The following is a 221,632-nucleotide window of genomic DNA, read 5'->3' on the forward strand; positions in this document are numbered from 1 at the left end:
TGGGGGGGGGTGAGATAAGGGGTAGGACCCCCCAGTTGACATGGAGACCCCCCCCACTAAAGGTAGGGACACCCCCAGGTGATAAGGACCCCCCAGGACCAGAGGATGGGGCCTCCTTTTATGTGACCCCCACCCCCAAATGATAGACCCCAAAGCGAATTGACCCCCCCCCCAAAGCAATGGGACCCCCCCCCCCAAAGCGATGGGACCCCCCCAAAGCAATGGGACCTCCCCAAAGTGATGGGGACCCCCCCCCTAAAAGCGATGGGACCCTCCCCCTAAAGCAATGGGACCCTCCTTTAAACGATGGGACCCCCCCCAAAGTGATGGGAATCCCCCCCTGAATCAATGGGACCCCCCCATCACTGCACCCATTTGAGGGTCCTTGTGGGGTCTGGATGTATCAGACCCCCCCATAGAGCTGTGATAACCCCCCCCCCATACCCCTCAGCCCCACAGCATCACCACCACCCCCATTGCCCCCCATTGCCCCCATTGCCCCCACCTGTGCTCCTCTGGGACTCACTCGGGGACGGCCATGTGAACCCCCATATCCTATTGGGGGGGGGGACACACAAAGCCATTGGTATGGGGGGGGGGGGTGCACAACACCATAAACCCCCCCCCCCCCCACAGCACCCCATAGGGATGGAGGCAATGGGAAACCCCATAAGGACAGCCCCAATGGGGGGATCCCAATGGGACACGTGACCATGGGGGAGACCCCCCCCCCCCCCAGGGGAAGCACATTGTGCCATAGCAACACTCAATTGATGCCCCCCCCCCACCCTATGGCCATAAGGGACCCTTTATCCACCCCCACCTCCCCCCCCCCCCTTAACTGATGTCACTGTGCCCCACAGCGTGGTTGGGGGGGGGGGGGGGGTCGTTGTGCCCCACAATGGGCCCTTTGTGGAGGGCGGGGGGTGGGGGGCACCGCGGGGACAGCGCTGTGGGGCGGAGCTGCCATGGCCCCAAATGGACCCGGGGGGGGGCAGCAGCAGCAGCAGCTCCCAGTGTGTCCCAGTATATCCCAGTGCATCCCACTATGTCCCAGTCTATCCCAGTATACCCCAGTGTATCCCAGTGCCTCCATCCCAGTCTATCCCAGTATATCCCAGTGCATCCCAGTATATCCCAGTGTATCCCAGTGCCTCTATCCCAGTGTATCCCAGGTCTATCCCAGGATATCCCAGTGCCTCCATCCCAGTCTATCCCAGTATATCCCAGTCTATCCCAGTGCATCCCAGTGCCTCCATCCCAGTCTATTCCAGTCTATCCCAGTGCCACCATCCCAGTGTATCCCAGTGTATCCCAGTACCTCCCTCCCAGTCTATCCCAGTCTATCCCAGTTCCCCACCTCTACACCAACACATCCCGTCCCGCTGCCCCCCCCCCCCCATCCCCCCGTTCGGGCCGCCCCGTCGGGGCCAACAGCGGCAGCTCCGGAGCGCGCAGCGATCGCGTGACCCCGACGGGGGGGGGGGGTTGGAGGTGGGGGGGGCGGCCACAGCTCCGGATGTCGGCGCCGCTTCCCCAACGCTCAGGAAGAGCTGGGGGGGGCGGGGAGGGGGGGGCGGATGGGGGGGGGGGGGGCCTTTCCAGGGCCATTGGGTAGAGTATATGGGGGGGGGGAGTGAGAAGGGGGGAGTATGGGGGGGGTGGGGGGGGTGAGGGGGGTCTGTCCCTATGGGGTGTGGGGACAGTGGGGCAGTTGTCTCTGAGACAACAAGGCGGAGGGGGGGGAAATGTGGGGCAAGGGGGGATATGTGGGGCTGGGGGGGCATATGTGTGGGGCTGGGGGGGGGAGATGTGGGGCTGGGGGGGGAGATGTGGGGGGCTGGGGGGGGGGGAATATGGGGGCCTGGGGAGGGAGATGTGGGGCTGGGGGGGGGATATGTGGGCTGGGGGGGGGTTGGGGAGGTGATGGAGGGACAGATGGGGATGGTCCCATTCGCAGCCCCCCCAAATCGCACCGTACCTTCCGCACACGGGGGAGGGTCCCTCCGGCGGCCGCCAAAGTCCGATAAACGTCGGCGGGATCCGAATCCGAACCGGGACCGGGACCAGGATCGGGATCCGGACCGCAGTTCTCCGGTGCCGCCCCATCATCGCCCTCCTTCGGCCGCCGCCGCCGCCGGAGGGTCATGGCCGGGCCGAGCCCCCCCGAGCGCCGCTATATGGACCCGAGGGAACCACGCCCCCTCCGGCCGTAACCACGCCCACCACATGCATAACCACACCCACCTCATGCATAACCACGCCCACCTCATGCATAACAGCGCCTTATTTCCATGTTAGAGGCGTCCCCCCTATTAGCATAACCACGCCCACCCTCCGGGCAAACCACACCCCCCATGGCCCAAACCCCGCCCCCTGTGGCGATAGTCACGCCCCCTCCGACCTAAACCACGCCCCCTGTTGATAGCCACGCCCCCACCGCGTTTGGACACGTCCTCCTTAGGGCATAACCACGCCCCCTCCAGTAAGCTCCGCCCCCTGGGTTTGCCCTGGGTTTGGGGTGGGGGGTGTTGGGGGGCACGGAGGGGGATGTGCAAGGAATAGGGGGGGTGTTGGGGGGCATGTGGGGCGCTGCTGGGGGGCTGTGGTGCTTCTCGGTATTGCTATCTGCACAATGGGGTCATGTGTGGGGCTGTGGGGTGCAGAGCCCCATAGGAGGGCACACGGCCCCATAGGAGGGCACACAGCCCCATAGGAGGGCACATGGCCCCATAGGAGGGCACGCAGCCCCATAGGTGGGCACACAGCCCCATAGGAGGGCACGCAGCCCCATAGGAGGGCATGTAGCCCCATAGGAGATCATATGGTCCCATAGGAAGGCATGCAGCCCCATAGGAGATCATATGTCCCCATAGGAGAGCACTCTGCCCCACCAAAGCACGGACCCCCACGGAGCCGCACAGCCCAGACAGCAGCTGCACTCGTGGGTTGAACCCAGGAGGAACCGGAGCCGATCTTCCCCTGATCGGCTCATCCTTGGCTCTCATTAAGGATCATTAACCCCACCATTAACCCCACCATTAACCCCATCATTAACCCCCCCCCCCCCCCCCCCCGTGGGGCAGCGAACAGCACCGGACCCATAAAAGAATCCACCGTTACTTTTAATCACGTACAGCAGAACCCCCCAACAGCTCCGGGTTGGGTCTATTTTCCTATTGACAAAACCCCAGAGGTTTCCTATCTCACACCGTATGTACAGTTGCATACTGAAGAGGTAAAGTGTCTCAGTGGCCATCGTACAGTCCGACCCCCCCCCCTCATCCCAAGCCCCCCCCCCCATATTAACCCCTTCCCCCCCCCCCTCCCCCCCCCAGCCCCTTTCTGAGCCCCCCATTGGCTGCCGGGCGGTGTGGGGATGCTACATGGCTGCCGGCCCCACGTGTTGGGGGGGGGGGAAGGGGTTGGGGGGGGAAAGGGGGTGGAGGGGGGGGGGGTTCAGTCCCCTATTTGGGCTGCGCTGGTCTCCCACCCCATGGAACAGAGGGGAGAGGGGCTGAAAGGGGGAGGGGGGGAATCAGTGCATGGAGGGGATGGAGTGGCCTTATAGAGCAGCCCTGACCCCGTCACTGTGAGCCTGACCCTATAGCCATGACCCTGACCCTATAACCATGACCCTGACCCTATAGCCATGACCCTACAACCCCGACCCTGACCCTATAACTCTGGCTGTGACCCCAACTTTGACCCTATAACCCTGACCCCAAACCAGACCCTACAACCCCAAACCAGACCCTACAACCCCAACCCAGAACCTGTAACCCCAACCGTGACCCTATAACCCCAACCCTGACCCCAAACCAGACCCTATAACCCCAACCCTGACCCTATAACTCTGGCTGTGACCCCAACTTTGACCCTATAACCCTGACCCCAAACCAGACCTCAAATCAGACCCTATAACCCCAACCCAGACCTGTAACCCCAACCGTGACCCTATAACCCCAACCCAGACCCCAAATCAGACCCTACAACCCCAACCCTGACCCTGTAACCCAACCCTATAACCCCCAAACCAGACCCTCTAATCCCAACCCTGACCCCAACCCAGACCCTATAACCCTGTGACCCCAACCTTGACCCTACAACCCCAACCCTGCCCCTATAACCCCATAACCCCAGCACGAGGCTCATCCTGCCCCCATCAGCCCAACACAGGCTTACAAAGTGGGGGGGGGGGGCTTTCCTACAGCCCCCTTACAGTAAGTTTAACTCCCCCCATCATCACATTAGAGCCCAATGACAGCAGTGGGGGGGGGGGGGGGGCACAAAGGACCCCCCCCTCAACACCCAGATCCACAACCAGGGGTCGGCTTTGGTCTCACTTTCCTATTAGCCCCCCCCCAGCCCCCCCTCTCTACCCCCTCCCCCCCCCCCCCCAAGGTGTGTTTTTAGGTGGGGGGGGGGGGCAGGTATTTGCAAGCCTCCCATGGTCGCTTTTGTTTCGTTTGGCTTAGAAAGAATCGACGTTCAATAGACAACAACAACAACGACAACAACAAACATCCCCCCCCCCCCCACCACAACCCCCCCCCCCGAGGGAAACAATTAAAAGGCCGCTAATTACTAATTAAAAACACCCCCCCCCCCCCCCCCCAACTCTCCATCAGCCGGTCCCAGTTATGGCTTCAGAGCTCCCCCCCCCCCCCCCATTGAAGGGGCTGCGACCCCACAATGCAGTCGGATGGACCCCCCCCCCCCAATTCGGCACTGAATGGAACATAACAGCCATGCAGCCCCCAACCCCAACCCCCCCACCCCACTGTACAACAGCCACCCCCAGGAGATGGGATCGATTGGGGGGGGGGGGGGATAAAATGATGGGTTGGGTTGGCAAAGCTGTGCCCTGCAAAGTGTGGGGGGGGGGGCACTAAAGGTGGGGGGGGGACACACCTCCAGATGGGGATGCAGCCCCTCATGGGCTGTGGGACCCCCCCCCCCATTAAAGGGGATCACCCAAAGGGGGGATGGGACCCCCTCAAGGGTATGGACCCCCCCCACTATGGGCTGTGGGACCCCCCCAGAGGGGTGTGAAACCCCCCAGTGAGGTGTGGGGACCCTCAGAGGTGCATAGGACCACCCCCAAGAGGGTATGGGACCCCTCCCAATGAGGTGTGGGACACCCATATGGGTACGGGACCCCCCCCCAGAGGGTGATGGGATCCTCACAACGGGGTGTGGGACCCCCCCTAGAAAGGTATAGGACCCCCACCAAGGAGTATGGGGACCCACTCCATGGGGTATGGAAACCCCCATAGGGTGTGAGACCACCCCTCATAATGGGCTGTGGGACACCCAAATAGGTATGGGACCCTCACCATGGGGTATGGGGACCCCCAGAAAGATGCAAGACCCCCCCATAGGGGTACAGGCCTCCCCCAGGAGGGTGTGAAACCCCCCCCAATAGGGTACAGCCCCCCCTGCTATGGGGTGTGGGACCCAAAAAGGGACTTGAGACCCCCCCCCAAGGGGTGTGGGACCCCCAACACGACCCCCTTCCCACCCCAAGCTCAGCTCCGTGGCATCTCTTTGCTACCAAAACCCCCCACCACCCCAAAAGCAAAAACCCACCCTAAAAAAGAAGAACCCCCCCCAAAAGCTGGGAGGGAAATCGGTTCCTAAAATAAAAAGGGGGGGGGGGAAGGAAAGGATTTGGGGGGGGGGGGGGGGGGGGTTGGCAGTGAGGCACCTGGTGGGATTTCCTATAGCCAGGGCCATGGAGGTGAAGGGGGATGAAGGGGGGGGGGGGTTTGGGGTGGGGGGTCCGGTGAGAAGCAGCACCAACCCTGGGGGAGGCCAAGGCTCACTATGATGGGGGAGGACCCCCCCACCCCCCCCAAATTGGTTTGCACATGCACAGAGCACGAGGACGCGGGCATGCAGCGCTGAGCACAACGGCAGCCGCTCGGATAGGGTTAGGATGAAGGATGGGGGGGGGGGTATGGGATGAGCGGGGGGCATAGGATGAGGGGGGGGTCGTATAGGATAAGGGGGGGTATAGGATGAGGGGGGGTATAGGATGAGGGGGGGGGTCGTATAGGATGAGGGGGGGTATAGGGTGAGGGGGGGGTCATATAGGATAAGGGGGGGGTCATATAGGATGAGGGGGGGTATAGGATGAGGGGGGGTGTCGTATAGGATGAGGGGGGGTCTTTTATCCAAGCTTCAGAAGGGCGATGCTCCGGTGGAGCAGCAGGGAGCACCATCGGGTTTGTGCACTGCTTTGTCTGCACGGCTGTGCCACGGTCCCCTGCAAACCTTCCCTGTCCCACGGCCGGCTCCGGGCCTCCAACACGGCCTCAACTTTACAAGGAATTTCCCAGCAGGAAACCAGGGCTGTGAGCTCAGCTGAGATCCCTCAATGTCCCTCTCAGCTCTTCAAGCCAGCAGGAGGTTCAAAGGTTTCTGATTTGTTTCATACCCGACAGGGGGGAGCACAGAGCGGCTCCGTCCCCCCATCCAGCAGCCTGCAGGGCTGGCTGGTAGCAGTCCATAGGGCAGAAACACGAGGTAGGCCTCCCGTCACACACCTGCTCTTTAGCATATGGCGGCTCCTTCCTGCTCGGAGCTTAGATCTTCACGTCTTCCTGCACGCTCAGCTGGGACAGGGTCTTCTTAATGCGCAGGGCAGTGAGACGAGCCGCTCCGTTGGCGTACCAACATTCCCTCATCATCTTACCCATCACCCGCAGCGCCTGGCGGGGACAAAAGGGACATCAGCCTTGATCTGAACAAGCTGGATCTCAATGGGAATGGAACTTAAAGGGATTTAAAGCTCACCTCGTAGCTCTGCCACCAGTTGGGGATGTTGGGTCGCAGCTTCTGATCGCAAACCACCTTCCGCATCTCCTCGATGGAAGGGTCGGAGGGCACCAGGTCGTAGTATGGCAGCTGGTACTCCTCGTGGATCCCTGATACGGGGGGAGGAGCGGGGTTAAAGGGGGATATATGGCATCCATGGCAGCACAAAGCGCAGCTGTGGGGCTGGGAGGTTACACACACATGAAGGATGTGGGGCTTATAGGAAACATTTGGGGTGACAGAGCTCAGCTGTCTGAATTGGTTCAGATCCTTCCATCACAACCTGGGCCAAAACTGCTGCTTTATGGGGGAACACCATCCAAACCCAGCCCAAACAACAGCCAGACGTTACCCAAGAGGTGAATCCACACCTTCCACTGCAGCCAGGGCTCAATTCTGATGGCTGTGCACACACTGAGATCCCCCCCCTCCATCTCCAACAGGGCTGGTTGGAGCCGAGCACAGCAAGCAGCCCTTACCTCCTGCATTGCACCTGCGGGCGATCTCCCAATAGACCAAGCCCAAGGCGTAGATATCAGCACACTTAAAGGAATCAAAGTGCTTCATGTTGATGGTTTCATCCAGCACCTCGGGAGCCATGTATCTGCACGAGACAAGGAGCAGAGTGTTCATTGCGGGCAGGGATGGAGGATGGGCCAATGATCCCCCAGCAGATGGAATGCAATGGAGTCAGGTTTAGGACACAAGACGTGGTTGGTGCTCCCCAAACCTTTTGGTTCCAAACCTTTTGGTTCCAACCCTTTGGTTCGGGGCGATGTCGATGGTGTCGGTGACGGAATCGTGGCGCACGGCGAGGCCCAGGTCGGCGATGGCGCACGTGCCGTTCTTCTTCACCAAGATGTTCTTGGATTTCAGGTCTCTGTGAGCGATCCCAGGCTTTCCTAAGGGAGCAAAACAAGACGTGGCAGGGCTTGAAGAAGGGCCGGGAGCTGCGCTGGCGAGGAGGCAGCACCAGATCTCATGGCATGAGCAACAACTCTTGGTGTCGCAACGTGTTTTCCTGTTTGGATCCGCTTCGGAGCCAGGGAAGAAGAGCTGAGGGCATGCAAAGGGCCCGCAAAGAGCCTGCAAAGGGCCTGCAAAGAGTCTGCAAAGGGCATGCAAAGGGCCTGCAAAGGGCATGCAAAGGGCCTGCAAAGGGCCTGCAAAGGGCCTGCAAAGGGCCTGCAAAGGGCATGCAAAGGGCATGCAAAGGGCCTGCAAAGGGCATGCAAAGGGACTGCAAAGGGACTGCAAAGGGACTGCAAAGGGACTGCAAAGGGACTGCAAAGGGCCTGCAAAGGGCCTGCTTGGGCTGCAGGGTGCAATGGCAATGGGAAGCCTGCAGAGGGATTACAGCTCCACGCTCCCAAGAGTGTAGATGTGAGGGGGGGGGGATCTGATCTGAATCCCAGGACCCAACAGAGGCCAACACAGCAGCCAAAGCCAGCAGCCCAACGCCCACCAACACCCAGCAGGTGGGTCACACTCCCCTCCAGCTCCTCTCCAAACCCAGCTCGTACCTTGAGTGCCCACAATCTCCATGTGCAGGTGGGCCAACCCGCTGGCAGCAGACAGAGCAAGCTTGATCATCCCCTCTATGGTCACCGTGTAGCGGTTCAGGTAGTCAAAGAGAGATCCGTGCTCGTGGTAATCGGAGACCAGCCACAGCTGCGTCCACGTCCCGTTGTCTGCAGAAGGAAAGAGGGACAGAACAGAACCTTCTGCATCCTTCTGGTACATAGAAACACTGCAGCTCAAGAGCCAACCCGGGGATGCTGACGGCTTCCTTTAGCACGTCGGAGCAGAAGGATGCAGCTCTCATCCCCATCGATGGGGGGGATTTTACCTTTGTTGTCTGCAGCGATGAAGCCCAGGATGTTCTCGTGGCGCAGCATAACAGTCTGGTAGATTTCTGCCTCCCTGAACCAGGAACGTTCCTCACGGGAGGAGAAGATCTTCACAGCAACGTCACCCCCGCGCCATCGGCCGCGCCAAACCTCCCCAAAGCGGCCTTTCCCAATGATCTCCTGCAGGACGATGGTCCGAGCCACGGTCCGCTGGACAAAAAGGGGCAAACCTGCAAAGGAAAGGGAGAACTGAAGGGATGCTGCAGTGAAAATTGGCTGTCAGCAGTCAGCGGGGTGTGATGGTGGCCCAGTTGACCAATGGTTGGCCAATGGGGGACCATGAGCCGGCAGCGTGCCCTGGCGGCCAGCAAGGCCACTGGTGACCTGGTTGACCAATGGTTGGCCAATGGTTGGCCATGAGCCAGCAGTGTGCCCTGGTGGCCAGCAAGGTCACTGGTGACCTGGTTGACCAACGGTTGGCCAATGGTTGACCATGAACCAACAGCGTGTCCTGGTGGCCAACAAGGCCACTGGTGACCTGGTTGACCAATGGTTGACCAGCGGTTCACCAACAGTTGACCAATATGTGACCATGAGCCAGCTGTGCCCTGGTGGCCTAGAAGGTCACTGGTGTCCCAACTGACCAATGGTTGGCCAGCAGAGGACTATGAGCCAGCAGGGTGTCCCAGTTGGCAAGGAAGGCCAATGGTGTCCCGGTTGAGCAACAGTTGACCATGAGCCAGCAGTGTGGCCCGGTGGCCAAGAAGGTCACTGGTGTCCCAGTTGGCCAATGGTTCACCCCCAATGGTTGACCAACATGTGACCATGAGCCAACTGTGTGTCCTGGTGGCCAAGAAGCCTCTGATGCCCTGTTTGACTAATGGCTGACCACGAGCCAGCAGCGTGTTCTGGTGGCCAAGAAGGCCCATGGTTGCCTGGGGGCAATGCTTAGAGTGGGGCCAGCAGGGCAGGGAGGTGTTCCTACCTCTGCTCTGCACTGGGAAGGCTCCATCTAGAGCACTGGCTGTTCCCCTGGGGGAGAGAACACCAAGAGGGGACCTGACCAACACTGCACAGAAACTCCCAAAGCCCAAAGAGGAACATTCCCAAACCATCAACCTTCACTTTTGATGCTGCTCGGCATCCTAAGCAGGATCCAAACCAGCCAACGGCAGCAGCTCCTGCACCTGGGTAGGAAGAGCCATTGGGCTGCTTGGAAAGCAGCTGCGTGTCGCTTTGAGGCAGCTTGCAAAGCAGCAGCAGTGAGGATAAATGGCGGTCAGGGATGTTCTGCTCCGTGGCAGATCAAAGGAAGAATGGAACCTGAAGGCTGACAGTGCTGCAAAGCAGTAAAACCCCAAAACTCCTCTTAGGAAAGAAGCCCTAACGCAGCTGCAAAACTCACCTGCTGACAGTGAGTGCACAAGAGATCCCCAAACAGTTTATATATAGCAGACGTGGTGCTGCAGGTTGGCTCCCTGCTCGGATCTCAGGTTGCTATACTCTGCCTCTGTGGATTACTCCCCCGTGCTGTAAAACTCCATTTCTTAACCTAAAGCCAGCAATAAAACACTTCTTCCCCCCACTGTTCCAGGGGATGAGATGACAACAGGCCCTGCAAACAGCTTTTGCTCCTCCTCCTGATAAAGCAGCACACGTGGGGCTGTGAGGCAACAACCTCCACGTCTGCAACCTGAGCCAGCACCCTCTGCAGCTCTACGTCCTCATTGGTCATTTGCAATCAGAGCTTCCCTTACCTGAACCTGAGCCAGAGGTGGAGAGATCGTAGACGAGATCTTGCAGCGTCTTGTCTTTGGACAGGCACATTTCACAAGAGGGATCCTCCATGTCCAGCCGCTGCCGGTTGTGATAGACGCGCTGGTGGTGATGAAACACGAAGACGACGATGATGACGACCACGAAGATGAGGAAGACGGGCCCAGCAATCACCGCCACCAGCTCCACCGGACCCCAGCTTGATGGGGGCTCGTTGTCCTTCAGGTGTCCTTGAGAGGGGAGCAAGAAGAAGCACAACACCATCATCATCATCATCATCATCATCATCATCATCCCTTTGCAAGCGTTCCCTGAGGAGCTCCTCGTGCTTTAATTCTCCTCTCGGAGCACAGACTTCTTGCTTGCTGCCCTGGGATGGCAGAGCGTGCAGCAAACAGCAGTGTTAACATAGGGACGGCTGCTGCCAGGCAGCCAAACTGCAGGGAGGACCCAGAAAGGAAAGCAGTGCTTTGGTTGTGGTGTTGGGGATGACAGCTCCTGCTGCTCTGCAGGGTGGGAGCCTCCTCTGGGCCAGCTCTGCTCCTCCAGGCTGTGCTGTGCTTTGCTTTGCTGTGCTGTGCTTTGCTGTGCTGTGCTGTGCTGTGCTTTGCTGTGCTTTGCTATGCTTTGCTGTGCTCTGCTGTGCTTTGCTTTGCTGTGCTGTGCTTTGCTGTGCATTGCTGTGCTCTGCTATGCTGTGCTGTGCTCTGCTGTGCTTTGCTTTGCTGTGCTGTGCTTTGCTGTGCTGTGCTTTGCTGTGCTTTGCTATGCATTGCTGTGCTGTGCTGTTCTTTGCTGTGCTTTGCTGTGCTTTGGCCACCTCCAATGGGGAGGAATATCAAGCAGCACTCAAGGAAGGGCTCATTTCTGCCCCCCCCCCCCTTTGTCCTGTACACCATGAGAGCAACTGCTCGCCTTGAGAGCAGACAGGGCTTCCCCCATTGCACCCAAAGGATCCCGCAGCCTTCATCAGACCCACGGCACAAGAGGCTGAAAGGCAGAGCTATGAGGAAGTTCTGTGCACTTCCGTGTCCTGAAAGCAGACAGTTCCCACACCCCCAGGCTGGGCAGGGCTGCTTCCTCAGCACCAGGCGGGCACCCTCTGCCCTGCTCTGCTCCCATCCCCGTGCCAAGCCGTGGAGATGTGCAGCCCCAAAGGGAGGAAAGCACGGCCAGCAGGATGGCAGAGGGAGCAGGGAGCACAGCCTGCTGCCCTCAGGCCACGCAGACAGCAAAGCAGAGCCCTGTTTAACTGCAGATGCTCAGATCTGCTGCTGCTCTTCCAGGAGCCTGCATGGAGATCAGGGCTGATAAGGAGAGGAGCGTCAGCATCATTGTGTGAAGGTGGTGGGGGGGGGCTGGGGGGAAAAACCCAACCACAAGCAAATAGGGAAGTTTCCCCCGGCCCAAAGCACCACCTCATCGTCTGCTGACATTTCCTCTGCCACAGCTCGAGCATCTGCACGTGTTAATTGCAAGCAGCTCCTTATTACCTCCACTTTACCCATCAAGGAGACGAGCCAAGAGCTCGAGTTTGCAAAGCAACCGAAAGGAAGCAATGAAGATGCTGCTGAGAAAGCCTTGATCCCAACCCCAAGCAGCCAGACCTCCCCTCCATTCACCCCCCCCTCACCGCTGGGAACCATCAGGTCGATCTTGTTGCAGAAGTCCGAGTAGCAGCAGTGTGTGTTGCGCAGATCCTCGGAGCTCAGGCAATAGAAGGGTTTCCCAGCAGGGATCAGTTTGGCTTCGGGGATGCAGGTCCTCACGTGGTGCTTCACCCCATCCAGGTTGAAGACAGACACCATGCAGGCGCCGTCCGTCTCGCAGGTGGAGTTGGCTTGCTTGCAATCGGAGCACAGACACGTCAGAGCTGCAAAACACAGCCAGAGCAAACCCTTAACAACAGCCAACAAGGGAGCAAACGTGCAAAGCAAAAACAACTTCCTTTCCCTTTATTTTCCCACTTGGGAGGCTCGTCTCCATGCTGGGAGGTTGCAGCTCTACCTGCTGGAGGAGCAGCTCCTGTTTGATGGTGCAAAGAGCACAGAGCAGAACCCAAATGCAATCACAGCTTTCCCAGCAGGGGCTGCCAGCCCTCCTTGCAGTCACCAACAGAGCTGACCCGACAGCCCTGCAAGGATGTTTGGCCCACAGCAACCCCCAGCTCAGCCCAAACCGGAGCTGCCAGCTGAGTCTGCTCCACCCAAACAGCCCAGGGGCTCCTTTAGGAACCAGCTTTGGGTCGTGCACATCCCTGCCTGCTCTCCATGAGCATCATTTGGGTGCAGAGCAGAGAAGCCCCAGGGTGGACCCCCACCTTTCCAGCCCCAGCTCTCATGCTGCCATAAACCTGCAAGCAAAGCCCCGTCCTTGCAAACAAAGGGCGAAGAGAACAATGTGCAGGAGAAAGGTGGGGCTGGATGAGTTGCAAGCTGGGTTTGCTTGGGCTCTCAGCACATCTCAGCCTCCCTGGAGGGAGCCTGCAATGTATACCAAGCCTACAACGTGGAGCAACCCTACGTGTGACCAACCCTACGTGTGACCAACCCTACGTGTGCCCACCCTACAGTGTGTGCCCACCCTATGTGTGCCCACCTGCTGCAGGAATGGGATGGTTTGGAGCCACAACAGCAGGGTTAATTCTTTACCCCCCCCCAAGCCCTACAGCTGTGCCCAAAGGATGCACGCAGAAGTCAGTGTGCAGAACCCTCGGTGGGTTTAATGAGCACCCAGCCATAGGGACAGCACTGAGAGCTGCTTTGCTCCTGGCTCTGGGGGGGGGGAAGCAAGCAGCTCCAGACCGACTTCATGGGCTGTTTGGGAGGAAGATGCCCATTATCCCTCATCTGAGCGGTAAATCGGCGAGGCTAATTGCATTAGGGCTCCATTCTGCCTGCACGTCGTGCTGCTCTTTGTTTCCCAGCTGCTGCTGCTGCTGTGAGCTGGGCTGCAACGCAGGGAAAAAGCCAGAGGGGCTGCTGGGTCTTCTATATGGAAACACAGAGAGCAAAGGGATGGAGCCTATATGGAAACACAGAGAGCAAAGGGATGGAGCCCAGGAATGGCCTGTGAGCATCGGAGCTGCTCAGCTTTGAAAGGGCTGCTTTGGAAGCAGGGGATGAGTTGAATGCAAGGAAATCAACCCCAGCTCGGAGCGCAGGAAGGGCAGCTCTGCACCCAGGGAACAAAGGTTGGCTCTCATGGAAGCATCATGAAACAAGACGGGGAGGGGAAGAGCAGCCGGGGCACATTCCTGCCTTCATGTCTGCTCCCAAGGAAACGGTGCCTCCCAGCAGCTCCTTCGTTGCTTTATCAAGAACTCGGGGCTTCAATTAAAGCTGCTCCAGGAACACGTCCCACCACGCAGCTTGCTTTTCAACTCAGCTTGCTTTTCAACTCCGTTTGGGCACGGCCAAACCCAGCCGTTCCCATCGCTCTCCTTTCCAAGGCAAGAAGATGTGGGCTGCAGCAGCTGCACTTCCAGATCTCAAAGGCAAATCAACCTCCTGGGTGCTCCATAAGCTCCATTTCCATAGCTGCCCCAACACCCCGCATCCTCCCAGCAGCTCCAGCAGAGGCATTGCTGCACCCTATGGCTTGCATTGGAACCAGCAGCTCCAGCAGAGGCATTGCTGCACCCTATGGCTTGCATTGGAACCAGCAGCTCCAGCAGAGCCATTGCTGCACCCTATGGCTTGCATTGGAACCAGCAGCTCCAGCAAAGCCATTGCTGCACCCTATGGCTTGCATTGGAACCAGCAGCTCCAGCAGAGCCATTGCTGCACCCATGGGATGGTTGGTTTGGGAAGGTCCTTAAAGGCCACGGAACCAGGGGATGGTTGGGTTGGGAAGGTCCTTAAAGGCCACAGAACCATGGCATGGTTGGGTTGGAAAGGTCCTTAAAGGCCATGGAATGATGGGATGGTTGGGTTGGGAAGGTCCTTAAAGCTCAGCGTTGCTCTCTGCAGACACATTGCTGCCATCTCAAATCCTTTTGCTGCCTCCCCATCCCTTCCCCTCTTCTGTTCCCTGCTGGAGCTTCTGCGATCGACTGACCCACTGCTGCTAAATGAACCAGAGTTAAAATTAGCCGGCAAACACTGCAGGGGAAGGGGAAAAAAAAAGCAAAGCAGCACTTGCACACGAGGAATCCAGAACCTAAAAATTCTATGGGGATATTTCAAGTTAGAAACAAGAGCCCCAACTGGCTGCAGTCCCCTGGGTCCCAATGTATCTCTATGGGTCTCTGTGTGTCTCTATAGGGTTTCTATGGGTCTCTATGGGTCGCTATGTATCTCTATGGGTCCCAATGTATCTCTATGGGTCTCTATGTGTCTCTATGAGTCTCTATGGGGTTTCTATGGGTCTCTATGTGTCGCTATGGGTCCCAATGTATTTCTATGGGTCTCTATGTGTCTCTATGTATCTCTATGGGTCTCTAGGGGGTTCCTCTGGGTCTCTATGTGTCCCAATGTATCTCTATGGGTCTCTATGGGGTTTCTATGGGTCTCTATGTGTCTCTATGGGTCCCAATGTATCTCTATGGGTCTCTATGTGTCTATGGGTCTCTATGGGGTTTCTATGGGTCTCCATGTGTCTCTATGGGTCTCTATGGGGTTTCTCTGGGTCTCTATGGGTCTCCATGGGGTCTCCATGGGTCTCAATGAAGTTTCTATGGGTCTCTATGGGTCCCAATGTATCTCTATGTGTCTCTATGTGTCTATCAGGTTGCCCAAGGCCCCATCCAACCTGGCCTTGCACACCTCCAAGGACAGACCATCCACAACGTCCCTGTGCAGCCCGTTCCAGGACCTCCCCACTCTCCTAGTCAAGAACTTCCCCATTAACACCCAACCTCAATCTCCCCTCCTTCCACTTGGCTCCGTTTCCCCTAATCCTGCTATTACCTTCCAAGAGCTTCCCTGCATCCACTGCAGCAACGCAAGAGGCGAGCTTGAAATGAATGTTAAATAAGGGAACTGACAGGAGCCTCATCATTACCAGGTTAATTAGAAGAAGCCTTGACATTTCTGCTGCTGTTGCTCTTCAGCTGTGAAAACAGACATATGGCTCCCAACCGCCTCGCCGTGTTCGGGTCTGACGCCTGCTTGGGTGCTCACATAGGGAGGAAAATGGTTCAGGAGGCACCAAAATGGTTCTGCTCCGTCCTGCAAGGACCACGCTGAGCATTGCTGGGCTCCATAGCCCATCACTGAGCACTGCTGGGCTCCATAGCCCATCACTGATGGCTTTTGGGGCTTCAAAGCCATGCTGGATGTGTTTTGGGGGGGGGGGGGTCTATAAAGCAGAACTGATGGGGGTCCATTGACATTTCTGGGGTCTATAGAGCAGAACTGATGGCTTTCAAGGGCTTCGAACCCAGCATCCATGTTTTTAGGATCTACACAGCAGAAGTGATGGGGGGGGGTCTACAGGCATTTAAGGGGGGTCTACAAGGCACTTCTGGGGGTCCACAACCTCTATCACCAACCAGGGGGGGCTTCACAGCTCCCTTTTGCAACGGCCCCATTTCCAGGCCCTGGGACCGGGTGGGTGCATGGGCTGCATGCATGCAATGGGAGCATCACTCAGCGTGCTCCAATCAAGTGCAAATCCTACCTAAGGATCCATCCCAAAGGAGCACGCTTGTTGCACGCTGCTTGCAAAGGGAAAGCAAAGGAGCTGCTGCTTGCAACAGCTGAAGCACTGCAAACAGGGGGCAGAACCAACACAGCATCTCTGCACCCCACAGCAGCCCCCAAAGGCCAACCCAGACATGGAGGAGGAAACAATAGGAAAGGCAGGGCTGGAAGGCACTATCCAATCCAATGGGATGGAAGGCAGTATCCAATCCAATGGGCCCTTCCCCATTCATTTTGCTACTCAGAAAGCCCATTTTCGGGATGCAGGTCCTGCAGAACTGGACTCCCCCATTTGATCCCATTTTGCTTCCCCCCCCCATCCCATAAAGCACCAACAAAGCCAGACGTGGTGCTGCATCCCTCTAACAGCAGGCAGCCTTGCACACACACACACGTGTGCACCTTCCCCTTGCAGCCATCTCGCATAGCAAACAACAAGTCCGGATCTGCCCTCATTGGGCTCTTCCCTCCCCCCCTGCAGCAAAGCTGGGCTCCTGTTGGGACACATCCCCGTGTTACACAAGCACCCAGCGACCCCCATTGCTGCAACAGGTGCCCTGCGTGCCAATGGGAGCCCTAAAACAGGGGGGGATTTGGGACCCCCCCCCCCCCATGGTCACAGCCCTATAGAGGGGAAGGGAGACCCCCCCCCCCCTTCTTACATTGCAGACCCACACAATGAGCCCCCATAAGTGTAGGGCCGCAGCACTGGGCTCCTCAACCCCCCCCAGTATCCACTCAGAGACCCCCGGCTCCCCCCTAAAATCACCTCCTGTCTCTTTAAGTTCACACGACCCCCCCCTTCCTTCCAACCCCCCCCCCCAGGACCCTCTGAGACCCCCCAGCTCCACTCAGAGCCCTCGAGCTGCTCCAAAAATCACCTGTGGCCTCTGTACACTTCCCCCCCCTCCCGACCCCCCCCCAGATCCACTCAGGCCCCCTTTAAACCCATTCAAGGCCACCCCAAACCCACTCAGGGTCCCTTTAAACCTATTCAGGGTCCCTTTAAACCCACTCAGGACCCCTTTAAACCCATCAAGGGCCCCCCCCAACCCATTCAGGCCCCCTTTAAACCCATTCAAGGCCCCCCCAAACCCACTCAGGGTCCCTTTAAACCCACTCAGATCCCCTTTAAACCCATTCAGGACCCCCCCCCCATCTCCCCCTCAATCCATTCATAGCCCCCCCCCCCCTCGAATCCCCTCAGGGCCCTTCAGGGCTGCCCTCCGAGCTCAGATCCACGCAGGGTCCCCTCAGGACCCCCGAACTCACCCCATCATCCCCCCCATCCCCCCCCAATTCTAACAACCCCCCCCCCCTCCCTTCAGTGCCGCCGGGCGGGGGCGGGGCGCCGCGCCGCCATGTTGTGGCCGGGCTGACGGGCCGGGCCTGAAGCCGCACTCACCGCGGGCCCCACCGGGAGCTCCGGCGATGAGGAGGGCGAGAAGCGGCAGAACGGCGGCGGTGGAAGCGGAGGAAGCGGAGGCGGAAGGCGGAGGCCGGCGGCGGGGGGCGGCCATGGCGAGCGCCGCGGCCTCGGAGCCCAACGGCGGCGGCGGCGCCTCGGGAGGGGCGGGAGGGGGCGGAGCTACGGAGGGGGCGGAGCCACGGGCGAGATGGGGCGTGGTCACAACCAGGAGGGGGCGTGGTTATTGGGAGGAGGGGGCGGGGTAAGTCTTAAAGGGGACGTACCGCGTCTGGGTGAGGGTTGTGTGTGTGTGTGTGTGTGTGTGTGTGCGTGCACGCGTGTGTGCTCGCAGGTGTATGTGTACGTGCATGTGTGTGTGCATACATGTGTATGTGTATGCGTGGGTTTATGTGTGTATGCATGTATGTGTGTGCATATGTGCATGTATGTAAACGTGTATGTGTGCATGGGTGTGCATGTGTGCATGGATCTACATGTGTGCATGGATGTGCATGTGTGCATGGATCTCCGTGTGTGTGTGTGCGTATGCGTGTGTTTGCATGTGTGCTTGCATGTGTGCATTGAGCAGTGCTCAAAGCCTGTGCTGGTGCAATGCATTGAGTACTGCACAGAACCTACGTGCATGCAATGCACTGAGCAATGCACAAAGCCTGCAGCAATGCAATGTGCAAAGTCTGCAGCAATGCAATGCACTGAGCAATGCAATGCACTGAGCAATGCACGAGGCATGCAGTAATGCAATGCACAAGGCCTGTGTCAATGCAATGCACTGAGCAACGCACAAGACATGCAGCAATGCAGTGCACTGAGAAATGCACAAAGCCTGCAGCAATGCAATGCACTGAGCAATGCAATGCACTGAGCAACGCACAAGACATGCAGCAATGCAGTGCACTGAGAAATGCACAAAGCTTGCAGCAATGCAATGCACTGAGCAATGCAATGCACTGAGCAACGCACAAGACATGCAGCAATGCAATGCACTTACCAATGCACAAAGCCTGCAGCAATGCCATGCACTGAGCAATGCAATAGGCATGCAGCAATGCAATGCATCAAGCAATGCAGTGCCTCACGGGGACCTTTGTAGCCACGAAATGCCACGACAGCGCTGTGCTTTATTAAATATATTACATTTGGCTCATTAAATAAGATGGGCTGCCCTACAACCCAAACGGGGGCTGTGGGTGCAAGGGATGCTGCGACCACAGCAGGAAAATGCTGCTCTGCTTTTGGTTTGCTTTTTGGTTTTTGCTTCTTTTTGCTTTTGCATCTCTCTCCCCCCCCTTCCCATCCCCTTCCTCCCCCCACTTTGGGGCTCACTGCTCCTCTTTGGGTTCGTGCAGGGATTGCTGCAGCTTCTGCAAGGATTTCTTGATGCGCAGAGCTGTGAGTCGTGCTGCTGGGTTCTGATACCAGCATTCCTTCATCAGCCCCGGCAAAGCACGCAGAGCCTGGGGGGCAAAGGGGGACAAAGGGGGGGGCTGAGGGGTATGAAGTGCATGGGGGTAAAGGGGGGACTGGGGGGGTCCTGGGGGGCAAAGGAGGATGGAGGGGGGGGTTCAGGGGGTACAAAGTGCCTGGGAGTAAAGGGGGGATGGAGGCCCTGGGGGCAAAGGGGGACAAGGGGGGGGCTGAGGGGTATGCAGTGCATGGGGGTAAAGGGGGGACTGGGGGGGTCCTGGGGGTACAAAGTGCCTGGGAGTAAAAGGGGGATGTGGGGGGGTCCTGGGGGGCAAAGATGGGACTGGGGGTCCAGGGGGCAAAGAGGAGATGGGGAGATCCTGGGGTGCAAAGAGTCCTGGGGGGCAACAAAGCACCTGGGGGCAAAAAGAGATGGGATGGGGGGTCCTAAGGTGCAAAGGGGGGGGGGGGGGTGAGGGGTCCTGGGGTTGTATGCAGAACCCCCAGCTGTAGGGTGTGAGCCTTTGGGGGGCACACTGTGCTGTCATGCCCTAAAGGGTTTGGGGCAGTTTTGGGGGGAGGGGGGTCCCTCCCAGTGCCACCCAGTGCCACCCAGTTTAGTGTCCTCATTGCCCCCAGGGGGGGTCCAAAGTCTCACCGGGTGTGAGAAGAGGCGGTTGGGCACCGTGGGGGTTCTCTGCTCGATGCAAACCACCTTCTTCATGTCCTCGAAGCTGGGATCGCTGGGCACCGCATCGAAGAAGGGCGGCCGATACTCCTCCACGATGCCTATGGGGTGTGGGACTCAGTGGGGTGGTTGGGGGGCACAAAGGCTCCAGCCCTATATGAGGGTGCGTGGGGTGCACAGCTATGGTGCTCTATGGGGCCTTCATGGGATGCTTTGGGGGCACAGGGGCTCTATTGTGCTATGGGAGCTCATTGGGGTGGTCTGAGGGGCACAAAGGCTCCAGTCCTATATGATGGTGCGTGGGGTGCACAGCTCTGATGCTCTATGGGGCCTCAATGGGATGGTTTCATGAACATGGATGGGCTCCAGCCCTATGCTGGGGTGCACTATGGGGTCTCATTGGGGTGGTTCTGGAGGGCAGAGACTCCAGCCCTATATTGGGGTGCACTATGGGACCTCAATGGGATGGTTCAGGGGTCTCCAGCACTGCCCTCAGCCCCTCTCCCACCCGACCCCGCCAGCCGGCCCCACTAATCCCTCTTAGTGCCTCCATCTGTCCCTACACATTGGGTTTAACCCCCTCCCTTGTGCTCCCCCACCCCACACACCCACAATGGGACTCAGGGGTCCCGTTGGCCCCCAGCTCCACCCCCACTCACCCAGGGACCCTATGGGGGGTTTAAACTGGGGGTGGTGGTGGTGATGGTCACCCCATGCACATGGGGTAATTCAGAGTAAATATTGAACCCAAAGGAGCCCCCGAGCGGTCAGTGGGATTAACCCAACCAGACTGTGCCAGGAGGAGGAGGGGGAGGAGATGGGGGGGGTCCTTCTGCTTCCAGCACCCATCAATTAATTAACAGCACTAATGGGCTTTGGGATGGGTTGGGATGAGGGGACCTCCGTGGGGACCCCACTGCCCTGCGAGGTCCCCTTGGAGCTCAGCCAGCCGCCCCCGTTGGATGCTGCTTGTTTGCTAATCAGCTCCCGAACAAACAAAGCACTGATTGAGCCTAATGGGCCCTTTAATCAGCCAGCCGGGTGCTGACACCAGATTACAGTGTTTATAATTTACAGCTAATCTGCAGGGCCAGGGGGAAAAAAAAGAGGGGGAAGAAAAAGAGAGGAGGAGCAGGAGGAGGAGTTGGAGGGCTGGAGGCTGCTGTGTGCTCACCATTGACGGCCGTGCGCCGGGTGATCTCCCACAGCACCAAGCCATAAGCCCAGATATCGGTCTTCTTGTAGGACTCGAAGCAGTCGGTGCGGATCTGCTCGCTCAGCACCTCCGGGGCCATGTAACGTTTGGTGCCAACGCGAGGGTTGTGGCCAATGTCCAGGTAGTCACTGCCCTGAGAGTGCATGACGGCCAGACCTGGGGGTGGAGGGATGGGGGGTTGGATGGGGGGGTGAGGGGTTGGGTGGTTGGAGGGATAAAGGGATGGATGGAGGGGTGGTGGGGTGGATAGAGGGTTGGTTGGATGGATGTAGGGTTGGATGGGTAGATGTAAGGTTGGAGGGTTGGATGGATGGAGGGATGGAGGGTTATATGGAGGGATGGAGGGAAAGTTGGATGGATGGATGTAGGGATGGATGGGGGGCCAGATGGATAGAGGGTTGTATGGAGGGATGGATGGAGGGTTGGTTGTAGGGTTGGGTAGATGGAGGGACGTGGGGTTGGGTGGAGGGTTGGTTGGATGAATGTAGGGTTGGTTGTAGGGTTGGATGGATGGAGAGATGAGGATTTGGATGGATGGAGAGTGGGATGGAGGAATGGATGGAGGGATGGAGGAACATCTGGATGGATGGATGGATGGATGGATGGATGGATGGATGGATGGATGGTTGGCACCATGTGGCCCAAAGGAGCTCAGTCTCACCCAGGTCAGCGATGCAGCACTGCCGGTTGCTTTTGACCAGGATGTTCCTGCTCTTCAGGTCACGGTGAGCGATAGCGGGTTTGCCCTGCGTGCCAAAGATCTCCACGTGGAGGTGGACGAGGCCGCAGATGATGGAGGCTGCCAACCCCAGGCAGGTCTCCACATCCAAGGTTGTCCTCTGCAGGTAGTCGTAGAGGGAGCCGTTCTCGTGGTAGTGGGTGATGAGCCACAGCTGGGTGCTGGAGTTCCTCGAGGTCATATCGGAGGCGATGAAGCCTGGATGGGGAGAGGAGTTGGGTGACGGAGCCATCGTGATGCCACCCCCGTCCCCCCATCTCCCCACTCACCCAGGATGTTGTCGTGCCGCAGCAGCACCGTGTTGTAGATCTCGGTCTCACGGAACCACGACTGCTCATCCCGGGACGAGAAGATCTTGACGGCCACGTTCTCCCCGTGCCACACACCTCGCCACACCTCGCCATAACGCCCTTTACCTGCCGTGACCACAGCACTGTGACGTGTGGACCCCCTCCAGACCCCAACCCTGACCCCATCCCAGCCCTATAGAATCACAGAGCTGGAGATCATCTGGTCCAACCTCACTTCAGTCCCAACCATCAGTCAGTTCCTGCTGTGGAACGGCAATAGGGCGATGGAGGACCCTTTGTTAGTGTGTTGGGTTGACCTTGGCCAACACAATCCCCACGCACCCACCCAACTGCTCTCTCCCAGTGGGACAGGGGAGAGCTCAGTGTCTCTATGGGGTTTGGGCAAATGGGGTTGGATCTCTGCTCTCCTCACCCACGCACTCCACGAGGGAGATCTGACGGGCCACCGTGCGCTGGACGAGGAAGGGCAGCCCTGACCCGCTGCCCGTGGTGCAGTCATCATTCAACAAATCCTATAGGACCGGGAGGGCAGCGGTGTGAGGTGGGTGGTCACCCCACACCCCCAGGACACCTTGGGGACCCCAGGGAGCTGCCCCACCTCCAGCGTGCTGTCTCCCACCATGGATGCCTTCAGCATCAAGTCCGTGTCCCCCAGGTCGCTGTGCTTGAAGAGGAGCAGCCTCTTGCGGCGATGCTGGGCCAGCTTCCAGAGGAAGAGGATGGTGAGAGCCACGAGGATGAGGAGCGTCAGCAGTGGGACGAAGATCAGCAGGAGGAGGTTGGAGAGGGAAGGGGACTGTCCCAGGGCTTCTTCTCCTGGTGGGGGGAAATGGTGGGTAGGGGGATGGGGGTGGGGTTGGTCCTAAGGAGGACTTGATGCTTGGGGTTGGACATGGAGGGGGTGGAGGTCTCGGTGCCTTGGTGTTTGGGTTTGGAAATGGGAACGGTGGGGTTTTAGTGCTTGGGGAGGGATATGGAAAGGGTGTGAGAAGGCAGAGATCCTGGTCCTTGGGGTTTGGAATGGGGAGGGTGGAGGTCCTGGTGCTTCACAGTGGACATGGGGAAGGTGGGCCGGCATTGGGGTCACCCACAGATGGCAGCTCTGCAGACACAACCCAAGGAGAGGCACTGGGGGGGGGGGGGGCACCCATCCCACATGGGAAAACACGACCCCAGGGATACCAAGCGAGGAGGGGGATGACCTGGAGACCCCATCCCCACATCCCCCATTGCTCCTCAAAGGGGACAACCCAGAGCCTCATACCTCTCAGATAGATCTCCAGCTCAGCGTTGCACATGCTGGCGTTGCAGCAGAGGGTGCCAAAGTGCTCCATCACGTAGGCCTTGCAGTTCTCCAGCAGGTGGTCTGAGAAGCAGCCCTTGATCTGGACGACCCCCCCTGCTTCCCTCCTCTTGCTGACGAAGCACACCTTGCCCGTGCAGGTGGGGGTGGCGCAGTGTGGCGCTTCGCATGTACATTGCAGCTCATCTGAAGGCACATGGAAATCAACTTTGTCACGGGGTTGGGGACGTCATCCATCCAGCGTTGGGATGCTGTTGGCTTTGGGGTCAATGCTGTCCATGCCAAAGACCACCAGGCCAACTCGAGAGCACAGGGTTGGGGACCGTTGTGCATTCAACATTGGGGTGCTGTTGGCTTTGGGGTCAATGCGACACATGCCAAAGACCTTCGGATCATACTGGGACCATCAGTAGACATTGGAGAGCACAGCAGGTTTGGGGAGATCATCCATCCAGCTCCAGCCTGCATTGGGATGCTGTTGGCTTTGGGGTCAACGTTATCCATTGCCAAAGACCCCCCAGACCAACTTGGGGTCAGCATTACCCATTGCCAAAGACCCCCCAGACCAACTTGGGGTCATTGGGAGACGCTGGAGGGGATCACAGTTTTGGGGAGATCATCCACCCATCCAGCACTGGGTTGGCTTTGGGGTCAATGATATCCATGCCAAAGATGGACCAACCAGGGACCGTGCCTCCGTCGCATGGAATGCAATGGAGCTGGGTGAACCCACCTGGCAGATCACAGCTGGGGTTGCATCTTGCCTATAGGGAATGTTGGACCTGAACTGTGGGATGTTGTTTTTGGGCTCATCCCTTTTACTGCTCTCCCTCCTCCCGAATTAGCTCTGCTTTTTTGGCACGGAACAAAACCCTCCTGGAAGCAGCGAGTTCAGAGCGAGGGCGGCCAGACAGACAGCAGCAGGGGGACAGACAGACGCCCACAGTCCCACTATGGCCCCATAATCGAGCCAAGCTTTGGGTAGGGAGGATGGGGGAGGGAGGGTGATCCCAGCCTGGATCCCTGGGATGGAGGATCAGCTCCATTTCTGCTGGGCAACGTTGGGTTTCTCAATGGCTGTTGGGGTTGTTCCCATTTCTTGGCTACTCACCGGCAGCGATGCCCAACGAGAGGCTCAGCAGCAGCAGCACGGCCCCACCACGGGCTGTGGGGGGCATTTTCCTGCAGGAAGGAAAGGGGATGATGGGCACGGGGTGGGGAGGAGGCAGCGGGGCATCCCTGGGGCACGGCTGTGCCTTGGGTTTGGGATGGGAGCAGTCCCATAGGGGGGGATGAGCTGCCCAGCAATGGAATCCAGCTCTGAAAGTCCAGGCTGTGGCCCTTCATGGGGTGAGGGATCACGCACCCAAAAGACCCCCCCCCACACCCCCCAGCTCCACTGCCGCCCCCCCAGCTCCGTTCCCATCAGTGCCAAGTTTTCCTTCTCCATTCCTTTCCATCCTTTTCCTCTCTTTCCACACCATTTCACACCCCCCCCCCCCAACACCCCATAGACCCCACAGCAAACCCAAAGTCAGATCTTTTCTCACGGCCCATCCATGCCCCCTTCCCTCCCTCCCCCCTCCCCTCCCCAAGGCTCCGTCTCCCCGCTGTTCCCAATATACATAAACACGCCAAAGCGGCGTTTCCTGCAATTGAAGGAACCCAACCCGCGGGGCCGGGACAGGAATCAAGATTGTTTAGATTCTGCCCTTGATGGGGAGAGGCGCTCACGCAAAGCCCCGCTCCAGCAGGGCCGGCCCTCCCCAAAATAGATCGCTTTGTCGGCTCCGGCCGAGAGGAAGCGCCGAGCCGAGCTCACCGCGGCCCATTGAGCCCTGCAGGAGCCGCTCTGCAAGCGCGGAGCCGGGGATAACGATGGGATAACGATGGGATAACGATGGAGCCTTTTGCATCGACGGGAGCTGCTGCTAACGCGGCTCACACACGCCGATAGTTGGGCCGGATTTGCACGCCTCCCCTTGCACACCTCCGGTTGTGCGCCCCTCCTTGCGCCCCTCTCCTTGCACGCGTCTCTTGCAGGTGACTTCTCGGCCGCCTCCAGTTGCACGCTTCTCACACACCTCCCCTTGCACAGACCCCTCCTTGCACACCTCCATCTCCTTACACACACTCCTTGCTCACGCCTCCTTGCACACCATCAACTGCAGCTCCTTACACACTTCCTTGCTTACGCCTCCTTGCACACCTCCAACTGCATGCACCTCCCTCCATGCCTCTCCATGCACAACCCCCCATGCACACCCACCCTTGCACAGACCCCTCCTTGCACACCTCCATCTCCTTACACACACTCCTTGCTCATGCCTCCTTGCACACCTCCAACTGCATGCACCTCCTTGCATGCTTCTCCATGCACAACCCCCCATGCACACCCCCCATGCACACCCACCCTTGCACACCCACCCTTGCACACACCCTCCCTTGCACACCCCCCCTTGCACGCAGCAGCAGCCCCCATTGCTGCCCCACGCTCCAGGCTCTGCCCTGCTCGTGCCCTCAGCCCTGATTTGCACACTCTGCTCCTCGTCCCCGTTGGAAACAGACCCAGAACCACAAACCCGTGCTCACTCCCACCCCAAAGGCATCTCCTGCCACCCCAACACGATCCCCAGTGCCATGGGGTGCAGCAGGAACCCCAATCCAGCTGAAAACCCATTGGGAAAAGCAGCTGAACCCCCCCCAGATCTGGAGCTGCTTTGGGTTCCCCCCGGTACTAAATGCAATGGAAGCTCTAAGGGAAGAAAATGGGGGTGTGGGGTGGGCAGGGGGCTGTAGGATGGCACTTAGTGGCCCCATAGACCCGCAGCATCCCAAAGTAAACCCCAAAGTCCCCAGCATTCATCCATAGGGAAGTAGGGTGAGCTGTGGGACCGCACCCGGTGGCCCCATAGACCCAACATGGGGCCACAGACCTGTCCCTATGTCCACCCCAAACCCCCCAGGGATACAGGGTGGGCTGCAGGGCTGCAGGACGGCACCCATAGACCCACAGCATCCCCATGGCCACCCCAAACCCCCCCAGCACTCACCTATAGGGATACAGGGTGGGCTGGGGGGGCTGCAGGATGGCACCCATAGACCCATAGCATCCCTATGTCCACCCCAAACCCCCCAGGGATACAGGGTGGGCTGGGGGGCTGCAGGGCGGCACCCATAGACCCACAGCATCCCCACGGCCACCCCAACCCCCCCCAGCACTCACCTACAGCATCTGGGGGGCAATTCCAGCTCCGGATCCCACGTCCCAACGTCGCTCTCAGCCGGGGACGTCAGCCACGTTACCCCACACCCCACAGATCCTCATAGGGTCACTATTGAAACCCCCCCCTCCACTAACCCCTACCACGGCTCAGCCCCACAGCGAGCGTTCTGTGCTCGGGATGTGGGAGAAGCCACCAAAAACTGTTCCTCCTCGCTGCCTCTTCCTGCCTGGCTCAGCTCCACCGCTCCCCGCTCATAAAGCATTTCCTATTGCTGAGCACACGGCCCCGCTCTGCCTCCCTTCCTCCCACAGCATCGGCCCCATCCTGCTCTGTGCCCTCGTCCCATTCCGGCCCTTTTCCAGCCCATTTTTTCCTCTGAATTATCCCAAATTTCCCAGCAGAATGGAGCCTTAAGGGGGGGGCGTTGTGGGGGTCTCGCACCCACCGCAAGCGCAGCTTTGGGGTCAGCAGGGTGAGGGATGCTGCTATCCCGGCATGTGGCCACCCGTCCCAATATATGGGGTTTGGGATGTGATGGAGGAGGAAAGGGGTTTTCCCATTGCCATCCCCTGAGCCCGCTGTGATGGAGATGGATGTGCAAAGTGTGGCCCCTATAAGGGATGCTGTGCCCCAACCTGGGGATAAAGAGACCCCACGTCCCACTGGGATGCTGGGATGTGGTCCTGTAAGGGATGCTGTGCCCCAAAGGGACCTATGGACACATCCCCTACATGCCACTGACCCCATCTGTCACCGGGATGCAGCCCCATAAGGGACCCACAGGCACACCCCCCATGTACCACCACCCCTTATGGCACTGGGACCGGCCCTATAAGGGTCACTGTGCCACCACCACTGCCTGTGTGCACCCCTGGGATGCGCCCATCGGGGCCATTCCCACACTGCAGGCAGAGGAAGCGTTCCTTGTTCCTTCCCCTTTCTCTGCCCCCAGGGTTGCAGTTTTGGTCACCAAAGATGGGGCCACATCCCCTCCCTTCTTCCCCCCCAACCCCCCCCCGGTGCCCTCCCCACATCACAGCCCCACTTCCAGACCCCACTGTACCCTCTAAGCAAAGAGCCCCATTCCCCATTAAACCACGAACCCAAACCGCACCACGAGCCCCAATTAACCACAGTATGGCCCCATATAACCACAGCACGACCCCAAACCCACATTGTAATCCCTCCCAGAGCCCCCCCTGCCCCCCCCCCGGTGACTCAGCTCCGCCGCAGCCCTTTGAGGTCCCTCTGTTATCGCACACATCTCCCAACAGAGGAAGTTTTGTTGTTTGACGGTGGCACGAAGCCGCCACCAAACCCACAACACCCCCGAGGGGGGGGGCAGAAAATCCCTCCCATGGGTCACTATGGGGTGGGGGGGGTTGGGATCTCCATAGGAGGGGTCTCGGGGTCCCTCTTCCCTGAGCTGTTGGGTTGCCCCATATGGGAGATGCTCGCTGGGGTTTGTTCATTAGATCCATGCTGTTAACATGGCAACCCCTTCTGCTTTAATAACAGTCACGTTCCATGGGATCGGGATCTACCCCCACCCCAAACCCCCCCCCTCAAAATCCCATCCCAGATCACAACCCCTCCATCAGGATCCCACCCAGCACCACGGGGCCGGCAGCACCAAACCAACAGCACAAAGGTGGGGGGCCACCCCAAACCCCCCAGCAGATGAGGGGTCAACACAGGGACCCCCCCACCCCCAATTCAGTGCCCCTTCTTCCCCTTTTTCCTCTTCTTTTCCTCTTCTGCCTCCTCGGCCGCTCGCTTCTCCTCCTTCAGCTCCTTGTACCTCCATTTGGGTGGCTGGAGCAGAGCCTTGTCTCGGGCGCGGGGTCTCCTCTCCCTCCCACATGCTGGTGGAGAGCTGGCTTTGCTCAGCTTGATCCTGGGCACGCGCTCCCCAGGGAAGATGCAGTTGGCACGGAGCAGCCGGGGCAGGAAGCCCAGGAGACGGTGCCGGCGTGGTGCCATCTCCGGCACCGCTCGGTCCAACGCAACTTGGCCATTGCCGACATGTTGGCCATGCCTTTCCAGTTGGCCGTGCCCTTCCAGTTGGCCGTGCCTTTCCAGTTGGCCATGCCCTTCCAGTTGGCCATGCCCTTCCAGTTGGCCATGCCCTTCCAGTTGGCCGTGCCCTCCCAGTTGGCCATTACACAACGCTGTCCCAGTGCCCGGCTCCTGGAGGATCTCTGCCACCGAGAGCCGCCTCTTGCCCACTTCGGGTGGGCTATCGGGGCAGATGGTTCTGCAAGCAGTGGTCACAAAGGGGCTGGCCAGGGAGGTGGTGATCCTCACCATGTGGTCCAACACGCCGTCCTCCTCCGGGTCGCGGGGGATGCGGAAGGTGAAGAGGGAACGGATCTTCTCCAACAGCCATTGGCTGCGGGATTTGGGGCTCAGGGCTTTGGCCACCAGCCCGGCCAACGCCGGCCACTCGGGGAGGTAATGGGTGCCAAACTGCTCGGCTCGGGGGCGCCGGAGGAGGGTCCGGATGCGGACGGTGGTCTCGAAGCGGCCGGTGAAGGCGGCCCAATCCCTGGCTGTCTTCCCTTTGATGGGGTCTACGGCATGCAGGTCGGCTCCTGCAGGGGGGAGGATGTGAGGAGAGTCACCGTGGTGTCACCAAAGCGTCAATGCGGCAACAGGAGGAGGATCCCACCCAGCCCTCAAACCACCATGGAGCTCATGGGATGGTTGGGTTGGAAGGGACCTTAAGGATCAAAGAACCATGACATGGTTGGGTTGGGAAGGTCCTTAAAGGCCACGGAACCATGTGATGCTTGCATTGGAAAGGTCCTTAAAGGCCACAGAACCACGGGATGGTTGTGTTTGGGTTGGAAAGACCCTTAGAGATGACAGAACCATGGAATCATACAATGGCTTGGATTGGAACCATCCTTAGCACCACAAAATGGGTTGGGTTCGGGGGTCCTTTCAGCCCCCCACCACATCAGCCTTCCCAGGGGCCCCATCCACAGCCCTGAGCACCCCAGAGATGGGGAACCTTCCCCCCTGAGTTGCTCCCCTTGCCCCCCACCTGCCAGCAGCAGCGCGGTGACGCAGTCATGCCGGCCCTGCACCGCCGCCTTCATCAGCGCCGTCAGCCCGCGGGCATCGCGCCGCTCCACGTCCAACGCCGGGAAGTAATTAAGGAGGTAATTAACGATGGTGATGTGCCCTTAGCAGCGGAGAAAAAGCCTTTCTTGTGGTTAATGAGGGACCCTCGTCGAGCCCTGCGTTGTTTTGCTATGACCCCAACCCAGATTGGGGGGCGGGAGGGGGGGGGTTGTGGTGCCCACCTGCCTGCGCCGCCATCATCAGCGCCGTGTTGCCCTCCTTGTCCTGCTGGTTGACGTCCATATAGGGGCAGTGCTGCAGGAGGGGCACGATGTCCACGAAGCCGTGGCAGCAGGCGACCATCAGCCCGTTCTGTTTTGGGGGGCAGCACCACGTTCAGGACCTCCAACCCTGAACCCCGAACCCAAAGGTGGGGGAGATTCTGCCCCATGGATCCGTGCAGCCCCACTGAATGGTGCCTGGGGGATCCCCCACGGCTCTGCCATCCCATCCTGCCCACTCCAGCATCCTTTGGGATCGGCCCATTCCCAGGGGTCTGTCCCCATTGACAGAACAGGGCAGGGAGGGGAATTTCCGTCCCACTGATCCATGTAACCCTACTGCATGGTGACCAGGAGACCCCAACCCCCCCCCCCATGGCTCTACCATCTCCTCCCTCCTATCCCCCCAAGTTCTGCCCCATGGCTTCATACAACCCTTGGAGACCCCAACTCCCCAATGGCTCTGCCATGTCCTCCCTCCTGCCCCACATGTTCTGCCCCACGGACCAAGGCAAACTATGGAGACCCCAACCCCAAATGGCCTTGCCATCTCATCCCTCTTGCCCTGTTCTGCCCTATGAGCCAGACCCCATATCTCTACCATCCCTTCCCTCCTACCCCCCCCCCCCCCCAATTCTCCTCCATAGACCCATGCCATCCCAGGAGACCCCAACCCCCCATTGCTCTGCCATGCCCTCCCTCCTGCCCCCCAAGTTCCACCCCATAGACCCATGCAGTCCTTGGAGACCCCAACCTCCCCCCCCTGAGCTCCAACATCCTCCAGGACCCCCCCGGGTCCCCCCACTCACCCTTCCATTGATATCCAGCTCTGTGGCCTCCCCCCTTCCCACCCCACACCGCAGCCGTTCCCGCAGCAGTTGGGCATCGTTGCGCACGCAGCACTGATAGAGACTCAGCTCCCCCGACCCCCCGACCCCAATTGGGGGCTCTGAGGGGGGGTAGATGGAATCGTCGGAGCAGACGCTGCTGCTGTCTGAGGGTTCTGACCCATCTTCATCCTCCTCATCCTCATAGTGCAGCTCGGGGTCGGAGGATGAAGAGCTCTCTGCTCCGCTGCGCTCATCGGTCATCGGGGCCAAGGGGGGATCCGGGGCTCAGTGCAGTCTGTATGGGCACAGAGTGTGGGGTTGGGGTTGGAGGGTCACAAACTGACCCCATTGTAGGGATCGGGTTGGGCATGAGATGGGCAGAGAGTGGGGCAACAACTCAACCCCATAGCAGCCCTGTGTGGGGCAGCAGTGGTCGGCTGCAAAGCTCCTTCTGGGGGGCAGCTATAGGGCAGCAAAGAGAGCTGCACTCACAGCAGCTATAGGGCAGCTATAGGGCAGCTATAGGGCAGCTATAGGGCAGCTATAGGGCAGCTATAGGGCAGCTATAGGGCAGCACTGCACCCATGGCAGCTATAGGGTGGACCAAGCTGCTCCCTGCACCCACAGCAGCCATAGGGCAGCAGACAGATCTGCACCCACAGTGCCCAAAGCACTTGATGGGGCCATGGGGCTGCACAGAGCAATCCTTTGCAGTCCCCTTTATCTCCCCCATCCCCCCCCAAAGCCCCCAATGGGGGCTCACAGCCTCACCTGGAGATGCTCACACCATCAGCTCCTCTTCCTGATGGGCTGCAGACCATTTTCCTGCTCCCATTGGGGACAAAACCCCCCTGTGTGGCTTTGGGGGCAGCGGGACCCTCCCCACGACCCCCAAGCCCCCCCCAAACCCCCCCCCTCCCCCCTCAAGGTGGGGTGTCCTGGATGGGCTTCAGCCTTTGCACACCCCCGGCTGTGATTGCCGTGCAGCTCAGCCTCCCTGGATCCTTTAATTCCACCTGTTGCCAAAAATGGCTCCGTCCATCCTGAGACGGATCAGGGCAGGATTGAATGGGCTGAGCTGCACGATCCGGGCCTGGGGGAGGGAGGATAAAGGGGGGGGGATAAGGGGGGGGTCACACCACAGTGCTGCTCCATAACACCCCCCCCCTCCCCCTCACATCCCTCCACGTGGATTTGCTGCTGGGTTCAACCTGGGGAGGCGATGCATTTCTGCCTTGTGGGTGGGGAAGCTAATTAAGGTGTGCTAATTAAGCTCTTGTAAGCCCTTCGGGTAGCCCACCACCCTCTGCAGCTGCAGAGCTCCAATCTGTGGGGCTTGCAAGAGCTGCAAGGGGTTTGAAGGAGCTGCAATGGGTTGCAAGAGCTGCAAGGGGTTGCAAGTGCTGCAAAGCATTACAAGAGCTGCAAGGGGTTGCAAGAGCTGCAAGGGGTTGAAGGAGCTGCAAAGCATTGCAAGAGCTGCAAGGTGTTGCAAGAGCTGCAATGGGTTGCAAGAGCTGCAAGGGGTTGCAAGTGCTGCAAAGCATTACAAGAGCTGCAAGAGATTGCAAGAGCTGCAAGGGGTTGAAGGAGCTGCAAAGCACTGCAAGAGCTGCAAGGTGTTGCAAGAGCTGCAATGGGTTAAGAGAGCTGCAAGGGGCTGCAAGAGCTGCAAGGGGTTGCAACTGTTGCAAAGCATTACAAGAGCTGCAAGAGATTGCAAGAGCTGCAAGGGGTTGCAACTGTTGCAAGGGATTGCAAGAGCTGCAAGGGGTTGCAAGGAGGCCATCCCTGGATGGGATCTGGGTGTTTTCATTGGGGGGGGGGGCTGAACTCTGCCCTCGTTCTCATGGAAAAAGGCAAAACGGCCCCAAATTGGAGCTCTGCTCCCATAGGCCGCCCTGCCTGCAGCTTCCTGCAAGGAGCAGAAGGATCCCAGCTGCTGAGCTCGTCCCCAACCCCACAGCAGGACCCAACTCTGGGCCCACAACGTCCCCATATATCCCTGCCAGGACCCAGAACCCCAGAACTCCCCTCGATTTCAGTGTCTCTGTGGTGTCCCCATTGTCCCTTCCAGGACCTGGACCCCCCCCAACCCCCCCTGAATTCCATGTCCCTAAAGAGCCCTTATGACCCTTCCAGGACCCGGACCCCAAACAATCCCCTATTGGGTTCTATGCTCCTCAAACGTCCCCACTATCCCTTCCAGGACCCCCCAAATCTCCCCTAAGTTCCTCATCCCCGAATTACCCCCATTGTCCCTTTCAGGACCCGGACCCCCCAACCCCGCAGTTTCCCCCCCCCCCCGGGCGCTGCTGGAGCCGATTGAGGCTTATGGGGTCAGCGGGGATCGCTGAGCCGGCCGTGTGAGGACGGGTGGGGGGGGGGGGGTGGGGAGGGGTTGGTGGGGGTGCGCGCATCCCCCCCCCCCCCACAATCCGGGGGCCGCGGGGGCGCGCGTGGATGCGTGCAGATCCTGCTGCTGCCACCAGGGGGCGCTGGAGAGAGAGAGAGGGATGGGAGGAGGGGATTGGGGGGGGGGGGTCTGAGGGTGTCACCGCGGTGGGACGGACACAGGTGTGATAACAGCACCCCCCCCCGGCTGATAACACCACCAAGGTGGGATAACGCCCCCCCCATGATACAGCATGGAGTAACATCCCCCCCAATGTGATAATATCCCCCCCCATGTGATAACATCCCTCCTCATGTGATAACATCCCCCCCCCCATGTGATAACATCCCCCCCCCATGTGATAACATCCCCCCATGTGATAACAACCCTCCTCATCGCCACTTCACAGTCCCATAGGGGACACCGTGGATCCTTGGGCCAGCATCACAAACCACAGACCCATAGGGACCCCATGGGGACATCACGGACCCATAGGGACACCATATAACCATGGGGATACCAGTGGTTACCACAGGGACACCAGTGACCCATAGGGACACCAGTGGCCCATAGAGACACCATGGACCCTTAGGGACACCACGGACCCATGGGGACACCACAGATCCATAGGGACACCATGGACCCTTAGGGACAGTGCAGACCCCCCCCGTACCAGCGCATCCCTCGCTCTCCCATTGAACCCGGGGACCTTAAATCACTGCTGACACCTGGGAGCAGCCGGGCAGGTTGGGGTTGGGGGGGGGGTGTTGGGATGGGGAGGGAGGTGATGGGATGGGGAGGGGTCTTTGGGACCGCTCTGATCTTTCACCCCTCGCTCCGGGTCCGGCCCGGTGGTCTCCTCCGGGTCACCCACCGGCATCTCCATCACAAAACGGGGCTCAATAACTCAGAGCGGATGGGGATGAGGAGGGCGGGGATGGAGAACCGGAGCCGCGGTCAGCGATGGGTCACGGCCGAGGGGGCGGCACTAAAGGAGGGGGGGGGGGTTGGGGGGGGGGGGGGGCGGTGGGGCCGGGGGTGTCACCTGGGGGTGTCCGACCCCCCCTCAGCCCCCCACCCCAATGTTTGTGGTCCCAGGGAGGATCTGGTCCGTCTGTGGGGCGGCATTGAGGGGATTGTGGGGTGGCACTGGGGGGCTATGGGGCACTGGAGGGGTTATGGGATGGTACGGGGGAGTTATGGGGCAGCACTGGGGGGGGGGTTATGTGGCACTGAGAGGTTATAGGGAGACACTGGAGGGAATATGGGGTGGCATTGAGGGGGTTACGGGGTGACACGGAGGGGGGTTATGGGACACTGGGGGGCTACGGAGTGGCAATGGGGGGGTTATGGGATGGCACGGGGGGGGGTTATGGGGCAGCATTGGGGTGCTTATGGGTTGGGACTGGGGGCTTATGGGGCACTGGGGGGTTATGGGGCAGCACTGGGTGGGTTATGGGGCGGCATTGGGGCATTGCAGGTCCCCCCGTCCCCATTGGCTGCTTCCAGGAGGTCGAACCTTTTTTGCACCGTTGCAGCGATGCAAACCCGCACGGAGCGCTGCCGGCTGGCTGCAAAACCCGCCCTGCAAAGCACGGAGCGGCGCTCAGGGGCTGCTCTGCATCCTGCAAAGGCAGCCCGGGGTTGCAAAGCGCGCTGCTCGCAAGGCTTTGCTGCACGTCGGGTTGCTGCACGGTTTTGCTGCACGTTGCACGGTTTCGCTGCGTGATTTGGCCCCGTTTTGCTGCACGGTTTTGCTGCACGTTGCAGCCTTGTGTTGCTGCACGCTTTTGCTGCACGCGTTGCATGCTTTTGCTGCACGATTTGCCCCCCCTTTTTGCTGCACACCGATTGCATCCAACACCTCCCCCCCCATCCCCTCCCCTCCCCCCCAAATCCTCCTTCATTCAGGGCTAGGAAATAACCCCCCCCCCCCCATCCCAACGCACGGAACGGAGCGGCGCTTCTGATTCAATTACAGCAGCGCGGATCAATTTCAACCCCCCACCCCCCCCTTCCCCTTTTTGCAATGAGGGGGGGGGCGTTGGGGGGGGGTCGTTGCACATCGCAGCCCATTAGACTTGCAGATCGCCGTGCTGCCGTCCCCATTCGGAGCAAGGATGAGGGGCTCTCCTTCCAACCCCCTCCCCAACTCCCCCCCCCCCCCTCCATCCCCCCCCATTGGTAGTAATTGCATTTCTGGGGCCGCAGATGGTGCCGGCTCCGGATCGGGGCTGTAAAGAAGATGGATGGCTGGTGGGGGGGGGGGGATCTGAGCACCCCTTCGTTGCCAGTGCTGTGCCTGGTGCCCCATTGACGCCATGGGGTGCCCCATAGGGGCTGTGGGGTCCAGATGGGTGCTGGGGGGCGGGGGGAGGCAGTGCTGGTGTCCCCCCACCCCATTCCCAGCTTTGATATCCCATTACTCCCCATTCATAGACCCCATTCCCAGCCCACGTTCCCTACTCCCAATCCATGTCCCCTAATCCCAGCCCATGATCCCTATTCCCAAACCATGATCCCTATCCCCAACCCAAGTCCCCTAATTCCAACCCACAATCCCAGCCCACATCCCCTATTCCCTGCCTACATCCCCTATTCCCAACCTACATCCCCTATTCCCAACCTACATCCCCTAATTCCAACCCACAATACCAGCCCACATTCCCTATTCCCAACCCAAGTTCCCTAACCTCACCCCACACCCCTTATTCCCACCCCATATCCCCTATTCCCACCTCACATCCCCTATTCCCACCCCACACCCCTTATTCTCACCCTACACCTCCTATTCCCACCCCACACCCCCTATTCCCACCCCACACCCCCTATTCCCACCCCACGCCCCCTATTCCCAGCCTTATTCCCATCCAATCCTTATTGCTTTATTCCTAACCCCCATTTCCAGCTCGGGATGCTCCCATCCCAACAGCAATGGGACCCAGCAAAGGGAAAGAGGATCCGGGGTGTCACCAACTGGGGTGTCACCAACTGGGGTGTCCCAGAGCCGTGGGGACGCCCCCATGAGCAGAGGATGGACCCACGGCAGCACTGAGTGGTGACACCTCCATCCCATAGATGATGGATGGGAGCAGCAGAGCAGCTGTGCCCACTATTGGAGGACATGCCGTGTCCCCCCCCCCCCCCCCCCAACCCCATTTGTCACCCTCCCCTCCACCTCCTGCCAGCAGCCCAAACCCGGAGCATCGTTAACTCTTTCCTTCGTTAACCCAATGGGTTCCCTACTGGGGACCCCTTCTGCTCCCCCCATGAGGAGTGATGGAGGATCCCAGCGCTCAGTGCTCACTCTATTATGGGGTTTCCCCTTTGCTTTGGGGTTGGATTGGGGATGGAGGATCCCAACCCCTTTGCACTGGGGTCAGATATGGGATGGAGGATCCCAGCACTCCCTGCTCACCCTATTATGGGGTTTTCCCTTTTCTTTGGGGTTGGATTGGGGATGGAAGACCCCAACCCCTTTGCACTGGGGTCAGATACGGGATGGAGGATCCCAGTGCTCCCTGCTCACCCTATTATGGGGTTTTCCCTTTGCTTTGAGGTTGGACTGAGGATGAAGGATCTCAACCCCTTTGCACTGGGGTCAGATACGGGATGGAGGATCCCAACCCCTTTGCATTAGGGTCAGATACGGGATGGAGGATCCCAGCGCTCCCTGCTCACCTTACAATGGTCTTTCCCCTTCTCTTTGGGGTTGGGTTGGGGATGGAAGAGCCGCGTTGCACTTCGGGGCGGTGTAACCCGACTCTGCCATTCCTGTCATGTTTTACATGGCCGGGCATGTGGTCAGATGCTGTTTGGCCAACCTTTGCTTTCCCCAAAGGAGGGAACGAAGGGGCCGCTGATGCCGCCGATTTATTGCGCCTCCGGAGAGCTCGGAAAAAGCAGATGCCTTTGGCTTAATCTGCCCCGTTGCCATGCAAACCCCCAACCCGCTTTGATGTCCCCCGTAAATGCTCCATGTGTTTCCAATAAACGGAGGGTTTATCGCTGGAGCTGTTAAAGGCAGAGCCGGGATGGGGGGGGAGGTCGTCCTTTGGATCTGGGGGGGCTGCTCAGGGTAACCCCTCTGCCCTTGTTCTGTTCCCTTCCCCATGGTGTCACTTCCCCATGGGGTCCCCTCTCTATGGTGCCCCCTCCCCATCAGGTCCCTTCCCCATGGGGGGTCACCTCTCTATGTGTATCCCCTCCCCATCAGGTCCCTTCCCCACAGTGTCCCCCCCCCATGGTGTCCTGTCCATATATGTGCCCACTCCCTATTATATCCCCTCCCCATGATGTCCCTTCCCCATGGGATCCCTTCCCCATGATGTCCCCCCCCCCCCATGGTGTCACCTCCATACATCTGCCCACTCCCCATGGTGTCCCCTCCCCACAGTGTCTCCTCCCTATGCGTATCCCCCCACCCCCCAGCCCCATAGTGTCCCTTCCCCATGGTGACCCCCCCCATGGGATCCCCTCCCCGTGGTGTCACCTCCCTGTGTGTGTCACCTCCCATTTGTGCCCCCACCCCATAACACCTCCTCCATGTGTGTACCCCCTCCCCAACAATGTCCCCTCCCCATGGTGACCCCCTCCTCACGCTGTCACCTCCCTGCATGCATCCTAAATGCTGTGCAGTGCTCTATGGGGACTGTGCCATGTCCCTTGGCTCTCTCTGTGCCCATTGGAGAGCAGACTTTGGGCTCTGGGTTAGGGGGTGTGATTCTCCCCCCCCATTCCCCATTGGTGTCAGCGGTGCCGCTGATATACGCCGTAGGAGGGGTCAGCAGAGCTGGTATTCTTTATTCTGACAGCACCATGAAAGTGTTATGTGGTCGCAACGCCCCCCCCTCCCCCCCCCCCCCAGCTCCACCCCCATCAGCCTTTATCAACCTGAAAGGACCCACGACCCTATTTATGACCCAACCCGAATGGTGTGATGCACGGGGACGGCCCACAGGGAGACCTGATTTATGGACGCGACACACAAAGCCGACCCGCGGGGATGTCCCCCTTTTTGGGTGCAATTTCTGCTTTTTGCCCATTCTTCACAGCCTGTGGTGGGACCGTGAAGATCATAGAACCATCAGGTGGGGTGTTTTTGGATGGACCTTAAAGATCATGGAACCATGGGATGGTTGGGTTGGAAAGGTCCTTAAAGATCATGGAGCCATGGCATGGTTGGGTTGGAAAGGTCCTTAAAGGTCAGAGGACTACAGAATGGATTGGGTTGGAAGGGTCCTTACAGATCACAGAGCCATGGAATGGGTTGGGCTGGAGAATCACGGGATGGTTGGGTTGGAAGGGTCCTTAAAGGCCATGCAGTTCCAACTCAACACATGGGTCTTCTATCTGCGTTTGCCCTTTTCCCACTGATGTAACAGCAGACCAAGAGCAGAGTGGGCCACACAAGCGCTGCTGTTCTGCCTTTCTCCCCCAGTGTTATTGCTGATGACATCTGAAGTCGGAATGCAAAACGCCTTTGCTCCCAGCCGTGACACGTCGCTGCTTGAAGCAGCCCAGCAGGGTTCTGCTTTCCCTGTGTAATTACTGCCAGACCCCGAGCCGTCCCCAAGCTCCCTGGGGATGCACGGAGCTTTCCCTGCAGAGGGGATGGGCTGAGTGAGCAATTCCCAGTGCAAAACTCGCTGAAGGAGCACAGCACGGAGGGTTTCTCCTCTGCTGGTGGAAGGTTTGCTCGCACGCTGCAGGGCTTTCTTCTATCTCAACCTATTTAATTCTTGTATGGAGGTCAGCCAGGGTGCAGGGTGCTGTAACCAGGGTGAGAAAAGCTCTTGACAAGAGCACCAGGGCTCTGCTTTGTGTCAAGTGCCAGCCCCGCACCTGCAGTGCTTCCCTTTGGTGTAGCGACAGCAGCGTGGCTGCAAGCATCCCTCCGTCCGTCTGATGCTTTGCTCATTCCCTTCCCCTTCCCTTTCCCTTTCCCTTTCTCTTTCCATTCCCCTTCTCCTTCTTCACCTTCCCATTCCCTTTCCCTTTCCCTTTCCCTTCTCCTTCCCCTTTCCATCCCCTTCCCTTCCCTTCCCTTCCCTTCCCTTCCCTTCCCTTCCCTTCCCTTCCCTTCCCTTCCCTTCCCTTCCCTTCCCTTCCCTTCCCTTCCCTTCCCTTCCCTTCCCTTCCCTTCCCTTCCCTTCCCTTCCCTTCCCTTCCCTTCCCTTCCCTTCCCTTCCCTTCCCTTCCCTTCCCTTCCCTTCTCTTCCCCTTCCCCTTTTCATCTCCTTCCCCTTCCCCTTCCACTTCTCATCTCCTTCCCCTTCCTCTTCCCCTTCCACTTCTCATCTCCTTTCCCATCCCCTTCCCCTTTCCCTTCCCTCCTTCCTCCCCTTCCCATTCCCTCCCCTTCCCATCCCATCCCCTTCCCCTTCCATTACGACACTGATGAACAAAAAGTACCAAACACGGACTTACACCCCTGTAGTCATTCACACTGTTGATGCTTTGCCCTCCATTCCACCACCACCGGCTCCGCTCCAAGTCCGCGCTACATCCAAAGAGTCTCAGAGTCTCCAGATTTGGTGCTTCACCAAAACTCAGTTATTTCCTGACTTCCGGGGTCCAGCAGCAGGACTGAAGTCCCGCTCTCCATCCAAAGTCCTGCAGAAAGTCAAGATCTTCCTCAATGGAGATGTTCAGAACGTCCGTAACGATGCATGCTCAGAGTTCATGTTTCATTGCGCTTTGATTTATCATCCCTTGAGTTAATTATTGACCTTAGCTTTGCCTCGGTCAATATTTACCTCCCCAGCTCAATAAATCTCGACGTTCACCTCAACAGAAGTCAATATCTGCTTAGTGTTTATCTATTCCCTCAGTTGCTAATTTTGCTGAAAGCTTTTATTTATTCTCGTAGCGCGTGCTGCCTCGGCACACAGCGCGGGGGATCAGTCCTTCCCTTGGACAAAGCCTTGGCTCCTCCACGGTGCAACAAACCACAGGTGACGTCGATGCAGAGAAGGTCCCATCCAGTTGGACAACTTTCGGGCATTGGGGTTTGGTGATGGGGCTGATGGCTTTGCTGGGATGATGGAAAACAGGCTGTCCTACCACAGCTGAGGAGCAAAGCACCATGATGGGACGTGTTGGGCAGTCATGGTGGGATGTGTTGGGCAGCCCCATAGTGGGACATGTTGGGCAGCCCCATGGTGGGACATGTTGGGCAGCCCCATAGAGAAACACGTTGGGCAGCCCCATGGTGGGACGTGTTGGGCAGCCCCATGGTGGGATATGTTGGGCAGCCCCATGGTGGGATGCGTTGGGCAGCCCCATGGTGGGACGTGTTTGGCAGCCCTATAGAGAGACACGTCAGGCAGCCCCATGGTGGGACATGTTGGGCACCCCCGTGGTGGGACACAATGTGCTCCCCTATGGTAAGACATAGACCCCTTCATCCCCACGAGGAGCAGCGTGGGACGACCTCCATCTCCACGCTCCTGCCTCGAACTTTTAATATTTTAATTGAGTGAATTGACCTGGACTCATCTATTGAACTCTGCCTGACCTCTTAAATAACAGGTCAAGGATTTAGCTTGGCGGCGCTGACCTCTTCCCTTATCTGCTAATACTGCTCCTCTCTCAATTAGCTGCCATCCCCCTGCCCTGGTGCTGGGACCACTTGGCTGGCGTCAGCGTGGCTTCATGCACACACGAGTGGCCCCGAAACGGAGCTCATTGGGGAGGTCCCATCCGCAGCCCCTTCCTTAGGGACAGACCTCTGCTAGGGGACGTGGGATGGGAGCCCCCCAAAGGATGCTCGGTCCTCTTTGGGATGGGGTGAAGTGATGCTGGGAGGGTCCCATTGCTGCTCCAGCATCACACAACGTGCTCTGGATGGGGTTTTTCCCCATTTCTCGGTGTGTTGTGGGGCATCAAGAGGAACGTTGTGGCATCAGAGTGACTGCTGAGCCAAAGCCAAGTGACCACTCTGAGACATCCAGGGACAACCAATGGACCCCTCCCCAAGAAATAACCCCCCATTGGATCCATTGGATCCATTGCAATTGCCACGGAGGGCAATTGCAGCTGCGAAAGTGATGCTTCGGTGTCACAACAGGAACAACACCCAGAGCAAAATCTGCACAGCAGCTGAAGCAACCCCTGCATGCACAGCTTTGATGCACGAAGAGCTTTGCACCTCCGTGAGCCTCCACGCAGCATCAGGACCCCCCCCATGACCCCATTGCCATGCAGCACCCACGTGCATCTGCTCGATGCTTTGCAGCAAGCGTTGGCTCAGCACGAGCTGGAAATGCACGCCGAGATTTGCAGCACCATAAAACTCCTCCTGCTCCAATTTTATCTCGGCGGAGCTCCGGCTCGTGGTTACCCAGCCCTGCTAAATTAGTGCTGGGCTCCGCATTCCAGAGTATAAATATCTGCCATTGTAGTGCTGAGGAATGCGAGAGCGTTGGAGGCTAAAATTAAAGAGCAGGGAAGGAGGCAGCTCGGGTTACCAGAAACAAGACTCCATTGTGCTCCCATTGGGGCTTGGCTTGGTGCAGGGGGCTCTTCGTGCTTAGGAACGGCCTGGGTTCAATGCAAGGGGCAAAAGGAGCTTTGATTGTAATTTTGGGTAGATTTAATGGCTATTTCTTGGTTGCTTTAATTGCAGTTTTTTTGGGTTACGGAGCTTGAAGCTGAGAGTTGCTCCCCACCCATTGCTTTGCAGCGGGGTATTTTCCAGGGGGGGGCTGTTCTGCATCCATGCCCACATTGGGTGCTCCTCTCCCTTTCCCTTCTGGTCCCCACCGGTGAGCAGAAAGCAATAAATCAAAGCATCAAACCCCAAACAGAAATGAGCTGGGATGTGCTGGAGCCATTGGCTGCCCCATATACACAACTGAGGGTCCGTGCTTCTTCCCATGGGGGGGGGGACACGATGCCCCAAAGCCCCTCCGATGCACTCTTTGCACAGAGGTATTTTCTGCCCCCTGGGAGAAGTGGGGCAGGAGAAATCTGTGCCATTTCCTTCTTTTGGTCCTGCAAAGGGGTGGCAAATGGGTCAGGGTTGGGTCATACAGAAACAAACCCCACCAGGAGAAGCTCTGTCCTTCCTGCTGCAGATGGAGACCAACAGGGTTAGGAAGGAGATTTGGGGTCACAGCAAGAATTGCAGCAGGAAAAAGAAGAAGTCAGGTTTGCTCATTGCTTGCTGCTTTCTCACTGCTTGCTGCTTTGCTCCCCGTCGTTTACATCGAGGTGAGATCTTTGCAAGGCTGAGCTCTGATTTCCGACCCAGCCAACCGAGGCACAGCGCGGTCCCCATTGCTCCTTCCATCCCCTCTCATGATCCCTTGTTCTGCCCCAGCAGCACCAAAAGAACTCAGTGCACTGAATAGGACTCACCGTTGTGCCCAGTTCCCAACTCCACGTGCCGCCGCCCCAAATCCAACCCCCATTTCCAACACTCCTTGTGCTGACGATGACCGCATCCCCGCGGCGGGGAGCTGAGGGCAGCTCTGCCTTTAAGCACATCCAGATGTGGGCAATGGAGCTGTGAAAGTCCTTCTGTGGCTGCAGAGGAGGCCATGGGGGGGGGGTCACAGAGCCCAGAGGCGTCGCTCAGGGGCAGATCCCATAAATCAAGGTGACAATTTGGGGACCTCTCCCATCCCCCATCCACAACCCTCCAAAAAGAATCACTGCGTGCTTTTGCTAAGCAGAAACCCCCCTCCTCCTGATGCTGCGTGTCCACAAAGCAGAGAATTGCTCGTTAGGGAAATGAACCCTCGTTAAGGACCCTCCTGTGCTCAGCCCCCATCGCAGGGAGCAGCCATGGGTGAGGATGCGGCAGCCGGGCGGGTCGTAAATCAGCACCTCTCTGTAATTTGATGGAACGTTAATAAATCAGACAAATGAAAATAGCTCGGTGCCTTGTAGGGCGTAAATCAGCCCCCAGCTCCTGCAATGGAGCTCTACAATCATTCGTAGATTGATGGTTCTCCTCCTCCTCCGTCAGTGGGTTGGGGACCTGGGAAGGTTTTTAATGACCTCTGTGATGTGATGCCCCCCTCCCCATTGGGGCAGGAGAGGCTCCGTGTGCCCAGAGGTGGGCAGGGAGGAGGGCATGGGGACCCCGCAGTGGGAGTGGGCAGATTTTCCTCTTTATATAGGGGAGAAGGTCCCTTGATTGTGGATGTGAGCTCAGAGGGATTGAGTCCTTCGTTGGGCTCTACTGTCACTTCTGCTGGTCCCGAGGTCTATGCTGCAGTATCACCAGTATCACCAGTATCACCAGCATCAACAGCATCACCAACATCAGCATCAACAGCATCACCAGTGTGACCACCATCATCATCATCACCACCACCACCATGACTAACACCACCATCATCACTGGCACCACCACCACTATCACCAGTACCACCAGTATCACCAGTATCACCAGTCCCACCAGCCCTGGTGGTGGCTCTGATTAAGGTCCCCTCATGTCACAAAGGCGTTTTTCCCATCTGAGCACCAAAACTCACACCCTGTCCTTCCTATGGGCACTGGCACCGTTCTCTGCCTGCAATGGGACCCGGCCTGTATCCAGACCCCATAACTTGTTTCACTGGCACAACCTGAATTCTCCGACTGCCTGCAAAGATGGGGTGGATGAGCAGCCCCCGCCCCACAGACAAACCCTGCTATTGGCATTTCAGCTTTACAAAGTCCCTGTCCCATTCCCTAGAGGGACAGAAACCCCATTCCCAAAGGGAACATAAGACCTCCCAATGGGGAACCTAAACCCTGACCCCACATGGGATCTAAGATCCATCCCCAGAGGGGACCTAAGCACTGTCCCCAAATGAGACATAAGCCCCATCCCCAAAGGGAATCAGCCCTGTCCCCTAATGTGGACGTAAATCCCATCCCCAAAGGGATTCATACATTCCCATGTATGCTCCGTCCCAAAGAGGACCAAAGCCCCAATCCCCCAACCCTACCGAGGGAGGGCATCCAACAACCAGAGCCTTTCCCCCCTCCCCAGAGCATCCCCTCTCTATGAACCATCACCCAACCAGCAGCAAACGCTGCCCATCACATGGCAGGAGCTGGGATTATCCCATCTTGTCACTTCAACCCTCACGCGACCCCAGGAATGTCCCCTCCCTGTGGGAGCACAGAAACCCCCCAGTGTTCCGAAGCAGGAGGTGTCAGCATCTATTTCTGCTGATGGTTTCTATCACTGATCAAACAGGGACGTAATTAAAGACTTTGGATGGGGAGCTCATTTTTTTAGGGAGTGATTAGTGAAAACAAACCGCCTGACCCCGCAGTTCCCATCCGGAGCTTCTGTGCTAATGAGGGGAGGTGGAGAAAGGCTGGAAATCAGGCATCCCACTTGATGAAGGGCAGTGCAACCCAAAGGGTGGCCAAACCCACTTGGTTGGTCACTACAGGTGATGTGGCACAGTGCACAGATGGGTGACATCACTGTGATCCCGTATGTCTTTGGGTACCGAAAAGTGTCAGCTCCCACTTTGCATCTCCCAGAGATCTCCTGTTGGGTTGGGAACCCAAAAGCATTGGCTCCACTCTTCATTGCCCAGCCATCCCATCTATGGTTGGGTACCCAAAAGCATTGGCTCCACTCTTCATTGCCCAGCAGTTCCATCTATGGTTGGGTACCCAAAAACATTGGCTCCACTCTTCATTGCCCAGCCATCCCATCTGTGGTTGGGTACCCAAAAGCATTGGCTCCCAACTGTTGTCACCCAGAGGTCCCATGTGTGGCTGGGTACCAAAAGATGTTGGCTCCCACTCTTCATCACCCAAAGGATCCATGTGTGGTTGGTTACCAAACAGCCATTGACTCCCACTTTATATCTCCCAAAGGTTCCATCTGTGGTTGGATACCAAAAACCCCCAACAGCTGCTGTGAGAGGGATGCCCACCCCCAACCTTCAGTGTTGGTGCTCACATCTGTGTGTAGGGGTAGGGGGGGGGGGGTTTAGCACAAAAATCCCTCCTGGTATTGGGGTCCCCTTTGCACCTTCACCTTCAGCACATCCACCACGCAGCCATCAATACTCTGAAATCAAGCAGAGTGGATCTGATCTGATGGGGGTTCTGACTTTATGGGGGATCTGCTGGATGGAGGCTCTGATCTGATGGGGGTTCTGACCTGATGTGGGATCTGATCTGATACGGGATCTGATCTGATGGGGTCGCTTCTTAAGGCATTTCCCCCCTATCCCCCATGAAAAGTCAATGGGAAGCATTGGTGCCCATATAAACCCCAATATGGGATGAGTGGGGGAAACCCTTTTGGGTCACCGAGCGGCTGCTGCAAGAAGCAGCTCCAGAACCTTTCCCTGCTGTGCTGAACCGGAGCTGGATGGGGGAAAAGAACAAGAAAAGAAGGATTTGTTGGGCAAGCAAAGGAGCGGAATGAAGAGGGTGGGAGGTGGGAGCAAAGAGGAGCAGCGAGCTGCCAGAGCTCGTTTCCTCTGCAGAATGGCAAAACCCCAATTAGTGCTTCATGCCGGCCCTCCTGCAGCTGCCCTGCAGGGTCCCAGCCCACATTGGTGCCCCGCTGCCTCCCCAGCCCTCTGTGCAAAGCGTTCTGCTCATCCCCCCGGGGGGAAAAAACAATCCCATTAATTGGTCGGGTTGGGGTTGTGCTTTGTCAGCCATATTCCCATGCATGGGTTGCAAATGGGAAAAAGAAATCGTTCCCGTGCGTGGTTTGCAAATGGGATGAGCAACATTCCCAGGGCGTGGGTTGCAAAACGGGGTAAGCAGTATTCCCGTGCATGGGTTGCAAATGGAGCAGGCAATGCTCCCATGCAAGAATTGCAAAAGGCATAAGCAATATTCCCTTGCACAGACTGCAAATAGAGCAGGCAGCGTTCCCAGGCATGGATTGCAGATGGAGCAGGCAATGCTCCCATGCAAGGATTGCAAAAGAGCTGAGCAATATTCCCTTGCACAGATTGCAAAAGGCATAAGCAACATTCCCAGGCATGGATTGCAAAAGGGGTGAGCAATATTCCCATGCATGGATTGCAAAAGGGCTGAGCAATATCCCCATGCACAGAATGCAAACAAATAGAACAGGCAATATTCCCATGCAGGGGCTGCAAATAGGATAAGCAATACCCCCATAATGCCAATGGGATAAGCAATACCCCCGTATGTGTATTGCAAACAGGATAAGCAATATCCCCATATTGCAAAGGGGCTGAGCAGCGTTGCAGTGCATGGATTGCAGCAGGACACAACAGAGCAGCTGCGTCCCCAATGGCTGCTGCTCCTGGGAGGAAAAATGAGCCCCGATCCCTGAGGGATTCAAGCTGGCCTTCATGCAGGGGGAATTAGGGCCGTAATGTGATTACATCAGGGAAGGTCCTGATCTGGTTCGATAACATGGAACAAGGGGCTGCAGCAGCGAATGAGAGGCGTCTGCTGTGTGTCCTCGCTGCAAAATGACCTAAAAAAGGTGGATTTTGGGGTCTGGAGGAGCTCTCCCATCAGCCCAGCCCTGCTGCTGTGGGGCAGCGCAATCCAGTGGGGTGGATAATGCCTTAATAAAGGGTTGTCTGCTCGACACCTCCTGCTGCCACAGCATCCTTGGGGGCAACTGTTTGGTTTGGGCCTGGTAAAGTAATAGGAGGAAAGTATGTCAGGTATTTGGGATTCCTCCCGGTGCAGATCAGCAGCTGAGCACCCAGCCCAGGGCTCCCTGTGATCCTTGGGGCAGGGATGGGGTGCTGGGGTATGGAGTGGGGGGCTGGAGGGCATGGGTGCTGGGATGGGGGGTGCTGGGGGTGTGAGCTGGAGGGTATGGGTGGTGGGTTGCTGGGTATGGGGTGTCAGGGTCTATGGGTGCTGGGTTGCTAGATATGGGGTATCAAGGTCTATGGGTGCTGAGTTGGTGGGTATGGGGTGTCAGGGTCTATGGGTGCTGGGGTTCTGGGATGTAGAGGGATGGGGTGTCAGGGTGCTGGGGTGCTTGGACATATGGTGTATGGGGTGTCAGGGTGGATGGGTGCTGGGATGCTGAGGGCAAGGGGTCAGGGGATGGCATTCTGGAGGATGTAGGTGCTGGGATGCAGGGGGTTGGGTGCTGGGATGATGGGGGGCTGGGGTGGGTGGGCTGCGGGATGTTGGGATGCAGAAGGTTGGGGTGCTGGGATGCAGGATGCTGCAGTTGATGGGCAGCAGGAAGTCGGGGTGCATAGAGTCTGGGATGATGGGCTGCAGGAGGTTGGGATACGTGGGGATGGGGGAGGTCGGGGTGCAGGGGCTCAGAGCGGCCGGTCTCCCCCTCCCCTCCCTCTCTCCCCTCTTTGTGTCTCCCCAACCCCACTCGTTCCCAAACCCTTCTCCTCATCCCCCTCCGCCCCCCGCCCCGCTCCATCCCCCCCCACCCCCACCCCCGCTGCGCCCGAGGGGCCGCTCCGCTCCGCCGCTCCGCTCCGCCCCACAGCGGTGCACGGGGGGCGGTCCGTGGGCGTCGTGGGGGCCGTCCCCATAGCCCCAACCCTCGGCCCCAGCACAGCCCCAGCGCCGGCCCCACAGCCCCCGCCGCCCGCGGGCCGCCCCGCATTGTCCGGGGGCAGCGGCAGGATGGGGGTCCACGCACGGCCGCCCCCCCCCGGGCTGCGTTAAGGCCCGTCGGTATGAGGAGGTGAGTAGGGGGTCCCCGGAGGGGGGGAAGGGGAGGGGGGGGGCACTGAGAGAGGGAGGGGCGGCTCCCGGCCACGCATCCCCGTGCTGGGAACCCTCCCCATCCAGGCCGGAATCTCGGAGGTTTTAGGGTGAAATGAGGCGATTTCGGCTCTTTTGGCACTTCCTTCCGGAAATCAACGGGTTTTTGGGGGTCAAATGAGGCGATTTCGGTTCTGCTGAGTGTAGAGCGATCCCAACCCTACCCTGGGCTCGGGCATCCTCCGAGCCGCGAGCTTTGCCCATTACCAACCCCGCCCCCCCCCCCTTCGAAAGGGATCGGGGGGGACGGGGGTCCCAGCTATCGGGGGGGAGAGGGGGGTCCCAGTTGTGCCCCCGGGGGGGGGTCCGGCCCCATTCCCGGAGCGGAGGGTGTTCCGGCCCCCGAACAATGCGCGATCACGAACGTCAAACAGCCCCGAAGCGCCGCGGTGCGCTCCGCAGTGGGGAACCGCTCCAGAAAGCGCTTCTATGGGGGGTGGGCTTTGGCCGGGGGAGGGGGTGGGAGGGGGGGATGTTTTGAGGTGCGCTAATTCCTCTCGGAGGACAAAAGGCATTTGGGGGGAAAAAGGCAGAAAGAGCGGAACGGAACGGCGATGGGGCGCTGCTGCTGTGGGGTTTATCGCTATGGGGTTCATCGCTGTGGGGTTCATCGCTGTGGGGTTTATTGCTGTGGGGTTTAATGCTGTGGGGTTTAATGCTGTGGGGTTTATCGCTCCCTCCATCGCGATGGTTCTGGGGGCTCCGTGCTCGTCGTCCCATCCCGGAGCACAAAATACGCGTGGCTGAGAAACGGAGCCGGCGTGTTTGTAGGGCACTGAGAGGGAGAAAAGAGCGCAGGGCTGAAATCGGAGCTGCGTGTGGGGATGGGAGCAGAGCGGAGGGCAGGACGGGGTGTGGGGCTGGAGTCGGTTGTGAATTGGGAACTGAATCTGGAACTGAATTCGGAGCTGAATTCGGAGCTGAATTCGGAGCTGAGTGTGGAACTGAATTCAGAAGTGAATGCAGAAGTGAATTTGGAGTTGAATTCAGAACCGAGTGTGGAACTGAATGTAGAAGCAAATCCAAAAGGGATCGTGGAACTGAGTGTGGAACTGAAGGCAGAACCAAACTCAGAACTGGGTTTGGAACCGAGCGCGGAACCGAATGTGGAGCGGAATTCAGAACTGGGCTTGGAACTGAGTGCAGAGGTGAAGGTGGGGCTGAACTCAGAACCCAGTTTGGAACTGAATTCAGTGTCGAACCAAGTCCAGGGCTGAGTGTGGAGCTGAGTGCAGAACCGATCCGATCAGAACCGAGCTGAGCTGTGGGGCTGGGGGTGATGCTGGGGGTGATGATGGGGTGATGCTGGGGGTGATGCTGGGGTGATGCTGGGGGTGATGATGGGGTGATGATGGGGGTGATGCTGGGGGTGATGATGGGGTGATGCTGGGGTGATGCTGGGGGTGATGATGGGGTGATGCTGGGGTGATGCTGGGGGTGATGATGGGGTGATGCTGGGGTGATGCTGGGGGTGGCAGCGCTGCCGTTGTTATCAAGCCCAACGTTTGGTTTCGGTCCCTGCAGCAGAACTGTGTTGACATTTCTCTCTTTGGGGGATAATGAATGGCACGAACTGCATTGTGCTCCTCGGATCTGAGGGAACGTAAACACGGCAGCCTGGATTCATCGGCGCTCCTCCAGCTCCATCGTTACGGCAGCTCTCTCCTTCAAAGTTTATTATGGGGTCGGAAACAGTGTCCCCGTTCATTCGTGGCGGGGTATTTTATGGCTGACAGCTGTGGGATCGTGACGCCGTTTATCCACGGAGGGGTTCTGAGGGCTCAGGGTGGGCTTTTGGCACAGAGAGGCAAGAGATTCCCCCCCCCCCCCCCCTTTGCCTTTTCCAAGCCCTTTTCTGCAGGGAAGGCTTTGGGCAGAGCCTTTGTTCTCCCACGGAGCCCCCGCCGCATTCTTCCCTTTTGCCATTATCATTTTGGTTAAACAGAAAGGCGAGTTGTGTACCATATGGATCATGTTAACAATTGCTTATCTGGAAGCGGTGTTTTCTCCTCCCTCCCTCCCTTCCCCCCCCCTTTCTCTCCCTCCCGACATCGGGGCTCAAACAGCATCCCCAGGGCCGCGCTCCCATAGCATAAAGGGGAGTTAATTCTTCAATTAAGGGAAAGCTCCAAAGTGGGACAAGGAAAATTCATTGCAGTGAGGGGAGCAGCAGGAATTTGTGGCCATGGGTGCATGCAGTGAGTGGCCAAAGCTCTACCTGTGTTGTTTGTGGATCATTAGAGCTGATGTGGAGATGCTTTCAGTGTTTGATTCAAATGGAGGGGCCACAATTCCACCCCAGGCTGCTCCCAGCTCCGTATCCTATCCCAGCATCCAATCCATTGGGTTTGGGGTCTGAAAGCGTGGAGTCTGCACCCCACATCCATCCATTGCTGTGGGGGTTCAGTGGCCGCACTGCTGGGTGCCCAGATCTTGTGCTGAGGGTTTAACCTTGTGCAGAGCAGCAGCTGCGGGGTCACCTCCTCCTCTGATGGCAAAGTAAACTGAGAGGGCTTGAGGAGCTCTGGCAGCACCGCAGCGTGGGATCCGCATCCATCATAAAGGGGTCCCTGTGCCAGGAGCGTGGATTTTTCTGCCAACAGCCCAACATGCTCCTTCCCTTCCCTTCCCTTCCCTTCCCTTCCCTTCCCTTCCCTTCCCTTCCCTTCCCTTCCCTTCCCTTCCCTTCCCTTCCCTTCCCTTCCCTTCCCTTCCCTTCCCTTCCCTTCCCTTCCCTTCCCTTCCCTTCCCTTCCCTTCCCTTCCCTTCCCTTCCCTTCCCTTCCCTTCCCTTCCCTTCCCTTCCCTTCCCTTCCCTTCCCTTCCTTCCTTCTTCCCTTCCTTCCCTCCTTCCTTCCCTCCTGTTCTGTCGTTCCCTTTTGCTGCTCAGGGATGGGAATGCCCCCACGGTGCCGGATTTACCGGAGGATTCCTACAGGGAATTTCTCGGAGCTGACGTTAATGCATCTGGAGAAGCGATGGTGACCTCTGCGCCACGCTGACCTTTTGCATTTATGCCATTGTAAACACTTTTCAGCTGTAGGTTTTGAGCTCTGGTGATTCCATGGCTCTGAGCGGAGCCTTTGTCATCCCTTGCCTTGGCCCAATGTGTGGCTTCGTGCGGCTTTCAGCTCTGCTGTCACCCCCAGGCTCCAAAACACTCATTGCCACCACTTGGGTTCGTACCACCGGGACCAAACCGGGCTTTGTCAGCATCAAATGGGAACATTCCCATTGCTGGATGGGAGAATTGCCATTGGAGGATGGGGAAATCCCCATTGGGGGCTGAGAGAGTTCCCGTTGGTGGGTGGGAAGATCCCTATTGGTGGATGGGAGAGTTCCCATTGGCGGATGGGGGAATCCCTATTGGTGGGTGGGAAGATCCCCCATTGGTGGTTGAAAGGATTCCCATTGATGGGTGATAAAATCCCCGTTGGTGGTTGAGAAAATCCCCATTGCTGGATGGGAAATTCTCATTGCCGGATGGGAGAATCCCCTTTGCTGGATGAGAAAATCCCCATTGCAAACTCCCTCTCCCAGCCCCGTGCCCTGTCATCAGCTGCAGTTAATGCTGGTTAAATTGTACAGATCACCAGCACCGCCGTTCCCGCAGCAGCGCATGCCTGGGGTCTCTTATCAGCAACCCCTGATCTTTATGGGGGCCCTCATAAACCCAGCCAAGGCCTTTCTGCCTCCAGCAGGGAGCGGGGCAGGGGTTGCATTGCGTGGCTTTCCTCCCTTCTCCTGAGTGCAGATGATGGGAAGGATGGGCAGATGCGTGTGATTACAGCGGTGCTCTCACTGCTTGTATTGCAGATGCACCCCTCACTCCATGCCCTGCTTGCCCCATTTTCAGTGCCATCTGCAGACAGCGACGTCTTCAGGCTGTTTTCCTTCCAAAGATCCACTTCGTTTTCTTCCCCAACCCCAAGGAAGTGAAAACGAACATTGAGACAATTTGCACTTTAACCCACACTGAATAAGGCTGAATTATAGCAGAATAAGTGCCCCTTCCTCCTGCCTTGACCAAACCCATCGGAGGAGGCCATCCCCCAACAAAGAATTTGCTGTGTAAATAGAGGAGAGGTGCAGCAGCACGGAGCTCATGGCCACAGGGACCCCACAGCCCATTCCCCATCCTTTTCCTGGTGGCTCTCAGCTGCTCGATGTCATTAATCTCCCTCCGCGTTCCCAAAGCGACGGCATCAGCTGTAGGCTGGCATTGTCTGCAGAAGTGAGGGGATGTTCCCAGCAGTGGGGTTGTACTCTGCTCCTTGTCCCATAGGGTCTGTGTGTGGCAATGCTGTTTGCCTAAGGAAGAATGTGTTTGGGGCAGGAGGGGATGGAACTGAATGGGCTTGGAGGTCCCTTCCAACCCATTGCATTGTTCCATGATCTCTAAGGTCCCTTCCAACCCAAACTGTGGTTCTGAGGTCTCTTCCAACTCAACCATTCAATGGTTCTGTGGTCCTTAAGGACCCTTCCAACCCATTGTATGGTTCCATGATCTTCAAGGTCCCTTCCAACACAACCATCCCATGGTTCTGCCACCTTAAAGGACCCTTTCAACCCAAACCATGGTTCTATGACCCCAATGTCCCTTCCGATCCATCCATTCTATAGTTCTGTCATCCTAAGAACCCTTCCAACCCAACCATTCTATGGTTCCGTGATCTTTAAGGTCCCTTCCAACCCAACCAATCTACGTTTCCATTCCAGCATGCCTTCACTATGGGGAGAGCTCACCAAGCCACCACCATTGTGTTCTACATCCCAATGCCTCCCAGAGGGGGGAAGTTATGTAATTAACAGCAGTGGCAGCAGAATGGTGTAATTAAATGGTGATGGGCTGCAATCCTGTGCCATTATACAGGTTTGGGAGGCACCGTGTCCCCAATGTCACTGGTGGGCTGGATATGTCACCGTGTGTCACCTATCCCACCCCTTCCCCATGACAGCTCTCAACTCCTGGGGGTCACCCCATTGGCCGTGCTCTCCAGGTATACACCACAGAAATAAGGCAGTTATGGATCTGACCTTGGGCTGTTCGCATCCTCGTGGCACAAAGTGATTACTTTTTAATGAGTGGCTGCTGAAAAGGGAGGAAAATGAATTATTTCTGCCTTAGGATTATCTCTCGGAGATGGGCCCGGTGCTGCACGATCAATGTGCACTTGGAGGCTGCACAGGGGCAGCACAGCTCAGGGCTGCTCCCCATTTCATCAATGCTTTCACTTTGTGAGTGGGGTGAAGCCTTTCCATGGTGTACCAGGACCTGAAGAAGCAACTTTTGGCCTTGTAGGTCTATGCTATGGGTCTGCCGTCCTCAGAATCTCCCTTTTTTAGAGGCAAATCTTGACTTGTTGGGGGTGAATTTCCAACTTTTTGGGGCCAACACTCAGAGTGGTGGGGGGTGGATTCCAAACTGGTTGGCATTTTACCTTCTGGCTTCGAGCAGCGCTGCACCATCCTGTCCTAAGCAGCAGAGATGTTCCAACCTGGCTGTAATAACTGCATGAGGAGTGCAGGAGGTGGGAGCTGCAGGGATGTGTGGGTCCCCAAAGCCAACATCCATCCATCCCTGCAAGCAGAGGGGAAGATGCAGCCTATAGGGCAACGCTGTCAGCAAAGAAAGAATCCCCAAAGAAGGGGGAACTGCTGGAAAATCCATTAGTGAATGGAGTGCAGGAGGGACTTTGGCTTTTCATGCTGCTGCTGTTGGGCGGCGTTGAAGAAAGAATCGGGGAGTCAAAAGGCTTGAGAAAACAAAAGGCACCGAGGGAGAGAGGCCTCCACACCACGCCGTGCCTTGGGGTGGGTGTGGGATGGGCTCTGCCTTCCCCCAGGGTGCACAGCAGGGATGGATTGGTGTAAAAGAAGTGGGAGATTTTTGCTCCATTTCCCCCCTCGGAGCGTGCAGCCCAGGGAGGGCAGCCAGGCAGAAAATCCAACCGCGTTGCTAAAGGTGCTGGTCAGGGCAGGGAAGGCTATCCAGAATTAGAGTTAATTAAGATTGATTCGTTCCGTGGAGGATAGGAGCTGGAGCGTTACAGCTACCGCTGCGCCAGGCTTCGCTGCACGCGGCAAATTATCTCCGTGCTGCAGCTTCCTCTGCAGCCCCCCCGGCCCTATGGCAGCACACAGAGCAGAGGGGGAGTAGGGGGGAATAAGGGGGGCTGCTGGTGTTGCTTTGCCCCCGAGGGAGGCTGCTGTTGGAGCTACAGCATGGAAAGCACCCGGATAAGGGAGGGCCGTGACTGGGGGTCTTCCAAGCCCCCACAGCATGCAGGGCTGTTTGTTGCTTGTGGGGTAATGAAATAGAGCTGTGATGATTTCTTCTTGCAAAGGGAAGAGAGCGGAACTGCTGCCAACCTTCTGGGGTTCATGCACGTGTCCTGCAGGTGGTTTGGGTGCACATCAAACCGCGGGTGCAACAGCAGGGCTTGTGCAGTGGGATGGGTTGGACGTGGGGATCTTGAAGGTCCTTTCCAAACAGGATCCCGTGGTTCTGTGGTTGTGGAGCAGCAGAGCAGAGGGTGGCACCAAGATGCCTTCAGTCCGTTCCCCTACATCTCCCTGTAGAGGTCCATGGGCAGAAGCAAAGCCCACACCTCGCTATGGAGTGGAGCACGGGGCTGTGTTGTGGCACGCTCCTTGTTGTGCAGATTGCATGCAAATCGGGTCCATTTCACCTCTTCTGGGACAGCCTCTGCTTGGGGAAATGGTTCTGCTGATCAGAAATGGACTTTGCTTTTCCTCCCCATTGGAATCCTCAGGAAATGGGATGGGTCCAATGCACTGCATCCAAGTCCGGCTCTGGAGAGCTCACATGGCATCAAGGGAAGAGATTTTGGTGGCAGCCTTTGGTCCTGGGAGCAGCAACTTGTGGGCCACATCCTGTGGGAAGGGAGCCCTTACCCAAAGTGGACAACAGTTACCTCAATGAAGCTTCTACCTGCTCCCTTCCTGCTGGGAGCTGCCCTTCAAGGTGGGCTCTTGCTTGGAGGTCGCAGCCAAAACCTCAACCCAGCCAACGTGCGACAGAACTGAGGGGGCAGGAGAGCATCCGCAGGGTGAGAAGTGATGGCAGAGGAAACATCAGGAAGAATCGGGGCTGAAGTGCCCCTATGGCAGAGTGGGGATGGATTCACACTGCAGCCCATCCCAGCAGCAAGCACCCCATGGGCCAGAACCGTGTGATGAAATGAGCCAGTAATTCCCACTTCCATTTAGATCCTTACTGCCCCTCCTTCTCCCATCCATCTTAAGATGCTGAAACACGGAGCATAAACACCTTAAACCCACCATTGGCACCAGAGACCCCCACCCATTGGCACCCATTATCACAGAGACCCCCACCCACATCCTGTGATCCTGGGGATTCCTCCAACCCCCAGCACTGCCCCTCCAGATGGAGGATGATGGTCAGCTGTTGCCGGGCCGAGCGGACATGTATTAATTTTTCATTCCCTGGACGGGTCCTGGAGCTGCACAGATGGGCTGTGGCCCATTGCCCTCTGCATTGCATCCTGATGTCCAGCTGCTCTGGGTGTGATATATGGTTGGGCAGGGCAAATGGCTGAGCCCCAAGCTCCCATGCGATTGCTGATCCTTGTTGGGTGGGGATGGGGCACATGGGGGCTGCCCACCCTCCTTTTACCACACCTGTGTTGGCTATTGCTGTGGTCACTGTTCAGTCCTTCTCTTTGTTGGAGGGCAGCTGCAAACGGGTTTGGGTTCGCCGTGCAACCCAAGCTGGTGCCTTGGTGGTCAGCTTCCTAAAGCTCCAAAGCTGTGCTGGAGGCCTGTGGTGTCCCCATGGGTCTGTGGTGTCCCTATGGGTCACTGGTGTCCCTATGGGCCCATGGTGTTTCTATGGATCCATGGTGTCCCTATGTGTCTGTGGTGTCCCTAAGGGTCTGTGGTGTCCCCATGGGTCCATGGTGTCCCTATGGATATGTGGATTCCCTGTGGGTCTGTGGTGTTCCTATGGGTCCGTGGCATCCCTACAGGTCACTGAGGCCCCTGTGGATCCATGGGGTTCCTATGGGAGGAGTGGGAGAGGGAAGTGTCTCCATGTCTCCACCACGAGCAGACAGAGCTCATGGCTGAGCCACACCACAGGGCTTTGGTGCTCCTCTCTCTGCTCTGACGAGAAGCAAAATAGCTGTGCAAGAAACACAGAAGATGGGAGCTGGAGGAGCATTGCCAAGGCCAACATCCATCCATCTCTGCAAGCTGAGGGGAGATGCGGCCTCTGGAATGCTGTGTTAGCAAAGCAAGAAGCCCCAAAGAAGGAACATCTGGAGGATCCATCAGTGAACAGAGTGCTGCAGAGACCTTGATTCTTCGTGTCACTCTGTGGCCCCAGATCCAGGGGGGTCCCTTCTGATTCCTGGAGGTGACCCGGCCAGAACATCACTGTGATCTATAGCAGCGCTGCAAAAACACTTCAGCACTCCACCACAGCCCCCAGCTCCAAGTGTGCCTGAGTCAGCCATAATTCTCCTTTATTGCCAGGGTTTGACTTGCCGTAACACCAACGGTGCTGCTGTGAGCCAGGGGTGAGCTGGGCCACGATGAGCTTTGCACTGCAGAAGCCAAAAAGATCATCAGGAAATGCCTCATTTACAAGAAACAACCCAACCCTCCCACCCCCCCCCAACCCTCCCATGCCCTGCAGAGCCCCGTGCTGCTCAGTCTCCAGTGAAGCACCTCACCTCCTGCAGTGGCAAAGCACTGAAGCGTGGCTGCAAAGCACTGAAGCACAATGCAAGACCTGGGGCAAACCCTATTGCAAGCAGCAAAGCTGTTGATGCAATAACTGCACCCGTGTTGTAAGGGCACGCAACAGGGCCTTGCCTGGATCGAGCTGAGGGTGCTGAGAGCAAAATCCTGCTGGGAAAAGCCATCTGTGTGATGTAAAGAGATCGGTGTGAGCAGTGCTTGTAAGACTATGGGAAACGTTAGGGGCTGGGCTGAGAGATGGGACCCCCAGCAGCTGAGTGTGCTTGCTCTGGGGCCAACGGAGGGATGATGGGGCTACGTGGAGTCCTGAAAAAGCAGAAATCCTCCCCCTTTAAAAGGGGCCCTCAGCAAGATGACAGCAATGCGAGCAAAATGAGTGGCTCATTGGATTGCTTCTGCTGCACGTGTTCCCTCCCTGCTCTGGTTGGCGGCTGCAAAGCAAAGGGGAAACTGAGGCACAGCCAGCATTTGCAGGGCTGCTCGCCTGGGTTTAAACGCCAACTTCGGGCACATCGTTGGCTCAGTGCTACACATGGAAACCTTCACCCTCTGCATCCATAAGAACCCCATCCCAAAGGAGAGAGCTGAATCTCTGCCACCATCAGCACCCGCCGCTGCGCACCCTTCACCCGCGTGGGTTTTGTTGCACAAGGAGCAGCAACGCGTGCACACACAGCCCTGCCATGCACACACACACACACACACACACACACATGAGTTTGATACCCACAGCAACACGAGGTCCCCCCAAGAGGGGTCGTTTTGAAGGGGGGGGGAGAGGGAAGTGCACCCCAACGCTGTGCCATCGGGACACCCCCGGCGTTGCGCCCTGGTTGCGCGCATGAAGAAGGGCCCCGAACAAAAGCCCACTTCAGAGTGGCTGCTGAATAGATTAACAAGATTTCCATAATTAGGGCGAGAGGGAACAATAGGATTCTCCCCTGCCCAGCCCCCCCCCCTACCCGCCTTTGTCTTGCGCTGTGGATAATGGGGCAGCAGCGAGGGTGGGAACCGGCCGTGCCATTTGGTCACTGGACAGTAATTTTCTCACACTGCCAAGGGGAGCATTGAAACATCTGTCCCCGCTCCGAGCGCTCATTCACGTCACATCGCGGCCCCCTGACAACTTCTCCCCCCCCCCCCCCACCTCCCCTCCTCCGGCTTTGCGACTCATTGCATGGCTTTGCTTTCCCTTTCCCAGCTTGTTTTTGCAGTTGGGTTTTGCAGCCCTATCCGCAAGCGCTGATGCACGGTGAGCATTTCGTGCCGCGTGGATCCGGGATGGAGCTGTAGGATCATGTAGGATCACATCCGAGCCGACCCCGGGGCTGCAAAGCAAATGCTGCATTTTCTTTAAGCGCGGATCTTTTAGGCTTTGGGTGCTGGCGTCCATCTATGCTAAAGGGAGAAAAGCAAGTTGCATTTCCCTGCTTGGCACTAACAACACTGAGCGGGCTCTGAGCATCCATAGGAAGCATTTTGAGGCCCAAACCTGCCTTTGTTTTTTTGGCAGCTTAGGAACCATTTGGATCCTGATCCAGAAAGCACATCCCTGTTTGGTGCCACAGCACTGAGCAAGGATGGAAACTCGGGGTCCTTCAGCTCCCCCCCCAGTGAAAATGCACCTCTGCATAACATCTCCCTCCTCAGCAAAGCCTCATTTCTCCCTTCCACAGCTCCTCAGTGCCCTCTGCTCCCCTCAGCCCTTACCACCCTATTCTACCTAAGCTGTGCTACTACAGCAGGAGCAAAGCTTTGCTGGGAAGCTCCCTCTTTGTGCTCAATGGAAAGGCCCTTTCCTGCAGGCCGGCTCTGGCGAGCGTTGATCTATCAGTAGCACTTTAATAATGGTGAGTAAATGCAGGGTGGGGGGGGATGGCGGATAAAGCCACGCAAAGCTGCCATTTAAATCCTCTTGTGGAAGTTTGATATCCAAAGTGGAAGTACAAATGCCATATAAGTCAATTAAAGCATTAAGTAATCTAATTGTGCCGCGGTCACAAAGTGGCTTAAAGGCTGAATGGGGCGCGAGAGCCCTCCTGCTCCCACTGCAGCTTTGTGTGGGTCTGGGAAGGCGGGGGGGAGCTGCTGGGGGGCTCAGCACTGCAGATAACAATGGGGCTGGGGGCTGCCCTGGCTCTTCTGCCTTTTCTTACCCTAGAGATGTCAGCAGGGATGTGCACCACCACGAGGGGTTGAGCAGAGGGGTGCAGGCTGAGGTGGGACAGTACTTCCATGTGTGTGCAGTGCAAGACCTCAACCCCACAGCTTTGGGAACTGGGGAGATGCACAGCTCCCAGCCAGGCTTTGTTCCCTGGGCAGGAGCGTGTGGGATTCATGGGGTTGCACAGGGCTGCTCCATTCCCCATTGCATCCTCCCCATTGCATTACTGCAGAGTTGTCTGTGCTTAATCCCAGCTCTCTCATTGCTAAGAATTCACCAAATGCTATTAAGGCGCCAGGAGCAATTAATACGGGTGCCCTGCACACAGCCAGGAGATGGACTCAGTGATCCTATGGGTCCCTTCCAGCCCAGGATATTCAACAATTCAGTGACAATACACCAAAACTACTCATATGTCTTTGCAATGCAATGCACAGCAATGACAGCAGAGCAGCAAAGCCCTAGGCTGCAGCAAGCGAGGACTTGCTCAAATACAACAGCCAGGGGCACAGAAACAAAGGAAAGCAGCTGCTTACCTTCAGAAGATCTCAAATCCACGGGGATCTCCAAAAAGATACACTCACTTCCACTGCCAGCCCTTAAATGAGGTCTGGGAAGGGGTGGATCTTGGCTCCAGCCCTTCCATCACTCAGGTACACTGCTTGCACCTGAGCTCCCCCATGATGCAAAAGGGGGGATTTTTGACTGTAAGTGTGTAATTTAGGACACAGAGGATGGAAGTAGATGATCCTGAAGGCCCTTTCCAATCCAAGCCTTTCTGTTACTCTGTAGTTCCACAGTTCTGTGTGATTGGGATTAGGTGCAACACGGCCCAGGTGAACAGGGTGGTTTGGTGTGTTCTGAGCAGTGCAGGAAGGCACTTGTCCCAGTTTTGGTGGTCTCACGCTGCTTAGATGTGGAACATGGGGATATGGTCTAGCGGAGATGGCTTGATGGGTTAGACTTTGATCACCCTGGAGGTCTTTGATACCCTTTAATGACACCACGATTCCTGTGACCCGTAGGTCTGTCGAAGATGCACTGGTCACCAGAGCATGCCCAGTCCCTGAACCAGTGGCCAGAGCAGCACCTCGACGTCTCCTCCACCACCTCCTCACCAGCCCACAAGTCCGACCTCTACCCCAGCACCCGACAGCGCTTCAACTACGCCTGGGCCAACGACGACATCTCAGCACTCACCGCCTCCAACCTCCTCAAGAGGTACGCCGAGAAGTACTCGGGGGTGTTGGATGCGCCCTACGAGCGCCCGGCGCTGAGCGGCTATGGGGACGGTGCCTTTGGGCCCATTAATGGGCAAAAAGGGGACGGTGAGCCCTGGCCTGTGCCTCACAGCTCCGACGGCGCCTACCCACTGACACCCATCCACGATGGCCTCCCCGGTGCCAAGGCCGTGGTGCCGCCCGCCGTGCCGGCCGGTAGCGCTCCTCTGGGGCTTGCTGGCTCCCCGGTGGTGTCGGCCAACCTCGCTGATCCCATCTATGCTGGGAATTCATGTGGAGGAGCAGCCGGCTCCGGCGGGCTGGGCTCATCTCAGGAGTACCCTGGGGGCTACGGCAGCACCTACTTGCCCTCTGGCTACTGCGGCCAGCCCAGCACAGCACTTGCCCCTCCGCACCCACCCACCCTGCACAGCTCTGGGCTCCTGCAGCCCACACACCCCTCATCCGCCCTGGTGCCGGGCTATGGTTCCTCTGGCCCCGTCTACAACTACACCTCAGGCAGCTACGCCACACAGCCGGGCTATGGGGCCATCCACCCGCCCCATCCCTCTGCCTCCTATCTGCCCTCAGGCATCGCAGCACCCACCCCATTGCCAGCCCCTGGGCCCAACACTCGCCCATCTGTAGTGCCAGCCTATGGCTACCAAGCCGCCGGGTTGGCTTCGTTGGCTGTGCCACCCTTGGGCACCGAGGCGACGGGCGCCTTGAAGAGGAAAGCTTTTGATATCTCAGGTGGGGAGGATGAAGCAGAGGGCAGATATCGGAAATACAGCTACGAGCAGCCAAAGTCCCCCTACCCCATGTCGGACAATGGTGAATGCCGAGGCAATGGCTTCCCCAGCGCCAGCAAGCGGCCAGCAGGCAGTGCTGAGGAGCACAGCAGTAAATATGGTGGGCAGGCGATGAAGAGCGTGGTCTCACCACCCTATGGAGCTGGGGAGGCCCCGCTGCGACCCACAGAGTCCTTTGAGAAATTCAGCCCTCCCCTTGCCAATGGGGAGCGGGTGGCCGAACCAGGACACCCCTTCCCATTGAGGCTGCCACCCAAAGCGCCTGTCTTCAGCAGCCAACCAGTGGAGGAGCAACCCAAAAACGTTGACCCACTGGTCTTGGAGTTGGTGAACACCAAGATTGTGGAGCATGGGCCGCCCGTGCAGTGGACGGACATCGCCGGGCAGGTCTCCATCAAAGCAGCCATTGAGGAGGAGCTGGTGTGGCCCATCCTGCGGCCCGGTGCCTACACTGGGGCGAGCAGGCTGCCCCGAACCATCCTTCTGTTTGGGCCACATGGCACTGGGAAGACCCTCCTGAGCCGCTGCATCTCTACCCAGCTGGGCTCCACGCTGCTGAAGCTCAGTGCCACTGCCCTGCTCACCACCTGGAAAGCCGAAGCCGAGAAGATCCTCCAGACCATTTTCTTTGTGGCCAAGTGCCGGCAGCCCTCGGTGGTGCTCATCACGGAGGTGGAATCCTTGCTGGTGGCCCAGGATGGTGGCCAGGCTGGAAACCTCAAGTCGCAGCTCCTTTCCTACCTGGACAACGTAGCTACCTCGGCCGAGCAGAACGTGGTCATCATAGGGACCACCTCAAGGCCCGGCAGCATGGATGAAGCTTCCCACCGGCGCTTTGCCAAGCGCTTCTACATCTCCCCACCAGACAGCATTGCTCGGCGGCAGATCCTCCACCATGCCTTGGCTCAGCAAAGCTCCTGCCTGAGCGAGAGGGAGATGGCATCCTTGGTACAGCACACTGAGAGCTTCTCGGGCAGCGAGCTGATCCAGCTCTGCCAGCACGCCGGGGCCACCACGCTGCATGGCTTGCCGGGCCAGATCCAACCCACCTCCTATAAGGACTTTGAGAAGGCCTTTTGCAAGGTCCGCCCCGCCACCTCACAGAAGGAGCTGGACTTGTTTGCTGAGTGGGATAAGATGTACGGGTCCAGGCACTGACCGGGAAGACCCGGCGACAACCAATGTACCTCTTTCTTAGGGTTTCTGATAGGACTGGGCTTTTTTGGTCCTTTGTTTTTCTGAAGCAGTCGCTCGTTGAACTCAGGATAACCTATTTATTGTTCACCCGCCTCTCCTTGCAGCCGTTTCCAGACCAGTGGTCGTAGAACCGTAGGATCATAGAACCATAAAATTGGTTGAGTTGGAAGAGAACCTGAAGGGTCATCCAGTGCAACTCCCATGCAGCGAGCATCCACAACCTGGTCATAGAACCATAGAATTGATTGAGTTGGAAGGGAACCTTAAGGGTCACCCACTCCAAGTCTTGTGCAAGGGACATCCAGATCTCAGCCATAGAACCAGAGAATAGTTGAGTTGGAAGGAACCCTCAAAGTTCATCCAGTGCAACTCCCATGCCATGAACACCCACATCTCCATCATAGAACCATGGAATTGGTTGAGTTGGAAGCAACCCCTAAGGGTCATCCAGCACAACCCCCATGTAATGAACATTCACATCTCAATCACAGAACCACAGAATCAGTTGAGTTGGGAGAGAACCTTAAGGCTCATCCACTCCAATCTTGTGCAGTGGACATCCGCAGCCCGATGGCATTGCTCAGATGCGATGAGCAGAGCTGAAAACAAGCCACAATTAAAGCTTTCTATGGATCCATGCACAAACCCCTGTCCCTGTGTGCAGAGGGTTTCCATCTTCTCACTTCTTCCCAAGCAAAACATTGACCACAGCCATGGAGGAAGCGGCGCAAGGAGGGGGAGGCGGGGGGATCACAGAACCCAGGGCTTTGGAGTGAAATGCTGTAGATTGTTTAATATGCTAGACTTCGTTTTTATTTTTGTAAGGTATGTAGGGGTGTTTTTTTGTTGTTGTTGCTGTTGTTGGTTGTGTTTTGTTGTTTGGTTTGGGTTTTTTTGTGTTTTTGTTTTTGTTTTCTTTTTTAACTACTCAGGAAATGAATTACCTCAGAGTTAAAGAAAAAAGAACAAAAAAAAAGGAAAAAAAAAAAAGAAAAAAAAAAGATTTTTTTTTCTTCCAAAACTCTTTTAATCTTCTCAAAAATAAGCAAAAAAAAAAAAAGAGATTTTAAGGTTTTGCAGAGGTTTTGCCTCGTGCGTTTGCTTCCCAAACAAACAAAAAAAGAGAGAGAAAAGAAAAAAAAAAGGGTGATAGAAATCGAAACCCCACGAAACCGGAGCAAAAACTTGAAGCTGTTACCAAGGTGAAAGTTGAATGTATTTCGGGTGCTTCTCACGTTTGCTGTGCCCTCCTTCTGGTGGCAGTCTGGCTTTGTTTCCCTTCCCGTCGCCCTCATGGCGTTGGGTGGAGGTCGTTGTAGGGCCTTGACTTTGGAGCTGTCCCCAGCACCACTTTTTGGCTCAGTCTTTCTCCCTTATTGGCACCCCACCTGGTTGGGTTGTCATGTTTTGCTTTTGTTTCGTTTCGTTTTTCTGCTTTTTTTAAAAAAAAAAGAAAAAGAAAAAAAGAACAGGAATAATAATTTTTATTATTATTATTATTATTATTTTTAGTGCTATGTACTGTGTTTGGGAGTCGGTCTCCCCCCGAATCTCAGGGTCTGCGCACGCAGAGCAGGAGAAGAGCATTGTGGGCATGGGGTGCTCCCACCCCCGCAGTGCTCAGGATGCCAAAGGAGCCAATTTTTGGGGGGGTTTTCCCCCAATTTTTCTCATTTTCCCATTGAAGTGTGCACGGGAGCGCGTGCACGAAGGGCATTAATGGGGACGCACCTCTGCCTCCTCCCCATCTCTTTCAAAAGGTGGTACTGGGTTCCTGAAGACTTGTTTTTTGTTGTTGTTGCTGTTAGTTTTGTTTTGTTTTGTTTTGTTTTGTTTTAATTATTATTATTAATTATCATTATTTGACTTTGTACACTCTCTGTAACCATTTCTACCTCATTTTGCAACGTATTGTACATGAAAATATTTAATTCATGTCTTATTGATGTCTGAAAATGAGAAATGCTTTTGAGCTGTAATGGTCTACCTCAAGAAATGCTGTATTTTAAAAAGAAAAGTATTACACAGTATTAAAGAGATTACACGAAACCTCTCCGGAAGAGCCCATGGTTTTGGCACCAGCTTTTGCCCAATCCTGTCATTTTCAGCCCCGAACTTGGGGGAGTATGAGTGGTTGGGAGTGCAGAGGGAGATAAGGGGACATTGTGGGGGACAGAGGGATATGGGGAGCACTGCAAGAGGGGAAAACATAACAGTGAAGGGCAGTGGGTGGGGGTCCAGATGTGCCCCATCCCTTGTTGGGGGTGGATTGGGGGGTCCAAGTGTGCCCTGTCCCATTCTTAGGAGAAAGATGGGGGCTGTTTTAGGGGCTGTTGGGAGACCAGATGAGCCTTGCCCCCATTACTGGGGCTATCTGGGGGGTTCAAGTGTGCCCCAATCACCTGCAAGGGGTGCTTTGGGAGAGTCCAGGATTGCCCCATCCCATTAATAGGGGACAGGTCGGGGGAGGGGACATGCCCCTTAATAGAGGCAATTGGAGCTTAGCTCTGCTCATCCCTTCCATAGGGGCAGTTTGGGTCCAGCTGTACCCATTTGTCATTTGAAGGGGGTCCAGGTGTTCCGTATCCCCCCATTAGAGGCATTTGGGGGGAGGGAGGGGGTGATCGTTGCAAATGCAAAGGTATGAGTGGAAAAAGTGATCTCGTTAAGGCTTTGTGAGAGCTGCAATCTTTAGGGAAATCTCTTCTAAGGGGCACCAGGGTCTCTGCCCCACTCTGGAGCGCAGCGGAGAGCGGAGCTGCAGCAACGGGATGGGAATGGCGTGAGCCGAAGGGAGGCGGCTGTTGGCCGGAGCTGCAATGCCACCTCGTGGTTAAGGCGGATGGACGGACGGACGGACAGACGTCCTGGAGGGACGGGAGGGTGGATGGACAGACGGATGGATGGATGAGATTTGAAAGGATGGATGGATGGATGGATGGATGGATGGATGGATGGATGGATGGATGGATGGATGAGAGATGAGTGAAGGGATGGATGGACACATGGATGGATGAGATTTGAGTCGATAGATGGATGGATGGGCAGACAGACAGACAGACGGATGGACAGACACTGCTAGAGGTGGTGAAGGTGCCCTGAGGCACTTTGCAGGCAGTGTGAGGTTCTTGGCCCAAGAACGCCCCAAGTTGGATCCATAACATCATTTGCATCCAACTTCTGGCTCCAGGCAGAACAGCCAAAAATCGAACTCAGTGTCTGAGAGCATTGACCAAATGGTTCTCAAACAGCTGTTTCTGATGCTGCTCTGTTGGGAACTGAGCTCCCATCCAGGCTGTTTCCGTGCTGAATTTGGGGGAGAGGTGGGTCTGGGGCTGAGCTGAGAGCAGGAGATGCTCAGCACTGGGAAGGAACTGAGGCACATCCCTGGAACTTGCCACTCTGTGATGTCAGTTGGGGACACAGCCATAGCAATGGGTGCTGGAGCCATGCTGGCACCTGTGGGGCTCGTCCTGCTCTTGGTGGCAGTGGGTGGACATTGTAAGGACACAGTGGCAGCCAACGTTGGCCGTCACACCATGGCCCGCATCGCTGCGCTGCTGTCCCCATCCGAGTGCCGCCAGCTTCAAGAGCAGCTGATGGGACCCAACAAGGACAAGAGGGGACCAGAGCAGAGCCCAGAGGACAGCATTCATCCCCGCATCCCACGCCACCGCCCTGGCTGCTCAGAGGCTCTACGGAGGTGGCTAGAAACGGAGGGAGAGGTGACATCGTGGGACCAACTGGTCCGCAGCCTCCGTCGGATCGGGCGCCCCGACATCGCCCGGGAGCTGGGGAAAAACCTGAACCAGGACCGAAGCCTGGAGCTGCGTAGGAATGTGGAGGAGTACGGCCGAAGCGTGCAGCACCTCACCTCCTCATTGCTGCTGCAGGGCGAGCAGCACGGCACGGCACGGAGCAGGAGGGGTGCAGGGGATCTGGGGGATCTGCACTTTGAGAGGCGGCCACCCCCTCCTTACACCCGCAGCCTCCTGGGCTGGGTGGGCCCTGTGATTTCAGGTATCCTCGGGGGGTTCATCGCCTCCGTCCTTGTTGCTGTGATCACTGCGTTCTCCTGCCACTGGGCTCTGGACTCGGCCACCTTCTGAAGTGGGGGCAGGACTGAACTGGAGCATCACCATCAGGTGCTGGTGGGAAAACGTACCAATAAATAGTTGTGGAGCAGAGCCAGAGGGCGGCCCTGTGTGTTGTCCTTGGCTTGGGTTGCCTTGAGCTTCCAAAGGTGGATGTCCAATGGGCATCCCCTGTGAGCTGTCACTGGCTGTTGGAATGTCCTTGGGTAGGGACGGAGCCAGGCTAAGCTCCCTTGGCCACATCACTGCTGAGTCCTTGGAGCTCTCCATTGGATGGGGTTAACAAGGCCTTGGTTGGGTCTCCAAGTCCCCAGTGTGGTTTCCCAGCCTCCAATAGGGTCACCGAAGCCTTGGTTGGGTTTCTGAATCGCCACAGGTTTCTCCAAGCCTTGGCTGGGTCTCTGACCCTCTGAGTGGGGGTCTCCAAGCACTGCATGGGTTCTCTGAGCACTTCTCTCCCTTCGCTTCCCCTCAGTGGGGATTCTCTGCCACAACCTTTGCCATGATGCTCTCAGGGTGACTGGGAAGGAGATGGGGAAATTGTTCCCTTCCCATGTGGGAAGTTCCCTGCAGTAATGAAAAGTCTTTCGCTCCGGATCCGATTCCACCATCTGCACTGCTGTCATTAGAACTGAAACCTCCACTTTGCATCAAGAAACAGACTGCACCGATCCACCCGAATGGAAAACGTTAGAGAAGAAAACAAAGGCCGAGTTGCACCGACATTGCCTTTAAAAGACGAGCGGAGCAGTTAAACCACAGAATGCTTTTCTAAATGAAATTGTATCTCCTTCCCTTCAGAGACTGCTGCTTCCTGGAGCAGCAGCACTGCGGGTTCCTGGCACAGCGCTGCTCCTCTCAGGGCTGCTCCTTCCAGGAAGGGAAGGTCAGAGCTGCGTGGCCGCCCTGCTGTTCCCGGATGCTGCTTTGCCATCTGCTGCGCTGCGGCATGTCGGCCACTGCCAGCCCCAAGCAAAGGGCAGCAGCAGCGTTAACTCTGGAGCGGAATGAGGGCTGTCTCTGTGGTGCTGCTCAGGGGAAGGGGAATAGCATTGCTTTTGGTGGTGAATGCTCTCTGTTAGTGTGAGGGGAACAGAACGACAGGGCACCCAGCAGAAGGAGTTAAAATCAGATGGACAGAGCTCTTTATTGCAAATTCCAAAGTAAAAAGATGTACAGTACAAAGGAACTCAATGTTCAGACACGGAGCGCCCGTCCCACTGCTCTCCCTGGAGGCATTCCTCTTCCCTCCCACCCCAGCCAGTTTCCATCCTCCTCCTTTTCTTTGTGTAAAACAGCAGAGAATAAAACCTGGAGGTGATGGGGGGAGAAACAGTGTTCAGACCGAACTGGGAGCAGAGTGAAGGCACCAACCTTAACCAAACAGAGACCTGCAAATATTAGATACTCCTATCTGATGAATAATTTGGACCAAAACTCCACTAGGAGCACTGATTATTACAAGGCCCTTTGCCTTGCAACAACTCCAGGTTACATCCTAACCCCAGGAGAAGCAAAGTACAGAGCTTGTGTGCATCTCAAACCTCATTCCCCTCAGGGGCCAGGCAGCGATGCCATGCAGCAGAACCTCAAGGGGATTCTACAACCCTATGGCCCTGTGCCATGCGTGGGTTCAGTCCTCGTTGCCCCTTCGTTACTGATGTGGGATCTGAGCTCCTGGAGCGGGCAGGGAGCAAAGAGGTGGTCCTTTAGGAAGTGCCCAATGGATGGGAGACGGGCAACCATCCTTGGTTGGGTGTCTCTTGCTCTGGAGGTGTTCAGCCACATTGATGCTGCACAACCAAGGGCAGGGAGTGCTGGGAACGTGGGCAGGTGATGCCCCGTGACCACCGAGCCCATCCCCAGGGATGACCCCTATGTGGCATAAGACAGAGCTCCCATCAGGAGAGGACAGACCTTTGTAACCCCATCATCTCACTGCGGTCATCGTGTTAACATGGAACCAAACCAAAGCAGACCTTGGAGGAAGGATGGAGAGAACAACCAGGCAAATAACTGGGACACCGAGACAACCCGACCTTGTACAGTGAAAAGGGTAACATTTATTTTATTGTCTTTTGGCTTATAGTAACGTAATCCTTAATCATGTTGGGTAAGATCATTATGAGCCACCATGCAATTTCTAATACACTAATCTTCACTATTGATCTTTTACAGCTTTAACAATTTTTTTTTTCTTTTTTTCTTTTTTTCTTTTTTTTTTTTTTTTGCGGCGGAAAATTAAATAATCCAAACTCGGGTGTGGCCTCTAACATCATGGTTTTATTTTAATTTCTCTTTTTCTTGTTGTTGTTCAACATCGGCTTCTATACCGTTAAAAAAAGGTGAACAGGAAAAGTGAGTAAGCAGCTTAGATTGGTATTTCCTTTTTTTGCCCTTCCCCTCTGCTCTTTTACACAGTAACGAATGAACCGAAAAGGGAGGACTTGGACACGGGGGGAGGGAAAAGAGCTACTTGCTGTAGTCTTGGTTTTTTGGCTACGTCCTTTCCATTGACAACAACACCCTCAGCTTTGTTCCCATAACCCTGAATCTGGAATATAAATCCCGTGTACTCCTTTGACTTCAGACACCGACATCCTTCATGCTTTTGGACCTAAGTTTCCCCTCTGCCCTTGGCTTCACCCAGTGAAGACATCCAGAAACGCAGATCCATTGGCTGCAGTGGCTGATGGCACCGTCTGCCCCAAGCAGGAAACGAAGAGGTTGAGAATGTACCAAAAAAACCCCAAACCATCCGTTCAGCCAAAGAACAGTGGAAGAAACCCTTCGTTCCTGTTCCCTTGCCACCAACAAACGCCACCACCGACCTCTCACATTTATTACGGATCTAATGCTTTAAAAAAATAAATATATACACAGAGTTTGGAGGGGTTTCCCTTCGAAGGAATTGAGTAGCTGAATGGGATTGCCAGCATGAACGCTAATAATGCACCAAGCTTCACCTGCAAGTCAATAGCCCAGCTTAAGAACAATTATGAAGTTTAGCCAAATCTTGCATAGAAGTGGTCGACTTATTGCACATTGGAACCCGAAAATATATACTTTTGCTGTTGCAAAGACCATTTGCAATAAAGCTTTTTTTGTTGTTTAAATCTATTTTTTTGGGGGGTGGGGTGGGGTGGGGTTTTTTGTTTTTTCTTTCTTTGGGGGACATTTCCTGGCTATCTAAAGTCTAAGGAAAACAGAAAGATATTAAAAAAATAAAAATAAACATGGACAATGGCATAAGCCAGAAGCCATTCTATTATTTTTGTAGATCTTTGTATTTACAAAAAGGCATGCTGATAAAATAAAATGGTATATTACAGTATTTATAATATTCTCTTAAAAAGTTCAACCACACTTTTTTCAGCTATTTTTTATTTATTTATTTTTCTCTTGTGCTGTTTACAACATAGCCTGTACATATGTATGTTTTCTCTGTTTTATTATACATCATATCCTAGGAGCAACTGGGGCAAAGAGCTGATGGGGTAGAAAAGGTTCCTCGCCGTGTTCCTGGGGCAGCAGAATGGCTCCACGGCCATCGCGGTGGGCACGGTGCTGGGCACCCTGCGTGGGCCATGAGATGATGCCCAACCTCTGTCCTCCTGCTACCGCCAGGTCCTGGTTCTCCCACTCTTTGGGGTCCCCCTTGGTTTGGCCCTCATCCATCACCGCCCTTCCTACCCTGGAAGAAAAGCCATCCTGGCCCTGAAGAATGAACCTCCACTGAGCGGTGGTTGGGTGCCGAGGACGCTGCGGTCATTAGGGAAAAGAAAAAGAAACGTTGGGACTTCTCCTCTGTGGCATTGGTTGCTGCTGCAGCGAGAAGACTAGGCAAGAGGTAGCTCTGATTCCTACCCACCCTGCAGGGCCGTTCGAGTTCACCACTCGATGGAAGTGGAAGAAATGGGAAGGAGGTGAAGGCACCTGGCGCCCGGCTCTCCCCCTGCACCCCCGGGCTGGTGCTTTCCCACTGACCATGGGCATGCGCTGCCTTTTGTTTGAAACAAAATGGGGAAAAAAAAAAACAACAACTAAACAATAAAGACAAATCCAGAACAACCAACCGACAACAGAATAATCACAAGAAAAACCCACTATGGCTACGGAAGCAAGAAAACCAAACTGTGCTGCGCCAACACGCAGTGCTGATGGAGGAGCAGAAGGGGTTGGGAGCTCCCAGCCATCCCCTCCACCCAACGGCCATGGCACAGCTGAGCGACATCCCCTTCCCCAGCCCTACTGGGGGGCTGCGTGCTGCCAGCTCCCCCCTATCTCAGCACTTATCCCTACATTATAAAACAAAACAAGTGTGTCTACGCTGCAGGATGGAGCCAGAGTCGTAATTAACGCTAACGACAGCTATTGCAGGATACAAATCAACGTGCTGACCGGTATTCGAGCCCTAGATTTTGGTTTTACAGTGACAAGAGTAGAACAAGCCATTCCCAGTTCCTAACGTCTCCCCCCTTAGACTGGGTCCAGAGCAGCATCGAGTTCTGTTACGGTGTGCAAAAAAGATGGCTGGATGGAAAAGAAAGACACGTTGTCAAACATACACACACGGATTTCATCTGCTTGTTTCATTTCTTTTTTTTGTTCGTCTGTTTGGTTTGTTTCCTACTGGCAGGTCTATGAAAGATGGCTGAAAACGGGTCAGTACCGGTGAAGGGCACAATTATTGTTAATCTCCCAATACAGTGTACGGTAAGTCAGTGGAGTGCCTCGAATTTATGGCTTAACACACTGCTGTGGACAGATTATTGAGTGTCTTGTGGTTTAATGGTTCCTCATGCATGGTTCCTGGTCACGGCATGCCATCATGCAAATCGTTTCTATGCATTGAACGAGCACTTTTATTTTTGGGGGGCTCAGCCTGAGCTGGTTCCAGGCTGAAGGTTCCCGATTACCCCATCTCCCAAACCAAGTAAAGCCCATGTAGAAAGTAGAATGCAGATAATAAATATCAAATAAACTTATGACAATTAATCAAATGGCATGGGCTAAATGGGTGGTTTGTTTCTGTTTTTTTTTTTTTTTTGTCATTTCGCTTGTTTTTGCTTTTTTTTTCCTTTTTTTTTTGTAATTTTTGCTTTGTTTCGCTGCTTAACTAAATGCAGATCTACTTTTGCATGAACAAAACCCCTTAACGTCGTGACTTCTGGGTTTTCTTTCAACAATAACCAACAAAATGGGAAAATAAAATCCATTTTTTTGGCTGCTTTGGAAAAATATATGAATCCCAGCAGCGGGTTTTATTTCTGTGTGTGTGTTTGTGTGTCTGTGTGTGTTTTATTTTGCTTGTTTGTCCTAAGTTGCATTGACTGATGTGGAACATGCAGTATCCACCTGCCCGAACAATAGAAAATCCATATTTTTTTCCTTTTTTTTTTTTTTAAATCCCCCCTGTTTTGATTTAAATGTTTGTTCACAGGGGTCCTTCAAACAGGCGGAAGGTCACTGCTTTAAGATGCAACGCTGTCACACAGGAAAGCAGACTATGTTTGGTATAAGATCTTCAGGTTAAGTGTCTCCACAGCTGTTCTGTATGGATATATTTCACCAAGTTTGTAAACAATCTTTATTATTTTATTTTCTTCTCCGCTTGCAAATATAGATATGTATATTTTTTCTCCTAGGTTTGTCCAATCCCAGCGTTCTGTCTGTCTCAACACTTGGATTCCCTGACCTCTTTTTGCCTTTTTGCCCTTTCCCTTCTTCCCTCCTCCGCCCGCTGCTGCTTCTCCTTCTCGGGTTTGGTGACGCTGTCGTAGGACGGCAGCGATGCGGTGGAGGGCGTCCCTTCCTTCTTCTCCCTGTTTGCTCCTCCGTTCTCCATTTTGGTGGGGAGGGGTCTTCGGCTGATGAACCCCCGCCTCGCCAACCGTGACCTGTAAGCCCTCTGCAACACCACGGCTGAGACCTCCTCCTGCTTGCGCCGCAGCGTGGTGGTGATGGGCTCGTAAGACACTTTGGAAGGGTTGGAAGCCACAAACCTTTCCTCCATCTGTTGTCTCAGTATATCCAGCTCTCCGCTGTCCCCCAGGACGCGTTTGGTGAAGGCAAACAGGATGTCTAAACAGTGGATCCTATCTCCACTTACCATAGGGAGGTCCATGGCGATGAGTTCGATGGTGTTGGGCTTTGGGACGCGCAGAGGATGTTCCAAAGCATCAGCAAAGTCTGCCAGCTTGCTGTACTCTATGAACTGCGTGGCGTCAGGGTCGAACTTCTCCCAGATCTCGTAAAAGGTCTCGAAGTCGTCCTCGCTCAGCGGGTCCGCGCTCTCCTCCGTTGCCACGCTGAAGTTCTCCAGGATGATGGCGATGTACATGTTGACCACAATCAGGAAGGAGATGATGATGTAGCTCACAAAGAAAAATATTCCCACCGAGGGGTTCCCGCAATCCCCCTTAAAGCCGCTCCCGGGATGCTCCTTGTCCAGGTCACAGTCTGGAGGCCGGTTTAGGATGGGCAGCAAGAGGCCATCCCAGCCGGCTGACGTCGTGATCTGGAACAAGCAGATCATGCTGTTGCCAAAGGTCTCAAAGTTGAACATGTCATCAATGCCAGCCTCGTGCTTGACATAGGCGAAGTTGGACATGCCGAAGATGGAGAAGATGAACATGACCAGGAACAGCAAGAGGCCAATGTTGAACAAGGCAGGCAAAGACATCATTAAGGCAAAAAGCAAGGTGCGGATCCCTTTGGCTCCTTTGATCAAACGCAGGATACGTCCAATACGAGCCAGGCGGATGACTCGGAAGAGAGTGGGGGACACAAAATACTTCTCGATGATTTCAGCCAGAAACATTCCTGAAGAAGAAGAAAAGGATTGGGTTTTGTCAGCATGTTTGAGCCAGCCAGGTTTAAACAACCCATAAATCGCATTTGTATAACTCGTTTTTGTGAAGTTACAAGCATCTCATAGATGAGCCACTAAAAACAAAAAGCTTCTTGGAGGAAACTGCTCAATTCGATATTCAACCAAACAGAAAGCAAGAGTGCAAATCACATGCTGATGTAGGAAGTACTGCAATGCTGTTTTCAGTGGTTGGTAAGCATTATTACATTCCAAGGAGGTGAGTAAAAAGTCTGCTTTTAAAGATAAGGAGAGTGATTGTTGAGTGTTTTACTCCACGCAACTGGAAACGAATGCCAGGACAGAGGGAGGAAGGCAGGTAAGTGGGGCCTTTGAGCTGCCAAACTGCCACGGGTGAAAAGAGAAGCCAGAAGTCTGGGTACCTACAGCTTCTCTTTGAATGCACCTTCTCTGCAAACACCAAGAAAGAAAAATGGGTGTTGCACTCACCCACAATGGACAGAATCACAACCACAAAGTCAAAGATGTTCCAGCCAATGGTGAAGTAGTAGTGCCGCAAGGCAAACATCTTCAGCACGCACTCGCAGGTGAAGAAGATGACGAACACCAGGTTGATCCAGTAGAGGATGTCCTCCATCTGCTTGCTCTGCGTGTCCGTCTCCACCATCATGGTCACCATGTTGAGGCAGATGAGCATCATGATGACAATGTCAAATGCTTGCTGGGTGACAAAGTCAAAGACAGCTCCCTGAATGCGGTTCTGTGCAACAGGAGAGAGGCCGTGAGCCAAACATGTTGGAACAAAAGTCTCCTTCAGAAGCCCGTTCTGCATTTTTTCCCTTTCTAATGTACTCACCAAAGGTCGGGGAATTGGCTTTTGAGGCTTCTTGGAGCCCAGTTTTTTCATGGCATTGTAGTATTTCTTCTGTTCTTCTGTCATGAAAATGTCTTGACCTCCAAAGTAAAGGGGCAAAAGGAAAACTGGTTACAATCAGTTCGAGCACCAGAAGGGAAAGGAAGAACACAGCAGCAAGTCATGAGGATAGCTGCCATATGGCAAGTTGGTGGCAGCTATTTCAGACAGCAATAACTTACATTAATACCCAAGATGTACCAATTTTCCCTTAAAGAAAATGGATTTTTTTTTTTTCCTATAGAGCTTTATTGTGTTCTACCCTTCCTCATCCCCTCAGTCTCACTTGTGATAAACAGGCAGCAGAGGTGTCAGAGCTCTTACTAAAACTGATGCTATTTAGCAAGCGCTCCATGCACGCAAATCCCTAGCTGTACTTCCAAGGAAGAAAAGCAGAGAGAGATACTGAACATGACAGTGGTGAGGAAGACATCTTACTTCAAGCCTGTCTGCTTCAGACAAGGAAAAGCAAATGAAAAACCAAACACATGCAAATTCATGCAAGGGAGAAGCTCCATCTAGGCAGAGTTCTTATATAAAGCTTTGGGTTGCCTCAGTTTGACAGTGGTTCTGCAGCTCTCAGCTCTAAGAGGGGTGGAACTGTGCTGGGGATGGAGCTTCTCGGCCTCAAGATGCAGAAAAACCCCATTGGCATAGAGAGCCAACGTTCCTCAAATGGGTGTTCACTTACAAGAGCAAACAGTGAGCACTTATCTTTTTCTTTTGTTGATTGAAGTTGTCAATGATGACACCAATGAACAAGTTCAGAGTGAAAAAGGAGCCGAAGATGATGAAGATAACAAAATATATGTACATGTAGATGTTGTCCTCGTACTTGGGTTGCTCTTCTTGCTGAATGGGAGATGAGAAGAGAAGGAAATGACATTTCAAAGACATCTTACCCATGGAGTCAAAATGAGACCTTTTTTCTGTGTGTTTTTAGGCAATCAGGAGTTTCCCTGCCCCTAATACAGCAACCAAACAAATGCTCTTTGGGGGATTTGCTTCAGCATCTTTTAACTTCAACACAGTTAACACCAGCAAATGAAAAACCACGCTGTAAGGAAACGGAACACGCGATATAAACACAGCCCTACTGTTTTTGCTCCTGATTTTAAGAAAGCAAAATAGCAGTGTGAGCTGCTGGGGGAGGGAGAGAGGGGGTGAGTCTGCTTGTGGGCATGCACTGTACCTTTCTGGAATCTACTGCTGCATACATGATGTCCATCCAGCCCTTGAATGTTGCCTAGTAAAGAAAACACACATTCCCTTAGACAGAAATCACTTGAAATAAAACCAAACAAGTCTGACTCGTGCCAGCTATGTCACAATGGCACCCTTAATGTCCCTTAGTAAATAACTCACAAAGGAAAAGAACAATATTTAAGTTAATATTAATACTTATGAGCAGGAATTTACTGTCAGCCCGTGGATGATTGGGTACGACCTTTAAAGAGACGAATTGGGGCCACTTGTTGTGCTGGGAGACCCATATCAGGTTAAAGGATGAATAATGAAACAGGGATTCTACCCGCAGCACAAAGCTGGGTGGAACCCATGGGATGCTCTGTTGCACAGAGAGGTGGAAGCAGACAAAATACAGAGAATAGACGAGAAAAAGCCAACTCTTACCACTACTGTGGAGGAGATGAAGGCAACACTTACAACTTGCAGAAGAGCCAGGTATCCTGCCCCAACGTTGTCAAAGTTGATTTTCACATTCTTCCATCGGATCTCAGTGGAGTTGGGCGGCATCAGCGCTTCGCAGTCCGTCTTGTTGTTGACAATCTCTATTTCAAAGCGCTCCTCAGACGTTTCATTAAAGCAGTAATGGTATTTCCCAGCAAACAGGTTAACCCCCATAATGCTGAAAATCAGCCAGAAGATAAGGCAGACCAACAAGACATTCATAATGGAAGGGATAGCGCCAACCAAGGCATTGACAACCACCTGTGTTGGAAGGGGTGGGAAAAAGTTTCAGTACAAAACACGAGGCAGGAGACAGCAAGCATCAATACAGCACTTTTTTGGGGGGGAATAGGAGGTAAGGCCACGGTCAGATTGGTGGCATTGACTCCATGCAGAAGTTGGCAGTGAACTTACTTCAAGGTGTGAAAAAGCCCTTTGTAAATCCACCTCTGGAGCTCCATTTCCCAATTAGAACAGGGCGGAGTGTTGGATTTACTGGGTTTGGTTTGGGGTTGGTCACTTCTTTATGCCAACATTCGCTCTTTCCCATCGTTCTAATTGCCCAAAGGGAAATGGGGGCATTAACGAGCGAGGCTCACAGTGATCTCATATTGGCTCCTGACTGCAACCCACTCAGAGCGCATCTGAGGGTGCGTTTGCTGATGCATTTGGTGGCTCTTGGCCTCCAGGGGCCCTTACGGCCATTCCCCACTGTCAAACAAGGCTGTGATGGTGTGGATGCCCGCTTCCAGCTCCCACCGAGGTCAGCACCCAACGTGGCGCCGACTTCAGTGGCAACGGGACCAAGGCAGAAGTGCTCTGTTTGCAAGGTCTTCGGGTGACTAAGCAAGGCCAACCGTGTCGTCTCAGGCAGACAGCTGAGCATGCAGCTAGGCAGGCTCAAGGAGACAGAGAAGCCATGTTCCTCCCTCCAACGGCAGCGAATGCAAAGATGGCAGTGGGCACCATCCCCTCATTTTTGCCTCTCCTCATTTGGGAGCACCACATCCTTCAGCATCCCTTGCCACCACGGGAGCAAACTGAAGCTCCCAGGCTTTTAACAGAGTTAGAGCAGCAGGATTAAATCTTTTCTTATGTGTTCTTAATTCAGGTTCCTTTAATAGAAGAGCAGAATCTAAACTGTTTTAAACCTCTCTGCCTGAGCTTAGGCGCACAAAGAGCAACACCACTGCAATGGGACCCTGTCCCACCAGGTCTGTTTGCTGTGTGTGCAATGAGCTCTGTAGGAAGTGCCTGCCCTCCAGCATGGAGGAAAACTGAAGAAAAGCAGCAATCCAGGCAATTAGCAGCAATGCAACAATTAGCAAATGACCTCACGACTTCACCCCCTGTCTACGTAAGGTTAAAAAGGCAAAGGTTAGAGCCAGGCCCTAGAGATAACAAGGCTTTGCTTCCATTGTCCAAATGGGGTGCACTCCAGCACAGCACCGTGCCTCTTTGTTCTAAGATGCTCCAGATATCCACTTCATTGCATCGAAAGAAAGCACTGTACCCTTCCAAAATAAATCTATGGGTCGTTACATGATATTGCATGACATTTCTGCACCACTGAAGGAGATCTGAGCGAAGGAACATGGCTTTTGTGCACGGACTGAACACCAGCAACTGACAAAAAGGCATGCATGTTTCACAGCACCACTTTCAGACTCCCTGAACAACTGAAGAGCAAAGCAGGCTCTTTAAAATGCAGATTACTACAGAGTAGAGAAAAGCAAAGAACTGCATTGCACATTTCCTTTGCAAAGGCATTTCCAATCTCTGGCTCTGAAGGATGGTTCTGGCTTTACAGTGCAGCAGCACTCATCTTAAAATCAAAAAGAAAGGAAGAAAACCTTTGGTTTTTGGTAACTGATGGGATCCCAGGACACAGGATCCCATAGGACATACCCTCCACTTATTTTCTTCTGCGTGTTATTAAGAGCGCTTCAATCCCAAATGGGAAAAAAATATCTATATATATAGGCACCAAAACACGGATATGAGTGGGAAAGCAGCAGAAGGCACTGAAATGATTTCGAATCGTTTCAAATCCAGCTATCAATTTGAGGAAAGCTTGTTAAGTTCAATGCTTTGCTTGTGCTTCGTGGCTCGTGTCACGGTGACAGGACAGGGGACCGTCAAAGCATGGTACGAGGGAGGGAGTGGAAAGGGAAAAAGCTTTGCTACCAGACAAGGCTTCCAGTCACCGCCAGACTGGACTGAGAACAACAAGGTGCAACAAGAGGAATTAAACCAAGGCTGTTTTTGCAAGCAGCCGAGCTCCCCGCTGGTCTGTTCCTGGAGCCTCTCACCCCCCCCTTGCAATGCATTTTTTGGCAGCCCCTCAAGAGGTTCTTCCCATCCAACCCCACCAAGAGGCGGCAGAGAGCCTGGGGTGGTTCGAATTCAGCTTCTTTGCACCTGGTGATTCTCCCTAGATAGAAGAGTTACAGCTGAGAAGCCCCCTCGGATGCTAGAGGTCAAAGCCAGGCTCAATGAGAACAGCCAAGTGTTAACATCGTCTACAAACGGCACGTGGTTGGGGCCGGTCATTAATGTAATGAGGCAGCTGGATGCATTCTCCCTTTCTTAAGTGGGGAGTGCGCAGCGGTGGGCAGGGTGGGGGGACATCGACGGTCGAGGTGATCGAGTCAGCAGCTGCACCACATTTCTGATTGGAATTCTCTTTTCCACCCGTTTTGATCAGTTCTAGCATGCGTAAATAAAACCGCTCCACGGGCATGCAGAAGGATCAGCTGCTGATGGCATCTTACCCTCATCCCCTCAAATCGGGACAACGCTCTTAAAGGCCTCAAAGCTCTTAGGGTCCTAAGGGACTTTATGGCACCTAGTTCCGAGTAGCCCAGGGCATTAGCTATAAGGCTGACTAAAGAGACCTACACAGAAAATAGAAAAAGAAAAAAAAAAAAATAGAAGAAAAAACAAAAAAAAAGGAAAAAAAATAAGAAAAAAAAAAAAGAAGAAGAAAAAAGGAAAAGAAGAGAAAAGAAAAAAAAAAAAAAAAAGGAAGAAAAAAATAAAAAAAAAGAAAGAAAAAAAAAAGAGAGAGAAAGAAAAAGAAAAAAAAAAAGGTTCCAGACTGTTAGCATGAGTCCCCTAACCCTGATTGCCCAACCCCAGCTGCCAGCCTGGGCGGCCCCCATAGAGAAATACCGAAGACATGACACCAGCTGCCTACTTCACTTGACTGAAACGACCTGGAAGGAAATAATGCGGTTGAGAAAGGCAATAAGAAAAGAACATAGGGGAAAGAGAAGTGAGAGAGAGGCAGAGACACACAGACGGAGTAAAGGGGTCTGTCGGAAGGAAGAACCCAAACGGATGACAAAAACCTTACCCTCGCCCTGTACTGTCTGCAGGATCCCAGCAGCTCCCATTAAATTAAGCCAGACAAATGTTAAAGGTACCTATGAGAAAGAATACAGATAAATACACACACTGCACCACCTGAGCTCCGTTTGTACAGCAAGCAGCCCAGCCGGCTTCTGGCAGAGATGGGAGCACCCAATGGAGGGCACACGGCCACGGCGGCTGATCCCAGCTCTGATGGCTCATAAACCCAAGCAGCATTGGGGAAACATCTCCGAGGGAAGGTGAGGGTAGATCAGCATCTTGCAGCTGGGTGGGATGCAGGATTACGCGGTTGATCAGGCTCTAATCCCAAAACGACGGCAGAACCGGGACTGGTTCGTTTCGGTCCCTCTTTCAACGTCACGAAGACAACCCGTTCTGCTTACAGCCTGCAATCAATTCCAGGCTCCACGCTCGTGAATTTAGGATGATAAGTAACGGCCTCAGGATGCACCAGGAGAGGGTCAGGTTGGATATTAGGAACAGTTTCCCCTTTGAAGGAGCGGTGATGCATTGGCACGGGCTGCGCAGGGACTGGCGGAGGCTCAGGAACTGTGGAGATGTGGCAGCTGGGGCCATGGTTTAGTAGGGATGGATCAATGGTTGGCTGATGATTTTGGACACCTTTTCCAACCTCCGTGATTCTAGGAAGTATTTAGTAGCTTAGTAACGGGGATAGGAGAACAGTTGGGCTGGATGACCTTGTAGGTCCTTTCCAACCTTGTGACTCCGAGATTCTATGGATCCCATCAATTCCTGACTGCCTTCGGCCAACTGGTGCAGCCCAGGCTCTCACTGCATGGACTGAAAGCTTGGGAGAATGGGGCCATCTCCTTTTGGAGCTGGCATGGGCCTTCAGGGCAGAGCTCCAATCCCCAGGTGAGCCCATGGGAAACTCTTTGGATTGCATTACACATGACTCAGCCATACGCAAACAGCACCTACAGACAGCACCACTACATGAGCTCTACACAACAGTGGTTAACGCCACCCAGGCAGCAGAACAGGGGCATAACTTCAATCTCTTTGGTAAAAGGACATTGGAAAGACACAGGCTTTGCCTTGCTTAATTCTGTGTCTGCCTTGTTTTTCTTCTGTCTTTGCATTTGCCTCAAAATGCTCCTAAATACCAAAATGCTACCATACAAGGCAGCAGGGCTCTTTGAGTTCTCCCATGTGGTTTTGGGTTATTTGTTTCTTCTTTTCAGGTTACACTGATTAAAAGAAAACAAAACAAAACACCACGGGCATCCCTAGGGTTTAAATAAAAGCCCTCACGGAGCAAAACCAGCCCACATGGGATGGGACCAAGGCAGGTGCAACCCTGGCACATAAACATCACATCACGTTTGAAAGAGTGGACTCCGATTGCACAGAAAAGTGAGAACATAAAAATTATGCTGAGAATGAGCAGAATAGGAATGGGCTGACAAGGAATCAACCACAGAAAGGGCTAAGGGTGAGACCGACATCAAACGGTGTTCGGAGGTTGCGGGGTCTTGTGGTCTACAGATACAGAACCACTGTTTTACTCCCTATGTAACACAGAGACTTCACTGAATCCATGCTTTTAGAGCTTCTTCCCCTTGGGATAACGCCTCATTCCTGAGCGTGAACCTATCAGAAGGGCAGGAAAATGTCTAAAGGCTCTTTCAGCTTTCATGGGGCCTTTTCCAGTGTTATTCTCTCACACGCTCCAACAGAAGACACAGCAGGCACCGATGTCAGACCAAAGAAATCCCAGATTGACTGAAAAGCAGAAGCCTTCATGATTACCCAGAACAAGACTTTGTCTTCGCAAACACACCCAGCAAGCTTTGGGGATCAGAGGAGGAGAGTTATTTGACAATGCTACGAAACCTGAAAAATAACATTCAAGAGTGTTGTTATGATGCAAAGTCTTTTCCTCTATCCGTTACGGCTGCCACCGCGTGACTCCATTCAACCCCATCGACGTCGCGTTAAAGAAGTTGAAAGTAAAAAGTGTTTAACAGCTACAGGATACGGTGCAGAGCTGAGGTTTCGTTGAGTAACATTCAGCCTTGGCTCATCCATTGCAATGTCAGCTTATTCTACAGCTTTCGGCACCTCAAATCCCCATTTATTTATTTTTTTTGTGGACAAAAACGTGCAGATTTCCCATCTACGGCAGCAAGCAAAGAGAAATTTACCCTAAGTACAGTGAATTCAGGCTCCTTGCATGGACCACCAGCTCCACATCCACCACCACATTCAGTGCAATTTGTAAATGATGCTTTGCTCCTTCCCAACAGCTGGAATTCAACTCACAGCATGAGGACCACGAGTGCTACTTTTCTGCACCCCAAAGGATTTTGCCTTGTGAAAATCTCCCCCCAAAGCAGCAAAGAGGAATAGGTAGCAGCTATCGCTGGTTCTCATGTTAGCACTTGTGCTTAAGGCAGCAACAGAGCTATTTTCAGAGAAGAAGAAGAGTTACTTCTTTGAGATGTGTGTAAGAAGCAAAGGTGTTATGGGGAGCAGAGCTTTTTGTAAGAGAAAAAAAATGCAATATAAATACATATATACATATAAAAAGTCAGTTTTCCACAGGAAATGTAGACATCCTGAGTCACTTCTGCCCCTGAATCCCAAGGATAGTTCCACCTCCTACTCGGAAATATTTCCAGAGTGATAACGTTGCTGAACAGCAACTCAATGAATCATATTCAAAATGTTCCTTTCTCCCAACAAGAGCCTTGGAAGGTTTTTAGGGTGTTGGGTCTGGTGGTTTTTTTTGCCTTCTTTTCGCTCTTGGGACACTCCCTACAAAGCTGCTTCATCACAAAATGTTTCTAAGAGAATCCAAGCTCTTGAGAACCCCAAATTGCACGGGAAACGCTCTCCATACTCAAAGGGCTCAACCCTCCAACGTGTTTGGGACACACATCTGGGTTTGAACCTACACCGCACGCATAGCTCCATTAGGACACTCCACAGGAGAAAGCATTACCCCAACATTCTCCTAACTAACATGGTGCTTCCCAACCCCCTCCCCCAATCAGAAATAAAGAGGAGAGGATACATACAGCCACAATGAGGAAATCCAGCCAGCACCAGGCGTTGGTGAAGAACTTGACGAATCCATAGGCACACCATTTCAGCAACATCTCCAGGATGAAAATGTAGGTGAAGACCTTGTCTGCGTACTCCAGGATGGTCCGGATGGTTTTCCTTTGTTCTATGTAAATATCCTCAAAGGCCTGGGGAATAATCAGGTCCTGCTGTCATTACACCAGATTTACTCCACGGGTCAATGCGGTAATTAATCCTGAAGCTCATTCAAACAATACTGGGATGACATTCTTTACACAGTGCAATACATCTGCTCTAGTAGTCGCATCAACTATCCCAAATTAGCACATTTCTACTCAAAATATGGGCAGAAATGAGACATCTGGGTTCAGAATCTTCATCTTTGGTTTAAACTAAACGAACCCACCTGAGAAAGACTTTTGTACAGCACCAACCTCAATGCAGATCTGCTGCTTTCCAGTAAGAACCATCACGGTTCCCATCTTTCACCATGTTTCCTACAAACAGTTCTCCCGAGTGGCCCCAAAGCCATATTTCTCTATGCCACTTACCAGAGCTCCACTGCTCAGCAGGATCATGAAGATGATGAAAGTCTCAAACCAGTTATGCTCCACGATCAGAAAACACGTCTTCCTCAAGGTCCACCAAGACTTCCCCAGCCCCTCCTCAATATTGACCTGACAACACTTACAGCGCTGCATGCAACCTGGAGAAGGAAGGATGCACAAAGAGATGTGAGCCCCAAATTTCGTTGGGGAGTGGAGGAGATACTGCAAGAACATCATATTTCCAGTGCCTGGAATTCATTTGGATGCCCATCCTATGGAGCATGCTGAGTTTCAGTTCAAACTCTGCATGTTTTTGAGGTTTTTAGGATTACTTCCATCATTTCTGCATCTGGGAACCTAAATTAACAAGAATTCCTGAACGGGCTAAGCTAGTTATATTTGGTGAGAGGCCCATGCACTTGACAGGACAGGAATGGAGAACCTGCCCATAGAATAACCTTGAGCCATTGACAATCTCTCTTCATCCTGGGAATACCTGCAACGGATCAGCTGCTGGAAGACATTGAGGCCAGTGACAGAGAGGGGAGGAAGAAAAAGAAAACAAACCCAGAAGCAGATTCTTCTGCTTCTAAATACTCGATGCACCAACTGTGCAAACGATCAGCTTTCCCCACTTGTAAGTCAGGTAGATCTTAGCAATGGCAGCTACAACCCTGAGACCCTCACCCTGCAAATGTTTGCTGCCTACTTCAGCTGTGATGGAGGGCCCAAGAAGGCTCTCAAAAGAAGCTAAAACCCAACACCAGACCTAACCTGAAGGTAAGCTTACAGCAGATAAGGGTCCCAGTAACAGCTCAGAGGTTCCATCTAACTCAACATACCCTCTGTGAAGCATGCATCAGGGTCCAGATACTCTTCTGGTGCCTCCACGGGGACCTCTTCCACTTCAGGCTTTATATCAATGGTGCTGCCTTCGGAGGAGCTGGTATCATCCAGTTTCTTGAACACAAAATGAAACCCATTCCAACCTATAATTAGCTCCCACCAAAGCTCAGGGTGACTCAGCAAGTCACTTACTGTAGAGAAAGCTGTTTCCTCACTTGACCTCATTAAGACCATGACCCAGCTTAAATCTCATGTCAACAGGATGGACAGACACCTCTCATTCAATTGGTCCCTTTAATCACATATCTAAAAGCCCTAAGTAAACACAGAAGCATGCATCGATCTCCATAAAGCAACCAGCACAAACAAGGAGCTTCTATCTCGGGTGCAAGCCAACATCATAACGCAAACAGAAGTCCAGTGCTGGACCAATCTAGTTCCCCCTCCCAAGATGCTTCCAGGTGCTCAGACACCAAATGGATAATGAGTGTTACAACATACCTCTTTGCTGCCATCAGGGTCTGTATCGCTGCTGAAATCTTCTGTGTTGAGATTTTCAAAATCTGATTCCCCGACAGCAATAGGCACCCGGACGGTCAGGTTGGGGTTGTTGATGAAGGACATGTGGTCTTCATCGATGATGTATTTCTCCACGCTGCTCCCAATTCCACTGGTCGTGCCGTTGCCGTTCTTCTGATAATCAATGTCTCTGTGGATATCGGCCCCTGTGTGGTTGGCAATGCAGTTCACCTTCTTGTCGTACAGCTCGTCCAAGGGTTTGACCTCATCTGCCTCTCTCTGCTTGAAGTGAGCCTGCATGAATTCACGCACTTTCTTCTTGGTCCAGGCAATGCCCTTCTTGATGCGAATCACAGAGATCTGCAGGTTGTTCATCTCCCCGTCGTCATCCGTCGCTGCCAGGTTGTCTGCACTGAAGGAGCTCAGCAGCAAAGCCAGGAACAGGTTCAGCACCTGCAGGAGAAGAGGTCACACTTGGCAGAGCCTGCACACGAGGGCAAGATTTCCACCTCGGGCCCCATCTAAAGCTCAAAGGAAAGGGGCCACACAGGAGCATTTTGAGGGATCACTCCCAGATTTATTTCTATGCTCACATCTACTTGTAGTTCCAGGGCTCATTTTACTTAAATCCCTTTAGTGAGAAGCAAGTCCTTTCAGATAAGGCTCAAACTCTACTTGTAAGATACACAACCATTCACTCTGCTTCATTCTTGCTTATGTTTTCCTCCATAGACTTTTCTTCACAAAATACAAATCTAGAGGAAAACATCCTGACCCAGTCTGAGCTCCCACACCATGACAGCCCGTGCCATTCCAACAGCCCCTTCTTGCATACAGTAACTGCAAGATTGAAATGGCAGATTTTAGAAGAAACCTCCAACCTCATTTTAGCACTTCAGGACCTTCCTCCTCTCCTGGGATTTGAAAAGCTTTTACTCCAGACTGCTTGGATGCTGTTTTTGTGGGCAACTGGCTAAGGCCAAACAAAGCACAGCCTTAACATTGAACTACAAAAGCCAACAGGACTGTTCATCCACCAAAGGCCATGAAGGAGCCCAACCAAACTCAAAGAGACTCCCTAGACGTGTGGTCTCCCCACATTCCGCCCCAGTCCTGTAGTCTCCCCACGCTCTACCCCACCCAGAAGGAAATGATAAAGACCATCAGTAACCATTTACTGACCACTAAATTTCCGATGACCATGACCATCATGAAGACAATCAAGCACATGGCCTGTCCTGCCACCTCCATACAATCCCACATGGTCTCAATCCATTCCCCACACAACACACGGAAGACAATAAGGAAGGAGTGGAAGAAATCGTGCATGTGCCAGCGGGGTAGCTCACACTCCGGATTGATCTTGCAGACACACTCCTTGTAGCTTTTGCCAAAGAGCTGCATGCCAACCACCGCAAAGATGAAGACGATGATGGCCAACACCAAGGTCAAGTTGCCCAAAGCACCCACTGAGTTACCGATGATTTTTATCAGCATGTTCAGAGTGGGCCAGGACTTGGCCAGTTTGAAGACTCTCAGCTACAAAATACAAACCAGACAAACAGAAAAACTACAGTTAATTTCATCATCTTTTATAAAAGGGCACAGTCAGGCAGAAGCTTATAAACCAGAGCTACCAAGTGTTTTATGCAGCCATAACCTCCTGCTCTTGCTGCTGAAATCATTGGCAATAGGGAATGCTCAACTCCTCTGTCAGCTCAACCTTGCGTACTCTGCACTGTTATTCCCCCACATACTGATCTCTGTTTGCAAAGGAAAAGCTTCACACGCAGCCTAGCAAATCTGACTTGTTAAATTGCCTCAAGTGACCACAGAAAATGAAAGGTGTGTTTTAATGAGGTCAAAAAACACCCGTATCAAGTACTCTGAACCAAGACACTACCAAGTCGTTCCTCACTGCATACATGCAATGAGCTGCTGCTCAGATTTCATACAACATAACAGCACTGTGAAGAAAGTAGAGACCAAAAATATGATACAATTCCACCCACTGTCCTCCCCAAAAGCAGGGAAAAAGGGAGTTTCGAGGGGAGTATTCCTTTTCCTTTAGGTAAGATGGCAACATTCAGAAAGGACTGGAAGATGAATACCAATCGGAAAGATCGCAGCACAGAAAGCCCCTCCACGTTGGCCAGACTCAGCTCCATTAAACTGAGGGAGACGATGAATCCATCAAAGATGTTCCAGCCTTCCTGGAAATAATAGTAGGGATCCATGGCGATGAGCTTCAGGAACATTTCTGCTGTGAAAATTCCCGTGAAAACCTGGAGTGTTGGGAGAGAGACAGAGAAAAGAACGGGCACAGATCCACATCTGTCCATTTTGTGACCTCCAGCCTTCACAATGAACCATCAATTCATCACGACAGTTCAAACACGATCTATTCAACACTGCGTGCTTGCCCACAGTTCTCAGCTTCACTAGCACAAATCTCACTGACCTACTCAGGCATACCAGGGATTAATGGATGGATTTTTAAGTAGCATTACATTTTGTCCAGAAAGATGTACCCAACATCTCCAAGATGCCACAGATTGCAGCTTCAGGTTGGACAGGGGAGGTTCAGGTTGGGTATTAGGAAACAAAAGAGTGGAGATGCAATGGCACAAGGCTGCCAAGATAGCGGTGGAGTCGCCATCCGTGGAGGAGCTCAAGAACTGTGGAAGCACTGAGGGATGCGGCTATGGGCATGGTGGGATGGGTTGGGGTTGGTCTTGGTGACCTTAGTGGCCTTTTCCAACCTCATTGGTGCTATGAATATTTACCAACACTGTCTTACCAGATTTCCTACGGAGAGCACGTGTTCAAACTCGGGGGTCATAGGATGATGCTCCATTGCCATGAACAGAGTGTTGAGCACAATGCAGATGGTGATGGCCAAGTCAACAAAGGGATCCATGACGATTAGGTTCACTATCTCCTTCAGCTTGATCCAGTAGGGGTGGCATTCCCAGATCAAGAACGTGTTGGCAAATTTGTACCAGCACGGGGGACACTTCCTCTGGGACTCCTCCAGCTCTGTGGGTTACAAAAGAAAACAGCAGCAGAGTTCAGTCTTCCCTTCTATCACTGCTGACTCTGCCTGGTTCTCAGCATGGCTAAAATGCTCCCAGCCTGGACAACTTGAACCCCTCTGCTTGCACAATGAGTCAACTTCCTTGCAGCAAAGTTACACTTTGCCTTCTCTTCAGCAATACCCAAAACTAAAGAAATAAACCCAGGCTGTGTGTCAATGGCTTAATACAAAGAGTTAGCAAGGAGTGGAGTTGATGGTCATGGCCAATCATGCAGACCACCGGGACGAGCTCTAATTGTTTTAAATGAGAGGATATATTTAACTCAGAACAAACCTAGGTACAATGGCTCAAATAAAAGCTGCAAATCCTAAGCTGCCTTTGGTGCCAGTTCTTAAATAACTTGAAGTTAAATGGATTCTGCGTTGAACGCAGGCATGATCTAAAAGAGGAAATGCATGACATGGTGCTGCAAAGGATTCTGAGCAGGAATAACCTGATTAAGACAAAACACATCCATGTACAGAAACCAAACTTAATGCTGCGTCCATCACTTAAATCAGCTCATTTCAAGTGCTTGAAAAGAAAACAAACCAGGAGCTTTCCCCCCATCGCTCTTTGACTTTAGCGATGGTTTTATTGAGGCTGTACAGCTGTTCTCACTAAAGTTCTATTTATTTTTTATGGGGAGGGAAAGGACTGCTGCTCCCATCCTCATTGGTTGTCTGGTTGCCTAGTATTGAGTTGCCTTGGAATTTCTGAAGTTAAAAAAGAGGACCGTAGCACTGGAGCCCGTAGGCGTATGCGCAGGAGGAAAGCAGCAGAAGAGCCTTGCTCTGTTTCTAAGTATATTTAGTCTTCATACAGTTTTATTGCAGGAGACAGCAGGAATTTGAGATCACCAACCTCATACGGCTGCTGCTCACCAGTTCTTGCTGGCTCCTGTATAACATATTTGGAAGTCACATCTCTAGGCACTGTGCACTTCAGAACTTCCATCGTGCAGAAGCCCCTTTCTCCTTTCACAGCTGTTGCACTGGAGCCCTTACGGCAGCTCAAACCTTTTCTCTCCATGGCTGTCAGCAAAGGAGGGTCCCTCCAGCCCTTGGGAGACGGCAGGGCACCCATGCCATTATCTTACTCCCATAACTGTGTATTCATCATTGTGAAATTACAACTCTTTGTTTTCTTCGCCTCCACATCTACGTGATTTATATTTAAAACCAAGTGAAATAAAGTCTCATAAATGCTTCTGTATTAATGTTGGCTTGAAAGAAGCGGGTGTGAGTAAAAAAAATGCATTATTATCTCCATCATGCAGTATAGCTCGAAAAGACCCAGCCCTGACATGAGCCGAATATTCCTATTTTTCCTTGTCCAAGGAAGGCCAACATTAGCAAGCAGCTATTGCTCTGGTCATACCAGCCACCCCAAAACCATCTCACAACATCACCAGCATCACCATTCAGGGCAGACATGTCTCCAGCCCTGCTCAGCACAAGGAAACCAGATGTGGACCCCCACAGCAGAGTGAGGCCCATACACAACCGCCTAGTGGAAGGGTCCTCTGCCTTCCTAAAACACACCACGAGAGGGCAATCGATCCATATGCGCTCATAAAACCCAAAAGCAAACCTCCAAACCATACCTACCCTCAACCAGGGTGTTGGTCAAGCCGGTCATCACGCTGTTGGTACGATCCTTCCTTCCATAGGAGGCATTCACCTGATCCATTGAGACCAAGAGAGACCCACCAGGTTTCTTCTTAATTTCAATTTCAGTCGTACCCTGCAACATTTGTGTGCAGATTAATACAAGCTTTTCATCTTCCCAGTGTTTTATTCCAGCCTAGGAATATGCAAGGTATAGCCAAGAGAGAAAAGAAAACATCAAACATCTGAATTCTTGCTAGTCTTCCCACTTTTCCACAAGAAGTCCATAGAAGCAGTGGATGCCCCATCCCTGCTCAAAGCCAGGTTGTATGGGGCCCTGGGCCACCTGATCTAGTGGGTGGCAACCTTGTCTGTGGCAAAGGAGTTGGGACTAGATATGTCTAATGTCCCTTCCAACCCAACCAGCCCATGGCTCTGTGATCTCTGATATCCCTTCCGACCCAACCATCCTATGTTTCTATGGTCTTTGAGGTCCCTTCCAACTCAACCCATTCTATGATGAAGACGATGACATTACATAAGTGGTCAATTCAAAACTCAAGCCCTCATTTCTGCTCATACCATTGCTTTGCAGCCTCAGGCAAAGGGAGGATTATCTCTTAAGAATCATTTCCAATGTACTCTGCTTCAAAGCAGTTTCTACTCTACTACTAACAGCAGGCAAGCAATGATTCCTAACTAGCCCATATTTCATCCTGTCTGGTGAGAATTCAACCCCAGCCTCATTAGAGGCAACTGCTACAGTTTACCACTGGAGTATTTCATAGCATTAGCCTCCTAACGCTATCATCATGAGCTGCCTTATCTATTTTCACCTCATGCAGAAGGCGCCCGCCGGGCATGCTGGAAGGTGGGCCACCAATGAGGGACACGACGCCATTGCAATCCACTGTGCTGTTCCTCTTGATGTTACGGCGGAGGTTGGGGAAGATCCTCGAGGAACGGCTGCCTTGGCTGTAGCCGCTGTATCCGCTGTAGCTGCTCCGTCGGTCGCGGCCACGGATGGGGATGAAGAGGGAATCCCTGCGGCCTTCGCTCTCCTCCACCGTGCTGTGCTCGTCGTCGGCAAATTCATTCTCCGAGCCCGGGTCGCGGAATCGACCCTTGTAGCTGAAGATGCTGCTCTTGCTGTTGTGTCGGGAGAGGAAAGGGGAGCCTGGGATGCTGAGGAGAGACTGGGAGGAGGGAATGAAGGACAGTGGGGTGAGTTACGTGGACACAAAGCACCACCATGACCTTCTAATACTTGCAATGGAGAGTGACTTTTTACACGGTCTGATAGTGATGGCACAAGGGGGAATGGCTGTAAGCTAAAAGAAGGGAGACTGAGGTGAGATGTGAGGAGGAAATTCATTGCTCAGAGCGCAGCGAGGCCCCAGTGCTGCTGCCCAAAGGAGTGTTGGTGCCCCATCCCTGGAGGTGATGGGGGGCGGGGAGCAACACAGGGCAGTGGATGGTGCTGGGGGGCACAGAGGGCACTTCCAACCCAACCATTCTATGGCTCCGTGATCTTTAAGGTCCACATCAACCCAAACCATGCTATGATTCCATTGTTCTATGATTGTGAAGGTCCTTTCCAATACAAACCATGCTGTGATGCTATGATAAGAGCTGTGAAAGTGGTTTTGCTCCCTCTCCAGGTCCATTCCAACCACCACCACTCAAAGCACGTTGTTCACTCTCAGATGAGCTACACTGGTGAAGAAGTTTGATCTGGGTAGAACCACTAATCTCAGCAGCAATTCATGCCAGGGCTGCAAACCTGGGCCATGAGTGACTTCCTGATCCCCTGCACGTGTCAACGGGGGGAGGAGGGGGCAGATCCCTCTGATGTTCTAGTCAGGATGAAACAGAGTATGATCCCGACTACAAATAAGCACAAACACTAAAGAAAGAAATGAATACTACCTGGTTCATGATGGAAAACTTCCTTCCTATCCTGTTATCCGGCAGCCTGAAGGCTTTTCTCCTCATGCCATCCTCTGATTCTGACTTGAACACTTTCTCGTTGTCACCCTTCTCCTCTCCTTCCGACAGCTCTTTGTCCTTCCGCTTCTTCCTCCGGTTACGGCGCTCCTTGGCACTCTTGGAACTCAGTTTAGAGATCTCCGATGAGCTCCGAGACATCCTCCCACCACCATCATCTTCCACTGCATCCTCAGAGACCGTCCCTGCTGAAGTGACCATGGCAGCAGCCTGAAGGAGAACAGGGAAATAAAACCAGAGCTTCATGATGAGCAACACTCCGTTTGCTGCTTTGGGAGAGGGTGCCAGAAAGCCAACTGTGGCACTGCTGCATTTCTTATTACATGCCACTACGATAACAAGGAAACAAATAACTAAAAAACTGCAAATGAATAATGAATCAATAATCGAAGCACTCACCTGTGCCTCCTCCTGCTGCTTTTTCAACTGCTCTAACATGGCCTTAAATTCAGCCTCTTTCTGCTCTGCCTCCTCCAGCGTGGCCTGGTTCTGCTCCTCGTAAGCCATGGCGACCACAGCCAGAATTAGATTGACCAGGTAGAACGAGCCCACGAAGATCACCAGGACAAAGAAGATCATGTAGGTTTTTCCTGCCGCTCTTAAGGTCTGGAAGGAAAGAGAATGGCAGAGGGAAGAGGAAAGGAGATGGGAAGGCCATTTCCAGAGGGACGTGCATGTGGGAGCCAATCCAAAGTTTCTCAACCTGAATGCCCCTAAGAAAATTACAGTATTTTCTGAATATATTTAAGATATCAGTGGTCCTACTGCAAAGCACAAAGACCCTGCACATTCAAAGCCATAAACACAGAAGGTGATGACATCTCCCTTCTGAAGGGATCATCCAGTGCAGGCAAACTGAAAAGGAGTTGGGTGTACAACGCAAAACTCAAAGCCTAAACTCCTTCAAAACAAAGCAGAAATGAAATTAAAGCAACCAACCAAACAAAATCTCAGCAGAGTTCCAAGGAAAAACCCAAATAAAGCTCAACATCTTCTCCCCTAATTCTCACGTCGGGTAGCAAAGCATTTACTTACTAATTGATACAAGTTCTCCCAAAAATCCTGAGTCATAAGGCGAAACAGAGCCAGGAAAGCCCAGCTGAAAGTGTCAAAGCTCGTGTAACCGTAGTTTGGGTTCCGTCCCGCTTTCATGCATGTGTAACCCTCTGGACATTGACTGCGGAGAAGAGGGAAGAGATTTCAGGGCACTGATGCAGCAAAAGGGACAGGGCAAATCCATGAACATTGACTGCGATAACCAACAGGAGGCAAAGACACGTGGAAAGTTTGTCTTTCTGAGCCTCCATCCCTTATTTCTCTGATTGATCCATCTCCCGGAGGTGACACAAGAAATGCCAGCTCACATCGCATCAGTGCAACAGACAGCAACTATGGCTTCATAATTAGATCAAGGAACGTGAAACATTTACACTTCACATTGGAAATAACACCAGAACCAACAAAGCAAAGCAACAGGAGACATTCCAAAGGCTTTGTCATCATTAGCAAACATCAGCGGTAATTAGTCGTTCCTCTTAATAAAGCTCAACCACTCACCCTGCATCGGAGCTGTTACCACAGAGCAAAGGATCAGGGGCACCAGGAATTATGTAAAAATTTGCTGAAGGAGATGAAAAAGAGAAGGATTACAAGCCCACACATATGGCAGTAGAGGATTTAACATACTACAGCATGATAAAAACCTCAACTGGAGTGTTGTCTACCAGAGAGTTGTCCCCTACTGGTAAATCTCCTCCTTGTTAGCACAGGCACGGGGATGCTGCAAAGCATAGATGGGTGCCAGCAGCTCCATAGCTGAGAAGAACCAAAGGAAGGAGCTGAGCCTCAGCCCAGGGAAATAAATATAGGAAATAAAGGAAATATAGAAATGTAGAAACGGAGAAACACCCACAAAAAAAAAGGGGTTTTTATCGCATAAAGTTGGGCAGACCACGTCATAACCAGGTCAGATATTCCAGGCAACAGCATTAAGTGAAACTAGAAGGTTTCAAGGAGCATCTCTGCAGAAATACCTACACATATTGTTGGTGTATTCCTCCCAGTCAAAGCCCCGGGAGCCATTATCCAGGAAGGTCTCGTTCACGTTAATTGGCCATATTACACACTTGTTCCTCAAATTGCCCATAAACAGCTGCAGCCCAATCAGAGCAAAGACACTGAGACAAAACACCGTCAGGATCATCACATCCGACAGCTTCTTCACTGACTGGATCAGGGCACCCACAATGGTCTTCAGGCCTGCGGAGAGGAGAGCAAGACTGGAAATCACTCCTGCAGAACGCAAAGGAATTGAAAACCCAAATATATATGGTACCTTATCCTGGCTATGGGGTGGCAAAATAACGCTGCCATAAAGGGGTTGGGTTTTGGGAAGCCAACACTGTTCCTCATTAAACAAGGCTTAGTGATAAAAGCCAAGAGGACAAAACCTCATTTGTTTCCCAAACCATCTGGTCTGGAAAAGGAACCATCCACGACTCTCTGGTTGTGCTACTGGGGCAAAAATGCAGCATAAAACCCATTCGGATTGAAGCAAGGATTTGAGATGCAGGAACATTGGCCCATTAATTAGCGCTTCTGACATCAAGTAGGGTCAACTGGAGTCTGTAAATGAACGGAGAAGCAGGATGGAGGGAGGGAGGAGGAAAATGATGAACTTCTCCCACATTTTTATGTGAAGTTTGAGGAGCAATTCCCCTTTTCCCCATTCCTTGGCAGTTCCCAAAGTCAACCACCCACTTCACAAAGCTCAGCAGTTGCGTTTAACAAACTGCCTCCTCTGTGCACGAAGCCATTAAGAGCTTCGGGAACGCTCCTACTTAGGGCAGCAATAAAATACACCAAAAGGGAACAGCTCAAGTCAAAGTCAGCTGGAAATGCTGAAATTCAGAACAGAGAGATCTGAGAGGAGATGTTGCCACAGCTCAGGCACTGCCCATTGCTTAAAAAAACCCACTTTAAAGCCTTTCTTTTTGCCCCAAAAGAAGTAGCTCCTCCTCCTGTACTTTAATTCATTCTATGAAAAGGCACCTACTGAAAAGTTGTGTGTTCTGCACTGTGCTCCTTTTACTCAAATTTGGCCCATTTTTACATTCCCAAAGCATGCACTCTATCCATGCCTCAACACCTCTGCTCTACCCCCATCTCCCAGTGCTTTCATGTTTGTATCAATGATGCTGGCACTAAAGGAGTTGTTATTCTTCTGAAAAATTTAAAGATTAAACCAGCAGAAGTATTTTCAAGTTCGAGAAATTATTTCAGTCTTATTTCAAGACTCAGTTTTGGTCAAGGAGCCAAAATAAACTGGTAAACAACGGGATGCATGAGGACCCAGCTCAGAAATAAAAGTAGGGGAGGGTAGGGAGGGTAGAGAGGGTAGAGTAGGGTAGAGTAGAAAGGGTAGGGTAGAGTAGGGTAGAGTAGGGTAGAGTAGGGTAGAGTAGGGTAGAGTAGGGTAGAGTAGAAAGGGTAGGGTAGAGTAGGGTAGGGTGGGGTAGGGTATAGAGGGTAGGGTAGAGTAGAGAGTGAAATAGGGGTGAAAAGAAAAGGGTGGGGGGGTGTTGTGAAAGCAGATCCCTGAATACAGGGCTAGGTTTAGGGTCTCTGTCTGAGGTCACATTCAGCATCATGCAATAAACCTTGGACAAGAAACCTCTCTCTACCAACAGAGGGTTTGGATCCATACCAGGAACAGAACGAGTCTAAAACAAGTAAAAGGGTTTTTTTTTTTTTTCATGGAGGAATAATTTTTTAGCAACGTCTTTTGTTTCCTTTCAAAGCTTTTAAGTCAATGCCAAACCCCACTCAAACACCAAGAAGGCTGTTTGCTGCCAGTTCTGGCAGACAAGCGCCCATTACAACATGGTTTGCATGCTCATCCCGTCTCTCCACTGCTCTGCTCTGCACATGCAGCCACTTCCCCAACAGTTGTGTTTCTGTTTTGCATGGTGCTCTCTCACTGTGGCCTCGAGCCTCATTTCGGGTGTGATTTCATGTGGGATGTTGTCAGGCTGATGGCACTGGAAAAATCAATTAGCAATAACCAAAGTGCCAATGATAAGCCGCCATGCGTTGATGTGGTCTAAGGAGCCTTAATATGAATGCAGTATTTTGATACGGTTCCATACAGAGCCTCCATCTGCATCAGCTTTATCCAGTGGCATGTAATGTCCTGGTGGGGTCTCCCACTTTTATCTTGTCCATAAAACACCATGAGGATGATTCCAATTATTGACTGGAAGACAATTAGCACTTCTCACGACAGTAAGATGACTTCCTCATTAGGCACAATGTTAAAATGCCTTTTCCTTTACAGAGTGAAGCAGAAAGGGAACCCATTTATGTTGAATATATTCACTTCTGCTCTTGGGCTTGATAAACCTAATTCCACATCAAGTAAGCAGAAAGGTTGATCACACAAATGCTTCACGTTCCTCATATATTGCCAGTGATAAAACCAAAATGGGAGCAAGGTTTGTGCTTTGGGTCCATGCTGCAGAACCACAACTGGGGCAACCCTATCCCAGAGTCTAACCCACACAACCAACCCATGTTGTGAGTCCTGGCCGTGGATAAATGCAGTGCACCCAATGCTCAGCCAGGACTCCCTCAGCTGGGTGCAGGAAAAGTGTGGCTGCACTGAACTGAGAGCTCAGATCCCTTCATCCTTTGCTGCCATTTGATACAATGGGAAAATTCAAATTGGTTTTGAGCAGCATGGAAGGAATGATAGAAAACTGTTCTACTCCTTTCCATAGAAAGGCAGGGCATGCTGCTGCACATACAGCAACCAGCTCGTTAAAGCTGCGTCGCCTTTGTTTTTAATACGATTACAAAAGCAAAATCCAGGCAAAATTTATTCCAACAACGATGCTTCTCTTCAAGCAATGCAGTCAATACCTGTGGCAGCTGATAGAACCACAGCTGCACTCCAGGTCTGCCCAGTGCACTGCTAAGAGCAATTACCAAAATACTTTTTGCTCTCTGTGTGTGCACTGCCAGACATTAAGGGAGGGAAGAACATTATTCTCGCGTTCTCTCATTCAGTGCAAGGAAAGCGGGTGCCGCTTGAGACCATCATGCACAACAGCCACGTATATCTGATGGGTTTAGCAGTCTGGAATGGGGACAAAGTGATGGGCCCTTATAAATCCACAGTTCATTTTCTGGTAAGTGTATATGAGAGAGTATCCTGAGTAAGGAAAACTCCTGTTGTCAGGAGAATAAGATGAAGAAATAGGAGAGCAAAACACAGCAAGTGGTTCCTGAGGGTGAGATGGGTCAAGCACCCAATAGCTGGGAAAAAAAAAAAAATCACAGCTGCTTCACAGAATCACAGAATCACAGAATCACAGAATTATAGGGGTTGGAAGGGACCTCTAGAGATCATCGAGTCCAACCCCCCAATGAATTCAATGAATTGAGTCTTAAGCCTGACCTTAAAATGAGGGACGCTCCTGAGGAACCACCTGCACGAGGTTCTGCACATGTCCCAAGTGTTTTCTGTATGGGGATGGTAGAGACTCTCACTTCTGATCATACTCTCAGTCCCTGATGCTCCATGGTCTCTTGCAGTAAAGAGCACTGCTCATTTTTTTGGCCACCCAGACAAAGGCCAGAAGCATCCCTGTAAGGGACAGCCCTGCTCTTGGGGTGCCATGCAAAATGGGCAATGTTGGGAATTAGGACCTGGGGCTTCATGAAAGCTCACACAGCAGTTTGAGCCCCAGAGCAGCAGAAAGCAGCAACTCATTCCAAACCCATCTTCAGCTCATTCTGGACTCTACTTTCAGTCTGGCTTTCATTTTGGAGATTGGAGAGCCACACGTGTACACAGGGACGGAGACGTATGGAACAGCAGGCTGCTCGTCCAATGGCCCAGGAGCCTCAATTTCCAACCATCCCATCCATACAGACTGCAAACCCATCAAAGATATCCCAGCGCCACTGGGATAAGCAATGCAGGACAAGAGGGGGGGGGGGGGGGGAATATCAAAGAGATACAGCAAGACCGGCCTTTAATGCTTAATGGTTCTCACCTGGAATTACAGAGATAGTTTTCAAAGCTCGGAGAACTCTGAAAGTTCTCAATGCTGAGACATTCCCCAGGTCCACAAACTCTGTGACATATCTGCAATGAGGGAGGTCACACACACACACAAAAAAAAAAAAGAAACAAAACACAATGACAATACACACGCCAAAAGAAACAAAAAAGAAGAAGAAAAACAACCAAAAAACCAAAAAAAAATAAACCACCACTACAGGACAGTGCAATACATCACTCACAGGGGCCCTGTACCCAACAGCTAACACCAACCGCAGGACGCCTTACCTGGAATTACAGAAATAGTTTTCAAAGCTCTCAGAACCCTGAAAGTGCGCAGAGCTGAAACATTGCCTAGGTTTACAAACTCTGTTATATACCTGCAGAATTAAACCAGAGTTAATGGCACCGTTGGGGTCACCCTGCAACACAGCTGGCTGTTTGTAGGAAACAGCTCGTCATTTAAAACCCTTCAGAACCGGCGTTTAAAAGGAGAGAGAGAACCCTAAAGGGAAATTTTAGTTTAAGGCTCTTCACATTGGGCCAGCTGCATGGAGGGACATTGAATTCTTGACTGCAGAGGGCATGAAAATGGGAAGCCAGCTCTACTGAAGAAGGGAACGTGGAATTCTTGGGCCAAGTGCATGGATGGACATTGCACTGACTACACAGGGCATGACAGTGGGAGGCCAACTCTATAAAAGAAGGGAATGTAGAACTCTTGGGCCAGCTGCATGGATGGACGTTGCATTCTTGACTACACAGGGCATGAAAACATGAGGCTAACTCTACAGAAGAAGGAGAACGTAGCACCATAGCCAAATATGCCAGGAGTCTTGGTGACATCGCCTCTCTTCATTGGGTTCAGGGCGATTCGCCTTGCTTTCCTCTGAGTCTTAACAAAGCATCACCACCTTCTGCTTTGCTTGCTCCACTCTAATCCATTTGGCTTCACCTGCGAGCCAACAGGTAGGTGGGATTATCCCCATTTTATAGAGGCATGCAGAGGGTAAGAGGCTTACTGCAGGGTGACAGAGTCAGATCGTATCCCCCTCTGCTGAGATGTCTGGTGAGAAGGAGGGCACCAAAAAGCATGAAAACGTGCTTTATTCAAGATTCCTCCTGCTGCAGAAGCGTTTTATTTCAAGAATTTTATCTTATTTTCTATGGTTTCCAGGCCTGGACTCTCCTACAGCACGGCAACCCCACTAGAAATAAGGGGTTATTCCATAGTTAAGTCAGCTCCAGTTTTGGCAGACTTAATATTAGTGCATTGGGCCTTTTAAAGGCAGCACGCTGTTACTTGTTAATTGATTAAGAAATAAAGCAGGTGACCAATCAACAGTGATCCTCATTTACTGGGAGCATGGCTCACAAAGGTTTACTCTGTGCACAGAGTAAAGTCAAACCAAAACGGCAGCGAATTATGGGTTCTCCAACTTTCATGTGCGAAGTCCAACTTTTCACAACTCTACTCAACACACAAAGTGTGTATGCTCAGGAAAAGCTGCAGCCCAGACCTTGGAATACAACCCAACCAGGGCCAGGTAGCTCATACAATTAAAGTATTTCAACTCTGGTTAAATTCAACTGCTCCCATCCCTTGAGAACCGGGCTCCTGAGCCTTCTGCATGGTCCTCCAGTCTTCATTGGCCACCATGGACTATGGGAGCCCAAACGTGCACATGTGTAATACTTCAAAACGTAGAAAAGGGAGGAAAATAAATATGTCTTCCACCAGCAACTGCCAGCTCACAGCCCCAGGTCCAGCTGCGAGTTCAGGCATCCACGTGAACTCCTCATTGTGAGCCCAATGGAAGCTGATCCAGCACAAGAGAAGAGGAGGAGGAAGGGGGAAAAAAAAATAGGTGTCTCCTTTCCTGACAGCGCATCTTCATCACAGACTGCTCAACCTGCAACAATTCCAGCATGCAAACCCAAAGGGGAAGGGGTGGTAGAGAGCGGAACGTAAAGATGCTTGGCTCTTAATCCTACACTCAACAGAACACGCTGCTGCTCTGGCACCTGAGCTCGTCTACAAGCTAGATACTATTGTAAAATCTTGTACCAACAAAGGCAATCCTTAGAAAATTGCTTTTTTTAAATAAGTTTTTTTTTACAGCAGCATCGCCGCTACATCCATAGAGTCACAATTGAGATCTACGCCTCCGTGCCAGTCTTTCTATTGGGAAAAAAAAGGTAAAAATCTAAGGATTCGCTTAAGCTTCCCTCAATTTATGCTTTCCCATCCACACCCACCCCCCTCTTCTTGAGGTCTCATTCCATCCCATGGGCCACAAATACCTGAAATAATCTGAAAATGCCACTTACGCCATCATGATCACACTGAAATCTAGCCAGTTCCATGGGTCTCGTAGGAAAGTAAAGCCATCTATACAGAAACCTCTGGCAATAATTTTCACAAGTGATTCAAATGTATAAATACCAGTGAATGTATACCTGTTAAAAGGAACAAAGAGAGCTGCGCTGAGCAATGTGCAGGAAGGTAACGCTAGGCATGCTAACAGGTGAATTACAAACACTTCTGTCTAAACAAAGAGGATAGAAAGGCAACTTGCACTCGAGCTAACCGAAATACAAATAAGAACAAGGTTCTGAAGAGAAGCAAAGCAACGTTCTGTATAAGAATAGAAGAAATATTACTTACTCCACATTCTTCGACCATTCGGGTGGGTTACTAAAAGTCATGAATACACAGTTGGTCAAAATAGTGCACATAATGATCATGCTAAATACTGTGGAACAAAGTCAAGGATCAAAGGCACACTGGGGTGGCTCTTCACATCAGCTCCAAAAGACCTCTGCATAACAACACAGCCCAACAATTCCCATTCTCTGCTCTATGTGCTACACCAACGAGCTTCCTGCAGTCGAGGGAGATAAGAACAGGGGAATATATACAAATAGTGCCTTTGTGTCTCTTTGTTCTCTGCTTTCTGGTATGCCTTTGCAATGCAAAGTTCACGTGCCTTCATAAAAACGCATTCCCAAGTAATTCTGTGTATTCAGGGTCATCAAAAACTACAACCTGCTGATACATCCCCCCAGGAGGGAGGAAAACTCTTGAGTAGCACAGAACCCAAAATGCCATTCCCAGCCTCACTCCCTAGCGGAGATTGAAGCAACTGGAGATGGAAAACCCTTTTCTTCTCGAGATGCGTGAGTTCAGTAAGGAGAAACCCCTAAAGCAACTAATGAAGGTGCTTCCGTAGATGTGTTTTAGTGTCACCTTCTGAGAATAAACCACCAAACATGGCAGTGCATCCCATCCAGTGCTGCTCCGTGCCTCCTCTCCTAATAGTGCATGCAGGTGAGGTTTCAGAGCAGCTGGAGCCCAGAAGCAGAGTATCTTGGAAGTGCTTTCTCGTTAGAAGAAAGGTTTAAGAGTTGCCAAAGGAGCGGGAAATTAGCTGGTGTCTAATTGCATGTAAAGTGCCTTTGGCTCCTTCTCCAAATATTAATTCTGTTTAACCATTCCAGCAGCTAGTTAAAGCTCAACTGCTCTTCATTGCGGAGCGCAATCTTACAGATGCCTGTTCCAATGCTTAGGATCGTAGAGTCATTAAGGTTGGAAAAGAGCTCTAAGATCAAGTCCAACCCAAACCTGCCCTCAGAATGCCCACTTATAGAGTTATCAACGTCAGAAAAAACCTTGAGGACCATCCAGTCCAATGGTCAAGCCATGTATTGATGGCAGAGTGGACACACAAAGGCACAATTTAGCAAGGAATACATAAATCAAACATTTACTTGATTGGATTTGACTTCTTCATTCAAAACAAACCCAGCTCCACTAGAACTGCAGTTAATAAATCATGATTGAATTGAGCAAGAAGACAACAGGACAGGCAAGAGATCTTTCAACCAATAAGGACAAAAATACCGCAGTAGTAAAAAGGATATGAATGTATCAAAATTTTAATAGCTATTCTTCTAAACAGATTAAAAGGACTTAAAATGTACAAGGCAGGTGTGGCACTAAATCGGAAGAGTGTTTTCCCTCTGTTTAGTACTACAAAGGTCTGCAGAGAGAGAAGAAAGAAAGGAAGAAAGAAAGAAAGAGAGAAAGAGTTAATGCATGAAAATCAAAGCAGGAGCAGCACAAAGAAAAGACCAACAGCTTTTATGGTACAGAAAATCCTGTGTTTTCTGCGTTTTTAAATGATAACCTCTTGTAAGAAGTTCCCATTAGGGTGAAATATACCCACCCTATGTCCCTATATACCCACCAGCACATCATGAATAATCCTACTCCACGCCATTTGTTTTGCTAGACACTACAGACAGCAGAAGCAACGTCTCCCATCCAGGAGCGCACATCTCCATCCCACAGGGCAGAAGCACTATCCCTGTCCAATACAGAAGAACCAAGTCCCAAGGTACCCAAGGATCACAAAATTCTTGGCACAACTTGAACCCAGCCCTCAAGCCACAGCCCCATGCATGAGCCCATCCTTACGGGGCAGTACTTGGGGTTGTGCCTCCTTCCCACACCTTGCTAACCACTATCAAACCTTACCTGCCAGGAGAGCACAAGCCCCAGTCACCGCCACATGCTCCTACTGCTATTAATCAGTGACCATTAGTGAAAATTAGTGAATTTAGGCTCCCAATGCCCTGCAGAGGGGAACCCATGGGGGCTCTCTGCCCACACAGCCATCGAGCTCCCCCAGGAGCAATGCTCTTCAGAGATTTGTCATCTCCCTCCTTGTAAGGGAAACAACACGTTTCAGCTCATTTGGGTAAATTAGGCCATTGAGCGGTGAATTATTTGAGAAGGAAACGAAAATCAGATTGTGGTTCGGTGCTAAGTGAGAAGTATTAGTTAGCACAACCGCTAATGCATCTCCCAACAAAGAGTGCTTTAAAGACAACTTGAGAGAGCTCTTGAATTGCAGCATGAAGAATTAATGAACAGATTACCTTGACACATAAGAATATTACAGAAGGCCAGAAGCTTTCCAAAGCTGCTGATTACAGGGTGCTCAAGGGCCTCTCAGTTTTAAGACCCAGCTCTCTCTTCTTTCCCAACATAGCAAACTCATCACGGCTCACCCAACACTCAACCTTAAATCTCTCATCCCCAAATTCAGAGGGGAATGTCCACCCCATGCTCATATGCTCCACTTGTAGCCCTAGCACAACAGTAACTCCCAACACTGCTAGCTTTTAAAGGAATCAAATCTCCAGCGTGACTGCAGATAAAGACATAAAATCCTGAAAACCACCACGCAGTGGTCGTGTGAGATGGGCAAGTTCCATTCTGCCTGTTCTATGTGGAGGAATATGCGTGCAGCAGCACTCCAGCCTGCAAGCCCAAAGCAAATCCACTCCTCACCTGGAGACCAACGCACGCGGCACCGCGGATGTGAGCCCAGCCAAGACTCAGCGCTGAGCTAGAAAAGCAAGCCAGGCTCAACGGGAAGCAGACGCAAGAGGCTCCGTGCTGAGGGTCACACACGTTTGCAAGAGCCATTTCCATGAGGAATGAGCCAGAAATTTGGCACACCCTGTTGGTAACACAAGCTGTCCAGCGATCAGTGACTGCCCACCACACACGAGCTCCACATTCTGCTTGCCAGCTTGGTCCACCTCCTGTTGCATGACCTTCCATGAGGCCGTTGTGTGTTTTCTCTTCCATGCTCTGTCCAAATTTCTCTCTTTCTGCTGTAATGCTCATTGGACTTTACTGCTTTCGATAAAGCTCATCATAACTGGGCCTTTCGGTAGCTCGGTGCATTCCAGTCTGCTCATCGATTCCGGTGGTTCCAAGATCTCCCAGGTGTATCTTATAAAATCCAGGGTAAATCTCTACTTGGCCTTCTAAATAGAAAGATGGGCACAAAAGCCAAAAAGCATTTGGCAATTTAAAACCTTCCCTTCGTTCTCCTGCACGCTGCTGACATATTAAAAGTCAATTTCAAAATGGCTGCACGCTCTTAAAACGTTCACTGGTTCGGGTCCAAGAACATCCTTAAGCTCTTTTAAGATCTGCTGAGGTGAAGCATAAGACTCAAGAGAAAGGCAATACCCGGAAAAAGGCATTTTGCAGTCTTCTTTTAAGAGACAACGCCTGGCTGAACTTCCAAAAGTCTCTGATGCTAAAGAGTTGTAGAAGGGTTCTGCTCATTTTAGCTTTCTTAATGTTGGCTGGACATCAAACTGGTTGGACATCAAACTGGTTGGACATCAAACTGGTTGGACATCAAACTGGTTGGACGCGATGGTTATAAATGCAATTGGTTGGATATCCAACTGGTTGGACATACTGGTTTCCTTAACACTGGCTTTAAACAGCTTAAAAACAGTTCACGTATAGAAGAAGCAATATCACAAAAGTCAAGTTTTCTCTACAATTATTTGCAAAACAGTGCATGAAAGAAGCCATGCTGGAGGGTACGACAGAGGTGATCGAGTGATGGCAAAAAGAACTCCAGATATACAAAGGTTTGGACTGATCCTGCTTCATGCTGGTTTTTACATTAAGCGCTTCTGTAATGGCTGGAAAGTGAGGAGGAGTGGGCAGAAGACTAAAGAAGAAAACAGCTTTATGAACAGCATAGGAACATATGGAACCACATTCCTACAGTGGTAACATGACGACTGCCTTACTCCCAATGAGAAGCAAAAGAGAGCAGAGACATTCTGAAAGCAAACTGAGCAAGTTCCTCTGACACAACTACTTCCAAGATGGATTTACAGGGAACTCCAGCACCCCAAATGCTGCAAGAATATGATTTATATATATACATATATATGCACAAAGAACTGAAAAATATTTTACATGCATATTGAATCTGCTTTTGGCTCATCAAGTTGTATTTCCTGATAGAGAAAACATTTTTCCACCCCTACAAAAAGGAGGAAAAATTACTCTTCAATAGTAGAGTTATTCATAGAGTGGGGAAAATAATTGCCACCTTCTGTTCATTTTAACCTTGTTTGAAGCCCAAAATAGGAAGAAAATGTGGCATCTTTCTGAGATTTATCAAATAAAACATTTCCAAAAAGATGCATTTAAGACAATAAGCAGCTTTCAATGTGCAATATCTGGAGATGTAGAAATTTAAGAGCGCCACAATCTGTCTATATAAGAAAACTCATTCTATCTCAGAAGCAGAAGGGATGCTGCTGCTTTCCAACCATCGCAGCCAAGATTCTCTCACCTCCCATTCCTGCCTGCTCCTTTTAAGCCTACTGAAGGGATGGAGTGGAGAAAAACATCGCTAGGCACCAAGTCCAAGAGAAGGCTTTTGGAGATGAAATTAAAAGGCTCATTTTTGAGATGGCCCCAACCTTTCGCTTCTTCCCTCTGTTCCTTCCTTGAGATGCTCATGAAGCTCAGTAATGGAATCCCTTCACAGGGTCATAGAGAAGTCCTAAGCGGAGGCTCTTGAAGCACGCGCTATACAATTGCTTCTCCCATGCTGCCTGCACACATTTCTGTAATTTTCCCAGTTCCACACCCTCAAGGTGACATTCTGGGCTGGAGGGCCCGTTTCCAAACCATGCATGTGACTTGATGAAGCTGCAAGTCACTCCATTGGCACATACCCGCAAGCAGGATCCTCAGGTGTCCATCTGCAAGATATAGGTGACCTCTGACAATCCCACTCTAGTGGAAAAACAGTTCTCTACAAACCCAAGGTTGATTTCTCCACTGAAACCAATCCAACTACTTGTAGAATAAGTAGGGACCTTATACTGACTCCTAAATGGAACAACTGCAGACGCATCTGAACCCTTCACCTTGCTCTGTAGCCATTAGGAAGGAGATTCACTGAGCAAAATGGATGGAAATTACTGAAGGAGAAAGGCCACAGTCTGGCCAAAGCCACATTCCGTGGAAAGGAAGAGGCAGGGAGTTGTTTAGAAGGAATGACAGCCCAAGCAGCCATGGGCAAGTCATGCTTCTACCACATGCTTCACACCAGGAATTGGAAGGTGACCATTATTTGTCAACACAAAGGAGCATGGAAGAATTTCTCTCTGGCAGTTACATTAAGACAAAGAGGAGATACCTCAGCTCCATAAACGGGTACCTGTGAGCAGATGGATTTTCCTGATCCGACCAAGTGTCATTGCTCTCACTTTGCAAAGCAAAGAAACCGAGTAGAGGAAAACAAAGCAGTTCAGACAAAACCACTGGGAAGTTCAGCTTGCCAGTTAAAATGCAGCTTTGGTTTCTTTAGATAAACTAAGATCGCTGCATCCTACTGCAAGGAAAAGTAACCAGCTGATTCGTTCCTATGCATGCTGTACATCTTGCTTTAAAAGAAAAGACCTGTGATGCAAAGCCTTCTGGCAAATGCTAGAGAGGAGGAAAAAAAAAATCTCTTGGAAAACTTCCCATGATTCAGGCAGATTCGCAATTCCTGATGATTCAGAGAAGGGCCTTTTTTACTGGCCTTAAAAAATTCCTTGTGGGAAGTCACCGACTATTTGAAGCAGCAAAGAAGGAACACGTACCTAAGTTCTTGCCATCCTGAAGCGGATGCAAAAGAAAGCAAGCCAGCAAAATGTTAATCTGGTGTTTGCGGGGCGAGCGAGGCTCTTTTTTGCAGAGCAGCAAGGAGGAGGTGGGTTTGCTCCATCATCCAGAACCTTCCCTCCATCTGCAGCTGCTCCGTGGCGAGCAGAAACCTTGTGAGGATCTCCATGCAGAAAGGCACAGTTCTTCTGGAGGCACGGCAGACGTCTCTGGAGTTGGGAACGTGCCTCAGTTAACCTAAAACTGGGAGGTTTATCAAGAGTGCTGAGTTTGGAGGCAAATCTGATGACCAAGAAAGCACGTTTGGCCAATGGTGCTCAACCCATCTCCTACTCCTGGTGGAACCAAAGACAACCAAGGCTTTGCCCAACGCTCCAGGCGTTACTTCCTACCCATTGAGCACTGCTTTCCTGTTCTAGCTAGAAGGAACACTGCCTGATCCTCCAATGCACATCTACAAACCACTCCATGCTGGATTTGTGGTGACATTTCCCAGTACCCAACGTGGCGGGGTGCAAGTGGCCAGCCACAGCCAGAGATCCTGGGAACCACTCTTAGCTCCATGTGTTTCACAGCCTGCCCACACCGAAACCAGGCAACAACAGATTTGTTTAATAATGGGAAAATATTTGCTTAATAAAGTGAAAATATTTCTGAAGGATAACATAAGCTTCCTTCCTACCAACAACACCAGTTGTCAATACAGCTCCTTAAGTCAAACATCCATCTAAACACCAATAGAATTCATTTTCAGCTTACACAAACCAGCTTATGTTGGTGCCTGTTCTCTTAGCACTGCTAACAAAGCAAATAAGCACTAGAGTGCAAACCTAGAGGAGAATTAATTATTCTAAACTTCAGTGGCCAAATTCAGTTGACTTCATGTCAGGGCAAGAAGCAACTGCTCCAACACAAAGCCATTAAATATTGTGCTGCCCTTGCCAGCTTACTGATTTTACACGACAGCCATATTACCCAAGTTTTGCACGACCCCATCAAAGTTATCACACATTCAGCTGTCATGCACACAAGCCCATCTTTCTCGTTATTATCTCAACTCACTCAAACTAAATCTCTATCAAAGAAAGCAATGCAATTAAAGAGCAGAGGAGAAGCTCAGTTTTAAGTCAGCCAACCTTCGCTCTTCCTCATTTCACCAGATTCCCCCCCTCTGTTTCCAGCGGCATTTGCTTACTCACCACTTCCCTCAATGACACCACTTCATTTCTTAACACATTTCAGCACCAACAAATGTCTCCTGCCACATCACCTTAATTCCACAATCAAAAAAATAGAATAAAATTCTGAGAACGAAAGCAATTTAAACATGTTATCTCACTCCTCTTTTTTTCACCCTTTTTTTGGGTCACAATTTGATATCTCCCAGTTTCATTATGATCAGCTTCAAAAAGATTTCCGTGCAGGTAAAGAAACACGTGCTTAAAACATTCCCCATTCCCCCCCAGTTAGATTCTACTCATTGCCCTCATGGTTAAAACTGGCACATTAACACAGCTTTGCTTAATTCCAGCTTCCAGACCTCGTTCTGCTGTTTCTACCCAAGCAGGTGCTTAGAAACCAACCAGATCATCTCTATCTTAGCAGGACCCAACGAGTGCTCCGAGGTGCATGAAGCACAAGGGAAATACTGTAAACATTCAAGAAAACGACAGATAACAATAACAAAAAAAGCCCCATCCAAAGACTCCGTTCTTTGTCTTCTATTTAAACCATACCCAAACCTGCAACCTCCTATGAGAAAGGCGGTTTAGTGACTTCTTTCTTGCAGACTCACTTTCTGGGTCATATAATAAGGGTCAAAGTCCTCCAGTGGTACAGCAACCAGGCCTTTAGGGATGTCCCCATAGATGAAAGGCAAATTCTTCCCTGCCTCAAGGTCACTGTTTGGTTTTGGTTTGCTGTCTTCATCGTCGTCGCGATGGCTGCTGTCTTGCTTTGGACGCTTCTTCTTCTTTTCTTCTGCAATGCGTTTCTCAATGTTAGCCAGAGACTCCGGAGTGAAAGGTTTAAAACTATCAGGGCCTGGTGGTGCGAGCAGCCGTGCTGCCATCTTTTCATCCTGCAGCAGCTTCTTTAGTGATGTTGCAGCCCGGACAGGTCAGCTCTGCATGGGACAAAGAGCACAGGCAGAACAGTCAGCGTTGGAAAAAGCAGGACAACAAACACCACGAACCCAAAGGTCTGCAGGCATTCAGCAAGCACTGCTGGGTTTCCACCCCCGTGCAACCTACAGGGTGTTCTCAGGGCTGGGGCTGTTGCTTTCTACTCATTACTAGCTACTGCTCTCCAGCAAACAGATTATTAGACACAAAATCCAACTCGGTTCTGTTCTAGGGTTGGAATGAGGTGCTTCGCCATATTGGAAGGGGCCAGGTATTATCACATTATTTGACCAAAATGGTCCTTCCTGCCCCATCCCATGTTATCACAGCTTAGGAGAGGTTTTCTGGAAGATTTCCTTCCTGCAGTTATTGGGATTGATGACCCAAGGGGTTCCCATCATGCAGCTCCGGGACCTTGGATGGAAATTATATGGAAAATTTATCTTACGAATCTATTTGCATAAAACTTTTCAGGTTTTCTATTGATTTCAGGCCTAAGAATGAAATGAACTTAAAGGCCTTCATCAAGTACAATAATAATTGCAGCAAATTATGCTTCCATACTATGTGGGTTAAATACAGACTCCTCTTTCAGATGCAGCACGAATGAGCTCTTCTCCATGGCACAGAGCACAAAGAGAAGGGAAAGCAGCAGCTGAGGATGGGCTCACAGCCTGTAAAACAGCACAGACATTGCACAGGGCTTCACACTGTCCCTACAGAGAGCAGCTTGCTTTCTCCTCCTGCAAGAGAGAAAAGCAGCTGGGATGTTCATCTAAACCCAGCCTGCCTACAAACCCTCTGCAGCTCTGCACCTTTTGCCAAGCTTTTGCTGGAGACCCAGCAAGGAGAACACACTGCAATTCTGACGGTGCTCCCACTTCGGGTTCTTCACACAACAGGAAGAGGCCACGAAAGCTGAGGAATCACTGAGAGCCTGCACTGATGCAACACACTGCAGTGCTGCAGGAACACCCGGCTGCTGCTTTCGGGGAGGAACCCACATGCAAAGCAGCCAGGGGTTGTAGAGCAGCAGCAAAACACCAGCACATGGCACAGAAAGAGCCCAAACTGCACGGGATTGGGGCCCCTAACAAAGGAGAAAAGACCACCAGCAACACGGCCCTTTATTCTAATGAACACATTGCATCAAAACATGTATTAAAGCTCCTGAGCCTCTGATAGAAAGATGACTTTCAAATTCCATGAACACTGCACCATAGCACCGAACCATTAACACTCAGCTATTTCAGCACAAAGTTGGCCACCAATGGCTTCTCCATGCCTTGGTTTCAGAAAGCACCCTGAATTAAAGGGGGAATGCAGAGAGCACTAACACAGAGCTGTGCTCCCGTCCGTATGGATGGGCTGGGGCACGTCGCCATGTGATTGCAGGTTATTCCTTGCAACAGCTTCACTCCAGCCATGACGATGCCGTTTGCACACTTCTTGTACACTGCATGCCAATCTAAAGCTGCCCCACAAGTGCAGAATGTCGACAAGCAGCTTTTCCAACTGGAGTTTATTTGTAGATCCAAATAAGTGAAGTACAGATCTTAACAGATGGGGCTGGGATTCCTTGCATTTAAACTCGATCAGGTATTCCTGGAGTAAATGCAATAAAAGCAAGGCAAGGAAAAGGAAGAAATGCCAGCATTTTGGGTGTGTTATCACTGGAAGCATCGCAAAATATCTGGCTGATATTAAGGGGAAAAAAAATATATTAATTTATTCTATTCTCGCAGCATTTGCATGCATTTAATTACCAAATTTCCCCCATACTGTGAAACTATACAGCAGCATTGGGGATGTGGTCTAATTGAATGGCACAGATAAATATGCTAGGCCTGAATTTAGAAACCAAAGTAGCTCAGGGACACAGGAGCATAAAAAACGGAGGGGGAGGGAAAAATGAAGGCACAAATGAATGATCTGTATGTATAATTACACAACCAGAGAGTGGAAGCAACCGACCAATATGATAAATGGTTGTTTAAAATTAAGAAAAAAAAGGGAAAAAATAAGAAAAAAAAGACTGGTTCACAACTGCATCCCAAAGCAGACTTCTCCGATAGGATAAGAGTGGCAGTAAAAGTCTGGCACTCCTTGAGCCCTTCAATATTTGACATGGAAAACTCTTTCCCATAAGACAAACCCCAAAGTCTCTCAGATCCGGCATTGCTTCAGGTCTTGGCCAAAAACATCCCAACTCTTCTCATCCCCAAGGGACCACTGCAAATACTGCCCGTCCTCGGAAGGGGTTCTGCCCATGAATAAATCACGAGACACTCTGATGTTATTCGGATAAACTTGGCTACAGGTTCGCTTTGTGCTATTTGTGCTCATTCTGGGTGGCTGCAGTCTCTTCTGCTGTGGTTGCCTTTGCATCAGGATTTGTTGCTTGATATCACTACACACCGGCCATCCAGTTTTCTCACCCCTTGGGAAGTTCTGCCTACCCCGATTTCATTTGTTTCCCTAGGAAATCACTCCATGCTAAGAGAACAAACAAAACTGGGATGCAAACTAAAAGGATGGGAACTCAACGCTCATTCAGTTCCTTATATTGGACCCAAATACCCCCTTCCACAGTGCTGATGGCATTGCACTTCATATCCTCACAATGACAAGTCAAGCTTTGCATCTCCCTCATCCAAGGTCTGATCCTCACCTTTATTCAGCCCACAGCAACAGAACCACCCAAGGTCCATCAGGGAGTCGGTGTCGTTACAGAAATCACACAGATCAATACATTGAAATACCTCTAGCTACACGTTCCCACCACATTTTCCACACTCGCCATCACCTACTCAAAACACACAGCCAGGCCACCGACTCAGCAGAACTTGTTTTGGCAAAACACATTCTGCCCATCGATTCTACAGCGTCCAACAGGAGAAGCTCTTGGAACACCCAACCCATAGGAAACACACAGGGATGGGCGCTGCACCGAGCAATGGGAGACTGCTTTGGGAATGGAATCACATCACTGTGCACCCTGAAATTCACCCCGTGCACCTGGAGCTCAGAACTGCACGTGCTTCACGGGCCGAAGATTTTACACCAGCAAAGAAAAGGCTGCACTGTGGTGCCCAATTACAATTATTATTGTTTTTTAATAAATGTTCCCAGCAGTCCGTTTACTGGTACATTATGAAATACTCCGATAAATTATTCAAGCTAATTGTTGAAAGAAATTAAATAAAGTAAAAACCAAAACACTTTTGAGGCAGTATCATCGCTTTAACACATTTCTTCACTTATTAATTTGCAAGATTCAGTCATTTGCAGTCTAACTTCCATCTCCCTGGAGAGCAGGTCCTTCCATAGGAGGTTTTATGTAACCCACATAGACGCACGTGGATTGGAACTGAACACACAGTGCTGGGGCAGAAAGGAAAGCACCGTGCTGATGCAGAGCCCCGTGAAATTCTTCTTCATGAGGGCCTAAAAAACCCCAAACCAAACCATGTCTGCATGAGAAAGATGCGTGGCTGCAAAGAGCCTTCCAAGGAACTCACAGATCTCTTCCATCTGCAGTAGATTCTGAGAGCCTGGAGCAGGCCAATTTTATCAATGAAAGGCAACACAACCGGCTGCGATGCGGGAGGAAGCCTCTCCCTTGGAAAGGCATCATGTGATGCTCGATGCTGTAAGGTGGAAGGAAAAAAGGGATGCTTTCACTGTCAAGCAGTATTTATCACCGTGCTGCTGGTGGCTCTCCCCACCCTATGCTGAACGTTGCAGGGGTTTCCTAGGCACTCAGTGGCAGACTCCAGACAGGGCAAGGAGAGAGTTGATGCTCTTGGAACAGAGACTGAACCGAAGCTGAATGCACAAATCTAAAGGTCAAAAAGGAACGGAAGCAGAGGGAGGGGAGAGAAGCGCAGCAGCACCAAACGCTACAGAAAGATGTCTGAAGAAATGCTGGCCCTAGCATTTAAAGGAGAGCTACTGAAAAAGTAGATCTAGTACTGCGGGTTTTTCAGTGCCTATCAGGAGGGTTACGACTTCTTTATTGTCTCCTAGTGAGTTACAAGAACTAAAAATAGCAGAACCAGTTCCCTCTGTTAGACGTTACTCGAAGCTGACTTGCATTTATCACCAATCTCACCGAGGAATCCGGGGATCAGGGCAAGCTACGCCAGCTCACACACAGCACTTTGGCTTCACCCTTTCCACCGAGCCCAATGTCTGAACAGGGAATTGTTCAGAACAGCCACTGTGTAATTATGAAGACAGTAGTTCAGCTGCTCAGAAGAGCAAAATCTGACTCCTCTTTCAATCCACCCAGCTACCACTGACCTATAAAACAGCAGAAAGGCAACTTGGTTTTTTTTACAACCATTTTGGAGGAATCCATTTGAGGCTGCGGAGAGCTCAAAGAGTACAATTCAAAACAGTGCAAACGTGGACAAACACAAAAGGAAGGAGAATAAACAAACCCTTGTCCAGACCTCTGCCCTTACACAACACAGATCACAAAACTTCTACGGCGTTCTGGAATACAACCCATGCAGGCCTGGCAGTTCCTTATGTCCTCACCTTTCCTTATTATCACTTGCTACAGCCATCAGCTGTTCCTGGCTCTGACAACACGGCCATCCTGCTAGGAAGACAATACAAAGTTCACCTCCTGCTATGGCCAGAACGTCATTGGCACAGCACATGAGCTGCTCAGCCTTACAGCTCGACAGCATTTCCCACCCAGGTGAATTTCGCTCACACCAAAGGGCCCACGCATCACATAAAATGAAGCTGCACTTAAATCCCTAAAGCTGCGACTGTCCACTCTGCTCTGAAAGAGAATAACAAAGCAGAAGGGGAGAGCCCGAGGAATGGACTTTCTGGCGGTTCTTTGGTGCAACTGCCAAAGACAACCAACACTTCTTTTTCTTCTGCAGCACATACGACTTTCTATGATCAGCTGGACCGAGATCATCAGCACAGTCCAAGCAAGAGATCATTTAGTCACTGTTGAACCACATGGGATGCAAACCAAACACCAAATGAGGACGAGCTCTCCGCAGTACTACTAGCAACGTGAGCCACGCCACGCAATTTCCTCTCTGTGGGTTTTTAAATTATTTTTCCCATGCTTGTTTTCAATGCTGAAGCTTCTGTTTTGTCATTTTAACACATCATCTTTAATCCAAACCATTTCTCCGAGCACGAATTATCGATCCCTGGGTATTTGTTTATTTCAATGACAGCTGCAGCCGCTTCAGTTGGGAGGCGATCAATAGTGGATGGAAACCCTGCGACCACATGAACACTGCATGCCCCAGGAGTCACATATGGCTGCTGGAGCCAAATGCTTCTTGAGTCATTGAAAAATATTCAGTATCAACAGATACGTTAGGCCACATCTGTTCATTTTAATGTAAATGCACGATAACCAAACCAATCAAACAAACCCACAAGTGAATACTGACATAATAACCAAAAGAGGAAAGGCGATACCATATTTCAGATAGTTGAGCTACTTTACTTTCATTCAATATTGACGTTGTTTCTATTTTATTTCATCTCCTTTAACTGCATATAAGAGAAAACACAATAATGCTCCCATTTCTTGCAACACGCACCCTTCCTGCTTTTGTTTATTATAAACTTAGCATTACAACTCTGTTCACAAAATAGTCACATAATTAGTATTGCTCACTGGAGCAAGTTACATTATCCGTACTGTGATCTGGATATAAGCCATACATATGAGCTTATATAACCAGCTAAATTATTTGTAACAGATGCAGGCCCCAGCACTCAGCATGAATGACACTGTAGAAGTGTTGCAATGGAAGAAAGGATCAAGTAGCCCTTCAGTCACATTGCCAGTCATTTTATTTAAATACCACACAAGCTAAGTATGCAGACTGTCTAAACACGCAGCTGGTGGAAACCACACCTAACCAAGCTCTGACAGGCCTCATGCTTTGCTTGTATGGATAATTGCCTTTACAAAGTTCTCCTATGAGTGCTAGCAACTTGTCTATTACTCTAAAGTACATTATCACAGAACACCTCAAGTTGGAAGGGACCCACGGGGATCATCAAGTCTAACCCCTGGCTCCACGCAGGACCACTCAAAAACCTAAGCCCTGTTTTTGAGGGAGCACAGCAAACTCCCCTTGAGCTCTGGCAGCTCAGGGCCATGCCCACCACCCTCTGGTGAAGAACCTTTTCTAACACCCATCCATACCTTCCCCTGACACCGCTCCATGCCATTCGCCGCTCTCGTGTCAGTTCCTACCGGAGGACGCTTGCATACCCCTATCAGCCTCGGGAACTTTACATAAGTGCCCCCGCGACAGCCAGCGGCTGCTCCGCCGGTACTGCCCCGCCGCGCTGAACGCCGGGCCGGGAGCCGCGCCTGCAGCCGAGCCCATCGCGGGGAACCGAGCCCAAACCCGGGAGCTGTCCCTTCAGCACCACGACGGGACGGGGCAGAGTTTTGCACTTCTCCTATCCTGAATCTTGATCTCTTTTCAGATGAGCACCCGTCAGGCGGCACGGATAAATAAGCAGTTCTACGCAAGGATACTGGCAGTCCCCCCCTCCCTCCAAAGCAGTACTGAAATGGACTGTCAGCCATTGATGGAACGCTTCCTCCCTTTTTGCTGCTAAAGATACAACTAGGAGGGGGAAATCAGGCTCCTAAGAACACCCTCGCTCCTCCTAATTTAATCCTTCCCAGTGTGAAATGAGGACATACAGGTCATGGGTTCCCGTTGGGGGTGGAATGCTGCAGTGTTACAAAGACCAGATTACACACCAACACACAGCAGAAATACAACCAGCACCCCTTAATGAGACCCCACCTGTCAAAGTTCTAAACGATCATATGCCAATTACCTGCAACACAGCACACATGGAAAGCAAGTCGTGGGTTAACCTACCCCTAGCTGGGATCTCTCTCCAAAATTAAGCCTTGGCCCCTTACAGCCAACCAGCTCCAGTTGTGTCCCCCCTAGCACACACTCCCCTTCCATCAGACTTTTAGGCTTCACCTCGGATCATCTGCAGCCATGGAGCATCCCTTCCAGCTTCCCCACCCCCACATCAGCTGGGCAGGATTTGCACCAGAAAAAAGAAGGGGGGTGGGGAGGGGAAGAAGACTCCCAGATTTTTAGTAGAAAAAAGCTTGAGAATGTGCAATTTGCTCTCATCGGGGAGGAAAAATAAAAGAAGTCTGCCACAAATCTGTATGGTGGAAGAAAGTAAGAGCACAAAGCACAATGCCAACATTTAGGTCAGGCTGGAACCTCAAAGCTGCCCCATGCATCTCCCCACAAAACTCCGTCCTCCAACTTCTCCCCCTCTCCTGGCAGTGGGAGCCTCGGGATGCTGAACAAGAGAACAGGGAGGGTGGAGGAGGGATGTTCAGCTCTGCAGCGAGGGCTGAGGGGGAAGGGATCCTGAGAACAACTCCAATTATCCTCAGTCTCTCCCTTCCCACAATGCAGACAAAGAGCACGGCCCAGAATTTGGGGCCTGGGTGAAGGGCCCCAAACCAAGGGATGGAGGAGGGAAGCCATAAGGGGGTTCCCACCGCTCCGGGATGAGGCTGCCCTCTCCCAAAGGCCCGGACTGAGTCTGGGGGGGGGGAGGGGAGTGGCAGTGCCCCCTCCCCATAGGGCAGAGCTGGGAGAGGACGGGGCAGCGGCTGTCCTATGGGGTAGGGGAGAGCTCTGGGCGCAGTGCTGGGTAGGCACGGCAGGGATCGGGGCACCCCGCAGTCCCCCCCGCTGCCAACGGGCACCCGCGGGGGCACAGCGACGGCTGCAGCGGGGAACCCCCCACCCCTCGAGTACTTCCCCCCACGCGAACAGGGGGAGATGGAGGGAGCGGGACGGGGAGGGAGCGACCCCCGCACTTCCCTCCTGAGGGATCGCCCCACACACAAGCGGGGGGGAGCAGCTGGAAAATCGCTCTGCGGCAAAGCCCCCACCCAACAAGCGTGCGTGTGTTGGGGGGGGGGGGGGATGGCAGGTAAAGAGCGCGCTGGCGGTGGGGGCACCGAGAGGTACAAGATCATAATCACTAACAAAAAAAATACAATAAAATAAAAAATAACATAAAATACAGGCGATGCTCGCCGTAAGCCACCCCCCCCTCCCCCCAGCCATCCCCCTCCGGCCCCGGGCTGTCACTTACTGCGGCCGCCGCGCTAGCACGTCTCCCGCAAGGCGTTGCTGGACTGCGGAGGTGGGGGAGCTGCAGGAGGAACTGCGGTTGTCGCCATCTTGATGCGCTGCCCCCCCACCCCCCCACCCCACGCTGCCGCGTTCGGCCCTTTGCAGCGGCGACGGCCGCGGAGGGAGCGTGGCAAAAATCCCGGAGTCCGCCCGGCAGCTTCCGAGCTTCCTTCCTTCCTTCCTCCCTTCCTTCCTTCCTCCCCCCCCCCAACCTCCGCCTCCTTCTCCTCTTCCTCCTCCTCTTCCAGGCTCCGCGCTGCAGGGAGGAGGCTCCGGGGGGGGACCGGGAGGTGCTTACCGCGGGGTGCGGTGCTGGAAGAGCGCGGTTGGTGCGCGGAGTTTGGAACCCGGCCTCCCTTTCGGCCAAGGAACGGCGCTCGGCATCGCTCCCCGCGTTGGGACTGTCGGAATCGCTCCGCGTCGTCGCTGTTCCGGTGGAAAATAACCTTAAAATGTGCGAGAGATCCAACCGGCCCCGAGAGCCGCTGGGGATGAATGGAACGCGGCCGCCGGTTCTTGATGCAGCTGGGCTTTGTTCAGCCCGATGTTCTGCTTCGAGCTGACCCGCCTTCCGTGCTGAACTACTCGGAGAGAAGTGCAGAAAGTCCACCAGCAAAGAGCAGCGTTGGGTTCAGCGCCCATGGGGGTCCCTCCCAACACAGGATGAACTTTGGTTCCATGGCTGAAAGGCAACGAGAGGAAGAGGAAAACTTTAGGCCATCCATCCAACCAACCAACCAAGACCTTCTCATGTTCTTGATAAGGTGAATCTGGAGCACCTCAAGCAGCCGTGCCCATCACTAATGTGTCAAGAACCGCTCCGTGACCTCAGCCCTGGGCTCAGCCATCAGCTGCTCTGAGGTGCAATGAATGGAAGCTTGGCTCCAAGTGCTGGAGTTGTTTGGGTTACGAAGGGATTGCAGCTATGGGCAGCGCTGCGTCTCACCGCACGGAGTTGGGATGTGAAGAGAGCTCAGAAGGGGCAGAAATAGCTTTGTTCAGTCAAACTGTTGGAAGGCAGATGAATTTGGAGGCACAAAACCTGCTGAGAGGGCTGTGCAGAACTGGGCACCTATAATGCCATTTATTCTTCCCAATCTCTGTTAGCTAACCTGGAGAGATGATGGAGCCTCCACTGAAACAGCAAAAGGATGCAAAATAAGTGGAAATAAAACAATTTGCTGATAACAAATGGCTCCGAAACAAGAGAGCATCTCCCAGACGTGGAGATGGGATCAGTGCCCCCAATGGACACGTGGGGCCACCAGAAATACTTTCTTCAAGGACATTCTGGAGCCCCGGGGGTGTCATTATACCCTGCGTGAGACGTCCTCAAGGACACCACTCTAAGGCATATATAGGGCAGTGCCCTCACAGGGTGATCAGTGATCACAAAAGCAATCAAAGAAGCTCCTGACTGACACGGGGGCTCCCAGCAAAGCCTCTTCCTGCCCACCCTGAGCCCAGGGCAGGAGGTTCAGCCCAACCCCTGCACTGTGATGCTTTCTGGGCAGTGTTCTGCTCACCCTTCTGCTGGCTCTTCCCATCCAGGTCTGCCCAGCTCTGATTGACCATCAGCTCTGCCTGGAGCATCGGGCCAAACCAGGCTGAAAGGGGACATGCAGAGTTCAGAAGTATTGCCCAACTAACTGCTGCCTTGAAAAGCAGGTAACCATTAACAACCCCAGGAACGGTGTTGCATCAGACCACTAAAGCAAACAACAGGGTCCAGAGAGAGCAAAACCACCCAAACTCAGACACCACCACCAGGATAACTAACTGCCAATATGAGCAGTTGCCACGTGGCTGCTTGGTGCACAACGATGCGTGCTTGATAAAGATCCTCTTTATTTCATCACTGCAGCCTCACTTCTCCCTTCCCTTTTTGTGCACTGACCTCTGAAATGCACGCTCGGGTCCTAAGCTGTGCACGGGGATGTGTCACAAGGATACCCCTGCAAAGCATTCGGTGCGGCTGTGCCACCACGTGGAGCAGTGCAAGCAAACCGAACAGGCTTTAGTAGCTGGGGTGACTGTCGTTTAAGCAGGTTGTTCCGTGCGCACAGCCAAAGAGATTGCGGTTTTGCTTTCCCCGCCCATTACAGGGAGGTTTTGTAAGCCCGCAGCTCTGTCGCTTTAAGGCAGATTGTGGAGTGCGTCCAGACAGACAGACAGACACATCCGGTTCAGGGGGAATCTGGCACCAGGAAAAGGCTCCAGGGCTCCGTGCACACCTGCTGCACGCACAGCTCAGTGCACACTCATTGCACACTCATTGCACCTGTAGCTCCATGCACGCTCACTGCATGCACAGCTCCGTACAGATGGTGCTCAGTGCCCATCTCCAGCTCCTCATCCCACCCCACACTTGGCCTTATGGGACTCCATCTGTAAGAAAGTCCTCCTGTATATCCTGGCTCAGGTTGCACCAGTCTGCAACCACAAAGCCTACGAGCAGAACCGAGTCCTGTTCAGCAACCTAAGACAATCTGCAGGACCAATAAACTCATAGTCACCCCATAACAGCCACCTCCTTCAGTGAAAACCCAATGGGATGCAGCCATAGAGATGACAGAGCCCAAAGCAAATACAAGCCTTGCACGTGTGGCTTCTAGGAAAGGAGTTGCAGAACAAAGCATGGAAACCTGATGGAGCATCCACAGCTCGTTCAGAACACCAGTAATGCTCTCCTGTTGTGGGGTTGGTTTTCTGGGTAGAGCTCTCAGAGCTGCTGCACAAGCAGGAAAGAGGAGAGAAAACATCTTAAGTAAAGGAGGATTCTGCACCTTAAGGAGATAAGAAGGGAGAGAAGGAAGAAAGGGAACGGGGAATACATGCAAGCAAGTGCAGAGAGGTCACGATTTCTTAATGTTGGCTGACTCCATCAGCCGACAGAGCACATGCATCTAAAGGACTTACCATTGCTCAGACCATGAAGGCGTAACAACAGGTTATTCATGGAGCATCCTGATGACCACAGTGCTGTGTGCTGGGTTTGGGTTTTGCTTTATCGCCACTAGAGGGAGGAGGGAGCTCATGGGACAGCAGGGCTCTGTCCCCATACAAAGTTTTCTCTCGTGGTTTGCAATGGAACGGATGGAATTCGGGACCTTTCCCTACAGTAGGGTCACCTGAACCAGAGCAATTAAAAGCCAGCAGCTGATCCACGCTGCTGATTGCAATTAGTATCAAATAGATTATTACTTGTTGTCTGGAGCTGATAAAGTCAATAAAAGTCAATAAAGCCCAGCTGCATACTTTGCACATTGATTAATGACTTAATAAGTTGTTTCCTCTCTGGTCCACGACTCCCATCGAGGGTTAACAAAAAAAGCAAAACCATTCCCTTGCAAAGGAGCCCCTATTTGTGCAATGAAGAACTCTTGGTGCCCAAATACTGGAAGCTGCTGTTGTGAGAGCCCAGCTCAGGCAGCGGATGGGTTGATCCCATCTGCAACAGGGCAGAAAACAACTTGACAAACAAATGTGCTTCAGCTGCAATATTCATCAACACCCCCCCTCCCCCCCCAATTAAACGTCTACAACAGGACAACTTCCTTCTGCTCACAAACACAGCGCTGTTCTGCTTTGAGAGATAGGGGCTGTAACCTGAAACTGCAGCCTCCGCATCTGGGCACCGATTGACGCTTTGCCAGCAGCGAAGCAGGAGGTTGGGCTGCTCAAGTGACCGGGGTTATTTAACATTACTGGCAGCTCCTCTCATTGCTGGAGTCGGGGTGCAGCTGTAACTTTGGTTACGCAGTTTTGTTTTTCCCTTCCTTGCATGTGAAAGGACTTGAAATTCAGCTGCTGGGCCCACGGGGCAGCGAGTTGGGAAAGCTTCAGTGCAGCTGTGCCTGAACCTGCAGGTTCAGAACCTGAACTTGCAGCAGAACCTGTTTTGCTCCATCTGGACTCCCTACCCATGATGGAGCTCACTCTCCTCTTCTTCCGTGCCTGCCTGGCGCTGCTGGCCATGCCCATCTACCTGTTGTCCTTCCTGGGTTTGTGGAAGCCGTTCTGCAGGAAGATCTTTTTCCCTTACTTCATGGAGACGGTGTTTGAGATCTGCAACAACAATGTCAAGAAGCATAAGCAGGAATTATTCCGAAATCTGCCCGATTTCACCGGACCGTCAGGAGAGCTGAAACTGCTGGAGATCGGCACCGGCTGCGGTACCAACTTCCAGTTCTACCCTCCAGGCTGCAAAGTCACCTGCAGTGATGCGAACCCCAACTTCCAGCAGGGCCTTTCCAGGAGCATGAGCAAGAATCAGCACATCCATTATGAGCGCTTCCTCACGGCAGCTGGGGAGGATCTGCACCAGGTGCCCAGTGGCTCCATGGATGCTGTTGTTGGCACTTGGGTTCTCTGCTCAGTGCAGAGTGCGAGCAAAACACTGAAGGAAGTGCAGCGGGTGCTCAGACCGGTGAGTGCTTGGGGGGAGAAGTTTTAGGTCATTGCTGTAAGTAGCCATTGCCAGGGGCAGTGCACAAGGAGGGGAAAAAGAAGGGGGAAAAGGGGAAGCAGGAGGGGAAAAGGGAAGCAGAAGGGAAATGGGAAGCAGAGGGGAAAGGGGGAAAAGGGAAACAGGAGGGGAAAAGGGAAGCAAAGGGGAAAGGGGGAAAAAGAAAGGAAGAAAAAATAAAAAAGGAAGTATTTGTTTTTGAGGCTACAACCCAGGCCTGGTTTGTAAGATAAAGAGTTAGAGGCACTCTGTGGTGCTGGATGGTGCAAAGCAATGGAAACACGACGTCAAAAAATAACCCAAAATAGGGAAAACTGGGGTTAATGTTTTGATTTTTGTGGTTTGTTTTGTTGTTGCTGTTCTGTTTCGTTTTGCAATAGGAATGCAGCCATTAAAATGCTGTTTCCAAGCCAATACCCTGGGCTGCGAAAATCCAATGAGTTTTACTGGGGCTTAACACACGTTGCTCTCAGTCTGCATTGAAACTAAACAGCACATTAGCAACCGTAGTGCAAACAAAAATGGCAACAAACTATTGCTGCAAGGAAGGAGGGACCGAATAGGGGCATCCTTCAGCTTCTGAAATATGCACTTTGAGTCTATGCTGGTTTTCATCCCAATCAGCATCAGGAAAGCAAAGAGAAGGGAGGGAGAATGCAGCGGGACGAGGGAGCTGGGGGTGGTGGGCACTGAGCAGTGTGTGTGGGGAGGGCAGTGTGTGTTCCTGTGGCTCTGAGCTGTGTTCAACCCCCAGGGAGGCGTTTTCTATTTCTTGGAGCACGTGGCTGCCAACCCTTCCAGCTGGAAGCTGTTCTGGCAGCAGGTTTTCTACCCAACCTGGAAACTCATGTTTGATGGTTGCTGCCTGACCAGGGAGACATGGAAGGATCTGGAAAAGGCCAACTTCTCGGAGCTGAAACTGCAGCACTGCATCATGCCGCTGTACTGGGCTCCCATTAAGCCCCACATCATTGGGTACGCTGTGAAGTGATGTGGGGTGCTCCGTGCCGTTCACCTCCACGACTCCTGGGCACAAACAGCATCAACTAATCCTGACCAATGAATGCAGGCAGCGTGGTTGAGGACCTTAATAAATGTGAAATGAAAGGAGGAGGGTCAGTTCTGTGAAGGTTTTTAAGCTCAAAGTGTTCTGCTGGGCGTGCAGTCAAGGCTTTGAAGCAGCTCATGAGCCATTAGAACCATATAGAACCATTAAGGTTGGAAAAGACCTTTAAGGTATTCGGTCCAACCACTCACCTACCAACAACACAGGCAAAGTGGGACCCCCTCAACAGCCAAAAAAAGCTGAACAGCAAAGCTTGACAGACAAAACAAAGACATGATATTGCACCTGGAAGTGCTCCCTGCTCCCCACTGAGGTCCCAGTCCCGTGCTGAGAGCACCCCTGGCATTCACATCCCTCTCCCTGCACTTTGTTTGCTCTCCAGCCTTATCAAACCGACGCAGAACCTCTGACACACAATCTTTGCTCAACAGAGAGTTATTTATTTGCAGAGGACGAACGCAGGGAGGGCAACACCCATCGCCACTCTCTCTGCTTGGCTGGCTGGCTGCCCTTGTGTGGCCCTCAGTTCTAACACAGCCAGCAGAGCATTAACAGCCTTGTATTTAACATTACATGCTCAGGGGTTTCTTTCAGGTGCCCTATGGGCCGGTAGCTCAGCCCCATTGGTGGCCGTTGGTGGCCGTTGGTGGCCCCTGCTGCCATTTTGTGCCTCTGAAGGAGGATGCGGCCCCAGCTGCCCAGCGCCTCCGTGCTGCTGTTGTGGGTCCTGGCCAGCACTGTTCCCTCTGGGGTGGCCCCATGGTTGTCCTTGGAGGTCCTTGTTGGTATTGATGGGATGGAGGTGGCCGATGGGCGGTTTGGGGAGCAGTGGGGGGGGGGGGAGGAGGGAGCTGGGCCTGTTGCTGTGCAGCTTCCACACAAAACTGCAGGTTAAAACTTTGTCTGTCCCCAAACCTGATGAACTCACAAAGCTGCAGAGGCTGGGACACCCCCACTGATGTGCAGTGAACCCGAATGCAAGAAATGCGCCTGCAACCGGGTACAACGCGCTTCATGCAGAATGAAACACCCACATTTTTCTCTCCAGAATCAGCGCTCCAACTGCAAACACTAAAATAAAACACAGCAAGTAACACAGCAGATGGAAACAAACACCACCGAGCGCCGCCTGCAAACACTGCAGCCAATGCACCAAGGGCTGCATTTCAGCCCCACAACCGACTGCGTTCTGTTCTGCAGAGTGCGGACGGCGGCCGCTCATGGATGGCATCTCAGGATCCAGGATTGTGGGCGGTGATGATGCCCCTTTGGGATCGTGGCCGTGGGCCGTCAGCCTCCAGGTGCACCTGGTGGGGGTGGAATTCGCCCACGTGTGCGGCGGAGCTTTGGTCAGTGAGAACTCGGTGCTCACCGCCGGCCACTGCGCGACGGGACGGATGTGGGTATCAGTGCCAACAGCCGCTTTGCTGTGCATGGGGAAGGGGTGGTGGATTTTGCACATCATCGCTTTGGGTGCCTTTAAATGAAGAGCAGATGAACGGGACGCGGGGTGGGCAGAGCTGTGCTGATGTAGGACCCATCCGCAGCCCCGTGGGTGGGATTCGGATCAGTTCTTTTGGGCCCAGCTGATGTTTCTGTTAGGCTGCGGGCTTCCTTTTTTGCTTTGTTTTCCAATAGACCTTTCTAAATAAGCAAAGCAAAGGCTTAATTGGCCTTTCTAAACAAGCAGAGCAAAAAGAAAATGTTGCAATACTCAGCTGAGAAATGCAACAACTCCTTAGTGCTCCATTCCCCACCCCTTGTTCCATTCCCATTCCTTTTTCCTGCCCAACAAGCAACAAATTAGACACAACTCCTTTTCTTCACCAATGTGGCCACAAACCTTTCCAGAAGGGGCTTTTTTAGGCTTTTTTAGGTTTTTTTAGGGTTTTTTTTTGGGTTTAACCCAAACCCATGCTGCATTTCGGCCATCCCAACAGCGCGGTTGCAAAATCTGCACAGAAGTTTTTTTGCAAACTCATGCTGACTGAGTTCTCCTTTAGGGACCCGTATTATTGGAGAGCAGTGCTGGGCACAGATCACCTTTGGAAACACAGCAAACACACAGCAAAAAGAAGCATCTCCCACATCTCCGTGCACCCCGAATTCAACAGACAGACGTTTGAAAACGACATTGCTTTGTTTCAGCTGCGTTCTGCCGTGCGATACAGCGATTACATCCAACCCATCTGCTTACCTCCTGCACACCCTCAGCTGTACGCTGACAACAGAACAAAGTGCTTTATCAGCGGCTGGGGACGCCTAGCAGAAAAAGGTGAATGTTTGTTGATTGACCCCATCAGCTCCGGTGCTTTTGGTCCCTGGAGGTCGCTCAGGTTGTGCTCTCACCCCATTTCATCCAGCTGAGGATCAGCTCTCAGGGCTTTTTTCCCATTGAAAGCAGATTGAGGCTGCCCAGGTGTAACTAAAGGCAGCGGCACGTGGCTTTCCTGCTGAGGGTAATGCAAATAAAGGAACAAATGGAGCTTTCGGGGTCATGGTCCACTTAAAAGCTCTTCCAAAAGAGCTTTTATCTCGAGAAACATCAGCTCTCACAGAGTGCCCTCAGATCAGAGGTTTCAAGAGTGGCAGCTCTGCCTCAAATTCCCTTTAACCACAACAAGTGCAGGTGATGCAGCCCCAGCTGGAGCTTGGAGGACAGCTGAGGACTGTGTGTCATCGTTAGAGCAGCACCTGTGGCATTTCCAACGAGCCACACTGTGCCATGGGAAGGCAGACCTCTGTGCTAACACACATCTGAGCACGCACATGGGTACCTTTAAGCTAACAAAACAGGACAGCACAGCAAGAGCCGCTACATACAGCAGCAGTGCCTGACTTTTCTATCTTCCACTAAAGGCAAAACTTCATCTGTGCTGCAAGAGGCAGAAGTGGAAATCATTCCTTCCCGTGTCTGTAATGGCTCTGATGCATACGGAGGTCTGATCAACGCCAACATGATCTGTGCTGGCTCTCCATCAGGAGGAGTTGATTCCTGCCAGGTAAAAAACCTCCCCCCATAGAAACCATGGAGGGCAGCCCAGCGACCACTGTCCATAGCATCGTTAATGAAAACAGCACAAATGCTACAATGAAAACAGATCCGACTGGAAAGGGAGCATCACAAATAGAAAGGGAGGTGAGGGGGTGGCATCCAAGACCCCACATCTCAGAAAGAGCTCGGCTGTAGGAGAGGCTGAGCTAACAGGAGGGACACAGAGGTGGTGTGAGGGTGCACACACACAACCAGGTGCTCAGCAGCAAGAGCTGAATAGAAATGCTGAGCTCTCAGTATCTCTCCCCCAGAAGCAACAGCTCTCAGGTCAGGAGCCCTGTGCTAAAATTGAGGCATCAGCTGCGATGCGGAGCCATTTGTAATTAAAAAACAATGCATTCATAAGTGTGTCATTAGTCTGATAGACTTCCTGCTTCCCTCAGCTCTTTTTCTCTAAGCAAGTGATTTGGCACAGATTCAGGCTTGTGTTTTCGTCTCTGTTTCCTGGTTCTTGCAGACGTTCGTTGTCAGAATGCATCTCCTGCACACAAAGAACAATGATACTCAGGATGCAAAGTCAGAGCCTGTTTCTGACCCTACGCAGCTCCACGTAACTCGTTCAAATATGTGGATTAATTCCTGGTGCATCTAAATCATTTCCTGGAGGGGAATATAGTCGCTAATGTACGTTATTGTTTATCTATAGGGAGACAGTGGAGGGCCTTTGGCGTGCCACTACCCCACGGCCAACAAATACTACGTGGTGGGGATCACCAGCTTTGGGCTTGGCTGCGGCCACCCCAATTTCCCTGGGATCTACATCCGATTGGCTCCATACAGAGGGTGGATCAAATCCCAGCTTCTGCTCAGCAGCTCAGTCACAGCTTCTGCCTGCACCGCCCTTACCCTGAGTGCCGTAGGGATGGTGCTCCTGCACACTTCTTAAGGCAACATCAGCACAGCTCGGCCGGTCCATTCAGCTCCTGTTCCACTACAGATCTTGAAGCAATAGTACATAATTGTGTCCATCCAATCTGCATGTGTAAAGAACGCTTTAAAAAGCCTGGAGTCGTGTCCTTTCTTGTAAGTGTAGGAACTAAAGCAAGGTAACAATAGTTAATGTACACATCCATCGAGGTAACAACAGTCAATGTACACGTCCATCGGTGTTTTGTAAGGGTGTGAGGCTTCAGACTGTGCTAACCTCCCATCCTTTGCAAGGTATGAAGCAGTTACGTGAATTCATCACATTAAAACTCATTAGTGTATGTCACAATGACAACACTGATAATAATGTGAATAACAATTGTCTGCTTGTCAGAAGGTTTGATATTTCACCCCCTTATGCAGCATGTTCTACCCTCACTTCAAGGAATGCTGCAATACACTGAGCTGTAAAATCTTGGCATCCTCACAACAAAACATGATTTCCTTGAGATAAATTGGTGGCTTTCTCTCGTGTAAAGCTTCTCCCCATAGACCTGCATGGGGACGGTAAATGTGAGAGCTTTGGGTTGATGAGAGCAACCCTAAAAGCGTGAAATCTAACATCAAAAACATGGAGCAGTGCTCCCAAACGTGTGCATTTCACTACCATCTTTTCTGCCTTTGATCTCCATACTGAAAGGAGAAGAAAAGGTAACGACCTCGACCCTAATAATGAAAATGAGTACAGGAACTGCACCAGCTGGAAATGCTTTTCCCTACCCTACTTGTGTGCTTTCCCAGCTGTCAGAAACTTACTTAGGGATTATGGAATACCAGCACGGCTCTGTGGATGGCACAGACGCTCCCTCTGCTGGGTGAATGGCAGCAGAACACACGATGGTTTCAGCTCTGAGAGACCTGAATGGAAACAAATACCTGCAGAAAGGCCAAAGGTGTTTTGCACTGATGACTGCATGGCAGGATACAGGTGGGAAGAGATGGTGCTGCTCCATCATCACACAGCCTTCTAGCCGCAGTACAGACCATTCAGAGCTGCTGCAGTCGTGGGTTAATTAAAAGCCAGTCGGATGAGAAATAAGGAACATCAGAGTTTTAAGAGTTATCTTTTGGTGACTTTATTTACCAAGGTCAAAATCTGCAACCATCTAATTGTTTTGACAGATATTTACAGTTCATATAAAGCACGTATGTTGGTTTGGAACAAAACAAGCAGAGCAGTATTTGCTACTACACCTCTCACTCTCAGGATACAGGTTTTGTTTCTCTTCCTGTCGGATGTTACAAAGTCAATCCAGAAATCAGTACTTTGTGATGAGCGGTTACTTAAAGCACAAACCCGTGTTACTGGTAAATACCTCCGTGATGAGAAATTCAGCTGCTCTTTCCAAAGGATAAAGGACTGTCTAAAGGTCCTAAAGCATCGCTCCGTATTTGCTCCACTTGCTGAAATAAAGAATTGGCCACCATGTTGGTTTAATTTTTGTACAGTCTTAACACGTGATAACTTCTTTTATGATGATGATTCTGTATTACAAAAGAAGGTAAAGGAACGACAGCACGCAGTGAGGATGAGGATATGAGGATGCTGCACAGAGGAGCTGTCACATCAGTCCCAGCACTGCAGATCAGTCCCTCTGAAGCGCACACACACACATTGATGGCAGAGTCCAATTCTGGAGGTGCTGAGCACCCCCCCAGGAGCACTTCACTCATCTAATGGCTTTCTCAGCATTGCTGGTTATGGCTGATGTGCAACAAAAGCATTCTTTTTGTGTTCGACACGACTGAGAACACGAGTGTACGCTCCAGTCTGGCCTAAAGGAAATGTGTTGTGGATGATGGACGTGTTCTATTCAAGAATAGCCTGGAATAAAAACGTTTATATAGCCTGCTAACAGTGGGACTGTGGAGCGCAGTGTCTGCCTCACAGCACTCAAAGAGCTCTGCTTGCTCAGAAAGCCATGAGTTCAAAATGAGTAAAAATAAAAACACGGAAAAGCAGCACAAATCTGGGGAGTGAGCACATCTCCTGACTTCATTCAGGTCCGAGCCAGCACAACACACACACACACACACACAAGTAGCTCTAACACCTTTTGCACAGCGTAGCCCATAGTGCGATTCCCAACCGACAGATCTGGAAGCAGGATTCGATCCTAACTATGGAGAATAGTGTATTTCTTTACCACGCAAGAAGCACTGAGCACACATTTGTCTGTGTCACAGAACGGCAGAACAGCTGAGGTTGGAGGGAGCTCTGGGGGGGGTAAGGAGGACTCCCAGTGCTACCCCAGCACTGTGCCCATATGGATTTTAACACCCCTGGTCACATCAAAAACAACGTCTGCCTGAAACAAATCAAAGTGATACCAGCCAGAATCTGAGAGCAATCAGATCAAACGTGCAGATATTATCAACTGTAGGGAAAAAAGAAGCCCCCCCACCCCCCCCCCCCCCCAGGATCCATTTCTTCTGTAAGCTGCCTACAGACATATAAAACTAATTCAAATATCTCCTACACCAAAGAGGATCTCATTTGGACTTTGTGCTATCCATAAAAATATACGCTTGAAAATCTGGTTCACAAAATATTCCATTTGTTTACTAAAATGAAATATATAAACTGTCAAAATACGTATATAAACTTAATTTTGGAACTTGTAAAGATCACAATTCAGCTACAAAATATACCGACCATCTACCTGTTTTCAATAGAGTATTTGCTTACAAAGATACCGTTACTTTGCAAAATATTGCCTACTTTACAAAATTAGTCCAGAAGTTTTGCACTACTTTCAGCATACAAACCACAGAACCTCATGAAACCCTTTGGTATATTCTTCTGTCCTCTGCTTCATCGTACTTCTGTTTGGTTTACATCCCAAAGCACAGTAGAATCTCCAGACAGAATAAGCAGTGCATATTTCATTGTACAGATAATCAGCACACCGTTTCTTGTTCCATTATAGATGTCTATCAGGCCCAGAAACTAAAACCAAACCATTATGAAATCACCCTCCAGAAACTTCTGTGCACCGTCCCTCATTCTAGCAAGCTGTGCTTTAACATAACTGGATGTGTTGAGCTTTCTGAAGCCAACACCACTCCATGCACCCCAGGCATTTTCAGGGCTGTTCCTCTCGCTGCTTTCTGCAGATCCTTTCCTAATCTGATAAACACAGCAAACACTGAAGGAAAAACAAAACAAAACGAAACAAAAGGAAAAAAAAACCTGTAAAACTGTCAGCTGAAAAAGAGGAAACATAATTTAGGCCTCAAGCACAGGATTAGCTTCTTATCACCTGCACCTGTAAATAACAACTTACAGGCTCAAATTAAAATATTTACATACAGATAACTGAAAGGAAGAGCAAGGATTGAAAGAGTTAAGAAATCAAAGCATACACTGGTTATAAATGTTACTAACAATGTTAACTATGGCAAGGATTCCATTCCATCCACGTTTTAATTGAAACCAAATAATTGTCCCCGTTACAAGAGGTAAAAACTTCTAATCACCTGCCTGGTAAAACGCCAATGTCCTTTTGTTGTAGATGCAATCTTGACTGTATATAAAGTTTCCAGTTGTGCCAGCAGGAATTGCGGTGAGGTTTTCTCGTCTCTTTATTTTTGTACTCTGTCACCAACACGTTGTAAATAAAAGCTATTACAGTCTTTAGGTTGTGAAATCTAGGTAGAAAAGTTTCACTTTTGACCTTTTCATCTAGTTAAAAAATTCAGTATAAAAAAAAAAAAGAAAGAAAGAAAAATTCTCCTCCAAAATTTCCACAGTCCACCAAAGTTTCACCTTCTTTTCTTACACACTTTTATGACAGTAAAGATCTTTCAAAGTTTTTAGCTCTTCAATTAGAGTTTTATTCTGGTTTTCCAGGACTGCAACTCGGTTCTCCAGACATTTCACGTATTCCTTCTTCTTCCTACGGCACTCTCGAGCAGCTTCTCTGCAATACAGACAGAAGTTGTTGTTATGTATCTGAGATTTATCTCTTGTTTTTGTATCACTGTTACAATAGTGACCAACGTGAGGGGAGAACTGAAATCGCAAACAACACGAATGGAAAGCTGCACCACCGCAGGTGGAAAGCATGACGCTGAGCAATACCTGGTAACACATATCGATCTGCAGGGAAAAAAACAAACTGTTTTCTTTAGATGGTGTGGGACAGAGCACGTGGCACCCAGCTTGATCAAAATGCCCAGTTTTTGGTCACTGTTTGCAGCACATCACACTGATGGCACAATCAAGCAGTGTTAGCCTACAGGACTGATCCTTGTCCTCTGAAGTCTCATCACCCCTGATGAGGAAAGGCTGAAGGAACTGGGCCTTTTTAGCTTGGAGACTGAGGGTTGACTTCAATAATGTTTATAAATACATAAAAGGGGTCAAGAGGATGGAGCCAGGCTCTTCTCAGTGACATCCAATGATAAGACAAGGGGCAGTGGGTGAGAGCTGGAACACAGGAGGTTCCACAAAAACATGAGAAAAAACTCCTTCGTGGGGAGAGTAACAGAGCACTGAATGGGCTGCCCAGGGAGGCCGTGGGGTTTCCTTCTCTGGAGACATTCAGAACCCACCTGGACACATTCCTGTGTGACCTGATCTGGGTGATTCTGGACTGGATGATCTTTAGAGGTCCCTCTCAATGCCTGACATTCTGTGATCTCCGCATGTTAAGTGAACCAACCGAGGCAGCCTGAGTGCACTCACATACCTGTTCTTCATCAGCCTTATCTCTCGTTTCAGCTGCGGGTCGTCTGTCTTACTGGACTGTGATGTCAGGGTGACAGGAGATGTCATGACCACTGTCTGAGGGAGGGACGTGGTGGTCGGCGTGGTGCGGATCTGGTACGTCTGCATGTCTCCTGATGCAGCTGTGGTGGTCACACAGCACAACGTGTCAAAACAGCATTAGCAAAACACACCTGTGTTACTGATCAGCACTTGTAACCAATCCCATACTCACTCTGCACTACCACCTGGTTGCTGGGTACGAGTATCTGCTGGCCATCTGATGTCTGTGCATACTGCAGGATTGTTGTCCCAGGCTGAGTCCCGCCAGCATTCGTCATGGTTAACGTCTGCAGGCCTTGCACTCCGTCAGCACCAGCACTGGCCAGCTGCAAGCCATTTGCAGCAATGGCAACTTAAAGAGAAAGGGACACGCAAGAAAAATATCTGTAACTGTACATTATAAAACACAGATAAAGCTGCTCAATGTACATCTCTTCCAATTGGCAAATCTGTACCTCAACCCACTGCTGAAAAGCATTGCTGATTTCAAAAGGCTTTTAATGAACCCATCCCTAGGACCAATGGTAAAAAAAAAAGGTGAGAAACAGCAATATGAACACCAAGGGCACCATATGAACGCAGAGGACAAGAGGTCCTCCAGGCATTCGCCTGTGTCCCACAGGGAGCCTCTTGGTGCAGCTCTCAGATATACAGTGGTACCTGATCACACCTTTCGGACAAAATCTAACAGACTGTTGCGTGCTTCATAAAAACATCCTTGGAACACCTTGTCTGAATGTGCAAAGATTAAGATCACAAAGAGTTTATCTGGAGCCTTTAGGCACCAGTCTACTTTCAGATACTAAACTGTGCTAATGTTATTAACTATTAAATAACCAAACCTTCTGAATTTCATCTTAGTCTCAATGCATAAGAAACAGAACTGTATTTCACTGTAACTTTAGCAGAAATCTGTGCAGGCAGGCACACATTTTGTACAACATACTATACTGTCCAGTGCTTGTCTGGTAGATGGGAGTGGGAACAGACATGGACGTAACAGTAGAGACCCCAGGACTTTCCTCATCTCCTTTTCTATCCCGTGTATCTTCAGAAGAGAGATCTTTCAAAATTTTTCTATTAAAAAAAAAGAAGGGTTTATCAGCTGTATCAACATTCAAAGATCACAAATTACTGCAGTAACAGTTGCCAACTGCTATCCCTATTTTGTATTGCAGAAATGAACACTAATTTTTTGATAGGAAAGAGTTTGAGGATTACCAGAATTCTGCATGAGGCGACTGTGTCCAACGCTTTCTGTAATTACATCTCCGTAAATTTTACATTCTAGGTTTCTTATTTAATTATCTGAATCATTTCATGATTTAAGAGCAATTCAAGACAGCTACTCATTTATAAAAGATCTGTACGTGCAGGTCAGCGCAAATCCCACATTTTCAGTAATTATCCTCTAAAAGCCTGAAATCCTCGGACTGGTAAACCTGCAGTGTGAACCTGCACCACTCAGAGTAGATTTCAGTAACCTGCAGTGTGCCAGAAACACTTCGTACTGAAGTCTGTCTTGTACTGCAGCTGCATCATTTCATTTCAGTATAACCTGCATCACAGTTTCCACCACAAACATTTTTCCAGGGGTTTAGAGCTGGCCTAGGAAGGGATTTGTTTGAGCTACAACGTGATCCTGTTCTCCCAAGAACAAACCTTGGATATGCAGTTAGAACCAGTTTGCTCTGTCTAACGTCTGAATAAACAAGAAAGGAAAAGTAACCAGAAAGTTACTTCAGAAAAGTTTAGAGTAAGACCTTTGGCTCTGTCAGCATACGGTGAGACTGCTCACTTGCTCTCTGCATTTATGACATCATGGAGTGAAATCAGAGCTGACAATTTTCCCTGGGTCGCATCACCTCCAAGTCAACCTCCAGTCCATTAAGTCAAAGTTTCCCTGCAGTAAAGGACAGCTCTCTGGCATCCTCAACTTGAGCAGTGCATGAGCGGATCCAACACGTGTTTCAAGAGGAGGAAAACAACGCAGGGGTCGATGGAACAGAGCAAGCTGTCAGAAGAAACTGCTTTTTGGGTTCAAGTAACAGCACAAAATAAAGTGTGTGCAGCACTTACCGATACGATGGACGACGTGCTAAGATCCCCCGAGCTTTCTGAGTAGAGCCTATGCTGTCTGATGAGTCCTGAGAATCCTCACTCTCAGATAAAGAAGACACCTAAAAAACACATCCCATGTGGTTACCCTGTGTGCTACTCAGCAGAAGTGCAGAACAGATTACACATGTTAGTCTTGTATGACATAAATGCAGCTGATAACACAGAGAAAGAAAAAATGGTAGATTTCTAGACTCAGTGCTGTCTAATTTTACATCGCTGTAAAAACAAAGGATGTAAACCTATTAACTCCCTATAAAAAGAAAACCTGAGAGATTCTCCCACCATAAACTGACAAACCACCACCTGAAGCCAACTGTTCTATGACTGCGGGGTTAATCCGACCAGAACTTCTAAAAACAAACTGAAGAAATACTAATAAAACTCTTAGAAGCCCAACTACCTAAAAAGCTGATGTGGTCTGCAGATGCACGCTGCTCCCACAGATGAATTTGCCTGAGGAGGCCGAGGAACAGAAACAGGAACACCATTTATGTACAAACACTTGAAGTAAATGTTTTCTGCAGACAGGCAAGCAGCATGTTTTGGTGGCCAGAAGCTGAGAACCAAGTGACTGATGTTTAAGGCAGAAGCATATCAGGGAGTAAATATGCAAAGTATTATCTCCAGCCTTGTCCCACTGTGCTCTCAGCCAGCTGCCAAGTGTTATTCCTTTCCTTGAAGCAATTTATTAAACAGAAGCTAACAAAACATGTATTTGTACTTATCTGTGTGCCAGCAAAAAAAAAAAACAACAAGAATGCGCACAGCTCTGAGAAAAGCTTCTCTCATTTAACTGCTGCTGCTGCCTCGGAGATAAAAAGCACAACCTACTACCAACACTGGAAAAAAAAAACAACAACAAAATCCACATTGCTCATGTATGACTTTTTCCCCTCTCAGCAACAAGGCCACGATGCTCATAAATTACCCAAAAACATAAGGGTACCTTCAGTGGGGACCCTGCAGTCAGACTATAACAGAAAAGAAGCTCAAGACAACCCAGTAAATCAGGTGCTGAGCTGTTTTCAGCAAGGTGAAATGTGTTTTCTTTTCCATTATCAGTTACAGCATCGATGGTAGCTGAAGAAGTGTCAGTGGCTTTCTTTTCATGGTTTATCAGTTGAATGTCATATGAATAGATAAGCACAGCTAAAAGGATGAGTAACCAAGGAGTGTTTCAGTGCAGCTCTTGGGTGGATTGCTGCAGTCATTTCACAGTGTAATTTCAGTGCCACGCTGCCCGGAGGGCTCTGCAGCCCAGAACTGAATGGAGCTGTAACAGACTCAGCTGTTGCTCCCCAGGGCACCTCTCTGAAGTGGCTTGTGCAAAAATCACATGGCGAGTGAGTAAGCAAGCAGAGCAGTTGGGTACCACAGAAATGGAGTCATAGCACACGTGGTGAGCAGCCAACAACTCCCTCACCATCACTCAGGTCTTCCCTTTCCATTTTCTTCACTGGGAAATTCAGTGCTCTCCTTGCTGAGTTACTGAGCAGGCTGGTTGCATGTCTGCTAAGAGCATCAGCTAGAAAGCTGTGGTTTGGTTTTGTCTGCTTTTCTTTTTTTATAAAGGGAGGTAAGATCAAATAGTTCAATTTCAGTGACAATTTCAGCACTACAAACAACTTCTACCTTGAATATTCAGCAAAAACAATGCATTCCCATCACCCTTTCACTGCACTCACTCTCACAGAAGGGCAGCACTTAGCAGACTAAGCTGCATCAGACAAGCCTTTACAAGTCTTCTTGTGCGTGTAGAACAGGATTCTTGGTTATTCAACAGACACTCTGTGGTTACCTGCACTGTTTGCACCTGGGGTGAGTGGATTACAGAAGAGGACTGTGCTGTCTGAATCACACCCTGGACCTGGACTTGCTCTCCAGGAAGCTGAACAACTGTCAGAGGAGCAGGACCTCGCAGAGACATCTGCAACAAATCAGAGATCATGAACAAAGCACAGCTTGTGCAGCAGCCAGAACACATGAACACATGAAGGAAAGCTAGAGGAGAACATGCATCAGCAGAAGCTTCTTTGAAGCCCAGTTAAGTCCCAGAAGTCAGCCTTTAAAGAAGTGCATTTTTCAGGTATATATCTGCACGTGAAAAGGCAGAAACTGCTACTTATTTGCCTCAGGTGAGGGAGGAAATCAAGTACGCACTATGGGCAAATGATTAAAGTGTTGCAACTTAAATACAGGTCGGCCTAAAGGAAGGACAACGGAGCAGAATTCCTCAGAACCACAATGCTGAGGAGAGCAGAGCTCAAGTGCTTCATATTTCGCCACCAGTGTTCCCAGTTAAAGGCCCACATTTACAGCACTCCATCTTTTTTAAAGGTTAGACTCCATCTGAAAAACACCTCAGATAAGCAGAAATCTGAGTGCTGCTTTTTGCCTTTGTTTAAGCAATGTTATGAAGCTGTTGTGCAAAGACTTCCAAGGTAAGAACTCACAGGAGTAGAGCACAGAAGCGAACTGATCTGCTTGGAAAGGGCAAGGCAGAAGGGTGGTATGAAAGGTATCAGCCATGAGAGTAAAGAAGGCAGGTAGGGAACAAGCAGAGCAAAGAGCAGATTTTTCCGAGTAAAAACTATGGCATCTCTTAAAATATTTTGCTCCTTAATGTTTTGCAACTATCAATTTCAATTAATGTTGTAGCTGAAATCTAGGCTTAACTGGCAAAACTTAATTACTGCTGCTGCTCCCGTATAAAACACTGTAAAATAAATTACATCCTATTGGGTCTGCAGTGGATTTTTGCATGAGCCTTTGCACCCGAAATTCATCAAGTTACACACAGTAGATGCACAAGTTTCCTCACTTCTCCACTAGTTGTATTAATTAAATCTGCAACGTGTGACAAGCTGAAGGAATCGTTAAGACTCACACTGATAACCTGGCATTTAATACTACCTGTAGCGCATTGCAGTGTCAAATTGCACTGGCAACCTTATGTAAAACCAGATCCAAAGATCAGCCCGATGCAAACCAACAGCAGGACGCCTGCTGGTGCTCTGCTGTCTTTGACTCATGCAGTTATCCAGGTTTTGCATCAAATTTAGAACGCTTCCATAGAGTACACAGAGGACAAGCTGCAAAACATTGGTTCACAAGAGTGCTGCAGGGCAGCAGGAGCAGACTTTACCTAGAGAAAGGTGCTTCAGATGCAGACATTTGAATCACGAGGAAGTCAGGTTAGAGCTTTGAATGTGATGTTACCTCCAGGAAACTATGTCAAATTTCCAACTCCATACGCTTTATCACATTAAATATATTCATGCTGGGCTAAAATCCAAGTGTTTCCATGGTGCTGAGCACCCAGAACTGCCATTGCTACAAAAGGAGCTGCAAATGCTTCTTCTGAAAAGAACATGAAAGTCAGGCCCTCGATTCGTTACCGAGCAGCTCCTGCAAGTCAGGCTGCTGGCCATGTCAGAGCACATCCCACCCAACCCAACTGCTGGGCTGCACCTGCCCACCTTGCTCACACGACATTAATTTTGGTCTTGTGAATACACACCCTTTTATTAATTGTGCTGTCCATCAATACGTCTATTTCTCTCAACCTTCTCTCGTTTTTTCCTTCTCCAAGTGTTTCTAAAATTCAAGAATTAATACAGTTTGTAGCACGTGTGAAAATACCATGGCTCTTATCTACCTCAAACGTTTGCCGAGGTTTGGCCCAGGCTTTACCTGTTGAGCAATATGAGAGAGCTGAGCTGCCTGCAGTGCTGTACCTTGCGCAGCTGAGGGCTGGGAGGGCGGCACGGAGCTGCTGCTGCTCTTGTGCACCTCTTCCATAATCAGCTACAAGAGAAGGAACAAGTTAAATGGGTTAACAACAAAAGGAGGTGGGAGCCCGAGCAAGGTTTCAGAACGTCTCGGTGCGTGGTTCTTTTAGCCTCACTTGCACCTTTTTAATCAGTTCAATTAGCACGCTGCCTCCCCAGGCCTCAGAGCAGCACAAAGCAGCATCTGCAATGACCCCAACACTGCTGAGTTCTGATTGCTCAGGCCCAGTGCTGAGCTCTGCTGTTAAATCCATTTACCAATATCCCAGAGTTTCGGTGAAAATGCACCATCAGATCACGAGACGGAAGAAGAAAACCTAAACAAAAAGCAGCTTTTAAATAAAATCATGTCCCCGACGTTTCTCCAAGCTCGCAGCCAAATCCATCTTCCAGCAGCTGAAGGTACAGAAACACAAAGCAGGAGTTCAAAGAACACACAGCTGAGTTGGAAACCCTGCAAGAAGAAATTGGTCTCCGTATAACGAACGAAGCAACGCTTCTCTCATCTCCAGGATTTTATATTTAACCGTTCAACGCGACTTGACAGCAAAGCCCTCCCAAGGCTGGGGGATACGGCGGTGTAAAAATGCATGCTGTGAGGTGGGGTGAGTGGGTGGACCAGCCGGGAGCAGTAAGAGATGATCGGTGAGCGTTAAAACATTTTGTCACAGAAGGTTTCAAACTGTTGAGAGGACAGTTGCTATGAGACTGGAAATTACATTTCTTTCTGTGGAAATGTGAGTCATTGATTTTTCCCTACTGAGATAAACCGCAGCTCTCTCAGCCTGACGTTTTACTCAGAGGGTAAAAAGTCAGCACGCACCAGGAGCAGAGTTTGTTCACGCAATGAGGAGTCCCAGGGCAGAACTCCTAAGGAAGTCACTCAAACCTGTGCTTTACGGAGGGATTAGTGAGGAGAGAGCAATGGTTTGGTGCTACGTGAAGTTGTGTCCTTCGCAGTGAGGGACAAACAAACACACAACCCAGCCTCCCACAGCGCTCACTGCTGTGACACACAGCAATCCACCCATTGCTTCAGCTGCAGCAGCACGAGGAAGGCTGAATTTCATGGTGGGTCCATGGGAGCAGTGCTTGAGCTGCACCCAAGCAGCCCTATAGGCTCCCTTCTCCCATTGCTGCCATGCGGAGCTCGCTTCAGCATCTCGAGGGCTGTCCAGCTTTGTTTTAAGGAGATAAAACAGAGAAGTGAAAGCATTCAAACATCTCAAAGCTACAGAGAGCAGAACGAACTGCAGCCATCGCAGCTTCGTAAACCCCCTCCTCTTGTTTTACCAAGGAAAATCTGCATTTTGCACCTGGGCAAAGGGAGATACGTGCCAAATGTCACCAGTAAACAGGGCACTGTCAAACTGAAATCCAGTCAACAGCAAAAAAACTCACATAAATTTCCAGCGCTGTAGAAATAACCCATTCATTTCTGTAGTGCTAAACCACATTCCCCGCTTCCCCCACTCTTTTACTGGTTGCCTCTGCTTGGCTGTCCCATGAAAACTCAAAGCAACAGCAAAACTGACTGCAGGAAACAATGAAACTGATAGAAAACCACTCAAAATAAACAAACTGGGGAGCGAGGGCAGAAACCCTTTGCTGATCTTCCTCTGAGAGGTGTGAAGTTGTACTTACAGGAATAAAGAAAACAAAATATTTCCCATTACAAAGGCATTTTCTCAAGTTCACTGCAACAAAGGTTCAGCTGACATCCATCAATTTTGGTAAAACAAAAAGAAATTTGGCAGACGAATTTAATATGGTGAAGGTTACTCTTGTATTTATAGCCTCCATGGGATGGTACCTTGCACTGTTTGGCTTTGCACGCTGCCTGACGTGCCTCTGCCCTGCCACAACAATCCACGCACCTGGAAAACCAGGAACTTGGCACTGGCAGGTTCTCTGGTGAACACCTGGAATGCTGATTGCCATCTCTCAGCTCTCAGAAACCGAGTTCCAGTGAAAAACCTCAGCCTGAAGCGCTCAGCTCAGAAGTACCAAAGATAGGAGATAGGAGGGCTGCAGCCTTCAGAGCGCAGCTACAGCTACCTCCAGCAACAGCAGAACATACATTTATCAGAAGCAGTTGTGTAGTTTGGGGTAAAGGAGGGTTGTTTTTTCACTGTTCCACCATGAGGGGATCTGAACTTGCAGCACTCTGCATGAAAACCATTTTTTAATCACTAGATTGGCAAGAATGATGCTTTTCACACCTCTGTGCAGCTGTGCCTCACGATTACTTTAACTTACAAGAAAGGATGCTGCAATGGCTGCACATGGAAGCATGTATTTGTTTGAAAAGTTCTAAGAACCGACCGCCACCGCTTCCAATTCCACTCCAGATGCCAGTTGGGATCCGTTGCCTCAGGTGGAGCCCCAAAGCACAACTGGGGGACAAAGGGTTAAACCGAGGAATACAAAAGCTGTGTATAAGGCAAAGCACTGCGAGCTGCAGCGGGGGATCAGCAAAGGAAGAACCCACGTTGTGGTTCACCTTCTTAAACCCAACAGGTGGAAGGCCTGAATGATACTTTGGTATCGAAATGTTGTAATCGGGAGCCATTCTTTAAAGACTCTTTCAAAGTCCGAATTCAAAGAATAGCGGAGACTGAATTTTTCTTTTCAACTGCAAAGCGTTAATCATCAGATACAGGCGGGTACAATCACAGAAAATAATCCCAACCGTTTGGTGAAAATCCACTGAAATTCTGGATTCCTTAATGCCTCAGAATGCACCATTTCCACAAGGAAACGCTGTTGATAAAACACTTTCTACTATATCCTACAACAAAGACGCTTCGGGAAAGTGTTTTTTTCACCCTGAAGATGGACAGAGCTGCAATTCTTTTACCAGGAAAGCAGTCAGGAAGGCAGCGAGGAGCCCTGACTCAGTGCCCGCTCAGCTCACAGCCTTGGATGCGTTCTGCCACCGCACCGAGCGCCCCTCACAACTCCGGCTGTACTTTCCACGCGTGTTTCCTTCCACTCAACCCCCTTTTCTGCTTTACTCAGTGCAATGAAGCTCAGCAGCGCTCTGAGCTCGGGAAACAAAACCCCGCAGCCTTACGAACGGGTGTGGGGGGGGGAAAGACGGCCCTGTGGGAACCTCAGTATTTATGAGGGAAAACGTCACCGTGATCGTTACGAAACGACACCATACGGCCACCTGGAAGCGGCCCGATGTCTGCGGGACACAAAGCGGGTGGAAATACGCGCACGGCCTCAGCGCACCGCTCCCTCTATCAGCGATACGGGAACGCCAACCCCGGCCCCGTTTCGACGGAGACACACGGGAAGAGGCCGCTCAGCAGCTCGGGCCCATAGGGCCCAGCGCCTGGAGCGGGCCTAGGCCGCACCCCACGGCCGGCGCTGAGGGGAGCGGCGCGGCCTGGCCTAGGCCCAGGGGCGGCGGGAGCGCCTCACCGGGCCCGGCGGGGGCGGGGCGGCGGGGAGGGGGCGGCCTCCTTCAGCCGTTCTTACCTCAGAGGCCCTCCAGGCCTCGCCGGTGGCTGCGCGTGGGGAGAGCCGTCGCCGCAGCGCCCGTCTCCGCCTCAGGAAAGCGGCGCCGGCGGCATCGTAAACACGGAGGGCCCGCGCGGGACGCTCGGGGTGGGCGGGCTGCGACCATAGAGTCTCCGCGAAGGCCTCGCCTAGAAATCCCCACCATAGAGTTCTCCCAGCTCAGAGCCCCGGAGGCGGGGGCTAGAGCGCCGCTCTGACACCGCCCACATCCGGCGGTTCCCGAGGACGGGGACCATAGAGAGGAAGAGGCAGAGCGCCGCCGCGGCCCGAAGGCGGGAAGGTGGCCGAGGTGGGGCCCATGCGCGGCCTTCTTCCCCACAGAGCGCAGGGTCACGCTCAGCTCACGAAAACGAATATAAACCTTTTGGTTTATTTTCAACCGCAGTAATTCAGGCGTAAAATAAAGCACAACAGCGCAGGCTTTCACCACAGCGAAAGGGCCGTTAAGAGAGAATGACGTGGTGCAGAACGCAGACCTTTGCCCCGTGATTTCTGCCTCGTTTATTTGTATAGTTTTGTTACTGAAAAAGGAATTTCAGGCGCTGTTTTAGCCTTAATTAAGCTCAAAATGGCCACGAGCAGGGAGGGTTTCCACCACCAAGGGCTGATTTTAGGGTTATTCGCCATGAAGACGAAAGGCTGTGGGGTAGAATTGTCTCCTCACAGCGATTCTCTCATTAATTGAACAATTCTAATCTATTTTTCCTTCAGAGGTTTCCCAATATTGAATCAAGATTTACTGGAAACGTGTATGTGAGAAACCAACTGTAAAACTGACGTTTGTAGTCAATGTGTTTTGTGTATTCTTACCCGCTAACAGGCACATACAGCAGCTACCGCTGATGGTAGGTGATGATAATTAAACTGTATCTTAACTATGATGATTTTAAGGAAGTCTTGATAAAAAATCCCGCTGTTTTTGACAGCAGAGATTCCAGTGTTTAATCTCAAGTGCTTTGGTTCCCTATGGGGCCTTATGTTACTGCTTTGTTCTTCCAGTGAAGAGAAAACCCCCAAATCCTGATAGGAATTGCCATGGGAATGCAGGGAGCTCAGCTATTTACAGGCTGGAGTCTCATGCATTTCTATGTGAAGTAACATAGAAGCAAAAATACAACTTTTCTCCCTTTTATGGGCCTAAGTGCTAAACAGCCTCGGTTCCTTCCAAAATCCTTCAGGGAAACAGCAGATAAAGAAGTAAAACAAGCAAATCAGGCATCGATATTTATTAACACAAGACAAAGGAAAACACAATCAATGCGTTAATGGAACACTGTCCAGCCAGATGTTAAATTTAAAAATGTATAGCTAATCTAACCTTAAATAAATAAAAACTTTTTACATAATTACATAATGCTGAATTTGACAATGGTAAATAGGGCGACAGAAATTAAAGAGAGAAAAAAAAAATTGCATTTAGGGCTAGAATTGTTCATTTTTACAACCTTTTTGTTTTAGGACAGTTAGTATGACGCATCTTAATTACATTTATTTAAACCAGAGATGCAGTGCAAACGTTAACGAAACGGGACTTGAAATTACCTGTACCCAACACATTTTGCTTAGGGAGTATTCAGAAACAGTTAAGACATACAAAATACTTTAGTTCCGACTGGTAAAAATTCCTAGTTTTAAGTTTCACTGCAGCTGGTAGCTTGGAATCTGTGACAGACAGCAAGAGGAAATTATTTGTCCTCTGCAACTGGATAAGCTGCAAAGCCAAAGGAGCGTGGAAAGTCTGCTTCTTGGGACTCAATTCAGCAGTTATGGAACAACTCTGAACCCGAACACACGACATCAGAACCCTTCAGTGGCCCCGCAAGTTCAGTGAAGTTAAATATCTCAGTTTTCATGTGGAAAGACACCAAGCAAGCATTTGGAAGTGAAATGGTCACATCTCTTTGACAGCCCTCCCAAGAACAACCAAATAATCATTTATCAGTTTGGAAGAACAAACTGACCCTGACCTCAAAGAGGCTAGCAATGAAAAATACTTAGCACTTAGTGCTGTACAGTTAGTTACCTCACAGGGATGTTGCAAGGATTAGGTAATATCCTCATCTACAGATGAAGAAACTGAAGGAGTGAAATGACCTATTGAAGGGCCTTGTGGCAAGTCATCAGCAGAGCTGGAGATGGAAATCGGGGTTTCCAGATTCACAGCTCCATATTTCTTCCTCTCCCAACACAATGCTGTTCACTGCACCAAACACGGACAAAAGCATTCAATGAAAGCCAGCCCAGCCAGCTTTATTTATCGCTTAGTGGCAATCAAGAGTAGAATGTTATCTCGTTCTGAAGACAGGAGTTTAGTTCTCAGTTTAGTTATCCATGAGATAAAGATTAAGAAAACACAGTAAACTTATGAGACAAAAAGCCCCAAATTTGAGAAACAACCAAATACTTCTCCATATAAAAACCAAAGGGGGAAAATCAAAACGAAATCAGGTGTGCCAAAGAAATCCATCCCACAAAGCCAACCATATGCTGGGAATCTCTGAGCGGATTCATACATCCACCTCTTTATTTCTGAAAAGAATAAAAGGCAAGTAAAAGAAAATCTGCACTTGAAACCCATTTCTGTGGGCAAACAAGGGGTTTGTTGAAACAACTCCCCCAAAGCTTTTGATTTCAGCAAGAAAAAGTCAAGGCCCTTTGTTGCTTTATTCCTGAAATATGCAACAAAAAAGCAAAGCTGCGCCGCAGTTCGCTTTGCTGTGCAAGAAAAATCAAACAGATAAGCAGTGCACAGCAAAACAAGGAGATTCTCCCACTTCAATGGCTGGAAAAGAACAATTTCAGTGCACTTCACACTAGAAATAAGCAGCCGCAGTTCCAAGTGTATTAGTCACAGTTACACCTGCTGCTGTCCTTTCGCTGTTAAAACTAAAGATACAAAACTGAAGGCATTTTAGGATGCAGGTTGTAAGGAAATAAGAGACCAGCAGCAGAAACCCTGTCACATCCGCACAGCAGCACAGAACTTTCACCTGCTGTGCTGTCTCATTGCAGGGGAAAAACAAACCCTGTAGAAACACACGCCTATAAACTGAAGCATTTGCAAAGAACTCAACCTGAGATGCTTCAGCACTGAATTATCTTCCAAAGATATTCAGAACTTCCCATCCGTGCTGCAGTGCTCCTGTCCTCAGAGCTAACAGAACGCATCAGGAGTTGTTCAAGAACCAAAAGCTGGACACTGGCTTACAGGTTCTGCGCTGATAACTGCCACAGGATCTTCAGAGCTCATCCTATAAACCTTTTAAAAACCGCCTACAAATTTGGAACGAGGTAATGTGGAGCATTTTAAGAACAAGTTTATTTACACTGTATACCGTATTCGACTCAGAAAAACCCTGCTGCAATACTTGCTATCAGCTCTCATTGCTTCCAAAATCGTATTTCCTTAACACCCATAGGAATTTAGAATATAATTCAGGGTTATGTGAATAAAGGTCATTCTGAGTCAGAGCTTAAACGCCATCTCTCCCTTCAGCCCAGCATGCAGCTGCTCCCAAGCAGCAGGAAGAGCTTGGACCCGCTGCTCTACAGCTTCACTGACCAGTGTGAAAGCTGACACAGCATTCTGAAGGTTGGGATATTCATGTTAACGATGCATTTACCAGAACTGTTGCATTTTCGTGCCTCCTCCTGTAGTAGTAGAACTGCTCTCAGCCCAAACCCCAGAAATTGATATCAAATTGCTCCCAGGGAATGTTTGGAAGGAATCTGGGTCACCGTCTCCCAGCTTACAGCAGAGCCCATCTACTGTGATTCTCAATGTACCCACAAGGGAATTGGATGGAATAATGACTGAACTGCACAAGCAGGGAATTTAACTGTGTGTTCATCACCAGATTCGATGCAACTCTTTAAGTATCTCAGCCTCGTTTAGGAAGATGTGCCTTTAAATCATGGGTTTCTATGTGCTACGACACGCTTCTGGCCAGCAATAAAAGACTACATACTGAAAGAAGAAAACCTGTGTGAGATCTTCGTATCCCACATTAGTTGTCTAACCGAATGGAATTATGCTAAGGACCACGAAAGTTACTTGCCCTTAATTTCTACCTTCAGCTGTCATCATTACCCAAGTTAATTTTCTATCTAAGTGAATTATGTATAATATTTACATATTTAAAATATAGGCAAAATTCTTTTTTTTTTTTCTTTTCTTTTTTTTTTTAATTCAAGAAATATCTATCTGAATAAGTAACTCTTAGATTCCGTAAGTTATTGATTTGGTCATGGCACGATTTTTAAATAAGCTGTGTGATCCCAAGGAATGGATAGCTACAGTACAGATGCAAAGTACATTATATAGTAGGGAACTGCAGAACTCCGACGACCCTCCTCTGAATAGTTTATTATCTTAACTAAATAAACCCTCCCCTTAGAGAATCCTAAAACAGTATTAGATAAAAATACAAATATGTACAACAGATGAAAAAAGTAACACTACTGTAAAGGCCTTAGGAATTTTGAAGCTCACACGCTTGTCAACTTTGCATTTGCTATAAAGCTAATATTTCAGTAAACCATTACAAATGTTTTCCATTGTCTACCACATTTCCTTGTTTTCCCCGTTGGTAGTTAATGTGATCTTAATACCCCAGGATGAGATGAAGGGAATATGGTAGCAATCTCAAACTTGATATCAAGTATTAGTAATTTTCACCAGCTTCATTTCTACGGCCACCCTTTGTCGCCTGGTGGTCCCATAAGGTTTCTGAGCATCACTCCCCCACACACTACATGTTATAAGCAACATAGATGGGGTCTAACTGGTCAGCCAGAAAACTGTCACGCAGATGCATCCGTTGTTTCTCCCCCCTGGAATTGATAGGAATAACTCCAGGATCAACTACCACCACCACTCCGACAATGAGATAATGTTCTTCCAGGACCACGTTTGTAACCAGAGGAACTAAATCCAGGGCCTCCTGCTCACAGCCACACAGCTCCACGACGACCACGAGCAAGTTGGTCCACGTGAATACAGCACTGAAAGTTACAAAGAACAAACCAACAGAAAACAGAGTTATTTCCACAGATCCAGAAGTGCAGAGTTTCTCATTTTTTATCCTTAATGAGCATTTACCACCTGCTTTGCACTGCATTACCAAGCGGCATAACTCCAATGAATACCCAGTGTCAATGTGCCAAACATCATTTCAGACACAAATCAATTTGACAAATGAAATAACTTCTGCCTTCGCCGACCCAAATATAAACTGGAAATTGTAATTTCTATTTTGAATTACGGCTTGCAAGACAAGATTCACAGTCAGTTAGCCCAGTATTATTCTCACCTACGGATGGGAAAGGAGATGCATATCAAGATCACACAACTTGCTGATGGCAACACAAAAGAAGTATCTGACTTTGCCTACATTCTGTGTTCATGGTTTTTTTTTCCCCCCTTATTAAATCCTGCATCTTTACATAAACACTGCTACGTTCCACCTACATTAGGATGAATTCATTTTTCGCTGCTATTTTACCATTCAGCAATGCTCCTGTGTGTCCGGGATACAGACGTCTCGATATCAATTGGATGGTAACGCAGTCCCCTCAGTTCCAGAGTTTCATCCAGTGCTCCAACAACATACAGTGCATCGTGGCGCTCTGGAGAGGAGAAAACAGAAATGAAATGTATGCACACCATTAAAACATGAAGGGGCAGACAGTGAATTGGATTTGGATAGAGATCAAGTGTCTTCTTTATGCACTGATGGGAATGTATCCATTGCACTGTATGGGAGAAAAGACTCGTTTCTGCCATACCTCCACTGGCAGCTGTCAGCTCTGTCCGACGGACAAAGCCAAGGTACCCAGTCCGAGCCCAAAGTGTCTGAGCTGCATCTCCAAAGCTCAGACGAGTGTTGAAATGATCGGCTTGAAGGGTTTCGTTGTCGTAGATGGTGTAGTAGCCACTGGCTGTGTGTGGGCTGTTCACCCAAATCTGCAGAAGTGGGAAAAAAAAGGTCCACATGTTACATCAAAAGGGCATCTTTAGAGTGTTTAAATAAAGCAGATAATCAACTAACAAGGAGGGTCTTGTTAGGGATGAACATAACTAAGGCCCTTCCAAGTCCAAAGATGTTTTATGTTTAGCTCAAACAGCCAAACATCCCAAAAATGGATCTTGGAGATATCCTCTGCTAATGACATTAAAATGAGGATATGGAAAACCTGTGGACTTTTATAATTTCAACACAGATTGAATATACTGTTGTGTTATTAAGATAAGCAGAGCAAAATATAAATCAGATTATTTGGAAGCCAGCCATAAGAGCAGTAATTCTACTTTAAAAAGGTATTGCTGCTTACCATCAACTCAGGTAATCAAAGAGAAAATACAAATCAAGCAGCAGACAGCAGGAAAAGCTACCCAAAAAGTCAAATCTGTGCTTACCTCTCCGAGATGAGAATCTCCAAGAGGCCCTTTTGTCTCAGGATTAACAATAACCACTTTGACTCCAGGTAAAATCTAAAGATCAGAAGAAGGAATACGCAAATCAGCTTGTGAATTATCTTCGCACACAACTAAAGCACCAAGGCAGTTCATTTATTTCCACAAAGGTATGGTTTCACCCATGGAAATGACTAACACATATAAAACATGCTAGGGCATGTACAATGAAGCACTATCAGAACAGAAGTATTTCCTGTCTGAAGAGTCACACCGGGAAGGCATTCTACTCCATCATAAATCAAAGTAACCTTTCAGAGGAGCAGTGTAACCAACACTCCTCATGCTATGCCACAAGAACACCATTTCCAGCATCAGGAGGGGTAGGGGAGTAACATGAAATTACCTTCCCAGACTCCGAGAGCAGCAGACTTTGCGGAGCTCCCCTTTCCACTAAACGGACTCTAAAGTTAAAGAAAACACAGTCAGGAAAAGAAGAAAGCTGAAATCTACTGAGAGGAGTGGTAGCTCAGTACTATCACAGTGTTTTATAGTAAGGCAAACGTACTGTACCTGTCATGTCTCAAGGACTTCAGATCTACATAAACTGTGGTAGGATCAGGCCCAGAGGTTCCCTAAAAAAGGGAACATCAAAACAAATAGATTTTAGGCAACTTATGCCTGAGCTCAAAGATTTCCAGGGGCTCCATGCTGACAACAAACCTCACATCCACATCTCCCCATCTTTGCAGTTGGGCTCAGGGAAGCACATCAGAACAGAGAGAAGTATGCTGTGTTTACTAAGTGTAACACCAGTGCAGGATGCATCTTGAGGAGGGAAACTGCTACAGAGACAGCCTAAGTGCTCTGAGCTACCAGCTGTGGGGCAACCGGAGTCACAGGTTAAATAAAGAGGTCTTATTTCACTTGTTTTGGGTATTTGTGATGTAATCTGGCAGCCGAAAAGAGAAGAAGCTGCTCAGATCTTGTGCTAGCTGTTCTCTGCAAAGCAGGTGTGGGGCTACGCTCACAGCGGAGAATCACATGCAAATTAGGAAGTTTGTATTGTATTCTCAATTGGTAATGTGGAAACCTGATGGCAGTGACAACACAGGCCCTAGAAAGCATTCTTCTTACCTGTAAACAGATAGCAACGTTGACTCTTGAACCGAAGGTGGTGCTCACAGCACGAGATGACAGGCCAATGTCTTTGAAGAGTTTTGAGAAGGAGTGAGTGAGAGAAACTCGTGGCCGTTCCTCTGCAACAACCACACACGTCCGGACACAGGACAGATTAATTCCTCGTGCCTGGAAGAGAATGTGCAAATGAGTGCACAGGATCCCTGCCACACTGCACCGAGACCTAACCCCCCTGAGAAAGGGACTTCTTGTGCTCAAGCAGTGTCCTCTTTCCAGCTCCTATTTGTTACTGTAAGATATGTCTGACCAGAGCCTGAAAATATTGGGAGAACAAAATCATCAGCACTGCTCCTTCCTCTGCTAGAGAATGTAGCACCGTGTGCTTCTGCAGAGCTTGTCAGCTAAGATTACATCTTTTATTCCCTATTTATATAGATGGAAACCAAATCAAGTGAGAATGTGGAGTCATTTATGAAGGTTGCACCGAGTCTTTAACTAAACCGAGACCAGAATCCATTATTACTTCTATACCTTATTATAAATGCACTGAACAGCACTAGCAGTACAAACCTGTACATTATTCTGTTAAGAGGTGACAGACCACAAGGCAGAGGGACTCTATGCCTCCAACAGAACAAGGCTGATCCTTAACCTTGTAGAAGGAGTGCACAAATTACTTGAGTAAACCCCAAGCAGAAAACACCTCAAGCCTTTTATGCTGCTATTTTTTCCTTCCTCTCATCCCCTGAGAGAAAACACCTTTATTTAGCCAAGCACTTAATGTGTGTGTGCTTTACATCATATGCTGGTCTGAGCCTTCACTGCAGACTGTTATATAAGCAATTCCTCTGCAGAGCATTTTGCTGCTGGCATCCTCTGTTCAGGGCTTGCCCAGCAGTCTCTGACACTCCTTGGCAATGTGCCTCCCACACTGCAATATATCCACCTTATTCAATTTCAACCCTTTTAATTTCCTGGGGCTCCAAAAGTTCTTTTGTTGCATTTGCTTTCTGAGCAAACTGTGGACAGCAGACTCGTCCATCGTTATGCTGTTGTCTTTAACAACCGTTTCACTTGACTTGCTACAGCAGTTTCATTAATGTACAAAGCCTAATAGTCAAGGAACATTTCTCACCTTTAACATTTCAACTTGGTTTCCAAGTCCCTTTGTGCACAGTTCCATGACTGAATAGGAACAGAAAGTGTCCCTTATTTTATGCTGGCTGACAGTAGATAACCAGAGAGAAAGATTGGATTCCAGCTCCATAGGAGGAATTAAAATTGACTGGTGTCCAGAATACACGCTGTGAAAAACACCAAAGAGAAGAATACTTTTGTGTAGTGGGTAACTACCTTTAAATTAATATTTACTATATTTTCATTTCGTCTTATATTCCTGATAGACCGTGTATGGGAGATTGGTAATCACAGCCTGAACCTCTGATTAATCAGCTGAGGCAAGTATGGGGTCAGCTGTGGGAGCACAGGTGAGAGTGATGTAGCTGTGCTCCCGGGAGGGGTGGAGCTTGACTCCATCCCCTCTGAGACCTCATTTAAGGGCTGACTCCCACTGGAGCAGTATCTCTTGGAGATCGCTCACCAGGGAGGACTGCCCCAGCTTCTTCAGCCAAGGCACCACCATTGGTGAGTTTTTCCTTTACTTATTCATTTATACCTTCTGTACATTTTATTACCATCTGTACATTAAAAACCAATACAGACCAAAAGCAAGTTGTGGGACTCTGATCTGAGGCAAATTGATGACAGCTCCAATGCCTGCACTCTGTAGCAACAATGTATTATAAATATGACTTACTTTACAAGAACAATTTATATGCACACACTGAAAGCAAAGGGAGAATCAGCTCAACCACACAATTTACAGAAAGAAAACTCCCTTACTGCAACATGTAATCAAGGAAGAAAGGCAAGGGAAGCATTCTGGAGCCAGTAATATTTGGCAGCACAAATATGCATAATCAACATGGGATAACAACTTGCTAACCTGCAGGAAACGGGAACATATCATTGTCAGTTTAAGTCAAATTCTCCTCTTACTACCAGTTAGTCATTTTGGTAATGCTAAAATATCTGCCTCATTACAGACGTGGATTGCTACTTCCCATTTAAAATCAGCCAAGAGTTAACCTTTACCCTTTTCTCCCTCTAAGGTCCTACCTGCAGAGGCACCAGAGCACAAACCCTAGTCCACAGTAGGGGTCAAGGCAGATCGCAATCTGCCGTGAGGAGTAGAGCTCACACTGAAGCTTGATGGCCCTGCAGAGGCCGCTCACTGCTGCGTGGGACATCTGCAACACCAAAGACAGAGAAACCGTGCTGAAATCTCACATCACAATAGGATTTCATCAAGGTAAGAATGACAACTGGTCTGTTAGCATTTCCCAATAAGCAGTATTTTTTTCCCTTATCTCCCAGAGCAGATGCGGAACTATATGAGCCAGAAATTGTGACAACAGCTACTGCTGAAAGGTTTTGGGCTTTTCATACTCCAAACAGAGCTGATCATTAATGACACACTCTTTCATTTTTTAGTTTCATATCATCTCTGTCAACTGCATTCCTATTTTGCTCTTAGTGTTGGGGGGGAAGCAAAAGCACACAGCTGTGCTCCTCACACCCACTGCTCCCTGGTGGGAGGCAGCAGAACTCCTGATGCCCGCTGTAGAGACCTCTTTCTATACAGCAGAGCTGATTCTTCAGCCTGAAGTCACACTGCATTGCACGCAGGGAATTTATAGCCTTACTTGCAGAAAAGTATGACCTTTATTTAAGCTACAAAGCCAGTTTTGGTGGAGGTAGGCAAGACAGTTGGTCTGGATTATCAGCCAAAGACAAGACACCAAAACAATTCATCTTTTAAGAGCATTTTACTGTACCTTCACTCCTGTAAGCATGCCTGTAGTGGAAACACTAAAATCTAGATATGCTAACATTTCAGACGTAGGTGGTTTATAGATCTGAGAGAGCCGCTTCCTGGGCAAGTCATCTGTGCAAGAAAGAAAGAAACATGTTTAAGTTTTTATTACTAAATTACTATTTAAAAGAAGAACAGTTTTCAGAAAGACTGAGGCAGACCATGAATGACTTTAACTTTCTTAAACTCCAGGGCCAATGGATGAAGCACGACAGGGTATGCGGAGACACAACCAACCCAGGAACACATTCTGCTTCTTATACCCTCCAAGTTGCTCAGTCACTCTACAGTGCCAGACCAGGAGGCCAGGTTAAGTAGACCACAGCATGGAATGTTGTCATCAAGGAATTACTGTTATCTGCAACATGGCTTTCCATACAAATTATGACCCATCAGTAGTTCAACGAATAGAGAAGAGAGATGAGCAAAGATCTGCCTTGTCTCTCTCATCACTTTTCTAGACATTCCAACAAATTCTTATGAGTCATCTGGTTAACATCTGGAATGAGGAACAGCTTCTCCCTTTGGAATTCAATGGTAACCCCTTCAAAGAACTTGAAAAAGTCTTCCAAGTCCACGGACCACACCTGTATCAATGATGGTCGGCCAGGTTTTCACATCTACAGCAGCAGCTGCCTCTCTGGATTTCAGTAGTCTCATTAAGGTCTGAGTTGTGAGAATACAGGCAGCTTTGCTGACCTAAAAAGATAAACAACTGCTAATAAAGACAAAAGCAACTCCCTCAGATACTGTCACTGCAAGATTTCATATTCATAGAATGTATTTCAACACCTGCAGCCACCTTCCCCCTGGTAGACTCACATTATTTTCTGCAGCTTTTCCAGCACTTCCTTCATTAAAACCCCAAACTCAGATTTAAAGGCAAACAACCTTTAAAGCAAGTGAATTATTTCAGCAGCCCAAATCTAACTTCTTCTCTGAGTGGAGATATCCTGTCTAGATTACTGACTTGGAAAATAACCAATAACAGGATTTGTCTTCTCCAGTAAGGAGCATCAACATGAAATTTTAGGCAGTACCATCACATTAGTATCCCTGCTAACAACTGCTTCATAGGAGAGGTGGTTCTCTCTTGCATCTTATGAATTAGAATGTTGTCCTTCACCACTGCCATGTAAATAACAGACAGCTGTGCTAACTATTCAAAGGTGAGAGGCTGAAACAAGAGTGTTCCAACCACACTGAGGCCCCGTTACTCACTTCCACGATCATTCGCACAGTGGGCAGAGTAGCAGTGAGGCTCTGAGCATGAGGTGGTCTCACGGTCACAGGGATGCAGCCAGCATACAAACAGCCATAGAACGCGGTGATTAGCTCAATGCCTGCAAGGACACGACAGGCTGTAGTGTACAGCACCCTGGTGACACCAGCCTTTCCCCTGAGGGCTTTTTCTCTGAGCATCAGTTGCAATTTTCATTAGAAAAAGGTACACTCCCACAGCACAGGTGTGCAATATAAGCAGGTCAAACAGTTAGGCCAGCATGGCAAGGAAGCTAAAGAAGCCTGGGGTAGGGGACTGGGAAAGCAGAGAAGACTGACCACAGCAAACCATATCCGTTTTTCAGGAAAAGAATATCCCAGTGTTGAATGACTCAGAAGTCGGTCAGTTCAAAACAGAGTCTCTGGTAGTGGAAGTACACTGCACCTCTCATCAGCAGTGAGCGCCGTACACACGCCAGGTGATAAAGGTGTGAGCTACCAGTGACAGCAGGCAGACCACACTTCCCAACTTACTGCTGTAGAAAAGGCAGCTAACAGCTGAAGGTGATGGCACCAGTCTGTACCAGGACCCACCCTGCCATTTCTCACAGCTTTCCCTGGATAAAGTGCTGCTAATTGTCAAGGTGACTTCAGGCAAACAAGATCTGAATAGACCAGGAGCCAAGAGGTCTCTTGTTAGGGCACACAATGCATTTCTCCAGCACATGCAGTGCGGTCACACGTTTCTAATAACCTTGCAGCGAGCGTCATCATACCATGGGTTCTTTGATAACCACAAAAAAAGAGTTTTTATCGTAAACATCAGGAGACAATTAACATCTCTAGAGCTGAGATCGTCTCTCCAGGAGTGAGAAGGTACAAACTGGCTCTTCCAAAACTAAAATGTTGGAGTTGTGATACTGCAACTGCAAGACATGAGGACAGCCCTTCATGGAGAGAAAACTGGATCAGGAAGTTACACAGTCCCTGATGTAATGGTGTTCAATGATCTCTCCTGAACTTCCAGATCTCAATGAAACATCAAAGAAACACCATACTGCATTTCCACAGTGGGATGCAGTTCTTTTGAAAGCTTGCTTACCAGGAGGATAAAGAAGCACCACATTGTCTCCTGCATTGAGATGTCCTTTGTCACAGAGCACTGACGCAATTCTCTCAGCTTTTTTGTGCAGCTGAAGGCAGGTGGCTGTACACACAGCAGCTCCCTTGAAAAGAGACAGGAGTGTTCTAACCACAGCCTCTGACTCTGGTTTCCAACCAGCACAACACGTGTCAGTAAGACAGCTGCTGAAACCAAACCAAACAACCTTGCTCACTAGCATTAGTCTATAGCTACTAGTTATCAATACCTATAATGCTGCTGGTGCTCACTGAGCTGTTTATCCACTACAATTCGGAAAAGACAGAAACAGAGTTAGATCTGTTCTAGAAAATTCTACCTTCCAGGAGTCAGTTCAGGTCTTCTCGCACCAGAACCTTTCCAGAATATACTCAACAGGGATACATCATTAAATGATACAGGAACCAGTGGGACCTACAAACACGCTCAGTTTTAAAATGAAGCATCAAACCACTGTGGGCATTAAGATGACAAATGACCTGCAGGTTCAAAGGTGCAAGTTTTAGGTTAGAAATCCTAGGGCAACATCTGACAAAGAGGCTAAATAGGGGACACTGCAGCAGGTAAAGATTTTAAACATAGTCTTAAGCTTAGGCTGAAAAATCATGCTGTGGACCTCAAAAAAAAACAAGCAAAAAGCGACTGTACCTTGGCATTTAATAAGAGGAAGAGTGCGTGGTCAGGAGTTGTGTGAGCTCTCCACTGTAACACCTCTGTCAGGAACTGGTGCTAAAACAAAAAGGTAGCTGCTAAATACTAGTTCCTCTACTCAGGCAATACTAAGTTTGTCTCACTTTGCTGCCTTGAATTCAACTGAAGGGTAAACTCTTCTTGCACACTCCAGTTGTAACAAACACAGACTTACCTTTTTAACTAAATCATTGTCTTCTATTTGACCAAGATCTCTTCCAGAGGCCTGAGCAATACGCTTCCCAGCAACCAGGTTCCCCACCATCACAGAGGCAGGGCCAACACCTGTTTGGTTAAGAAGAGTCACATAGAATCAGAACACTCTCACATGCTACAAATGACGTCTTTCAGTATTACCTGCAGCAGGGTTATGTCTAAAACAAGCAAAAGCTGACAGCACTGGAGGCCCTATAGCAACTTATAACAAAGTGACTTTTCCTTTGGTAATATATGAGGCAGACTAAGTTTTCTCTACACAAAAGCCAGACACAAGAAGAAAAGCTGCTGCTTTGCAAAGGAGGATCGAGGTCTGTGCTGCACTGCTGCAATCAGGACTTCTAATATAAATGATAAGGACTGGCCTAGAACTGCAATCTGTTGAACACAAAGGTTCTCTGTAAGCTCCCATTGCTCCCAGGCACAAGTGAGAAGAGGCAATGAAATCTTACTAATACAGTCCAGAAGGCAGAATTTGTCTCCTATCCATTGGCAGAGATAATCTCAGTGAGTTCAGAGGTAGGAATCATAGAATCATAGAATTACTCAGGTTGGAAAAGACCTCAAAGATCACCAAGTCCAACCACAAAATTCCTGACTGTCACATGCTGAAGTAGTGAGCTACAGTTTACTAACATTAAACTAAAGGGGCTTATGTTACCTGGTTGTTTCTGCCTGGGTTTTGGCAAGTTCGTCACACACGTGTGTGGGCACATGAGGATGTTGCACGGATGTAGAGAGCCCTCCAGAAAGTGCTGTTTAGTTTGAGAGATATGGATCCCTCCCAGTGGAGTTTTTGGCAACGTATTAGCTGGCACAAGAGCAAGGCAATATACACCCACTTGGTGAATGCTGTCAATTGCCTAAAGAAAGGAAAGAAGGTCACTTGAATTTTGGGTATTAATGGCTTCACTGCCATGCCAAAGGACAAAACTCTACATTTGTAAGGTACTGAAGGAGCAGTGCAGTCACTATCATTCAGTTTTACCTGTGTAACATTAGTTACTCTTATTCAAGGTTAAGTGCCTGTTTGCATCCCTACTCCATTCCACATACCAGAAGTCCATTTTTAAACTTCTCATGACTAAAATCTCAAAATATACACAGTTGCTTGTGATCAAAATCACATGATTTTGATCCTAGGATTTTATCCATCTGTCTCTCCACTCCATCATCACTCTGTTCTTTTTTTGTCTGTCTCAGCACTTGGGCAACTAATACATTATTCAGGTTACCAGGTACTTCCCTGACTTCTCTGCCTAGTTTGCATACCTCATAACATTCCTGCATGCAGCTCTCAAAGTAAGCATTTGCCATTTGTTCTGCATTCTTAGGACTATGCTTGTTCAGCTGTTTTAACCATTCTCTGCTTACTGTCTTCTGTTGAAAGTGTCTTAAAGGACAACTTTAAAGCCTGGCTTTGAACACCAGTAAGATCCAACACAGCTAGCAGAACTACTGCATTTGAGAACTGGATCTGCTTTGCAGCACTGAGAGGCAATTGTGTTTCTCTATACAGTTACTGTGCTAGCATAATGATGATAATTTTGTCAGAGCTTATTCTGTGTTGCAGCCACTTTCCCAGGACCTTCAGGACACAACTGAACAGCTTGTACACAGCAGATGTACCCAGCTTGCAACCTTGTTAAACTACCTTGTGCCAAGAGGGATCACAAGACCACACTCTCTCCATCTAGGTCATGCTGATGGCCTCTGATCTGCCCACACACTGAAAAGCTGCACAAACTCCCCTTGTCTACCTTTGTCTCTGGGCTTACCTGCAGTACGCGACTCATCCACTGAAAACTGTCCTCCTCAGATGCATCTGGCCTCTGCTCTGCCACCACCACAATCCTCTCATCATAGAAGACTGATACTGAGAATACAGCAATCCTAAGGACAACAGGAGATCTACATTAGCAGGAATTCTGAATGCACTCCTTGGCAACAGGCAACCAAAAAGACAAAGCTTTCTCTCTCTTTCTCAAAAAGAAAAAAATCCCCATAAAGAAACCAAACCCATAGGGGCAAATACAGGGAAAAAAAATATAAGACAGCAAAACAAAGACACCAGGCCTATTAATGGCTAAACCAAAAGTGTGTCTACTTTAACTGACCTACTCAAGCAAACCAATTACTGAAGAGAAATAGGAGATTACACTGAAGATCCCATTTCATTACATTACACGCAGAAGTTTATGGAGAGGGGTGAGTTTTAATTCACTTACCTTCCTCTGTAAACTGTTTTTATTGACTCTACTGCCAACCCAGTTGCGACAATGTCATCAGCGTTGTGTCTCCGCCCACTGACTGTCAGCAGTCCATCCATTTTCCCAACCACAAACACCAAACTGCCCTGAAAGGTAAGAAAGGCACCAGTCAGTGACCCGTGTATATAAAGCAGAAACAAATTCCAGGATATGCATATTCTGCAGCTCTTACTGGTCCGTAGTTTCAATAGCTAGATCAACAGAATTCTCTCTCAACTATCTTTGTCACTCACAGCAAGCAATCACATACATACATTTGCAAACACAAATGCTCTCCTTTTAAACATTTCAGGCCATCAGCACAAGATAACACAAGCTCAGAAGCTATGTTACATACAGGTCCAACAAAGCCCAGCAAGCCGGAACGGACAAATGGCACATCACCCACTGGAGAGCCAGCTGAGTTCAGAGGAATAACCTGCAACAGAAGGGAGGACGTTGGAGGCAAAGTGGATTTGCCTGAGGCTAGAAAAACATGCTCCCATGATTCAGTATCAAAAGCTGCATTGTATGCGAGTGAAACAATAAGGAGGAAATCCCTGCTACAATTGTTTTAGCAATGTGAGGCATCCTCATGAAGGGGGAGCACAGAAAATAATTTAACCACAATGAGTTTTTCTGGGTTTCTCTCCAAAAACCAACATTAACAAGTTACAAACACAAGAGAACATCAAAGATTCGTTCCCACACAGAAAATCAGGAAAGAAACATACATTCTGCTGTACATACCTCAAAGGTATTCTTTGTCAGCCCTGCCAGCCCATAATACATCATTCCTCCTGCTCTGGAGCTAACACAGATTTCTCCAATCTCATCTGTTTTACACAGCTGAGGTGGTCCATCGGGTTTCACTATACACATCATTCCTAGGACCAATTAAACAGAGTGATTCTTTTTCCAACACATTCCAGAGCATTCACAGACATCCTCAGGAGGGACTCCCGTGTATTCTTACCTCCTGGCATCACGTGCCCAACATCCTGAACAGTGAGTGCAGAGTTTTTGTCTTCAGTGTTGACACGAATCACACCAAAACTCAACCCATTCATGGACAGTATGGCTCTTCCAGGTAGAGGTGCCCCAGGAACCCCAGGCCTTTGAAAGACACAGAAGTCGATATGCCAGATCAGACATAAGATATCAGAGCAACCAAAGAATGCATACTTCAGTGTTTGTTCTTTGCATAACAACTTAAATACTGCAAAATGGGAGCAGAGATGTCCTCTGGTGAGGAACAGGCATCAATCTGTAAGTCAGAAAACTCATTCTTGGGCAAATGCAACACATCATGTGAATCACAGCTCCTCTTCCAGGTCTTTAGTTTAACCTGTGTTAAATACCAGCTCACAGGTGGTTACAGCGCTACTGATTTATAGAGAGCAGCAACGGACAGAAGCAGACTATGAAAGTGGCTGTCCAATGTCATATTAATTTTCATCTCAGATTCAAAAAGCACTCTACCAGCTTCATATATCAAGACAGAAGGAAGCAGTGCAGACGACTTAAAGGTCCTGTTGAGCTATTGCCCATCTTAGAGAGAAAAAAAAAAGCACTCACCTTAGGAGAAATGCTGAACAATTTAGCTACATGAATACCCAGAGTACACACAGTAAATGTCAGTGGAGCTTATTACATGCTGAAGTCAACTATGACCAACAGATGTGTGAACAAGCCTTAGCCAGCATCACTTAATCTAGCAAATAAACTGCAATGCTATACAGCCATTACCTCCGTATTGCAATAGTCATCGCTTCTGGAGATGTGGCACACGGACAAATTGCCTCTGGTTTAAGCCCATGGCTCTGAAACAAGCTCAGGAAGGCATCGCATGAAGAAACAGACCCTGGAAAGAAAAAAAGAGTCAACTATAATCTTATATATATATAATATATGTATATTTAAGTTTCCAAAATAGCCTAGAAGTGCAGCTTATTGGCAGAGTATATATACAGTATTACTACTAAAAACTGCATGTGACATCTTCTAAGATATCAGCATCTACTGAACAGGACCTGTGATAAAGCAAGTCTGAGAAACCTCTCTGGAGCACAGCAGTATAGGCATACTCACAGGGATTTGCACCATCAGTCACAATCAGCATGCGTAGAGAACTCAAACTGACATCTCTTTGGTCTCGATGGGCCATCATGGCCCAGTGCAAGTCTCGACATTTGACTAAAGCAACTTTTGCTGCAACCCAACACAAAAAAGAGGTGTCAGAGTAAAAGAAAGCTTTCCATGAGTCATTTTCATAGGAACATACACTCTAACACTACAGAAGAGAAAACTCTAAGGCGATTGAGTCCGTAGTGATAACAAACCCTAATACAGAACAGTATCTGCTGTTACATGCAGGTCACCTCCCACCACCTGAACTGCTGCAGCCCCTAATCCAAAACACCAGAACCATTACTACCACCTGAACAGCCCTACTAAGGATTTGGGATCAACGGATCTCTCCATGCTCAACTATTTTCTTTATCTCATAAGAAGCACTGACTTGAAGCACACAGGTTATGAGGTCCCCATCAAGTTCTCTGCAGTTTGCTGATTAAGACTTTGTGCACGTTTTGCAACAAATCAGACTTGATCTGTTTGATTTGTCACTGAAGAGCAAAAAGAGAGGCTCCAAAACATTTCAGATTCTAATGCTCTTCTCTCATGTATTCTGAAATCTTCAAGCTTAAGTTGTGGAACATTACAGTTACCTTTGTGAGTATGAACTCTCTGCACCCATGACAGTGGGCAGGTTTTCATCACAGAATAGGGCACGCTGATAGTATGCAATTTGTTCATTACATTCTGAAAAGCAGGAAAAGGACTTCTAAGAAAAAGCTCACAAAACAAAGCAGAAGTCACCCTCAGCCCCCAAACCCTCTCCATGCTACAAAGCCACATAAATTTACTGATGATGCTTCCATGCTTTCTGCCACATGGACAATTCTATGGGGAGAGAGAGGTATGATTGACTTAATAGCCAACGATCCCCTAAACCGTGTCCTCAAATGTCAGTTACAAAGTTATGGAATGCTCTAGAAAGTCTTCAACAGGCTCAACTCACCGTGAGAATGCCGTGCCACAACCCTGCATCCTTCTTAAAATCCAAAACATTCACTATTGTTTCACCTGGAAAGAGAAAGTTGTAGTTGAGAAGTAAAATGTGCCTGGACAGCTGTTATTCATGCTCAAATCTGCATACATTCAGATCTGTCATTTCACACTGTCAGATTTGCTCCAAGATGCGTACGTGCAGCAAGCAAGCAGAGAGCCTTGTTTGTCTGATTATACATTTCACTACTCAGAGTTCCTTGTTATGCAAAAGAATGCAACCAAACATCAATTTAACTGAAGAAAAACATCCCAGAAAGTTGTAAGAAAACCACATTCTAGCATTTAATGGACATCAGTAGAACAGAAAGGGCCTTAACCTCTTTATGCATGAGCAGCAGCAGAAGAGAGAAGAGGATATCATTCAAGCGCTGACTCCCAGAAGCAGTGGAAATTAAGAGTGATGAAGTGATGGCTTTCAAAAGACGTACTCTGCATTTTAAACTACTATGACATACAGCTCTAAAAATAACACTGCAGTCAATGGATGTACAGATTTGCTTCTCTCTCTCCCCCCCCCCTCTCAGCACTTCTTTGATGTTTCTGTGACTTCACCCACCTTCAGAATAGTTGCAGGCCTGAGACAAAGCTTGGCAGTGAGACAGCATTGCAATCCGAGACACTGTGACACCCATAACACTGCCCTCTTTGCTGGTCTTGTACTGCAGAAGGAAAAAAAGGTTGTGGTGTGACTCTGGGCTCTACACAAGAAGGAAATTAAAAGAGAACCCATCTCAAATAAAATCTGGTTCCTCCAAAGCTCTGGAGAGGTACACAAAAAAAAAAAAATCCTTTCATGTAGAAAAATACCAGCAAGGTTGACCACAGAAAAAACAGTGATTCAGGTATCAAATTAGTTCAGATTAGGTCCAGAGACACAGACAGCAATTTAATGTATTCACGCTGATTTCATTACTACTGCTTCTCAGAACATCTCCTTCTGTGTCCATAAGCGAACTGAAAAACCAATTCGTAAATTTACAATAGCCAAATTACTGTTACAACTGAAATCACTGCAGCTTTTGGGAGATGCCTTACTGGGGCCTTCTAAAAACGAAAATAAACTCTGCTAGTAAGAACAGAAAATTCAAAATGCTGTTGGCTTAAGTAGTTCCAGAAATGTGTGTTATCAGGTACAGGAAGTGCACTTCCCAGTCTGGCTGACTCAACTACCAGCTTTCTGGAACAGGAAGAGTGTTTTCTACTTCATTTTGAGCAGCGCTCAATGGCCACAAAAAATATTCACAACTAAAATACACTTCACTGCAGGTTGTACACAGTGAGATTTGTTTCAGTGACTAGAAACTGATAAGTTTAAGGTAGTGAGGTGAAAGAATTCTCTGATGATTAGAACATTAAATTCAGCTCACAGAAACTACTTTCTATTCCCTGTTCACTCCTTACCTCAATATATGCTGGCTCAGTTCCTGCAACTGAGATGTTGGGCTGCCAGTCCTTAGGAGATTTGGAGAGGTATTTTGAATCTGTCACAACCCATTTCAATCTAGGCCAACCTGGAGCCAAAATTAAAGTGGAGCATTAATAACAGTTTACTTAGTGACAGATTTATATTGTGCAAGAATACACAAAAACACATCATTTATCCAAGTTTAGTTATGTAAACACAGTAACAATCCAACCTAAGCTGGTAGCCAGAAGGCATTTCTCATCAGGGAGTTCAGTGGGCAGCAAGGCACTTCCTCTACTCAGGAAAGATCCCTGCAGTATTCCTAAATATAGACTCTTCCATCATTAATAAAACTGCATTTGAATCTGCCAAATGTCACCGAAGGGATATGAGGACAAACCATGGCTTGTACTCCCAGATCAACACAGTCATTCTGTTACATACACAGATCAATCTGTGCCATACACACAAAGCCCACAACAGTAAGAGATGCTGTTGGGAAAGTTGTTCACTTTAAGCCCTGAAAAATGCATTCAGACTTCTGAAAACTAATTTCAACCAGTTCTGCTATGGCAAAAGTACAATCGAAAGTGACTACGTAACTGATCTAACCTTTAAACTGCACAATTTCTCCATTTTGGGTTTTTGGAAGCCCTTTCAGACAGACTTCAGTGGTGAGGGCCAAAGCAATACCACAGCTTCCCAGAAGAAAACCGATCTGCTGACCACCAGCATCCTGAGGAAAGAGAGGAAGAGGGGGAAGAGTCATTCCTGCTCAAAGACAACACTGGTCAGCTTTTCCATTACCAAATTCCAAAGACTGGTAATGCTCTGGAAATTTGCCATCATTCTTGGTTTCCTCTTAGTAAATTCTTTAGTTTTGGACAGTTTTTGATATAAAAGTAATATGGCAAAACAGCAAAAGTTCTGATAAGGGTAAAGAAAATGCTTTTGTTGAGTATTCACAAAATACTTCACATCTTCAGCCTCCAGCAAAAATCAAAAGACTGGCAGATGTGAAGCATGGCTTGAAATGAGACCCCATCACATCAGTCAGAAGGAAGATATACATTATTATCTGTACCAAAGGAATTATTTGCAATAATAGCAGCCAATTCTACTGTAGTCCAAACTACAGCATTGAAGCAAATGGAACATTTGCAGCTGCTCAGCACAGCTCTCTGGTCAATATGTTTTTCCGTGTTTTTAAACTCTACTGCATGCTCATAATGGTCTCGCACGCTGTGTTAATAGAGAACAGCTGAGGCAGCTGCCTTGCACTGTGAAACGCTTTTAGAGGTTGGTAGTCTGACTTGGTTTTCATCCTACATCTGCCTAATACTCCTCTAAGTTCCATCAACGTTACCTTTCTGGTAAGAGGTACCTCTATAGGCACTGGTATCACTTCTGCTAGGAGACAGCCGTAAAATGCCACCATAAACATCACTGGGTCATTGTTTGGATACACAAGGGCTACCTACAATTCACAAAAATGTTTTGTTAGTTGAAATACAAGGGAAAGAATACACAGTTCAGATCCACAGTGACTAAAAGTCAGAAGACTTTGTTATTTTATATTCTAAGAGAGAGATTTTCACAGGGCTTCTTCAAGCACTGTTCCACATATCTGTACGTGCACTTACTCCCCAAGCAATCTCATCAGCATTCCCTGTGTATACATACATATGAAGATGCACACAGTCAAAACGGAGTTCTAAAACTCTGTATTTCCCCCAGCTGCAATGTTCTTCCTTAGATGTACTGCAAGGCCCAAAGCCAAAAAGTTGCTTAAATAGGAGCCAGGAGGACTAAAAAGTCACAAAAGCATCTTTCCCCAACCACCTCACCTTGGAATAAGTGTCTTGCTATTAGAAGAACAAGATTTTAGTGTGTGTTGTAAGTTATAGGCCTCCAAAACCCACTTTGTGCTTCACAGGGAAAACCAGACAGTCCCAAACTCATTACCCTATCTCCAGGTTTTAACACAGGTTCATTTTTGGTCCCCAGTTTGTTAAGCAGCGTGTAGGCCAGCTTGAGACTTCTGCTCCACAATTTGCCTAGAACACAAAGAAGAGAGACTTGCACAACTTTACATCAATCCAGCATACGAAAAATACTTCAATTCCTACCTGCTTTAACCACCCACAGTCACCTCTTCTGTTTCAATTATGCTGCTTTGTCTACAAAGCTCCCACAAAACAGGGAAAAAATTGCAACCAGACTAAAGCCAACAATCCTGCGTTCTATCTGCTTCTTCAGAACAGTTCAGTACTGGAAGCCAGGGCTCAACTCACCGTATGTGAGGGTATAAACTGGTTTTCCTGTAACATCCAGTGCTGTCAGACAGGGGCATTTAGCTTGCGTGGTTCCCCAGCGCTGCAGTGCTGCTTCTAAGGCAGGGGGCCAGTTACAAACAACTCCCAGTGGTTCTCCCTTCACAGGCGTCATCTGGCGTCCTTCTGGTTTGGGCTGATTTGGGTCAGGCTGTGGAACTGAAGGGAAATTCAACAATGTTTCCAATTCATCTTGCACTATTTGTTCCAGAGCAGTGAAGTCCACAAGACTTCACAGAGAACAAATGCCTTTTCCTTATAGCCTTTAGGTTTAACCACCCAGTAACACTTCAGTCTCTATGAAGTCCTGCAAAAAGCAAAATACCTCTGCCTTCTCCTATAACGCTATTAAAAAGTGTTCAGTACAATAGTGAGGAAGGTAACATAGAACTGGATAAAAGAAAAGCTTAGAAAATAAGGTTGTAATGAAATAGCCAATTAATTTTTGGAAATCTAGGTGAAGAAGCCTAAGCAGAGGAAGTTTTTAAGCATTTAAATATATTTTTTGCTAGTACATTTTAGTTATTGTAAGAAGTCGGCGTGGAGGAGACCCCACAAAACTCAGCAGTGCAGTGTGTCACTTCATTTTTAGTTTTAATCAGACTCTTCATGAACGTATTGCCAGCTGCAAATAGTAAATCCACCTGAATTAACGTCAAAAACAAAGGCATAAAGAAGTACAGGACTGCGTGCATCAAAAATGATTCAAAGAAACACCGAGTGCAATTACCTTCCACAATTTCTTCAAAGTCGTCCACAAAAAATTCTTTCAGAGGGGGCCTCTTGGGCCTCTTCAAGGTGTTCAGCAACTGTTGAATCTTTGTGGAGACTCTGCTACTCACAGGAACACCTGAAGGGAAAGAATTTGTCTACTAAAAGTGTGCATCACCTCTATAAATGTGTATGACTTACCTTCTTCCACTGCAGGATACTTCCTCTTGATGTGTCCACTCATTCAACTATTGTTCCGTTATTAAAAGTTGTGCCAAACAGGATGACATTAATAAGTGCAATATCAATTATAATTAAGCTAGTGGTCAGGAAATGCTAGGAGTAAAACTCATTTTTAAGGCATTTTTACTCCATTCTGAAGTCTGATCTCCCTGATTTCCTCTGACAAGCTGCACTCAATGTAAACCATTGCCTACAGATCTGCACCTGCGTGCAGTATTGATCAACTGCAGGGGAAGAATGGCCAGCAGAGAGAGGGCACAACGAGACCACAGGCATTAATGCCATCCCTCTGCACAAAGGTTTATGCCAAACAGCTTACAGTGAGTATTATCAGCACCATGAAATCTTAATTAGAGCTAAAAGTTACATGCTTTCATTTATCTTACCTGTCATTCTCAGGACTCCAGGACAATAGCTTTAGCTAACAGTTTACCTATGCATTTCTACAGCTTTCTAGAAAAGGAAGTCTGCTATTTCTGCTATAATTTTCTCCAGTTCAGTTAAAAGTAGGTGACCACGGCATCACATAACCATTTCCAACTTGCAAAATGCTTAAAGGGGACAAATGCAACCACGTGTTTTGTTGTCCCAACTCAAGCCCTTCCTCCAGGCCATTCTGATATCTGTGTGCTCTGACAGGCTCCATACCATCGGCAGTGTCCATCAGACTGGACCGATTGGATCCCTTGTGCATGCCCTTCACGATCCCTGAAGGAGGAAGGTCAATTGCTGCTGGGCGTGTGGAGGAAGAGGAGGTAGTTGCTGTGACATCTGGGGGAACTGAGAAATTTTCTAAAAATTTAAAAAAAAGAAAAAAAAAAAAAAAAAAGAGATAATTGAGATGACAATTAAACATACACCTCTTATTAACAGATGGAAAAAGCAAAGCATTAATTACCTGCTACCAACCAGCTTAAAAATAATTCAATGGGTTGCATTTAGAAGGTCTCTTAATAACACTAATCATGTTGCTTCCTAAATATTAAGCAACTCTTGGAAGCACATTATCTATTCCAGAAAACAGAAAACAAAGGCACAAGACGAATGGCTTTATTATCCATGTCAGGAAAGCTGCTCGGTTTTCAGATTCAGATGGTTTGTTTTCAGTCACAAACCTTCAAAATCAAGCTTGCTTCTTGACACTGAGTACTGTTAGAAAAGAAGTCTGAAATCTAAGTGACGTCTGAAATATTCAGAACCCCAGAACAGAAACCTGCATCACCTGTACTGTAATCTCTCTTGCTAGAATTGTACTATGTAACTTTTGTTTTGGCCAGTAAAGCTTCCTGAAACCAAACGAGCAGGAGTCTATTGACTACAGCACATCAGCAAACAACCACATCAGGCTTAAATTTCTTCCAGTTCAGTGGCTGCACAGTGTGAGCCTGTCCAGCAGTTAAATAATGAGGAGAGTGCGCTGGGTCTGCCTTTTGCTTTAAGTTGCAAGATGCTGTTTTGCTTTCCAGATGAGTTTGTAAGCTTCAAAACTGCAATAACTGCATATTTCAGTAACTCATCAACTTCTTCAGTAAGCAATTTTTGCTTACATGGGATTTCTTTATACAACACCATTGGCTCAATTATCTGATAGGGCACAAATATTCTATTCTAGCTTAATAGAAGCAGCAACTGTTGCTTTTGAAGGGGAATAAAAACAAATCTTGAAACTGCACATTAGCTCACAAAGATACAGTCTGAAGGAATGCAGCAAGGTTTGTGCAATTGATTCTCTCTGCTCCTCTCTAAGAAAGAACTGCAAACCTTTGGAGATATGGTGGCAAGGAATATTTCTCGTGTACTGAACTTCTAAGCTCACTGGACTCAGGTTTTATACAACTTCAAATATTTGCAGGGCTTTTTATCTTTCTCTCCAAAGAGCTGTACTGAATGGCATATAGCAGAATTCCCATCCTTTTGAATGAGGTGTTACCATTGGATGTATGTGGCGTCAATGCGTCAAAAAAAAACCAACCCAATGCTGTTCTGCATAAACTTCTAATTACATTAGACAGCAGTTATTCTATAGATAAAAAGCTAGATTACCTTTATTCATTACGGAAGTTAATGTGGCTTTCTGCACTCCCCAACTAAGAAGAGCCTCTGTGCTTCATAAAGAGATTCACTACTTTGACTACGTTTTACAGGCAACTCCCCCAGTCTGCCATTTCAGAAGACAACTTGCATCGCAGCAAAGAAAGAAACAAACAAATGGAAAATAACAAGAGGAGGGGAAAAAAAAAAAGTGAAACGAAACCACCAGCACTTCTAGGCACTGCTTGCCCCAAACCAGTTAAGCAAAAGCAGAGAGCACACAACATACAGACATCTCTTAAGATGCAGTAGTATCCTTAACAGCAGGTAAAAAAGAAACATACACAGAGCAAAAACAAACTGCAATTTCATACAGAAGCATCAGCAGCAAGGAGCACCTCAGAGCCTCCAAAAACTGAGCCTGGGGTATCCAGATCCGTAGGTTTTTGCTCCATCTTCTCCATACCACAAGGCTGATTATTTCTCAGACTAGTCACCAAAGATCTATGCTATATCTTCACTTCACTGCAGCCATTTTCTCTGAATGACATGCTCAGCTGTTCTCCTATTTGGCTGCTCTGTTTGTTTGTGGGGTTCTTTTTTCTGTTTGTTTGTTCTTCTTTTGATACAGCACAAACAATGAACCATTCGGTGAATGTTAAAATACAGCACCTCCCCCACCCAGCAGGCAAAGACACTGCCCATGTCCTGTCATCAGGGCACAGATGCCAAATGCTATGTGCACATGGCAGCCTTGTGCATCTAGTACCTTCAACTAGCTGCAGACATAAGCAATGCTGTGTACAGAACCAAAGTCATGCCCACTATCAGTGCCCTCAATGCACCATGAAACCTCTCCTACTTCAGTAACCTCCTGCTCCCCACTTCCCTTTTTTCCCACCAACGCAGTATTCTGAAACTCCTACAGGGGGAAAAAAAAGTTGTGATCCTATCAAGTTTGACCAGAACTGAACTCTTGTTCCAAATTTCCCTTACACAACGGACAACTCCAGCTTTATACATACAGTCTGAACTTGAAGCAATTTTTCTGTTCGTACCCATCTCCTACCTATTCGAGTATTGGCAAATACATCAGCTAGTGACCCACTGGTCCCTTTGCCTTCTCCATGGGAAAGTGTAGAGGATGCTGATGAAGATGTGGATGACCCCTGAATAGATCGGTTGATCCAAGACTCAGCATTCTGTAAGCTCTGATGCAATGCAGCAGAAAGAGCAGCTTGACGCCTTAGTGACCCCTCATCCTCGGATGCGGAAGACGTGTCTGTGTGGAAGCAGAAAAGAAACTCCAGCTGCTTAGGGAAAAGCACATTGCACTGAACATGCTCTCCTTGCAAGTCACATATCAATGGCACAGGCATGTAATATGAAGATCTTTTTTCACAGGCTGTGTCAAACCAAGTTCAATAGGCCAAAACAAAGTTAAAGCAGCAGACATATCTGGTGTGAATACATTTACTCCCGGTGTTTTGCCCTTGTTTACTGTATATAAAAGATACAACCCAGGCAAGTATCCTTCTTGTGGGTTCTCCATGTTTTATTCTGTCTCATAACTTTTCCATTCATATTCTGTTATCAAGATGCTGCGTTGCCTAACCCTGGTAATTCTGAAATGGAAAGTGAGGGGTCAGTATCTCTGTCAAAAGTGAAAATTCACAGCAACAAAGCAGAACGCAGGCACTGGGAAACAAATGTGCCAAGGCCACATGCAGAAAATGCTTTTGTCTGGTATTCTAAATGGGTCCCTTTCAATGGCAGAAAACAAAACAAAACAAAAAGGGAGGGGAGAGGGGGAAGGGAGAAAAAACACAAAAGGAACCACATCCTGCATTTCCGTGCAAACAGATATCTTGTCTGTCCTAAAGCTGCAAAATAATAATCAAAATAATAATCTACCATGAATAAAACACTCATTACTTGACACGGTAAGTTATCTAGTGCTATGTACAAACACTTACCTGTTCTTCACAGTGATTATCTGCTGGAGGAAAAGATTCCAGATGATGCTAAGTGTATGCTAAGTGAATGCTAACCTTTATTTGTGTGGTGTCCACAGCTCAGAATTTGCTGCTGTACTGGACAAGCTAGCGTAACGCTGAGACCTGGACAGACACCAGGAAAAGCACCCGAAAGAAACAAAGATAAAAGAAGGTAAAAGAAGTTATGAGTGCAGTGGCCTAACAATGTGGTTTCATGTGAATTCCTAACTGTGAGGGTTTTTACTGAAAGAAGTGTGGGGGAAGCAAAAGAAACCTCAGTACAGAAGGCCTGCTCAATTCCTGCCAATTGATTCTTTAAACGCTCCCAGAAGAAGACTCATTTTCTCTGTCCCAACAGCAGCTCCATGAAAACAGCTGCTCAAAGGTAGCAAGAGCCCTACAGGCCACAGAGATCTGGTGTATTTTGCAAACTGCAACCTCTTAATTTGGAAACTGCTACAAATGCATACCTTACCATCCACACAGACAGTCACACTGTGAGAACCTAACCTGGGGGAGTGCAGGCATCAGCTGGAGACTGAACAAACGTAGATCGCCTTTTTGTGGGCATGGGGAGGGCCATTTTCTGTTCTTTGTGTTTTGCCAGTGCTGCTTGAACTGCTTCCGTGTGAATATCTGCAAAATGGAAGTTTATATACTCAATTTTGCAGCAGTAGAGGAGAAAAAACACACAAAGCTTACATATACTCAACTACTGCTTGCCTTCTGTATGCATTCAACTCCCATTTTACTGCACCTTCCCAAGCAGCTACATATTGCCATCTCATAGGTAATTTTCCTAGAGCAGATCCATACAACAGTCATCAATTCCACGAACAAATTATTATCAACCATTTCACCAAACCTGGTTTCCAACAGACACAGTTAAAATAGGCTTTTCATTCTGTGAACAACTGGTTATTGAAGAGCTGCATTCAAGCCATTAAATCAAGAAAGCAAAGAGTTATTTGGATCTTCTACGTAGCACCTCAGCTGCTAAAGTCCCACAAGTCTGATGCTCCTTAACAGAGGACCAAGGTAGGATTTTGGGTCAGGGAGCCATTAGCCTTCATTGGCAAGAACCCCAGGTGATCAGGATCTGCCCTTACCAGATCGGTAGCGTTCATCTCTGGCTCCCCCTGAGCGGGCTCGGTGAAATTTGGATGAGGATGAGGAGGGAGCTGGGGCTGGAGTTGCAGATGGAGTGGGTGTTTGAGTTCTGGTTTCCTTCTGTAGAGCTGGATCAACCCCTGGGAAGACAGTTCAGAATTAGCAGTGTGACTGTACAGTTATGGATGCAAACGTTTAGAGATCATACTCATTTAAAGCACTTTTAGGCACTGCTGTTAAGGGTACGGTGAGGAAAGGGTTCTGACGCAGCAACGCATCACGAGTTAAGCCTCAGTTGCAAAAATACATAGAAAAATCTGCTCAGAAGCTGAATTTGTTACCCAGCACCCCACTGATCAGCGTGCCTTACTGACAGGAAAGCCAGTAATGCACCAGCAGTGGCAAGAGCCTCTGCTGCCTGCACAAATGACCAAACCAAACAGACCCAGTGCTTTGACAACTTCCAGCATGTGTCAAGAAGTGAGTGGCTTTAACACTCCCAGAAAGTTTCTTTTTCCCATGAATACAGCAAACTGAAGAGATAATCTGATAAGAAATTACTGCTTTGTGTAGTTCTCCAAGGCAGGTCAGCAGTGGTTGCTACTGCATTTTAATTTTAGAACCCGTGCTTCAGTGGGAACCTCTTATAGACTAAAACCAAAGGTCACACAGTTGCAATTACCCTGAGGTTGTCACCTTAAGTCACGCAAGAAAAGAGCAATTGTGTCATCTAAATATGCACTGCTTATGAATTCTCACAAACTAGCAAAGGATTAGAGAAATGAAGAGGAAACCACAAATGCTGGGTTCCAATTCCAGTTACACCACTTTCTTAATGTGTGGTTTTACGTAAACAACTCAAAGCAAGCATCTCCAGTTCAGGGTACTTTTAATACCAGCAAATCACACCCAACTTGCTGCAGAAACCTTCAGCCATCTCCTACATCTTCCAACACCCTAAAGAGCAGAATATTAATTTGTTACATTGAAAGCTGTTATTTTTTTTCAGCATCATTCATCCAAAACTTGGAAGCAAGATCAGTAAGCCAAAGTTTTAAAACTGACAGATGAATATATCCTGATCCTCATTCATCAGACAGCCTCCTTATTCTTTGCATAGCACCAAGCGTGTTAAATTTACATATGCACAGACTGCGTGAGATCCAAATGAAGTCAATTATCTCTCTGAATACTGAAGTAAGCTCGTCTAGGACACAAGCAGCAGTAGAGAACTGCCCTCAGATTGGGCCACACTTATCAAAAAGGAAAGTTTTATCTTGATCCAAAGACAACACAACTTTACGGACGACAAAGAGAAGCGTCACTCCAATATTTAAACACTTACAATGTCGAGTTCCCACTAGATGTCAGCAGCACATTTAGCACTATTTGTAATAAATTATCAAATTCATATTCAGTTCTTTCTTCTATGCCTTGCAGAACCATCTCATCTGCTCCACAGGGCATTGTAAACACAACACTCCCTCTATGCAGGGATTGCATTTGTTGGTGAGCAATACGGCACACCAAGTGCCTTGACTGAGCATTTTGCAGTGACATAACAACACGTCACAGGAGCCCAACAAAACATCTGAGCACACAGCAGGAGCAACATGTACAGCTACAGTATATCCCACATGGTTATAAGTGACACAGGTGAGCTGAGCCCTACAGGTTAGAGGTGATGGCCCAGTGTTGACTACGCAGCAATGCTGTCACAGATGGCAGCACTGCAAAGTGCAGGGATGAGAGAAGTAATTGGAGGTTTGTATCTGAAGGATGTGATGGATTTTTAACTGACATTGGGTTTTTAGCAGCACCGGATGTTTTCTGATCCTGGCAGTTCGCTGAAGGTGATGATGGAAATTTTTATGATAAAAATATTTTTAGACCAGAAGAATCAGTAAAAGCACCACATACGATCATCACGGAGAAACATTTACATGAACAACAAGGGCAGAAGGGCTCGTTCATCTGACAAACTGCAGCAAACCTGTTATTCTGCTGTTTTGCATACAGCTCTGCACGGAGTGTTTGTATTGGACTGTTCCTTAGACCACAGCTTTCCAAATAAAAACCGCATAAATAACAAACGCAAACAGCTGAGGTTTGCAAACCCTCAGCAGCACTCCCAGAATCATCCCTGCTCTCTCCCTGTGCTGAGAACTCATCGTGCTGTGAAAAGACTTGAGATGGATCTCAGCACTGCCCTGTGTGAGACACGATGGGAGAAATCACATCTCCCATTGATTTAGTCCTGGAAGTCATTTCAAAGGTGGACAAATTGCTTTCCAAGAGGCAAGTGCTAAGCTTTGTTTGTAACTGTGATACCCCCTCAGACTTCAGCTGGAATAATTCCCTATGTGTGGCAGCTGCAAGTCAGATCTTGTAAGAGGGTGAAACTCTTCCAACAGCACTGAGCTGCAGCGCATGTGTGTGATGTACAGGTTTAGGCAAAGCTGTTCTATTGCTGATTATTACCATTTCAGTTCAGCTCCTGTCTGAAATAACAGAGTGCTGAAAGAGGGGGAAGAAAGGAAAAAAGGGGAGGAAAAATGGAAAGCAGAGTTGTGCTGGGTTATGGGGACAGCCCACATGCAAAGCAAAGCAGAAACACTTCATCTCCAAATAAATTAAGAGTAAAATAACAAAGCTGTAATGTTTCCACCTATCCATGAATAACAGAACTGAACAAAGGAACAAAATAGATGTTAACTACCAAAATTCACTGATAAAACTGTACCAGCTTTGAACGTTATCAGTTTCCAGAGTTTCCAACACCCTTCCCTCATGCACTGGGACACAAAACACACCCAGTCATGCCCAGCCCTCTGTTCAATACACACTCAGTATTCCCTTCCAAATGTAGTCATTTAAAACAGTTTTGTTTCTTTCTTGAGGAGAATAGAAAGAGGAGCAAGACCACAGAACTCCAGCAGCTAAAAAGAAAGGTCTGACAGTGAGTCAGGGCTAATGAATATAATTTCCTTTACACATTAGCAGAGGAACAGAATGAATTATCTTAAATAGCAAGAAAACATACTCTGCCAAAAGTCTCTATGCAAGGGCTGCTAATTTTGGCACAAGGTATTCCTGCATCCGCACTGATTGAGCTCAAAAGCTGTAAGTGCTTTTCCAGATTTGCAGCAACTGATCCAGGCAGGAGCTGCTCCCCAAGGCAGAAGTCTGCCTGCAGCCCGCAGCAAGGCTCCTTCCAAGAGGCAGGGAGTTACTGTGCCATCTCCAGGTGCCGGAACAGTTCACCCAACAAGCACTTCTCAAAGCGGTGAGAAATAGCACTGCGTTACATCTTTTTGGTTGTCACTCATGACTGAGAATTGCTCCAAAGTACCAGCTCTATTCCAGCAAAAGCAGCATCTACCTGCAGCCTTCCATTTAGCTACAGCCGAACTCGTTAAGAAAGACACTAACAACGAGGTGACAGCAGGGTGGCATTTGGTTGTGGAGAAGGTTGGTCAGCAGCATGACGTGAAACAAGCAACACTGAAATCTGCTGCATTACTCACTCTGCAGAACCTGGAACGCTGCTCAGAATTCCTCCTCCAAAGCCTTTCTGTGCAGCAGCCAGCAGGAAACAGAGGAGTAACAGCCCAGCAATGGTATCTCCATCACTTCAGTACGTCCCACTTGCAAAAATGGATGTTGCACCAGGAAAACACGTATCTTTAGGTAATCAACATTGTTGCCTTAAACTCAAAAATAAGGAGGCGAGCTCCCAGAGGCAACAGGAATGGAGCACAGGTTTAGCAATCAGAATCTCCCCAATTACAATTCTGACATGCTCTGGCATGCCACCCCACCTTCCTTCATCTCCTTTCACGTCTATGAAATGGAGACAATAGATGAGCTTTGAGAAACGCGACGTGCTCAGTGCCAGGAGTACATTTTTTCTCTTGTTGTTGTGAGCTAAATTAATTTTCTGCTCGTTAAAAGGGTGACCTGATTCTGGATCCCTCACGCGTGACTTCAACGGCATTTTTACAACTGGAGATTCCCAGACACGGAGGCATCTGGCTACGGGATATATAAAGAGCTGAAGGCTGAGCCAGAACAGCAGTCAAAATGCTATCTTAATTGGTGTCCTCCTATCAACCCGAGTCTCTTCCTAAACTTTGGCTCATTCTTCAGACTAGCAAAGCATGACAATTAAAATAGCAGGGCCACAGACAGCCTTGTCTTTTTTTTTTTTTCTCCTCTTAATTTAACAACATTTTCTGAAACAAACCAAATGTGCATGAAGTGATGGGTGTGATGGGCACATCCTGCAGGCAGATGAAAAGTAGTTTGAAGAGCTTCAGCCTCTACTGGGCTCCATGAAAGCCAATCTGCAAGGAAGGCACCTGAACGTTGGAGAGGAGCTTGGATGGCTCCAGATCTGCTGGTACTGACACTGCAAGACTTGCTTGACAAACACCAACTTACAAAGACCATCAAGAGGGGTTAGTCACATCCATTAGCTTTAGGTTTCCTTAAATAACAGAAACAGATTTGATACTGAGGTACTGATTGTGCACGCTGAGACCTCAGAGATTCCTATCACCTCCGTGGTTCAGGGAGGAGTCTTCACTCAGGATGCTGCCTGTAACAAGCTGAAGGCTGAAAAACAATTTGTGCTTGCCTTGCTACCTTCAGTCCATCAGAATACACTGCTTTTGTATGTAAGCACCCACCATGGCAGTCAGCCTCACACAGGAGATACAGCAACAACTCTTGTTGAATATGCAAACAAAATGCAGCTGGGAAACACCTGGATGGAGCAGCCCAGCAACCCAGGCACAAAGTGGTTTGGAGCAGCAGAGTCCAGGTGCTACCACACAACAGCAGTAGAGCTGTTTTTGTGTTGCTCATGCACTCGCCTGAACTGCTGCAATTTCCTCAGAAGAGCCGTGCAAACTTTCCCCAGTGGAAGCAGTGCTGATTGTCAATAAATGCACTTTTAGCCTTTGCTTTTTTCTTTTCTTGGCAGTGGTTCAGTCTCAGTAAATTACAGTAAGTCCAGTCACGGCTGCCTATCATACCCATTCACTCCCCACACTGCTAAGAGCCAGACGGATTAGTTTTGAATGGTTAAGCATATCACAAGCACAATTATTTTGGGTAAGCAACCCCATAATAATTACTGGACATATTTTCAGCCTCGTCCTTCAGTTTAAAGCTATATATCATTATCCTGCTGTGAGTCAGACCTATAGCTGATGATCTCTGTTCCAAAAGAAACATATGTAAACAAAGTACGTGCATTCAGCTACAGCAATAAAATAAACAAACAAGTAACTAAAATGCTGATGTTTCCCTAACAAAGAATTAAGATGGCTGAAAGGAAGGCACAAAATGAACCAGCTCTGCAGTCAATCCGCTTGTAAACTTTCAAGAATGATTTGTGAGGACCTCACACTTCATGATTGATTCAAAGCCCTGATTTCTCTGCTGACAAGAGAGCAGGAAGTGATTTACGCCCGACAGAGGTAACAACAGGGTGCAGATGGCACCCCACAAAGCCCTAACAAACAGCGGAACCAGAAGGAATCCCTGGAGCTCTGGATGAACCAGGGAACTAAAGGCACTGCCCACTTCCTGGCAGCCATGCAAACTGCACAAGTGCAATTATTAGACAGCTAAGGAAACGCAAATCTAAACAGAAAGGCTCAGAGGCGGCCAATGAAACATCATGGCTTTGCTCTACAGCCACTTCACAGATCCCTTTCATGTCAAGGCTATGCAAAAGAGTCACACCAGACACAAGAAGCACCTACCTTGTGTTTGAGGGACGTATGGAGCCAGGAGCTTCGCTCTCTTCTTCTCATACCCCTTTTGTGTGATGTCCCCTAAAATCAAGAAAAGAAAACTCATTTAAAACAAACAGAATGCTGAGGATGTGGTTCAGTTTCATTTGCTCCTTTGGTCAGTGATATCAAGGTTTCACCTGAACATGTCAATACGTTTGCCAAAGAAAATGTGAAACCAAATCCATGTGAGTACGCTATGATTTCAAAGTCTTCATTAATACAGTTCCCATAGTTTCCCTTGGGATCACAGATATACACAACGCACTATTTAAATGCAATAATTTGAATGAGAACAGCTATCTAAATGGAATATCAAAGCCATGAAAACCTAAAAAAGGAAACTCAGAGCGCATGAAAATATTCTGTGACCACAAAGCCAACTTGACTATAGCTGTACAAAGCCATTCCCAAACAACAGGGCAAAGTGCACATTCAGAGCCTGGTCCTAAGGTAATGAAACTGAGAAGTGCTTCTAGCAAATAAAAGTGAGTCCACTGCAGGAAGGGAACCTGCAGAGAGAGGCAAGGATGAGCAGAGCCAATTCCAAGACTACTGCTCTGCAAGCACGTGGTGTGATGCTGAAAATCAGACTTATTTGCATTGGTTTGATATTCAGTGAAAGCAAGCTGCTGTTTGTTTTGTAACTTGTTGATAGCTGCAATTCCATCGTTTGCCTGCTAGCAGAATGATGTAGAAGATAGGAGCTGGAGCTCTACAGAAGCAAAAACTCTGGAGGAGAAGTATTAGTAAACTTTTCCCTTTAAAAAAAAACAACCCTAATCTGTCTGATCCTGGAGATGAACCATCTGGCTGCTGTCTTTTGTTTTAATTTCTCACATTACATCAGAACCACAAGAAAGAAGGAAACCTTGAAGGGATTAAAACAAAAAGCCCTGCAGCATTTCAAGCCTTCTCTTAGCCTGACCCGCACTTATAACCTCATCTCTCTCAGGGCTCAAAGATTGGAAGTGATCAGATACACAGCAACAAGAAAACAGAGTTATATGGCAGTCCTTACTCAAGCTGAAGTACAACCCACGTTTGTGTCACAGCAAGAAACAGTGATGGTGACCAGCAGGCTGCTCTGCCGTGAGCCTGATTAGCGCAGGGCTGCAAAGCATTGGGCACTGATCAGCAGTGGCTGCTGCTCCTCAGCCAAAGCTCTGCCCAGCACTTCCAGCTGGACATGGAGGGTCACATCAAAAAGGTCTAGGCCAAAAGCCTCCCCAGCGCTGCTGATGGAGCACAGCTCAGTGGCGTTGATTATAAAGGAGATTCAGCAGTACTGAAGTGCTTGAAGAGGGAACGGAGTTAGCTCCTTTTCCTGGACAGTCAGATCTCCATCATTCAACACCTTCAGTAAGAGCTGAAGTGGATAAAGGCACTGCTTGGCAGAGGGTGTGCACTTGCACACGCAACTTTATCTCACTTCTCTTTTACTGAGCTTGAGTCAGGCCCCAACAAGTCCAAGCTAATCCAGCAATAGAAAATTAGAATGTCCGTGAAGCACCGAAATGCCAAGCAAAGCATTAATTTTAATGCTTGATTGCAATGTACAGCTCAGTCCAATTAATCCAGCTCATAAGAAAGGCATGCTGCTTGTGTTAGAAAACTGCACCTTCAGAAAAGCCATTCAGAGAGCATGCACCAAAGGGGTAAGTATTTCCATTGAGCACATAAGCCACATCTACAAGTTGATCCATGCTTTGCTTCTCCATTCTCAGAGCAGTTCCAGTTCCCTGCACTGTCTCCTTTGAGGGGCAAAAACCACATCAGCACAAACAAACCTGCATAGGAAGGGGAGAGGGACTTCCCTCAGAAGCCAATCCATAGATCTGTCTGTAGTCTGTTATTTTATGATTAATTTCTCCCCAACACTTAATTGGACTCCTGACATTGGTGGTTACACACTACATGTAATGAAACGTCTGCCACAGAAAACTCTTGGAGTTACACAGGAATACCAGGGCACTGCAAACAGATCCCAGTGCTCTGTTTAAGCACTCACAGCATCACATTCTGTTTTATCAACTGGGCAACAAGGAATTCTTTCCAATCACTTCTTTGAGGATAGTATCCCACCAGCAAAACAAACCCATCACCACAGGAATGCAAGCCCTATGGGTCACAGATCTGCATTGGGGAATTAGAAATGGAGGTGAAAATACTACCAAAGAACATAAGGAAACCCAGGTCAAAACATGATGTGCAACCTTAATTACCACGTGATCACTATCGCTTGAAAGAAGGATTCTCGGAGCATGAACTAATAGAGAAAAAATCCTCTGCTATTTGGCAAGAGCAGGAAAGCTACAAGAGTCAAACCCAAGTGAAATCAAGATGAGAAATTCCTGGGACTTCCCTGCAGCATTGTGTGTCTCCACTGCTCAATTTCCACGTACAGCTTGTAAACAAACACACAAACACACACACACAAACCAGCTGGCAGCAAGACTCTCAGGAAAAATAAGGCTGTGTGCAGGCATGGCTGATAGGTATGAGAGCATCTTAATAAAGCCAAGCACTGGTTAGCACAACCACAAGAGCTATGGCTATGCTGACATCACAAATGTCCTTCCAAGTGCTGCACAAGTGGAACAAACTCACTGTGTGATCTCTCTGGTCCCACACAGTCCACATTTGGTATCAATTCACTGAGACAAAAATCAAAGACCCACCAAGAGAAATTCTCTTCCATGCTGTCCCCTCTCTGCTGCTCCACAGGAAATGGACATGGCTAGATGGCGGATTTCCTCACAGAGAATCATAAATTACAGCAACAGGAAGAGAACAAAGACAACAGGGCTGCAATCTCCAGAGCCATTTGCTCCTGCTCCATAAACCTGGTAAATCTCCATCAACTCCGCTTCCATCAATTCAATGTTTCGTGACATTTGATGTGTTAAATTCTCCCAGATAGCTAATAAACAACCCAAGAAGAATATCCCCTTTCTGCACAGATGCAAAAGCAAAGGAGAGCTGACAATGTAGCGTTACAACAGTGCCAGTGTTTGTTCATCCCCAGGAAAGGAGTCACAAACAAAACCACTTATGCTGAGGCATTCCTCTGGCCCTCTCCCAGCTACAACTGTTTCTGCTCAGTTGTGGGCTATATTTACCCATAGCCTAAGCCATGGTCTTGCCTCCACATGCTGAGGAGGCCCTGCTGAGGAAAGGGAATTCTTGTTGAAAGCAAGCAGAGCTTCAGCTTCATTTAGGATTCCCACATTGCAACCTTTCCTGGTGTCTCAAAAGCCAACCCCTCCCCACGCTGCCTTAACCCCAACTTCAGCAAATCCTGTTCACCTCCTCAGCCTGAAGGTCCCCAGCTCTGGTAAGCTGCAGCCATGGGTCACTTGCTTTGGTGCTGGCAGAGTTTTAGCAAAACTTGCAGCAAATTGATGTCATTATCAGTTTGCTCTTAGGTTATGGTCAGGAATCCTCTTACAATAAAGTGACACGTGAGTGAACAGAGCTGAGGGTCAGTGGTGCATGGAGGACTGGACTCTCCTTCCTGATGGCTTTGCTGCTGCAGTGCACTGGTTGCTGGCTGCAGCTGAAGCACAACCACAGCCCCTCCATCACCGTGACCCATCCCACCAGCCCCACATACACTGTTTCCCTCTCACAGCTTCTTTCATCCCAACCAAAGCCGCACCACACAGAGGAAAGCTCATCCCCATGTGAGAAGGTTCCTCCTGCGCTGCCACAGCTCAGTTTTCCTGCTCGTTTTCAGTGTTTGGTGAACCAGATCCAGGACAGGCTCTTCTATTGCACTGCTTCAGCAATTCCCCCCCCTTGCTGCCTATCCCCATACCGCTCCCCTCCTCCAACGCTTCCTTTCTGACAGTTTCACAAGAAGTTAAAAATATTCGACTTTTCAAGACACAGCAGGTCTTGCAAACACATCAGGGATGCCATTCCTTGGAGTCAGAGCTGGAAATGACTCGATTTACAACTCTCAGAAACAACAAAGTAAGGGAGCAGCCACTTTTCCCTGCCTGGAATACCAGAAGGGTCCAGAGTCCATGATGGAATCCAGGACGCTCCACTTGGTTGTGATTAAACTAATCGCATTTAAGGGAATTCCCTAAGAAAATGCCAGAATGAAGCCGGAGATTCCCTTCTCACAGAGTCCATCCTCACCGTGTGCATCCAACCCGTGTTTTCCAACTCCTGAGAACTGAAAGGTGAACTCCTCACAGGCTTCCGCAGGGCAGCAGGAAACCCAGCCAGCCCGGACCCAGCAGCCCAGAGCTACACCTATATTCAAATCCTGCAACAGAGGAGCTTAAAACTTCAGGAGCCGAACCGCCCTGTGACGCCAGGCTGCTTTTCAGCAATTAGCGCTGATGATCTGCTCTAAAGAGCGGTGCTCAATCAGTGCAAGGTGGTAACACCAGCTAATCCTGCTATGCTCTGACAATGCTCCTCTTTCAACATCCACGCTCCCCTTCCCCCCATGGAATGAGAACACTGAATCATTTACTGTCTAACAAAACCATAATTACTCCAGTGGAGAAATTAAGGAAAATGATCACGTAGCACACAGCATCTCTCCAACAAAGCCTCCAAACACTCGATTGTATCAAGCAAAAGATTCAGATTCGAAATGAGCGCGTATGCATTTTGCCAAGTGTTTGTATGCTTTTAAAACAACAGCAGAAACACAGTTTGGATGTTTCTAGCAGTTTCTGCTAACAGAGAACCCTGGCAATGCTTCTGGTTATGTTCATTAGCTCCAAAACACGGATACCTGCTCTGTTTACTTAACAGCAAACACCGTAACAAAATCATATTAAGAAAGGAAATCATTACGTTATCACCACCGCATCTGTACTTCAGGTCTTCCTCACACAAGTGACCTTCGTGGCTCTGCCTTTCTGCTCTTGGATCCACCACAGCCCCTGCAGTTCTATCACCTCCTGTACAGGAACACAAAAATCACTCTGATTGTTCTGGATTCCCTGTCCTCATCCAGAAGCAGACACCAACGGAGATGTTGAAACCCCAGAAGTGCAGCTGAAAGTCCAGAGTGTTCTTCTGCTGCACGCCACATCCAGATAAGGCCTTTTAAGCATGCTTGCAAGCATCAGGTGGCATGCTTGAGAAACTCAAAATAAGGAAAAGTGCACACTTCAGCACTTCAGAGCATCTCAGCTATGGCGCAGGCAGAAAACAGTTATCAAACCAGACAGCACTTCAGGAACAGAAGCTGTTGCCACTCCTTCATTTATTCTCGAGTTAGAGCTCATCTTCCTTCCAGTTGTGGACAACGGGGAACTCCTAGGCACACCCTGCCACTGTTCTAACCAGGGTTTGATGCTAGGACATTCCCAATCCCAGGCTGAGCAGCCATGGAGGCAGCGCTGGGACCTTTATTCCAAGGCCCTATGTCCAAACAGAAAGTACCCGCCACCTGCCCTGCACTCCCAACGCTCTTTGGCCACTCATTCCGCAGTAAAACTATGTCATGAGTTTAGTCAGTCCCCTCGCTCTGTCTCTGTCCAGGTGATGATGCAGCTTCAGAGATCCCCTTCCTCTTCTGGTGAAGGCTGCTTCCTTGAAAAGGACACCAAGCTCAGCAAACTACACAGTCTCTCAGAAGAAAATAAGTCAGTGATTTCTTACAAAGAAAGCAAACCGTACCTGGTTCATACATCCCTCCAGAAGGAAAACAAACAGAACAGGTTTGTGCCTTGCGCTTTCCCTTTAACTGCACCATTCTGTTCCCATTAAGAACATGAATAGGAGGCTGAAAAAAACAGCCAGTCTTACAAAGCTGTGTTTGTTGAGTAGGAGCATTGCACTGCTATGGTTCAGCACTCCAAGGTTCACAGACAGATCAGCTCCAGATTAATCTATACCCACCACAAGCGTACTTGGCTCCAGCACCTCGCAGCCTCTGTTCCACACTTTTTTTCACCAAACTGTTCTAATCTCAGCATTTATTTCTTCCAAACAGTGCAGATAAGGATGAGATTTCTGTGGCACAGTTTGGTGTCTCTGTGCCACTCGAGGTCACGCAGCGCTCTGTGTGTGCCCTTAAGCCCTTTTAATTTGCTGCTGCTGTTGTTTTACCTTTAGATGACAAACACAACTACTGAAACTTCAGTGAAGGATCTCCGTCTTACAACAGCACTGCAGAGCTCCGGATGACCCAGTGTCCTCGTGTCACCCGTCTCGGCCTGTGTATTATGGGCTGTAATCTTAGATGCCATATGTGGTGCATCACCAACCTGGGTGAGCTGAGGACAGAGCTGAGTTGCCTTTGCGAGCAGAGGGTGGGCAATGGGAAGGAGGTGGCACTGGATCAGCTCCAGCTAAGAAGCCTTCCCTTTTCCCACAAAAAAAAAAAGACACATATGAAATCTCAATGTGACCGCCGCTGAAAACAGCACTGCCCTGAGTTAGCAAAACGAGTTCAGGATGCTGAAAAATACTTGGAAACTTCCCACTGTAAATAAAGAAGCCTCTCATACATGAGCTGCAGTGTTGTTGCTTCCTCTCCTTGGAGCAGACACAAGAACATTCCTACACGTTACATGTGCACAGTTTTCACAGCATCAGCTGACTCCGGCGTTCTGGGCTCAGTTTCTTCCAACGACCTCCCCAGGTAAGTTGATCAGATGAGCATATAGCCAAACCAAGCCCTGCTTTTAATTCATCTGTATGCAAGAACTGCAAGGCCGAGATGCTTTCATTAGCTCAGACCTGTGGCAAAAGGATGTGTGATACACATGTGAATCAGCAACTGATGTATGGCCAGCATCTTCCTTCACAACAGGTAAGTACAAACTCAAAGCCTTTAAACACATCACTAAATCCTGTTAGCTCTATTAAATACTTGCTTGGTTCATAGCCTCTAACAAATATCTGCAAAATACAATTACTGAGGTCCATTTTAATACAAGCTATTGCGTTGCAAAGTGCAGCCATATAAATTTTACATGTTACCCATAAAGCCAGCACACACACATAAATAGCTTAACCCCATAAACAAGTAATAAATCATGCATCTAACCTCATCCTGGGGAAAAAAATAACCATCCTTTCAATAACTACGGCGTGTCATGAGGGAAAATGCAATTTCCCTTCTGAGAATTACACATGGCAGTAAACCACAGCTTTGTCACAAATACAGTTCTACAGAAGTCTGTTTTAAGTGAATTGTTTCCACCTATTCTGAACACGCAGTCCATGAGCAGAATTTGGGCTCAGTTTATTTGTAGGTATAGTAATGTATAGTATGTAATAGCTGTAGTGCTCCCAAACACTGCATTTAAACAAGGAGAAGCAGCAAGCACCACGTGAATGTATCTTAGAGCTCACTATGCCCACAATCTGAGCTAAGTGCTGAGTAAAACAACTCATAACACATCTTCCAACCCCAGTGGAGCAGATCAGCCATGAGAAGGCAGAAGAACACTCTGCTGACTAACCCGCTGATCACAGACACCAGCAGTAAGTCACATTTATTTATCCCTTGCACAAATGCACGGCCATGGCCATCCACCACCAGACTGAAAACCAAAGTTTCCCAGGAAATGACTAAACGCTGCGCAAGAGCAGCAGCCCTGTGATTCAGCACTTATTCACTGGGTGCATCATGGTCTTCCTGAAGGCAGAAACTGAGCTCCTACTACAGTGAGCTTTGATAACCTTCTCCTGGTCCATCCAGCCCAACTAGAAAAGCTCACAAACTCTTCATCTATCCAAAACAGCACACTTTCTCCACAAGACAGGCTAGCACGGAAATCAAGCCTGTGTTCAACACAGCAGTAAATGCAAGCATCCAAAGAGAATTCCTTATCTTGCTTCAAAATAATTAAGACTCATTTGGAAAGCCAATGAAACCAAACAGCTCCCAGCCTCAGGGGCTGCAGATCCTTCTTCATGGGGGTGTTTCCTCCTCTGCTCTCACGCATAGAATGCTGATTTATTTCAGCAGCAGATGTGGCCACATAGAAATAGGGTGCCCAGAGAAGTGTGGGTGTCTCATCCCTGGAGGTGCTCAGGATCACAGATGGAGCCCCAGGTGGTTGATGGAGGGGTGGGACAGCCCAAGGCAGAGTGTGGGGCTGCAGGGGGTTGGAGGTCCTTCCAACCCAGCCATCCTATGGTTCTGTAATCTTTAAGGATACTTCCAATCCAAGCCATTCTATCATTTGATGGTTCATTGACCTTTAAGCACTCTTCTAACCCAACTCAGTCCCAACCCATTCAATGGTTCTGTGATTTTTAAGGACCCTTCCAACCACAGCCGTCCTATGGTTCTATGAAAACCATTTGACTATTTTCACAGTGGATAAGATTAAAATATAACCTTTATGTATCTCATCCTGAGTGCAACAGCCATCCCTTACCCTTTTGAGGCTTTCACATGGCAATACTTAATAATGCTCCTGAAGCAGGCTTTGATTCCTCTAACAAAAGCCAGTTGCTACAGGTAACCCCACTCCAGGTCTGACACCACAGCAACCCCTTTCCAAGCCATCCGGAAAAGCAGTTTGGAGATGCAACCTGTTCCAGACCAGTTGTACCTCAGGTTACCCTTGTAATTAAATGCTAGATTCTTGGATGCCATGTCAGAACGGGAAAAGAAAGAAGTTAAGAGCAATTACTCCACTATCTATTGATCAAACAGTGCTTCTCAACACAAAGTATTCAGGTATGGAAATGCAACTCTCATCTTTTAAACACAGTGTTTGCAGAGCAAGCTAGCATGCAGGCTGGCACGTCACACTGCACTAGGGCACAATAATTATGTATTTCCAGATGGGAAAACGCTATTGCAAGTAACCGGACGAGCTCGATGATCATACATGTTGGAACAAAGAAAGGTATCTCAGTGAAAAGCATTAGCACTTAAAAGAAAGATTACCCCCCCCAAACAAAAAAATCTCAATAATGAGAATGAATTCAGCAAAACCACAGAGATGAGACTTCTGTCACCACATTCTCCCATGTGCTCCCTGTCTTGATTCCCTCAAGGCAGCAATACCAGGTATGTGTTCATGAGGATGACACTCCCATTCCACAGAAAAGGGCAGCTGAGAAAGTGATGGCTGCTTAAGACAGCAAAATGCTCTGTTTTGCCCAAAACACTCAAATCTGAAACACACACCACAGTCATTTTATAGCATTAACAAGTGCTTTCTCACAGATAGTTGCTATTCAACAGTATTAGTCACCGCAGTAGGATCCCACTACTTGACATCAAAGCAAGAGAATTATTAATTTTTATCCAGCCTCAAATTAGTGTGCAACACCAGTCATTTAACTTTCAGAAACTCCCACCAAATTCCAAAAGCATATTTGACAAGGAGATAGGAGGCACAGCCAGAGAGCAACTAATAAATAAATCACTCTTAGTTTTGCTTTTTCACTTCTTTTAAGCCTGACTAGTGGGAATCCAGGCAAAGACATCAACAGTCATCTGTGCTTTGCCAAATATCCTTAAGTCTGCTTTGCATGTGGTAGTTCAGAATAGCCCCATCAGAAACAGAGTCCCAGGAAAGCAGAGCTGTGCTCCAGCTGACAGCACACCATGCCAGGACTGCTGCTCTGTGCAGGGATGAGGCCGCCTGCACTGCGCCAAAGAGTGAAGAAACTGTTCAAGTTGGCTGCAAGCTTGGGAAACCCGACTGGAATAGAATGAACAGAAGGAAATGCACTGGGCAGCATGGCACAGCAGCGGGCTCAGCCCTGCGCTCAGTGCAGGCAGTGTTAAGCTTTCAGTTCTGTTTACATCAGCAACCCTGGCTTCTTGAGGAATTTCACTGCTAAGGAAACCATGTTGGCATGTCACCAGCAAGCTTAAGAAAACCCATTATACTGTCAGCTGCAATGCTCTTTACAGGAAAGATCGTGCAAGAAGCAACTTCTGTTTGGACTCTACTGGTGTGCTGAGGAGTCCAAGCGTCTGCCTCAGAAGCACTTTGTTCAGATGTTGGAGAGCAGGATGTGGAAAGATCCTCCTGATGTGAGCACCTTCAAGCAGTGTGGAAGATCCAAGCAATGGGCAGCACAGGCTCCTGCAGCATACACAGCACAGCTTAACGTTGTGGCTGCACGGCACAGAAGCTGCACCACGCTCCAGCTCAGCCCAGGAGCTGAGAACCTCCAGAAGATTTATAGCAATGCTACCGAATGTAAATACTTCAATGGGAATGAAGCACTGCTCCCAGCATACCGATTGCTCCTGTCTAATTCTGCACACAGATACTTTAAAAAAAGAAAACTGCATTCAATTTTTGGTACAAAATACCAAAGCAGAAAAAAAACAACACGTTACTATCATAAGGGAAGGAAGAGCCCAGCTCAATTTGCTGGCCTCGTAATGCAGGATGCTGCAACACTCAGACCAATTACAACATGTATTTCTGTTGCTGCAAAATGACAGGACCACACCAGCTGTGTTCTTCATGCCTTGCACCAACATGACATCTCTGTCACAGTGTATTCTCACAAAACTGAAGGCAAATCTTCTATCTGCAACACCAGTGGACCCTGAACCTAAACAAACAGGCTTAGAAACAAGGAAGAAACCATTCAACAAGCTATCTCTAGAATCACAATCACTGCTCACAGCACATTTCCCTTCCGGGGCCTCTTTAAGGGTGCAGAATCTCCTTTTCCAGTTTCAATAAACTGAATTCTCAAATGTCTGTCTTGCAGAGGGAAGGAAGTATGGAGAAATCAGTAGGATTATTTAAGAGCACACTGTCAGCAACTTGCCAAAAAGGAAAAGAACACAAACAAAACGAACGAAAGAGCACACAGAAAAGATACTGCAGTCACTGATGGGCTTTCAGACATAATCTTTGACAGAAAATTATTTTACTGTAAAGAATTCCTGCGTTCATCTTCCCAAATACTACGTGTTTGTCACACAATGTGTCACTGTGGCCTCGTTAAAAAGCCGTTCCTGAGATCACTGTTTCTAACCAAACATTCACATAAGCAAAATTCACAGGAGAAAACTTCCAGCTTGCTGATTTCTCATTAGTGAAAAATAAAGGAGGAGATGACAACGAAGTAATCACAAAACAAATGACTCCAAACCACCTTGTGCGAGGTTCTCAGTGAGCAGGGAATAGAGGCACTCCATCAAACAAGGAACAGAGGATAACACAGAGCTTTGGACAATCGCTGCTTTGTTCACACAACAAATAATTAAAGCCTCCCCAGCAGCCCCATAGCGAGGCTGAGAAAACATCTCATCTGAATTCCTCCTGGCTCTCCCTACACCACCATTTCTGCAGAGCTCCTCGGGAAGACAGAGTTACTCAGGCCTGGCAGCACTTGGCTCCTCTTGGGAAGGGACACTATGGGGAGGATCCATGCAACAACATCTTCCTGCTAGAGGAGCAAAGCTATGGCTGTGAGATACACCAGCAGCCAGTCATCTCACTGACCAAAGAGCAAACCGGGCAGCTTCCAACTGCATGGCCTCCACTTTAGAGGACTGCAAAAAACAGGGACTGACCCCAACACAATATATATGACACCTGTAATATGAATGAGTCGGCCCTTGAAGTACACACAAGAGCTGAATATCAATGAAAAGGGAGGCATGTTTCACACCTGGCACCTGGTGTAACACAGCAAAGAGGCAACACTGTTTTGCTGGATAAGCAAACACCTCAACAGAACTGTTCTCCAAACTGCTCTGTTTGGCTCTGATGCTCCTGCACCCTCTTCCCACAAAGGCCAGAGACATTTGATACAGTGGAAATAGACTCACTGAGATTTATTTATAATAAAAGGGGAAAAAAACAAACACATTCTCCTAGAAATGACACAGCTTTCAGTAGGTAAATTAAAAGCTCTTGTTAGTAAATTCAGTGTTAAAGAATCAAAGGACGGTGCTAGCTATAAACAAACACTTTAAACAACAGATCGACTGATCCAGCCAACCGGGAAGAAACACGAGCTGGGAAACAAAAGTGTGCTCTGCAGAAGCCAGAATGCTGACTGCATTTCCCCTTCGTTGTTTGCAGCCTGAACCACCAACAGCAGATTTGGGGATGGTCAGAGTGGGGCTCATTCACAGCTCTAGGCGCTGGCAGCTGCGATGCACAAACCCCCTCTGTAGCCCTGATCTTAATGAGCACGATGCAAAACCACCACGAGCTTCTGTACCACAAGCAGCTGCATAGAGTGGAGAAAAATAACAATAAAGATCAATCTCTAAACTGCTTCCAAGTGTTTCCCAGGACAAATAGTTTCCTGCCTTGAAAGGAAACCAACCTGAACAAGGGCCGCTCTCATGTCCTGTGCTCATCACATGAAGAAAACATCTTAAATATGAAAGACAAAACTCAATTTCTATGAACAAGTATAAATGTGATGGTGTATTTGTGCTAACGAGGATCAGCCTGACCAAAAGCAAAACATACCATTAAAATGCTGGGTTAAAAACATGTAAATAAGTGCATCTCAGCAAAAGCCAAGTGCTACCTTGTCACCGAACAGTGCCTGCTTGCACAAAAGCAATGCAGGCTCAACCTGAGTGCGGAGCTGCTGGGAAGGCATTACACTGCTCAGGGACTGCTGCTCACCTGTGGTTTTCTCTGCAGAGCCATTGCAGATCAGCCCTCATGGCAAGGAGGAGTTATGGCTGGGATGTGAGCAGTACCTGCTTGGCTGGGCTTGAGCTGCAGGAAAGGAAAAAGTGCTGGATCTGTTCTAGGGTTGTTTATGGCAGAGTTACCTACAGAACAGGACAAACTTCTTGAATGTGTTTTGTTTTGTTTTTTTTTTAAGTCATAAATCGGAATGAATAAAACCACATTCCATATTGTAAGTTCATCAGAGCGCTCTCTCAAGTTGTCCTCACATATAACCACCACAGGGAAGAAAGCCTAAATCTGCTAAAAGCTTTAAAAAGCCTTAAATTAAATATTAATATTCTGAAAGGGATGAAGCCAGCACAAAAACAAGGCTCCTCACCACTCCGGTTCTGCAGAGCCCAGAGCTACAGATGAAAGGTTTCTTGCAAACAGGGATGCAGTTCTTTTTCCCAAATTTTATTTAAAACATGCTAGGTGGTATTACAAACTAAAAAAACAAAACACAAAACAAAACAGCTACAGCTGTACATGTTGAGAACTGAGAGCTGCCTGACAAAGCACCGAGCAGCACAGTGAATGACTAACAGCAGCTAATTGTTATGTCAGTTAATGAAAAGCAGAGCTGAACGGTTATCAGTACTGGGTTGACCTTATGGGTCTGTTTGCCACGTTGAAGATAAAGTTAGAATCCTTCCCTCCCAGATTCCACTTTTGATGCTTAATCACATTCGCTCATCTCCAAGCCACGAACATCAAGAGGGAAATGCATTAAAAGAAATGGATTCAGCTTTATTTCCAGCTGTTGCTTTGACCTGGTCTCACCAACCTCAAGAAAGACATCTCCATGAAGAAGTCCTCTGGCAGCCCCACCACCCTGGTTGGTTTTTGCTTGTTGGGCATTTCCTTGAGATGTCCCTTTGCATCCTTCAGTTACACAAAGAGCTCCCTCCTGTTCCCTCCACTCCCTCAAAGTCAGAAGCATCACTTTAAATAATGAACAGAACCCTTTGTTTACCACTAGCCCTTAATTCTAACGGTATTAGCCTTGTTTGCTTACTATGCCCTCCAAGTTACTCATCTAAAACAGAAACCCTCAAGTGTGAGCTCTAGCTCTCACAGGAAGGAAGCCTGCAGGGCTAACTGTGCTCTCTCTAGGCAGGGGTATAGAGACATTTAAGAACATACAACTCTCAGGTGTCTAAAGGCAAACAAACAAAAGAAACAGGAGTAAAATTAGAAGTTTAGCACCGGAAAAAAAAGCAAGTCTAATTTAACACCCTCTGCAATTCTTACCTTAGCAGGGACACAGAGGACTGTGATCCCCATTTAAAAACACCTGATGGAAGATACAACTACATGCGGGTATGTAGGGCAGAACTGCAGATGTTTGGCAAAGCTGCTGGTTCAGCTCCACAGCACGACCTCGGCACAGTTATCTGATGGCCATGGCCTAATTCCACCTCTGCTCTGGCTGGCAGAAAGGCAGGGGACTTTCCAGGCCTCTAACTTCATAACTGCAGGAGCCCTCCCCATTCTAAAACCTGGCAGTTTTACGCAGCGCTGCAGTCTGCCCATATCAGGATCATCCCAACTGTGGTCCTGCTGTTATGCTGTACAATTCATCCCAGTGTCTGTGCTCCAGTGTGACTCATTATCCCTCTCCAGCCCACTCTGCACCATTCTAAGCAGCAGCTTGGTGAGACTCCCCACCATTTCTCATGTTCACTCCCAGCCTTACACTCGAAGAGATCAGAATCTAACACTTGCACTTCAGTTTTCCTGCTATTGATGACAACATAAAAAGTACTTGAGTTAACCACCTGTTACTACATCTAATGGAGCCGTAATCACTGGGTATCACCCATTTCAAAGAGCATTAAAATGTTTATAAAACCAGTCTGTCAATGTAATAATGTTAACAGGAAGACACCTGTACCTTTTTGATACAACACTGCATTTGCAGCAGGCCCTTCCTTTCAACTGCAAACATAATGGCTGTTTTCATAGCAGTCTGAAGCACCACAGACTAGTCCACAGTTTGGAGGTGGGAGCAGGAAGGGATAAGGCTGTGCTGACAGTAGGGATTTAAGGCAAGACAGTCTGCCTAGAAAGAGAAACTGAGGTCCAAGGTGAGAGCTTGCAATGAAGGAAAACCTCTGAAAAAGGAGGAATGGAGACAATAGGCATCAGTTTGGATTGCTGCCCTCCGATTTGTCCAATAAGACCTGCCTGCTGGCTCCAGCCTGTTTATATAAGTAAAATCTGTAACAGAAAAAGAATGGTATTTGGGAAATAAAGCAGTCACTTCCCTTCATTATGCCTTGCACAAGAGGATATTTTTTTCTTAAGTATTTGGCATTCTAGAAGCACAAACCAGTACAGTAGATAAAACACAATCAGTTCCTTGCCTTAGATGCTCCCACTAAACATGATGCTGGCTGTCTCAGCCAATCTGCAGTACCCAAAAAAAGCCCTTACAGACAGTGGTACCTCAGACAGAAGTTCCCTGCTGCCCTAATTCTGCAAAGGACAATGAAGCACAACTCCTGAAGCCTGGAGGTTACGCTCAGGTAACAGGCTGTGCTCACAACGTGATACCTTCACTGCAGCTCCCTGCAGCATGACGCCTGTCCTGGCTGTTCTGTGCGCAGATACCACTGAATACTTCATGCTGAAAGCTTGAAAAGGGAGAAGAGTCAGCCCAGAAACACAGCCTGCAGGAGCCAACCTCAGCTCCTGCAGTGCAGTGGAGCAGTGATGTGATGTGACTGCTGGAACAGCTACACATGACACTAAAACCTTCTTTTCATGCAGAGGAAAGGGAAACAGCAGAGCAGTGCAGATTTCAAAGTGTGTCCATTTCTAATTTGCTTAGTTTCACCGGCTTAAAATTGAAGTTTATTTTGAGAGTGGAGTTTTTATCTCCCCTTTCCTCCTCCCTTTTTTTTTAATTTAAGGACATAGCAAATCAAGAAGTAGGAATTTATCACCAGGAGAAAGCAGCCATCAGAAGCACACAGCAGCCCCTGACCACTGCAGACACCTCCTTTCCTATGACCAGGACAGTCGCAGATGGGATCAGGGCAGCCCCATAGCAGACCAGTTCTGCCAGTGCTCTCACTCAGAAGATCCATTCCTCACAGTTAAGTGCTGCACTGACAGACCCACTGGATGAAAACTCCGAGAATTAAGCACAAGATCCTAGCATCACAAGATCCTAGCATTCAAACAACAACCAGGGTCTAGAAAGCTAATGTAGACTGACATGCAAAAGTGTGCAATCATTTCCATGTGGCTGCCTTCATCTTCTTTACATATGAGGCCAAGAAGGCCCCTGAGGCTGTACTAGTGCCCAAATGGGAGCAGGTTTCCTTTGGTCTCTAACAAAGGCTTTAAGCAATAGGCAAGCTGCACTGGCCTAGTTGCCTTCTTCCTTTTCATACATGGCTCCAACCACAGATAACACAGGATGGTTCTGAATTCACACAATCAGAAGGATATCACAGGAAGCCCACATCAGCTTTTCCCCTCCATGAGCTAACTCCCTGGAACAACCAGCAGAGTCCCTTTCGTTTACGTATCTAACAGCAGACGGTATGTTCAAAGCTCAAGCATCAACTGGTTTAGTGAGTTAAGAAGAGAGATGCTGTCTGCAATTGCTTGGGGCAGAATGTGCTGAAGGAGCAGAAATCGACCTTTCAGCTGGGATTCCATGAAACAGCTTCAAACAATCCCTTCAAAACATGGAAACAACCCAACAACTGCAGGCTTGCTCCAATGCAACAATAACTTTTGGAGATTTTCTGTCACACTTCACCCACGGAAAATGGAAACTCTTCTAAAATAGCTATTCTCGAAAGCAGAACTATAGAAAAAGCAGCTTTACGTTGCCCAAATCTCTCTGCTTCACTAGTTCCTTTCATTCTTCTCTTCTTGGACTGCTCTGCAGGCTGTTCTCTCCTATGTCAAAAATTCAAAAGGAATACTACTCATTTTTTAAGGCTGTCAGCTCCCGTGGTTGGACCCACACAACTGAGGCTGTCACTCCATGCTAAGAGCAGCACAAAGCAAGCGCACCCCGAGCTGTCCTGCTGCCAGACCTCCCATAACCTGCAGCCAAATTCACTTCTAACAGCAGACTATTTACTCCTTCCCCAGTTCCCCATGCCAAGCCTTTGCTTTTATCCTTCTGCCCAAATAGTTCTGTCCCAGCTGGAAGAGGAGCACAGCCTGCAGTGCTGTGCAATGCCTGCATCCAGCTTCACAGGAAGCTGTTCTGGGGTGTTAAGAACAGAAATACAATGATTTTCCTAAGAGAACAGGCCAAGCTGTAGCATCTTGCATGGTGCTGGACTGCTTCCATTATTTCAAAGGGATTGTTTGAAGCAGTTCCATAGATTCCAAGTTGGAAGTTGAGCTGGATGATCTCTGAGGTCTCTCCCAACCCATGCCATTCTACAATTCTATGACTTCTGCTCCTTCAGCACATTCTGACCACCACCCTCTGCATTACTTGTTGCACCTCCCCCCTGCCATTGCTTTGCTTCAATCATTTCAGTCCATGGAACATGGAAATAAAAGCATTGCCTTTGTTATGGGAGAAGAGGGAACCTCAGTGAACAAAGCCCTGAAGAGCTGTCAGGATGCAAACCTTTGTTTCTATGTGGATTTCTCCATCAAGTTCAACACAAGACATTACCTTTTCGCTCCAGGCTGAATATCATGAACCATCACTGTGTAGTACCAATAACCTGAGAAAGATTACTGCAGGTAAGCACACGTGACAAATCTGGGCAACTCCTTTGGGCTGGAGAATGGCATTTCACAGCCCCGTACAAACCCAAAGGACAGCAGTCAGTACAGGATGTAAAGCAATGTAAAGCAAGCACTACTTGTCTGGACAAGAACCAACAACCCAACCCTAGCCTCCCCTAAAAGCCCTGGAAGTGGTGACAGCCACCCTTGGCAGACAGGGCTTTGGGCCCTGGAAGGAGCTGCACCAGCAGGATCAGAATGTGGGCTGAGGAGAAAGGAGGGTTTGGCTGTCTTAATTTTCCAAAGTGGTTTCATTCAGCTTTCTTTAAAATCAACTTATCAACCATGGAAGCACAAAGGAGATGAGTTATTAAGTAAGTAATCACCTTGGAAGACACATGACAGTGTGTAATCACAATACATCGAATATGACTCTGCTAGATCCAAGCACGTCTCTTTACACCTCCCATGCTACCATGAGATATACTAGAAGTGCCTTACTGAGGGTCTACATGAGGAATAACCTTTGGATACACAAAAACCAAAGGGGAATTACATCTTCCTGTTGGCTGCTCTAGGCAGGCATTATTTTCTTCTTCTTTTTCAAAGGCCTGCAGCAATAAAAGTACTTTGAGTGCTCTCCACAGCAACAGCACCTCCGAGATACTGGATCTTCCTGATCTGGGGGAACAATGACAGCAAATCTGCTGTGCTCAGACATCTGTGTCTGTGCTCAAAGTGACCAAAGCATCTTTCTTAAGTATTTCACGCTCATGGTGAGCAGCCTTACGCCATTTTTACATGGTGCAATTTTAAAACAGGACTTAACAAGTAAAGTGTATCAAACACAGGAATGGCCAGGCAGAACAGCAGTGTTTGTTCAAGGTTTCTAGGTGTGGCAGCAGCCAAGACATAATAGGATTATTTATATCTGACTCATTTGCTTTGTCTTCATCCACGATTCTCCTGCTTTAGGACTCAATGATTGACTTTTTTCCTACAAAACAGGATAAAAATATGTTGGTTTTTTTTTTTAAAAATTCAGGAGACTTTCAAGAGGGACTCCAGAACTTAAAGCAGAGAGGGGTAATTCCATAGACACAGATTGTCCCAATGTACTCAGCCAAACACTGAGTGTGCAGAGGGCCAGGCAGGCTCAGCATGCAGTGCAGACACACAGCAGTTAGCAGGCTGCATGTTTCCAGCTCTTCCCTGCCCAGCCATCAGGCACACGGATGCACAGAGCTGGGGCTGAGCGTCCAAGAGCTCTGCTGCTGAGCTCTGCTCTGTGCATCCCTGCTTCCTGCCTGCAAACTGAAAACACTTCCCCCTTTTCACTGGATCAACTTCCAATCTGACATTGTGTAAGTGTGGAGGTTTTTCATTCTAATTACAATAAGGATTGTTTGCTTTTTTTTTTTTCTTCTTTCCTTTTAATTCACAAGGGATCGCTTAAAAGTTTCTGCCCTAAGAATAAACACAGATCCCAGCCTGAAAAAGAAAACCCAAACCATTGACATGAGCACTCTGAGATCTACTTTTTAATAACACAACACCAGCTCCACTCTGTGTTGTTCAGTGTTTTCTTTGGGATTGCCAGAAGAGTTTTAATCACCTTACAAAAGTAATCACTAAGTTTGGTTTAAGACCAACGTTTCGCTGCACGCAGAATGAAGTAAATGGTTCGACTTCCTCTTTTTAGAAAAGGAAACGTACATTCTTAAAAGCTTAATCAATTGTCCCCTGCAGCTCACAGCTCTGCAAAGCACACAGTTGGGACTTTGGGCTGTTGCTGATGGAGGAGGGAACGTGATGAGGTGGGATCTGATCCTGCTGCCAGAAGCTGTGTAAGGAGATGTGGCACTGCACAGCACACACAGGAAGGAGCCCACTGAAGCAAACCTCCCCGCAGCACCCTTCTCCGTCCACAGGCACAAACAGAAGATGGAAGCTCTGTTATTTCTCCACATGGAGGATCGAGGCACTCTTATCTCCATTCAATCACCTGACACTGCTCTCTCCAGCACAGGGTGAATAAGCAGTGCCTGGAATGTGCCGTGTCACTGCCAGCTCCTGGGAGGAACGCTGCTGCTCGCTGCTCACTGCTCCTGCCCAGTGACAGTGCATGGTGTGGCAGTATGCAGGAGCTCAGCTCGGCACAGAGCTGTAAGTGACACTGCTCTCCTTCTCAGAAAGGCAAAGAGTGACCTCTACAACCACGCAACTTTGCTCATCGCTCTTTCTAGAAAGAGACCAGAAAACCTCTTCCCCTCCCCCAGGGTTTTTTCTTGGCTGAGCAGCATATCTGTATGATCACTGCTTCCAGAAGCACATACAGCTCCCAGCGGGTAATTACAGGGAAAGGTGACGATGAAGACGTGACGATGGGGCAAGGAAAGCACTCTTTATCAGGAACCTCACACTGACATACGTGCATTCATCACTGTTCTCAGCCAGGAGGTTATAGAACTTCCAGAAAAGGTGCTTCACATTTGAAAAGGTTCTTTATTTCAAAGATCAGTCAGCACTCTAAATGAAAAGCTGATGCACTGAAGGTAGTACAATGAAGGTAGTACAGTAGCAGCAACACAAAACTTTCCTTAACACAGCCTCACCCGACCCCACCTTTCCCAGGAGGCCGGAATCACAGCTTGCTGCCATCTGCACAGCACCATCCATCCTCCTGGCACTACAGCTACTGAGCAAAGGGAAAACTCACAGTGGAAAAATACTTATCCTCGGCTTCCTTTGATGAAATTCAGCAACAGACAGTGAAGTATGATGTGATCCATCAATTCCCAGCACAACAGCAGTGCCTGCTTTAGAGCTGTGTGGCTGCAATGGCAGGGCTGCCTTCCCTCAGAGCAGGAGCTGCCAGGAAGTGCAGGGACAAGACACAGCCAACACTTCTTTCCCCTGTGCTGCTCGGATCGAGAAATGCATTATAAACTTACATTAGAGGAACAAAAGCACTGCTATTCCAAAGTACATTTTCTTAATGCAGAACGACTGTATTTCTAGGTTGCAGCTAAGTCCTCTTTGCAGTACGTGCTTTATTTCCAACAAGAAGGTTTTGTTCTCCAGATCCTTTATGACTAAGGTACAGTGACAAGGGAGAGGAAAAGCATCCCAAACAATCCTTTTCCAGCGCTGCACTTTAGACCTGATGTCTGACATCAGTCCTGATCCCAGAGGCAAGATAGGAGCGTTTTATCCACTAAGTCACCCAGCTCCCACGGCTACAGCCATCCAAAATGGAATGCATTACTCCTGCATTCAAACATATGTTTTTGAAGGCAGCCAGCCATCCGGCTGCCCTGAGAGAGATTCCAGAAGACCTAATTTTATCAGGCTGGGATATGACTCTCTTGGTTGCTGTTGCTCCCCAGGGACATGGAGCTGCTGGACGCAGGTTGTCTGAGAGGCTCAGCTGCTGATCACTGCAGCAGTAACTCACATCCCAGCACAGGCCCTGCAGGCTCCGTGGGCTCCCACCCCCATGGAATTCATACAGTTTGTATCAGCACTTCTCAAGCCCAGAAGAATTAGAAAAGGTGATGCTGGCAGAAAAGTTTAAAACTTTTTAAAAAGCCTTTTCTTTTCTCTCAGAAGATACACTAAACAAAACAAGGTGTTCATTCACTAGAGCCAAAAGCACAAGGCACTCTTACGTCAACTGTCTTTGGTACAAACATAACCTGTGTGTGTATAGCAAGGTGTGCTGCAGACACGTTCAGCTTTGAAGTTGGAAGGAAAAAAAGTGCACGCTGATAGAAATGGGTGTTTTACTCAAAAAAATAATGCAGGCCAGAGGAAAAAGCAGCAGTGGAGAGTGTTACTCAGAGTGAGGAATACAGGTGTGAGGCTTTGCCCAAGACTTGTCATCAAAATGTAATGGGAAAATTTGTGTAGCAGATGGAAGGCGGCCGCCTGCACAGCAGCCGTTAGCCATAAATCACCACTTCCCTCACACACGGTGCAAATTTAACAATCTTCCATTCTAATTAATAGAATGAGGCACCCTGGCCTGATGACTCTCCCCTGACTTCATGAGGTCTAAGAAAAATGCTGGATTGAACCAACGTTAACAGAAGAATGCTTCAGTTCCAATCCTTGACGAGGTCCCACAAGGAGCTGAGCAGAGCACTGAGCTCAGGAAGTGCCTTTTGTAACTTTGAGGCAAGCAGCTTCAAGAAAACCATGTGAAGAAGTTATCTGGACGTCATAATTGAGGCAAATCAAAACAGGAAAGTATTCTGCTTTTGCTTGCACCTCTGGAATGTCTCACCATTACTTCACTCTTTGGCTTCTGAAACTTGGCCACTGAATAAACATGATAAATCCAATGAAAAGAAAGCTTCATGACAAAAACTAATTAGAGAGAGGGAATCCGGAAGGAACCCATCACCCCTTCTGACACAGTACCAGTGAACTACAAACACACGGGGTCTTTTGCATGCCCATTTCTCCATGGAGCTTCGAGTGCTTTCCAGGCAGACACATTGCCTGCCAGACCTGCGACCCGGCTGCACACAGTTCTGCTGCCATTCATCATGTCTACCCCTTAATGTTTCATGCTACAGAATCTAAAATAGAAAGCTGAAAATCTAGGACAACACAAGAAACACCAGAGAGAGCTTTACTGCAGATGTGTCAGGGTAACAGCCCCCGATCAACGCTTCCAGCCTAAGCATCCAACTTAAACTAGCACCAGTAGTAAGAGTAAGCAGCATAAAGGCAACACAGCAATCATTGCTACCAGATGTCCCCTCCGCCCAGCTGAGGAAAACTGGTTCTAACTACAGCAAGGCTACACAGAAGCAAGGGAGGAGGTAGAGGAGTGCCTTCAAAGCCTCTAATTTCCTCCTCTCCCCAAGGCAAAGGGTCAGAGCTGCAGCTTTTAAAAATAGCCTCGAACCTGCACCTCATTTCCTAAGAATAGGAGCAACAATGCAACCAGATGCACATTCTTAAACTCTCCTGGTTGTTCTTTGTTATACTAACCTGGCTGCTCCAAATGCTTTTCTTGCACAGTGTAACCCACTCCTGGTCACAATCATAGCGTTTCTCCAAACCATCCATCACCCAGCACTCCGCTTTGACCACGTGCATGGTATAAATGTGATGTTCTCGTGCACCTTCTGTATGATGGACTGCGAACAGTTCTGCTGCCCTACTGACGATGACTTGAGCTGTATTTCTTTCTGGCTACCACGCTCACACCACTTCTTTCCCTGCTGTAAAGCTTAATAAAATACCATTAGAAACAAAGGCTCTTATGGGATCTTGGTAGAGCCAAATGAGGCAGGGATGAGCACCTCTGAATCTGTGTGTACGGCTCTCCATGACGTGCTCCAAAAGGATTTTTCTGCATTTCAAAGCACTGCCTCGGAACTGTACCTTTGTTGGCTGCATACAGCGAGGCTGCGTCAAAGCCAGACACAGATTTCTCAGCAGATTTGGTACCCATCTGCTGTCAGTCCTGCAGGTAAATTAAAGAAGCAACATAAAAGCTTCCCCATTACCAGTTTTGCCTAATGCAGGACTTGTGGGTGCAATGCTGCGTAAGAGCACAAAAACCACCTGTGAGTCCTGCTAGCTACAAGACAATCAGATCTGACTTGCTTACGCTCATAAGCTTCCTCCAGCCTTTTCTCTGTTACAGTCACAGCTCCCCTCTGAACAACAGGGAGAAAACTGAAGTGAAACTTCGCTGCCCACTCAGCAAACTCCACGTAAGCAGACCTTCCTCCGTCAATTACTTTCTTTGGTTCTTCCCTACACTATTTAGATCTACTCCATCAATAAAAAAGATCTTCACCTACTTTGATGGGTGCTTGGCAATCAAAGAATGAAAACTGAAAAGCTTTTGAGGGAAGAGAAAAACACCAGGATTCCTCAGGAATTTTTCAAGCCAAACAAAACAAAGAGTTAACCCAATTGCTGGAGTCAACATGTTTTCTTCCAGTAAGGTTCTATCCTATTTGGCTGGCCTTCAGTCCCGGGTTTCAGCTGTTCTGCTGATACCACGTTTTTCCACAGCAGCCACCATCACTTCTGCTCCTGAAGTCCTTACACACAGCTTCCTTCTGCCTGGCTTCTCCAGTAAGAGACAATTCAACAGAGGAGGAACAAACACAGGTGTGCAGAGCCATTCGCAGAAACACCCACACCGAATCACAAACCAGACAGCCAAATGGATGTTTAACCAGAAAAGTCAACAGAAACCACCTCCTTCTGCACATGAAGCAAGAGCAGTGATATGATAACGCTGTCACATAACCCAGAAAGGGCAAATCATGCTCAGAGCCTGAACTGCAATCACAGGAATTCCTTGTTATTACTAGGCGGGGTTTTTCCCCCTCCCCTTACCTCATACTTTCACAGATGTCATGAGCTGAAGTTCACTCCACTCACATCCCTTTACTGCTTAGAAACAGACAGAAACTGCAGTCAAACAAAACCCAGCAGCCAAATCAGCCCTCCAGGAGAGCACTGAGCTGTCCTACTTCCAGTGCAGCAGCTCCAGTGCCACCACCCACACTGTACCAAGGGGACAAACTTCACTGCACAGACAGCACGAACCTGGGACCACGCACTGCGCAAAACAAATGTACAGAACGTGCTTATTTAAACCTACCAATCCAACAATACCAAAGATGTTAACTGGAGAAGAGTTGCTTGAGAACTGACCCCAAAGCACCAGAGCGCCCAGACACCTCCATGCTGAGTGCTGCTGTGCTCCAGGGTCAACATCTCAGGTTGGACGTGGAGGATCCCATGCGTTCACTGAGCTTGGAGAGCAAAGCTGCCAGGGAGCACCCAAAGCTGCCATCACACACAGCTGTGGCTCAACCCCAAAGGTGTAAAACTGAGCTCCTGCACTCTGAGAGATGTGAAACAGTTCATTTCTTTGAGCTTTATCAACAGTTCGGGTAAGTCCTCTTTCAAGTTCGTATCCCTGGTGCTCCTCCTCATCAAGCAGCAGCAGAAGCAAGCACACAGCCAGCCCTTCCCATCATTACTGATGCATAATGTGGGTGTTACTGACAGATGAAAAAAAAGCACAAGAAAGGAGGAAAAAAAAATAAACTTAAGTAAGAAAAGAAGGAAAGCATGAGTAATCAGTAGGTTCCAGGTTTCATGGAGCTCCATGACTTAATTCATTGCTTACATACAGTTAATCATTCTCATTAGAGGCAATGACACTGATCCCTTCTGTAAAGAATCCCTCTGTAAAATGTGCTGTTTGAGGTTTGGATATAACACATTATAGAAGACAACTGAATTCTTACCTAAACTCATTTAGAAATAAAGGAGTTAAGCACAGATCAATCACTGAGGCCAAATAAGGACATGCAACAAAAGGCTTGAAAGAAAGAAATGAAAGCAATTTTGGTTAATGGAAAAAGAATTACTGCTTCCTGCAACACGTCCCACAGTGCTGCTGGAACACTTCAAGCTCCTCAGCAATGGGGCTGCCATTACTTCCATGCTGACCACAAGGCGCAGTGAAGGAATAGTACAGAGATGGCTCAGTTGCAGTTCGTGCTGTTCTGTCTGCAGATTGTTTCTGAAGGAAGTCCCAGAGCAGATCACTGCAAACTATGACTTCTACTTTAAGCATGCTTTAAACCAATCCTTCTGTTCCACTCTGCATCCTATGTGCCAATACAGCATCTTCCATAAGCATAACATCAGATAAGATTCTAATACTCTCCCCCATACTGTTATAGATACTGCAAGCCATGAAGGTGAGCGGGGATGCAGCACCACATGAAGCTCACAGTGTTTGTGCTCCCAGCCCATCTGCAGGGCAGCCCTGCTTGCTCAGTGCTCCCCATATGGGATCACCCAGCTCCCAAGCCCTGTGTTAGAGGTGCTGGATGTGGGTCCCCTGCAGGTACAGCTCCTCTCCTGCTCCCAAAGAGAGATGCAGAAATCCCAACCAAAACGTTCACACAGGAGACAATCTGAGAAAATAAAAGCTGCAGTTTAGGAGGGGGGAAGGATCAAGTGCTCTTATCTGAGTGGGAGCTGATCAGTTACACAGCAAGCGCTAACGCCATATTTAATAAAACGCTTCCATTCTATATTGTTTACTATAAACAGCTCCTCAGTTAGACCCAATGAACAACGCACACATTCACCTTCAAGTCCTTAAGGTGAAGTCTCAAACTGGGGTGTATTTTTAATGGCATCACCCCACTAACCCTCCCCCACCTCACAGGTCCACACACCATCAAGCTGCACTCAGGGCTTTCTGATAGGAAAAGAGATTGGCACAAAGAAACCCAGGATACACGCATTAAAACACCGGGGTAATTAAATCCATGAGGCGGTAATGGATTTAGTGTTCACAGAATTACATAAGGCAGGAAACTTCGCTCCAAAGCATGGAAGTTTAAGCTGTTAGAAGCTTTGTAAAGATTAGCATGATGTCACAGCTAGCCCTCCTACCTAAAGGACTTTAGCAAGCACATCTTGCAGCGCTGCACACCAGCAGCTCAAACTAAAACAGTCTTTCAGTGTCACGGAAAATAGAAGCAAATGCTGAAATACATGCAGCAAATTCTTCCCAAGCCCAACAATTACTTCCTGTTATATTTCCAGTGAGTGAAGAGGATGTTCTCCAGTTCTTTGTTAGCATGGAGTACCCCAAAGCCAAACGCCAGGTTATCACTATTGGTAAACGTTTGCAGAAAGCATTATCTGCAAAAAGTTGGGATAAATAAAATGACACACACACACACAACGAGCCAACAGGCAGCATTGAATCCAACTACAAACAGCCAGTGTTAAAAAGCGCTGCCTTTCCATCCGGCAATACACTGAGCACCGCATACCAACACGGGAAGCTCAGAGAAGGGATTGAAATCTTTACAGCTGTTAACAGTGTCCTTTATGTTCTGAGCACTCCGGGACAAAGCGACAGAGTAAAGATGGTACTGCAGCTCGATTGCTGGTCAATTTGTTAACGATGAGGGGGGATTATTGCTCCCATGCGGTCTCTCCTGACAAGGCGATGCTGTGGCACAGAGCTCAGCGTCCATGGGCACCCGGCAATGCACACCCAGAGCCCTGCTGCGCTGGAAGCACCGGGAAACAAAGACACACACAGCCGTGCAGAACGGGGAAACAAAACTCGGTGGGTTTTGTTCTCAGCAAAAAAGTGTTCGCGTCGTTCTGATAACAGCTACGGAAAAGAACTCAAAGAGGCTGAAAGCACATCCGGCTGCACGCTGTTATTTACCCGAGGGCCCTCCGAGCCCCCGCACCGCTGTCAGTCCCTCCCACCCCACATCCATAGCCCAAACGGCACAGAATTGAGGCCACGGAACGAGAGCGGCCCGCAGAGCTCCGGCAGCCCCTCCTCACTCACGGAGCCCCTCCATCCCGGACCCCCACGGCCCACCCCATTTCCTCACAGGGCTGGCTCCCCCCCTCCCCTTTTTGCTCGCACAAGAAGGGCCCCTCTTCCCTTATCTCCGCACACAGGAGACCTCCCCCCTCCCTCACACATACAGAGACGACCCTCAGCTCTTTTTTCCTCACACACAGAGGTACCCCCACCCCTCCTCCTCACACACTGAGGTACTTCTTCCTTTAGCCTCCCCCCCTCCTCACACGCAAAAGACCCCCGGGCCTCCTCTCACACAGCCCTACTCTTCCCACACGGAGACCCCCCCAGCCCCGAGGTCGGGCCGCGGCTCCCCGAGGTCTCTCCTCACCTTCCGAGAGCTCCAGCTCCAGCTCGGCCAGCTGCTCGCGGACCTCGCGAGGCAGCGAGGAGATCCCCGCGGCCACCGGCTCGGCCATGGCGGGAGAAGGAGAAGGTAAGGGATGGGGGAGAAAGGGAAGGGGAAATAAAGGCAGGCCCGGCCGCCGAGCTCGGAACGGCTCCGACTCAGCGCCGGGGGCTGCGGGTCGCGGGCGCAGCGGGAGCGGCCGCCACCTCCGCCATGCTGGCTACAGCGCCGCCCCAGCGCCGCGTCACGGCGAGCGAACCTCGCGTCACTGCTTGCCTCGGCGGCCCGGCCCCGCAGCCCCATCGCCTCCCCTTTACACAGCGCCCCCTGGCGGCCACGCGCGGAACTTCGTGCGCCCCTCAGGCCCGGCTGCGCCTTCCCGCTCTTCGCTTCCCGCCTCCCCGTCCCCTCAGGATCCCCGCACGGTAACAGACAGCGCTGAGAGACCGGGATTGGGTTTTGGTTTTCTTGTTTTTTTTTTTGTTTTTTGGGTTTTTTTGTGTGTTTTTGGTTGTTTGTTTTTTTTTTTTTTTGTATAGTTTTTTTTTTTTTACTTTTAAATCAGCTTTTTATTTTTATTTTCTTCTTCTATAACTGTTATTTCAATTTCCCGTAGCACCTTGGCAATGTCAAAAAAAACAAAATTACAAATACATGTATCATCATTTGAACATTTAAAGCATGGAACCTACTTGACAACAAATTTGTAGGAGGGGGGGTTCTTGTTTTTCTTTTTTTTTGGACAGTTTTGACAACAGGAAGATACAGAAAGAGAAGAAATGGGTGTTTTTAATCTCCTTTCACTCAAGTTCTGCCCTATGAAGAGCTGAGAGATGCTGTGGGGAAAGCTGGATTCATCTAGGAGGAACACGAAGGGGTGAGCTCAATATATTATCTGAATCTTTTGTATTCTATAAGAACCAGAACAAAAAGTTAAAAAAAGGGAAAAAAAAGAAAACAAAAAAACAAAAAAACAGCCATTTTTGCACATTCTGTTAGTTTCTGGAAACTGTAATCCATAACTGAAGCTCCATAAAAATAAACCTCTGATTTCTGAAATATAAAAAGTTTTAGGTTGTTACAAGGTTGGTTTGGCGGATGGGTTTTTATTTTTATTTTTTTTGTGTTATTTTAATTTTTTTTTTCTCAGAAATAAGTTGCTTTAAACTCCGTTTCAAGTCCTCCCCAACTGTACATTAAAAACAAGACTCCAAAAGCCTCTTGCAGTGCCTGTGCTAAAGGCACTTAGAGAAGAGCTAACTAAAATACAGCAAACCAAAGCTGGGTGCCATCCTACAGGAAGCTCAGGCTAGAGGGAATATATATATATATATATACACACACACACACAAACACACACAAAGAGCATGAGAAGTCAGATGAATGGCGACAATCGGTTAACGTTTCAGAAGGAGAAAAAATATATATATCAAAATTAGGAAGGAAAAGAAAAACAAAAACGATTCTATTGCATATCTGTAGTCATCGAGGATTTACAAAACTAAAAACCAACAACAACACTCATCAGAAGCCATTTCCCCTCCCTCCCCCTCCCCCTTGAAGTGCATTTCTGTTGCATCGTCTGTAATACAATGGTGCATCTTACAAATTTAAAACATCATCTGTACATTATCAGATATTTCACCCCAGGCGGAAACACCCCCCCCCCCCCCCGGGACCAGTAAAAAGAGCAGACAATTTCAAGACAATTAAGCTGATATTGACAAAGTAGTAAGGCCATAGCTATTGAACTACAGTAAAGCATCGATTAAGTCACTTATTTGCTACTGATCTGCCACAGTATCACCTTTCTCTTCTGGTTAATAGAGTGGGTTACATTTTTATTTTATTTTATTTTCTCTTTATAAATCTACTGCTAAAACTGCACCATCATACCGTGCCAGGCTAACATTATTGTATTTTTTCTTTTAATTATTAAAAAAAGCAAAACAACAACAACAAAAAAAAAAAAACAAAAACAAAGCAGGAATGTAAGATACTATAAAACTAAATTTTAGAAACCAAAAGAAAACAAAATTTGCACTTTTTTTTTTTTTTTCCACTACCACATGCAAATAATTAACTCCTCTTTACACTCTCCAGCAAAAACGCAAGAGAGCGGCCTGATCTTTTCCATGCACGATAATGTGGAAAAGAACTTCAAAACAGGGGAAGCACATTTCTGCGGGGAACACAAGTCAGCAATGCTGAATGCAGCTCACAGTCCATGAAAGCTGCAGCTATGGATCCTCTGCAGAGCAGGACAGGTTCTGTTTGCACCGCGTGGTACAGAGCTGCATTCTGAACATGGCTGTTGAACCAAGGGACAGCTTCACCTCTACCGATGAAGTGAGGTGAGTCAAACGACACCCATGGGCTGCCCCAGCAGTCAGCCTGGCTCAGAGTCACCTTCCTGTCCCTGTGTCCCCCTGTCAGAGCAGGCAGACCTGATGGGCACACACAGCAGCTTGCCTGAGTCTATTCCAGGGATGAGAACGTTAGCAGCTAGCCTGTCTTAAGTGAAACACTTGCCATGCAATACGAGTACTGCAGGAGAACTTGCACACAAAACTAGTTTTCACAGCCTTTACATTTACTTGGTTATTTCCCCCCAGTGCACAAAAGATTGGGAAAGAAAACAATGGTATCAATGAATGGCAGGGGGGGAGGAGGAGGGGAATGCTAATGTGAAATCCTTGCAGGTAAGCATTAAATAAATAATTACGAGTGCTCTAATTTGATCAAAGTCTTAATATGCTGGGGGGAAAAAGAAAAAGAGCCAACAGGTTTACAGACTCATTCGTGTACACTGTACAGGAGCCAGACTGCTGCTGGGAAATGTACATCCAGGACACACAAAGCATCCTTTCCACGGTCAAGTTTTCCCAATCACCATTTAAGAAAGACCGAACTGCAGTTCATTTTTTTTTTCCACAAGTAATAAAATAAGTTTTGTTTAAAAAAAAAGAAAAAGAAGTTCCATTTCACAATCATTAAAAGCTCTGCTTCCACCTTGGAGCACTGCATGGTTACCAGGTGCACTGAGAGCACCCCAGTGCCTCCTGAAGCCCCAGGGACAGCACACATCTACCCACACCACTGTGACTATGGCACAGGTTTTCCAGTTTGACTGCAGTCGCCGTTTGTAGCCTTGAAACGGATCAAAAATAATCCTGAATCCCATCTCAGAACTTAAAAAAAACATTTCAAAACGTTTTCAGTTTCTCGAATCATTCCAACAAACGTAGCGTTATGGAAATAAATGGAGAAGGGTTCTGGAAGCATTCCTAAACTGCAGACGTGATCAACAGTTATTATTATTTGAACTAAATTAAACAAACCTCCCAAACCCAGTACAGGTAGTTTAACAGTGAGTAATGATTTTGGTTTGGTTCTCTTCTTTTTGTTTTTTGTTTTTTTAATATATATGTGTATATATATATATATTTATATATATAACATGCGTAGAAATGAACAGTTAACTGCATAAATACATCATATTGTGTTATGAATCAAATCAAAGCAATTGCCAAGCTGAATAATAAGTTAGAGAAATGACAACTCTGGCTTTATATATATACTTATAAAAATAGATATGAGTGTTCTCAAAGCAGTTGATAGAGAATGCCTACTGAGGAAAAAGTCGCCAAGGGTTATCTGGCTAAGAAATCAGAAAATGGAAATCTTCACAGTTATTTTAACTGCCACTTACATTCATTCTAATGGCAACACTAACATATATTACTAAGATGTTTATGGTATATATCACAATTGAGTTTTCCAGTGTTCACAACTTATGACTTTAAAGTTTGTACACTTGCTATTTGCTACCGAAAGACAAAAGGCGTCATTTCTTATTACTGGAACCTCCTAAGGCTTCACACAGCACTATGAACCCTGGCATGCTGATTTGGGCAGATTAATGCGCTGAGTCTTCCCCTTTCAGTCATTACTGCGATCACCTTCAAACTTAACCACTTACTACACAAATCGCGTTGCAAATCCAGTCAGCATACAGCTAGGCCAGATGCTACCTTTCGAGCAGCTTCTCTGAACACGAGGGGTTTTGTTTAATTCTTTACCCTTACTTCCACTTGGAACAGTTCTTCCAAGTCAGTTCTTACTGTATCAGCTGTAAACAAGTTCCCAGTACACGTAAACCCTGACTTCTAGCATACAGCATCCCCTGCCCTGCTCCAGATCACAAAGACAGGTCAGCATACAGAAAACCAGCCACGCCTGAGCTAACTGCCCCAGAGCAGACCCCAGCCCTGGCAGGGCTCTGTGGGGCACAACTCCACAACTGCAGGCTCTTTACACACAGAGCTAACACCACGGACTGTGCGGCTGTCCATCACTCATCTATACTGGGTCTGCCTCACGAAAACATACCAAGATAAATGCACAGAAGCCTGCAATAAAGAGATTAGAGAAAGTAAAAAGCGAGATTAAAAACAAACAGAAAGCCTAATCACGTTGCCCTCAAGTAGGCGAGGAAGGTTGAACCAGAAGTTCTGACACGCTCCTTTTCTGCCTCCTTCCAACTGCACGTACCAGACAGGTTTTGCTGTCCATGTGCTCAGACCTGCAGTCCACTCTCTTGTAAAAATTACAGTCAAAGAAGCTTGCTGAATGAGTTATTAGTGAGGTCGAGAGAGATACTCCAAGCTGGAAACACGAAGTTTACTACAGCAGTACATTCAGTTTTATCATCGGTAACAAAGCCATGACAACAGACCTGGCTGCACTCACTCAGCCTCACACACCGACCAAGCACCTGGGCTGCAGACGTGCTCTGCAATGCAAGGCCATCAACAGCAGACGCATCATCCTACAAGCCAACTGTTAAATAGGTTAAAAAAAAACAAAAAACAACACTTCTACTTTTACAGAAATGCTCCTTTGTTTCAAAAATAATCATCTCTTCTCCTCCTCCCACGCTGAGCGACACGTTCATTCATCGATTCGTAACCTCTCCCTTTGTCAAAAAGCTAGTTTCACAACCCCAGAACAGATTTCAAGCAGGAAACCCTCTGCAAATTAAAAACAAAAATACAAAAATTATAATCTCTATATTCATATTGATTGGAATCCTCCAGCATTTGTGAAATCACTTTCAGAGATGAATTTTGGGACTCTTCACACCTTCTCCACACAAGCCACACTCCAGTTCAGTATTCCCCCTTCACGAATACTTCCTTCTCAGTCTCCTTTGCTGCTCATTAGTCCACAGCTCCAATTAAACAGAAGAACGAGCCGGACAGGTGTTACTTTGGTGACCGAGGTGGCACGTACTGCTCCTTGTACTGCTCCTTGCCCACACGCCGCGGCGCTCCCTGAGGCGATGATCTGCGTCCAAACTGGCGTCTCTGTTCCCTGATTTTCCCCGCAGCTCCCCGGGGCGCTCCACTGCCTCGGAACCCGGAGTGATCCTTCATCCGGCCCTCAGCTTTGTCAGCAGCCTTCTCCGGAGCCCTCTCAGCTGCAGCGCTGTTGTCGCTTTTGGCAGGGGGATCTATGTTGGTGCGAAGCTCCCTGAGAGGCTGAACAGGGACGGGAGGCGGCTCCTTCGGGGGCTTCTGGCAAACTTCTGCATAACTCAGCTTGCGCGGCTCCTTTGGGACCAATGGAGAAGAGCAGTGTTTATAGAGCAGAATAACCACACCGTGCCATCCACACCATCCCAAGAACGCACACAATGAGTGCTGAAACCACAGCAGTGGAAAACTGCAGTGAAGAGATCCCAGGAGCTACTCCAGCACACCTGAGGGAGAGTTCCCTGCTTTCCTCACTGCATCCCTGTGCTGGGCCTTACCTGCACCACCACTGCAGGAGCTGCACTTGTGTTAGTAGGAGACGAGGTGGTGTTCGTCCTTGGTGGCTTTGCAGCACTGACAGGACAGACAGACGCAGGTGGGGACGTGTGGCTTTTAACATCCTTCTGTACAGACACTTCTTCTGGTTTGCTCTCTGTCTGAACTGCACTGCTAAATGAAGAGCAATATAACATTAAAGCTTCTGACACAGACTTCAGAGCCACAGCCACGTTTTCTTTGCAACACAATGATAAGCTGCATACCTCAACACCACAGCTTCAGCCTGCGCCGATGAACTCACAGCCTGCTGGACAACGCTGTGTGTCTGTTCCTCCTGAGCAGAAGCCGGACAGCTGGGCAGCAAATCTTTGCTTTCCTGTGCAGAAAGAAGGTGTAAAATATGAAGAGATGACACGTGCTTGAATTGCTCCCCTACATGCCAGTATGCAAAAACTGAAAAGTGGGATTTTTCCCAAAGGTGACTCAAATCCTGATAATAGGAATTCCGCTTCTTTTGGAGCATCACCTCTAAACCAATTACCACTTATGTGGGTGAAACAGTGGCTAAAGCCCACCGTAAGCGGGGTAAATGCACAGTAAGTGCTCAAGCAGCAGATTGATTCACCTGGAGAAGCCCTTGTCTCGACCACACACAAACTGTTCCTACACCAACAACAACCCACATTTCTCTGCTTTATTCATTCCAAAGCTGAGCTTACACTATCGTAATTACAGAAGCTTCAACTAAATACTCCCACGAAGCCAAGGAAATCCAGAACAGAGACAGAAGATGTGCTATTATATTAAAACAGCACAATGTTTGGTCTTAAAGCACTTTAACGCCCAGCTCTAGCAGGAATGATTGATGCCTTAAGCAGGGGAGAAGGAAGACACAGCAAGGTGAGTTACTGTGCTCTTGCCAGGACTTGAGCAGATACCTTTTCTTTGCCGATTCCCTTGACTACATCAGACATTCTGCTCTCCAGCACAGGCTCTCCTGGTATTTTTGCTGTACTACCAGGCAAAGGTGGGAAATTCGATGCTAGCAAATCAAACTTTGGTGTCTGAGTCTTTGTTTCTGTTGAAGGCTGAGGTCTCTAGAAGGGAAGAAAATACCTATTAGTTAACAGAGCCATGACAAGTAGTACTGACAGAACTGAAAGTGAGAACTGGGGAGCTTACCGAGTAATGGTGACTACCCACAGCATAATCTAAGAACTTAAGGATTAATTGTCATTAATCTAAGAACTTAAGGACTGTGCCATTCCTTCAGTAAGCACATGACTTGCATTAAAGGAAGTGGAACTTACTGAAATCCGGTCATCTTCTCGTCTCCTCCGACCTCTGAAGATGTTCCTCCTTTAAAGGGAGAAACAAACCACTCAGTCACTTATCTACATCCAAGTACATCACAAGGGGACCCATAGCAGAGGGACTCACAGCAGCCTATCGATGAAGATTTACTGCTTATGCCAATAAAAATAACAACAATAATTCATCAACTGTTCGGGAAACGATTCTGGAGACAAATCAGTTATTTTGGAATAAAGACATTTTAAAGTATTTGCCAGAAGAACTGTTAGGTATTCAGTCAAGCAGGAGTTCATGCTAACAGTTAAATATTTATCGTGCTCTGTTTAAATGTCAGCTTTCTCCAGTGACAATTTACAGAAATGCCTGTTGTGCCAATAGCTGATCTTTAGCGCAGCATCATTTGAACCTCCAACACACTCCTGCATTACCTGCCCCTGCCGATGCCATAATCTCCATTCTGCTCCATCTGCATGGTAGGAGAATCCTTCTGGGAATAGCCTTGTTCTTGGTGCCCCGTTAGTGTGCTGTTATGTCTCTCCATAACAAAATTCCTTGAGTTGGTTCTATTCAGTGGTCCATCCCCCACTGACACGGTACCGGCAGCAGCTGGACCCTCCGCAGCGTGCTCTGAGCTGTGTGATGATCGGAAGTGAGGCTTCACACTGCAGGGCACATGGCAAGAGGCTTTGTGACCCAGAGTTCAAAGAACAAAATGCAAAGCTTCCACTGCCTGCTGTTAGTTTGTAGCTGACAAAAAGGAGGAGGTCGATATGCACTGGAGCTCCATCAGAGAAGCCTTGTTTCCTCAACACTTGTCTAGAACAAAGAGACTGTTCTTCCTTACTTCCATCTATTCCTTCCATTCTAGCTCTCCTGCCACCTCTCTTCTCATCAAATGTTGCCAGCAGATAACAGAGGTCACTGCCTGACTAAAGGAAAACAAAATCCCCCAAAACTTGGTGCAGTGTAACCCTGTAACCCTGACCTGTACCTGCTGCATGGACACTGACAGCGTAACCCTGACCTGTACCTGCTGCATGGACACTGGGTTCTGGCCACTAATTTGGAGAACAAAACCTGAAGAACAAAAATTACTGCAACACAAGCAAAAAATGTGAACTGCAACAAGAAGCTGGAGCAGATGTACGACTGAATGTGAGCCCCCCTCCCCAAAAGTCAGGATCTCAGCCCGGCTGCTCCCGCTACAAACAGCTCCACGCTGACTGTGGTTTTTCAGACCTTTTACCCATTTATTGATCATTCAGCATCAAAGCTGTGTCTCATTTGAACCTCAATGTGGCTGTGCACAAAGAAGGCAGCACAGAGCCTGTCTTTTCTTCTGAGTGATCAAATTCATCTGCTTTGCCAAAGCCGTTTTAAATCATCTTTTAGATGGCTGGACAGAAGATGTCAATTTAATTTGAATGACACTAACACTGAGAACTTTGTCACAAAACTTCCTTTCCTGCAAGGAACACCGCAGCAAATCAGAGCAAAATAAACACAACCAGCTTAGACAAATGTTTAGCTACAGACAAAAATCCAATATTTAACTAGCGACTGCCTGTATGACAGAACAAATGAAGCTTAATGAGCCAGGACAAATCTAAAAGCAGCAGCTGAATGAACCTCTCTGAATGAGCTCTTCTGCAGTTCAAGAGGAGATGCATCAAACAAAGATTAATTCATATTGCACCACTTTGAGTAGCATTAAAAACCAATTTTTAGGCCCCAGTAAGGTACTGTCTTCTCAGTTCATTCTTCAGCCCTCAGATCTCATAATCTCAACCATCATTGAGAAGGCCACAATCTTATCTGGGCAGAAGAGCAAAGCAGAAAAGACAAGGAAAGATAAGGAGGGAAAAATAAAAATAAAAAGCAGAGAGAAAGAAAGGTGAGATGAAAGAGTCAAAGGAAGGAAAAGCATGAAGTGCAGACTGCCCAGATGCCGACTGTTGGACCTGTTCTCTCTTAGCGCGATACTTGATCATCACTGGGCCAAACTTTCACAGTCTAATGCTTGCAAAGGAGTCCTGCTGAAGTATAATCCCTGTCTGCTTCTGGAACATTAAGATTTATTACTGTGAAAGCAGAGCTTGGTGCAAGCACAGTGGCTAAGCAAGATGAGCAGGAAAGATGAGACAACCGAGACAGAGCAGCAGAACCTGCACACACCTGACCCTGAAGCTATAACTTCCCAAACACTCAAGTTTAGCAAATGGAAGTTTTAAATAACCAGAAGAGTTTTAAAAGCTTAAAGACAAGGCAGGTGCATTTACAGGAACTCAGTGGGTGTGTGCGGGCATTCCCAGATGTTAATCTTTGGGCACATACAATTCTTGCACATTTCTCAGCATCCATACCTCTGAGATGACCAAAGTAACGAGTGATTTTTACAAGCTTTAAGTTTGAACACAGCTTAAGGCAAAAAAAAAAAATCCAAAAAAGCATTAATCAAGGTTGGGATCATAGCTGTGATCTGTGCAGCTGTGACAGAACCAGCTGCCCCGTCTCCTAAGCCGTACTGCCAGCTGCAGAGCCAGCATTGAGGCTCTGCTGAGTCACCAGAGACCACATTCCCAAGTTCATCCTCTGCCAACAACCACAAACCTTAACTGCATCACACAGAACTGTCAGTTGTCAACTGACTCCACAAACAGAACACAGCTCCATTTCCACGCTGCCAGCCACATGCTGAACGCAGCAGAAGAGCTCGCAAATAAACCCATTTCCACCCACACAAACAGATTACTACTTGGTTGTATTTACACAGCACTGCTCCAGCAAATACAAAGCTGTTTCCTCCTCCCCACTGTTTATATCAGGGTCTTTGCAGTTTATCAGGAAAGATGGGGATAAAGTAAATAAACTACAAGTAACAGACAGGGCGTCGTGCAGCACAAAGCAGTCAGGGATGCAACTGAGCTGCACACACTGAGTGGCTCTGCAGGACTAAGCACACAGCAGGAAAAGCTCGTGTTTGTGCTGCACAAGTTTGTAATCTGTGCATGACAAACACAATCAGAAGTATTACCTTAGGAGGAAGTTATTTTGTCTGCAAAAATTCCTTTGGGGCTTTTAAAGAAGTTACCTTTGCTCTCTCCAGTGCACATGTCCATTATTTTAGGATTTTAAGTTGCTACCTTGATCTTTATTTTGTGGTATAAACCAAGTTGAAAAAAAAACAAAACAGTTTGATTATTTGATCAAATAAACAACCGGGTCCCATTAAGAGGCACTGCACCCTACGGGGGTGCAAAGGACACTTTGGGGTCTCAGTACTGTACGTTTGCCCTCTGAGAACGATGGAGGAGCCATCTTACCGATTCCTATGGAATGGGCGACCTATACTCAAAGAAGCAGCACTTGTTTTATACGATCCTGGTGTATTAAAGCCATTCACAAATCCACCGTTAGGAAAGGGGGCCTGCAACAGACAGAACAGTCTCAATGGCTGAATTTAAAAGAAGAGTGTTTGCAATTACATGATAACAGGTTCAGCAGTTATTCATTTAGTCTGCATATACTTTTATGCAGACCTACTCCAGCTAGCATGCTGTAACCTTACTACTAGAGAGAAAACCCCACCAGGTTCACCCAGCCTTGCTTTATGAGGCCCCTGATATAAAACAGAGCCATCTGTTTTATGCCATTTTGCAGCCATTCTGCAGCTGCAAAGCCTGCTAACCCCACTGATCTGCCTTCTAAGCCATTACTGATGCTTTGGGCTGCCTCCCCCCATTCTCATCACTCAGTAGCTGTTACTCACCAGCGGTGTCTCAAAGTAAGGTGCAGGATTTGGAGACCATGTCTGAGGCACGATGCTGTAAATAGAGTACTGCTGAGGACTATATACAGGCTGCATAAACAGCGGTGAGGCAAACTGTGCTTGTGTTTGAACAGGCTGTGCATAAACACTGGAATCCACTACCCGGTAACCATTCTTAGCAAAAAACGTGTTGATGGCTTTTATCCTGGCCTGTAAGATAGCAAATCACAGTGGGAGAAATGAAGAAGTAGAAAACGATACCCTTCTTGCCTATTGAAACTGTAACACAAGGGACACAATGAGGAAGTAGGCTGATTACTTCTTACAAATAAACACTGATAAAAATCAGTCAGGATACCGCTTTAACTAGAGATGTCTCAAGTTTAAGGTAACACTGCTGTTACTAGCAGTAACCACACAGACTCCAGCTTGAACAGTTCCTTTCATAGCACAACCAGCAGGCCTCAGCCTTATTGGCAGCACAGCTAATGAACCACAGCCTCATGAAGGAGAGTCCCCCTCCTGAGCCCTGCAGACCCAGATTCCCATGGAAGTAGAGCAGATTTCACACCTCACAGGAAGCAGCGCTGTGGTTGTTAACCTGCAGGCACCAAATGGGAGCTACCCAAGGCTATCCACAACCTTATTCAAGTCAACAGCCTGCAGAATTATAAGCTATAGTTTACATCTATCCCACTGCTAATTCCTTAACCCCCCACTCTCACAAACATGTGATGTCATTCCCATAGGAACAATATTTCACTCTGAAATCCCTTATGAAATTGCCTTACCATTATTGGCTTGCCCTGAAAGGTTTTCACTTCTTCCCTTAAGTATTTAAATGCCTGCACAGAAAAGATTAACATTAGAATACCTTGATGAAGTTGTACCTCTTAAAAGACATGACAATGTGCTTCCTTCTAAGCCCAGCTAACTTATCTGATATCCTGAATTTGAAGTGTTATCTAACACAGTTGTGGCTGGCAAGTTCTGAGGCAAGCAGACAGGTGAACTGTAATCAGCCTTCTAACTTCTACATTAACTAGAATTTGGATATAATCTCTTAAAATATCAAGAGGGAGGATCAGTAAACAAACAATACTTTAAGCTGTGAGCAGCAGGCATGCAATTCTCTCAAGCAGGGGAAGCATCAATAACAAAACAGAGGTAATAATACCAAATAAGAGCTGGAGGCAGCCTTACCTGTTGAGCATCTGTGTCAGACTGGAATGTAACGTACCAGTTGTTGTTGTGAGCAAACTCACAGCTTATGACTTTGGGGCAATTTTCGTTTTTAAACAAAGCCTTAACCTCCTAGGGGAGACAAAGACATTGGGTACTTATGGCAAGTTTCACCTGACCAGAAATGCTCTTTTATTCCTTTTGCAGAACAGCAAATTATCCTCTAGCAGTTAATGAGCTCAACAGCACAGCAAGCTCCCCAGGTAAAACCAGAGGAATTAACTGACTAAAAATCACCATAATAGAAAAAAATCACGACTGGAGTAGAACTGATGAGACAGTCATGTACACAAGAATGCTTTCAAGGGATATTTCTCATTTGACAGCTTTGCAACAATGGATCATAATTCAGACAGGACAAATGTACTGTTCAAAGTTTGCAATCAAAGAACCAATTAAAACTGCTAGTAGACAAACAGCCCATGTCACAACTTTAAGAAACAAAGAACTAAACCATTCTGTCAGCCAAATATCAGTAGGAATTTTATTATCCCCCCTTCTCTGAACATAATGAGCTCAGCTCACACTGGGTCACAATGAATGGGAGATGTGTGTGTTTAAGAACATTTCTTGCTGCCAAAACAACTGTCTGACTTCAAGTCAAGAAATTCAGCCTCAACTCCAGTCTGCGTCCTGGGCTGATTTCATTTTCGGATCTAAAGAGATCAGTGCAAAGTTCCCTCCAGAAAAGCCTCTCTAGCTCCATTTTGTTGAAAGTTCACTTAAGAACATTTTCAATTATTAGGAAATAAGAGCAACAAAGTAATTTGCATTTGAGCTACTTTTGTCAATGGATCCAGGCAGAAAAAAAAACCTACCTCTACAGGTGTCGTTTCAGGGATCTCACGCAGAATGACAATACATCGTTTGTGGTTTGGTCTGACTTTCTCCCCTGTCTCATCCACTTGTACCATAGGGGAAGCTACAATTAAAACACAAAAACTGGCTTAAAATGAGACAACGTACAAGGCAAAAATCACCTCAGCAAGAATTACTTAACTTCCAGTTAATTCTTAGCAGTGAGCTGGGTGTACCTTCAGCAAATCACTGCTAACACCACTATCACAAAGCAGCCTCTCACCAGCACAGATTCAGGCATTTATAATAAAGCATAACTCAAATTCAAGAGTCTGAAACTGGCTCTTATACGTATTCTTTGCCATACAAGGTTCTCTTCAGCATTTACCAAACACCCAGACTTACATCTCAAAACATCCAGAATAAGGTCCATATCAGTTGTCAGCTTCTTAATACCTTCCATGTTAGCAATCGTCCATATTGGAACAAACTGATCGCTGTCCATTTGGGACATCAAGTAGAGATCCTTGGAAAGATTCTCACTAAGAACATAAATTCATTTATTTTATTATCTTTTTTTTTTTAAATAAAATCCCACCATCTTTTCTTTCTTTTTAAACAGATGCCTTAAAACAACCGCGTACTACAAGGCTTCAATGTCCACCAACACCACTCACAGCCATTGTGGCTAAAACAGACTTCATCCCTTAGCAAAAGTCTTAGCAGATCAATGCAAAGCTGAGTAAGGTGATTAAAACTGCCTTGATGGAAGTTAGAGCACGCTCTGTTTTAGCAGAGAAAGCAACACAATCTTGCCAAAGACATCTCTAAATTACCCCAGCACCTCACAGCACAGAGATCAGCCTGGGCTCCCATTCCTGACAAGGATGCATGGATGGGGCTGAAGTGCACCACGGCACTTCTGCAGCGCTCCACATCTCATTTCATACTGCAACCATCACAGCTCACATGTTTATTAATCAAACAAATAAAACTGAGGATTTGCTAGAAGTTTTAACCAAGAGTTCACACAAAGTTGAGAGCTGACTGTACCGTGAGAAGCAGAACTCGAGTTGTTTCCTCAAACATTCTCTAATATCTTCTGTGGACACAATGGAGTTGCCTTCACCTGAAATTTATCACATCCACCATCAGATCTCAGTTCCACATCAATAACAGAACCCTTTTCATTGCACAACTCAAGCATGAATCCCTCAGGGTAATAAGGAAGGAACAAGTCACAGAAGACACATTTAAAGATGGCCACACTACACACTCCAGGCTGTGTCATTCCTGTTGTGCTGAGTTAGATCCCATGGGCTTCATCTACCTGGCCAACTGCAATGGCTGGTTTGGATTTCCTTGAATACAAACTGAATGGGAAATGACAAAGTTCCTGCTCCTCATTTACAAGCCCTATCTCAAGGGCAGCATGCATTGCAGAGCTACAGCTACTGACAGTGGTGTTCTTAATCAAATACCCACCAGCCACTTCATAGATTTGGTATCCAAGATCTTCTGTTGTTAGGACAATTCCATTAGCAGCTGCTTCATCGATTCCTGTGCCATTTCTCGCAGCTTCACACGACGTGGAGTACATCACTTCATAGTGCTTGCAGCTCTCCTCCGAAATCTCTGCGTTACCTGGCAGAAGAACAGACCATCAGCAGAACAGCAACTAGAAACTTCAGAATAACTTCCATCGGAAAACATCAGCCTTCAAGAATTATACTCCAGAACGCAGAAATAACAAGGCCTGGATTCTCAATGTCTGCGCTGCAGAGGACAGCACTTCCCACCTCTCCATGTTCACAACCATCTGGATTGCACAAAGGTCTCAGTAAAGGATCCTGAGGCTGTAGGATTCCTTCACAACAGAAAGGTGGTTTAAGACAAGATTATGCTGCAATTTAAAACATTCAAAGCTCCCCAGAACCTTAAGAACTGCTCTGGAGCTTCTACCCCATTAACAGCACTACCATGCAAGAGTTCCCCACAACACCAGGTCATCTTCCAGGACTGTAAGTGGCCCTCAGAGCTTATTTTCCTGTTCACAGGGTCAAGTTTATACTAAAGTGCAGCAATGGCACAAAAAGACATCTTGAACCCATTTCTACACAGTTAGCACCTTGTTTCCCTCTTAGCGCGTTACACTCATCACCGGGCCTTCTGAGCTCCACCACCACCACAGCGGAGCTATGGATCCCTCTTTGAATTCCTTCACAGCTCCCCCACACCACAGCCCGTAACCAAACCCAGTGCTGGCTCATCTCACCCTCAGTCTGAGTCCCTGCCACAGCTGCTGGTTCGTGCCATGGCAGCTCCGTGCCATTGCTTGGCGGCGCCGCCTCGCCGCTGCCCTGGGGACCCTCCTGCCACACCTTGGCGTTGGGGTTCAGGCCAGCTCCTTTGGATGTTACCTGCTGAGAAGAGCACAACAATTCCATTAGGGAAAGTATCTTATTTCTACCTCCTCAAAGCGCTGCCTCTCCAGCCTCTTTATTTACACCTCCAACAGCTGCTGGCTGCCAGGCACTCTGCTCACCCTCCAACTTGTAAAGGCTTCCAGTCCTCCTGCCACCTTTCAGCAGAAAAGGGGATTTTCCTCCCTCCACATGCAACTTGTAACTAAAGAGATCTTAGCACAATGAATTCAGCCCACACTGCAATGAGGTTTTGTGACTGCGAGCAGAAGAACGTGGCTGGAAATGGAAAGGAGAGGCAGCAGCAGCGCAGTGTGAAGGGACAGAGCAGCTCCTCTCCAACAAAGTGCTGGGCCCAAAGCTCAGTTTGCAGCTGCAGCACATTCCCATCGCTCCCAGCTGCACTCTGCCCTCCATCAGCCCCTCCTGTGACGCAGCACTGTGGCAGCAGAGGGATCTGCTTTGAAAAGCTAAATCACATTTCCTTCCATTTACTTTTTCATCAGATTTAAAACCAAATACCAACGCATGTCCAGGAGACTATTCGTTACTTCCAAACGCTACCTCCCTGCCTCACGTCTTACAGGTTCAAACCGAGCTCAAGATGAAAACAGCTGCAATGTGCAAATCTGATAAAGTGAAACTGAAAGACTTCAGGGAGGTCACTGCAGCTCTGAAGCGGATCAGAAGTGAAAAGCAACCCCGGGTAAGTCTGAGTTACTTCAGCACATCCTGGAAGTCACACACACGAGAATGGGGAAGTTCTAAAGTCACAGCAAAAAAAAAGTGATGAGAAACAAAATAGATTCAGGCTGGTAGAGAAATGAATGGGCCTATTAATACAGCGTCTGAAATACACTCCTGAAACAGAGCGTGGGCCTCTTCCTCTTTGTTGCAGTGCATTTAATGACACATAATGTAGCTCTGGAAGACCCAGCTCTGATCTCATGCAGCTTAATAGCGAGACACCACAGGCTCCGAGCAGATAAAAAGTCCCTCATTTACATCAGCCTTTTGAGAATATCATGTGCTGCACCCCGAGAGCAGCGCTGCTGTTCCAGCAAGTGGCTCTATGGGAAAAGAGGCCAAAACACCAATTCCTGCTTATTTGGGGGAGGGTTAACAAACACCAGGCCCTTCCATTGGCTGCCCAACAACCCTCCCTGCTGCTATCGGGAACTTTCATGATGAGGTTAAAGCTTTACAGAGATACAAAGGTTAGGAACGCTCGCTGCCATCCACAAGCTGACAAAGCTCCCAGCTGAGCCTCCCCCACTTCACCTCACGTTCAGCAACGTGGTCAAAGATTCCCCTCCAGAAATTCCTCCAAGTCGGTCACTGAAGCCCCCCCTTCCTCTTGAGAAGAAGGCAAAGAAATACTGCTTTGTGTTCTATTGGTCCACGTTACCTTCCATGGATGCAAGTGAGCCTACAGAAATGAAAGTAAATCCTGCAAAATCTGAACGCTGAGTTTGGGATGGACTTTGTGGAACAAACTGAGACCCCTAAAAGAGCAGCTAGGTGAGAAATCTAAAAGAGAACTCACTGAAACTGGTGAGGTGAGAACCTGAACGTCTTCCAGAAGGGAAAATAGAAGCAGAGGAAAATAAAAATAAACTATTAATAAGGAAGAAGTTGGCAAATCTATGAGAGATTAACAAAGAGAAACCTTATGATGGCTGATGAGGAGACACCTGCAGGGACACAAACATGATTGCTTCTGTGTGAGCCGTATCAACCATCTCAGTGCTCACAGCCCCGGTTTCCTCACTGGGAAGCAGCACTGGCAGCAATCAGGGCAGCATTTCACCCATCCTGAGCACGTAGACTTTGCCACGACTGCAAGCAAAGCACATCTATCCATCCCAAACACCAGCATGTGAAAAACAACGAGCCTCACACCATTACCAGCTAAGAGACTTTGAAACAGAAGCGCACACGGTGAAGAAATCAAATTGCAATCAGGATGTGCTAAGCCTGAGAAACAACACAGACAGCTCGAGTCAGGGAGCTGATTAATCCCCCCCAAAGCTCCACGGCTCCCAGCACAGCCCCGCTCTGCTGGGCTCATCGGGCAGCCCCACGCAGCCAGAGCTGAAGCTGAATCTGGTGATACAGAACAGCCGGCTCTGAGCTCTGAGCTCATGCTGGAAGGGGAAGCGCCTTCACAAGGTCAGACGGGTTTCATTTGCAGCTCCTGAGAACGTCGCTGATGGTTCCTGAACGAAGACGGCAGAAACTCACAAAGAAGGAAGGAGAGCAAAAACCCCGAGCAAAACAGGGCGTGCGCCTCCATGGCGTTCAGGGAACACCCGCTCGCGCTGTAACGGCGAAGCCCCGCAGCCCGCCCGCAGCCCGCCCCAGCGCGAAGCCGCTCCCGGTGCGAAGCGCCGCGCGTCACCTTCAGGGCGGGCCCAGCGCCGCCGCCGCTCCCCGAAGGTCACCGCGGTGCCTTTCAGCGCCCCCCCGCCGCCTCCACGCGGAGGCCCCGCCGGAACGTTCCAGAGCGCCGACCCCCCTCTCTCCTCCTCTCCCCTTCTCTCTCCCCTCTCTCTCCTCCCCGCCCGCCGTCCCGGATTTGCTGTGTCAGCCCCCCCCCCTTCCCCTCCCCCCGGCGCGGCGTGCGCGGCCTCCCCGCCACATGGCCCGGCCCGGCTCCTCACCTCCACGAACAGCAGCATCGCGCCCCCCGCGCTGCTCAGCCCGGCGGCCCCGCGATCCGCGCCGCGTTCCCCGCTGCCCGTCGGCGGCCGCAACAGCGCCGAGGACACCCGGGCTCCGCCTCCGGCCGCTGCCGCCAGGCCCGGCCCCCGTCTCTCTCCGCCGCTCCGCTGCTCACTTCCGGGCCGCGAGGGATCGCTTCCGGGACGAGGGCGGAGCCGGAGCGGCCCAATCCTGTTCGGGGCGGCGGCGGCAAGGAGCCGCGAGCCCCGCCGGGGGTGAGACCGCGCCCCCTGGCGGACAGGAGGAGCCGCGGCGGAGCGGGGGCGCTGCGCGAGATGCTGCGCTTCGTTTAACGGAAATAGCCCCAAATTCGGCCCCTTCGCTGCCAAAGTTACTGCATCGAATCTCAGCGAGCGAGGATCGTTTTGGGGCTTTGGGTGATCCTGAAATACTCCATTAAAGAACGGCAGCCCTGCAGAGGAACCCCGGCCCCACTTAACACCATTACCTGCAATTACGGCTCAGCAAATGGCGTGAGTTTGAGCCAGAGAGGTAATCAAAGTCCGTGGAAGAGATTAGAGGCGGCGGTGGCACAATCTGTGCCCCAAATGGACGGCCCAGATGGCAGATCCCACCGGCATCTCACTGAGCGGCACGACTGAGATTCAACTAAGTGACATCCCGAGGGCTACAGGGTGGAACTGATCGCCTCCATTCTTACCCCTCACCCACCAGATACAATCAGACTTAACACGTTTCATCTTCAAAGCACTTTGCAAACGTTGATTCATTACCCCTTTTTACCCTCCCGTGAGGTCATTAGGCATTATCCCCGTTTTACAGACCTCTTATATCTTCAGAATCTGCTCGTTCAATTTTCATGTACCCATCGCAATATCGCAGCAATAGAGAAATATGGGTGGGGGGCATGATAAAGGGGTTTAATATGGGTGGGGGGCATGATAAAGAGGTTTAACGGGGGTGGGGGGCATGATAAAGGGTTTAATGAAGGTGGAGGGCATGATAAAGGGGTATAATGGGGGGTGGGGGGCATGATAAAGGGGTTTAACATGGGTGAGGGGCATGATAAAGGGGTTTAACATGAGTGGGGGGCATGATAGAGGGGTTTAACATGGGTGGGGGGCATGATAAAGGAGTTTAATGGGGGTGGGGGGCATGATAAAGGGGTTTAACGGGGGTGGGGGGCATGATAAAGGGGTTTAACATGGGTGGGGGGCATGATAAAAGGGTTTAACATGGGTGAGGGGCATGATAAAGGGGTTTAACATGGGTGGGGGGCATCATAAAGGGGTTTAATGGGGGTGGGGGGCATGATAAAGGGCTTTAATGGGGGTGGGGGGCATGATAAAGAGGTTTAACGGGGGGGGGCATGATAAAGGGGTTCAACATGGGTGGGGGGCATGATAAAGGGGTTTAACATGGGTGGGGGGCATGATAAAGGGGTTCAATGGGGGTAGGGGGCATGATAAAGGGGTTTAACGGGGGTGGGGGGCATGATAAAGGGGTTTAACGTGGGGTGGGGGGCATGATAAAGGGGTTTAACATGGGTGGAAGACATGATAAAGGGGTTCAGTGGGGGTGGGGGGCATGATAAAGGGGTTTAACGGGGGTGGGGGGCATGATGAAGGGGTTTAACATGGGTGGGGGGCATGATAAAGGGGTTTAACATGGGTGGGGGGCATGATAAAGGGGTTTAATATGGGTGGGGGGCATGATAAATAGGTTTAACATGGGTGGGGGGCATGATAAAGGGGTTTAACGGGGGTGGGGGCATGATAAAGGGGTTTAACATGGGTGGGGGGCATGATAAACTGTTTAATGAAGGTGGGGGTCATGATAAAGGTGCCCCCCACCCCCGTTAAACCCCTTTATCATGCCCCCCACCCCCATTAAACCCCTTTATCATGCCCCCCACCCTTATTGAACCCCTTTATCATGCCCCCCACCCATGTTAAACCTATTTCTCATGCCCCCCACCCATGTTAAACCCCTTTATCATGCCCCCTCCCCCCCGTTAAACCTCTTTATCATGCCCCCCCACCCCTATTAAAGCCTTTTATCATGCCCCCCAACCCCATTAAAACCCTTTATCATGCCCCCCGCCCCCATTGAACCCCTTTATCAATGCCCCCCACCCATGTTAAACCTATTTATCATGCCCCCCACCCATGTTAAACCCCTTTATCATGCCCCCCACCCATGTTAAACCCCTTTATCATGCCCCCCACCTTCATTAAACCCCTTTATCATGCCCCCCACCCATGGTTAAACCCCTTTATCATGCCCCCCACACCCATTAAACCCCTTTATCATGCCCCCCACCCCCATTAAAGCTATTTATCATGCCCCCCACCCATGTTGAACCCCTTTATCATGCCCCCCCCCCGTTAAACCTCTTTATCATGCCCCCCACCCCCATTAAAGCCCTTTATCATGCCCCCCACCCCCATTAAAACCCTTTATCATGCCCCCTACCCATATTAAACCCTTTTAACATGCCCCCCACCCATAATAAACCCGTTTATCATGCCCCCCACCCCCATTAAATCCCTTTATCATGCCCCCACCCATATTAAACCCTTTTATCATGCCCCCCACCCATATTAAACCCTTTTATCATGCCCCCCACGCATAATAAACCCGTTTATCATGCCCCCCACCCCCATTAAATCCCTTTATCATGCCCCCCACCA

General features: G+C 49.2%; 11 protein-coding genes across 22 annotated transcripts; 4 read left to right on the forward strand and 7 right to left on the reverse strand.

Moving 5' to 3' along the window:
- Positions 1–6,082: 6,082 nt before the first annotated feature.
- On the reverse strand, positions 6,083–17,675 carry ACVR1B (activin A receptor type 1B). The gene is made up of 9 exons (XM_072357991.1): positions 17,499–17,675; positions 12,082–12,321; positions 10,430–10,678; positions 8,672–8,902; positions 8,346–8,513; positions 7,568–7,724; positions 7,302–7,426; positions 6,802–6,932; positions 6,083–6,716 (listed from the first exon to the last, which is right to left on the reverse strand). The coding sequence occupies exons 1-9, from the start codon at positions 17,611–17,613 to the stop codon at positions 6,591–6,593; spliced, it is 1,542 nt and encodes a 513-aa protein (XP_072214092.1). The 5' UTR covers positions 17,614–17,675; the 3' UTR covers positions 6,083–6,590.
- A 946-nt stretch (positions 17,676–18,621) lies between these two features.
- On the reverse strand, positions 18,622–26,638 carry ACVRL1 (activin A receptor like type 1). The gene is made up of 10 exons (XM_072357926.1): positions 26,410–26,638; positions 24,295–24,365; positions 23,145–23,369; positions 22,479–22,696; positions 22,293–22,392; positions 21,839–21,985; positions 21,492–21,767; positions 20,789–20,986; positions 19,585–19,715; positions 18,622–18,976 (listed from the first exon to the last, which is right to left on the reverse strand). The coding sequence occupies exons 2-10, from the start codon at positions 24,359–24,361 to the stop codon at positions 18,842–18,844; spliced, it is 1,497 nt and encodes a 498-aa protein (XP_072214027.1). The 5' UTR covers positions 24,362–24,365; positions 26,410–26,638; the 3' UTR covers positions 18,622–18,841.
- Positions 26,639–28,126: 1,488 nt separating this feature from the next.
- Positions 28,127–31,456, reverse strand: ANKRD33 (ankyrin repeat domain 33). Its single transcript, XM_072357901.1, has 6 exons — positions 31,362–31,456; positions 30,570–30,885; positions 29,722–29,851; positions 29,460–29,600; positions 28,552–29,004; positions 28,127–28,419 (listed from the first exon to the last, which is right to left on the reverse strand). The coding sequence occupies exons 2-6, from the start codon at positions 30,849–30,851 to the stop codon at positions 28,127–28,129; spliced, it is 1,299 nt and encodes a 432-aa protein (XP_072214002.1). The 5' UTR covers positions 30,852–30,885; positions 31,362–31,456.
- Positions 31,457–47,485: 16,029 nt separating this feature from the next.
- On the forward strand, positions 47,486–62,793 carry FIGNL2 (fidgetin like 2). Its single transcript, XM_072358033.1, has 2 exons — positions 47,486–47,620; positions 59,637–62,793. The coding sequence occupies exon 2, from the start codon at positions 59,648–59,650 to the stop codon at positions 61,799–61,801; it is 2,154 nt and encodes a 717-aa protein (XP_072214134.1). The 5' UTR covers positions 47,486–47,620; positions 59,637–59,647; the 3' UTR covers positions 61,802–62,793.
- Positions 62,794–65,274: 2,481 nt separating this feature from the next.
- Positions 65,275–65,949, forward strand: TMDD1 (transmembrane and death domain 1). Its single transcript, XM_072357902.1, has one exon. The coding sequence runs from the start codon at positions 65,275–65,277 to the stop codon at positions 65,947–65,949; it is 675 nt and encodes a 224-aa protein (XP_072214003.1).
- Positions 65,950–67,051: 1,102 nt separating this feature from the next.
- Positions 67,052–117,308, reverse strand: SCN8A (sodium voltage-gated channel alpha subunit 8). Of its 4 annotated transcripts, XM_072358134.1 has the most exons (29): positions 117,199–117,308; positions 115,600–115,983; positions 115,261–115,320; positions 106,776–107,105; positions 100,392–100,511; positions 99,137–99,225; positions 98,800–98,928; positions 96,757–96,848; positions 92,439–92,660; positions 91,959–92,022; positions 91,437–91,578; positions 90,801–91,007; positions 90,324–90,611; positions 89,231–89,590; positions 88,395–88,530; positions 86,508–86,746; positions 85,819–85,992; positions 84,890–85,246; positions 83,690–84,160; positions 83,185–83,302; positions 82,346–82,500; positions 81,788–81,961; positions 78,143–78,265; positions 75,345–75,629; positions 74,872–74,925; positions 74,394–74,531; positions 73,623–73,727; positions 73,256–73,526; positions 67,052–72,759 (listed from the first exon to the last, which is right to left on the reverse strand). In XM_072358134.1, the coding sequence occupies exons 4-29, from the start codon at positions 107,049–107,051 to the stop codon at positions 71,612–71,614; spliced, it is 5,937 nt and encodes a 1,978-aa protein (XP_072214235.1). In that variant the 5' UTR covers positions 107,052–107,105; positions 115,261–115,320; positions 115,600–115,983; positions 117,199–117,308; the 3' UTR covers positions 67,052–71,611. The 4 variants fall into 4 exon arrangements, with proteins under 4 accessions (XP_072214235.1, XP_072214236.1, XP_072214234.1 ...); XM_072358135.1 differs by lacking the exons at positions 115,261–115,320; positions 117,199–117,308 and having other exon boundaries at positions 115,600–116,366; XM_072358133.1 differs by lacking the exons at positions 96,757–96,848; positions 115,600–115,983; positions 117,199–117,308 and adding an exon at positions 96,461–96,552 and having other exon boundaries at positions 115,261–115,563.
- Positions 117,309–118,226: 918 nt separating this feature from the next.
- TMT1A (thiol methyltransferase 1A) lies at positions 118,227–120,877 on the forward strand. The gene is made up of 2 exons (XM_072358139.1): positions 118,227–119,730; positions 120,524–120,877. The coding sequence occupies exons 1-2, from the start codon at positions 119,227–119,229 to the stop codon at positions 120,758–120,760; spliced, it is 741 nt and encodes a 246-aa protein (XP_072214240.1). The 5' UTR covers positions 118,227–119,226; the 3' UTR covers positions 120,761–120,877.
- A 173-nt stretch (positions 120,878–121,050) lies between these two features.
- On the forward strand, positions 121,051–127,213 carry TMPRSS12 (transmembrane serine protease 12). The gene is made up of 5 exons (XM_072358140.1): positions 121,051–121,620; positions 122,036–122,234; positions 122,839–123,110; positions 123,695–123,837; positions 124,537–127,213. Exons 1-5 carry the CDS (start codon positions 121,518–121,520, stop codon positions 124,774–124,776), a joined length of 957 nt encoding a protein of 318 aa, XP_072214241.1. The 5' UTR covers positions 121,051–121,517; the 3' UTR covers positions 124,777–127,213.
- On the reverse strand, positions 125,874–137,875 carry ATF1 (activating transcription factor 1). 2 transcript variants are annotated; one of them, XM_072358138.1, is made up of 8 exons: positions 135,762–137,875; positions 135,406–135,519; positions 133,511–133,639; positions 131,671–131,771; positions 130,538–130,668; positions 129,764–129,943; positions 129,512–129,671; positions 125,874–128,740 (listed from the first exon to the last, which is right to left on the reverse strand). In XM_072358138.1, the coding sequence occupies exons 1-8, from the start codon at positions 135,792–135,794 to the stop codon at positions 128,596–128,598; spliced, it is 993 nt and encodes a 330-aa protein (XP_072214239.1). In that variant the 5' UTR covers positions 135,795–137,875; the 3' UTR covers positions 125,874–128,595. The 2 variants fall into 2 exon arrangements, with proteins under 2 accessions (XP_072214239.1, XP_072214238.1); XM_072358137.1 differs by lacking the exon at positions 135,762–137,875 and adding an exon at positions 135,233–135,309 and having other exon boundaries at positions 135,406–135,512.
- Positions 137,876–140,245: 2,370 nt separating this feature from the next.
- Positions 140,246–201,103, reverse strand: DIP2B (disco interacting protein 2 homolog B). 3 transcript variants are annotated; one of them, XM_072357925.1, is made up of 38 exons: positions 200,875–201,103; positions 173,778–173,849; positions 168,003–168,143; positions 167,404–167,529; positions 165,966–166,178; positions 163,514–163,657; positions 162,642–162,761; positions 161,873–162,070; positions 161,544–161,635; positions 160,945–161,055; positions 160,191–160,314; positions 159,575–159,684; positions 158,730–158,832; positions 158,124–158,188; positions 157,771–157,864; positions 157,133–157,252; positions 156,791–156,905; positions 156,018–156,157; positions 155,792–155,928; positions 155,400–155,480; positions 155,021–155,148; positions 154,571–154,685; positions 153,454–153,655; positions 152,752–152,861; positions 152,535–152,615; positions 151,848–151,971; positions 150,746–150,867; positions 150,112–150,223; positions 149,487–149,596; positions 148,768–148,898; positions 147,725–147,893; positions 146,587–146,757; positions 146,023–146,084; positions 145,856–145,913; positions 145,453–145,527; positions 144,822–144,999; positions 144,539–144,662; positions 140,246–144,038 (listed from the first exon to the last, which is right to left on the reverse strand). In XM_072357925.1, exons 1-38 carry the CDS (start codon positions 200,960–200,962, stop codon positions 143,786–143,788), a joined length of 4,719 nt encoding a protein of 1,572 aa, XP_072214026.1. In that variant the 5' UTR covers positions 200,963–201,103; the 3' UTR covers positions 140,246–143,785. The 3 variants fall into 3 exon arrangements, with proteins under 3 accessions (XP_072214026.1, XP_072214024.1, XP_072214025.1); XM_072357923.1 differs by having other exon boundaries at positions 160,963–161,055; positions 200,875–201,102; XM_072357924.1 differs by lacking the exon at positions 165,966–166,178 and having other exon boundaries at positions 200,875–201,102.
- A 1,350-nt stretch (positions 201,104–202,453) lies between these two features.
- On the reverse strand, positions 202,454–219,107 carry LARP4 (La ribonucleoprotein 4). Of its 6 annotated transcripts, none has more exons than XM_072357985.1 (16): positions 218,918–219,107; positions 216,107–216,251; positions 215,317–215,475; positions 214,885–214,960; positions 214,237–214,373; positions 213,852–213,955; positions 212,995–213,105; positions 212,583–212,636; positions 211,792–212,001; positions 211,346–211,449; positions 208,451–208,684; positions 208,019–208,067; positions 207,647–207,805; positions 206,972–207,084; positions 206,708–206,879; positions 202,454–206,507 (listed from the first exon to the last, which is right to left on the reverse strand). In XM_072357985.1, the coding sequence occupies exons 1-16, from the start codon at positions 218,933–218,935 to the stop codon at positions 206,160–206,162; spliced, it is 2,193 nt and encodes a 730-aa protein (XP_072214086.1). In that variant the 5' UTR covers positions 218,936–219,107; the 3' UTR covers positions 202,454–206,159. The 6 variants fall into 6 exon arrangements, with proteins under 6 accessions (XP_072214086.1, XP_072214087.1, XP_072214085.1 ...); XM_072357986.1 differs by having other exon boundaries at positions 206,708–206,876; positions 216,107–216,254; XM_072357984.1 differs by having other exon boundaries at positions 216,107–216,254.
- Between the last annotated feature and the right edge of the window lie 2,525 nt (positions 219,108–221,632).

Source organism: Excalfactoria chinensis, chromosome 28 (genome assembly GCF_039878825.1).
Source record: "Excalfactoria chinensis isolate bCotChi1 chromosome 28, bCotChi1.hap2, whole genome shotgun sequence".
In the NCBI taxonomy this organism is placed as follows: Eukaryota; Metazoa; Chordata; class Aves; order Galliformes; family Phasianidae; genus Excalfactoria; species Excalfactoria chinensis.

Coding starts and splice junctions, on each gene's coding strand:
- ATF1 (XM_072358138.1), bottom strand. CDS start 135,794: ATGGTGCATTTTCACCGAAACTCTGGGATATTG. Junction 133,640..135,405: donor TCTCTCATATTGCTCAACAG/GTAAAGCCTGGG, acceptor GATTTGTTGCAG/ATGTCTCTGCGAGGTCCTGC. Junction 128,741..129,511: donor ATAAGGCTGATGAAGAACAG/GTATGTGAGTGC, acceptor TCTGTATTGCAG/AGAAGCTGCTCGAGAGTGCC.
- ACVRL1 (XM_072357926.1), bottom strand. CDS start 24,361: ATGCCCCCCACAGCCCGTGGTGGGGCCGTGCTGCTGCTGCTGAGCCTC. Junction 22,697..23,144: donor GCTGGAGATCTATCTGAGAG/GTATGAGGCTCT, acceptor TCCCCCCACCAG/GAGAAGAAGCCCTGGGACAG. Junction 22,393..22,478: donor TGGGAGACAGCACGCTGGAG/GTGGGGCAGCTC, acceptor CCGGTCCTATAG/GATTTGTTGAATGATGACTG.
- LARP4 (XM_072357984.1), bottom strand. Junction 212,637..212,994: donor CTGACACAGATGCTCAACAG/GTAAGGCTGCCT, acceptor TTTTCTGTGCAG/GCATTTAAATACTTAAGGGA. Junction 212,002..212,582: donor TTCAGGGCAAGCCAATAATG/GTAAGGCAATTT, acceptor GCTATCTTACAG/GCCAGGATAAAAGCCATCAA.
- TMDD1 (XM_072357902.1), top strand. CDS start 65,275: ATGGGTGCTGGAGCCATGCTGGCACCTGTGGGGCTCGTCCTGCTCTTG.
- ACVR1B (XM_072357991.1), bottom strand. CDS start 17,613: ATGGCCGCCCCCCGCCGCCGGCCTCCGCCTTCCGCCTCCGCTTCCTCC. Junction 8,903..10,429: donor CACCTCTGGCTCAGGTTCAG/GTAAGGGAAGCT, acceptor TTTCCTTTGCAG/GTTTGCCCCTTTTTGTCCAG. Junction 8,514..8,671: donor CATCGCTGCAGACAACAAAG/GTAAAATCCCCC, acceptor TTCCTTCTGCAG/ACAACGGGACGTGGACGCAG.
- TMT1A (XM_072358139.1), top strand. CDS start 119,227: ATGATGGAGCTCACTCTCCTCTTCTTCCGTGCCTGCCTGGCGCTGCTG. Junction 119,731..120,523: donor TGCAGCGGGTGCTCAGACCG/GTGAGTGCTTGG, acceptor TTCAACCCCCAG/GGAGGCGTTTTCTATTTCTT.
- DIP2B (XM_072357925.1), bottom strand. CDS start 200,962: ATGGCCGAGCCGGTGGCCGCGGGGATCTCCTCGCTGCCTCGCGAGGTC. Junction 168,144..173,777: donor ATACGTCCCTCAAACACAAG/GTAGGTGCTTCT, acceptor CTGTCTTCCCAG/GGGTTGATCCAGCTCTACAG. Junction 155,149..155,399: donor TGCTGGGCTTTGTTGGACCT/GTATGTAACATA, acceptor CTTACCTTTCAG/GGCAGTTTGGTGTTTGTGGT.
- TMPRSS12 (XM_072358140.1), top strand. CDS start 121,518: ATGCGGCCCCAGCTGCCCAGCGCCTCCGTGCTGCTGTTGTGGGTCCTG. Junction 121,621..122,035: donor GTCCTTGGAGGTCCTTGTTG/GTATTGATGGGA, acceptor TCTGTTCTGCAG/AGTGCGGACGGCGGCCGCTC. Junction 123,111..123,694: donor GGGACGCCTAGCAGAAAAAG/GTGAATGTTTGT, acceptor CTTCCACTAAAG/GCAAAACTTCATCTGTGCTG.
- ANKRD33 (XM_072357901.1), bottom strand. CDS start 30,851: ATGACCGATGAGCGCAGCGGAGCAGAGAGCTCTTCATCCTCCGACCCC. Junction 29,852..30,569: donor AGCTGGATATCAATGGAAGG/GTGAGTGGGGGG, acceptor CCCCCAAAACAG/AACGGGCTGATGGTCGCCTG. Junction 29,005..29,459: donor CACCGCGCTGCTGCTGGCAG/GTGGGGGGCAAG, acceptor TCCCCCCTGCAG/GAGCCGACCTGCATGCCGTA.
- FIGNL2 (XM_072358033.1), top strand. CDS start 59,648: ATGCACTGGTCACCAGAGCATGCCCAGTCCCTGAACCAGTGGCCAGAG.
- SCN8A (XM_072358134.1), bottom strand. CDS start 107,051: ATGGCAGCACGGCTGCTCGCACCACCAGGCCCTGATAGTTTTAAACCT. Junction 92,661..96,756: donor AACTATTTCTGTAATTCCAG/GTAAGGCGTCCT, acceptor TCCTCTCCGCAG/GCCTGAAGACCATTGTGGGT. Junction 82,501..83,184: donor TGATGCATGCTTCACAGAGG/GTATGTTGAGTT, acceptor TTCCTTCTCCAG/GTTGCATGCAGCGCTGTAAG.